The sequence below is a fragment of the Schistocerca nitens genome, chromosome 1 (genome assembly GCF_023898315.1).
Source record: "Schistocerca nitens isolate TAMUIC-IGC-003100 chromosome 1, iqSchNite1.1, whole genome shotgun sequence".
NCBI classification, from domain to species: domain Eukaryota; kingdom Metazoa; phylum Arthropoda; class Insecta; order Orthoptera; family Acrididae; genus Schistocerca; species Schistocerca nitens.
In genome coordinates, this window is record NC_064614.1 from 1,288,341,123 (window position 1) to 1,288,629,480 (window position 288,358).

Genomic DNA, 288,358 nt, shown 5'->3' on the forward strand with positions numbered 1-288,358 from the left:
GAACTCATCGGATCGGTTCCAAACACAGACCGCTTGAAGTATTACTCACTTGGACAGAAGTCGGCATCGTGCCTGTTGTATTCAATTCCGATACTATATCAGTGTTGCATCGTCACTGTGAACGTCCAAGGGTTACAGTGAACCTGCCGTGGTTAATCGTAAACTATTACTGAACTCATAGAATCGGTTTCAAACACAGACCGCTTGAAGTATTACTCACTTGGACAGAAGTCGGCATCGTGCCTGATGTATTCAATTCCGATACAATATCAGTGTTGCATCTTCACTGTGATCGTCCAGGGGTTACAGTGAACCTACAGCGGTTCATCGGAAACTATTACTGAACTCATAGGTTCTGTTCCAAACACAGACCGCTTGAAGTATTACTCACTTGGACAGAGGTCGGCATCGTGCCTGTTGTATTCAATTCCGATACAATATCAGTGTTGCATCGTCACTGTGAACGTCCAAGGGTGACAGCGAACCTGCAGTGGTTCATCGGAAACTAATACTGAACTCATTGGATCGGTTCCAAACACAGAACGCTTGAAGTATTACTCACTTGGACAGAAGTCGGCATCGTGCCTGTTGTATTCAAATCCGATACAATATCAGTATTGCATCGTCACTGTGAACCTCCAAGGGTTACAGTGAACCTGCAGTGGTTCATCGAATACTATTACTGAACTCATAGGATCGGTTCCAAACACAGACCGCTTGCAGTATTACTCACTTGGATAGAAGTCGGCATCGTGCCTGTTGTATTCAATTCCGATACAATATCAGTGTTGCATCGTCACTGTGAACGTCCAGGAGTTACAGCGAACCTGCAGTGGTTCATCGGAAACTATTACTGAACTCATAGGATCGGTTCCAAACACAGACCGCTTGAAGTATTGCTCACTTGGTCAGAAGACGGCATCGTGCCTGTTGTATTCAATTCCGATACAATATCAGTGCTGCATCGTCACTGTGAACGTCCAGGGGTTACAGTGAACCTGCAGTGGTTCATCGGAAACTATTATTGAACTCATAGGATCTGTTCCAAACACAGACCGCTTGAAGTATTACTCACTTGGACAGAAGTCGGCATCGTGCCTGTTGTATTCAATTCCGATACAATATCAGAGTTGCATCGTCACTGTGAACGTCCAAGGGTTACAGTGATCCTGCAGTGGTTCATCGGAAACTATTACTGAACTCATTGGATCGGTTCCAAACACAGACCGCTTGAAGTATTACTCACTTGGACAGAGGTCGGCATCGTGCCTGTTGTATTCAATTCCGATACAATATCAGTGTTGCATCGTCACTGTGAACGTCCAAGGGTGACAGTGAACCTGCAGTGGTTCATCGGAAATTATTACTGAACTCATTGGATCGGTTCCAAACACAGACCGCTTGAAGTATTACTCACTTGGACAGAAGTCGGCATCGTGCCTGTTGTATTCAAATCCGATACAATATCAGTATTGCATCGTCACTGTGAACCTCCAAGGGTTACAGTGAACCTGAAGTGGTTCATCGGAAACTATTACTGAACTCATAGGATCGGTTCCAATCACAGACCGCTTGAAGTATTACTCACTTGGACAGAAGTCGGCATCGTGCCTGTTGTATTCAATTCCGATACAATATCAGTGTTGCATCGTCGCTGTGAACGTCCAAGGGTTACAGTGAACCTGCAGTGTTTCATCGGAAACTATTACTGAACTCATAGGATCGGTTCCAAACACAGACCGCTTGAAGTATTACTCACTTTGACAGAAGTCGGCATCATTCCTGTTGTATTCAATTCCGATACAATATCAGTGTTACATCGTCACTGTGAACGTCCAAGGGTTACAGTGAACCTGTAGTGGTTCATCGGAAAATATTACTGAACTCATAGGATCGGTTCCAAACACAGACCGCTTGAAGAATTACTCACTTGGACAGAAGTCGGTATCGTCCCTGTTGTATTCAATTCCGATAAAATATCAGTGTAGCATCGTCACTGTGAACGTTCAAGGGTTACAGTGGACCTGCAGTGGTTCATCGGAAACTATTACTGAACTCATAGGATTGGTTCCGAACACAGACCGCTTCAAGTATTACTCACTTGGAAAGAAGTCGGCATCGTGCTTGTTGTATTCAATTCCGATACAATATCAGTGTTGCACCGTCACTGTGTACGTCCAAGGGTTATAGTGAACCTGCAGTGGTTCATCGGAAACTATTACTGAACTCATAGGATCGGTTCCAAACACAGACCGCTTGAAGTATTACTCACTTGGACTGAAGTCGGCATCGTGCCTGTTGTATCCAATTCCGATACTATATCAGTGTTGCATCGTCACTGTGAACGTCCTAGGGTTACAGTGAACCTGCAGTGGTTCATCAAAAACTATTACTGAACTCATAGGCTCGGTTCCAAACACAGACCGCTTGAAGTATTACTCACTTGGACAGAAGTCGGCATCGTGCCTGTTGTATTCGATTCCGATACAATATCAGTGTTGCATCGTCACTGTGAACCTCCAAGGGTTACAGTGAACCTGCAGTGGTTCATCGGAAACTATTACTGAACTCATAGGATCGGTTCCAAACACAGACCGCTTGAAGTATTACTCACTTGGACAGAAGTTGGCATCGTGCCTGTTGTATTCAATTCCGATACAATATCAGTGTTGCATCGTCACTGTGAACGTCCAAGGGTTACAGTGAACCTGCAGTGGTTAATCGGAAACTATTACTGAACTCATAGGATCGGTTCCAAACACACACCGCTTGAAGTATTACTCACTTGGACAGAAGTCGGCATCGTGCATGTTGTATTCAATTCCGATACTATATCAGTGTTGCATCGTCACTGTGAACGTCCAAGGGTTACAGTGAACCTGCCGTGGTTAATCGGAAACTATTACTGAACTCAAAGAATCGGTTTCAAACACAGACCGCTTGAAGTATTACTCACTTGGACAGAAGTCGGCATCGTGCCTGATGTATTCAATTCCGATACAATATCAGTGTTGCATCTTCACTGTGATCGTCCAGGGGTTACAGTGAACCTACAGTGGTTCATCGGAAACTATTACTGAACTCATAGGTTCTTTTCCAAACACAGACCGCTTGAAGTATTACTCACTTGGACAGAGGTCGGCATCGTGCCTGTTGTATTCAATTCCGATACAATATCAGTGTTGCATCGTCACTGTGAACGTCCAAGGGTGACAGCGAACCTGCAGTGGTTCATCGGAAACTAATACTGAACTCATTGGATCGGTTCCAAACACAGACCGCTTGAAGTATTACTCACTTGGACAGAAGTCGGCATCGTGCCTGTAGTATTCAAATCCGATACAATATCAGTATTGCATCGTCACTGTGAACCTCCAAGGGTTACAGTGAACCTGCAGTGGTTCATCGAATACTATTACTGAACTCATAGGATCGGTTCCAAACACAGACCGCTTGAAGTATTACTCACTTGGACAGAAGTCGGCATCGTGCCTGTTGTATTCAATTCCGATACAATATCAGTGTTGCATCGTCACTGTGAACGTCCAGGAGTTACAGCGAACCTGCAGTGGTTCATCGGAAACTATTACTGAACTCATAGGATCGGGTCCAAACACAAACCGCTTGAAGTATTACTCACTTGGTCAGAAGTCGGCATCGTGCCTGTTGTATTCAATTCCGATACAATATCAGTGTTGCATCGTCACTGTGAACTCCAAGGGTTACAGTGAACCTGCAGTGGTTCATCGGAAACTATTACTGAACTCATCGGATCGGTTCCAAACACAGACCGCTTGAAGTATTACTCACTTGGACAGAAGTCGGCATCGTGCCTGTTGTATTCAATTCCGATACTATATCAGTGTTGCATCGTCACTGTGAACGTCCAAGGGTTACAGTGAACCTGCCGTGGTTAATCGTAAACTATTACTGAACTCATAGAATCGGTTTCAAACACAGACCGCTTGAAGTATTACTCACTTGGACAGAAGTCGGCATCGTGCCTGATGTATTCAATTCCGATACAATATCAGTGTTGCATCTTCACTGTGATCGTCCAGGGGTTACAGTGAACCTACAGCGGTTCATCGGAAACTATTACTGAACTCATAGGTTCTGTTCCAAACACAGACCGCTTGAAGTATTACTCACTTGGACAGAGGTCGGCATCGTGCCTGTTGTATTCAATTCCGATACAATATCAGTGTTGCATCGTCACTGTGAACGTCCAAGGGTGACAGCGAACCTGCAGTGGTTGATCGGAAACTAATACTGAACTCATTGGATCGGTTCCAAACGCAGAACGCTTGAAGTATTACTCACTTGGACAGAAGTCGGCATCGTGCCTGTTGTATTCAAATCCGATACAATATCAGTATTGCATCGTCACTGTGAACCTCCAAGGGTTACAGTGAACCTGCAGTGGTTCATCGAATACTATTACTGAACTCATAGGATCGGTTCCAAACACAGACCGCTTGCAGTATTACTCACTTGGATAGAAGTCGGCATCGTGCCTGTTGTATTCAATTCCGATACAATATCAGTGTTGCATCGTCACTGTGAACGTCCAGGAGTTACAGCGAACCTGCAGTGGTTCATCGGAAACTATTACTGAACTCATAGGATCGGTTCCAAACACAGACCGCTTGAAGTATTGCTCACTTGGTCAGAAGACGGCATCGTGCCTGTTGTATTCAATTCCGATACAATATCAGTGCTGCATCGTCACTGTGAACGTCCAGGGGTTACAGTGAACCTGCAGTGGTTCATCGGAAACTATTATTGAACTCATAGGATCTGTTCCAAACACAGACCGCTTGAAGTATTACTCACTTGGACAGAAGTCGGCATCGTGCCTGTTGTATTCAATTCCGATACAATATCAGAGTTGCATCGTCACTGTGAACGTCCAAGGGTTACAGTGATCCTGCAGTGGTTCATCGGAAACTATTACTGAACTCATTGGATCGGTTCCAAACACAGACCGCTTGAAGTATTACTCACTTGGACAGAGGTCGGCATCGTGCCTGTTGTATTCAATTCCGATACAATATCAGTGTTGCATCGTCACTGTGAACGTCCAAGGGTGACAGTGAACCTGCAGTGGTTCATCGGAAATTATTACTGAACTCATTGGATCGGTTCCAAACACAGACCGCTTGAAGTATTACTCACTTGGACAGAAGTCGGCATCGTGCCTGTTGTATTCAAATCCGATACAATATCAGTATTGCATCGTCACTGTGAACCTCCAAGGGTTACAGTGAACCTGCAGTGGTTCATCGGAAACTATTACTGAACTCATAGGATCGGTTCCAATCACAGACCGCTTGAAGTATTACTCACTTGGACAGAAGTCGGCATCGTGCCTGTTGTATTCAATTCCGATACAATATCAGTGTTGCATCGTCGCTGTGAACGTCCAAGGGTTACAGTGAACCTGCAGTGTTTCATCGGAAACTATTACTGAACTCATAGGATCGGTTCCAAACACAGACCGCTTGAAGTATTACTCACTTTGACAGAAGTCGGCATCATTCCTGTTGTATTCAATTCCGATACAATATCAGTGTTACATCGTCACTGTGAACGTCCAAGGGTTACAGTGAACCTGTAGTGGTTCATCGGAAAATATTACTGAACTCATAGGATCGGTTCCAAACACAGACCGCTTGAAGAATTACTCACTTGGACAGAAGTCGGTATCGTCCCTGTTGTATTCAATTCCGATAAAATATCAGTGTAGCATCGTCACTGTGAACGTTCAAGGGTTACAGTGGACCTGCAGTGGTTCATCGGAAACTATTACTGAACTCATAGGATTGGTTCCGAACACAGACCGCTTCAAGTATTACTCACTTGGAAAGAAGTCGGCATCGTGCTTGTTGTATTCAATTCCGATACAATATCAGTGTTGCACCGTCACTGTGTACGTCCAAGGGTTACAGTGAACCTGCAGTGGTTCATCGGAAACTATTACTGAACTCATAGGATCGGTTCCAAACACAGACCGCTTGAAGTATTACTCACTTGGACTGAAGTCGGCATCGTGCCTGTTGTATCCAATTCCGATACTATATCAGTGTTGCATCGTCACTGTGAACGTCCTAGGGTTACAGTGAACCTGCAGTGGTTCATCAAAAACTATTACTGAACTCATAGGCTCGGTTCCAAACACAGACCGCTTGAAGTATTACTCACTTGGACAGAAGTCGGCATCGTGCCTGTTGTATTCGATTCCGATACAATATCAGTGTTGCATCGTCACTGTGAACCTCCAAGGGTTACAGTGAACCTGCAGTGGTTCATCGGAAACTATTACTGAACTCATAGGATCGGTTCCAAACACAGACCGCTTGAAGTATTACTCACTTGGACAGAAGTTGGCATCGTGCCTGTTGTATTCAATTCCGATACAATATCAGTGTTGCATCGTCACTGTGAACGTCCAAGGGTTACAGTGAACCTGCAGTGGTTAATCGGAAACTATTACTGAACTCATAGGATCGGTTCCAAACACAGACCGCTTGAAGTATTACTCACTTGGACAGAAGTCGGCATCGTGCCTGTTGTATTCAATTCCGATACTATATCAGTGTTGCATCGTAACTGTGAACGTCCAAGGGTTACAGTGAACCTGCCGTGGTTAATCGGAAACTATTACTGAACTCAAAGAATCGGTTTCAAACACAGACCGCTTGAAGTATTACTCACTTGGACAGAAGTCGGCATCGTGCCTGATGTATTCAATTCCGATACAATATCAGTGTTGCATCTTCACTGTGATCGTCCAGGGGTTACAGTGAACCTACAGTGGTTCATCGGAAACTATTACTGAACTCATAGGTTCTTTTTCAAACACAGACCGCTTGAAGTATTACTCACTTGGACAGAGGTCGGCATCGTGCCTGTTGTATTCAATTCCGATACAATATCAGTGTTGCATCGTCACTGTGAACGTCCAAGGGTGACAGCGAACCTGCAGTGGTTCATCGGAAACTAATACTGAACTCATTGGATCGGTTCCAAACACAGACCGCTTGAAGTATTACTCACTTGGACAGAAGTCGGCATCGTGCCTGTAGTATTCAAATCCGATACAATATCAGTATTGCATCGTCACTGTGAACCTCCAAGGGTTACAGTGAACCTGCAGTGGTTCATCGAATACTATTACTGAACTCATAGGATCGGTTCCAAACACAGACCGCTTGAAGTATTACTCACTTGGACAGAAGTCGGCATCGTGCCTGTTGTATTCAATTCCGATACAATATCAGTGTTGCATCGTCACTGTGAACGTCCAGGAGTTACAGCGAACCTGCAGTGGTTCATCGGAAACTATTATTGAACTCATAGGATCGGGTCCAAACACAGACCGCTTGAAGTATTACTCACTTGGTCAGAAGTCGGCATCGTGCCTGTTGTATTCAATTCCGATACAATATCAGTGCTGCATCGTCACTGTGAACGTCCAGGGGTTACAGTGAACCTGCAGTGGTTCATCGGAAACTATTATTGAACTCATAGGATCTGTTCCAAACACAGACCGCTTGAAGTATTACTCACTTGGACAGAAGTCGGCATCGTGCCTGTTGTATTCAATTCCGATACAATATCAGAGTTGCATCGTCACTGTGAACGTCCAAGGGTTACAGTGAACCTGCAGTGGTTCATCGGAAACTATTACTGAACTCATTTGATCGGTTCCAAACACAGACCGCTTGAAGTATTACTCACTTGGACAGAAGACGGCATCGTGCCTGTTGTATTCAATTCCGATACAATATCAGTGTTGCATGGTCACTCTGAACGTCCAAGGGTTACAGTGAACCTGCAGTGGTTCATCGGAAACTATTACTGAACTCATAGGATCGGTTCAAAACACAGACCGCTTGAAGTATTACTCACTTGGACAGAAGTCGGCATCGTGCCTGTTGTATTCAATTCCGATACAATATCAGTGTTGCATCGACATTGTGAACGTCCAAGGGTTACAGTAAACCTGCAGTGGTTCATCGGAAACTATTACTGAACTCATAGGATCGGTTCCAAACACAGACCGTTTGTAGTATTACTCACTTGGACAGAAGTCGGCTTCGTGCCTGCTGTATTCAATTCCGATACAATATCAGTGTTGCTTCGTCACTGCGAACGTCCAAGTGTTACAGTGAATCTGCAGTGGCTCATCGGAAACAATTACTGAACTCATATGATCTGTTCCATACACAGACCGCTTGAAGTATTACTCACTTGGACAGAAGTCGGCATCGTCTGTTGTATTCAATTCCGATACAATATCAGTGTTGCATCGTCACTGTGATCGTCCAAGGGTTACAGTGAACTTGAAGTGGTTCATCGGAAACTATTACTGAACTCATAGGTTCGGTTTCAAACACAGACCGCTTGATGTATTACTCACTTGGACAGAAGTCGGCATCATGCCTGTTGTATTCAATTCCGATACAATATCAGTGTTGCATCGTTACTGTGAACGTCCAAGGGTTCCAGTGAACCTACAGTGGTTCATCGGAAACTATTACTGAACTCATAGGTTCGGTTCCAAACACAGACCGCTTGAAGTATTAATCACTTGGATAGAAGTCGGCATCGTGCCTGTTGTATTCAATTCCGATACAATATCAGTGTTCCATCGTCACTGTGAACGTCCAAAGGTTACAGTGGACCTGCAGTGGTTCATCGGAAACTATTACTGAATCTCATAGGATCGGTTCCAAACACAGACCGCTTCAAGTATTACTCTCTTGGACAGAAGTCGCCATCGTGCCTGTTGTATTCAATTCCGATACAATATCAGTGTTGCATCGTCACTGTGAACGTCCAAGGGTTACAGTGAACCTGCAGTGGTTCATCGGACACTATTACTGAACTCATAGGATCGGTTCCAAACACAGACCGCTTGAAGTATTACTCACTTGGACAGAAGTCGGCATCGAGCCTGTTGTATTCAATTCCGATACAATATCAGTGTTGCATCGTCACTGTGAACGTCCAAGGGTTACAGTGAACATGCAGTGGTTCATTGGAAACTATTACTGAACTCATAGGATCGGTTTCAAACACAGACCGCTTGAAGGATTACTCATTTGGACAGAAGTCGGCACCGTGCATGTTGTATTCAATTCCGATACAATATCAGTGTTGCATCGTCACTGTGGACATCCAAGGGTTACAGTGAACCTGCAGTGGCTCATCGGAATCTATTACTGAACTCATAGGATCTGTTCCAAACACAGACCGCTTGAGTATTACTCACTTGGACAGAAGACGTCATCGTGCCTGTTGTATTCAATTCCGATACAACATCAGTGTTGCATCATCACTGTGAATGTCCAAGGGTTACAATGAACCCGTAGTGGTTCATCGGAAACTATTACTGAACTCGTAGGATCGGTTCCAAACACAGACCGTTTGAAGTATTACTCACTTGGACAGAAGTCGGCATCGTGCCAGTTGTATTCAATTCCGATACAATATCAGTGTTGCATCGTCACTGTGAAAGTCCAAGGATAACAGTGAACTTGCAGTGGTTCATCGGAAACTATTACTTAACTCATAGCATCGGTTCCAAACACAGACCGCTTGAAGTATTACTCACTTGGACAGAAATCGGCATCGTGCCTGTTGTATTCAATTCCGATACATTAGCAGTGTTGCATCGTCACTGTGAACGTCCAAGGGTTACAGTGGACCTGCAGTTGTTCATCGGAAACTATTACTGAACTCATAGGATCGGTTCCAAACACAGACCGCTTCAAGTATTACTCACTTGGACAGAAGTCGGCATCGTGCCTGTTGTATTCAATTCCGATACAATAGCAGTGTTGCATCGTCACTGTGAACGTCCAAGGGTTACAGTGGACCTGCAGTGGTTCATCGGAAACTATTACTGAACTCATAGGATCGGTTCCAAACACAGACCGCTTGAAGTATTACTCACTTGGACAGAAGTCGGCATCGTGCCTGTTGTATTCAATTCCGATACAATATCAGTGTTGCATCGTCACAGTGAACGACCAAGGGTTACAGTGAAACTGCAGTGGTTCATCGGAAACTATTACTGAACTCAAAGAATCGGATCCAAACACAGACCGCTTGAAGTATTACTCACTTGGACAGAAGTCGGCATCGTGCCTGATGTATTCAATTCCGATAAAATATCACTGTTGCATCGTCACTGTGAACGTCCAGTGGTTACAGTGAACCTGCAGTAGTTCATCGGAAATTATTACTGAACTCATTGGATCGGTTCCAAACACAGACCTCTTGATGTATTACTCACTTGGACAGAAGTCGGTATCGTGCCTGCTGTATTCAATTGCGATACAATATCAGTGTTGCATCGTCACTGTGAACGTCCAAGGGTTACAGTGAACCTGCCGTGGTTCATCGGAAACTATTACTGAACTCATAGGATCGGTTCCAAACACAGACCGTTTGAAGTATTACTCACTTGGACAGAAGTCGGCATCGTGCCTATTGTATTCAATTCCGATACAATAGCATTGTTGCATCGTCACTCTGAACGTCCAAGGGTTACAGTGAACCTGCAGTGGTTCATCGGAAACTATTACTGAACTCATTGGATCGGTTCCAAACACAGACCGCTTGATGTATTACTCACTTGGACAGAAGTCGGCATCGTGCCTGCTGTATTCAATTCCGATACAATATCAGTGTTGCATCGTCACTGTGAACGTTCAAGCGTTACAGTGAACCTGCCGTGGTTCATCGGAAACTATTACTGAACTCATAGGATTGGTTCCAAACACAGACCGTTTGAAGTATTACTCACTTGGACAGAAGTCGGCATCGTGCCTGTTGTATTCAATTCCGATACAATATCAGTGTTGCATCGTCACTGTGAACGTCCAAGGGTTACAGTGGACCTGCAGTTGTTCATCGGAAACTATTACTGAACTCATAGGATCGGTTCCAAACACAGACCGCTTGAAGTATTACTCACTTGGACAGAAGTCGGCATCGTGCCTGTTGTATTCAATTCCGATACAATAGCAGTGTTGCATCGTCACTGTGAACGTCCAAGGGTTACAGTGGACCTGTAGTGGTTCATCGGAAACTATTACTGAACTCATAGGCTCGGTTCCAAATACAGACCGCTTGAAGTATTACTCACTTGGACAGAAGTCGTCATCGTGCCTGTTGTATTCAATTCCGATACAATAATAGAGTTACATCGTCACTGCGAACGTCCAAGGGTTACAGTGAACCTGCAGTGGTTCATCAGAAACTATTACTGAACTCATAGGTTCGGGTCCAAACACAGACCGCTTGAAGAATTACTCAGTTGGACAGAAGTCGGCATCGTGCCTGTTGTATTCAATTCCGATACAATATCAGTGTTGCATCGTCACTGTGAACGTCCAAGGGTTACAGTGAACCTGCAGTGGTTCATCGGAAACTATTACTGAACTCATAGTTTCGGGTCCAAACACAGACCGCTTGATGTATTACTCACTTGGACAGAAGTCGGCATCGTGCCTGCTGTATTCAATTCCGATACAAAATCAGTGTTGCATCGTCACTGTGAACGTCCAAGGGTTACAGTGAACCTGCAGTGGTTCATCAAAGCAATTACTGGACTCATAGGATCGGTTCCAAACACAGACCGCTTGAAGTATTACTCACTTGGACATAAGTCGGCATCCTGCCTGTTGTTTTCAATTCCGATACAATATCAGTGTTGCATCGTCAATGTGAAGGTCCAAGAGTTACAATGAACCTACAGTGGTTCGTCGGAAACTATTACTGAACTCATAGGATCGGTTCCAAACACAGACCGCTTGAAGTATTACTCACTTGGGCAGAAGTCGGCATCGTGCCTGTTGTATTCAATTCCGGTACAATATCAGTGTTGCATCGTCACTGTAAACGTCCAAGGGTTACAGTGAACCTGCCGTGGTTCATCGGAAACTATTACTGAACTCATAGGATCGGTTCCAAACACAGACCGCTTGAAGTATTACTCACTTGGACAGAAGTCGGCATCGTGCCTGTTGTATTCAATTCCGATACAATAGCAGTGTTGCATCGTCACTGTGAACGTCCAAGGGTTACAGTGGACCTGCAGTGGTTCATCGGAAACTATTACTGAACTCATAGGATCGGTTCCAAACACAGACCGCTTGAAGTATTACTCACTTGGACAGAAGTCGGCATCGTGCCTGCTGTATTCAATTCCGATACAATATCAGTGTTGCATCGTCACTGTGAACTTCCAAGGGTTACAGTGAACCTGCCGTGGTTCTTCGGAAACTATTACTGAACTCATAGAATCGGTTCCAAACACAGACCGTTTGAAGTATTACTCACTTGGACAGAAGTCGGCATCGTGCCTGTTGTATTCAATTCCGATACAATAGCAGTATTGCATCGTCACTGTGAAGGTCCGAGGGTTGCAGTGGACCTGCAGTGGTTCATCGGAAACTATTACTGAACTCATAGGATCGGTTCCGAACACAGACCGCATCAAGTATTACTCACTTGGATAGAAGTCGGCATCGTGCCTGTAGTATTCAATTTCGATACAATATCAGTGTTGCATCGTCACTGTGAACGTCCAAGGGTTACAATGACCCCGGAGTGGTTCATCGGAAACTATTACTGAACACGTAGTTTCGGTTCCAAACACAGACCGCTTGAAGTATTACTCACTGGGACAGAACTCGGCATCGTGCCAGTTGTATTCAATTCCGATACAATATCAGTGTTGCATCGTCACTGTGAACGTCCAAGGATAACAGTGAACTTGCAGTGGTTCATCGGAAACTATTACTGAACACATAGCATCGGTTCCAAACACAGACCGCTTGAAGTATTACTCACTTGGACAGAAGTCGGCATCGTGCCTGTTGTATTCAATTCCGATACAATATCAGTGTTGCATCGTCACTGTGAACGTCCAAATGTTACAGTGAACCTGCAGTGGTTCATCGGAAACTATTACTGAACTCATAGGATCGGTTCGAAACACAGACCGCTTGAAGTATTACTCACTTGGACAGAAGTCGGCATTGTGCCTGTTGTATTCAATTCCGATACGATAATAGTGTTACATCGTCACTGCGAACGTCCAAGGGTTACAGTGAACCTGCAGTGGTTCATCAGAAACTATTACTGAACTCATAGGATCGGTGCCAAACACAGACCGCTTGAAGAATTACTCAGTTGGACAGAAGTCGGCATCGTGCCTGTTGTATTCAATTTCGATACAATATCAGTGTTGCATCGTCACTGTGAACGTCCAAGGGTTACAGTGAACCTGCAGTGGTTCATCAAAAACTATTACTGGACTCATAGGATCGGTTCCAAACACAGACCGCTTGAAGTATTACTCACTTGGACAGAAGTCGGCATCCTGCCTGTTGTTTTCAATTCCGATACAATATCAGTGTTGCGTCGTCAATGCGAATGTCCAAGGGTTACAGTGAACCTACAGTGGTTCATCGGAAACTATTACTGAACTCATAGGATCGGTTCCAAACACAGACCGCTTGAAGTATTACTCACTTGGACAGAAGCCGGCATCGTGCCTGTTGTATTCAATTCCGATACTATATCAGTGTTGCATCGTCACTGTGAACGTCCAAGGGTTACAGTGAACTTGCAGTGGTTCATCGGAAACTATTACTGAACTCATAGGATCGGTTCCAGACACAGACCACTTGAAGTATTACTCACTTGGACAGAAGACGCCATCGTGCCTGTTGTATTCAATTCCGATACAACATCAGTGTTGCATCGTCACTGTGAACGTCCGAAGGTTACAATGAACCCGGAGTGGTTCATCGGAAACTATTACTGAACTCATAGGATCTGTTCCAAACACATACCGCTTTAAGTATTAATCACTTGGACAGAAGTCGGCATCGTGGATGTTGTATTCAAATCCGATACAATATCAGTATTGCATCGTCACTGTGAACGTCCGGGGGTTACAGTGAACCTGCAGTGGTTCATCGAATACTATTACTGAACTCATAGGATCGGTTCCAAACACAGACCGCTTGAAGTATTACTCACTTGGACAGAAGTCGGCATCGTGCCTGTTGTATTCAATTCCGATACAATATCAGTGTTGCATCGTCACTGTGAACGTCCAAGGGTTACTGTGAACCTGCAGTGGTTCATCGGAAACTACTACTGAACTCATAGGATCGGTTCCAAACACAGACCGCTTGAAGTATTACTCACTTGGACAGAAGTCGGCATCGTGCTTGTTGTATTCAATTCCGATACAATATCAGTGTTGCATCGTCACTGTGAACGTCCAAGGGTTACAGTGAACCTGCAGTGGTTCATGGGAAACTATTATTGAACTCATAGGATCGGTTCCAAACACAGACCGCTTGAAGTATTACTCACTTGGACAGAAGTCGGCATCGTGCCTGTTGTGTTCAATTCCGATACAATATCAGTGTTGCATCGTCACTGTGAACGTCCAAGGGTTACAGTGAACCTGCAGTGGTTCATCGGAAACTATTACTGAACTCATTGGATCGGTTCCAAACACAGACCGCTTAAAGTATTACACACTTGGACAGAAGACGGCATCGTGCCTGTTGTATTCAATTCCGATACAATATCAGTGTTGCATCGTCACTCTGAACATCCAAGGGTTACAGTGAACCTGCAGTGGTTCATCGGAAACTATTACTGAACTCATAGGATCGGTTCCAAACACAGACCACTTGAAGTATTACTCACTTGGACAGAAGTCGGCATCGTGCCCGTTGTATTCAATTCCGATACAATATCACTGTTGCATCGTCAATGTGAACGTCCAAGGGTTACAGTAAACCTGCAGTGTTTCATCGGAAACTATTACTGAACTCATAGGATCGGTTCCAAACACAGACCGCTTGAAGTATTACTCACTTGGACCGAAGTCGGCATCGTGCCTGTTGTATTCAATTCCGATACAATATCAGTGTTGCATCGTCACTGTGAACGTCCAAGGGTTACAGTGAACCTGCAGTGGTTCATCGGAAACTATTACTGAACTCATAGGATCAGTTCCAAACACAGACCGCTTGAAGTGTTACTCACTTGGACAGAAGTCGGCATCGTGCCTGTTGTATTCAATTCCGATACAATATCAGTGTTGCATCGTCACTGTGAACGTCCAAGGGTTACAGTGAACATGCAGTGGTTAATCGGAAACTATTACTGAACTCATAGGAACGGTTCCAAACACAGACCGCTTGAAGTATTACTCACTTGGACAGAAGTCGGCTTCGTGCCTGTCGTATTCAATTCCGATACAATATCAGTGTTGCATCGTCACTGTGAACGTCCAAGTGTTACAGTGAACCTGCAGTGGTTCATCGGAAACTATTACTGAACTCATAGGATCAGTTCCAAACACAGACCGCTTGAAGTGTTACTCACTTGGACAGAAGTCGGCATCGTGCCTGTTGTATTCAATTCCGATACAATATCAGTGTTGCATCGTCACTGTGAACGTCCAAGGGTTACAGTGAACTTGCAGTGGTTCATCGGAAACTATTACTGAACTCATAGGTTCGGTTTCAAACACAGACCGCTTGATGTATTACTCACTTGGACAGAAGTCGGCATCATGCCTGTTGTATTCAATTCCGATACAATATCAGTGTTGATCGTTACTGTGAACGTTCAAGGGTTCCAGTGAACCTACAGTGGTTCATCGGAAACTATTACTGAACTCATAGGTTCGGTTCCAAACACAGACCGCTTGAAGTATTACTCACTTGGATAGAAGTCGGCATCGTGCCTGTTGTATTCAATTCCGATACAATATCAGTGTTGCATCGTCACTGTGAACGTCCAAAGATTACAGTGGACCTGCAATGGTTCATCGGAAACTATTACTGAACTCATAGGATCAGTTCCAAACACAGACCGCTCCAAGAATTACTCTCTTGGACAGAAGTCGGCATCGTGCCTGTTGTATTCAATTCCGATACAATATCAGTGTTGCATCGTCACTGTGAACGTCCAAGGGTTACAGTGAACCTGCAGTGGTTCATCGGAAACTATTACTGAACTCATAGGATCGGTTCCAAACACAGACCGCTTGAAGTATTACTCACTTGGACATAAGTCGGCATCGAGCCTGTTGTATTCAATTCCGATACAATATCAGTGTTGCATCGTCACTGTGAACGTCCAAGGGTTACAGTGAACATGCAGTGGTTCATTGGAATCTATTACTGAACTCATAGAATCGGTTCCAAACACAGACCGCTTGAAGTATTACTCATTTGGACAGAAGTCGGCATCGTGCATGTTGTATTCAATTCCGATACAATATCAGTGTTGCATCGTCACTGTGGACGTCCAAGGGTTACAGTGAACCTGCAGTGGCTCATCGGAATCTATTACTGAACTCATAGGATCTGCTCCAAACACAGACCGCTTGAAGTATTACTCACTTGGACAGAAGTCGGCATCGTGCCTGTTGTATTCAATTCCGATACAATATCGGTGTTGCATCGTCACTGTGAACGTCCAAGGGTTACATTGAACCTGCAGTGTTTCATCGGAAACTATTACTGAACTCATAGGTTCGGTTCCAAACACAGACCGCTTGATGTATTACTCACTAGCACAGAAGTTGGCATCGTGCCTGCTGTATTCAATTCCGATACAATATCAGTGTTGCATCGTCAATGTGAAGGTCCAATTGTTACAGTGAACCTACAGTGGTTCATCGGAAACTATTACTGAACTCATAGGATCGGTACCAAACACAGACCGCTTGAAGTATTACTCACTTGGGCAGAAGTCGGCATCGTGCCTGTTGTATTCAATTCCGATACAATATCAGTGTTGAATCGTCACTGTGAACGTCCAAGGGTTACAGTGTACCTGCAGTGGTTCATCGGAAACTATTACTGAACTCATAGGATCGGTTCCAAACACAGACCGCTTGAGTATTACTCACTTGGACAGAAGACGCCATTGTGCCTGTTGTATTCAATTCCGATACAACATCATTGTTGCATCATCACTGTGAATGTCCAATGGTTACAATGAACCCGTAGTGGTTCATCGGAAACTATTACTGAACTCGTAGGATCGGTTCCAAACACAGACCACTTGAAGTATTACTCACTTGGACAGAAGTCGGCATCGTGCCAGTTGTATTCAATTCCGATACAATATCAGTGTTGCATCATCACTGTGAAAGTCCAAGGTAACAGTGAACTTGCAGTGGTTCATCGGAAACTATTACTGCACTCATAGCATCGGTTCCAAACACAGACCGCTTGAAGTATTACTCACTTGGACAGAAATCGGCATCGTGTCTGTTGTATTCAATTCCGATACAATAGCAGTGTTGCATCGTCACTGTGAACGTCCAAGGGTTACAGTGGACCTGCAGTGGTTCATCGGAAACTATTACTGAACTCATAGGATCGGTTCCAAACACAGACCGCTTCAAGTATTACTCACTTGGATAGAAGTCGGCATCGTGCCTGCTGTATTCAATTCCGATACAATATCAGTGTTGCATCGTCACTGTAAACGTCCAAGGGTTACAATGAACCCGTAGTGGTTCATCGGAAACTATTACTGAACTCATAGGGTCGGTTCCAAACACAGACCACTTGAAGTATTACTCACTTGGACAGAAGTCGGCATCGTGCCTGTTGTATTCAATTCCGATACAATAGCAGTGTTGCATCGTCACTGTGAACGTCCAAGGGTTACAGTGGACCTGCAGTGGTTCATCGGAAACTATTCCTGAACTCATAGGATCGGTTCCAAACACAGACTTATTGAAGTATTATTCACTTGGACAGAAGTCGGCATCGTGCCTGTTGTATTCAATTCCGATACAATATCAGTGTTGCATCGTCACTGTGAACGTCCAAGGGTTACAGTGAAACTGCAGTGGTTCATCAGAAACTATTACTGAACTCAAAGGATCGGATCCAAACACAGACCGCTTGAAGTATTACTCACTTGGACAGAAGTCGGCATCGTGCCTGATGTATTCAATTCCGATACAATATCACTGTTGCATCGTCACTGTGAACGTCCAGGGGTTACAGTGAACCTGCAGTAGTTCATCAGAAATTATTACTGAACTCATTGGATCGGTTCCAAACACAGACCGCTTGATGTATTACTCACTTGGACAGAAGTCGGCATCGTGTCTGCTGTATTCAATTCCGATACAATATCAGTGTTGCATCGTCACTGTGAACGTCCAAGGGTTACAGTGAACCTGCCGTGGTTCATCGGAAACTATTACTGAACTCATAGGATCGGTTCCAATTACAGACCGTTTGAAGTATTACTCACCTGGACAGAAGTCGGCATCGTGCCTGTTGTATTCAATTCCGATACAATAGCAGTGTTGGATCGTCACTCTGAACGTCCAAGGGTGACAGTGGACCTGCAGTGGTTCATCAGAAACTATTACTGAACTCATAGGTTCGGTTACAAACACAGACCGCTTGAAGAATTACTCAGTTGGACAGAAGTCGGCATCGTGCCTGTTGTATTCAATTCCGATACAATATCAGTGTTGCATCGTCACTGTGAACGTCCAAAGGTTACAGTGAACCTGCAGTGGTTCATCGGAAACCATTACTGAACTCATAGGTTCGGGTCCAAACACAGACAGCTTGATGTATTACTCACTTGGACAGAAGTCGGCATCGTGCCTGCTGTATTCAATTCCGATACAAAATCAGTGTTGCATCGTCACTGTGAACGTCCAAGGGTTACAGTGAACCTGCAGTGGTTCATCAAAGCTATTACTGGACTCATAGGATCGGTTCCAAACACAGACCGCTTGAAGTATTACTCACTTGGACATAAGTCGGCATCCTGCCTGTTGTTTTCAATTCCGATACAATATCAGTGTTGCATCGTCAATGTGAAGGTCCAAGAGTTACAGTGAACCTACAGTGGTTCATCGGAAACTATTACTGAACACATAGGATCGGTTCCAAACACAGACCGCTTGAAGAATTACTCACTTGGACAGAAGCCGGGATCGTGCCCGTTTTATTCAATTCCGATACAATATCAGTGTTCCATCGTCACTGTGAACGTCCAAGGGTTACAGTGAACTTGCAGTGGTTAATCGGAAACTATTACTGAACTCATAGGATCTTTTCCAAACACAGACCACTTGAAGTATTACTCACTTGGACAGAAGACGACATCGTGCCTGTTGTATTCAATTCCGATACAACTTCAGTGTTGCATCGTCACTGTGAACGTCCGAAGGTTACAATGAACCCGGAGTGGTTCATCGGAAACTATTACTGAACTCATAGGATCTGTTCCAAACACAGACCGCTTGAAGTATTACTCACTTGGACAGAAGTCGGCATCGTGGATGTTGTATTCAAATCCGATACAATATCAGTATTGCATCGTCACTGTGAACGACCGGGGGTTACAGTGAACCTGCAGTGGTTCATCGAATACTATTACTGAACTCATAGGATCGGTTCCAAACACAGACCGCTTGAAGTATTACTCACTTGGACAGAAGTCGGCATCGTGCCTGTTGTATTCAATTCCGATACAATATCAGTGTTGCATCGTCACTGTGAACGTCCAAGGGTTACTGTGAACCTGCAGTGGTTCATCGGAAACTATTACTGAACTCATAGGATCGGTTCCAAACACAGACCGCTTGAAGTATTACTCACTTGGACAGAAGTCGGCATTGTGCTTGTTGTATTCAATTCCGATACAATATCAGTGTTGCATCGTCACTTTGAACGTCCAAGGGTTACAGTGAACCTGCAGTTGTTCATCGGAAGCTATTACTGAACTCATTGGATCGGTTCCAAACATAGACCGCTTGAAGTATTACTCACTTGGACAGAAGACGGCATCGTGTTTGTTGTATTCAATTCCGATACAATATCAGTGTTGCATCGTCACTCTGAACGTGCAAGGGTTACAGTGAACCCGCAGTGGTTCATCGGAAACTATTACTGAACTGATAGGATCGGTTCCAAACACAGACCGCTTGAAGTATTACTAACTTGGACAGAAGTCGGCATCGTGCCTGTTGTATTCAATTCCGATACAATATCAGTGTTGCATCGTCAATGTGAACATCCAAGGGTTACAGTAAACCTGCAGTGGTTTATCGGAAACTATTACTGAACTCATAGGATCGGTTCCAAACACAGACCGCGTGAAGTATTACTCACTTGGACAGAAGTCTGCATCGTGCCTGTTGTATTCAATTTCGATACAATATCAGAGTTGCATCGTCACTGTGAACGTCAAAGGGTTACAGTGAACCTGCAGTGGTTCATCGGAAACTATTACTGACCTCATAGGCTCGGTTCCAAATACAGACCGCTTGAAGTATTACTCACTTGGACAGAAGTCGTCATCGTGCCTGTTGTATTCAATTCCGATACAATAATAGAGTTACATCGTCACTGCGAACGTCCAAGGGTTACAGTGAACCTGCAGTGGTTCATCAGAAACTATTACTGAACTCATAGGTTCGGTTACAAACACAGACCGCTTGAAGAATTACTCAGTTGGACAGAAGTCGGCATCGTGCCTGTTGTATTCAATTCCGATACAATATCAGTGTTGCATCGTCACTGTGAACGTCCAAGGGTTACAGTGAACCTGCAGTGGTTCATCGGAAACTATTACTGAACTCATAGGTTCGGGTCCAAACACAGACAGCTTGATGTATTACTCACTTGGACAGAAGTCGGCATCGTGCCTGCTGTATTCAATTCCGATACAAAATCAGTGTTGCATCGTCACTGTGAACGTCCAAGGGTTACAGTGAACCTGCAGTGGTTCATCAAAGCTATTACTGGACTCATAGGATCGGTTCCAAACACAGACCGCTTGAAGTATTACTCACTTGGACATAAGTCGGCATCCTGCCTGTTGTTTTCAATTCCGATACAATATCAGTGTTGCATCGTCAATGTGAAGGTCCAAGAGTTACAGTGAACCTACAGTGGTTCATCGGAAACTATTACTGAACACATAGGATCGGTTCCAAACACAGACCGCTTGAAGTATTACTCACTTGGACAGAAGACGCCATCGTGCCTGTTATATTCAATTCCGATATAACATCAGTGTTGCATCGTCACTGTGAACGTCCGAAGGTTACAATGAACCCGGAGTGGTTCATCGGAAACTATTACTGAACTCATAGGATCTGTTCCAAACACAGACCGCTTGAAGTATTACTCACTTGGACAGAAGTCGGCATCGCGGATGTTGTATTCAAATCCGATACAATATCTGTATTGCATCGTCACTGTGAACGTCCGGGGGTTACAGTGAACCTGCAGTGGTTCATCGAATACTATTACTGAACTCATTGGATCGGTTCCAAACACAGACCGCTTGAAGTATTACTCACTTGGACAGAAGTCGGCATCGTGCCTGTTGTATTCAATTCCGATACAATATCAGTATTGCATCGTCACTGTGAACGTCCAAGGGTTACTGTGAACCTGCAGTGGTTCATCGGAAACTATTACTGAACTCATAGGATCGGTTCCAAACACAGACCGCTTGAAGTATTACTCACTTGGACAGAAGTCGGCATCGTGCTTGTTGTATTCAATTCCGATACAATATCAGTGTTGCATCGTCACTGTGAACGTCCAAGGGTTACAGTGAACCTGCAGTGGTTCATGGGAAACTATTACTGAACTCATAGGATCGGTTCCAAACACAGACCGCTTGAAGTATTACTCACTTCGACAGAAGTCGGCATCGTGCCTGTTGTATTCAATTCCGATACAATATCAGTGTTGCATCGTCACTGTGAACGTCCAAGGGTTACAGTGAACCTGCAGTGGTTCATCGGAAGCTATTACTGAACTCATTGGATCGGTTCCAAACATAGACCGCTTGAAGTATTACTCACTTGGACAGAAGACGGCATCGTGTTTGTTGTATTCAATTCCGATACAATATCAGTGTTGCATCGTCACTCTGAACGTGCAAGGGTTACAGTGAACCTGCAGTGGTTCATCGGAAACTATTACTGAACTCATAGGATCGGTTCCAAACACAGACCGCTTGAAGTATTACTAACTTGGACAGAAGTCGGCATCGTGCCTGTTGTATTCAATTCCGATACAATATCAGTGTTGCATCGTCAATGTGAACGTCCAGGGTTACAGTAAACCTGCAGTGGTTCATCGGAAACTATTACTGAACTCATAGGATCGGTTCCAAACACAGACCGCTTGAAGTATTACTCACTTGGACAGAAGTCGGCATCGTGCCTGTTGTATTCAATTTCGATACAATATCAGAGTTGCATCGTCACTGTGAACGTCAAAGGGTTACAGTGAACCTGCAGTGGTTCATCGGAAACTATTACTGAACTCATAGGCTCGGTTCCAAATACAGACCGCTTGAAGTATTACTCTCTTGGACAGAAGTCGTCATCGTGCCTGTTGTATTCAATTCCGATACAATAATAGAGTTACATCGTCACTGCGAACGTCCAAGGGTTACAGTGAACATGCAGTGGTTCATCAGAAACTATTACTGAACTCATAGGTTCGGTTACAAACACAGACCGCTTGAAGAATTACTCAGTTGGACAGAAGTCGGCATCGTGCCTGTTGTATTCAATTCCGATACAATATCAGTGTTGCATCGTCACTGTGAACGTCCAAGGGTTACAGTGAACCTGCAGTGGTTCATCGGAAACTATTACTGAACTCATAGGTTCGGGTCCAAACACAGACAGCTTGATGTATTACTCACTTGGACAGAAGTCGGCATCGTGCCTGCTGTATTCAATTCCGATACAAAATCAGTGTTGCATCGTCACTGTGAACGTCCAAGGGTTACAGTGAACCTGCAGTGGTTCATCAAAGCTATTACTGGACTCATAGGATCGGTTCCAAACACAGACCGCTTGAAGTATTACTCACTTGGACATAAGTCGGCATCCTGCCTGTTGTTTTCAATTCCGATACAATATCAGTGTTGCATCGTCAATGTGAAGGTCCAAGAGTTACAGTGAACCTACAGTGGTTCATCGGAAACTATTACTGAACACATAGGATCGGTTCCAAACACAGACCGCTTGAAGTATTACTCACTTGGACAGAAGCCGGCATCGTGCCTGTTGTATTCAATTCCGATACAATATCAGTGTTGCATCGTCACTGTGAACGTCCAAGGGTTACAGTGAACTTGCAGTGGTTCATCGGAAACTATTACTGAACTCATAGGATCTTTTCCAAACACAGACCACTTGAAGTATTACTCACTTGGACAGAAGACGCCATCGTGCCTGTTGTATTCAATTCCGATACAACATCAGTGTTGCATCGTCACTGTGAACGTCCGAAGGTTACAATGAACCCGGAGTGGTTCATCGGAAACTATTACTGAACTAATAGGATCTGTTCCAAACACAGACCGCTTGAAGTATTACTCACTTGGACAGAAGTCGGCATCGTGGATGTTGTATTCAAATCCGATACAATATCAGTATTGCATCGTCACTGTGAACGTCCGGGGGTTACAGTGAACCTGCAGTGGTTCATCGAATACTATTACTGAACTCATAGGATCGGTTCCAAACACAGACCGCTTGAAGTATTACTCACTTGGACAGAAGGCGGCATCGTGCCTGTTGTATTCAATTCCGATACAATATCAGTGTTGCATCGTCACTGTGAACGTCCAAGGGTTACTGTGAACCTGCAGTGGTTCATCGGAAACTATTACTGAACTCATAGGATCGGTTCCAAACACAGACCGCTTGAAGTATTACTCACTTGGACAGAAGTCGGCATCGTGCTTGTTGTATTCAATTCCGATACAATATCAGTGTTGCATCGTCACTGTGAACGTCCAAGGGTTACAGTGAACCTGCAGTGGTTCATGGGAAACTATTACTGAACTCATAGGATCGGTTCCAAACACAGACCGCTTGAAGTATTACTCACTTGGACAGAAGTCGGCATCGTGCCTGTTGTATTCAATTCCGATACAATATCAGTGTTGCATCGTCACTGTGAACCTCCAAGGGTTACAGTGAACCTGCAGTGGTTCATCGGAAGCTATTACTGAACTCATTGGATCGGTTCCAAACATAGACCGCTTGAAGTATTACTCACTTGGACAGAAGACGGCATCGTGTTTGTTGTATTCAATTCCGATACAATATCAGTGTTGCATCGTCACTCTGAACGTGCAAGGGTTACAGTGAACCTGCAGTGGTTCATCGGAAACTATTACTGAACTCATAGGATCGGTTCCAAACACAGACCGCTTGAAGTATTACTAACTTGGACAGAAGTCGGCATCGTGCCTGTTGTATTCAATTCCGATACAATATCAGTGTTGCATCGTCAATGTGAACGTCCAAGGGTTACAGTAAACCTGCAGTGGTTCATCGGAAACTATTACTGAACTCATAGGATCGGTTCCAAACACAGACCGCTTGAAGTATTACTCACTTGGACAGAAGTCGGCATCGTGCATGTTGTATTCAATTCCGATACAATATCAGTGTTGCATCGTCAATGTGAACGTCCAAGGGTTACAGTAAACCTGCAGTGTTTCATCGGAAACTATTACTGAACTCATAGGATCGGTTCCAAACACAGACCGCTTGAAGTATTACTCACTTGGACCGAAGTTGGCATCGTGCCTGTTGTATTCAATTCCGATACAATATCAGTGTTGCATCGTCACTGTGAACGTTCAAGGGTTACAGTGAACCTGCAGTGGTTCATCGGAAACTATTACTGAACTCATAGGATCGGTTCCAAACACAGACCGCTTGAAGTGTTACTCACTTGGACATAAGTCGGCATCGTGCCTGTTGTATTCAATTCCGATACAATATCAGTGTTGCATCGTCACTGTGAACGTCCAAGGGTTACAGTGAACATGCAGTGGTTAATCGGAAACTTTTACTGAACTCATAGGATCGGTTCCAAACACAGACCGCTTGAAGTATTACTCACTTGGACAGAAGTCGGCTTCGTGCCTGTCGTATTCAATTCCGATACAATATCAGTGTTGCATCGTCACTGTGAACGTCCAAGTGTTACAGTGAACCTGCAGTGGCTCATCGGAAACAATTACTGAACTCATATGATCTGTTCCATACACAGACCGCTTGAAGTATTACTCACTTGGACAGAAGTCGGCATCGTGCCTGTTGTATTCAATTCCGATACAATATCAGTGTTGCATCGTCACTGTGATCGTCCAAGGGTTACAGTGAACTTGCAGTGGTTCATCGGAAACTATTACTGAACTCATAGGTTCGGTTTCAAACACAGACCGCTTGATGTATTACTCACTTGGACAGAAGTTGGCATCATGCCTGTTGTATTCAATTCCGATACAATATCAGTGTTGCATCGTTACTGTGAACGTTCAAGGGTTCCAGTGAACCAACAGTGGTTCATCGGAAACTATTACTGAACTCATAGGTTCGGTTCCAAACACAGACCGCTTCAAGTATTACTCACTTGGATAGAAGTCGGCATCGTGCCTGTTGTATTCAATTCCGATACAATATCAGTGTTGCATCGTCACTGTGAACGTCCAAAGGTTACAGTGGACCTGCAGTGGTTCATCGGAAACTATTACTGAACTCATAGGATCTGTTCCAAACACAGACCGCTTGAATTATTACTCACTTGGACAGAAGTCGGCATCGTGCCTGTTGTATACAATTCCGATACAATATCAGTGTTGCATCGTCACTGTGAACGTCCAAAGGTTACAGTGGACCTGCAGTGGTTCATCGGAAACTATTACTGAACTCATAGGAACTGTTCCAAACACAGATCGCTTGAAGTATTACTCACTTGGACAGACGTCGGCATCGTGCCTGTTGTATTCAATTCCGATACAATATCAGTGTTGCATCGTCACTGTGAACGTCCAAGGGTTACATTGAACCTGCAGTGGTTCATCGGAAACTATTACTGAACTCATAGGTTCGGTTCCAAACACAGACCGCTTGATGTATTACTCACTTGGACAGAAGTCGGCATCGTGCCTGCTGTATTCAATTCCGATACAATATCAGTGTTGCATCGTCAATGTGAAGGTCCAAGAGTTATAGTGAACCTACAGTGGTTCATCGGAAACTATTACTGAACTCATAGGATCGGTTCCAAACACAGACCGCTTGAAGTATTACTCACTTGGGCAGAAGTCGGCATCGTGCCTGTTGTATTCAATTCCGATACAATATCAGTGTTGCATCGTCACTGTGAACGTCCAAGGGTTACAGTGAACCTGCAGTGGTTCATCGGAAACTATTACTGAACTCATAGGATTGGTTCCAAACACAGACCGCTTGAGTATTACTCACTTGGACAGAAGACGCCATCGTGCCTGTTGTATTCAATTCCGATACAACATCAGTGTTGCATCATCACTGTGAATGTCCAAGGGTTACAATGAACCCGTAGTGGTTCATCGGAAACTATTACTGAACACGTAGGATCGGTTCCAAACACAGACCGCTTGAAGTATTACTCACTTGGACAGAAGTCGTCATCGTGCCAGTTGTATTCAATTCCGATACAATATCAGTGTTGCATCGTCACTGTGAAAGTCCAAGGATAACAGTGAACTTGCAGTGGTTCATCGGAAACTATTACTGCACTCATAGCATCGGTTCAAAACACAGACCGCTTGAAGTATTACTCACTTGGACAGAAATCGGCATCGTGCCTGTTGTATTCAATTCCGATACAATAGCAGTGTTGCATCGTCACTGTGAACGTCCAAGGGTTACAGTGGACCTGCAGTGGTTCATCGGAAACTATTACTGAACTCATAGGAACGGTTCCAAACACAGACCGCTTGAAGTATTACTCACTTGGACAGAAGTCGGCATCGTGCCTGTTGTATTCAATTCCGATACAATAGCAGTGTTGCATCGTCACTGTGAACGTCCAAGGGTTACCGTGGACCTGCAGTGGTTCATCGGAAACTATTACTGAACTCATAGGATCGGTTCCAAACACAGACCGCTTGAAGTATTACTCACTTGGACAGAAGTCGGCATCGTGCCTGTTGTATTCAATTCCGATACAATATCAGTGTTGCATCGTCACTGTGAACGTCCAAGGGTTACAGTGAAACTGCAGTGGTTCATGGGAAACTATTACTTAACTCAAAGAATCGGATCCAAACACAGACCGCTTGAAGTATTACTCACTTGGACAGAAGTCGGCATCGTGCCTGATGTATTCAATTCCGATACAATATCAGTGTTGCATCGTCACTGTGAACGTCCAGGGGTTACAGTGAACCTGCAGTAGTTCATCGGAAATTATTACTGAACTCATTGGATCGGTTCCAAACACAGACCGCTTGATGTATTACTCACTTGGACAGAAGTCGGCATCGTGCCTGCTGTATTCAATTCCGATACAATATCAGTGTTGCATCGTCACTGTGAACGTCCAAGGGTTACAGTGAACCTGCCGTGGTTCATCGGAAACTATTACTGAACCCATAGGATCGGTTCCAAACACAGACCGTTTGAAGTATTACTCACTTGGACAGAAGTCGGCATCGTGCCTGTTGTATTCAATTCCGATACAATAGCAGTGTTGAATCGTCACTCTGAACGTCCAAGGGTTACAGTGAACCTGCAGTGGTTCATCGGAAACTATTACTGAACTCACTGGATCGGTTCCAAACACAGACCGCTTGATGTATTACTCACTTGGACAGAAGTCGGCATCGTGCCTGCTGTATTCAATTCCGATACAATATCAGTGTTGCATCGTCACTGTGAACGTCCAAGGGTTACAGTGAACCTGCCGTGGTTCATCGGAAACTATTACTGAACTAATAGGATTGGTTCCAAACACAGACCGTTTGTAGTATTACTCACTTGGACAGAAGTCGGCATCGTGCATGTTGTATTCAATTCCGATACAATATCAGTGTTGCATCGTCACTGTGAACGTCCAAAGGTTACAGTGGACCTGCAGTGGTTCATCGGAAACTATTACTGAACTCATAGGTTCGGTTCCAAACACAGACCGCTTGATGTATTACTCACTTGGACAGAAGTCGGCATCGTGCCTGCTGTATTCAATTCCGATACAATATCAGTGATGCATCGTCAATGTGAAGGTCCAAGAGTTATAGTGAACCTACAGTGGTTCATCGGAAACTATTACTGAACTCATAGGATCGGTTCCAAACACAGACCGCTTGAAGTATTACTCACTTGGGCAGAAGTCGGCATCGTTCCTGTTGTATTTAATTCCGATACAATATCAGTGTTGCATCGTCACTGTGAACGTCCAAGGGTTACAGTGAACCTGCAGTGGTTCATCGGAAACTATTACTGAACTCATAGGATCGGTTCCAAACACAGACCGCTTGAGTATTACTCACTTGGACAGAAGACGCCATCGTGCCTGTTGTATTCAATTCCGATACAACATCAGTGTTGCATCATCACTGTGAATGTCCAAGGGTTACAATGAACCCGTAGTGGTTCATCGGAAACTATTACTGAACTCGTAGGATCGGTTCCAAACACAGACCGTTTGAAGTATTACTCACTTGGACAGAAGTCGGCATCGTGCCTGTTGTATTCAATTCCGATACAATAGCAGTGTTGAATCGTCACAGTGAACGTCCAAGGGTTACAGTGAAACTGCAGTGGTTCATGGGAACTATTACTGAACTCAAAGGATCGGATCCAAACGCAGACCGCTTGAAGTATTACTCACTTGGACAGAAGTCGGCATCGTGCCTGCTGTATTCAATTCCGATACAATATCAGTGTTGCATCGTCACTGTGAACGTCCAAGGGTTACAGTGAACCTGCCGTGGTTCATCGGAAACTATTACTGAACCCATAGGATCGGTTCCAAACACAGACCGTTTGAAGTATTACTCACTTGGACAGAAGTCGGCATCGTGCCTGTTGTATTCAATTCCGATACAATAGCAGTGTTGAATCGTCACTCTGAACGTCCAAGGGTTACAGTGAACCTGCAGTGGTTCATCGGAAACTATTACTGAACTCATTGGATCGGTTCCAAACACAGACCGCTTGATGTATTACTCACTTGGACAGAAGTCGGCATCGTGCCTGCTGTATTCAATTCCGATACAATATCAGTGTTGCATCGTCACTGTGAACGTCCAAGGGTTACAGTGAACCTGCCGTGGTTCATCGGAAACTATTACTGAACTCATAGGATCTGGTCCAAACACAGACCGCTTGAAGTATTACTCACTTGCACAGAAGTCGGCATCGTGAATGTTGTATTCAATTCCGATACAATATCAGTGTTGCATCGTCACTGTGAACGTCCAAGGGTTACATTGAACCTGCAGTGGTTCATCGGAAACTATTACTGAACTCATAGGTTCGGTTCCAAACACAGACCGCTTGATGTATTACTCACTTGGACAGAAGTCGGCATCGTGCCTGCTGTATTCAATTCCGATACAATATCAGTGTTGCATCGTCAATGTGAAGGTCCAAGAGTTACAGTGAACCTACAGTGGTTCATCGGAAACTATTACTGAACTCATAGGATCGGTTCCAAACACAGATTGCTTGAAGTATTACTCACTTGGGCAGAAGTCGGCATCGTGCCTGTTGTATTCAATTCCGATACAATATCAGTGTTGCATCGTCACTGTGAACGTCCAAGGGTTACAGTGAACCTGCAGTGGTTCATCGGAAACTATTACTGAACTCATAGGATCGGTTCCAAACACAGACCGCTTGAGTATTACTCACTTGGACAGAAGACGCCATCGTGCCTGTTGTATTCAATTCCGATACAACATCAGTGTTGCATCATCACTGTGAATGTCCAAGGGTTACAATGAACCCGTAGTGGTTCATCGGAAACTATTACTGAACTCGTAGGATCGGTTCCAAACACAGTCCCCTGGAAGTATTACTCACTTGGACAGAAGTCGGCATCGTGCCTGTTGTATTCAATTCCGATACAATATCAGTGTTGCATCGTCACTGTGAACGTCCAAGGGTTACAGTGAAACTGCAGTGGTTCATGGGAAACTATTACTGAACTCAAAGGTTCGGATCCAAACACAGACCGCTTGAAGTATTACTCACTTGGACAGAAGTGGGCATCGTGCCTAATGTATTTAATTCCGATACAATATCAGTGTTGCATCGTCACTGTGAACGTCCAGGGGTTACAGTGAACCTGCAGTAGTTCATCGGAAATTATTACTGAACTCACTGGATCGGTTCCAAACACAGACCGCTTGATGTATTACTCACTTGGACAGAAGTCGGCATCGTGCCTGCTGTATTCAATTCCGATACAATATCAGTGTTGCATCGTCACTGTGAACGTCCAAGGGTTACAGTGAACCTGCCGTGGTTCATCGGAAACTATTACTGAACTCATAGGATCGGTTCCAAACACAGACCGTTTGAAGTATTACTCACTTGGACAGAAGTCGGCATCGTGCCTGTTGTATTCAATTCCGATACAATATCAGTGTTGCATCGTCACTCTGAACGTCCAAGGGTTACATTGAGCCTGCAGTGGTTCATCGGAAACTATTACTGAACTCATAGGTTCGGTTCCAAACACAGACCGCTTGATGTATTACTCACTTGGACAGAAGTCGGCATCGTGCCTGCTGTATTCAATTCCGATACAATATCAGTGTTGCATCGTCAATGTGAAGGTCCAAGAGTTATAGTGAACCTACAGTGGTTCATCGGAAACTATTACTGAACTCATAGGATCGGTTCCAAACACAGACCGCTTGAAGTATTACTCACTTGGGCAGAAGTCGGCATCGTGCCTGTTGTATTCAATTCCGATACAATATCAGTGTTGCATCGTCACTGTGAACGTCCAAGGGTTACAGTGAACCTGCAGTGGTTCATCGGAAACTATTACTGAACTCATAGGATTGGTTCCAAACACAGACCGCTTGAGTATTACTCACTTGGACAGAAGACGCCATCGTGCCTGTTGTATTCAATTCCGATACAACATCAGTGTTGCATCATCACTGTGAATGTCCAAGGGTTACAATGAACCCGTAGTGGTTCATCGGAAACTATTACTGAACACGTAGGATCGGTTCCAAACACAGACCGCTTGAAGTATTACTCACTTGGACAGAAGTCGGCATCGTGCCAGTTGTATTCAATTCCGATACAATATCAGTGTTGCATCGTCACTGTGAAAGTCCAAGGATAACAGTGAACTTGCAGTGGTTCATCGGAAACTATTACTGCACTCATAGCATCGGTTCAAAACACAGACCGCTTGAAGTATTACTCACTTGGACAGAAATCGGCATCGTGCCTGTTGTATTCAATTCCGATACAATAGCAGTGTTGCATCGTCACTGTGAACGTCCAAGGGTTACAGTGGACCTGCAGTGGTTCATCGGAAACTATTACTGAACTCATAGGATCGGTTCCAAACACAGACCGCTTGAAGTATTACTCACTTGGACAGAAGTCGGCATCGTGCCTGTTGTATTCAATTCCGATACAATAGCAGTGTTGCATCGTCACTGTGAACGTCCAAGGGTTACCGTGGACCTGCAGTGGTTCATCGGAAACTATTACTGAACTCATAGGATCGGTTCCAAACACAGACCGCTTGAAGTATTACTCACTTGGACAGAAGTCGGCATCGTGCCTGTTGTATTCAATTCCGATACAATATCAGTGTTGCATCGTCACTGTGAACGTCCAAGGGTTACAGTGAAACTGCAGTGGTTCATGGGAAACTATTACTTAACTCAAAGGATCGGATCCAAACACAGACCGCTTGAAGTATTACTCACTTGGACAGAAGTCGGCATCGTGCCTGATGTATTCAATTCCGATACAATATCAGTGTTGCATCGTCACTGTGAACGTCCAGGGGTTACAGTGAACCTGCAGTAGTTCATCGGAAATTATTACTGAACTCATTGGATCGGTTCCAAACACAGACCGCTTGATGTATTACTCACTTGGACAGAAGTCGGCATCGTGCCTGCTGTATTCAATTCCGATACAATATCAGTGTTGCATCGTCACTGTGAACGTCCAAGGGTTACAGTGAACCTGCCGTGGTTCATCGGAAACTATTACTGGACCCATAGGATCGGTTCCAAACACAGACCGTTTGAAGTATTACTCACTTGGACAGAAGTCGGCATCGTGCCTGTTGTATTCAATTCCGATACAATAGCAGTGTTGAATCGTCACTCTGAACGTCCAAGGGTTACAGTGAACCTGCAGTGGTTCATCGGAAACTATTACTGAACTCATTGGATCGGTTCCAAACACAGACCGCTTGATGTATTACTCACTTGGACAGAAGTCGGCATCGTGTCTGCTGTATTCAATTCCGATACAATATCAGTGTTGCATCGTCACTGTGAACGTCCAAGGGTTACAGTGAACCTGCCGTGGTTCATCGGAAACTATTACTGAACTAATAGGATTGGTTCCAAACACAGACCGTTTGTAGTATTACTCACTTGGACAGAAGTCGGCATCGTGCATGTTGTATTCAATTCCGATACAATATCAGTGTTGCATCGTCACTGTGAACGGCCAAAGGTTACAGTGGACCTGCAGTGGTTCATCGGAAACTATTACTGAACTCATAGGTTCGGTTCCAAACACAGACCGCTTGATGTATTACTCACTTGGACAGAAGTCGGCATCGTGCCTGCTGTATTCAATTCCGATACAATATCAGTGATGCATCGTCAATGTGAAGGTCCAAGAGTTATAGTGAACCTACAGTGGTTCATCGGAAACTATTACTGAACTCATAGGATCGGTTCCAAACACAGACCGCTTGAAGTATTACTCACTTGGGCAGAAGTCGGCATCGTGCCTGTTGTATTCAATTCCGATACAATATCAGTGTTGCATCGTCACTGTGAACGTCCAAGGGTTACAGTGAACCTGCAGTGGTTCATCGGAAACTATTACTGAACTCATAGGATCGGTTCCAAACACAGACCGCTTGAGTATTACTCACTTGGACAGAAGACGCCATCGTGCCTGTTGTATTCAATTCCGATACAACATCAGTGTTGCATCATCACTGTGAATGTCCAAGGGTTACAATAAACCCGTAGTGGTTCATCGGAAACTATTACTGAACTCGTAGGATCGGTTCCAAACACAGACCGCTTGAAGTATTACTCACTTGGACAGAAGTCGGCATCGTGCCAGTTGTATTCAATTCCGATACAATATCAGTGTTGCATCGTCACTGTGAAAGTCCAAGGATAACAGTGAACTTGCAGTGGTTCATCGGAAACTATTACTGCACTCATAGCATCGGTTCAAAACACAGACCGCTTGAAGTATTACTCACTTGGACTGAAATCGGCATCGTGCCTGCTGTATTCAATTCCGATACAATATCAGTGTTGCATCGTCACAGTGAACGTCCAAGGGTTACAGTGAAACTGCAGTGGTTCATGGGAACTATTACTGAACTCAAAGGATCGGATCCAAACACAGACCGCTTGAAGTATTACTCACTTGGACAGAAGTCGGCATCGTGCCTGCTGTATTCAATTCCGATACAATATCAGTGTTGCATCGTCACTGTGAACGTCCAAGGGTTACAGTGAACCTGCCGTGGTTCATCGGAAACTATTACTGAACCCATAGGATCGGTTCCAAACACAGACCGTTTGAAGTATTACTCACTTGGACAGAAGTCGGCATCGTGCCTGTTGTATTCAATTCCGATACAATAGCAGTGTTGAATCGTCACTCTGAACGTCCAAGGGTTACAGTGAACCTGCAGTGGTTCATCGGAAACTATTACTGAACTCATTGGATCGGTTCCAAACACAGACCGCTTGATGTATTACTCACTTGGACAGAAGTCGGCATCGTGCCTGCTGTATTCAATTCCGATACAATATCAGTGTTGCATCGTCACTGTGAACGTCCATGGGTTACAGTGAACCTGCCGTGGTTCATCGGAAACTATTACTGAACTCATAGGATCTGTTCCAAACACAGACCGCTTGAAGTATTACTCACTTGCACAGAAGTCGGCATCGTGAATGTTGTATTCAATTCCGATACAATATCAGTGTTGCATCGTCACTGTGAACGTCCAAGGGTTACATTGAACCTGCAGTGGTTCATCGGAAACTATTACTGAACTCATAGGTTCGGTTCCAAACACAGACCGCTTGATGTATTACTCACTTGGACAGAAGTCGGCATCGTGCCTGCTGTATTCAATTCCGATACAATATCAGTGTTGCATCGTCAATGTGAAGGTCCAAGAGTTACAGTGAACCTACAGTGGTTCATCGGAAACTATTACTGAACTCATAGGATCGGTTCCAAACACAGATTGCTTGAAGTATTACTCACTTGGGCAGAAGTCGGCATCGTGCCTGTTGTATTCAATTCCGATACAATATCAGTGTTGCATCGTCACTGTGAACGTCCAAGGGTTACAGTGAACCTGCAGTGGTTCATCGGAAACTATTACTGAACTCATAGGATCGGTTCCAAACACAGACCGCTTGAGTATTACTCACTTGGACAGAAGACGCCATCGTGCCTGTTGTATTCAATTCCGATACAACATCAGTGTTGCATCATCACTGTGAATGTCCAAGGGTTACAATGAACCCGTAGTGGTTCATCGGAAACTATTACTGAACTCGTAGGATCGGTTCCAAACACAGTCCCCTGGAAGTATTACTCACTTGGACAGAAGTCGGCATCGTGCCTGTTGTATTCAATTCCGATACAATATCAGTGTTGCATCGTCACTGTGAACGTCCAAGGGTTACAGTGAAACTGCAGTGGTTCATGGGAAACTATTACTGAACTCAAAGGATCGGATCCAAACGCAGACCGCTTGAAGTATTACTCACTTGGACAGAAGTGGGCATCGTGCCTGATGTATTCAATTCCGATACAATATCAGTGTTGCATCGTCACTGTGAACGTCCAGGGGTTACAGTGAACCTGCAGTAGTTCATCGGAAATTATTACTGAACTCACTGGATCGGTTCCAAACACAGACCGCTTGATGTATTACTCACTTGGACAGAAGTCGGCATCGTGCCTGCTGTATTCAATTCCGATACAATATCAGTGTTGCATCGTCACTGTGAACGTCCAAGGGTTACAGTGAACCTGCCGTGGTTCATCGGAAACTATTACTGAACTCATAGGATCGGTTCCAAACACAGACCGTTTGAAGTATTACTCACTTGGGCAGAAGTCGGCATCGTGCCTGTTGTATTCAATTCCGATACAATAGCAGTGTTGAATCGTCACTCTGAACGTCCAAGGGTTACAGTGAACCTGCAGTGGTTCATCGGAAACTATTACTGAACTCATTGGATCGGTTCCAAACACAGACCGCTTGATGTATTACTCACTTGGACAGAAGTCGGCATCGTGCCTGCTGTATTCAATTACGATACAATATCAGTGTTGCATCGTCACTGTGAACGTCCAAGGGTTACAGTGAACCTGCCGTGGTTCATCGGAAACTATTACTGAACTCATAGGATTGGTTCCAAACACAGACCGTTTGAAGTATTACTCACTTGGACAGAAGTCGGCATCGTGCATGTTGTATTCAATTCCGATACAATATCAGTGTTGCATCGTCACTGTGAACGTCCAAGGGTTACAGTGGACCTGCAGTGGTTCATCGGAAACTATTACTGAACTCATAGGATCGGTTCCAAACACAGACCGCTTCAAGTATTACTCACTTGGATAGAAGTCGGCATCGTGCCTGTTGTATTCAATTTCGATACAATATCAGAGTTGCATCGTCACTGTGAACGTCAAAGGGTTACAGTGAACCTGCAGTGGTTCATCGGAAACTATTACTGAACTCATAGGCTCGGTTCCAAATACAGACCGCTTGAAGTATTACTCACTTGGACAGAAGTCGTCATCGTGCCTGTTGTATTCAATTCCGATACAATAATGGAGTTACATCGTCACTGCGAACGTCCAAGGGTTACAGTGAACCTGCAGTGGTTCATCAGAAACTATTACTGAACTCATAGGTTCGGTTCCAAACACAGACCGCTTGAAGAATTACTCAGTTGGACAGAAGTCGGCATCGTGCCTGTTGTATTCAATTCCGATACAAAATCAGTGTTGCATCGTCACTGTGAACGTCCAAGGGTTACAGTGAACTTGCAGTGGTTCATCAAAGCTATTACTGGACTCATAGGATCGGTTCCAAACACAGACCGCTTGAAGTATTACTCACTTGGACATAAGTCGGCATCCTGCCTGTTGTTTTCAATTCCGATACAATATCAGTGTTGCATAGTCAATGTGAAGGTCCAAGAGTTACAGTGAACCTACAGTGGTTCATCGGAAACTATTACTGAACTCATAGGATCGGTTCCAAACACAGGCCGCTTGAAGTATTACTCACTTGGGCAGAAGTCGGCATCGTGCCTGTTGTATTCAATTCCGATACAATATCAGTGTTGCATCGTCACTGTGAACGTCCAAGGGTTACAGTGAAATTGCAGTGGTTCATCGGAAACTATTACTGAACTCATAGGATCGGTTCCAAACACAGACCGCTTGAGTATTACTCACTTGGACTGAAGACGCCATCGTGCTTGTTGTATTCAATTCCGATACAACATCAGTGTTGCATCATCACTGTGAATGTCCAAGGGTTACAATGAACCCGTAGTGGTTCATCGGAAACTATTACTGAACTCGTAGGATCGGTTCCAAACACAGACCGCTTGAAGTATTACTCACTTGGACAGAAGTCGGCATCGTGCCAGTTGTATTCAATTCCGATACAATATCAGTGTTGCATCGTCTCTGTGAAAGTCCAAGGATAACAGTGAACTTGCAGTGGTTCATCGGAAACTATGACTGAACTCATAGCATCGGTTCCAAACACAGACCGCTTGAAGTATTACTCACTTGGACAGAAATCGGCATCGTGCCTGTTGTATTCAATTCCGATACAATAGCAGTGTTGCATCGTCACTGTGAACGTCCAAGGGTTACAGTGGACCTGCAGTGGTTCATCGGAAACTATTACTGAACTCATAGGATCGGTTCCGAACACAGACCGTTCAAGTATTACTCACTTGGATAGAAGTCGGCATCGTGCCTGTAGTATTCAATTTCGATACAATATCAGTGTTGCATCGTCACTGTGAACGTCCAAGGGTTACAATGACCCCGGAGTGGTTCATCGGAAACTATTACTGAACTCGTAGGATCGGTTCCAAACACAGACCGCTTGAAGTATTACTCACTTGGACAGAATTCTTCATCGTGCCAGTTGTATTCAATTCCGATACAATATCAGTGTTGCATCGTCACTGTGAACGTCCAAGGATAACAATGAACTTGCAGTGGTTCATCGGAAACTATTACTGAACTCATAGCATCGGTTCCAAACACAGACCGCTTGAAGTATTACTCACTTGGAAAGAAGTCGGCATCGTGCCTGTTGTATTCAATTCCGATACAATATCAGTGTTGCATCGTCACTGTGAACGTCCAAGGGTTACAGTGAACCTGCTGTGGTTCATCAAAAACTATTACTGAACTCATAGGATCGGTTCCAAACACAGACTGCTTGAAGTATTACTCACTAGGAAAGAAGTCGGCATCGTGCCTGTTGTATTCAATTCCGATACAATATCAGTGTTGCATCGTCACTGTGAACGTCCAAGGGTTACAGTGTACCTGCTGTGGTTCATCAAAAACTATTACTGAACTCATAGGATCGGTTCCAAACACAGACCGCTTGAAGTATTACTCACTTGGACAGAAGTCGGCATTGTGCCTGTTGTATTCAATTCCGATACAATAATAGTGTTACATCGTCACTGCGAACGTCCAAGGGTTACAGTGAACCTGCAGTGGTTCAACAGAAACTATTACTGAACTCATAGGATCGGTTCCAAACACAGACCGCTTGAAGAATTACTCAGTTGGACAGAAGTCGGCATCGTGCCTGTTGTATTCAATTCCGATACAATATCAGTGTTGCATCGTCACTGTGAACGTCCAAGGGTTACAGTGAACCTGCAGTGGTTCATCAAAAACTATTACTGGACTCATAGGATCGGTTCCAAACACAGACCGCTTGAAGTATTTCTCACTTGGACAGAAGTCGGCATCCTGCCTGTTGTTTTCAATTCCGATACAATATCAGTGTGGCGTCGTCAATGCGAAGGTCCAAGGGTTACAGTGAACCTACAGTGGTTCATTGGAAACTATTACTGAACTCATAGGATCGGTTCCAAACACAGACCGCTTGAAGTATTACTCACTTGGACAGAAGCCGGCATCGTGCCTGTTGTATTCAATTCCGATACAATATCAGTGTTGCATCGTCACTGTGAACGTCCAAGGGTTACAGTGAACTTGCAGTGGTTCATCGGAAACTATTACTGACCTCATAGGATCGGTTCCAAACACAGACCACTTGAAGTATTACTCACTTGGACAGAAGACGCCATCGTGCCTGTTGTATTCAATTCCGATACAACATCAGTGTTGCATCGTCACTGTGAACGTCCGAAGGTTACAATGAACCCCGAGTGGTTCATCGGAAACTATTACTGAACTCATAGGATCTGTCCCAAACACAGACCGCTTGAAGTATTACTCACTTGGACAGAAGTCGGCATTGTGGATGTTGTATTCAAATCCGATACAATATCAGTATTGCATCGTCACTGTGAACGTCCGGGGGTTACAGTGAACCTGCAGTGGTTCATCGAATACTATTACTGAACTCATAGGATCGGTTCCAAACACAGACCGCTTGAAGTATTACTCACTTGGACAGAGGTCGGCATCGTGCCTGTTGTATTCAATTCCGATACAATATCAGTGTTGCATCGTCACTGTGAACGTCCAAGGGTTACTTTGAACCTGCAGTGGTTCATCGGAAACTATTACTGAACTCATAGGATCGGTTCCAAACACAGACCGCTTGAAGTATTACTCACTTGGACAGAAGTCGGCATCGTGCTTGTTGTATTCAATTCCCGATACAATATCAGTGTTTATAGTCACTGTGAACGTCCAAGGGTTACAGTGAACCTGCAGTGGTTCACCGGAAACTATTACTGAACTCATAGAATCGGTTCCAAACACAGACCGCTTGAAGTATTACTCACTTGGACTGAAGTCGGCATCGTGCCTGTTGTATCCAATTCCGATACAATATCAGTGTTGCATCGTCACTGTGAACGTCCAAGGGATACAGTGAACCTGCAGTGGTTCATCAAAAACTATTACTGAACTCATAGGATCGGTTCCAAACACAGACTGCTTGAAGTATTACTCACTTGGACAGAAATCGGCATCGTGCCTGTTGTATTCAATTCCCATACAATATCAGTGTTGCATCGTCACTGTGAACCTCCAAGGGTTACAGTGAACCTGCAGTGGTTCATCGGAAACTATTACTGAACTCATAGGATCGGTTCCAACACAGACCGCTTGAAGTATTACTCACTTGGACAGAAGTTGGCATCGTGCCTGTTGTATTCAATTCCGATACAATATCAGTGTTGCATCGTCACTGTGAACGTCCAAGGGTTACAGTGAACCTGCAGTGGTTCATCGGAAACTATTACTGACCTCATAGGATCGGTTCCAAACACAGACCGCTTGAAGTATTACTCACTTGGACAGAAGTCGGCATCGTGCCTGTTGTATTCAATTCCGATACAATATCAGTGTTGCATCGTCACTGTGAACGTCCAAGGGTTACAGTGAACATGCAGTGGTTAATCGGAAACTATTACTGAACTCATAGGATCGGTTCCAAACACAGACTGCTTGAAGTATTACTCACTTCGACAGAAGTCGGCTTCGTGCCTGATGTATTCAATTCCGATACAATATCAGTGTTGCATCGTCACTGTGAACGTACGAAGGTTACAATGAACCCAGAGTGGTTCATCGGAAACTATTACTGAACTCATAGGATCTGTTCCAAACACAGACCGCTTGAAGTATTACTCACTTGGACAGAAGTCGGCATCGTGGATGTTGTAGTCAAATCCGATACAATAGCAGTGTTGCATCGTCACTGTGAACTTCCAAGGGTTACAGTGGACCTGCAGTGGTTCATCGGAAACTATTACTGAACTCATAGGATCGGTTCCGAACACAGACCGCTTCAAGTATTACTCACTTGGATAGAAGTCGGCATCGTGCCTGTAGTATTCAATTTCGATACAATATCAGTGTTGCATCGTCACTGTGAACGTCCAAGGGTTACAATGACTCCGGAGTGGTTCATCGGAAACTATTACTGAACTCGTAGGATCGGTTCCAAACACAGACCGCTTGAAGTATTACTCACTTGGACAGAAGTCGGCATCGTGCCAGTTGTATTCAATTCCGATACAATATCAGTGTTGCATCGTCACTGTGAACGTCCAAGGGTTACAGTGAACCTGCTGTGGTTCATCAAAAAATATTACTGAACTCATAGGATCGGTTCCAAACACAGACTGCTTGAAGTATTACTCACTTGGAAAGAAGTCGGCATCGTGCCTGTTGTATTCAATTCCGATACAATATCAGTGTTGCAACGTCACTGTGAACGTCCAAGGGTTACAGTGAACCTGCTGTGGTTCATCAAAAACTATTACTGAACTCATAGGATCGGTTCCAAACACAGACCGCTTGAAGTATTACTCACTTGGACAGAAGTAGGCATCGTGCCTGTTGTATTCAATTCCGATACAATAATAGTGTTACATCGTCACTGCGAACGTCCAAGGGTTACAGTGAACCTGCAGTGGTTCATCAGAAACTATTACTGAACTCATAGGATCGGTTCCAAACACAGACCGCTTGAAGAATTACTCAGTCGGACAGAAGTCGGCATCGTGCCTGTTGTATTCAATTCCGATACAATATCAGTGTTGCATCGTCACTGTGAACGTCCAAGGGTTACATTGAACCTGCAGTGGTTCATCGGAAACTATTACTGAACTCATAGGATCTGTCTCAAACACAGACCGCTTGAAGTATTACTCACTTGGACAGAAGTCGGCATCGTGGATGTTGTATTCAAATCCGATACAATATCAGTATTGCATCGTCACTGTGAACGTCCGGGGGTTACAGTGAACCTGCAGTGGTTCATCGAATACTATTACTGAACTCATAGGATCGGTTCCAAACACAGACCGCTTGAAGTATTACTCACTTGGACAGAGGTCGGCATCGTGCCTGTTGTATTCAATTCCGATACAATATCAGTGTTGCATCGTCACTGTGAACGTCCAAGGGTTACAGTGAACTTGCAGTGGTTCATCGGAAACTATTACTGACCTCATAGGATCGGTTCCAAACACAGACCACTTGAAGTATTACTCACTTGGACAGAAGACGCCATCGTGCCTGTTGTATTCAATTCCGATACAACATCAGTGTTGCATCGTCACTGTGAACGTCCGAAGGTTACAATGAACCCCGAGTGGTTAATCGGAAACTATTACTGAACTCATAGGATCTGTCCCAAACACAGACCGCTTGAAGTATTACTCACTTGGACAGAAGTCGGCATCGTGGATGTTGTATTCAAATCCGATACAATATCAGTATTGCATCGTCACTGTGAACGTCCGGGGGTTACAGTGAACCTGCAGTGGTTCATCGAATACTGTTACTGAACTCATAGGATCGGTTCCAAACACAGACCGCTTGAAGTATTACTCACTTGGACAGAGGTCGGCATCGTGCCTGTTGTATTCAATTCCGATACAATATCAGTGTTGCATCGTCACTGTGAACGTCCAAGGGTTACTTTGAACCTGCAGTGGTTCATCGGAAACTATTACTGAACTCATAGGATCGGTTCCAAACACAGACCGCTTGAAGTATTACTCACTTGGACAGAAGTCGGCATCGTGCTTGTTGTATTCAATTCCCGATACAATATCAGTGTTTATAGTCACTGTGAACGTCCAACGGTTACAGTGAACCTGCAGTGGTTCACCGGAAACTATTACTGAACTCATAGAATCGGTTCCAAACACAGACCGCTTGAAGTATTACTCACTTGGACTGAAGTCGGCATCGTGCCTGTTGTATCCAATTCCGATACGATATCAGTGTTGCATCGTCACTGTGAACGTCCAAGGGTTACAGTGAACCTGCAGTGTTCATCAAAAACTATTACTGAACTCATAGGATCGGTTCCAAACACAGACCGCTTGAAGAATTACTCACTTGGACAGAAGTCGGCATCGTGCCTGTTGTATTCAATTCCGATACAATATCAGGGTTGCATCGTCACTGTGTACGTCCAAGGGTTACAGTGAACCTGCAGTGGTTCATCGGAAACTATTACTGAACTCATAGGATCGGTTCCAACACAGACCGCTTGAAGTATTACTCACTTGGACAGAAGTTGGCATCGTGCCTGTTGTATTCAATTCCGATACAATATCAGTGTTGCATCGTCACTGTGAACGTCCAGGGGTTACAGTGAACCTGCAGTGGTTCATGGAATACTATTACTGAACTCATAGGATCGGTTCCAAACACAGACCGCTTGAAGTATTACTCACTTGGACAGAAGTCGGCTTCGTGCCTGTCGTATTCAATTCCGATACAATATCAGTGTTGCATCGTCACTGTGAACGTCCAAGTGTTACAGTGAACCTGCAGTGGCTCATCGGAAACAATTACTCAACTCATAGGATCTGTTCCATACACAGACCGCTTGAAGTATTACTCACTTGGACAGAAGGCGGCATCGTGCCTGTTGTATTCAATTCCGATACTATATCAGTGTTGCATCGTCACTGTGAACGTCCAAGGATAACAATGAACTTGCAGTGGTTCATCGGAAACTATTACTGAACTCATAGCATCGGTTCCAAACACAGACCGCTTGAAGTATTACTCACTTGGAAAGAAGTCGGCATCGTGCCTGTTGTATTCAATTCCGATACAATATCAGTGTTGCATCGTCACTGTGAACGTCCAAGGGTTACAGTGAACCTGCTGTGGTTCATCAAAAACTATTACTGAACTCATAGGATCGGTTCCAAACACAGACTGCTTGAAGTATTACTCACTTGGAAAGAAGTCGGCATCGTGCCTGTTGTATTCAATTCCGATACAATATCAGTGTTGCATCGTCACTGTGAACGTCCAAGGGTTACAGTGTACCTGCTGTGGTTCATCAAAAACTATTACTGAACTCATAGGATCGGTTCCAAACACAGACCGCTTGAAGTATTACTCACTTGGACAGAAGTCGGCATCGTGCCTGTTGTATTCAATTCCGATACAATAATAGCGTTACATCGTCACTGCGAACGTCCAAGGGTTACAGTGAACCTGCAGTGGTTCAACAGAAACTATTACTGAACTCATAGGATCGGTTCCAAACACAGACCGCTTGAAGAATTACTCAGTTGGACAGAAGTCGGCATCGTGCCTGTTGTATTCAATTCCGATACAATATCAGTGTTGCATCGTCACTGTGAACGTCCAAGGGTTACAGTGAACTTGCAGTGGTTCATCAAAAACTATTACTGGACTCATAGGATCGGTTCCAAACACAGACCGCTTGAAGTATTTCTCACTTGGACAGAAGTCGGCATCCTGCCTGTTGTTTTCAATTCCGATACAATATCAGTGTTGCGTCGTCAATGCGAAGGTCCAAGGGTTACAGTGAACCTACAGTGGTTCATTGGAAACTATTACTGAACTCATAGGATCGGTTCCAAACACAGACCGCTTGAAGTATTACTCACTTGGACAGAAGCCGGCATCGTGCCTGTTGTATTCAATTCCGATACAATATCAGTGTTGCATCGTCACTGTGAACGTCCAAGGGTTACAGTGAACTTGCTGTGGTTCATCGGAAACTATTACTGACCTCATAGGATCGGTTCCAAACACAGACCACTTGAAGTATTACTCACTTGGACAGAAGACGCCATCGTGCCTGTTGTATTCAATTCCGATACAACATCAGTGTTGCATCGTCACTGTGAACGTCCGAAGGTTACAATGAACCCCGAGTGGTTCATCGGAAACTATTACTGAACTCATAGGATCTGTCCCAAACACAGACCGCTTGAAGTATTACTCACTTGGACAGAAGTCGGCATTGTGGATGTTGTATTCAAATCCGATACAATATCAGTATTGCATCGTCACTGTGAACGTCCGGGGGTTACAGTGAACCTGCAGTGGTTCATCGAATACTATTACTGAACTCATAGGATCGGTTCCAAACACAGACCGCTTGAAGTATTACTCACTTGGACAGAGGTCGGCATCGTGCCTGTTGTATTCAATTCCGATACAATATCAGTGTTGCATCGTCACTGTGAACGTCCAAGGGTTACTTTGAACCTGCAGTGGTTCATCGGAAATTATTACTGAACTCATAGGATCGGTTCCAAACACAGACCGCTTGAAGTATTACTCACTTGGACAGAAGTCGGCATCGTGCTTGTTGTATTCAATTCCCGATACAATATCAGTGTTTATAGTCACTGTGAACGTCCAAGGGTTACAGTGAACCTGCAGTGGTTCACCGGAAACTATTACTGAACTCATAGAATCGGTTCCAAACACAGACCGCTTGAAGTATTACTCACTTGGACTGAAGTCGGCATCGTGCCTGTTGTATCCAATTCCGATACAATATCAGTGTTGCATCGTCACTGTGAACGTCCAAGGGATACAGTGAACCTGCAGTGGTTCATCAAAAACTATTACTGAACTCATAGGATCGGTTCCAAACACAGACTGCTTGAAGTATTACTCACTTGGACAGAAATCGGCATCGTGCCTGTTGTATTCAATTCCCATACAATATCAGTGTTGCATCGTCACTGTGAACCTCCAAGGGTTACAGTGAACCTGCAGTGGTTCATCGGAAACTATTACTGAACTCATAGGATCGGTTCCAACACAGACCGCTTGAAGTATTACTCACTTGGACAGAAGTTGGCATCGTGCCTGTTGTATTCAATTCCGATACAATATCAGTGTTGCATCGTCACTGTGAACGTCCAAGGGTTACAGTGAACCTGCAGTGGTTCATCGGAAACTATTACTGACCTCATAGGATCGGTTCCAAACACAGACCGCTTGAAGTATTACTCACTTGGACAGAAGTCGGCATCGTGCCTGTTGTATTCAATTCCGATACAATATCAGTGTTGCATCGTCACTGTGAACGTCCAAGGGTTACAGTGAACATGCAGTGGTTAATCGGAAACTATTACTGAACTCATAGGATCGGTTCCAAACACAGACTGCTTGAAGTATTACTCACTTGGACAGAAGTCGGCTTCGTGCCTGATGTATTCAATTCCGATACAATATCAGTGTTGCATCATCACTGTGAACGTACGAAGGTTACAATGAACCCGGAGTGGTTCATCGGAAACTATTACTGAACTCATAGGATCTGTTCCAAACACAGACCGCTTGAAGTATTACTCACTTGGACAGAAGTCGGCATCGTGGATGTTGTAGTCAAATCCGATACAATAGCAGTGTTGCATCGTCACTGTGAACTTCCAAGGGTTACAGTGGACCTGCAGTGGTTCATCGGAAACTATTACTGAACTCATAGGATCGGTTCCGAACACAGACCGCTTCAAGTATTACTCACTTGGATAGAAGTCGGCATCGTGCCTGTAGTATTCAATTTCGATACAATATCAGTGTTGCATCGTCACTGTGAACGTCCAAGGGTTACAATGACCCCGGAGTGGTTCATTGGAAACTATTACTGAACTCGTAGGATCGGTTCCAAACCCAGACCGCTTGAAGTATTACTCACTTGGACAGAAGTCGGCATCGTGGATGTTGTAGTCAAATCCGATACAATAGCAGTGTTGCATCGTCACTGTGAACTTCCAAGGGTTACAGTGGACCTGCAGTGGTTCATCGGAAACTATTACTGAACTCATAGTATCGGTTCCGAACACAGACCGCTTCAAGTATTACTCACTTGGATAGAAGTCGGCATCGTGCCTGTAGTATTCAATTTCGATACAATATCAGTGTTGCATCGTCACTGTGAACGTCCAAGGGTTACAATGACCCCGGAGTGGTTCATCGGAAACTATTACTGAACTCGTAGGATCGGTTCCAAACACAGACCGCTTGAAGTATTACTCACTTGGACAGAAGTCGGCATCGTGCCAGTTGTATTCAATTCCGATACAATATCAGTGTTGCATCGTCACTGTGAACGTCCAAGGGTTACAGTGAACCTGCTGTGGTTCATCAAAAAATATTACTGAACTCATAGGATCGGTTCCAAACACAGACTGCTTGAAGTATTACTCACTTGGAAAGAAGTCGGCATCGTGCCTGTTGTATTCAATTCCGATACAATATCAGTGTTGCAACGTCACTGTGAACGTCCAAGGGTTACAGTGAACCTCCTGTGGTTCATCAAAAACTATTACTGAACTCATAGGATCGGTTCCAAACACAGACCGCTTGAAGTATTACTCACTTGGACAGAAGTAGGCATCGTGCCTGTTGTATTCAATTCCGATACAATAATAGTGTTACATCGTCACTGCGAACGTCCAAGGGTTACAGTGAACCTGCAGTGGTTCATCAGAAACTATTACTGAACTCATAGGATCGGTTCCAAACACAGACCGCTTGAAGAATTACTCAGTTGGACAGAAGTCGGCATCGTGCCTGTTGTATTCAATTCCGATACAATATCAGTGTTGCATCGTCACTGTGAACGTCCAAGGGTTACATTGAACCTGCAGTGGTTCATCGGAAACTATTACTGAACTCATAGGATCTGTCTCAAACACAGACCGCTTGAAGTATTACTCACTTGGACAGAAGTCGGCATCGTGGATGTTGTATTCAAATCCGATACAATATCAGTATTGCATCGTCACTGTGAACGTCCGGGGGTTACAGTGAACCTGCAGTGGTTCATCGAATACTATTACTGAACTCATAGGATCGGTTCCAAACACAGACCGCTTGAAGTATTACTCACTTGGACAGAGGTCGGCATCGTGCCTGTTGTATTCAATTCCGATACAATATCAGTGTTGCATCGTCACTGTGAACGTCCAAGGGTTACAGTGAACTTGCAGTGGTTCATCGGAAACTATTACTGACCTCATAGGATCGGTTCCAAACACAGACCACTTGAAGTATTACTCACTTGGACAGAAGACGCCATCGTGCCTGTTGTATTCAATTCCGATACAACATCAGTGTTGCATCGTCACTGTGAACGTCCGAAGGTTACAATGAACCCCGAGTGGTTAATCGGAAACTATTACTGAACTCATAGGATCTGTCCCAAACACAGACCGCTTGAAGTATTACTCACTTGGACAGAAGTCGGCATCGTGGATGTTGTATTCAAATCCGATACAATATCAGTATTGCATCGTCACTGTGAACGTCCGGGGGTTACAGTGAACCTGCAGTGGTTCATCGAATACTATTACTGAACTCATAGGATCGGTTCCTAACACAGACCGCTTGAAGTATTACTCACTTGGACAGAGGTCGGCATCGTGCCTGTTGTATTCAATTCCGATACAATATCAGTGTTGCATCGTCACTGTGAACGTCCAAGGGTTACTTTGAACCTGCAGTGGTTCATCGGAAACTATTACTGAACTCATAGGATCGGTTCCAAACACAGACCGCTTGAAGTATTACTCACTTGGACAGAAGTCGGCATCGTGCTTGTTGTATTCAATTCCCGATACAATATCAGTGTTTATAGTCACTGTGAACGTCCAACGGTTACAGTGAACCTGCAGTGGTTCACTGGAAACTATTACTGAACTCATAGAATCGGTTCCAAACACAGACCGCTTGAAGTATTACTCACTTGGACTGAAGTCGGCATCGTGCCTGTTGTATCCAATTCCGATACAATATCAGTGTTGCATCGTCACTGTGAACGTCCAAGGGTTAAAGTGAACCTGCAGTGTTCATCAAAAACTATTACTGAACTCATAGGATCGGTTCCAAACACAGACCGCTTGAAGAATTACTCACTTGGACAGAAGTCGGCATCGTGCCTGTTGTATTCAATTCCGATACAATATCAGGGTTGCATCGTCACTGTGTACGTCCAAGGGTTACAGTGAACCTGCAGTGGTTCATCGGAAACTATTACTGAACTCATAGGATCGGTTCCAACACAGACCGCTTGAAGTATTACTCACTTGGACAGAAGTTGGCATCGTGCCTGTTGTATTCAATTCCGATACAATATCAGTGTTGCATCGTCACTGTGAACGTCCAGGGGTTACAGTGAACCTGCAGTGGTTCATCGGAAACTATTACTGAACTCATAGGATCGGTTCCAAACACAGACCGCTTGAAGTATTACTCACTTGGACAGAAGTCGGCATCGTGCCTGTTGTATTCAATTCCGATACTATATCAGTGTTGCATCGTCACTGTGAACGTCCAAGGGTTACAGTGAACCTGCAGTGGTTCATCGGAAACTATTACTGAACTCATAGAATCGGTTTCAAACACAGACCGCTTGAAGTATTACTCACTTGGACAGAAGTCGGCATGGTGCCTGATGTATTCAATTCCGATACAATATCAGTGTTGCATCGTCACTGTGAACGTCCGAAGGTTACAATGAACCCGGAGTGGTTCATCGGAAACTATTACTGAACTCATAGGATCTGTTCCAAACACAGACCGCTTGAAGTATTACTCACTTGGACAGAAGTCGGCATCGTGGATGTTGTATTCAAATCCGATACAATATCAGTATTGCATCGTCACTGTGAACGTCCGGGGGTTACAGTGAACCTGCAGTGGTTCATGGAATACTATTACTGAACTCATAGGATCGGTTCCAAACACAGACCGCTTGAAGTATTACTCACTTGGACAGAAGTCGGCTTCGTGCCTGTCGTATTCAATTCCGATACAATATCAGTGTTGCATCGTCACTGTGAACGTCCAAGTGTTACAGTGAACCTGCAGTGGCTCATCGGAAACAATTACTCAACTCATAGGATCTGTTCCATACACAGACCGCTTGAAGTATTACTCACTTGGACAGAAGGCGGCATCGTGCCTGTTGTATTCAATTCCGATACTATATCAGTGTTGCATCGTCACTGTGAACGTCCAAGGATAACAATGAACTTGCAGTGGTTCATCGGAAACTATTACTGAACTCATAGCATCGGTTCCAAACACAGACCGCTTGAAGTATTACTCACTTGGAAAGAAGTCGGCATCGTGCCTGTTGTATTCAATTCCGATACAATATCAGTGTTGCATCGTCACTGTGAACGTCCAAGGGTTACAGTGTACCTGCTGTGGTTCATCAAAAACTATCACTGAACTCATAGGATCGGTTCCAAACACAGACCGCTTGAAGTATTACTCACTTGGACAGAAGTCGGCATCGTGCCTGTTGTATTCAATTCCGATACAATAATAGTGTTACATCGTCACTGCGAACGTCCAAGGGTTACAGTGAACCTGCAGTGGTTCAACAGAAACTATTACTGAACTCATAGGATCGGTTCCAAACACAGACCGCTTGAAGAATTACTCAGTTGGACAGAAGTCGGCATCGTGCCTGTTGTATTCAATTCCGATACAATATCAGTGTTGCATCGTCACTGTGAACGTCCAAGGGTTACAGTGAACTTGCAGTGGTTCATCAAAAACTATTACTGGACTCATAGGATCGGTTCCAAACACAGACCGCTTGAAGTATTTCTCACTTGGACAGAAGTCGGCATCCTGCCTGTTGTTTTCAATTCCGATACAATATCAGTGTTGCGTCGTCAATGCGAAGGTCCAAGGGTTACAGTGAACCTACAGTGGTTCATTGGAAACTATTACTGAACTCATAGGATCGGTTCCAAACACAGACCGCTTGAAGTATTACTCACTTGGACAGAAGCCGGCATCGTGCCTGTTGTATTCAATTCCGATACAATATCAGTGTTGCATCGTCACTGTGAACGTCCAAGGGTTACAGTGAACTTGCTGTGGTTCATCGGAAACTATTACTGACCTCATAGGATCGGTTCCAAACACAGACCACTTGAAGTATTACTCACTTGGACAGAAGACGCCATCGTGCCTGTTGTATTCAATTCCGATACAACATCAGTGTTGCATCGTCACTGTGAACGTCCGAAGGTTACAATGAACCCCGAGTGGTTCATCGGAAACTATTACTGAACTCATAGGATCTGTCCCAAACACAGACCGCTTGAAGTATTACTCACTTGGACAGAAGTCGGCATTGTGGATGTTGTATTCAAATCCGATACAATATCAGTATTGCATCGTCACTGTGAACGTCCGGGGGTTACAGTGAACCTGCAGTGGTTCATCGAATACTATTACTGAACTCATAGGATCGGTTCCAAACACAGACCGCTTGAAGTATTACTCACTTGGACAGAGGTCGGCATCGTGCCTGTTGTATTCAATTCCGATACAATATCAGTGTTGCATCGTCACTGTGAACGTCCAAGGGTTACTTTGAACCTGCAGTGGTTCATCGGAAACTATTACTGAACTCATAGGATCGGTTCCAAACACAGACCGCTTGAAGTATTACTCACTTGGACAGAAGTCGGCATCGTGCTTGTTGTATTCAATTCCCGATACAATATCAGTGTTTATAGTCACTGTGAACGTCCAAGGGTTACAGTGAACCTGCAGTGGTTCACCGGAAACTATTACTGAACTCATAGAATCGGTTCCAAACACAGACCGCTTGAAGTATTACTCACTTGGACTGAAGTCGGCATCGTGCCTGTTGTATCCAATTCCGATACAATATCAGTGTTGCATCGTCACTGTGAACGTCCAAGGGATACAGTGAACCTGCAGTGGTTCATCAAAAACTATTACTGAACTCATAGGATCGGTTCCAAACACAGACTGCTTGAAGTATTACTCACTTGGATAGAAATCGGCATCGTGCCTGTTGTATTCAATTCCCATACAATATCAGTGTTGCATCGTCACTGTGAACCTCCAAGGGTTACAGTGAACCTGCAGTGGTTCATCGGAAACTATTACTGAACTCATAGGATCGGTTCCAACACAGACCGCTTGAAGTATTACTCACTTGGACAGAAGTTGGCATCGTGCCTGTTGTATTCAATTCCGATACAATATCAGTGTTGCATCGTCACTGTGAACGTCCAAGGGTTACAGTGAACCTGCAGTGGTTCATTGGAAACTATTACTGACCTCACAGGATCGGTTCCAAACACAGACCGCTTGAAGTATTACTCACTTGGACAGAAGTCGGCATCGTGCCTGTTGTATTCAATTCCGATACAATATCAGTGTTGCATCGTCACTGTGAACGTCCAAGGGTTACAGTGAACATGCAGTGGTTAATCGGAAACTATTACTGAACTCATAGGATCGGTTCCAAACACAGACTGCTTGAAGTATTACTCACTTGGACAGAAGTCGGCTTCGTGCCTGATGTGTGCAATTCCGATACAATATCAGTGTTGCATCATCACTGTGAACGTACGAAGGTTACAATGAACCCGGAGTGGTTCATCGGAAACTATTACTGAACTCATAGGATCTGTTCCAAACACAGACCGCTTGAAGTATTACTCACTTGGACAGAAGTCGGCATCGTGGATGTTGTAGTCAAATCCGATACAATAGCAGTGTTGCATCGTCACTGTGAACTTCCAAGGGTTACAGTGGACCTGCAGTGGTTCATCGGAAACTATTACTGAACTCATAGGATCGGTTCCGAACACAGACCGCTTCAAGTATTACTCACTTGGATAGAAGTCGGCATCGTGCCTGTAGTATTCAATTTCGATACAATATCAGTGTTGCATCGTCACTGTGAACGTCCAAGGGTTACAATGACCCCGGAGTGGTTCATTGGAAACTATTACTGAACTCGTAGGATCGGTTCCAAACCCAGACCGCTTGAAGTATTACTCACTTGGACAGAAGTCGGCATCGTGCCAGTTGTATTCAATTCCGATACAATATCAGTGTTGCATCGTCACTGTGAACGTCCAAGGGTTACAGTGAACCTGCTGTGGTTCATCAAAAACTATTACTGAACTCATAGGATCGGTTCCAAACACAGACTGCTTGAAGTATTACTCACTTGGAAAGAAGTCGGCATCGTGCCTGTTGTATTCAATTCCGATACAATATCAGTGTTGCAACGTCACTGTGAACGTCCAAGGGTTACAGTGAACCTGCTGTGGTTCATCAAAAACTATTACTGAACTCATAGGATCGGTTCCAAACACAGACCGCTTGAAGTATTACTCACTTGGACAGAAGTAGGCATCGTGCCTGTTGTATTCAATTCCGATACAATAATAGTGTTACATCGTCACTGCGAACGTCCAAGGGTTACAGTGAACCTGCAGTGGTTCATCAGAAACTATTACTGAACTCATAGGATCGGTTCCAAACACAGACCGCTTGAAGAATTGCTCAGTTGGACAGAAGTCGGCATCGTGCCTGTTGTATTCAATTCCGATACAATATCAGTGTTGCATCGTCACTGTGAACGTCCAAGGGTTACATTGAACCTGCAGTGGTTCATCGGAAACTATTACTGAACTCATAGGATCTGTCTCAAACACAGACCGCTTGAAGTATTACTCACTTGGACAGAAGTCGGCATCGTGGATGTTGTATTCAAATCCGATACAATATCAGTATTGCATCGTCACTGTGAACGTCCGGGGGTTACAGTGAACCTGCAGTGGTTCATCGAATACTATTACTGAACTCATAGGTTCGGTTCCAAACACAGACCGCTTGAAGTATTACTCACTTGGACAGAGGTCGGCATCGTGCCTGTTGTATTCAATTCCGATACAATATCAGTGTTGCATCGTCACTGTGAACGTCCAAGGGTTACAGTGAACTTGCAGTGGTTCATCGGAAACTATTACTGACCTCATAGGATCGGTTCCAAACACAGACCACTTGAAGTATTACTCACTTGGACAGAAGACGCCATCGTGCCTGTTGTATTCAATTCCGATACAACATCAGTGTTGCATCGTCACTGTGAACGTCCGAAGGTTACAATGAACCCCGAGTGGTTTATCGGAAACTATTACTGAACTCATAGGATCTGTCCCAAACACAGACCGCTTGAAGTATTACTCACTTGGACAGAAGTCGGCATCGTGGATGTTGTATTCAAATCCGATACAATATCAGTATTGCATCGTCACTGTGAACGTCCGGGGGTTACAGTGAACCTGCAGTGGTTCATCGAATACTATTACTGAACTCATAGGATCGGTTCCAAACACAGACCGCTTGAAGTATTACTCACTTGGACAGAGGTCGGCATCGTGCCTGTTGTATTCAATTCCGATACAATATCAGTGTTGCATCGTCACTGTGAACGTCCAAGGGTTACTTTGAACCTGCAGTGGTTCATCGGAAACTATTACTGAACTCATAGGATCGGTTCCAAACACAGACCGCTTGAAGTATTACTCACTTGGACAGAAGTCGGCATCGTGCTTGTTGTATTCAATTCCCGATACAATATCAGTGTTTATAGTCACTGTGAACGTCCAACGTTTACAGTGAACCTGCAGTGGTTCACCGGAAACTATTACTGAACTCATAGAATCGGTTCCAAACACAGACCGCTTGAAGTATTACTCACTTGGACTGAAGTCGGCATCGTGCCTGTTGTATCCAATTCCGATACAATATCAGTGTTGCATCGTCACTGTGAACGTCCAAGGGTTACAGTGAACCTGCAGTGGTTCATCAAAAACTATTACTGAACTCATAGGATCGGTTCCAAACACAGACCGCTTGAAGAATTACTCACTTGGACAGAAGTCGGCATCGTGCCTGCTGTATTCAATTCCGATACAATATCAGGGTTGCATCGTCACTGTGAACGTCCAAGGGTTACAGTGAACCTGCAGTGGTTCATGGGAAACTATTACTGAACTCATAGGATCGGTTCCAACACAGACCGCTTCAAGTATTACTCACTTGGACAGAAGTTGGCATCGTGCCTGTTGTATTCAATTCCGATACAATATCAGTGTTGCATCGTCACTGTGAACGTCCAAGGGTTACAGTGAACCTGCAGTGGTTCATCGGAAACTATTACTGAACTCATAGGATCGGTTCCAAACACAGACCGCTTGAAGTATTACTCACTTGGACAGAAGTCGGCATCGTGCCTGTTGTATTCAATTCCGATACTATATCAGTGTTGCATCGTCACTGTGAACGTCCAAGGGTTACAGTGAACCTGCAGTGGTTCATCGGAAACTATTACTGAACTCATAGAATCGGTTTCAAACACAGACCGCTTGAAGTATTACTCACTTGGACCGAAGTCGGCATGGTGCCTGATGTATTCAATTCCGATACAATATCAGTGTTGCATCGTCACTGTGAACGTCCGAAGGTTACAATGAACCCGGAGTGGTTCATCGGAAACTATTACTGAACTCATAGGATCTGTTCCAAACACAGACCGCTTGAAGTATTACTCACTTGGACAGAAGTCGGCATCGTGGATGTTGTATTCAAATCCGATACAATATCAGTATTGCATCGTCACTGTGAACGTCCGGGGGTTACAGTGAACCTGCAGTGGTTCATGGAATACTATTACTGAACTCATAGGATCGGTTCCAAACAAAGACCGCTTGAAGTATTACTCACTTGGACAGAAGTCGGCTTCGTGCCTGTCGTATTCAATTCCGATACAATATCAGTGTTGCATCGTCACTGTGAACGTCCAAGTGTTACAGTGAACCTGCAGTGGCTCATCGGAAACAATTACTCAACTCATAGGATCTGTTCCATACACAGACCGCTTGAAGTATTACTCACTTGGACAGAAGTCGGCATCGTGCCTGTTGTATTCAATTCCGATACAATATCAGTGTTGCATCGTCACTGTGATCGTCCAAGGGTTACAGTGAACTTGCAGTGGTTCATCGGAAACTATTACTGAACTCATAGGTTCGGTTTCAAACACAGACCGCTTGATGTATTACTCACTTGGACAGAAGTTGGCATCATGCCTGTTGTATTCAATTCCGATACAATATCAGTGTTGCATCGTTACTGTGAACGTTCAAGGGTTCCAGTGAACCTACAGTGGTTCATCGGAAACTATTACTGAACTCATAGGTTCGGTTCCAAACACAGACCGCTTGAAGTATTACTCACTTGGATAGAAGTCGGCATCGTGCCTGTTGTATTCAATTCCGATACAATATCAGTGTTGCATCGTCACTGTGAACGTCCAAAGGTTACAGTGGACCTGCAGTGGTTCATCGGAAACTATTACTGAACTCATAGGATCTGTTCCAAACACAGACCGCTTGAAGTATTACTCACTTGGTCAGAAGTCGGCATCGTGCCTGTTGTATTCAATTCCGATACAATATCAGTGTTGCATCGTCACTGTGAACGTCCAAAGGTTACAGTGGACCTGCAGTGGTTCATCGGAAACTATTACTGAACTCATAGGATCTGTTCCAAACACAGACCGCTTGAAGTATTACTCACTTGGACTGAAGTCGGCATCGTGCCTGTTGTATCGATTCCGATACAATATCAGTGTTGCATCGTCACTGTGAACGTCCAAGGGATACAGTGAACCTGCAGTGGTTCATCAAAAACTATTACTGAACTCATAGGATCGGTTCCAAACACAGACTGCTTGAAGTATTACTCACTTGGATAGAAATCGGCATCGTGCCTGTTGTATTCAATTCCCATACAATATCAGTGTTGCATCGTCACTGTGAACCTCCAAGGGTTACAGTGAACCTGCAGTGGTTCATCGGAAACTATTACTGAACTCATAGGATCGGTTCCAACACAGACCGCTTGAAGTATTACTCACTTGGACAGAAGTTGGCATCGTGCCTGTTGTATTCAATTCCGATACAATATCAGTGTTGCATCGTCACTGTGAACGTCCAAGGGTTACAGTGAACCTGCAGTGGTTCATCGGAAACTATTACTGACCTCACAGGATCGGTTCCAAACACAGACCGCTTGAAGTATTACTCACTTGGACAGAAGTCGGCATCGTGCCTGTTGTATTCAATTCCGATACAATATCAGTGTTGCATCGTCACTGTGAACGTCCAAGGGTTACAGTGAACATGCAGTGGTTAATCGGAAACTATTACTGAACTCATAGGATCGGTTCCAAACACAGACTGCTTGAAGTATTACTCACTTGGACAGAAGTCGGCTTCGTGCCTGATGTGTGCAATTCCGATACAATATCAGTGTTGCATCATCACTGTGAACGTACGAAGGTTACAATGAACCCGGAGTGGTTCATCGGAAACTATTACTGAACTCATAGGATCTGTTCCAAACACAGACCGCTTGAAGTATTACTCACTTGGACAGAAGTCGGCATCGTGGATGTTGTAGTCAAATCCGATACAATAGCAGTGTTGCATCGTCACTGTGAACTTCCAAGGGTTACAGTGGACCTGCAGTGGTTCATCGGAAACTATTACTGAACTCATAGGATCGGTTCCGAACACAGACCGCTTCAAGTATTACTCACTTGGATAGAAGTCGGCATCGTGCCTGTAGTATTCAATTTCGATACAATATCAGTGTTGCATCGTCACTGTGAACGTCCAAGGGTTACAATGACCCCGGAGTGGTTCATTGGAAACTATTACTGAACTCGTAGGATCGGTTCCAAACCCAGACCGCTTGAAGTATTACTCACTTGGACAGAAGTCGGCATCGTGCCAGTTGTATTCAATTCCGATACAATATCAGTGTTGCATCGTCACTGTGAACGTCCAAGGGTTACAGTGAACCTGCTGTGGTTCATCAAAAACTATTACTGAACTCATAGGATCGGTTCCAAACACAGACTGCTTGAAGTATTACTCACTTGGAAAGAAGTCGGCATCGTGCCTGTTGTATTCAATTCCGATACAATATCAGTGTTGCAACGTCACTGTGAACGTCCAAGGGTTACAGTGAACCTGCTGTGGTTCATCAAAAACTATTACTGAACTCATAGGATCGGTTCCAAACACAGACCGCTTGAAGTATTACTCACTTGGACAGAAGTAGGCATCGTGCCTGTTGTATTCAATTCCGATACAATAATAGTGTTACATCGTCACTGCGAACGTCCAAGGGTTACAGTGAACCTGCAGTGGTTCATCAGAAACTATTACTGAACTCATAGGATCGGTTCCAAACACAGACCGCTTGAAGAATTGCTCAGTTGGACAGAAGTCGGCATCGTGCCTGTTGTATTCAATTCCGATACAATATCAGTGTTGCATCGTCACTGTGAACGTCCAAGGGTTACATTGAACCTGCAGTGGTTCATCGGAAACTATTACTGAACTCATAGGATCTGTCTCAAACACAGACCGCTTGAAGTATTACTCACTTGGACAGAAGTCGGCATCGTGGATGTTGTATTCAAATCCGATACAATATCAGTATTGCATCGTCACTGTGAACGTCCGGGGGTTACAGTGAACCTGCAGTGGTTCATCGAATACTATTACTGAACTCATAGGTTCGGTTCCAAACACAGACCGCTTGAAGTATTACTCACTTGGACAGAGGTCGGCATCGTGCCTGTTGTATTCAATTCCGATACAATATCAGTGTTGCATCGTCACTGTGAACGTCCAAGGGTTACAGTGAACTTGCAGTGGTTCATCGGAAACTATTACTGACCTCATAGGATCGGTTCCAAACACAGACCACTTGAAGTATTACTCACTTGGACAGAAGACGCCATCGTGCCTGTTGTATTCAATTCCGATACAACATCAGTGTTGCATCGTCACTGTGAACGTCCGAAGGTTACAATGAACCCCGAGTGGTTTATCGGAAACTATTACTGAACTCATAGGATCTGTCCCAAACACAGACCGCTTGAAGTATTACTCACTTGGACAGAAGTCGGCATCGTGGATGTTGTATTCAAATCCGATACAATATCAGTATTGCATCGTCACTGTGAACGTCCGGGGGTTACAGTGAACCTGCAGTGGTTCATCGAATACTATTACTGAACTCATAGGATCGGTTCCAAACACAGACCGCTTGAAGTATTACTCACTTGGACAGAGGTCGGCATCGTGCCTGTTGTATTCAATTCCGATACAATATCAGTGTTGCATCGTCACTGTGAACGTCCAAGGGTTACTTTGAACCTGCAGTGGTTCATCGGAAACTATTACTGAACTCATAGGATCGGTTCCAAACACAGACCGCTTGAAGTATTACTCACTTGGACAGAAGTCGGCATCGTGCTTGTTGTATTCAATTCCCGATACAATATCAGTGTTTATAGTCACTGTGAACGTCCAACGTTTACAGTGAACCTGCAGTGGTTCACCGGAAACTATTACTGAACTCATAGAATCGGTTCCAAACACAGACCGCTTGAAGTATTACTCACTTGGACTGAAGTCGGCATCGTGCCTGTTGTATCCAATTCCGATACAATATCAGTGTTGCATCGTCACTGTGAACGTCCAAGGGTTACAGTGAACCTGCAGTGGTTCATCAAAAACTATTACTGAACTCATAGGATCGGTTCCAAACACAGACCGCTTGAAGAATTACTCACTTGGACAGAAGTCGGCATCGTGCCTGCTGTATTCAATTCCGATACAATATCAGGGTTGCATCGTCACTGTGAACGTCCAAGGGTTACAGTGAACCTGCAGTGGTTCATGGGAAACTATTACTGAACTCATAGGATCGGTTCCAACACAGACCGCTTCAAGTATTACTCACTTGGACAGAAGTTGGCATCGTGCCTGTTGTATTCAATTCCGATACAATATCAGTGTTGCATCGTCACTGTGAACGTCCAAGGGTTACAGTGAACCTGCAGTGGTTCATCGGAAACTATTACTGAACTCATAGGATCGGTTCCAAACACAGACCGCTTGAAGTATTACTCACTTGGACAGAAGTCGGCATCGTGCCTGTTGTATTCAATTCCGATACTATATCAGTGTTGCATCGTCACTGTGAACGTCCAAGGGTTACAGTGAACCTGCAGTGGTTCATCGGAAACTATTACTGAACTCATAGAATCGGTTTCAAACACAGACCGCTTGAAGTATTACTCACTTGGACCGAAGTCGGCATGGTGCCTGATGTATTCAATTCCGATACAATATCAGTGTTGCATCGTCACTGTGAACGTCCGAAGGTTACAATGAACCCGGAGTGGTTCATCGGAAACTATTACTGAACTCATAGGATCTGTTCCAAACACAGACCGCTTGAAGTATTACTCACTTGGACAGAAGTCGGCATCGTGGATGTTGTATTCAAATCCGATACAATATCAGTATTGCATCGTCACTGTGAACGTCCGGGGGTTACAGTGAACCTGCAGTGGTTCATGGAATACTATTACTGAACTCATAGGATCGGTTCCAAACAAAGACCGCTTGAAGTATTACTCACTTGGACAGAAGTCGGCTTCGTGCCTGTCGTATTCAATTCCGATACAATATCAGTGTTGCATCGTCACTGTGAACGTCCAAGTGTTACAGTGAACCTGCAGTGGCTCATCGGAAACAATTACTCAACTCATAGGATCTGTTCCATACACAGACCGCTTGAAGTATTACTCACTTGGACAGAAGTCGGCATCGTGCCTGTTGTATTCAATTCCGATACAATATCAGTGTTGCATCGTCACTGTGATCGTCCAAGGGTTACAGTGAACTTGCAGTGGTTCATCGGAAACTATTACTGAACTCATAGGTTCGGTTTCAAACACAGACCGCTTGATGTATTACTCACTTGGACAGAAGTTGGCATCATGCCTGTTGTATTCAATTCCGATACAATATCAGTGTTGCATCGTTACTGTGAACGTTCAAGGGTTCCAGTGAACCTACAGTGGTTCATCGGAAACTATTACTGAACTCATAGGTTCGGTTCCAAACACAGACCGCTTGAAGTATTACTCACTTGGATAGAAGTCGGCATCGTGCCTGTTGTATTCAATTCCGATACAATATCAGTGTTGCATCGTCACTGTGAACGTCCAAAGGTTACAGTGGACCTGCAGTGGTTCATCGGAAACTATTACTGAACTCATAGGATCTGTTCCAAACACAGACCGCTTGAAGTATTACTCACTTGGTCAGAAGTCGGCATCGTGCCTGTTGTATTCAATTCCGATACAATATCAGTGTTGCATCGTCACTGTGAACGTCCAAAGGTTACAGTGGACCTGCAGTGGTTCATCGGAAACTATTACTGAACTCATAGGATCTGTTCCAAACACAGACCGCTTGAAGTATTACTCACTTGGACAGAAGTCGGCATCGTGCCTGTTGTATTCAATTCCGATACAATATCAGTGTTGCATCGTCAATGTGAACGTCCAAGGGTTACATTGAACCTGCAGTGGTTCATCGGAAACTATTACTGAACTCATAGGTTCGGTTCCAAACACAGACCGCTTGAAGTATTACTCACTTGGACAGAAGTCGGCATCGTGCCTGCTGTATTCAATTCCGATACAATATCAGTGTTGCATCGTCAATGTGAAGGTCCAAGAGTTACAGTGAACATACAGTGGTTCATCGGAAACTATTACTGAACTCATAGGATCGGTTCCAAACACAGACCGCTTGAAGTATTACTCACTTGGGCAGAAGTCGGCATCGTGCCTGTTGTATTCAATTCCGATACAATATCAGTGTTGCATCGTCACTGTGAACGTCCAAGGGTTACAGTGAACCTGCAGTGGTTCATCGGAAACTATTACTGAACTCATAGGATCGGTTCCAAACACAGACCGCTTGAGTATTACTCACTCGGACAGAAGACGCCATTGTGCCTGTTGTATTCAATTCCGATACAACATCAGTGTTGCATCATCACTGTGAATGTCCAAGGGTTACAATGAACCCGTAGTGGTTCATCGGAAACTATTACTGAACTCGTAGGATCGGTTCCAAACACAGACCGCTTGAAGTATTACTCACTTGGACAGAAGTCGGCATCGTGCCAGTTGTATTCAATTCCGATACAATATCAGTGTTGCATCGTCACTGTGAAAGTCCAAGGATAACAGTGAACTTGCAGTGGTTCATCGGAAACTATTACTGCACTCATAGCATCGGTTCAAAACACAGACCGCTTGAAGTTATACTCACTTGGACAGAAGTCGGCATCGTGCCTGATGTATTCAATTCCAATACAATATCAGTGTTGCATCGTCACTGTGAACGTCCAGGGGTTACAGTGAACCTGCAGTAGTTCATCGGAAATTATTACTGAACTCATTGGATCGGTTCCAAACACAGACCGCTTGATGTATTACTCACTTGGACAGAAGTCGGCATCGTGCCTGCTGTATTCAATTCCGATACAATATCAGTGTTGCATCGTCACTGTGAACGTCCAAGGGTTACAGTGAACCTGCCGTGGTTCATCGGAAACTATTACTGAACTCATAGGATCGGTTCCAAACACAGACCGTTTGAAGTATTACTCACTTGGACAGAAGTCGGCATCGTGCCTGTTGTATTCAATTCCGATACAATAGCAGTGTTGAATCGTCACTCTGAACGTCCAAGGGTTACAGTGAACCTGCAGTGGTTCATCGGAAACTATTACTGAACTCATTGGATCGGTTCCAAACACAGACCGCTTGATGTATTACTCACTTGGACAGAAGTCGGCATCGTGCCTGCTGTATTCAATTCCGATACAATATCAGTGTTGCATCGTCACTGTGAACGTCCAAGGGTTACAGTGAACCTGCCGTGGTTCATCGGAAACTATTACTGAACTCATAGGATTGGTTCCAAACACAGACCGTTTGAAGTATTACTCACTTGGACAGAAGTCGGCATCGTGCCTGTTGTGTTCAATTCCGATACAATATCAGTGTTGCATCGTCACTGTGAACGTCCAAGGGTTACAGTGGACCTACAGTGGTTCATCGGAAACTATTACTGAACTCATAGGATCGGTTCCAAACACAGACCGCTTCAAGTATTACTCACTTGGATAGAAGTCGGCATCGTGCCTGTTGTATTCAATTTCGATACAATATCAGAGTTGCATCGTCACTGTGAACGTCAAAGGGTTACAGTGATCCTGCAGTGGTTCATCGGAAACTATTACTGAACTCATAGGCTCGGTTCCAAATACAGACCGCTTGAAGTATTACTCACTTGGACAGAAGTCGTCATCGTGCCTGTTGTATTCAATTCCGATACTATAATAGAGTTACATCGTCACTGCGAACGTCCTAGGGTTACAGTGAACCTGCAGTGGTTCATCAGAAACTATTACTGAACTCATAGGTTCGGTTCCAAACACAGACCGCTTGAAGAATTACTCACTTGGACAGAAGACGCCATCGTGCCTGTTGTATTCAATTCCGATACAACATCAGTGTTGCATCATCACTGTGAATGTCCAAGGGTTACAATGAACCCGTAGTGGTTCATCGGAAACTATTACTGAACTCGTAGGATCGGTTCCAAACACAGACCGCTTGAAGTATTACTCACTTGGACAGAAGTCGGCATCGTGCCAGTTGTATTCAATTCCGATACAATATCAGTGTTGCATCGTCACTGTGAAAGTCCAAGGATAACAGTGAACTTGCAGTGGTTCATCGGAAACTATTACTGCACTCATAGCATCGGTTCAAAACACAGACTGCTTGAAGCATTACTCACTTGGACAGAAATCGGCATCGTGCCGGTTGTATTCAATTCCGATACAATAGCAGTGTTGCATCGTCACTGTGAACGTCCAAGGGTTACAGTGGACCTGCAGTGGTTCATCGGAAACTATTACTGAACTCATAGGATCGGTTCCAAACACAGACCGCTTGAAGTATTACTCACTTGGACAGAAGTCGGCATCGTGCCTGTTGTATTCAATTCCGATACAATAGCAGTGTTGCATCGTCACTGTGAACGTCCAAGGGTTACCGTGGACCTGCAGTGGTTCATCGGAAACTATTACTGAACTCATAGGATCGGTTCCAAACACAGACCGCTTGAAGAATTACTCACTTGGACAGAAGTCGGCATCGTGCCTGTTGTATTCAATTCCGATACAATATCAGTGTTCCATCGTCACTGTGAACGTCCAAGGGTTACAGTGAAACTGCAGTGGTTCATGGGAAACTATTACTGAACTCAAAGGATCGGATCCAAACACAGACCGCTTGAAGTTATACTCACTTGGACAGAAGTCGGCATCGTGCCTGATGTATTCAATTCCGATACAATATGAGTGTTGCATCGTCACTGTGAACGTCCAGGGGTTACAGTGAACCTGCAGTAGTTCATCGGAAATTATTACTGAACTCATTGGATCGGTTCCAAACACAGACCGCTTGATGTATTACTCACTTGGACAGAAGTCGGCATCGTGCCTGCTGTATTCAATTCCGATACAATATCAGTGTTGCATCGTCACTGTGAACGTCCAAGGGTTACAGTGAACCTGCAGTGGTTCATCGGAAACTATTACTGAACTCATAGGATCGGTTCCAAACACAGACCGTTTGAAGTATTACTCACTTGGACAGAAGTCGGCATCGTGCCTGTTGTATTCAATTCCGATACAATAGCAGTGTTGAATCGTCACTCTGAACGTCCAAGGGTTACAGTGAACCTGCAGTGGTTCATCGGAAACTATTACTGAACTCATTGGATCGGTTCCAAACACAGACCGCTTGATGTATTACTCACTTGGACAGAAGTCGGCATCGTGCCTGTTGTATTCAATTTCGATACAATATCAGAGTTGCATCGTCACTGTGAACGTCAAAGGGTTACAGTGAACCTGCAGTGGTTCATCGGAATCTATTATTGAACTCATAGGCTCGGTTCCAAATACAGACCGCTTGAAGTATTACTCACTTGGACAGAAGTCGTCATCGTGCCTGTTGTATTCAATTCCGATACAATAATAGAGTTACATCGTCACTGCGAACGTCCTAGGGTTACAGTGAACCTGCAGTGGTTCATCAGAAACTATTACTGAACTCATAGGTTCGGTTCCAAACACAGACCGCTTGAAGAATTACTCAGTTGGACAGAAGTCGGCATCGTGCCTGTTGTATTCAATTCCGATACAATATCAGTGTTGCATCGTCACTGTGAACGTCCAAGGGTTACAGTGAACCTGGTGTGGTTCATCGGAAACTATTACTGAACTCATAGGTTCGGGTCCAAACACAGACCGCTTGATGTATTACTCACTTGGACAGAAGTCGGCATCGTGCCTGCTGTATTCAATTCCGATACAAAATCAGTGTTGCATCGTCACTGTGAACGTCCAAGTGTTACAGTGAACCTGCAGTGGCTCATCGGAAACAATTACTGAACTCATATGATCTGTTCCATACACAGACCGCTTGAAGTATTACTCACTTGGACAGAAGTCGGCATCGTGCCTGTTGTATTCAATTCCGATACAATATCAGTGTTGCATCGTCACTGTGAACGTCCAAGGTTACAATGACCCCGGAGTGGTTCATCGGAAACTATTACTGAACTTGTAGGATCGGTTCCAAACACAGACCGCTTGAAGTATTACTCACTTGGACAGAAGTCGGCATCGTGCCAGTTGTATTCTATTCCGATACAATATCAGTGTTGCATCGTCACTGTGAACGTCCAAGGATAACAGTGAACTTGCAGTGGTTCATCGGAAACTATTACTGAACTCATAGCATCGGTTCCAAACACAGACCGCTTGAAGTATTCCTCACTTGGACAGAAGTCGGCATCGTGCCTGTTGTATTCAATTCCGATACAATATCAGTGTTGCATCGTCACTGTGAATGTCCAAGGGTTACAGTGGACCTGCAGTGGTTCATCGGAAACTATTACTGAACTCATAGGATCGGTTCCAAACACAGACCGCTTGAAGTATTACTCACTTGGACAGAAGTCGGCATCGTGCCTGTTGTATTCAATTCCGATACAATAATAGTGTTACATCGTCACTGCGAACGTCCAAGGGTTACAGTGAACCTGCAGTGGTTCATCAGAAACTATTACTGAACTCATAGGATCGGTTCCAAACACAGACGGCTTGAAGAATTACTCACTTGGACAGAAGTCGGCATCGTGCCTGTTGTATTCAATTCCGATACAATATCAGGGTTGCATCGTCACTGTGAACGTCTAAGGGTTACAGTGAACCTGCAGTGGTTCATCAAAAACTATTACTGGACTCATAGGATCGGTTCCAAACACAGACCGCTTGAAGTATTACTCACTTGGACAGAAGTCGGCATATTGCCTGTTGTTTTGAATTCCGATACAATTTCAGTGTTGCGTCGTCAATGCGAAGGTCCAAGGGTTACAGTGAACCTACAGTGGTTCATCGGAAACTATTACTGAACTCATAGGATCGGTTCCAAACACAGACCGCTTGAAGTATTACTCAATTGGACAGAAGCCGGCATCGTGCCTGTTGTATTCAATTCCGATACAATATCAGTGTTGCATCGTCACTGTGAACGTCCAAGGGTTACAGTGAACTTGCAGTGGTTCATCGGAAACTATTACTGAACTCATAGGATCGGTTCCAAACACAGACCACTTGAAGTATTACTCTCTTGGACAGAAGACGCCATCGTGCCTGTTGTATTTAATTCCGATACAACATCAGTGTTGCATCGTCACTGTGAACGTCCGAAGGTTACAATGAACCTGGAGTGGTTCATCGGAAACTATTACTGAACTCATAGGATCTGTTCCAAACACAGACCGCTTGAAGTATACTCACTTGGACAGAAGTCGGCATCGTGGATGTTGTATTCAAATCCGATACAATATCAGTATTGCATCGTCACTGTGAACGTCCGGGGGTTACAGTGAACCTGCAGTGGTTCATCGAATACTATTACTGAACTCATAGGATCGGTTCCAAACACAGACCGCTTGAAGTATTACTCACTTGGACAGAAGTCGGCATCGTGCCTGTTGTATACAATTCCGATACAATATCAGTGTTGCATCGTCACTGTGAACGTCCAAGGGTTACAGTGAACCTGCAGTGGTTCATGGGAAACTATTACTGAACTCATAGGATCGGTTCCAAACACAGACCGCTTGAAGTATTACTCACTTGGACTGAAGTCGGCATCGTGCCTGTTGTATCCAATTCCGATACAATATCAGTGTTGCATCGTCACTGTGAACGTCAAAGGGTTACAGTGAACCTGCAGTGGTTCATCGGAAACTATTACTGAACTCATAGGCTCGGTTCCAAATACAGACCGCTTGAAGTATTACTCACTTGGACAGAAGTCGTCATCGTGCCTGTTGTATTCAATTCCGATACAATAATAGAGTTACGTCGTCACTGCGAACGTCCTAGGGTTACAGTGAACCTGCAGTGGTTCATCAGAAACTATTACTAAACTCATAGGTTCGGTTCCAAACACAGACCGCTTGAAGAATTACTCAGTTGGACAGAAGTCGGCATCGTGCCTGTTGTATTCAATTCCGATACAATATCAGTGTTGCATCGTCACTGTGAACGTCAAAGGGTTACAGTGGACCTGGTGTGGTTCATCGGAAACTATTACTGAACTCATAGGTTCGGGTCCAAACACAGACCGCTTGATGTATTACTCACTTGGACAGAAGTCGGCATCGTGCCTGCTGTATTCAATTCCGATACAAAATCAGTGTTGCATCGACACTGTGAACGTCCAAGTGTTACAGTGAACCTGCAGTGGCTCATCGGAAACAGTTACTGAACTCATATGATCTGTTCCATACACAGACCGCTTGAAGTATTACTCACTTGGACAGAAGTCGGCATCGTGCCCGTTGTATTCAATTCCGATACCATATCAGTGTTGCATCGTCACTGTGAACGTCCAAGGTTACAATGACCCCGGAGTGGTTCATCCGAAACTATTACTGTACTCGTAGGATCGGTTCCAAACACAGACCGCTTGAAGTATTACTCACTTGGACAGAAGTCGGCATCGTGCCAGTTGTATTCTATTCCGATACAATATCAGTGTTGCATCGTCACTGTGAACGTCCAAGGATAACAGTGAACTTGCAGTGGTTCATCGGAAACTATTACTGAACTCATAGCATCGGTTCCAAACACAGACCGCTTGAAGTATTACTCACTTGGACAGAAGTCGGCATCGTGCCTGTTGTATTCAATTCCGATACAATAATAGTGTTACATCGTCAGTGCGAACGTCCAAAGGTTACAGTGAACCTGCAGTGGTTCATCAGAAACTATTACTGAACTCATAGGATCGGTTCCAAACACAGACCACTTGAAGAATTACTCACTTGGACAGAAGTCGGCATCGTGCCTGTTGTATTCAATTCCGATACAATATCAGGGTTGCATCGTCACTGTGAACGTCTAAGGGTTACAGTGAACCTGCAGTGGTTCATCAAAAACTATTACTGGACTCATAGGATCGGTTCCAAACACAGACCGCTTGAAGTATTACTCACTTGGACAGACGTCGGCATATTGCCTGTTGTTTTCAATTCCGATACAATATCAGTGTTGCGTCGTCAATGCGAAGGTCCAAGGGTTACAGTGAACCTACAGTGGTTCATCTGAAACTATTACTGAACTCATAGGATCGGTTCCAAACACAGACCGCTTGAAGTATTACTCAATTGGACAGAAGCCGGCATCGTGCCTGTTGTATTCAATTCCGATACAATATCAGTGTTGCATCGTCACTGTGAACGTCCAAGGCTTACAGTGAACTTGCAGTGGTTCATCAGAAACTATTACTGAACTCATAGGATCGGTTCCAAACACAGACCACTTGAAGTATTACTCTCATGGACAGAAGACGCCATCGTGCCTGTTGTATTCAATTCCGATACAACATCAGTGTTGCATCGTCACTGTGAACGTCCGAAGGTTACAATGAACCCGGAGTGGTTCATCGGAAACTATTACTGAACTCATAGGATCTGTTCCAAACACAGACCGCTTGAAGTATTACTCACTTGGACAGAAGTCGGCATCGTGGATGTTGTATTCAAATCCGATGCAATATCAGTATTGCATCGTCACTGTGAACGTCCGGGGGTTACAGTGAACCTGCAGTGGTTCATCGAATACTATTACTGAACTCATAGGATCGGTTCCAAACACAGACCGCTTGAAGTATTACTCACTTGGACAGAAGTCGGCATCGTGCCTGTTGTATACAATTCCGATACAATATCAGTGTTGCATCGTCACTGTGAACGTCCAAGGGTTACTGTGAACCTGCAGTGGTTCATCGGAAACTATTACTGAACTCATAGGATCGGTTCCAAACACAGACCGCTTGAAGAATTACTCACTTGGACAGAAGTCGGCATCGTGCCAGTTGTATTCAATTCCGATACAATATCAGTGTTGCATCGTCACTGTGAACGTCCAAGGGTTACAGTGAACCTGCAGTGGTTCATGGGAAACTATTACTGAACTCATAGGATCGGTTCCAAACACAGACCGCTTGAAGTATTACTCACTTGGACTGAAGTCGGCATCGTGCCTGTTGTATCCAATTCCGATACAATATCAGTGTTGCATCGTCACTGTGAACGTCCAAGGGTTACAGTGAACCTGCAGTGGTTCATCAAAAACTATTACTGAACTCATAGGATCGGTTCCAAACACACTCTGCTTGAAGTATTACTCACTTGGACAGAAGTCGGCATCGTGCCTGTTGTATTCAATTCCGATACAATATCAGTGTTGCATCGTCACTGTGAACCTCCAAGGGTTACAGTGAACCTGCAGGGGTTCATCGGAAACTATTACTGAACTCATAGGATCGGTTCCAACACAGACCGCTTGAAGTATTACTCACTTGGACAGAAGTTGGCATCGTGCCTGTTGTATTCAATTCCGATACAATATCAGTGTTGCATCGTCACTGTGAACGTCCAAGGGTTACAGTGAACCTGCAGTGGTTCATCGGAAACTATTACTGAACTCATAGGATCGGTTCCAAACACAGACCGCTTGAAGTATTACTCACTTGGACAGAAGTCGGCATTGTGCCTGTTGTATTCAATTCCGATACTATATCAGTGTTGCATCGTCACTGTGAACGTCCAAGGGTTACAGTGAACCTGCAGTGGTTCATCGGAAACTATTACTGAACTCATAAAATCGGTTTCAAACACTGACCGCTTGAAGTATTACTCACTTGGACAGAAGTCGGCATCGTGCCTGATGTATTCAATTCCGATACAATATCAGTGTTGCATCGTCACTGTGAACGTCCGAAGGTTACAATGAACCCGGAGTGGTTCATCGGAAACCATTACTGAACTCATAGGATCTGTTCCAAACACAGACCGCTTGAAGTATTACTCACTTGGACAGAAGTCGGCATTGTGGATGTTGTATTCAAATCCGATACAATATCAGTATTGCATCGTCACTGTGAACGTCCGGGGGTTACAGTGAACCTGCAGTGGTTCATCGAATACTATTACTGAACTCATAGGATCGGTTCCAACACAGACCGCTTCAAGTATTACTCACTTGGACAGAAGTTGGCATCGTGCCTGTTGTATTCAATTCCGATACAATATCAGTGTTGCATCGTCACTGTGAACGTCTAAGGGTTACAGTCAACCTGCAGTGGTTCATCGGAAACTATTACTGAACTCATAGGATCGGTTCCAAACACAGACCGCTTGAAGTATTACTCACTTGGACAGAAGTCGGCATCGTGCCTGTTGTATTCAATTCCGATACTATATCAGTGTTGCATCGTCACTCTGAACGTCCAAGGGTTACAGTGAACCTGCAGTGGTTCATCGGAAACTATTACTGAACTCATAGAATCGATTTCAAACACAGACCGCTTGAAGTATTACTCACTTGGACAGAAGTCGGCATCGTGCTTGATGTATTCAATTCCGATACAATATCAGTGTTGCATCTTCACTGTGAACGTCCAGGGGTTACAGTGAACCTACAGTGGTTCATCGGAAACTATTACTGAACTCATAGGTTCTGTTCCAAACACAGACCGCTTGAAGTATTACTCACTTGGACAGAGGTCGGCATCGTGCCCGTTGTATTCAATTCCGATACAATATCAGTGTTGCATCGTCACTGTGAACGTCCAAGGGTGACAGTGAACCTGCAGTGGTTCATCGGAAACTATTACTGACCTCATTGGATTGGTTCCAAACACAGACCGCTTGAAGTATTACTCACTTGGACAGAAGTCGGCATCGTGCCTGTTGTATTCAAATCCGATTCAATATCAGTATTGCATCGTCACTGTGAACGTCCAAGGGTTACAGTGAACCTGCAGTGGTTCATCGGAAACTATTACTGAACTCATAGGATCGGTTCCAAACACAGACCGCTTGAAGAATTACTCACTTGGACAGAAGTCAGCATCGTGCCTGTTGTATTCAATTCCGATACAATATCAGTGTTGCATCGTCGCTGCGAACGTCCAAGGGTTACAGTGAACCTGCAGTGGTTCATCGGAAACTATTACTGAACTCATAGGATTGGTTCCAAACACAGACCGCTTGAAGTATTACTCACTTTGACAGAAGTCGGCATCATGCCTGTTGTATTCCATTCCGATACAATATCAGTGTTACATCGTCACTGTGAACGTCCAAGGGTTACAGTGAACCTGTAGTGGTTCAGCGGAAAATATTACTGAACTCATAGGATCGGTTCCAAACACAGTCCGCTTGAAGAATTACTCACTTGGACAGAAGTTGGTATCGTCCCTGTTGTATTCAATTCCGATAAAATATCAGTGTAGCATCGTCACTGTGAACGTCCAAGGGTTACAGTGGACCTGCAGTGGTTCATCGGAAACTATTACTGAACTCATAGGATCTGTTCCAAACACAGACCGCTTGAAGTATTACTCACTTGGACAGAAGTCGGCATCGTGCCTGTTGTATTCAATTCCGATACAATATCAGTGTTGCATCGTCACTGTGAACGTCCAAGGGTTACATTGAACCTGCAGTGGTTCATCGGAAACTATTACTGAACTCATAGGTTCGGTTCCAAACACAGACCGCTTGATGTATTACTCACTTGGACAGAAGTCGGCATCGTGCCTGCTGTATTCAATTCCGATACAATATCAGTGTTGCATCGTCAATGTGAAGGTCCAAGAGTTACAGTGAATCTACAGTGGTTCATCGGAAACTATTACTGAACTCATAGGATCGGTTCCAAACACAGACCGCTTGAAGTATTACTCACTTGGGCAGAAGTCGGCATCGTGCCTGTTGTATTCAATTCCGATACAATATCAGTGTTGCATCGTCACTGTGAACGTCCAAGGGTTACAGTGAACCTGCAGTGGTTCATCGGAAACTATTACTGAACTCATAGGATCGGTTCCAAACACAGACCGCTTGAGTATTACTCACTTGGACAGAAGACGCCATCGTGCCTGTTGTATTCAATTCCGATACAACATCAGTGTTGCATCATCACTGTGAATGTCCAAGGGTTACAATGAACCCGTAGTGGTTCATCGGAAACTATTACTGAACTCGTAGGATCGGTTCCAAACACAGACCGCTTGAAGTATTACTCACTTGGACAGAAGTCGGCATCGTGCCAGTTGTATTCAATTCCGATACAATATCAGTGTTGCATCGTCACTGTGAAAGTCCAAGGATAACAGTGAACTTGCAGTGGTTCATCGGAAACTATTACTGCACTCATAGCATCGGTTCAAAACACAGACCGCTTGAAGTATTACTCACTTGGACAGAAATCGGCATCGTGCCTGTTGTATTCAATTCCGATACAATAGCAGTGTTGCATCGTCACTGTGAACGTCCATGGGTTACAGTGGACCTGCAGTGGTTCATCGGAAACTATTACTGAACTCATAGGATCGGTTCCAAACACAGACCGCTTGAAGTATTACTCACTTGGACAGAAGTCGGCATTGTGCCTGTTGTATTCAATTCCGATACAATAGCAGTGTTGCATCGTCACTGTGAACGTCCAAGGGTTACCGTGGACCTGCAGTGGTTCATCGGAAACTATTACTGAACTCATAGGATCGGTTCCAAACACAGACCGCTTGAAGTATTACTCACTTGGACAGAAGTCCGCATCGTGCCTGTTGTATTCAATTCCGATACAATATCAGTGTTGCATCGTCACTGTGAACGTCCACGGGTTACAGTGAAACTGCAGTGGTTCATGGGAAACTATTACTGAACTCAAAGGTTCGGATCCAAACACAGACCGCTTGAAGTTATACTCACTTGGACAGAAGTCGGCATCGTGCCTGATGTATTTAATTCCGATACAATATCAGTGTTGCATCGTCACTGTGAACGTCCAGGGGTTACAGTGAACCTGCAGTAGTTCATCGGAAATAATTACTGAACTCATTGGATCGCTTCCAAACACAGACCGCTTGATGTATTACTCACTTGGACAGAAGTCGGCATCGTGCCTGCTGTATTCAATTCCGATACAATATCAGTGTTGCATCGTCACTGTGAACGTCCAAGGGTTACAGTGAACCTGCCGTGGTTCATCGGAAACTATTACTGAACTCATAGGATCGGTTCCAAACACAGACCGTTTGAAGTATTACTCACTTGGACAGAAGTCGGCATCGTGCCTGTTGTATTCAATTCCGATACAATAGCAGTGTTGAATCGTCACTCTGAACGTCCAAGGGTTACAGTGAACCTGCAGTGGTTCATCGGAAACTATTACTGAACTCATTGGATCGGTTCCAAACACAGACCGCTTGATGTATTACTCACTTGGACAGAAGTCGGCATCGTGCCTGCTGTATTCAATTCCGATACAATTTCAGTGTTGCATCGTCACTGTGAACGTCCAAGGGTTACAGTGAACCTGCCGTGGTTCATCGGAAACTATTACTGAACTCATAGGATTGGTTCCAAACACAGACCGTTTGAAGTATTACTCACTTGGACAGAAGTCGGCATCGTGCCTGTTGTATTCAATTCCGATACAATATCAGTGTTGCATCGTCACTGTGAACGTCCAAGGGTTACAGTGGACCTGCAGTGGTTCATCGGAAACTATTACTGAACTCATAGGCTCGGTTCCAAATACAGACCGCTTGAAGTATTACTCACTTGGACAGAAGTCGTCATCGTGCCTGTTGTATTCAATTCCGATACAATAATAGAGTTACATCGTCACTGCGAACGTCCCAGGGTTACAGTGAACCTGCAGTGGTTCATCAGAAACTATTACTGAACTCATAGGTTCGGTTCCAAACACAGACCGCTTGAAGAATTACTCAGTTGGACAGAAGTCGGCATCGTGCCTGTTGTATTCAATTCCGATACAATATCAGTGTTGCATCGTCACTGTGAACGTCCAAGGGTTACAGTGAACCTGGAGTGGTTCATCGGAAACTATTACTGAACTCATAGGTTCGGGTCCAAACACAGGCCGCTTGATGTATTACTCACTTGGACAGAAGTCAGCATCGTGCCTGCTGTATTCAATTCCGATACAAAATCAGTGTTGCATCGTCACTGTGAACGTCCAAGTGTTACAGTGAACCTGCAGTGGCTCATCGGAAACAATTACTGAACTCATATGATCTGTTCCAGACACAGACCGCTTGAAGTATTACTCACTTGGACAGAAGTCGTCATCGTGCCTGTTGTATTCAATTCCGATACAATATCAGTGTTGCATCGTCACTGTGAACGTCCAAGGTTACAATGACCCCGGAGTGGTTCATCGGAAACTATTACTGAACTCGTAGGATCGGTTCCAAACACAGACCGCTTGAAGTATTGCTCACTTGGACAGAAGACGGCATCGTGCCAGTTGTATTCTATTCCGATACAATATCAGTGTTGCATCGTCACTGTGAACGTCCAAGGATAACAGTGATCTTGCAGTAGTTCATCGGAAACTATTACTGAACTCATAGCATCGGTTCCAAACACAGACCGCTTGAAGTATTACTCACTTGGACAGAAGTCGGCATCGTGCCTGTTGTATTCAATTCCGATACAATATCAGTGTTGCATCGTCACTGTGAACGTCCAAGGGTTACAGTGAACCTGCAGTGGTATATCGGAAACTATTACTGAACTCATAGGATCGGTTCCAAACACAGACCGCTTGAAGTATTACTCACTTGGACAGATGTCGGCATCGTGCCTGTTGTATTCAATTCCGATACAATAATAGTGTTACATCGTCACTGCGAACGTCCAAGGGTTACAGTGAACCTGCAGTGGTTCATCAGAAACTATTACTGAACTCATAGGATCGGTTCCAAACACAGACCGCTTGAAGAATTACTCACTTGGACAGAAGTCGGCATCGTGGCTGTTGTATTCAATTCCGATACAATATCAGGGTTGCATCGTCACTGTGAACGTCCAAGAGTTACAGTGAACCTGCAGTGGTTCATCAAAAACTATTACTGGACTCATAGGATCGGTTACAAACACAGACCGCTTGAAGTATTACTCACTTGGACAGAAGTCGGCATATTGCCTGTTGTTTTCAATTCCGATACAATATCAGTGTTGCGTCGTCAATGCGAAGGTCCAAGGGTTACAGTGAACCTACAGTGGTTCATCGGAAACTATTACTGAACTCATAGGATCGGTTCCAAACACAGACCGCTTGAGGTATTACTCAATTGGACAGAAGCCGGCATCGTGCCTGTTGTATTCAATTCCGATACAATATCAGTGTTGCATCGTCACTGTGAACGTCCAAGGGTTACAGTGAACTTGCAGTGGTTCATCGGAAACTATTACTGAACTCATAGGATCGGTTCCAAACACAGACCACTTGAAGTATTACTCTCTTGGACAGAAGACGCCATCGTGCCTGTTGTATTCAATTCCGATACAATATCAGTGTTGCATCGTCACTGTGAACGTCCGAAGGTTACAATGAACCCGGAGTGGTTCATCGGAAACTATTACTGAACTCATAGGATCTGTTCCAAACACAGACCGCTTGAAGTATTACTCACTTGGACAGAAGTTGGCATCGTGGATGTTGTATTCAAATCCGATACAATATCAGTATTGCATCGTCACTGTGAACGTCCGGGGGTTACAGTGAACCTGCAGTGGTTCATCGAATACTATTACTGAACTCATAGGATCGGTTCCAAACACAGACCGCTTGAAGTATTACTCACTTGGACAGAAGTCGGCATCGTGCCTGTTGTATTCAATTCCGATACAATATCAGTGTTGCATCGTCACTGTGAACGTCCGAGGGTTACTGTGAACCTGCAGTGGTTCATCGGAAACTATTACTGAACTCATAGGATCGGTTACAAACACAGACCGCTTGAAGAATTACTCACTTGGACAGAAGTCCGCATCGTGCTTGTTGTATTCAATTCCGATACAATATCAGTGTTGCATCGTCACTGTGAACGTCCAAGGGTTACAGTGAACCTGCAGTGGTTCATCGGAAACTATTACTGAACTCATAGGATCGGTTCCAATCACAGACCGCTTGAAGTATTACTCACTTGGACTGAAGTCGGCATCGTGCCTGTTGTATCCAATTCCGATACAATATCAGTGTTGCATCGTCACTGTGAACGTCCAAGGGTTACAGTGAACCTGCAGTGGTTCATCAAAAACTATTACTGAACTCATAGGATCGGTTCCAAACACAGACTGCTTGAAGTATTACTCACTTGGACAGAAGTCGGCATCGTGCCTGTTGTATTCAATTCCGATACAATATCAGTGTTGCATCGTCACTGTGAACCTCCAAGGGTTACAGTGAACCTGCAGTGGTTCATCGGAAACAATTACTGAACTCATAGGATCGGTTCCAACACAGACCGCTTGAAGTATTACTCACTTGGACAGAAGTTGGCATCGTGCCTGTTGTATTCAATTCCGATACAATATCAGTGTTGCATCGTCACTGTGAACGTCCTAGGGTTACAGTGAACCTGCAGTGGTTCATCAAAAACTATTACTGAACTCATAGGATCGGTTCCAAACACAGACCGCTTGAAGTATTACTCACTTGGACAGAAGTCGGCATCGTGCCTGTTGTATTCAATTCCGATACTATATCAGTGTTGCATCGTCACTGTGAACGTCCAAGGGTTACAGTGAACCTGCAGTGGTTCATCGGAAGCTATTACTGAACTCATACAATCGGTTTCAAACACTGACCGCTTGAAGTATTACTCACTTGGACAGAAGTCGGCATCGTGCCTGATGTATTCAATTCCGATACAATATCAGTGTTGCATCGTCACTGTGAACGTCCGAAGGTTACAATGAACCCGGAGTGGTTCATCGGAAACCATTACTGAACTCATAGGATCTGTTCCAAACACAGACCGCTTGAAGTATTACTCACTTGGACAGAAGTAGGCATTGTGGATGTTGTATTCAAATCCGATACAATATCAGTATTGCATCGTCACTGTGAACGTCCGGGGGTTACAGTGAACCTGCAGTGGTTCATTGAATACTATTACTGAACTCATAGGATCGGTTCCAACACAGACCGCTTCAAGTAATACTCACTTGGACAGAAGTTGGCATCGTGCCTGTTGTATTCAATTCCGATACAATATCAGTGTTGCATCGTCACTGTGAACGTCTAAGGGTTACAGTCAACCTGCAGTGGTTCATCGGAAACTATTACTGAACTCATAGGATCGGTTCCAAACACAGACCGCTTGAAGTATTACTCACTTGGACAGAAGTCGGCATCGTGCCTGTTGTATTCAATTTCGATACTATATCAGTGTTGCATCGTCACTGTGAACGTCCAAGGGTTACAGTGAACCTGCAGTGGTTCATCGGAAACTATTACTGAACTCATAGAATCGGTTTCAAACACAGACCGCTTGAAGTATTACTCACTTGGACAGAAGTCGGCATCGTGCTAGATGTATTCAATTCCGATACAATATCAGTGTTGCATCTTCACTGTGAACGTCCAGGGGTTACAGTGAACCTACAGTGGTTCATCGGAAACTATTACTGAACTCATAGGTTCTGTTCCAAACACAGACCGCTTGAAGTATTACTCACTTGGACAGAGGTCGGCATCGTGCCCGTTGTATTCAATTCCGATACAATATCAGTGTTGCATCGTCACTGTGAACGTCCAAGGGTGACAGTGAACCTGCAGTGGTTCATCGGAAACTATTACTGACCTCATTGGATTGGTTCCAAACACAGACCGCTTGAAGTATTACTCACTTGGACAGAAGTCGGCATCGTGCCTGTTGTATTCAAATCCGATTCAATATCAGTATTGCATCGTCACTGTGAACGTCCAAGGGTTACAGTGAACCTGCAGTGGTTCATCGGAAACTATTACTGAACTCATAGGATCGGTTCCAAACACAGACCGCTTGAAGAATTACTCACTTGGACAGAAGTCAGCATCGTGCCTGTTGTATTCAATTCCGATACAATATCAGTGTTGCATCGTCGCTGTGAACGTCCAAGGGTTACAGTGAACCTGCAGTGGTTAATCGGAAACTATTACTGAACTCATAGGATTGGTTCCAAACACAGACCGCTTGAAGTATTACTCACTTTGACAGAAGTCGGCATCATGCCTGTTGTATTCAATTCCGATACAATATCAGTGTTACATCGTCACTGTGAACGTCCAAGGGTTACAGTGAACCTGTAGTGGTTCATCGGAAAATATTACTGAACTCATACGATCGGTTCCAAACACAGTCCGCTTGAAGAATTACTCACTTGGACAGAAGTCGGTATCGTCCCTGTTGTATTCAATTCCGATAAAATATCAGTGTAGCATCGTCACTGTGAACGTCCAAGGGTTACAGTGGACCTGCAGTGGTTCATCGGAAACTATTACTGAACTCATAGGATCGGTTCCAAACACAGACCGCTTGAAGTATTACTCACTTGGACAGAAGTCGGCATCGTGCTTGTTGTATTCAATTCCGATACAATATCAGTGCTGCATCGTCACTGTGAACGTCCAAGGGTTACAGTGAACCTGCAGTGGTTCATCAAAAACTATTACTGAACTCATAGGATCGGTTCCAAACACAGACCGCTTGAAGTATAACTCACTTGGACAGAAGTCGGCATCGTGCATGTTGTATTCAATTCCGATACAATATCAGTGTTGCATCGTCACTGTGAATCTCCAAGGGTTACAGTGAACCTGCAGTGGTTCATCGGAAACTATTACTGAACTCATAGGATCGGTTCCAAACACAGACCGCTTGAAGTATTACTCACTTGGACAGAAGTTGGCATCGTGCCTGTTGTATTCAATTCCGATACAATATCAGTGTTGCATCGTCACTGTGAACGTCCAAGGGTTACAGTGAACCTGCAGTGGTTCATCGGAAACTATTACTGAACTCATAGGATCGGTTCCAAACACAGACCGCTTGAAGTATTACTCACTTGGACAGAAGTCGGCATCGTGCCTGTTGTATTCAATTCCGATACTATATCAGTGTTGCATCGTCACTGTGAACGTCCAAGGGTTACAGTGAACCTGCAGTGGTTCATCGGAAACTATTACTGAACTCATAGGATCGGTTTCAAACACAGACCGCTTGAAGTATTACTCACTTGGACAGAAGTCGGCATCGTGCCTGATGTATTCAATTCCGATACAATATCAGTGTTGCATCTTCACTGTGAACGTCCAGGGGTTACAGTGAACCTACAGTGGTTCATCGGAAACTATTACTGAACTCATAGGTTCTGTTCCAAACACAGACCGCTTGAAGTATTACTCACTTGGACAGAGGTCGGCATCGTGCCGGTTGTATTCAATTCCGATACAATATCAGTGTTGCATCGTCACTGTGAACGTCCAAGGGTGACAGTGAACCTGCAGTGGTTCATCGGAAACTATTACTGAACTCATTGGATCGGTTCCAAACACAGACCGCTTGAAGTATTACTCACTTGGACAGAAGTCGGCATCGTGCCTGTTGTATTCAAATCCGATACAATATCAGTATTGCATCGTCACTGTGAACGTCCAAGGGTTACAGTGAACCTGCAGTGGTTCTTCGGAAACTATTACTGAACTCATAGGATCGGTTCCAAACACAGACCGCTTGAAGTATTACTCACTTGGACAGAAGTCGGCATCGTGCCTGTTGTATTCAATTCCGATACAATATCAGTGTTGCATCGTCGCTGTGAACGTCCAAGGGTTACAGTGAACCTGCAGTGGTTCATCGGAAACTATTACTGAACTCATAGGATCGGTTCCAAACACAGACCGCTTGAAGTATTACTCACTTTGACAGAGGTCGGCATCATGCCTGTTGTATTCAATTCCGATACAATATCAGTGTTACATCGACACTGTGAACGTCCAAGGGTTACAGTGAACCTGTAGTGGTTCATCGGAAAATATTACTGAACTCATAGGATCGGTTCCAAACACAGATCGCTTGAAGAATTACTCACTTGGACAGAAGTTGGTATCGTCCCTGTTGTAATCAATTCCGATAAAATATCAGTGTAGCATCGTCACTGTGAACGTCCAAGGGTTACAGTGGACCTGCAGTGGTTCATCGGAAACTATTACTGAACTCATAGGATCGGTTCCAAACACAGACCGCTTGAAGTATTACTCACTTGGACAGAAGTCGGCATCGTGCTTGTTGTATTCAATTCCGATACAATATCAGTGTTGCATCTACACTGTGAACGTCCAAGGGTTACAGTGAACCTGCAGTGGTTCATCGGAAACTATTACTGAACTCATAGGATCGGTTCCAAACACAGACCGCTTGAAGTATTACTCACTTGGACTGAAGTCGGCATCGTGCCTGTTGTATCCAATTCCGATACAATATCAGTGTTGCATCGTCACTGTGAACGTCCAAGGGTTACAGTGAACCTGCAGTGGTTCATCAAAAACTATTACTGAACTCTTAGGCTCGGTTCCAAACACAGACCGCTTGAAGTATTACTCACTTGGACAGAAGTCGGCATCGTGCCTGTTGTATTCAATTCCGATACAATATCAGTGTTGCATCGTCACTGTGAACCTCCAAGGATTACAATGAACCTGCAGTGGTTCATCGGAAATTATTACTGAACTCATAGGATCGGTTCCAAACACAGACCGCTTGAAGTATTACTCACTTGGACAGAAGTTGGCAACGTGCCTGTTGTATTCAATTCCGATACAATATCAGTGTTGCATCGTCACTGTGAACGTCCAAGGGTTACAGTGAACCTGCAGTGGTTCATCGGAAACTATTACTGAACTCATAGGATCGGTTCCAAACACAGACCGCTTGAAGTATTACTCACTTGGACAGAAGTCGGCATCGTGCCTGTTGTATTCAATTCCGATACAATATCAGTGTTGCATCGTCACTGTGAACGTCCAAGGGTTACAGTGAACCTGCAGTGGTTCATCAGAAACTATTACTGAACTCATAGAATCGGTTTCAAACACAGACCGCTTGAAGATTTACTCACTTGGACAGAAGTCGGCATCGTGCATGATGTATTCAATTCCGATACAATATCAGTGTTGCATCTTCACTGTGAACGTCCAGGGGTTACAGTTAACCTACAGTGGTTCATCGGAACATATTACTGAACTCATAGGTTCTGTTCCAAACACAGACCGCTTGAAGTATTACTCACTTGTACAGAGGTCGGCATCGTGCCTGTTGTATTCAATTCCGATACAATATCAGTGTTGCACCGTCACTGTGAACGTCCAAGGGTGACAGTGAACCTGCAGTGGTTCATCGGAAACTGTTACTGAACTCATTGGATCGGTTCCAAACACAGACCGCTTGAAGTATTACTCACTTGGACAGAAGTCGTCATCGTGCCTGTTGTATTCAAATCCGATACAATATCAGTATTGCATCGTCACTGTGAACCTCCAAGGGTTACAGTGAACCTGCAGTGGTTCATCGAATACTATTACTGAACTCATAGGATCGGTCCCAAACACAGACCGCTTGAAGTATTACTCACTTGGACAGAAGTCGGCATCGTGCCTGTTGTATTCAATTCCGATACAATATCAGTGTTGCATCGTCACTGTGAACGTCCAAGAGTTACAGCGAACCTGCAGTGGTTCATCGGAAACTATAACTGAACTCATAGGATCGGTTCCAAACACAGACCGCTTGAAGTATTACTCACTTGGACAGAAGTCGGCATCGTGCCTGATGTATTCAATTCCGATACAATATCAGTCTTGCATCGTCACTGTGAACGTCCAAGGGTTACAGTGAACATGCAGTGGTTCATCGGAAACTATTACTGAACTCATTGGATCGGTTCCAAACACAGACCGCTTGAAGTATTACTCACTTGGACAGAAGACGGCATCGTGCCTGTTGTATTCAATTCCGATACAATATCAGTGTTGCATCGTCACTCTGAACGTCCAAGGGTTACAGTGAACCTGCAGTGGTTCATCGGAAACTATTACTGAACTCATAGGATCGGTTCCAAACACAGACCGCTTGAAGTATTACTCACTTGGACAGAAGTCGGCATCGTGCCTGTTGTATTCAATTCCGATACATTATCAGTGTTGCATCGTCAATGTGAACGTCCAAGGGTTACAGTAAACCTGCAGTGGTTCATCGGAAACTATTACTGAACTCATAGGATCGGTTCCAAACACAGACCGCTTGAAGTATTACTCACTTGGACAGAAGTTGGCATCGTGCCTGTTGTATTCAATTCCGATACAATATCAGTGTTGCATCGTCAATGTGAACGTCCAAGGGTTACAGTAAACCTGCAGTGGTTCATCGGAAACTATTACTGAACTCATAGGATCGATTCCATACACAGACCGCTTGAAGTATTACTCACTTGGACAGAAGTCGGCATCGTGCCTGTTGTATTCAATTCCGATACAATATCAGTGTTGCATCGTCACTGTGAACGTCCAAGTGTTACAGTGAACCTGCAGTGGCTCATCGGAAACAATTACTGAACTCATATGATCTGTTCCATACACAGACCGCTTGAAGTATTACTCACATGGACAGAAGTCGGCATCGTGCCTGTTGTATTCAATTCCGATACAATATCAGTGTTGCATCGTCACTGTGATCGTCCAAGGGTTACAGTGAACTTGCAGTGGTTCATCGGAAACTATTACTGAACTCATAGGTTCAGTTTCAAACACAGACCGCTTGATGTATTACTCACTTGGACAGAAGTCGGCATCATGCCTGTTGTATTCAATTCCGATACAATATCAGTGTTGCATCGTTACTGTGAACGTCCAAGGGTTTCAGTGAACCTACAGTGGTTCATCGGAAACTATTACTGAACTTATAGGTTCGGTTCCAAACACAGACCGCTTGAAGAATTACTCACTTGGATAGAAGTTGGCATCGTGCCTGTTGTATTCAATTCCGATACAATATCAGTGTTGCATCGTCACTGTGAACGTCCAAAGGTTACAGTGGACCTGCAGTGGTTCATCGGAAACTATTACTGAACTCATAGGATCGGTTCCGAACACAGACCGCTTCAAGTATTACTCTCTTGGACAGAAGTCGGCATCGTGCCTGTTGTATTCAATTCCGATACAATATCAGTGTTGCATCGTCACTGTAGACGTCCAAGGGTTACAGTGAACCTGCAGTGGCTCATCGGAATCTATTACTGAACTCATAGGATCTGTTCCAAACACAGACCGCTTGAAGTATTACTCACTTGGACAGAAGTCGGCATCGTGCCCGTTGTATTCAATTTCGAAACAATATCAGTGTTGCATCGTCACTGTGAACGTCCAAGGGTTACATTGAACCTGCAGTGGTTCATCGGAAACTATTACTGAACTCATAGGTTCGGTTCCAAACACAGACCGCTTGATGTATTACTCACTTGGACAGAAGTCGGCATCGTGCCTGCTGTATTCAATTCCGATACAATATCAGTGTTGCATCGTCACTGTGAACGTCCAAGGGTCACAGTGAACCTGCCGTGGATCATCGGAAACTATTACTGAACTCATAGGTTCGGTTCCAAACACAGACCGCTTGATGTATTACTCACTTGGACAGAAGTCGGCATCATGCCTGCTGTATTCAATTCCGATACAATATCAGTGTTGCATCGTTACCGTGAACGTCCAAGGGTTACAGTGAACCTACAGTGGTTCGTCGGAAACTATTACTGAACTCATAGGTTCGGTTCCAAACACAGACCGCTTGAAGTATTACTCACTTGGATAGAAGTCGGCATCGTGCCTGTTGTATTCAATTCCGATACAATATCAGTGTTGCATCGTCACTGTGAACGTCCAAAGGTTACAGTGGACCTGCAGTGGTTCATCGGAAACTATTACTGAACTCATAGGATCGGTCCCAAACACAGACCGCTTCAAGTATTACTCACTTGGATGGAAGTCGGCATCGTGCCTGTTGTATTCAATTTCGATACAATATCAGAGTTGCATCGTCACTGTGAACGTCAAAGGATTACAGTGAACCTGCAGTGGTTCATCGGAAACTATTACTGAACTCATAGGCTCGGTTCCAAATACAGACCGCTTGAAGTATTACTCACTTGGACAGAAGTCGTCATCGTGCTTGTTGTATTCAATTCCGATACAATAATAGAGTTATATCGTCACTGCGAACGTCCAAGGGTTACAGTGAACATGCAGTGGTTCATCAGAAACTATTACTGAACTCATAGGTTCGGTTACAAACACAGACCGCTTGAAGAATTACTCAGTTGGACAGAAGTCGGCATCGTGCCTGTTGTATTCAATTCCAATACAATATCAGTGTTGCATCGTCACTGTGAACGTCCAAGGGTTACAGTGAACCTGCAGTGGTTCATCGGAAACTATTACTGAACTCATAGGTTCGGGTCCAAACACAGACCGCTTGATGTATTACTCACTTGGACAGAAGTCGGCTTCGTGCCTGCTGTATTCAATTCCGATACAAAATCAGTGTTGCATCGTCACTCTGAACGTCCAAGGGTTACAGTGAACCTGCAGTGGTTCATCAAAGCCATTACTGGACTCATAGGATCGGTTCCAAACACAGACCGCTTGAAGTATTACTCACTTGGACATAAGTCGGCATCCTGCCTGTTGTTTTCAATTCCGATACAATATCAGTGTTGCATCGTCAATGTGAAGGTCCAAGAGTTACAGTGAACCTACAGTGGTTCATCGGAAACTATTACTGAACTCATAGGATCGGTTCCAAACACAGACCGCTTGAAGTATTACTCACTTGGACAGAAGCCGGCATCGTGCCTGTTGTATTCAATTCCGATACAATATCTGTGTTGCATCGTCACTGTGAACGTCCAAGGGTTACAGTGAACTTGCAGTGGTTCATCGGAAACTATTACTGAATTCATAGGATCGGTTCCAAACACAGACCACTTGAAGTATTACTCACTTGGACAGAAGACGCCATCGTGCCTGTTGTATTCAATTCCGATACAACATCAGTGTTGCATCGTCACTGTGAACGTCCGAAGGTTACAATGAACCCGGAGTGGTTCATCGGAAACTATTATTGAACTCATAGGATCTGTTCCAAACACAGACCGCTTGAAGTATTACTCACTTGGACAGAAGTCGGCATCGTGGATGTTGTATTCCAATCCGATACAATATCAGTATTGCATCGTCACTGTGAACGTCCGGGGGTTACAGTGAACCTGCAGTGGTTCATCGAATACTATTACTGAACTCATAGGATCGGTTCCAAACACAGACCGCTTGAAGTATTACTCACTTGGACAGAAGTCGGCATCGTGCCTGCTGTATTCAATTCCGATACAATATCAGTGTTGCATCGTCACTGTGAACGTCCAAGGGTTACAGTGAACCTGCAGTGGTTCATCGGAAACTATTACTGAACTCATTGGATCTGTTCCAAACACAGATCGCTTGAAGTATTACTCACTTGGACAGATGACGGCATCGTGCCTGTTGTATTCAATTCCGATACAATATCAGTGTTGCATCGTCACTGTGAACGTCCAAGTGTTACAGTGAACCTGCAGTGGCTCATCGGAAACAATTACTGAACTCATATGATCTGTACCATACACAGACCGCTTGAAGTATTACTCACATGGACAGAAGTCGACATCGTGCCTGTTGTATTCAATTCCGATACAATATCAGTGTTGCATCGTCACTGTGATCGTCTAAGGGTTACACTGAACCTGCAGTGGTTCATCGGAAACTATTACTGAACTCATAGGATCGGTTCCAAACACAGACCGCTTGAAGTATTACTCACTTGGACAGAAGCCGGCATCGTGCCTGTTGTATTCAATTCCGATACAATATCTGTGTTGCATCGTCACTGTGAACGTCCAAGGGTTACAGTGAACTTGCAGTGGTTCATCGGAAACTATTACTGAATTCATAGGATCGGTTCCAAACACAGACCACTTGAAGTATTACTCACTTGGACAGAAGACGCCATCGTGCCTGTTGTATTCAATTCCGATACAACATCAGTGTTGCATCGTCACTGTGAACGTCCGAAGGTTACAATGAACCCGGAGTGGTTCATCGGAAACTATTATTGAACTCATAGGATCTGTTCCAAACACAGACCGCTTGAAGTATTACTCACTTGGACAGAAGTCGGCATCGTGGATGTTGTATTCCAATCCGATACAATATCAGTATTGCATCGTCACTGTGAACGTCCGGGGGTTACAGTGAACCTGCAGTGGTTCATCGAATACTATTACTGAACTCATAGGATCGGTTCCAAACACAGACCGCTTGAAGTATTACTCACTTGGACAGAAGTCGGCATCGTGCCTGCTGTATTCAATTCCGATACAATATCAGTGTTGCATCGTCACTGTGAACGTCCAAGGCTTACAGTGAACCTGCAGTGGTTCATCGGAAACTATTACTGAACTCATAGGATCGGTTCCAAACACAGACCGCTTGAAGTATTACTCACTTGGACAGAAGTCGTCATCGTGCCTGTTGTATTCAAATCCGATACAATATCAGTATTGCATCGTCACTGTGAACCTCCAAGGGTTACAGTGAACCTGCAGTGGTTCATCAAATACTATTACTGAACTCATAGGATCGGTCCCAAACACAGACCGCTTGAAGTATTACTCACTTGGACAGAAGTCGGCATCGTGCCTGTTGTATTCAATTCCGATACAATATCAGTGTTGCATCGTCACTGTGAACGTCCAAGAGTTACAGCGAAACTGCAGTGGTTCATCGGAAACTATAACTGAACTCATAGGATCGGTTCCAAACACAGACCGCTTGAAGTATTACTCACTTGGACAGAAGTCGGCATCGTGCCTGATGTATTCAATTCCGATACAATATCAGTCTTGCATCGTCACTGTGAACGTCCAAGGGTTACAGTGAACATGCAGTGGTTCATCGGAAACTATTACTGAACTCATTGGATCGGTTCCAAACACAGACCGCTTGAAGTATTACTCACTTGGACAGAAGACGGCATCGTGCCTGTTGTATTCAATTCCGATACAATATCAGTGTTGCATCGTCACTCTGAACGTCCAAGGGTTACAGTGAACCTGCAGTGGTTCATCGGAAACTATTACTGAACTCATAGGATCGGTTCCAAACACAGACCGCTTGAAGTATTACTCACTTGGACAGAAGTCGGCATCGTGCCTGTTGTATTCAATTCCGATACATTATCAGTGTTGCATCGTCAATGTGAACGTCCAAGGGTTACAGTAAACCTGCAGTGGTTCATCGGAAACTATTACTGAACTCATAGGATCGGTTCCAAACACAGACCGCTTGAAGTATTACTCACTTGGACAGAAGTTGGCATCGTGCCTGTTGTATTCAATTCCGATACAATATCAGTGTTGCATCGTCAATGTGAACGTCCAAGGGTTACAGTAAACCTGCAGTGGTTCATCGGAAACTATTACTGAACTCATAGGATCGATTCCATACACAGACCGCTTGAAGTATTACTCACTTGGACAGAAGTCGGCATCGTGCCTGTTGTATTCAATTCCGATACAATATCAGTGTTGCATCGTCACTGTGAACGTCCAAGTGTTACAGTGAACCTGCAGTGGCTCATCGGAAACAATTACTGAACTCATATGATCTGTTCCATACACAGACCGCTTGAAGTATTACTCACATGGACAGAAGTCGGCATCGTGCCTGTTGTATTCAATTCCGATACAATATCAGTGTTGCATCGTCACTGTGATCGTCCAAGGGTTACAGTGAACTTGCAGTGGTTCATCGGAAACTATTACTGAACTCATAGGTTCAGTTTCAAACACAGACCGCTTGATGTATTACTCACTTGGACAGAAGTCGGCATCATGCCTGTTGTATTCAATTCCGATACAATATCAGTGTTGCATCGTTACTGTGAACGTCCAAGGGTTTCAGTGAACCTACAGTGGTTCATCGGAAACTATTACTGAACTTATAGGTTCGGTTCCAAACACAGACCGCTTGAAGAATTACTCACTTGGATAGAAGTTGGCATCGTGCCTGTTGTATTCAATTCCGATACAATATCAGTGTTGCATCGTCACTGTGAACGTCCAAAGGTTACAGTGGACCTGCAGTGGTTCATCGGAAACTATTACTGAACTCATAGGATCGGTTCCAAACACAGACCGCTTCAAGTATTACTCTCTTGGACAGAAGTCGGCATCGTGCCTGTTGTATTCAATTCCGATACAATATCAGTGTTGCATCGTCACTGTAGACGTCCAAGGGTTACAGTGAACCTGCAGTGGCTCATCGGAATCTATTACTGAACTCATAGGATCTGTTCCAAACACAGACCGCTTGAAGTATTACTCACTTGGACAGAAGTCGGCATCGTGCCTGTTGTATTCAATTTCGAAACAATATCAGTGTTGCATCGTCACTGTGAACGTCCAAGGGTTACATTGAACCTGCAGTGGTTCATCGGAAACTATTACTGAACTCATAGGTTCGGTTCCAAACACAGACCGCTTGATGTATTACTCACTTGGACAGAAGTCGGCATCGTGCCTGCTGTATTCAATTCCGATACAATATCAGTGTTGCATCGTCACTGTGAACGCCCAAGGGTCACAGTGAACCTGCCGTGGATCATCGGAAACTATTACTGAACTCATAGGTTCGGTTCCAAACACAGACCGCTTGATGTATTACTCACTTGGACAGAAGTCGGCATCATGCCTGCTGTATTCAATTCCGATACAATATCAGTGTTGCATCGTTACTGTGAACGTCCAAGGGTTACAGTGAACCTACAGTGGTTCGTCGGAAACTATTACTGAACTCATAGGTTCGGTTCCAAACACAGACCGCTTGAAGTATTACTCACTTGGATAGAAGTCGGCATCGTGCCTGTTGTATTCAATTCCGATACAATATCAGTGTTGCATCGTCACTGTGAACGTCCAAAGGTTACAGTGGACCTGCAGTGGTTCATCGGAAACTATTACTGAACTCATAGGATCGGTCCCAAACACAGACCGCTTCAAGTATTACTCACTTGGATGGAAGTCGGCATCGTGCCTGTTGTATTCAATTTCGATACAATATCAGAGTTGCATCGTCACTGTGAACGTCAAAGGATTACAGTGAACCTGCAGTGGTTCATCGGAAACTATTACTGAACTCATAGGCTCGGTTCCAAATACAGACCGCTTGAAGTATTACTCACTTGGACAGAAGTCGTCATCGTGCTTGTTGTATTCAATTCCGATACAATAATAGAGTTATATCGTCACTGCGAACGTCCAAGGGTTACAGTGAACATGCAGTGGTTCATCAGAAACTATTACTGAACTCATAGGTTCGGTTACAAACACAGACCGCTTGAAGAATTACTCAGTTGGACAGAAGTCGGCATCGTGCCTGTTGTATTCAATTCCAATACAATATCAGTGTTGCATCGTCACTGTGAACGTCCAAGGGTTACAGTGAACCTGCAGTGGTTCATCGGAAACTATTACTGAACTCATAGGTTCGGGTCCAAACACAGACCGCTTGATGTATTACTCACTTGGACAGAAGTCGGCTTCGTGCCTGCTGTATTCAATTCCGATACAAAATCAGTGTTGCATCGTCACTCTGAACGTCCAAGGGTTACAGTGAACCTGCAGTGGTTCATCAAAGCTATTACTGGACTCATAGGATCGGTTCCAAACACAGACCGCTTGAAGTATTACTCACTTGGACATAAGTCGGCATCCTGCCTGTTGTTTTCAATTCCGATACAATATCAGTGTTGCATCGTCAATGTGAAGGTCCAAGAGTTACAGTGAACCTACAGTGGTTCATCGGAAACTATTACTGAACTCATAGGATCGGTTCCAAACACAGACCGCTTGAAGTATTACTCACTTGGACAGAAGCCGGCATCGTGCCTGTTGTATTCAATTCCGATACAATATCTGTGTTGCATCGTCACTGTGAACGTCCAAGGGTTACAGTGAACTTGCAGTGGTTCATCGGAAACTATTACTGAATTCATAGGATCGGTTCCAAACACAGACCACTTGAAGTATTACTCACTTGGACAGAAGACGCCATCGTGCCTGTTGTATTCAATTCCGATACAACATCAGTGTTGCATCGTCACTGTGAACGTCCGAAGGTTACAATGAACCCGGAGTGGTTCATCGGAAACTATTATTGAACTCATAGGATCTGTTCCAAACACAGACCGCTTGAAGTATTACTCACTTGGACAGAAGTCGGCATCGTGGATGTTGTATTCCAATCCGATACAATATCAGTATTGCATCGTCACTGTGAACGTCCGGGGGTTACAGTGAACCTGCAGTGGTTCATCGAATACTATTACTGAACTCATAGGATCGGTTCCAAACACAGACCGCTTGAAGTATTACTCACTTGGACAGAAGTCGGCATCGTGCCTGCTGTATTCAATTCCGATACAATATCAGTGTTGCATCGTCACTGTGAACGTCCAAGGCTTACAGTGAACCTGCAGTGGTTCATCGGAAACTATTACTGAACTCATTGGATCTGTTCCAAACACAGATCGCTTGAAGTATTACTCACTTGGACAGATGACGGCATCGTGCCTGTTGTATTCAATTCCGATACAATATCAGTGTTGCATCGTCACTGTGAACGTCCAAGTGTTACAGTGAACCTGCAGTGGCTCATCGGAAACAATTACTGAACTCATATGATCTGTACCATACACAGACCGCTTGAAGTATTACTCACATGGACAGAAGTCGGCATCGTGCCTGTTGTATTCAATTCCGATACAATATCAGTGTTGCATCGTCACTGTGATCGTCTAAGGGTTACACTGAACCTGCAGTGGTTCATCGGAAACTATTACTGAACTCATAGGATCGGTTCCAAACACAGACCGCTTGAAGTATTACTCACTTGGACAGAAGTCGGCTTCGTGCCTGTCGTATTCAATTCCGATACAATATCAGTGTTGCATCGTCACTGTGAACGTCCAAAGGTTACAGTGGACCTGCAGTGGTTCATCGGAAACTATTACTGAACACATAGGATCGGTTCCAAACACAGACCGCTTCAAGTATTATTCTCTTGGACAGAAGTCGGAATCGTGCCTGTTGTATTCAATTCCGATACAATATCAGTGTTGCATCGTCACTGTGAACGTCCAAGGGTTACAGTGAACCTGCAGTGGTTCATCGGAAACTATTACTGAACTCATAGGAGCGGTTCCAAACACAGGCCGCTTGAAGTATTACTCACTTGGACATAAGTCGGCATCGAGCCTGGATTATTCAATTCCGATACAATATCAGTGTTGCATCGTCACTGTGAACGTCCAAGGGTTACAGTGAACATGCAGTGGTTCATTGGAAACTATTACTAAACTCATAGGATCGGTTCCAAACACAGACCGCTTGAAGTATTACTCATTTGGACAGAAGTCGGCATCGTGCATGTTGTATCCAATTCCGATACAATATCAGTGTTGCATCGTCACTGTGGACGTCCATGGGTTACAGTGAACCTACAGTGGCTCATCGGAATCTATTACTGAACTCATAGGATCTGTTCCAAACACAGACCGCTTGAAGTATTACTCACTTGGACAGAAGTCGGCATCGTGCCTGTTGTATTCAATTCCGATACAATATCAGTGTTGCATCTTCACTGTGAACGTCCAAGGGTTACAGTGAACCTACAGTGGTTCATCGGAAACTATTACTGAACTCATAGGTTCTGTTCCAAACACAGACCGCTTGAAGTATTACTCACTTGGACAGAGGTCGGCATCGTGCCTGTTGTATTCAATTCCGGTACAATATCAGTGTTGCATCGTCACTGTGAACGTCCAAGGGTGACAGTGAACCTGCAGTGGTTCATCGGAAACTATTACTGAACTCATTGGATCGGTTCCAAACACAGACCGCTTGAAGTATTACTCACTTGCACAGAAGTCGGCATCGTGCCTGTTGTATTCAAATCCGATACAATATCAGTATTGCATCGTCACTGTGAACGTCCAAGGGTTACAGTGAGCCTGCAGTGGTTCATCGGAATCTATTACTGAACTCATAGGATCGGTTCCAAACACAGGCCGCTTGAAGTATTACTCACTTTGACAGAAGTCATCATCATGCCTGTTGTATTCAATTCCGATACAATATCAGTGTTACATCGTCACTGTGGACGTCCAAGGGTTACAGTGAACCTGTAGTGGTTCATCGGAAAATATTACTGAACTCATAGGATCGGTTCCAAACACAGACCGCTTGAAGTATTACTCACTTGGACTGAAGTCGGCATCGTGCCTGTTGTATCCAATTCCGATACAATATCAGTGTTGCATCGTCACTGTGAACGTCCAAGGGTTACAGTGAACCTGCAGTGGTTCATCAAAAACTATTACTGAACTCTTAGGCTCGGTTCCAAACACAGACCGCTTGAAGTATTACTCACTTGGACAGAAGTCGGCATCGTGCCTGTTGTATTCAATTCCGATACAATATCAGTGTTGCATCGTCACTGTGAACCTCCAAGGGTTACAGTGAACCTGCAGTGGTTCATCGGAAATTATTACTGAACTCATAGGATCGGTTCCAAACACAGACCGCTTGAAGTATTACTCACTTGGACAGAAGTTGGCAACGTGCCTGTTATATTCAATTCCGATACAATATCAGTGTTGCATCGTCACTGTGAACGTCCAAGGGTTACAGTGAACCTGCAGTGGTTCATCGGAAACTATTACTGAACTCATAGGATCTGTTCCAAACACAGACCGCTTGAAGTATTACTCACTTGGACAAAAGTCGGCATCGTGCCTGTTGTATTCAATTCCGATAGAATATCAGTGTTGCATCGTCACTGTGAACGTCCAAGGGTTACAGTGAACCTGCAGTGGTTCATCGGAAACTATTACTGAACTCATAGAATCGGTTTCAAACACAGACCGCTTGAAGTATTACTCACTTGGACAGAAGTCGGCATCGTGCCTGATGTATTCAATTCCGATACAATATCAGTGTTGCATCTTCACTGTGAACGTCCAGGGGTTACAGTGAACCTACAGTGGTTCATCGGAACATATTACTGAACTCATAGGTTCTGTTCCAAACACAGACCGCTTGAAGTATTACTCACTTGTACAGAGGTCGGCATCGTGCCTGTTGTATTCAATTCCGATACAATATCAGTGTTGCATCGTCACTGTGAACGTCCAAGGGTGACAGTGAACCTGCAGTGGTTCATCGGAAGCTATTACTGAACTCATTGGATCGGTTCCAAACACAGACCGCTTGAAGTATTACTCACTTGGACAGAAGTCGGCATCGTGCCTGTTGTATTCAAATCCGATACAATATCAGTATTGCATCGTCACTGTGAACCTCCAAGGGTTACACTGAACCTGCAGTGGTTCATAGAATACTATTACTGAACTCATAGGATCGGTCCCAAACACAGACCGCTTGAAGTATTACTCACTTGGACAGAAGTCGGCATCGTGCCTGTTGTATTCAATTCCGATACAATGTCAGTGTTGCATCGTCACTGTGAACGTCCAAGAGTTACAGCGAACCTGCAGTGGTTCATCGGAAACTATTACTGAACTCATAGGATCGGTTCCAAACACAGACCGCTTGAAGTATTACTCACTTGGACAGAAGTCGGCATCGTGCCTGATGTATTCAATTCCGATACAATATCAGTTCTGCATCGTCACTGTGAACGTCCAGGGGTTACAGTGAACCTGCAGTGGTTCAACGGAAACTATTATTGAACTCATAGGATCTGTTCCAAACACAGACCGCTTGAAGTATTACTCACTTGGACAGAAGTCGGCATCGTGCCTGTTGTATTCAATTCCGATACAATATCAGTGTTGCATCGTCACTGTGAACGTCCAAGGGTTACAGTGAACATGCAGTGGTTCATCGGAAACTATTACTGAACTCATTGGATCGGTTCCAAACACAGACCGCTTGAAGTATTACTCACTTGGACAGAAGACGGCATCGTGCCTGTTGTATTTAATTCCGATACAATATCAGTGTTGCATCGTCACTGTGAACGTCCAAGGGTTACAGTGAACCTGCAGTGGTTCATCGGAAACTATTACTGAACTCATAGGATCGGTTCCAAACACAGACCGCTTGAAGTATTACTCACTTGGACAGATGTCGGCATCGTGCCTGTTGTATTCAATTCCGATACAATATCAGTGTTGCATCGTCAATGTGAACGTCCAAGGGTTACAGTAAACCTGCAGTGGTTCATCGGAAACTATTACTGAACTCATAGGATCGGTTCCAAACACAGACCGCTTGAAGTATTACTCACTTGGACAGAAGTCGGCATCGTGCCTGTTGTATTCAATTCCGATACAATATCAGTGTTGCATCGTCACTGTGAACGTCCAAGGTTACAATGACCCCGGAGTGGTTCATCGGAAACTATTACTGAACTCGTAGGATCGGTTCCAAACACAGACCGCTTGAAGTATTACTCACTTGGACAGAAGTCGGCATCGTGCCTGTTGTATTCAATTCCGATACAATATCAGTGTTGCATCGTCACTGTGAACGTCCAAGGGTTACAGTGAACCTGCAGTGGTTCATCGGAAACTATTACTGAACTCATAGGATCAGTTCCAAACACAGACCGCTTGAAGTGTTACTCACTTGGACATAAGTCGGCATCGTGCCTGTTGTATTCAATTCCGATACAATATCAGTGTTGCATCGTCACTGTGAACGTCCAAGGGTTACAGTGAACATGCAGTGGTTAATCGGAAACTATTACTGAACTCATAGGATCGGTTCCAATCACAGACCGCTTGAAGTATTACTCACTTGGACAGAAGTCGGCTTCGTGCCTGTCGTATTCAATTCCGATACAATATCAGTGTTGCATCGTCACTGTGAACGTCCAAAGGTTACAGTGGACCTGCAGTGGTTCATCGGAAACTATTACTGAACTCATAGGATCGGTTCCAAACACAGACCGCTTCAAGTATTACTCTCTTGGACAGAAGTCGGCATCGTGCCTGTTGTATTCAATTCCGATACAATATCAGTGTTGCATAGTCACTGTGAACCTCCAAGGGTTACAGTGAACCTGCAGTGGTTCATCGGAAACTATTACTGAACTCATAGGATCGGTTCCAAACACAGACCGCTTGAAGTATTACTCACTTGGACATAAGTCGGCATCGAGCCTGTTGTATTCAATTCCGATACAATATCAGTGTTGCATCGTCACTGTGAACGTCCAAGGGTTACAGTGAACATGCAGTGGTTCATTGGAAACTATTACTGAACTCATAGGATCGGTTCCAAACACAGACCGCTTGAAGTATTACTCATTTGGACAGAAGTCGTCATCGTGCATGTTGTATTCAATTCCGATACAATATCAGTGTTGCATCGTCACTGTGGACGTCCAAGGGTTACAGTGAACCTGCAGTGGCTCATCGGAATCTATTACTGAACTCATAGGATCTGTTCCAAACACAAACCACTTGAAGTATTACTCACTTGGACAGAAGTCGGCATTGTGCCTGTTGTATTCAATTCCGATACAATATCAGTGTTGCATCGTCACTGTGAACGTCCAAGGGTTACATTGAACCTGCAGTGGTTCATCGGAAACTATTACTGAACTCATAGGTTCGGTTCCAAACACAGACCGCTTGAAGAATTACTCACTTGGACAGAAGTCGGCATCGTGCCTGCTGTATTCAATTCCGATACAATATCAGTGTTGCATCGTCACTGTGAACGTCCAAGGGTTACAGTGAACCTGCCGTGGATCATCGGAAACTATTACTGAACTCATAGGATTGGTTCCAAACACAGACCGTTTGAAGTATTACTCACTTGGACAGAAGTCGGCATCGTGCCTGTTGTATTCAATTCCGATACAATATCAGTGTTGCATCGTCACTGTGAACGTCCAGGGGTTACAGTGGACCTGCAGTGGTTCATTGGAAACTATTACTGAACTCATAGGATCGGTTCCAAACACAGACCGCTTGAAGTATTACTCACTTGGACAGAAGTCGGCATCGTGCCTGATGTATTCAATTCCGATACAATATCAGTGTTGCATCGTCACTGTGAACGTCCAAGGTTTACAGTGAACCTTCACTGGTTCATCGGAAACTATTACTGAACTCATAGGATCGTTTCCAAACACAGACCGCTTGAAGTATTACTCACTTGGACAGAAGTCGGCTTCGTGCCTGTCGTATTCAATTCCGATACAATATCAGTGTTGCATCGTCACTGTGAACGTCCAGGTGTTACAGTGAACCTGCAGTGGCTCATCGGAAACAATTACTGAACTCATATGATCTGTTCCAAACACAGACCGCTTGAAGTATTACTCACTTGGACAGAAGTCGGCATCGTGCCTGTTGTATTCAATTCCGATACAATATCAGTGTTGCATCGTCATTCTGATCGTCCAAGGGTTACAGTGAACTTGCAGTGGTTCATCGGAAACTATTACTGAACTCATAGGTTCGGTTCCAAACACAGACCGCTTGATGTATTACTCACTTGGACAGAAGTCGGCATCATGCCTGCTGTATTCAATTCCGATACAATATCAGTGTTGCATCGTTACTGTGAACGTCCAAGGGTTACAGTGAACCTACAGTGGTTCATCGGAAACTATTACTGAACTCATAGGTTCGGTTCCAAACACAGACCGCTTCAAGTATTACTCACTTGGACAGAAGTCGTCATCGTGCTTGTTGTATTCAATTCCGATACAATAATAGAGTTACATCATCACTGCGAACGTCCAAGGGTTACAGTGAACCTGCAGTGGTTCATCAGAAACTATTACTGAACTCATAGGTTCGGTTACAAACACAGACCGCTTGAAGAATTACTCAGTTGGACAGAAGTCGGCATCGTGCCTGTTGTATTCAATTCCGATACAATATCAGTGTTGCATCGTCACTGTGAACGTCCAAGGGTTACAGTGAACCTGCAGTGGTTCATCGGAAACTATTACTGAACTCATAGGTTCGGGTCGAAACACAGAAAGCTTGATGTATTACTCACTTGGACAGAAGTCGGCATCGTGCCTGCTGTATTCAATTCCGATACAATATCAGTGTTGCATCGTCACTGTGAACGTCCAAGTGTTACAGTGAACTTGCAGTGGTTCATCGGAAACTATTACTGAACTCATAGGATCGGTTCCAAACACAGACCGCTTGAAGTATTACTCATTTGGACAGAAGTCGGCATCGTGCCTGTTGTATTCAATTCCGATACAACATCAGTGTTGCATCGTCACTGTGATCGTCCGAAGGTTACAATGAACCCGGAGTGGTTCATCGGAAACTATTACTGAACTCATAGGATCTGTTCCAAACACAGACCGCTTGAAGTATTACTCACTTGGACAGAAGTCGGCATCGTGGATGTTGTATTCAAATCCGATACAATATCAGTGTTGCATCGTCACCGTGAACGTCCAAGGGTTACTGTGAACCTGCAGTGGTTCATCGGAAACTATTACTGAACTCATAGGATCGGTTCGAAACACAGACCGCTTGAAGTATTACTCACTTGGACAGAAGTCGGCATCGTGCTTGATGTATTCAATTCCGATACAATATCAGTGTTGCATCGTCACTGTGAACGTCCAAGGGTTACAGTGAACCTGCAGTGGTTCATGGGAAACTATTACTGAACTCATAGGATCGGTTCCAAACACAGACCGCTTGAAGTATTACTCACTTGGACAAAAGTCGGCATCGTGCCTGTTGTATTCAATTCCGATACAATATCAGTGTTGCATCGTCACTGTGAACGTCCAAGGGTTACAGCGAACCTGCAGTGGTTCATCGGAAACTATTACTGAACTCATTGGATCGGTTCCAAACACAGACCGCTTGAAGTATTACTCACTTGGACAGAAGACGGCATCGTGCCTGTTGTATTCAATTCCGATATAATATCAGTGTTGCATCGTCTCTCTGAACGTCCAAGGGTTACAGTGAACCTGCAGTGGTTCATCGGAAACTATTACTGAACTCATAGGATCGGTTCCAAACAGAGACCGCTTGAAGTATTACTCACTTGGACAGAAGTCGGCATCGTGCCTGTTGTATTCAATTCCGATACAATATCAGTGTTGCATCGTCAATGTGAACGTCCAAGGGTTACAGTAAACCTGCAGTGGTTCATCGGAAACTATTACTGAACTCATAGGATCGGTTCCAAACACAGACCGCTTGAAGAACTACTCACTTGGACAGAAGTCGGCATCGTGCCTGTTGTATTCAATTCCGATACAATATCAGTGTTGCATCGTCAATGTGAACGTCCAAGGGTTACAGTAAACCTGCAGTGTTTCATCGGAAACTATTACTGAACTCATAGGATCGGTTCCAAACACAGACCGCTTGAAGTGTTACTCACTTGCACCGAAGTCGGCATCGTGCCTGTTGTATTCAATTCCGATACAATATCAGTGTTGCATCGTCACTGTGAACGTCCAAGGGTTACAGTGAACCTGCAGTGGTTCATCGGAAACTATTACTGAACTCATAGGATCGGTTCCAAACACAGACCGCTCGAAGTGTTACTCACTTGGACATAAGTCGGCATCGTGCCTGTTGTATTCATTTCCGATACAATATCAGTGTTGCATCGTCACTGTGAACGTCCAAGGGTTACAGTGAACATGCAGTGGTTAATCGGAAACTATTACTGAACTCATAGGGTCGGTTCCAAACACAGACCGCTTGAAGTATTACTCACTTGGACTGAAGTCGGCATCGTGCCTGTTGTATCCAATTCCGATACAATATCAGTGTTGCATCGTCACTGTGAACGTCCAAGGGTTACAGTGAACCTGCAGTGGTTCATCAAAAACTATTACTGAACTCTTAGGCTCGGTTCCAAACACAGACCGCTTGAAGTATTACTCACTTGGACAGAAGTCGGCATCGTGCCTGTTGTATTCAATTCCGATACAATATCAGTGTTGCATCGTCACTGTGAACCTCCAAGGGTTACAGTGAACCTGCAGTGGTTCATCGGAAATTATTACTGAACTCATAGGATCGGTTCCAAACACAGACCGCTTGAAGTATTACTCACTTGGACAGAAGTCGGCTTCGTGCCTGTCGTATTCAATTCCGATACAATATCAGTGTTGCATCGTCACTGTGAACGTCCAAAGGTTACAGTGGACCTGCAGTGGTTCATCGGAAACTATTACTGAACTCATAGGATCGGTTCCAAACACAGACCGCTTCAAGTATTATTCTCTTGGACAGAAGTCGGCATCGTGCCTGTTGTATTCAATTCCGATACAATATCAGTTTTGCATCGTCACTGTGAACGTCCAAGGGTTACAGTGAACCTGCAGTGGTTCATCGGAAACTATTACTGAACTCATAGGATCGGTTCCAAACACAGACCGCTTGAAGTATTACTCACTTGGACATAAGTCGGCATCGAGCCTGTTGTATTCAATTCCGATACAATATCAGTGTTGCATCGTCACTGTGAACGTCCAAGGGTTACAGTGAACATGCAGTGGTTCATTGGAAACTATTACTGAACTCATAGGATCGGTTCCAAACACAGACCGCTTGAAGTATTACTCATTTGGACAGAAGTCGGCATCGTGCATGTTGTATTCAATTCCGATACAATATCAGTGTTGCATCGTCACTGTGGACGTCCAAGGGTTACAGTGAACCTGCAGTGTCTCATCGGAATCTATTACTGAACTCATAGGATCTGTTCCAAACACAGACCGCTTGAAGTATTACTCACTTGGACAGAAGTCGGCATCGTGCCTGTTGTATTCAATTCCGATACAATATCAGTGTTGCATCGTCACTGTGAACGTCCAAGGGTTACATTGAACCTGCAGTGGTTCATCGGAAACTATTACTGAACTCATAGGTTCGGTTCCAAACACAGACCGCTTGATGTATTACACACTTGGACAGAAGTCGGCATCGTGCCTGCTGTATTCAATTCCGATACAATATCAGTGTCGCATCGTCAATGTGAAGGTCCAAGAGTTACAGTGAACCTACAGTGGTTCATCGGAAACTATTACTGAACTCATAGGATCGGTTCCAAACACAGACCGCTTGAAGTATTACTCACTTGGGCAGAAGTCAGCATCGTGCCTGTTGTATTCAATTCCGATACAATATCAGTGTTGCATCGTCACTGTGAACGTCCAAGGGTTACAGTGAACCTGCAGTGGTTCATCGGAAACTATTACTGAACTCATAGGATCGGTTCCAAACACAGACCGCTTGAGTATTAATCACTTGGACAGAAGACGCCATCGTGCCTGTTGTATTCAATTCCGATACAACATCAGTGTTGCATCATCACTGTGAATGTCCAAGGGTTACAATGAACCCGTAGTGGTTCATCGGAAACTATTACTGAACTCGTAGGATCGGTTCCAAACACAGACCGCTTGAAGTATTACTCACTTGGACAGAAGTCGGCATCGTGCCAGTTGTATTCAATTCCGATACAATATCAGTGTTGCATCGTCACTGTGAAAGTCGAAGGATAACAGTGAACTTGCAGTGGTTCATCGGAAACTATTACTGCACTCATAGCATCGGTTCCAAACACAGACCGCTTGAAGTATTACTCACTTGGACAGAAATCGGCATCGTGCCTGTTGTATTCAATTCCGATACAATAGCAGTGTTGCATCGTCACTGTGAACGTCTAAGGGTTACTGCGGACCTGCAGTGGTTCATCGGAAACTATTACTGAACTCATAGGATCGGTTCCAAACACAGACCGCTTCAAGTATTACTCACTTGGATAGAAGTCGGCATCGTGCCTGCTGTATTCAATTCCGATACAATATCAGTGTTGCATCGTCACTGTAAACGTACAAGGGTTACAGTGAACCTGCCGTCGTTCATCGGAAACTATTACTGAACTCATAGGATCGGTTCCAAACACAGACCGCTTGAAGTATTACTCACTTGGACAGAAGTCGGCATCGTGCCTGTTGTATTCAATTCCGATACAATAGCAGTGTTGCATCGTCACTGTGAACGTCCAAGGGATACAGTGGACCTGCAGTGGTTCATCGGAAACTATTACTGAACTCATAGGATCGGTTCCAAACACAGACCGCTTGAAGTATTACTCACTTGGACAGAAGTCGACATCGTGCCTGTTGTATTGAATTCCGATACAATTTCAGTGTTGCATCGTCACTGTGAACGTCCAAGGATTACAGTGAAACTGCAGTGGTTCATCGGAAACTATTACTGAACTTAAAGGATCGGATCCAAACACAGACCGCTTGAAGTATTACTCACTTGGACAGAAGTCGGAATCGTGCCTGATGTATTCAATTCCGATAAAATATCACTGTTGCATCGTCACTGTGAACGTCCAGGGGTTACAGTGAACCTGCCGTCGTTCATCGGAAACTATTACTGAACTCATAGGATCGGTTCCAAACACAGACCGATTGAAGTATTACTCACTTGGACAGAAGTCGGCTTCGTGCCTGTCGTATTCAATTCCGATACAATATCAGTGTTGCATCGTCACTGTGAACGTCCAAAGGTTACAGTGGACCTGCAGTGGTTCATCGGAAACTATTACTGAACTCATAGGATCGGTTCCAAACACAGACCGCTTCAAGTATTACTCTCTTGGACAGAAGTCGGCATCGTGCCTGTTGTATTCAATTCCGATACAATATCAGTGTTGCATAGTCACTGTGAACGTCCAAGGGTTACAGTGAACCTGCAGTGGTTCATCGGAAACTATTACTGAACTCATAGGATCGGTTCCAAACACAGACCGCTTGAAGTATTACTCACTTGGACATAAGTCGGCATCGAGCCTGTTGTATTCAATTCCGATACAATATCAGTGTTGCATCGTCACTGTGAACGTCCAAGGGTTACAGTGAACATGCAGTGGTTCATTGGAAACTATTACTGATCTCATAGGATCGGTTCCAAACACAGACCGCTTGAAGTATTACTCATTTGGACAGAAGTCGGCATCGTGCATGTTGTATTCAATTCCGATACAATATCAGTGTTGCATCGTCACTGTGGACGTCCAAGGGTTACAGTGAACCTGCAGTGGCTCATCGGAATCTATTACTGAACTCATAGGATCTGTTCCAAACACAGACCGCTTGAAGTATTACTCACTTGGACAGAAGTCGGCATTGTGCCTGTTGTATTCAATTCCGATACAATATCAGTGTTGCATCGTCACTGTGAACGTCCAAGGGTTACATTGAACCTGCAGTGGTTCATCGGAAACTATTACTGAACTCATAGGTTCGGTTCCAAACACAGACAGCTTGATGTATTACTCACTTGGACAGAAGTCGGCATCGTGCCTGCTGTATTCAATTCCGATACAATATCAGTGTTGCATCGTCACTGTGAACGTCCAAGGGATACAGTGAACCTGCCGTGGATCATCGGAAACTATTACTGAACTCATAGGATTGGTTCCAAACACAGACCGTTTGAAGTATTACTCACTTGGACAGAAGTCGGCATCGTGCCTGTTGTATTCAATTCCGATACAATATCAGTGTTGCATCGTCACTGTGAACCTCCAAGGGTTACAGTGGACCTGCAGTGGTTCATTGGAAACTATTACTGAACTCATAGGATCGGTTCCAAACACAGACCGCTTGAAGTATTACTCACTTGGACAGAAGTCGGCATCGTGCCTGATGTATTCAATTCCGATACAATATCAGTGTTGCATCGTCACTGTGAACGTCCAAGGTTTACAGTGAACCTTCACTGGTTCATCGGAAACTATTACTGAACTCATAGGATCGTTTCCAAACACAGACCGCTTGAAGTATTACTCACTTGGACAGAAGTCGGCTTCGTGCCTGTCGTATTCAATTCCGATACAATATCAGTGTTGCATCGTCACTGTGAACGTCCAAGTGTTACAGTGAACCTGCAGTGGCTCATCGGAAACAATTACTGAACTCATATGATCTGTTCCAAACACAGACCGCTTGAAGTATTACTCACTTGGACAGAAGTCGGCATCGTGCCTGTTGTATTCAATTCCGATACAATATCAGTGTTGCATCGTCATTCTGATCGTCCAAGGGTTACAGTGAACTTGCAGTGGTTCATCGGAAACTATTACTGAACTCATAGGTTCGGTTCCAAACACAGACCGCTTGATGTATTACTCACTTGGACAGAAGTCGGTATCATGCCTGCTGTATTCAATTCCGATACAATATCAGTGTTGCATCGTTACTGTGAACGTCCAAGGGTTACAGTGAACCTACAGTGGTTCATCGGAAACTATTACTGAACTCATAGGTTCGGTTCCAAAAACAGACCGCTTCAAGTATTACTCACTTGGACAGAAGTCGTCATCGTGCTTGTTGTATTCAATTCCGATACAATAATAGAGTTACATCATCACTGCGAACGTCCAAGGGTTACAGTGAACCTGCAGTGGTTCATCAGAAACTATTACTGAACTCATAGGTTCGGTTACAAACACAGACCGCTTGAAGAATTACTCAGTTGGACAGAAGTCGGCATCGTGCCTGTTGTATTCAATTCCGATACAATATCAGTGTTGCATCGTCACTGTGAACGTCCAAGGGTTACAGTGAACCTGCAGTGGTTCATCGGAAACTATTACTGAACTCATAGGTTCGGGTCGAAACACAGACCGCTTGATGTATTACTCACTTGGACAGAAGTCGGCATCGTGCCTGCTGTATTCAATTCCGATACAATATCAGTGTTGCATCGTCACTGTGAACGTCCAAGTGTTACAGTGAACTTGCAGTGGTTCATCGGAAACTATTACTGAACTCATAGGATCGGTTCCAAACACAGACCGCTTGAAGTATTACTCATTTGGACAGAAGTCGGCATCGTGCCTGTTGTATTCAATTCCGATACAACATCAGTGTTGCATCGTCACTGTGATCGTCCGAAGGTTACAATGAACCCGGAGTGGTTCATCGGAAACTATTACTGAACTCATAGGATCTGTTCCAAACACAGACCGCTTGAAGTATTACTCACTTGGACAGAAGTTGGCATCGTGGATGTTGTATTCAAATCCGATACAATATCAGTATTGCATCGTCACTGTGAACGTCCGGGGGTTACAGTGAACCTGCAGTGGTTCATCGAATACTATTACTGAACTCATAGGATCGGTTCCAAACACAGACCGCTTGAAGTATTACTCACTTGGACAGAAGTCGGCATCGTGCCTGTTGTATTCAATTCCGATACAATATCAGTGTTGCATCGTCACTGTGAACGTCCAAGGGTTACTGTGAACCTGCAGTGATTCATCGGAAACTATTACTGAACTCATAGGATCGGTTCCAAACACAGACCGCTTGAAGTATTACTCACTTGGACAGAAGTCGGCATCGTGCTTGATGTATTCAATTCCGATACAATATCAGTGTTGCATCGTCACTGTGAACGTCCAAGGGTTACAGTGAACCTGCAGTGGTTCATGGGAAACTATTACTGAACTCATAGGATCGGTTCCAAACACAGACCGCTTGAAGTATTACTCACTTGGACAAAAGTCGGCATCGTGCCTGTTGTATTCAATTCCGATACAATATCAGTGTTGCATCGTCACTGTGAACGTCCAAGGGTTACAGCGAACCTGCAGTGGTTCATCGGAAACTATTACTGAACTCATTGGATCGGTTCCAAACACAGACCGCTTGAAGTATTACTCACTTGGACAGAAGACGGCATCGTGCCTGTTGTATTCAATTCCGATATAATATCAGTGTTGCATCGTCTCTCTGAACGTCCAAGGGTTACAGTGAACCTGCAGTGGTTCATCGGAAACTATTACTGAACTCATAGGATCGGTTCCAAACAGAGACCGCTTGAAGTATTACTCACTTGGACAGAAGTCGGCATCGTGCCTGTTGTATTCAATTCCGATACAATATCAGTGTTGCATCGTCAATGTGAACGTCCAAGGGTTACAGTAAACCTGCAGTGGTTCATCGGAAACTATTACTGAACTCATAGGATCGGTTCCAAACACAGACCGCTTGAAGAACTACTCACTTGGACAGAAGTCGGCATCGTGCCTGTTGTATTCAATTCCGATACAATATCAGTGTTGCATCGTCAATGTGAACGTCCAAGGGTTACAGTAAACCTGCAGTGTTTCATCGGAAACTATTACTGAACTCATAGGATCGGTTCCAAACACAGACCGCTTGAAGTGTTACTCACTTGCACCGAAGTCGGCATCGTGCCTGTTGTATTCAATTCCGATACAATATCAGTGTTGCATCGTCACTGTGAACGTCCAAGGGTTACAGTGAACCTGCAGTGGTTCATCGGAAACTATTACTGAACTCATAGGATCGGTTCCAAACACAGACCGCTCGAAGTGTTACTCACTTGGACATAAGTCGGCATCGTGCCTGTTGTATTCATTTCCGATACAATATCAGTGTTGCATCGTCACTGTGAACGTCCAAGGGTTACAGTGAACATGCAGTGGTTAATCGGAAACTATTACTGAACTCATAGGATCGGTTCCAAACACAGACCGCTTGAAGTATTACTCACTTGGACAGAAGTCGGCTTCGTGCCTGTCGTATTCAATTCCGATACAATATCAGTGTTGCATCGTCACTGTGAACGTCCAAGTGTTACAGTGAACCTGCAGTGGCTCATCGGAAACAATTACTGAACTCATATGATCTGTACCATTCACAGACCGCTTGAAGTATTACTCACATGGACAGAAGTCGGCATCGTGCCTGTTGTATTCAATTCCGATACAATATCAGTGTTGCATCGTCACTGTGATCGTCCAAGGGTTACAGTGAACCTGCAGTGGTTCATCGGAAACTATTACTGAACTCATAGGATCGGTTCCAAACACAGACCGCTTGAAGTATTACTCACTTGGACAGAAGTCGGCTTCGTGCCTGTCGTATTCAATTCCGATACAATATCAGTGTTGCATCGTCACTGTGAACGTCCAATGGTTACAGTGGACCTGCAGTGGTTCATCGGAAACTATTACTGAACTCATACGATCGGTTCCAAACACAGACCGCTTCAAGTATTATTCTCTTGGACAGAAGTCGGCATCGTGCCTGTTGTATTCAATTCCGATACAATATCAGTTTTGCATCGTCACTGTGAACGTCCAAGGGTTACAGTGAACCTGCAGTGGTTCATCGGAAACTATTACTGAACTCATAGGATCGGTTCCAAACACAGACCGCTTGAAGTATTACTCACTTGGACATAAGTCGGCATCGAGCCTGTTGTATTCAATTCCGATACAATATCAGTGTTGCATCGTCACTGTGAACGTCCAAGGGTTACAGTGAACATGCAGTGGTTCATTGGAAACTATTACTGAACTCATAGGATCGGTTCCAAACACAGACCGCTTGAAGTATTACTCATTTGGACAGAAGTCGGCATCGTGCATGTTGTATTCAATTCCGATACAATATCAGTGTTGCATCGTCACTGTGGACGTCCAAGGGTTACAGTGAACCTGCAGTGGCTCATCGGAATCTATTACTGAACTCATAGGATCTGTTCCAAACACAGACCACTTGAAGTATTACTCACTTGGACAGAAGTCGGCATCGTGCCTGTTGTATTCAATTCCGATACAATATCAGTGTTGCATCGTCACTGTGAACGTCCAAGGGTTACATTGAACCTGCAGTGGTTCATCGGAAACTATTACTGAACTCATAGGTTCGGTTCCAAACACAGACCGCTTGATGTATTACACACTTGGACAGAAGTCGGCATCGTGCCTGCTGTATTCAATTCCGATACAATATCAGTGTCGCATCGTCAATGTGAAGGTCCAAGAGTTACAGTGAACCTACAGTGGTTCATCGGAAACTATTACTGAACTCATAGGATCGGTTCCAAACACAGACCGCTTGAAGTATTACTCACTTGGGCAGAAGTCGGCATCGTGCCTGTTGTATTCAATTCCGATACAATATCAGTGTTGCATCGTCACTGTGAACGTCCAAGGGTTACAGTGAACCTGCAGTGGTTCATCGGAAACTATTACTGAACTCATAGGATCGGTTCCAAACACAGACCGCTTGAGTATTAATCACTTGGACAGAAGACGCCATCGTGCCTGTTGTATTCAATTCCGATACAACATCAGTGTTGCATCATCACTGTGAATGTCCAAGGGTTACAATGAACCCGTAGTGGTTCATCGGAAACTATTACTGAACTCGTAGGATCGGTTCCAAACACAGACCGCTTGAAGTATTACTCACTTGGACAGAAGTCGGCATCGTGCCAGTTGTATTCAATTCCGATACAATATCAGTGTTGCATCGTCACTGTGAAAGTCCAAGGATAACAGTGAACTTGCAGTGGTTCATCGGAAACTATTACTGCACTCATAGCATCGGTTCCAAACACAGACCGCTTGAAGTATTACTCACTTGGACAGAAATCGGCATCGTGCCTGTTGTATTCAATTCCGATACAATAGCAGTGTTGCATCGTCACTGTGAACGTCCAAGGGTTACTGCGGACCTGCAGTGGTTCATCGGAAACTATTACTGAACTCATAGGATCGGTTCCAAACACAGACCGCTTCAAGTATTACTCACTTGGATAGAAGTCGGCATCGTGCCTGCTGTATTCAATTCCGATACAATATCAGTGTTGCATCGTCACTGTAAACGTACAAGGGTTACAGTGAACCTGCCGTCGTTCATCGGAAACTATTACTGAACTCATAGGATCGGTTCCAAACACAGACCGCTTGAAGTATTACTCACTTGGACAGAAGTCGGCATCGTGCCTGTTGTATTCAATTCCGATACAATTTCAGTGTTGCATCGTCACTGTGAACGTCCAAGGATTACAGTGAAACTGCAGTGGTTCATCGGAAACTATTACTGAACTTAAAGGATCGGATCCAAACACAGACCGCTTGAAGTATTACTCACTTGGACAGAAGTCGGCATCGTGCCTGATGTATTCAATTCCGATAAATTATCACTGTTGCATCGTCACTGTGAACGTCCAGGGGTTACAGTGAACCTGCAGTAGTTCATCGGAAATTATTACTGAACTCATTGGATCGGTTCCAAACACAGACCACTTGATGTATTACTCACTTGGACAGAAGTCGGCATCGTGCCTGCTGTATTCAATTCCGATACAATATCAGTGTTGCATCGTCACTGTGAACGTCCAAGGGTTACAGTGTACCTGCCGTGGTTCCTCGGAAACTATTACTGAACTCATAGGATCGGTTCCAAACACAGACCGTTTGAAGTATTACTCACTTGGACTGAAGTTGGCATCGTGCCTGTTGTATTCAATTCCGATACAATAGCAGTGTTGAATCGTCACTCTGAACGTCCAAGGGTTACAGTGAACCTGCAGTGGTTCATCGGAAACTATTACTGAACTCATTGGATCGGTTCCAAACACAGACCGCTTGATGTATTACTCACTTGGACAGAAGTCGGCATCGTGCCTGCTGTATTCAATTCCGATACAATATCAGTGTTGCATCGTCACTGTGAACGTCCAAGGGTTACAGTGAACCTGCTGTGGTTCATCGGAAACTATTACTGAACTCATAGGATTGGTTCCAAACACAGACCGTTTGAAGTATTACTCACTTGGACAGAAGTCGGCATCGTGCCTGTTGTATTCAATTCCGATACAATATCAGTGTTGCATCGTCACTGTGAACGTCCAAGGGTTACAGTGGACCTGCTGTGGTTCATCGGAAACTATTACTGAACTCATAGGATCGGTTCCAAACACAGACCGCTTCAAGTATTACTCACTTGGATAGAAGTCGGCATCGTGCCTGTTGTTTTCAATTTCGATACAATATCAGAGTTGCATCGTCACTGTGAACGTCAAAGGGTTACAGTGAACCTGCAGTGGTTCATCGGAAACTATTACTGAACTCATAGGCTCGGTTCCAAACACAGACCGCTTGAAGTATTACTCACTTGGACAGAAGTCGGCTTCGTGCCTGTCGTATTCAATTCCGATACAATATCAGTGTTGCATCGTCACTGTGAACGTCCAAAGGTTACAGTGGACCTGCAGTGGTTCATCGGAAACTATTACTGAACTCATAGGATCGGTTCCAAACACAGACCGCTTCAAGTATTATTCTCTTGGACAGAAGTCGGCATCGTGCCTGTTGTATTCAATTCCGATACAATATCAGTTTTGCATCGTCACTGTGAACATCCAAGGGTTACAGTGAACCTGCAGTGGTTCATCGGAAACTATTACTGAACTCATAGGATCGGTTCCAAACACAGACCGCTTGAAGTATTACTCACTTGGACATAAGTCGGCATCGAGCCTGTTGTATTCAATTCCGATACAATATCAGTGTTGCATCGTCACTGTGAACGTCCAAGGGTTACAGTGAACATGCAGTGGTTCATTGGAAACTATTACTGAACTCATAGGATCGGTTCCAAACACAGACCGCTTGAAGTATTACTCATTTGGACAGAAGTCGGCATCGTGCATGTTGTATTCAATTCCGATACAATATCAGTGTTGCATCGTCACTGTGGACGTCCAAGGGTTACAGTGAACCTGCAGTGGCTCATCGGAATCTATTACTGAACTCATAGGATCTGTTCCAAACACAGACCGCTTGAAGTATTACTCACTTGGACAGAAGTCGGCATCGTGCCTGTTGTATTCAATTCCGATACAATATCAGTGTTGCATCGTCACTGTGAACGTCCAAGGGTTACATTGAACCTGCAGTGGTTCATCGGAAACTATTACTGAACTCATAGGTTCGGTTCCAAACACAGACCGCTTGATGTATTACACACTTGGACAGAAGTCGGCATCGTGCCTGCTGTATTCAATTCCGATACAATATCAGTGTCGCATCGTCAATGTGAAGGTCCAAGAGTTACAGTGAACCTACAGTGGTTCATCGGAAACTATTACTGAACTCATAGGATCGGTTCCAAACACAGACCGCTTGAAGTATTACTCACTTGGGCAGAAGTCGGCATCGTGCCTGTTGTATTCAATTCCGATACAATATCAGTGTTGCATCGTCACTGTGAACGTCCAAGGGTTACAGTGAACCTGCAGTGGTTCATCGGAAACTATTACTGAACTCATAGGATCGGTTCCAAACACAGACCGCTTGAGTATTAATCACTTGGACAGAAGACGCCATCGTGCCTGTTGTATTCAATTCCGATACAACATCAGTGTTGCATCATCACTGTGAATGTCCAAGGGTTACAATGAACCCGTAGTGGTTCATCGGAAACTATTACTGAACTCGTAGGATCGGTTCCAAACACAGACCGCTTGAAGTATTACTCACTTGGACAGAAGTCGGCATCGTGCCAGTTGTATTCAATTCCGATACAATATCAGTGTTGCATCGTCACTGTGAAAGTCCAAGGATAACAGTGAACTTGCAGTGGTTCATCGGAAACTATTACTGCACTCATAGCATCGGTTCCAAACACAGACCGCTTGAAGTATTACTCACTTGGACAGAAATCGGCATCGTGCCTGTTGTATTCAATTCCGATACAATAGCAGTGTTGCATCGTCACTGTGAACGTCCAAGGGTTACTGCGGACCTGCAGTGGTTCATCGGAAACTATTACTGAACTCATAGGATCGGTTCCAAACACAGACCGCTTCAAGTATTACTCACTTGGATAGAAGTCGGCATCGTGCCTGCTGTATTCAATTCCGATACAATATCAGTGTTGCATCGTCACTGTAAACGTACAAGGGTTACAGTGAACCTGCCGTCGTTCATCGGAAACTATTACTGAACTCATAGGATCGGTTCCAAACACAGACCGCTTGAAGTATTACTCACTTGGACAGAAGTCGGCATCGTGCCTGTTGTATTCAATTCCGATACAATTTCAGTGTTGCATCGTCACTGTGAACGTCCAAGGATTACAGTGAAACTGCAGTGGTTCATCGGAAACTATTACTGAACTTAAAGGATCGGATCCAAACACAGACCGCTTGAAGTATTACTCACTTGGACAGAAGTCGGCATCGTGCCTGATGTATTCAATTCCGATAAATTATCACTGTTGCATCGTCACTGTGAACGTCCAGGGGTTACAGTGAACCTGCAGTAGTTCATCGGAAATTATTACTGAACTCATTGGATCGGTTCCAAACACAGACCACTTGATGTATTACTCACTTGGACAGAAGTCGGCATCGTGCCTGCTGTATTCAATTCCGATACAATATCAGTGTTGCATCGTCACTGTGAACGTCCAAGGGTTACAGTGTACCTGCCGTGGTTCATCGGAAACTATTACTGAACTCATAGGATCGGTTCCAAACACAGACCGTTTGAAGTATTACTCACTTGGACAGAAGTTGGCATCGTGCCTGTTGTATTCAATTCCGATACAATAGCAGTGTTGAATCGTCACTCTGAACGTCCAAGGGTTACAGTGAACCTGCAGTGGTTCATCGGAAACTATTACTGAACTCATTGGATCGGTTCCAAACACAGACCGCTTGATGTATTACTCACTTGGACAGAAGTCGGCATCGTGCCTGCTGTATTCAATTCCGATACAATATCAGTGTTGCATCGTCACTGTGAACGTCCAAGGGTTACAGTGAACCTGCTGTGGTTCATCGGAAACTATTACTGAACTCATAGGATTGGTTCCAAACACAGACCGTTTGAAGTATTACTCACTTGGACAGAAGTCGGCATCGTGCCTGTTGTATTCAATTCCGATACAATATCAGTGTTGCATCGTCACTGTGAACGTCCAAGGGTTACAGTGGACCTGCTGTGGTTCATCGGAAACTATTACTGAACTCATAGGATCGGTTCCAAACACAGACCGCTTCAAGTATTACTCACTTGGATAGAAGTCGGCATCGTGCCTGTTGTTTTCAATTTCGATACAATATCAGAGTTGCATCGTCACTGTGAACGTCAAAGGGTTACAGTGAACCTGCAGTGGTTCATCGGAAACTATTACTGAACTCATAGGCTCGGTTCCAAACACAGACCGCTTGAAGTATTACTCACTTGGACAGAAGTCGGCTTCGTGCCTGTCGTATTCAATTCCGATACAATATCAGTGTTGCATCGTCACTGTGAACGTCCAAAGGTTACAGTGGACCTGCAGTGGTTCATCGGAAACTATTACTGAACTCATAGGATCGGTTCCAAACACAGACCGCTTCAAGTATTATTCTCTTGGACAGAAGTCGGCATCGTGCCTGTTGTATTCAATTCCGATACAATATCAGTTTTGCATCGTCACTGTGAACGTCCAAGGGTTACAGTGAACCTGCAGTGGTTCATCGGAAACTATTACTGAACTCATAGGATCGGTTCCAAACACAGACCGCTTGAAGTATTACTCACTTGGACATAAGTCGGCATCGAGCCTGTTGTATTCAATTCCGATACAATATCAGTGTTGCATCGTCACTGTGAACGTCCAAGGGTTACAGTGAACATGCAGTGGTTCATTGGAAACTATTACTGAACTCATAGGATCGGTTCCAAACACAGACCGCTTGAAGTATTACTCATTTGGACAGAAGTCGGCATCGTGCATGTTGTATTCAATTCCGATACAATATCAGTGTTGCATCGTCACTGTGGACGTCCAAGGGTTACAGTGAACCTGCAGTGGCTCATCGGAATCTATTACTGAACTCATAGGATCTGTTCCAAACACAGACCGCTTGAAGTATTACTCACTTGGACAGAAGTCGGCATCGTGCCTGTTGTATTCAATTCCGATACAATATCAGTGTTGCATCGTCACTGTGAACGTCCAAGGGTTACATTGAACCTGCAGTGGTTCATCGGAAACTATTACTGAACTCATAGGTTCGGTTCCAAACACAGACCGCTTGATGTATTACACACTTGGACAGAAGTCGGCATCGTGCCTGCTGTATTCAATTCCGATACAATATCAGTGTCGCATCGTCAATGTGAAGGTCCAAGAGTTACAGTGAACCTACAGTGGTTCATCGGAAACTATTACTGAACTCATAGGATCGGTTCCAAACACAGACCGCTTGAAGTATTACTCACTTGGGCAGAAGTCGGCATCGTGCCTGTTGTATTCAATTCCGATACAATATCAGTGTTGCATCGTCACTGTGAACGTCCAAGGGTTACAGTGAACCTGCAGTGGTTCATCGGAAACTATTACTGAACTCATAGGATCGGTTCCAAACACAGACCGCTTGAGTATTAATCACTTGGACAGAAGACGCCATCGTGCCTGTTGTATTCAATTCCGATACAACATCAGTGTTGCATCATCACTGTGAATGTCCAAGGGTTACAATGAACCCGTAGTGGTTCATCGGAAACTATTACTGAACTCGTAGGATCGGTTCCAAACACAGACCGCTTGAAGTATTACTCACTTGGACAGAAGTCGGCATCGTGCCAGTTGTATTCAATTCCGATACAATATCAGTGTTGCATCGTCACTGTGAAAGTCCAAGGATAACAGTGAACTTGCAGTGGTTCATCGGAAACTATTACTGCACTCATAGCATCGGTTCCAAACACAGACCGCTTGAAGTATTACTCACTTGGACAGAAATCGGCATCGTGCCTGTTGTATTCAATTCCGATACAATAGCAGTGTTGCATCGTCACTGTGAACGTCTAAGGGTTACTGCGGACCTGCAGTGGTTCATCGGAAACTATTACTGAACTTATAGGATCGGTTCCAAACACAGACCGCTTCAAGTATTACTCACTTGGATAGAAGTCGGCATCGTGCCTGCTGTATTCAATTCCGATACAATATCAGTGTTGCATCGTCACTGTAAACGTACAAGGGTTACAGTGAACCTGCCGTCGTTCATCGGAAACTATTACTGAACTCATAGGATCGGTTCCAAACACAGACCGCTTGAAGTATTACTCACTTGGACAGAAGTCGGCATCGTGCCTGTTGTATTCAATTCCGATACAATAGCAGTGTTGCATCGTCACTGTGAACGTCCAAGGGATACAGTGGACCTGCAGTGGTTCATCGGAAACTATTACTGAACTCATAGGATCGGTTCCAAACACAGACCGCTTGAAGTATTACTCACTTGGACAGAAGTCGACATCGTGCCTGTTGTATTGAATTCCGATACAATTTCAGTGTTGCATCGTCACTGTGAACGTCCAAGGATTACAGTGAAACTGCAGTGGTTCATCGGAAACTATTACTGAACTTAAAGGATCGGATCCAAACACAGACCGCTTGAAGTATTACTCACTTGGACAGAAGTCGGAATCGTGCCTGATGTATTCAATTCCGATAAAATATCACTGTTGCATCGTCACTGTGAACGTCCAGGGGTTACAGTGAACCTGCAGTCGTTCATCGGAAACTATTACTGAACTCATAGGATCGGTTCCAAACACAGACCGATTGAAGTATTACTCACTTGGACAGAAGTCGGCTTCGTGCCTGTCGTATTCAATTCCGATACAATATCAGTGTTGCATCGTCACTGTGAACGTCCAAAGGTTACAGTGGACCTGCAGTGGTTCATCGGAAACTATTACTGAACTCATAGGATCGGTTCCAAACACAGACCGCTTCAAGTATTACTCTCTTGGACAGAAGTCGGCATCGTGCCTGTTGTATTCAATTCCGATACAATATCAGTGTTGCATAGTCACTGTGAACGTCCAAGGGTTACAGTGAACCTGCAGTGGTTCATCGGAAACTATTACTGAACTCATAGGATCGGTTCCAAACACAGACCGCTTGAAGTATTACTCACTTGGACAGAAGTCGGCATCGAGCCTGTTGTATTCAATTCCGATACAATATCAGTGTTGCATCGTCACTGTGAACGTCCAAGGGTTACAGTGAACATGCAGTGGTTCATTGGAAACTATTACTGATCTCATAGGATCGGTTCCAAACACAGACCGCTTGAAGTATTACTCATTTGGACAGAAGTCGGCATCGTGCATGTTGTATTCAATTCCGATACAATATCAGTGTTGCATCGTCACTGTGGACGTCCAAGGGTTACAGTGAACCTGCAGTGGCTCATCGGAATCTATTACTGAACTCATAGGATCTGTTCCAAACACAGACCGCTTGAAGTATTACTCACTTGGACAGAAGTCGGCATTGTGCCTGTTGTATTCAATTCCGATACAATATCAGTGTTGCATCGTCACTGTGAACGTCCAAGGGTTACATTGAACCTGCAGTGGTTCATCTGAAACTATTACTGAACTCATAGGTTCGGTTCCAAACACAGACAGCTTGATGTATTACTCACTTGGACAGAAGTCGGCATCGTGCCTGCTGTATTCAATTCCGATACAATATCAGTGTTGCATCGTCACTGTGAACGTCCAAGGGTTACAGTGAACCTGCCGTGGATCATCGGAAACTATTACTGAACTCATAGGATTGGTTCCAAACACAGACCGTTTGAAGTATTACTCACTTGGACAGAAGTCGGCATCATGCCTGTTGTATTCAATTCCGATACAATATCAGTGTTGCATCGTCACTGTGAACCTCCAAGGGTTACAGTGGACCTGCAGTGGTTCATTGGAAACTATTACTGAACTCATAGGATCGGTTCCAAACACAGACCGCTTGAAGTATTACTCACTTGGACAGAAGTCGGCATCGTGCCTGATGTATTCAATTCCGATACAATATCAGTGTTGCATCGTCACTGTGAACGTCCAAGGTTTACAGTGAACCTTCACTGGTTCATTGGAAACTATTACTGAACTCATAGGATCGTTTCCAAACACAGACCGCTTGAAGTATTACTCACTTGGACAGAAGTCGGCTTCGTGCCTGTCGTATTCAATTCCGATACAATATCAGTGTTGCATCGTCACTGTGAACGTCCAAGTGTTACAGTGAACCTGCAGTGGCTCATCGGAAACAATTACTGAACTCATATGATCTGTTCCAAACACAGACCGCTTGAAGTATTACTCACTTGGACAGAAGTCGGCATCGTGCCTGTTGTATTCAATTCCGATACAATATCAGTGTTGCATCGTCATTCTGATCGTCCAAGGGTTACAGTGAACTTGCAGTGGTTCATCGGAAACTATTACTGAACTCATAGGTTCGGTTCCAAACACAGACCGCTTGATGTATTACTCACTTGGACAGAAGTCGGTATCATGCCTGCTGTATTCAATTCCGATACAATATCAGTGTTGCATCGTTACTGTGAACGTCCAAGGGTTACAGTGAACCTACAGTGGTTCATCGGAAACTATTACTGAACTCATAGGTTCGGTTCCAAAAACAGACCGCTTCAAGTATTACTCACTTGGACAGAAGTCGTCATCGTGCTTGTTGTATTCAATTCCGATACAATAATAGAGTTACATCATCACTGCGAACGTCCAAGGGTTACAGTGAACCTGCAGTGGTTCATCAGAAACTATTACTGAACTCATAGGTTCGGTTACAAACACAGACCGCTTGAAGAATTACTCAGTTGGACAGAAGTCGGCATCGTGCCTGTTGTATTCAATTCCGATACAATATCAGTGTTGCATCGTCACTGTGAACGTCCAAGGGTTACAGTGAACCTGCAGTGGTTCATCGGAAACTATTACTGAACTCATAGGTTCGGGTCGAAACACAGACCGCTTGATGTATTACTCACTTGGACAGAAGTCGGCATCGTGCCTGCTGTATTCAATTCCGATACAATATCAGTGTTGCATCGTCACTGTGAACGTCCAAGTGTTACAGTGAACTTGCAGTGGTTCATCGGAAACTATTACTGAACTCATAGGATCGGTTCCAAACACAGACCGCTTGAAGTATTACTCATTTGGACAGAAGTCGGCATCGTGCCTGTTGTATTCAATTCCGATACAACATCAGTGTTGCATCGTCACTGTGATCGTCCGAAGGTTACAATGAACCCGGAGTGGTTCATCGGAAACTATTACTGAACTCATAGGATCTGTTCCAAACACAGACCGCTTGAAGTATTACTCACTTGGACAGAAGTTGGCATCGTGGATGTTGTATTCAAATCCGATACAATATCAGTATTGCATCGTCACTGTGAACGTCCGGGGGTTACAGTGAACCTGCAGTGGTTCATCGAATACTATTACTGAACTCATAGGATCGGTTCCAAACACAGACCGCTTGAAGTATTACTCACTTGGACAGAAGTCGGCATCGTGCCTGTTGTATTCAATTCCGATACAATATCAGTGTTGCATCGTCACTGTGAACGTCCAAGGGTTACTGTGAACCTGCAGTGATTCATCGGAAACTATTACTGAACTCATAGGATCGGTTCCAAACACAGACCGCTTGAAGTATTACTCACTTGGACAGAAGTCGGCATCGTGCTTGATGTATTCAATTCCGATACAATATCAGTGTTGCATCGTCACTGTGAACGTCCAAGGGTTACAGTGAACCTGCAGTGGTTCATGGGAAACTATTACTGAACTCATAGGATCGGTTCCAAACACAGACCGCTTGAAGTATTACTCACTTGGACAAAAGTCGGCATCGTGCCTGTTGTATTCAATTCCGATACAATATCAGTGTTGCATCGTCACTGTGAACGTCCAAGGGTTACAGCGAACCTGCAGTGGTTCATCGGAAACTATTACTGAACTCATTGGATCGGTTCCAAACACAGACCGCTTGAAGTATTACTCACTTGGACAGAAGACGGCATCGTGCCTGTTGTATTCAATTCCGATATAATATCAGTGTTGCATCGTCTCTCTGAACGTCCAAGGGTTACAGTGAACCTGCAGTGGTTCATCGGAAACTATTACTGAACTCATAGGATCGGTTCCAAACAGAGACCGCTTGAAGTATTACTCACTTGGACAGAAGTCGGCATCGTGCCTGTTGTATTCAATTCCGATACAATATCAGTGTTGCATCGTCAATGTGAACGTCCAAGGGTTACAGTAAACCTGCAGTGGTTCATCGGAAACTATTACTGAACTCATAGGATCGGTTCCAAACACAGACCGCTTGAAGAACTACTCACTTGGACAGAAGTCGGCATCGTGCCTGTTGTATTCAATTCCGATACAATATCAGTGTTGCATCGTCAATGTGAACGTCCAAGGGTTACAGTAAACCTGCAGTGTTTCATCGGAAACTATTACTGAACTCATAGGATCGGTTCCAAACACAGACCGCTTGAAGTGTTACTCACTTGCACCGAAGTCGGCATCGTGCCTGTTGTATTCAATTCCGATACAATATCAGTGTTGCATCGTCACTGTGAACGTCCAAGGGTTACAGTGAACCTGCAGTGGTTCATCGGAAACTATTACTGAACTCATAGGATCGGTTCCAAACACAGACCGCTCGAAGTGTTACTCACTTGGACATAAGTCGGCATCGTGCCTGTTGTATTCATTTCCGATACAATATCAGTGTTGCATCGTCACTGTGAACGTCCAAGGGTTACAGTGAACATGCAGTGGTTAATCGGAAACTATTACTGAACTCATAGGATCGGTTCCAAACACAGACCGCTTGAAGTATTACTCACTTGGACAGAAGTCGGCTTCGTGCCTGTCGTATTCAATTCCGATACAATATCAGTGTTGCATCGTCACTGTGAACGTCCAAGTGTTACAGTGAACCTGCAGTGGCTCATCGGAAACAATTACTGAACTCATATGATCTGTACCATTCACAGACCGCTTGAAGTATTACTCACATGGACAGAAGTCGGCATCGTGCCTGTTGTATTCAATTCCGATACAATATCAGTGTTGCATCGTCACTGTGATCGTCCAAGGGTTACAGTGAACCTGCAGTGGTTCATCGGAAACTATTACTGAACTCATAGGATCGGTTCCAAACACAGACCGCTTGAAGTATTACTCACTTGGACAGAAGTCGGCTTCGTGCCTGTCGTATTCAATTCCGATACAATATCAGTGTTGCATCGTCACTGTGAACGTCCAAAGGTTACAGTGGACCTGCAGTGGTTCATTGGAAACTATTACTGAACTCATACGATCGGTTCCAAACACAGACCGCTTCAAGTATTATTCTCTTGGACAGAAGTCGGCATCGTGCCTGTTGTATTCAATTCCGATACAATATCAGTTTTGCATCGTCACTGTGAACGTCCAAGGGTTACAGTGAACCTGCAGTGGTTCATCGGAAACTATTACTGAACTCATAGGATCGGTTCCAAACACAGACCGCTTGAAGTATTACTCACTTGGATAGAAGTCGGCATCGAGCCTGTTGTATTCAATTCCGATACAATATCAGTGTTGCATCGTCACTGTGAACGTCCAAGGGTTACAGTGAACATGCAGTGGTTCATTGGAAACTATTACTGAACTCATAGGATCGGTTCCAAACACAGACCGCTTGAAGTATTACTCATTTGGACAGAAGTCGGCATCGTGCATGTTGTATTCAATTCCGATACAATATCAGTGTTGCATCGTCACTGTGGACGTCCAAGGGTTACAGTGAACCTGCAGTGGCTCATCGGAATCTATTACTGAACTCATAGGATCTGTTCCAAACACAGACCACTTGAAGTATTACTCACTTGGACAGAAGTCGGCATCGTGCCTGTTGTATTCAATTCCGATACAATATCAGTGTTGCATCGTCACTGTGAACGTCCAAGGGTTACATTGAACCTGCAGTGGTTCATCGGAAACTATTACTGAACTCATAGGTTCGGTTCCAAACACAGACCGCTTGATGTATTACACACTTGGACAGAAGTCGGCATCGTGCCTGCTGTATTCAATTCCGATACAATATCAGTGTTGCATCGTCACTGTGAACGTCCAAGGGTTACAGTGAACCTGCAGTGGTTCATCGGAAACTATTACTGAACTCATAGGATCGGTTCCAAACACAGACCGCTTGAGTATTAATCACTTGGACAGAAGACGCCATCGTGCCTGTTGTATTCAATTCCGATACAACATCAGTGTTGCATCATCACTGTGAATGTCCAAGGGTTACAATGAACCCGTAGTGGTTCATCGGAAACTATTACTGAACTCGTAGGATCGGTTCCAAACACAGACCGCTTGAAGTATTACTCACTTGGACAGAAGTCGGCATCGTGCCAGTTGTATTCAATTCCGATACAATATCAGTGTTGCATCGTCACTGTGAAAGTCCAAGGATAACAGTGAACTTGCAGTGGTTCATCGGAAACTATTACTGCACTCATAGCATCGGTTCCAAACACAGACCGCTTGAAGTATTACTCACTTGGACAGAAATCGGCATCGTGCCTGTTGTATTCAATTCCGATACAATAGCAGTGTTGCATCGTCACTGTGAACGTCCAAGGGTTACTGCGGACCTGCAGTGGTTCATCGGAAACTATTACTGAACTCATAGGATCGGTTCCAAACACAGACCGCTTCAAGTATTACTCACTTGGATAGAAGTCGGCATCGTGCCTGCTGTATTCAATTCCGATACAATATCAGTGTTGCATCGTCACTGTAAACGTACAAGGGTTACAGTGAACCTGCCGTCGTTCATCGGAAACTATTACTGAACTCATAGGATCGGTTCCAAACACAGACCGCTTGAAGTATTACTCACTTGGACAGAAGTCGGCATCGTGCCTGTTGTATTCAATTCCGATACAATTTCAGTGTTGCATCGTCACTGTGAACGTCCAAGGATTACAGTGAAACTGCAGTGGTTCATCGGAAACTATTACTGAACTTAAAGGATCGGATCCAAACACAGACCGCTTGAAGTATTACTCACTTGGACAGAAGTCGGCATCGTGCCTGATGTATTCAATTCCGATAAAATATCACTGTTGCATCGTCACTGTGAACGTCCAGGGGTTACAGTGAACCTGCAGTAGTTCATCGGAAATTATTACTGAACTCATTGGATCGGTTCCAAACACAGACCACTTGATGTATTACTCACTTGGACAGAAGTCGGCATCGTGCCTGCTGTATTCAATTCCGATACAATATCAGTGTTGCATCGTCACTGTGAACGTCCAAGGGTTACAGTGTACCTGCCGTGGTTCATCGGAAACTATTACTGAACTCATAGGATCGGTTCCAAACACAGACCGTTTGAAGTATTACTCACTTGGACAGAAGTTGGCATCGTGCCTGTTGTATTCAATTCCGATACAATAGCAGTGTTGAATCGTCACTCTGAACGTCCAAGGGTTACAGTGAACCTGCAGTGGTTCATCGGAAACTATTACTGAACTCATTGGATCGGTTCCAAACACAGACCGCTTGATGTATTACTCACTTGGACAGAAGTCGGCATCGTGCCTGCTGTATTCAATTCCGATACAATATCAGTGTTGCATCGTCACTGTGAACGTCCAAGGGTTACAGTGAACCTGCTGTGGTTCATCGGAAACTATTACTGAACTCATAGGATTGGTTCCAAACACAGACCGTTTGAAGTATTACTCACTTGGACAGAAGTCGGCATCGTGCCTGTTGTATTCAATTCCGATACAATATCAGTGTTGCATCGTCACTGTGAACCTCCAAGGGTTACAGTGGACCTGCTGTGGTTCATCGGAAACTATTACTGAACTCATAGGATCGGTTCCAAACACAGACCGCTTCAAGTATTACTCACTTGGATAGAAGTCGGCATCGTGCCTGTTGTTTTCAATTTCGATACAATATCAGAGTTGCATCGTCACTGTGAACGTCAAAGGGTTACAGTGAACCTGCAGTGGTTCATCGGAAACTATTACTGAACTCATAGGCTCGGTTCCAAATACAGACCGCTTGAAGTATTACTCACTTGGACAGAAGTCGTCATCGTGCCTGTTGTATTCAATTCAGATACAATAATAGAGTTACATCGTCACTGCGAACGTCCAAGGGTTACAGTGAACCTGCAGTGGTTCATCAGAAACTATTACTGAACTCATAGGTTCGGTTCCAAACACAGACCGCTTGAAGAATTACTCAGTTGGACAGAAGTCGGCATCGTGCCTGTTGTATTCAATTCCGGTACAATATCAGTGTTGCATCGTCACTATGGACGTCCAAGGGTTACAGAGAACCTGCAGTGGTTCATCGGAAACTATTACTGAACTCATATTATCGGTTCCAAACACAGTCCGCTTGATGTATTACTCACTTGGACAGAAGTCGGCATCGTGCCTGCTGTATTCAATTCCGATACAAAATCAGAGTTGCATCGTCACTGTGAACGTCCAAGGGTTACAGTGAACCTGGAGTGGTTCATCAAAGCTATTACTGGACTCATAGGATCGATTCCAAACACAGACCCCTTGAAGTATTACTCACTTGGACATAAGTCGGCATCCTGCCTGTTGTTTTCAATTCCGATACAATATCAGTGTTGCATCGTCAATGTGAAGGTCCATGAGTTACAGTGAACCTACAGTGGTTCATCGGAAACTATTACTGAACTCATAGGATCGGTTCCAAACACAGACCGCTTGAAGTATTACTCACTTGGGCAGAAGTCGGCATCGTGCTTGTTGTATTCAATTCCGATACAATATCAGTGTTGCATCGTCACTGTGAACATCCAAGGGTTACAGTGAACCTGCAGTGGTTCATCGGAAACTATTACTGAACTCATAGGATCGGTTCCAAACACAGACCGCTTGAGTATTACTCACTTGGACAGAAGACGCCATCGTGCCTGTTGTATTCAATTCAGATACAACATCAGTGTTGCATCATCACTGTGAATGTCCAAGGGTTACAATGAACCCATAGTGGTTCATCGGAAACTATTACTGAACTCGTAGGGTCGGTTCCAAACACAGACCGCTTGAAGTATTACTCACTTGGACAGAAGTCGGCATCGTGCCAGTTGTATTCAATTCCGATACAATATCAGTGTTGCATCGTCACTGTGAAAGTCCAAGGATAACAGTGAATTGCAGTGGTTCATCGGAAACTATGACTGAACTCATAGCATCGGTTCCAAACACAGACCGCTTGAAGTATTACTCACTTGGACAGAAATCGGCATCGTGCCTGTTGTATTCAATTCCGATACAATAGCAGTGTTGCATCGTCACTGTGAACGTCCAAGGGTTACAGTGGACCTGCAGTGGTTCATCGGAAACTATTACTGAACTCATAGGATCGGTTCCGAACACAGACCGCTTCAAGTATTACTCACTTGGATAGAAGTCGGCATCGTGCCTGTAGTATTCAATTTCGATACAATATCAGTGTTGCATCGTCACTGTGAACGTCCAAGGGTTACAATGACCCCGGAGTGGTTCATCGGAAACTATTACTGAACTCGTAGGGTCGGTTCCAAACACAGACCGCTTGAAGTATTACTCACTTGGACAGAAGTCGGCATCGTGCCTGTTGTATTCAATTCCGATACAATATCAGTGTTGCATCGTCACTGTGAACGTCCAAGGGTTACATTGAACCTGCAGTGGTTCATCGGAAACTATTACTGAACTCATAGGTTCGGTTCCAAACACAGACCGCTTGATGTATTACACACTTGGACAGAAGTCGGCATCGTGCCTGCTGTATTCAATTCCGATACAATATCAGTGTCGCATCGTCAATGTGAAGGTCCAAGAGTTACAGTGAACCTACAGTGGTTCATCGGAAACTATTACTGAACTCATAGGATCGGTTCCAAACACAGACCGCTTGAAGTATTACTCACTTGGGCAGAAGTCGGCATCGTGCCTGTTGTATTCAATTCCGATACAATATCAGTGTTGCATCGTCACTGTGAACGTCCAAGGGTTACAGTGAACCTGCAGTGGTTCATCGGAAACTATTACTGAACTCATAGGATCGGTTCCAAACACAGACCGCTTGAGTATTAATCACTTGGACAGAAGACGCCATCGTGCCTGTTGTATTCAATTCCGATACAACATCAGTGTTGCATCATCACTGTGAATGTCCAAGGGTTACAATGAACCCGTAGTGGTTCATCGGAAACTATTACTGAACTCGTAGGATCGGTTCCAAACACAGACCGCTTGAAGTATTACTCACTTGGACAGAAGTCGGCATCGTGCCAGTTGTATTCAATTCCGATACAATATCAGTGTTGCATCGTCACTGTGAAAGTCCAAGGATAACAGTGAACTTGCAGTGGTTCATCGGAAACTATTACTGCACTCATAGCATCGGTTCCAAACACAGACCGCTTGAAGTATTACTCACTTGGACAGAAATCGGCATCGTGCCTGTTGTATTCAATTCCGATACAATAGCAGTGTTGCATCGTCACTGTGAACGTCCAAGGGTTACTGCGGACCTGCAGTGGTTCATCGGAAACTATTACTGAACTCATAGGATCGGTTCCAAACACAGACCGCTTCAAGTATTACTCCCTTGGATAGAAGTCGGCATCGTGCCTGCTGTATTCAATTCCGATACAATATCAGTGTTGCATCGTCACTGTAAACGTACAAGGGTTACAGTGAACCTGCCGTCGTTCATCGGAAACTATTACTGAACTCATAGGATCGGTTCCAAACACAGACCGCTTGAAGTATTACTCACTTGGACAGAAGTCGGCATCGTGCCTGTTGTATTCAATTCCGATACAATAGCAGTGTTGCATCGTCACTGTGAACGTCCAAGGGATACAGTGGACCTGCAGTGGTTCATCGGAAACTATTACTGAACTCATAGGATCGGTTCCAAACACAGACCGCTTGAAGTATTACTCACTTGGACAGAAGTCGACATCGTGCCTGTTGTATTCAATTCCGATACAATTTCAGTGTTGCATCGTCACTGTGAACGTCCAAGGATTACAGTGAAACTGCAGTGGTTCATCGGAAACTATTACTGAACTTAAAGGATCGGATCCAAACACAGACCGCTTGAAGTATTACTCACTTGGACAGAAGTCGGCATCGTGCCTGATGTATTCAATTCCGATAAAATATCACTGTTGCATCGTCACTGTGAACGTCCAGGGGTTACAGTGAACCTGCAGTAGTTCATCGGAAATTATTACTGAACTCATTGGATCGGTTCCAAACACAGACCGCTTGATGTATTACTCACTTGGACAGAAGTCGGCATCGTGCCTGCTGTATTCAATTCCGATACAATATCAGTGTTGCATCGTCACTGTGAACGTCCAAGGGTTACAGTGTACCTGCCGTGGTTCATCGGAAACTATTACTGAACTCATAGGATCGGTTCCAAACACAGACCGTTTGAAGTATTACTCACTTGGACAGAAGTTGGCATCGTGCCTGTTGTATTCAATTCCGATACAATAGCAGTGTTGAATCGTCACTCTGAACGTCCAAGGGTTACAGTGAACCTGCAGTGGTTCATCGGAAACTATTACTGAACTCATTGGATCGGTTCCAAACACAGACCGCTTGATGTATTACTCACTTGGACAGAAGTCGGCATCGTGCCTGCTGTATTCAATTCCGATACAATATCAGTGTTGCATCGTCACTGTGAACGTCCAAGGGTTACAGTGAACCTGCTGTGGTTCATCGGAAACTATTACTGAACTCATAGGATTGGTTCCAAACACAGACCGTTTGAAGTATTACTCACTTGGACAGAAGTCGGCATCGTGCCTGTTGTATTCAATTCCGATACAATATCAGTGTTGCATCGTCACTGTGAACGTCCAAGGGTTACAGTGGACCTGCTGTGGTTCATCGGAAACTATTACTGAACTCATAGGATCGGTTCCAAACACAGACCGCTTCAAGTATTACTCACTTGGATAGAAGTCGGCATCGTGCCTGTTGTTTTCAATTTCGATACAATATCAGAGTTGCATCGTCACTGTGAACGTCAAAGGGTTACAGTGAACCTGCAGTGGTTCATCGGAAACTATTACTGAACTCATAGGCTCGGTTCCAAATACAGACCGCTTGAAGTATTACTCACTTGGACAGAAGTCGTCATCGTGCCTGTTGTATTCAATTCAGATACAATAATAGAGTTACATCGTCACTGCGAACGTCCAAGGGTTACAGTGAACCTGCAGTGGTTCATCAGAAACTATTACTGAACTCATAGGTTCGGTTCCAAACACAGACCGCTTGAAGAATTACTCAGTTGGACAGAAGTCGGCATCGTGCCTGTTGTATTCAATTCCGGTACAATATCAGTGTTGCATCGTCACTATGGACGTCCAAGGGTTACAGAGAACCTGCAGTGGTTCATCGGAAACTATTACTGAACTCATATTATCGGTTCCAAACACAGTCCGCTTGATGTATTACTCACTTGGACAGAAGTCGGCATCGTGCCTGCTGTATTCAATTCCGATACAAAATCAGTGTTGCATCGTCACTGTGAACGTCCAAGGGTTACAGTGAACCTGGAGTGGTTCATCAAAGCTATTACTGGACTCATAGGATCGATTCCAAACACAGACCCCTTGAAGTATTACTCACTTGGACATAAGTCGGCATCCTGCCTGTTGTTTTCAATTCCGATACAATATCAGTGTTGCATCGTCAATATGAAGGTCCATGAGTTACAGTGAACCTACAGTGGTTCATCGGAAACTATTACTGAACTCATAGGATCGGTTCCAAACACAGACCGCTTGAAGTATTACTCACTTGGGCAGAAGTCGGCATCGTGCTTGTTGTATTCAATTCCGATACAATATCAGTGTTGCATCGTCACTGTGAACATCCAAGGGTTACAGTGAACCTGCAGTGGTTCATCGGAAACTATTACTGAACTCATAGGATCGGTTCCAAACACAGACCGCTTGAGTATTACTCACTTGGACAGAAGACGCCATCGTGCCTGTTGTATTCAATTCAGATACAACATCAGTGTTGCATCATCACTGTGAATGTCCAAGGGTTACAATGAACCCATAGTGGTTCATCGGAAACTATTACTGAACTCGTAGGATCGGTTCCAAACACAGACCGCTTGAAGTATTACTCACTTGGACAGAAGTCGGCATCGTGCCAGTTGTATTCAATTCCGATACAATATCAGTGTTGCATCGTCACTGTGAAAGTCCAAGGATAACAGTGAATTGCAGTGGTTCATCGGAAACTATGACTGATCTCATAGCATCGGTTCCAAACACAGACCGCTTGAAGTATTACTCACTTGGACAGAAATCGGCATCGTGCCTGTTGTATTCAATTCCGATACAATAGCAGTGTTGCATCGTCACTGTGAACGTCCAAGGGTTACAGTGGACCTGCAGTGGTTCATCGGAAACTATTACTGAACTCATAGGATCGGTTCCGAACACAGACCGCTTCAAGTATTACTCACTTGGATAGAAGTCGGCATCGTGCCTGTAGTATTCAATTTCGATACAATATCAGTGTTGCATCGTCACTGTGAACGTCCAAGGGTTACAATGACCCCAGAGTGGTTCATCGGAAACTATTACTGAACTCGTAGGGTCGGTTCCAAACACAGACCGCTTGAAGTATTACTCACTTGGACAGAAGTCGGCATCGTGCCTGTTGTATTCAATTCCGATACAATATCAGTGTTGCATCGTCACTGTGAACGTCCAAGGGTTACTGTTAACCTGCAGTGGTTCATCGGAAACTATTACTGAACTCATAGGATCGGTTCCAAACACAGACCGCATGAAGTATTACTCACTTGGATAGAAGTCGGCATCGTGCCTGTAGTATTCAATTTCGATACAATATCAGTGTTGCATCGTCACTGTGAACGTCCAAGGGTTACAATGACCCCAGAGTGGTTCATCGGAAACTATTACTGAACTCGTAGGATCGGTTCCAAACACAGACCGCTTGAAGTATTACTCACTTGGACAAAAGTCGGCATCGTGCCAGTTGTATTCAATTCCGATACAATATCAGTGTTGCATCGTCACTGAGAACGTCCAAGGATAACAGTGAACTTGCAGTGGTTCATCGGAAACTATTACTGAACTCATAGCATCGGTTCCAAACACAGACCGCTTGAAGTTTTACTCACTTGGACAGAAGTCGGCATCGTGCCTGTTGTATTCAATTCCGATACAATATCAGTGTTGCATCGTCACTGTGAACGTCCAAGGGTTACAGTGAACCTGCAGTGGTTCATCGGAAACTATTACAGAACTCATAGGATCGGTTCCAAACACAGACCGCCTGAAGTATTACTCACTTGGACAGAAGGCGGCATCGTGCCTGTTGTATTCAATTCCGATACAATAATAGTGTTACATCGTCACTGCGAACGTCCAAGGGTTACAGTGAACCTGCAGTGGTTCATCAGAAACTATTACTGAACTCATAGGATCGGTTCCAAACACAGACCGCTTGAAGAATTACTCAGTTCGACAGAATTCGGCATCGTGCCTGTTGTATTCAATTCCGATACAATATCAATGTTGCATCGTCACTGTGAACGTCCAAGGGTTACAGTGAACCTGCAGTGGTTCATCAAAAACTATTACTGGACTCATAGGATCGGTTCCAAACACAGACCGCTTGAAGTATTACTCACTTGGACAGAAGTCGGCATCCTGCCTGTTGTTTTCAATTCCGATACAATATCAGTGTTGCGTCGTCAATGCGAAGGTCCAAGGGTTACAGTGAACCTACAGTGGTTCATCGGAACTATTACTGAACTGATTGGATCGGTTCCAAACACAGACCGCTTGAAGTATTACTCACTTGGACAGAAGCCGGCATCGTGTCTGTTGTATTCAATTCCGATACAATATCAGTGTTGCATCGTCACTGTGAACGTCCAAGGGTTACAGTGAACTTGCAGTGGTTCATCGGAAACTATTACTGAACTCATAGGATCGGTTCCAAACACAGACCACTTGAAGTATTACTCACTTGGACAGAAGACGCCATCGTGCCTGTTGTATTCAATTCCGATACAACATCAGTGTTGCATCGTCACTGTGAACGTCCGAAGGTTACAATGAACCCAGAGTGGTTCATCGGAAACTATTACTGAACTCATAGGATCTGTTCCAAACACAGACCGCTTGAAGTATTACTCACTTGGACAGAAGTCGGCATCGTGGATGTTGTATTCAAATCCGATACAATATCAGTATTGCATCGTCACTGTGAACGTCCGGGGGTTACAGTGAACCTGCAGTGGTTCATCGAATACTATTACTGAACTCATAGGATCGGTTCCAAGCACAGACCGCTTGAAGTATTACTCACTTGGACAGAAGTCGGCATCGTGCCTGTTGTATTCAATTCCGAAACAATATCAGTGTTGCATCGTCACTGTGAACGTCCAAGGGTTACTGTGAACCTGCAGTGGTTCATCGGAAACTATTACTGAACTCATAGGATCGGTTCCAAACACAGACCGCTTGAAGTTTTACTCACTTGGACAGAAGTCGGCATCGTGCTTGTTGTATTCAATTCCGATACAATATCAGTGTTGCATCGTCACTGTGAACGTCCAAGGGTTACAGTGAACCTGCAGTGGTTCATGGGAAACTACTACTGAACTCATAGGATCGGTTCCAAACACAGACCGCTTGAAGTATTACTCACTTGGACTGAAGTCGGCATCGTGCCTGTTGTATCCAATTCCGATACAATATCAGTGTTGCATCGTCACTGTGAACGTCCAAGGGTTACGGTGAACCTGCAGTGGTTCATCAAAAACTATTACTGAACTCATAGGATCGGTTCCAAACACAGACTGCTTGAAGTATTACTCACTTGGACAGAAGTCGGCATCGTGCCTGTTGTATTCAATTCCGAAACAATATCAGTGTTGCATCGTCACTGTGAACCTCCAAGGGTTACAGTGAACCTGCAGTGGTTCATCGGAAACTATTACTGAACTCATAGGATCGGTTCCAAAACAGACCGCTTGAAGTATTACTCACTTGGACAGAAGTCGGCATCGTGCCTGTTGTATTCAATTCCGATACAATATCAGTGTTGCATCGTCACTGTGAACGTCCAAGGGTTACAGTGAACCTGCAGTGGTTCATCGGAAACTATTACTGAACTCATAGGATCGGTTCCAAACACAGACCGCTTGAAGTATTACTCACTTGGACAGAAGTCGGCATCGTGCCTGTTGTATTCAATTCCGATACTATATCAGTGTTGCATCGTCACTGTGAACGTCCAAGGGTTACAGTGAACCTGCAGTGTTTCATCGGAAACTATTACTGAACTCATAGAGTCGGTTTCAAACACAGACCGCTTGAAGTATTACTCACTTGGACAGAAGTCGGCATGGTGCCTGATGTATTCAATTCCGATACAATATCAGTGTTGCATCGTCACTGTGAACGTCCGAAGGTTACAATGAACCTGGAGTGGTTCATCGGAAACTATTACTGAACTCATAGGATCTGTTCCAAACACAGACCGCTTGAAGTATTTCTAACTTGGACAGAAGTCGGCATCGTGGATGTTGTATTCAAATCAGATACAATATCAGTATTGCATCGTCACTGTGAACGTCCGGGGGTTACAGTGAACCTGCAGTGGTTCATCGAATACTATTACTGAACTCATAGGATCGGTTCCAAACACAGACCGCTTGAAGTATTACTCACTTGGACAGCAGTCGGCATCGTGCCTGTTGTATTCAATTCCGATACAATATCAGTGTTGCATCGTCACTGTGAACGTCCAAGGGTTACTGTGAACCTGCAGTGGTTCATTGGAAACTATTACTGAACTCATAGGATCGGTTCCAAACACAGACCGCTTGAAGTATTACTCACTTGGAAAGAAGTCGGCATCGTGCCTGTTGTATTCAATTCCGATACAATAGCGTGTTGCATCGTCACTGTGAAGGTCCAAGGGTTACAGTGAACCTGCCGTCGTTCATCGGAAACTATTACTGAACTCATAGGATCGGTTCCAAACACAGACCTCTTGAAGTATTACTCACTTGGACAGAAGTCGGCATCGTGCCTGTTGTATTCAATTCCGATACAATAGCAGTGTTGCATCGTCACTGTGAACGTCCAAGGGTTACAGTGGACCTGCAGTGGTTCATCGGAAACTATTACTGAACTCATAGGATCGGTTCCAAACACAGACCGCTTGAAGTATTACTCACTTGGACAGAAGTCGGCATCGTGCCTGTTGTATTCAATTCCGATACAATATCAGTGTTGCATCGTCACTGTGAACGTCCAAGGGTTACAGTGAAACTGCAGTGGTTCATCGGAAACTATTACTGAACTCAAAGGATCGGATCCAAACACAGACCGCTTGAAGTATTACTCACTTGGACAGAAGTCGGCATCGTGCCTGATGTATTCAATTCCGATACAATATCACTGTTGCATCGTCACTGTGAACGTCCAGGGGTTACAGTGAACCTCCAGTAGTTCATCGGAAATTATTACTGAACTCATTGGATCGGTTCCAAACACAGACCGCTTGATGTATTACTCACTTGGACAGAAGTCGGTATCGTGCCTGCTGTATTCAATTCCGATACAATATCAGTGTTGCATCGTCACTGTGAACGTCCAAGGGTTACAGTGAACCTGCCGTGGTTCATCGGAAACTATTACTGAACTCATGGGATCGGTTCCAAACACAGACCGTTTGAAGTATTACTCACTTGGACAGAAGTCGGCATCGTGCCTGTTGTATTCAATTCCGATACAATAGCAGTGTTGAATCGTCACTCTGAACGTCCAAGGGTTACAGTGAACCTGCAGTGGTTCATCGGAAACTATTACTGAACTCATTGGATCGGTTCCAAACACAGACCGCTTGATGTATCACTCACTTGGACAGAAGTCGGCATCGTGCCTGCTGTATTCAATTCCGATACAATATCAGTGTTGCATCGTCACTGTGAACGTCCAAGGGTTACAGTGAACCTGCCGTGGTTCATCGGTAACTATTACTGAACTCATAGGATTGGTTCCAAACACAGGCCGTTTGAAGTTCAAAATGGTTCAAATGGCTCTGAGCACTATGGAACTGAACTGCTGAGGGAATTAGTCCCCTAGAACTTAGAACTAGTTAAACCTAACTAACCTACGGACATCACAAACATCCATGCCCGAGGCAGGATTCGAACCTGCGACCGTAGCGGTCTTGCGGTTCCAGACTGCAGTGCCTTTAACCGCATGGCCACGACCGTTTGAAGTATTACTCACTTGGACAGAAGTCGGCATCGTGCCTGTTGTATTCAATTCCGATACAATATCAGTGTTGCATCGTCACTGTGAACGTCCAAGGGTTACAGTGGACCTGCAGTGGTTCATCGGAAACTATTACTGAACTCATAGGATCGGTTCCAAACACAGACCCCTTCAAGTAATACTCACTTGGATAGAAGTCGGCATCGTGCCTGTTGTATTCAATTTCGATACAATATCAGAGTTGCATCGTCACTGTGAACGTAAAAGGGTTACAGTGAACCTGCAGTGGTTCATCGGAAACTATTACTGAACTCATAGGCTCGGTTCCAAGTACAGACCGCTTGAAGTATTACTCACTTGGACAGAAGTCGTCATCGTGCCTGTTGTATTCAATTCCGATACATTAATAGAGTTACATCGTCACTGCGAACGTCCAAGGGTTACAGTGAACCTGCAGTGGTTCATCAGAAACTATTACTGAACTTATAGGTTCGGTTCCAAACACAGACCGCTTGAAGAATTACTCAGTTGGACAGAAGTCGGCATCGTGCCTGTTGTATTCAATTCCGATACAATATCAGTGTTGCATCGTCACTGTGAACGTCCAAGGGTTACAGTGTACCTGCAGTGGTTCATCGGAAACTATTACTGAACTCATAGGTTCGGGTCCAAACACAGACCGCTTGATGTATTACTCACTTGGACAGAAGTTGGCATTGTGCCTGCTGTATTCAATTCCGATACAAAATCAGTGTTGCATCGTCACTGTGAACGTCCAAGGGTTACAGTGAACCTGCAGTGGTTCATCAAAGCTATTACTGGACTCATAGGATCGGTTCCAAACACAGACCGCTTGAAGTATTACTCACTTGGCCAGAAGTCGGCATCGTGCCTGTTGTATTCAATTCCGATACAATATCAGTGTTGCATCGTCACTGTGAACGTCCAAGGGTTACAGTGAACCTGCAGTGGTTCATCGGAAACTATTACTGAACTCATAGGATCGGTTCCAAACACAGACCGCTTGAGTATTACTCACTTGGACAGAAGACGCCATCGTGCCTGTTGTATTCAATTCCGATACACCATCAGAGTTGCTTCATCACTTTGAATGTCCAAGGGTTACAATGAACCCGTAGTGGTTCATCGGAAACTATTACTGAACTCGTAGGATCGGTTCCAAACACAGACCGCTTGAAGTATTACTCACTTGGACAGAAGTCGGCATCGTGCCAGTTGTATTCAATTCCGATACAATATCAGTGTTGCATCGTCACTGTGAAAGTCCAAGGATAACAGTGAACTTGCAGTGGTTCATCGGAAACTATGACTGAACTCATAGCATCGGTTCCAAACACAGACCGCTGGAAGCATTACTCACTTGGACAGAAATCGGCATCGTGCCTGTTGTATTCAATTCCGATACAATATCAGTGTTGCATCGTCACTGTGAACGTCCAAGGGTTACAGTAACCTGCCGTGGTTCTTCGGAAACTATTACTGAACTCATAGGATCGGTTCCAAACACAGACCGTTTGAAGTATTACTCACTTGGACAGAAGTCGGCATCGTGCCTGTTGTATTCAATTCCGATACAATAGCAGTGTTGCATCGTCACTGTGAAGGTCCAAGGGTTACAGTGGACCTGCAGTGGTTCATCGGAAACTATTACTGAACTCATAGGATCGGTTCCGAACACAGACCGCTTACAGTATTACTCACTTGGATAGAAGTCGGCATCGTGCCTGTAGTATTCAATTTCGATACAATATCAGTGTTGCATCGTCACTGTGAACGTCCAAGGGTTACAATGACCCCGGAGTGGTTCATTGGAAACTATTACTGAACTCGTAGGATCGGTTCCAAACACAGACCGCCTGAAGTATACTCACTTGGACAGAAGTCGGCATCGTGCCAGTTGTATTCAATTCCGATACAATATCAGTGTTGCATCCTTACTGTGAACGTCCAAGGATAACAGTGAACTTGCAGTGGTACATCGGAAACTATTACTGAACTCATAGCTTCGGTTCCTAACACAGACCGCTTGAAGTATTACTCACATGGACAGAAGTCGGCATCGTGCCTGTTGTATTCAATTCCGATACAATATCAGTGATGCATCGTCACTGTGAACGTCCAAGGGTTACAGTGAACCTGCAGTGGTTCATCAAAAACTATTACTGAACTCATAGGATCGGTTCCAAACACAGACTGCTTGAAGTATTACTCACTTGGACAGAAGTCGGCATCGTGCCTGTTGTATTCAATTCCGATACAATATCAGTGTTGCATCGTCACTGTGAACCTCCAAGGGTTACAGTGAACCTGCAGTGGTTCATCGGAAACTATTACTGAACTCATAGGATCGGTTCCAACACAGACCGCTTGAAGTATTACTCACTTGGACAGAAGTTGGCATCGTGCCTGTTGTATTCAATTCCGATACAATATCAATGTTGAATCGTCACTGTGAACGTCCAAGGGTTACAGTGAACCTGCAGTGGTTCATCGGAAACTATTACTGAACTCATAGGATCGGTTCCAAACACAGACCGCTTGAAGTATTACTCACTTGGACAGAAGTCGGCATCGTGCCTGTTGTATTCAATTCCGATACAATATCAGTGTTGCATCGTCACTGTGAACGTCCAAGGGTTACAGCGAACCTGCAGTGGTTCATCGGAAACTATTACTGAACTCATAGAATCGGTTCCAAACACAGACCGCTTGAAGTATTACTCACTTGGACAGAAGTCGGCATCGTGCCTGTTGTATTCAATTCCGATACAATAATAGTGTTACATCGTCACTGCAAATGTCCAAGGGTTACAGTGAACCTGCAGTGGTTCGTCAGAAACTATTACTGAAAGCATAGGATCGGTTCCAAACACAGACCGCTTGAAGAATTACTCAGTTGGACAGAAGTCGGCATCGTGCCTGTTGTATTCAATTCCGATACAATATCAGTGTTGCATCGTCACTGTGAACGTCAAAGGGTTACAGTGAACCTGCAGTGGTTCATCAAAAACTATTACTGGACTCATAGGATCGGTTCCAAACACAGACCGCTTGAAGTATTACTCACTTGGACAGAAGTCGTCATCCTGCCTGTTGTTTTCAATTCCGATACAATAGCAGTGTTTCGTCGTCAATGCGAAGGTCCAAGGGTTACAGTGAACCTACAGTGGTCCATCGGAAACTATTACTGAACTCATAGGATCGGTTCCAAACACAGACCGCTTGAAGTATTACTCACTTGGACAGAAGCCGGCATCGTGCCTGTTGTATTCAATTCCGATACAATATCAGTGTTGCATCGTCACTGTGACCGCCCAAGGGTTACAGTGAACTTGCAGTGGTTCATCGGAAACTATTACTGAACTCATAGGATCGGTTCCAAACACAGACCACTTGAAGTATTACTCACTTGGACAGAAGACGCCATCGTGCCTGTTGTATTCAATTCCGATACAACATCAGTGTTGCATCGTCACTGTGAACGTCCGAAGGTTACCATGAACCCCGAGTGGTTCATCGGAAACTATTACTGAACTCATAGGATCTGTTCCAAACACAGACAGTTTGAAGTATTACTCACTTGGACAGAAGTCGGCATCATGCATGATGTATTCAAATCCGATACAATATCAGTATTGCATCGTCACTGTGAACGTCCGGGGGTTACAGTGAACCTGCAGTGGTTCATAGGAAATCATAGGATCGGTTCCAATCACAGACCGCTTGAAGTATTACTCACTTGGACAGAAGTCGGCATCGTGCCTGTTCTATTCAATTCCGATACAATATCAGTGTTGCATCGTCACTGTGAACGTCCAAGGGTTACTGTGAACCTGCAGTGGTTCATCGGAAACTATTACTGAACTCATAGGATCGGTTCCAAACACAGACCGCTTGAAGTATTACTCACTTGGACAGAAGTCGGCATCGTGCTTGTTGTATTCAATTCCGATACAATATCAGTGTTGCATCGTCACTGTGAACGTCCAAGGGTTACAGTGAACCTGCAGTGGTTCATGGGAAACTATTACTGAACTAATAGGATCGGTTCCAAACACAGACCGCTTGAAGTATTACTCACTTGGACTGAAGTCGGCATCGAGCCTGTTGTACCCAATTCCGATACAATATCAGTGTTGCATCGTCACTGTGAACGTCCAACGGTTACAGTGAACCTGCAGTGGTTCATCAAAAACTATTACTGAACTCATAGGATCGGTTCCAAACACAGACTGCTTGAAGTATTACTCACTTGGACAGAAGTCGGCATCGTGCCTGTTGTATTCAATTCCGATACAATATCAGTGTTGCATCGTCACTGTGAACCTCCAAGGGTTACAGTGAACCTGCAGTGGTTCATCGGAAACTATTACTGATCTCATAGGATCGGTTCCAACACAGACCGCTTGAAGTATTACTCACTTGGACAGAAGTTGGCATCGTGCCTGTTGTATTCAATTCCGATACAATATCCGTGTTGCATCGTCACTGTGAACGTCCAAGGGTTACAGTGAACCTGCAGTGGTTCATCGGAAACTATTACTGAACTCATAGGATCGGTTCCAAACACAGACCGCTTGAAGTATTACTCACTTGGACAGAAGTCGGCATCGTGCCTGTTGTATTCAATTCCGATACTATATCAGTGTTGCATCGTCACTGTGAACGTCCAAGGGTTACAGTGAACCTGCAGTGGTTCATCGGAAACTATTACTGAACTCATAGAATCGGTTTCAAACACAGACCGCTTGAAGTATTACTCACTTGGACAGAAGTCGACATGGTGCCTGTTGTATTCAATTCCGATACAATATCAGTGTTGCATCGTCACTGTGAACGTCCGAAGGTTACAATGAACCCGGAGTGGTTCATCGGAAACTATTACTGAACTCATAGGATCTGTTCCAAACACAGACCGCTTGAAGTATTACTCACTTGGACAGAAGTCGGCATCGTGGATGTTGTATTCAAATCCTATACAATATCAGTATTGCATCGTCACTGTGAACGTCCGGGGGTTACAGTGAACCTGCAGTGGTTCATCGAATACTATTACTGAACTCATAGGATCGGTTCCAAACACAGACCGCTTGAAGTATTACTCACTTGGACAGAAGTCGGCATCGTGCCTGTTGTATTCAATTCCGATACAATATCAGTGTTGCATCGTCACTGTGAACGTCCAAGGGTTACTGTGAACCTGCAGTGGTTCATCGGAAACTATTACTGAACTCATAGGATCAGTTCCGAACACAGACCGCTTGAAGTATTACTCACTTGGACAGAAGTCGGCATCGTGCCTGTTGTATTCAATTCCGATACAATAGCAGTGTTGCATCGTCACTGTGAATGTCCAAGGGTTAGAGTGGACCTGCAGTGGTTCATCGGAAACTATTACTGAACTCATAGGATCGGTTCCGAACACAGACCGCTTCAAGTATTACTCACTTGGATAGAAGTCGGCATCGTGCCTGTAGTATTCAATTTCGATACAATATCAGTGTTGCATCGTCACTGTGAACGTCCAAGGGTTACAATGACCCCAGAGTGGTTCATCGGAAACTATTACTGAACTCATAGGATCGGTTCCAAGCACAGACCGCTTGAAGTATTACTCACTTGGACAGAAGTTGGCATCGTGCCAGTTGTATTCTATTCCGATACAATATCAGTGTTGCATCGTCACTGTGAACGTCCAAGGATAACAGTGAACTTGCAGTGGTTCATTGGAAACTATTACTGAACTCATAGCATCGGTTCCAAACACAGACCGCTTGAAGTTTTACTCACTTGGACAGAAGTCGGCATCGTGCCTGTTGTATTCAATTCCGATACAATATCAGTGTTGCATCGTCACTGTGAACGTCCAAGGGTTACAGTGAACCTGCAGTGGTTCATCGGAATATATTACTGAACTCATAGGATCGGTTCCAAACACAGACTGCTTGAAGTATTACTCACTTCGACAGAAGTCGGCATCGTGCCTGTTGTATTCAATTCCGATACAATAATAGTGTTACATCGTCACTGCGAACGTCCAAGGGTTACAGTGAACCGGCAGTGGTTGATCAGAAACTATTACTGAACTCATAGGATCGGTTCCAAACACAGACCGCTTGAAGAATTACTCACTTGGACAGAGGTCGGCATCGTGCCTGTTGTATTTAATTCCGATACAATATCAGGGTTGCATCGTCACTGTGAACGTCCAAGGGTTACAGTTAACCTGCAGTGGTTCATCAAAAACTATTACTGGACCCATAGGATCGGTTCCAAACACAGACCGCTTGAAGTATTACTCACTTGGACAGAAGTCGTCATATTGCCTGTTGTTTTCAATTCCGAGACAATATCAATGTTGCGTCGTCAAAGCGAAGGTCCAAGGGTTACAGTGAACCTACAGTGGTTCATCGGAAACTATTACTGAACTCATAGGATCGGTTCCAAACACAGACCGCTTGAAGTATTACTCACTTGGACAGAAGCCGGCATCGTGCCTGTTGTATTCAATTCCGATACAATATCAGTGTTGCATCGTCACTGTGAACGTCCAAGGGTTACAGTGAACTTGCAGTGGTTCAACGGAAACTATTACTGAACTCATAGGATCGGTTCCAAACACAGACCACTTGAAGTATTACTCACTTGGACGGAAGACGCCATCGTGCCTGTTGTATTCAATTCCGATACAACATCAGTGTTGCATCGTCACTGTGAACGTCCGAAGGTTACAATGAACCCGGAGTGGTTCATCGGAAACTATTACTGAACTCATAGGATCTGTTCCAAACACAGACCGCTTGAAGTATTACTCACTTTGACAGAAGTCTGCATCGTGGATGTTGTATTCAAATCCGATACAATATCAGTATTGCATCGTCACTGTGAACGTCCAAGGGTTACAGTGAACCTGCAGTGGTTCATCAAAAACTATTACTGAACTCATAGGATCGGTTCCAAACACAGTTCGCTTGAAGTATTACTCACTTGGACTGAAGTCGGCATCGTGCCTGTTGTATCCATTTCCGATACAATATCAGTGTTGCATCGTCACTGTGAACGTCCACGGGTTACAGTGAACCTGCAGTGGTTCATCGGAAACTATTACTGAACTCATAGGATCGGTTCCAAACACAGACTGCTTGAAGTATTACTCACTTGGACAGAAGTCGGCATCGTGCCTGTTGTATTCAATTCCGATACAATAATAGTGTTACATCGTCACTGCGAACGTCCAAGGGTTACAGTGAACCGGCAGTGGTTGATCTGAAACTATTACTGAACTCATAGGATCGGTTCCAAACACAGACCGCTTGAAGAATTACTCACTTGGACAGAGGTCGGCATCGTGCCTGTTGTATTTAATTCCGATACAATATCAGGGTTGCATCGTCACTGTGAACGTCCAAGGGTTACAGTGAACCTGCTGTGGTTCATCAAAAACTATTACTGGACCCATAGGATCGGTTCCAAACACAGACCGCTTGAAGTATTACTCACTTGGACAGAAGTCGGCATATTGCCTGTTGTTTTCAATTCCGATACAATATCAGTGTTGCGTCGTCAAAGCGAAGGTCCAAGGGTTACAGTGAACCTACAGTGGTTCATCGGAAACTATTACTGATCTCATAGGATCGGTTCCAAACACAGACCGCTTGAAGTATTACTCACTTGGACAGAAGCCGGCATCGTGCCTGTTGTATTCAATTCCGATACAATATCAGTGTAGCATCGTCACTGTGAACGTCCAAGGGTTACAGTGAACTTGCAGTGGTTCATCGGAAACTATTACTGAACTCATAGGATCGGTTCCAAACACAGACCACTTGAAGTATTACTCACTTGGACGGAAGACGCCATCGTGCCTGTTGTATTCAATTCCGATACAACATCAGTGTTGCATCGTCACTGTGAACGTCCGAAGGTTACAATGAACCCGGAGTGGTTCATCGGAAACTATTACTGAACTCATAGGATCTGTTCCAAACACAGACCGCTTGAAGTATTACTCACTTGGACAGAAGTCTGCATCGTGGATGTTGTATTCAAATCCGATACAATATCAGTATTGCATCGTCACTGTGAACGTCCAAGGGTTACAGTGAACCTGCAGTGGTTCATCAAAAACTATTACTGAACTCATAGGATCGGTTCCAAACACAGTTCGCTTGAAGTATTACTCACTTGGACTGAAGTCGGCATCGTGCCTGTTGTATCCAATTCCGATACAATATCAGTGTTGCATCGTCACTGTGAACGTCCAAGGGTTACAGTGAACCTGCAGTGGTTCTTCAAAAACTATAACTGAACTCATAGGATCGGTTCCAAACACAGACTGCTTGAAGTATTACTCACTTGGACAGAAGTTGGCATCGTGCCTGTTGTATTCAATTCCGATACAATATCAGTGTTGCATCGTCACTGTGAACGTCCAAGGGTTACAGTGAACCTGCAGTGGTTCATCGGAAACTATTACTGAACTCATAGGATCGGTTCCAAACACAGACCGCTTGAAGTATTACTCACTTGGACAGAAGTCGGCATCGTGCCTGTTGTATTCAATTCCGATACTATATCAGTGTTGCATCGTCACTGTGAACGTCCAAGGGTTACAGTGAACCTGCAGTGGTTCATTGGAAACTATTACTGAACTCATAGAATCGGTTTCAAACACAGACCGCTTGAAGTATTACTCAATTGGACTGAAGTCGGCATCGTGCCTGATGCATTCAATTCCGATACAATATCAGTGTTGCATCGTCACTGTGAACGTCCGAAGGTTACAATGAACCCGGAGTGGTTCATCGGAAACTATTACTGAACTCAAAGGATCTGTTCCAAACACAGACCGCTTGAAGTATTACTCACTTGGACAGAAGTCGGCATTGTGGATGTTGTATTCAAATCCGATACAATATCAGTATTGCATCGCCACTGTGAACGTCCGGGGGTTACAGTGAACCTGCAGTGGTTCATTGAATACTATTACTGAACTCATAGGATCGGTTCCAAACACAGACCGCTTGAAGAATTACTCACTTGGACAGAAGTCGGCATCGTGCCTGTTGTATTCAATTCCGATACAATATCAGTGTTGCATCGTCACTGTGAACGTCCAAGGGTTACTGTGAACCTGCAGTGGTTCATCGGAAACTATTACTGAACTCATAGGATCGGTTCCAAACACAGACCGCTTGAAGTATTACTCACTTGGACAGAAGTCGGCATCGTGCTTGTTGTATTCAATTCCGATACAATATCAGTGTTGCATCGTCACTGTAAACGTCCAAGGGTTACAGTGAACCTGCAGTGGTTCATGGGAAACTATTACTGAACTCATAGGATCGGTTCCAAACACAGACCGCTTGAAGTATTACTCACTTGGACTGAAGTCGGCATCGTGCCTGTTGTATCCAATTCCGATACAATATCTGTGTTGCATCGTCACTGTGTACGTCCAAGGGTTACAGTGAACCTGCAGTGGTTCATCAAAAACTATTACTGAACTCATTGGATCGGTTCCAAACACAGACTGCTTGAAGTATTACTCACTTGGACAGAAGTCGGCATCGTGCCTGTTGTATTCAATTCCGATACAATATCAGTGTTGCATCGTCACTGTGAACCTCCAAGGGTTACAGTGAACCTGCAGTGGTTCATCGGAAACTATTACTGAACTCATAGGATCGGTTCCAACACAGACCGCTTGAAGTATTACTCACTTGGACAGAAGTTGGCATCGTGCCTGTTGTATTCAATTCCGATACAATATCAGTGTTGCATCGTCACTGTTTACGGCCAAGGGTTACAGTCAACCTGCAGTGGTTCATCGGGAACTATTACTGAACTCATAGGATCGGTTCCAAACACAGACAGCTTGAAGTATTACTCACTTGGACAAAAGTCGGCATCGTGCCTGTTGTATTCAATTCCGATACTATATCAGTGTTGCATCGTCACTCTGAACGTCCAAGGGTTACAGCGAACCTGCAGTGGTTCATCGGAAACTATTACTGAACTCATAGAATCGGTTTCAAACACAGAACGCTTGAAGTATTACTCACTTGGACAGAAGTCGGCATCGTGCCTGATGTATTCAATTCCGATACAATATCAGTGTTGCATCTTCACTGTGAACGTCCAGGGGTTACAGTGAACCTACAGTGGTTCATCGGAAACTATTACTGAACTCATAGGTTCTGTTCCAAACACAGACCGCTTGAAGTATTACTCACTTGGACAGAGGTCGGCATCGTGCCCGTTGTATTCAATTCCGATACAATATCAGTGTTGCATCGTCACTGTGAACGTCCAAGGGTGACAGTGAACCTGCAGTGGTTCATCGGAAACTATTACTGACCTCATTGGATCGGTTCCAAACACAGACCGCTTGAAGTATTACTCACTTGGACAGAAGTCGGCATCGTGGCTGTTGTATTCAAATCCGATACAATATCAGTGTAGCATCGTCACTGTGAACGTCCAAGGGTTACAGTGGACCTGCAGTGGTTCATCGGAAACTACTACCGAACTCATAGGATCGGTTCCAAACACAGACCGCTTGAAGTATTACTCACTTGGACAGAAGTCGGCATCGTGCTTGTTGTATTCAATTCCGATACAATATAAGTGTTGCATCGTCACTGTGAACGTCCAAGGGGTACAGTGAACCTGCAGTGGTTCATCGGAAACTATTACTGAACTAATAGGATCGGTTCCAAACACAGACCGCCTGAAGTATTACTCACTTGGACTGAAGTCGGCATCGTGCCTGTTGTATCCAATTCCGATACAATATCAGTGTTGCATCGTCACTGTGAACGTCCAAGGGTTACAGTGAACCTGCAGTGGTTCATCAAAAACTATTACTGAACTCATAGGATCGGTTCCAAACACAGACCGCTTGAAGTATTACTCACTTGGACAGAAGTTGGCATCGTGCCTGTTGTATTCAATTCCGATACAATATCAGTGTTGCATCGTCACTGTGAACCTCCAAGGGTTACAGTGAACCTGCAGTGGTTCATCGGAAACTATTACTGAACCCATAGGATCGGGTCCAAACACAGACCGCTTGAAGAATTACTCACTTGGACAGAAGTTGGCATCGTGCCTGTTGTATTCAATTCCGATACAATATCAGTGTTGCATCGTCACTGTGAACGTCCAAGGGTTACAGTGAACCTGCAGTGGTTCATCGGAAACTATTACTGAACTCATAGGATCGGTTCCAAACACAGACCGCTTGAAGTATTACTCACTTGGACAGAAGTCGGCATCGTGCCTGTTGTATTCAATTCCGATACTATATCAGTGTTGCATCGTCACTGTGAACGTCCAAGGGTTACAGTGATCCTGCAGTGGTTCATCGGAAACTATTACTGAACTCATAGAATCGGTTTCAAACACAGACCGCTTGAAGTATTACTCACTTGGACAGAAGTCGGCATCGTGCCTGATGTATTGAATTCCGATACAATATCAGTGTTGCATCTTCACTGTGAACGTCCAGGGGTTACAGTGAACCTACAGTGGTTCATCGGAAACTATTACTGAACTCATAGGTTCTGTTCCAAACACAGACCGCTTGAAGTATTACTCACTTGGACAGAGGTCGGCATCGTGCCTGTTGTATTCAATTCCGATACAATATCAGTGTTGCATCGTCGCTGTGAACGTCCAAGGGTGACAGTGAACCTGCAGTGGTTCATCGGAAACTATTACTGAACTCATTGGATCGGTTCCAAACACAGACCGCTTGAAGTATTACTCACTTGGACAGAAGTCGGCATCGTGCCTGTTGTATTCAAATCCGATACAATATCAGTATTGCATCGTCACTGTGAACGTCCAAGGGTTACAGCGAACCTGCAGTGGTTCTTCAGAAACTATTACTGAACTCATAGGATCGGTTCCAAACACAGACCGCTTGCAGTATTACTCACTTGGACAGAAGTCGGCATCGTGCCTGTTGTATTCAATTCCGATAAAATATCAGTGTAGCATCGTCACTGTGAACGTCCAAGGGTTACAGTGGACCTGCAGTGGTTCATCGGAAACTATTACTGAACTCATAGGATCGGTTCCAAACACAGACCGCTTGAAGTATTACTCACTTGGACAGAAGTCGGCATCGTGCTTGTTGTATTCAATTCCGATACAATATCAGTGTTGCATCGACACTGTGAACGTCCAAGGGTTACAGTGAACCTGCAGTGGTTCATCGGAAACTATTACTGAACTCATAGGATCGGTTCCAAACACAGACCGCTTGAAGTATTACTCACTTGGACTGAAGTCGGCATCGTGCCTGTTGTATCCAATTCCGATACAATATCAGTGTTGCATCGTCACTGTGAACGTCCAAGGGTTACAGTGAACCAGCAGTGGTTCATCAAAAACTATTACTGAACTCTTAGGCTCGGTTCCAAACACAGACCGCTTGAAGTATTACTCACTTGGACAGAAGTCGGCATCGTGTCTGTTGGATTCAATTCCGATACAATATCAGTGTTGCATCGTCACTGTTTACGTCCAAGGGTTACAGTCAACCTGCAGTGGTTCGTCGGAAACTATTACTGAACTCATAGGATCGGTTCCAAACACAGACCGCTTGAAGTATTACTCACTTGGACAGAAGTCGGCATCGTGCCTGTTGTATTCAATTCCGAAACTATATCAGAGTTGCATCGTCACTCTGAACGTCCAAGGGTTACAGTGAACCTGCAGTGGTTCATCGGAAACTATTACTGAACTCATAGAATCGGTTTCAAACACAGACCGCTTGAAGTATTACTCACTTGGACAGAAGTCGGCATCGTGCCTGATGTATTCAATTCCGATACAATATCAGTGTTGCATCTTCACTGTGAACGTCCAGGGGTTACAGTGAACCTACAGTGGTTCATCGGAAACTATTACTGAACTCATAGGTTCTGTTCCAAACACAGACCGCTTGAAGTATTACTCACTTGGACAGAGGTCGGCATCGTGCCCGTTGTATTCAATTCCGATACAATATCAGTGTTGCATCGTCACTGTGAACGTCCAAGGGTGACAGTGAACCTGCAGTGGTTCATCGAAAACTATTACTGACCTCATTGGATCGGTTCCAAACACAGACCGCTTGAAGTATTACTCACTTGGACAGAAGTCGGCATCGTGCCTGTTGTATTCAATTCCGATACTATATCAGTGTTGCATCGTCACTCTGAACGTCCAAGGGTTACAGTGAACCTGCAGTGGTTCATCGGAAACTATTACTGAACTCATAGAATCGGTTTCAAACACAGACCGCTTGAAGTATTACTCACTTGGACAGAAGTCGGCATCGTGCCTGATGTATTCAATTCCGATACAATATCAGTGTTGCATCTTCACTGTGAACGTCCAGGGGTTACAGTGAACCTACAGTAGTTCATCGGATACTATTACTGAACTCATAGGTTCTGTTCCAAACACAGACCGCTTGAAGTATTACTCACTTGGACAGAGGTCGGCATCGTTCCCGTTGTATTCAATTCCGATACAATATCAGTGTTGCATCGTCACTGTGAACGTCCAAGGGTGACAGTGAACCTGCAGTGGTTCATCGGAAACTATTACTGACCTCATTGGATCAGTTCCAAACACAGACCGCTTGAAGTATTACTCACTTGGACAGAAGTCGGCATCGTGCCTGTTGTATTCAAATCCGATACAATATCAGTATTGCATCGTCACTGTGAACGTCCAAGGGTTACAGTGAACCTGCAGTGGTTCATCGGAAACTATTACTGAACTCATAGGATCGGTTCCAAACACAGACCGCTTGAAGAATTACTCACTTGGACAGAAGTCAGCATCGTGCCTGTTGTATTCAATTCCGATACAATATCAGTGTTGCATCGTCGCTGTGAAATGTCCAAGGGTTACAGTGAACCTGCAGTGGTTCATCGGAAACTATTACTGAACTCATAGGATTGGTTCCCAATACAGACCGCTTGAAGTATTACTCACTTTGACAGAAGTCGGCATCATGCCTGTTGTATTCAATTCCGATACAATATCAGTGTTACATCGTCACTGTGAACGTCCAAGGGTTACAGTGAACCTGTAGTGGTTCATCGGAAAATATTACTGAACTCATAGGATCGGTTCCAAGCACAGACCGCTTGAAGAATTACTCACTTGGACAGAAGTCGGTATCGTCCCTGTTGTATTCAATTCCGATAAAATATCAGTGTAGCATCGTCACTGTGAACGGCCAAGGGTTACAGTGGACCTGCAGTGGTTCATCGGAAACTATTACTGAACTCATAGAATCGGTTTCAAACACAGACCGCTTGAAGTATTACTCACTTGGACAGAGGTCGGCATCGTGCCCGTTGTATTCAATTCCGATACAATATCAGTGTTGCATCGTCACTGTGAACGTCCAAGGGTGACAGTGAACCTGCAGTGGTTCATCGGAAACTATTACTGACCTCATTGGATCGGTTCCAAACACAGACCGCTTGAAGTATTACTCACTTGGACAGAAGTCGGCATCGTGCTTGTTGTATTCAATTCCGATACAATATAAGTGTTGCATCGTCACTGTGAACGTCCAAGGGTTACAGTGAACCTGCAGTGGTTCATCGGAAACTATTACTGAACTCATAGGATCGGTTCCAAACACAGACCGCCTGAAGTATTACTCACTTGGACTGAAGTCGGCATCGTGCCTGTTGTATCCAATTCCGATACAATATCAGTGTTGCATCGTCACTGTGAACGTCCAAGGGTTACAGTGAACCTGCAGTGGTTCATCAAAAACTATTACTGAACTCATAGGATCGGTTCCAAACACAGATGGCTTGTAGTATTACTCACTTGGACAGAAGTCGGCATCGTGCCTGTTGTATCCAATTCCGATACAATATCAGTGTTGCATCGTCACTGTGAACGTCCAAGGGTTACAGTGAACCTGCAGTGGTTCATCGGAAACTATTACTGAACTCATAGGATCGGTTCCAAACACAGACCGCTTGAAGTATTACTCACTTGGACAGAAGTCGGCAACGTGCCTGTTGTATTCAATTCCGATACTATATCAGTGTTGCATCGTCACTGTGAACGTCCAAGGGTTACAGTGAACCTGCAGTGGTTCATCGGAAACTATTACTGAACTCATAGAATCGGTTTCAAACACAGACCGCTTGAAGTATTACTCACTTGGACAGAAGTCGGCATCGTGCCTGATGTATTGAATTCCGATACAATATCAGTGTTGCATCTTCACTGTGAACGTCCAGGGGTTACAGTGAACCTACAGTGGTTCATCGGAAACTATTACTGAACTCATAGGTTCTGTTCCAAACACAGACCGCTTTAAGTATTACTCACTTGGACAGAGGTCTGCATCGTGCCTGTTGTATTCAATTCCGATACAAAATCAGTGTTGCATCGTCACTGTGAACGTCCAAGGGTGACAGTGAACCTGCAGTGGTTCATCGGAAACTATTACTGAACTCATAGGATCGGTTCCAAACACAGACGGCTTGAAGTATTACTCTCTTGGACAGAAGTCGGCATCGTGCCTGTTGTATTCAATTCGGATAAAATATCAGTGTAGCATCGTCACTGTGAACGTCCAAGGGTTACAGTGGACCTGCAGTGGTTCATCGGAAACTATTACTGAACTCATAGGATCGGTTCCAAACACAGACCGCTTGAAGTATTACTCACTTGGACAGAAGTCGGCATCGTGCTTGTTGTATTCAATTCCGATACAATATCAGTGTTGCATCGACACTGTGAAAGTCCAAGGGTTACAGTGAACCTGCAGTGGTTCATCGGAAACTATTACTGAACTCATAGGATCGGTTCCAAACACAGACCGCTTGAAGTATTACTCACTTGGACTGAAGTCGGCATCGTGCCTGTTGTATCCAATTCCGATACAATATCAGTGTTGCATCGTCACTGTGAACGTCCAAGGGTTACAGTGAACCTGCAGTGGTTCATCAAAAACTATTACTGAACTCTTAGGCTCGGTTCCAAACACAGACCGCCTGAAGTATTACTCACTTGGACAGAAGTCGGCATCGTGCCTGTTGTATTCAATTGCGATGCAATATCAGTGTTGCATCGTCACTGTGAACCTCCAAGGGTTACAGTGAACCTGCAGTGGTTAATCGGAAATTATTACTGAAATCATAGGATCGGTTCCAAACACAGACCGCTTGAAGTATTACTCACTTGGACAGAAGTTTTCAACGTGCTTGTTGTATTCAATTCCGATACAATATCAGTGTTGCATCGTCACTGTGAACGTCCAAGGGTTACAGTGAACCTGCAGTGGTTCATCGGAAACTATTACTGAACTCATAGGATCGGTTCCAAACACAGACCGCATGAAGTATTACTCACTTGGGCAGAAGTTGGCATCGTCCCTGTTGTATTCAATTCCGATACAATATCAGTGTTGCATCGTCACTGTTTACGTCCAAGGATTACAGTCAACCTGCAGTGGTTCGTCGGAAACTATTACTGAAGTCATAGGATCGGTTCCAAACACAGACCGCTTGCAGTATTACTCACTTGGACAGAAGTCGGCATCGTGCCTGTTGTATTCAATTCCGATACTATATCAGTGTTGCATCGTCACTCTGAACGTCCAAGGGTGACAGAGAACCTGCAGTGGTTCATCGGAAACTATTACTGAACTCATAGGATCGGTTCCAAACACAGACCGCTTGAAGAATTACTCACTTGGACAGAAGTCAGCATCGTGCCTGTTGTATCCAATTCCGATACAATATCAGTGTTGCATCGTCACTGTGAACGTCCAAGGGTTACAGTGAACCTGCAGTGGTTCATCGGAAACTATTACTGAACTCATAGGATCGGTTCCAAACACAGACCGCTTGAAGTATTACTCACTTGGACAGAAGTCGGCATCGTGCTTGTTGTATTCAATTCCGATACAATATCAGTGTTGCATCGACACTGTGAACGTCCAAGGGTTACAGTGAACCTGCAGTGGTTCATCGGAAACTATTACTGAACTCATAGGATCGGTTCCAAACACAGACCGCTTGAAGTATTACTCACTTGGACTGAAGTCGGCATCGTGCCTGTTGTATCCAATTCCGATACAATATCAGTGTTGCATCGTCACTGTGAACGTCCAAGGGTTACAGTGAACCAGCAGTGGTTCATCAAAAACTATTACTGAACTCTTAGGCTCGGTTCCAAACACAGACCGCTTGAAGTATTACTCACTTGGACAGAAGTCGGCATCGTGTCTGTTGGATTCAATTCCGATACAATATCAGTGTTGCATCGTCACTGTTTACGTCCAAGGGTTACAGTCAACCTGCAGTGGTTCGTCGGAAACTATTACTGAACTCATAGGATCGGTTCCAAACACAGACCGCTTGAAGTATTACTCACTTGGACAGAAGTCGGCATCGTGCCTGTTGTATTCAATTCCGAAACTATATCAGAGTTGCATCGTCACTCTGAACGTCCAAGGGTTACAGTGAACCTGCAGTGGTTCATCGGAAACTATTACTGAACTCATAGAATCGGTTTCAAACACAGACCGCTTGAAGTATTACTCACTTGGACAGAAGTCGGCATCGTGCCTGATGTATTCAATTCCGATACAATATCAGTGTTGCATCTTCACTGTGAACGTCCAGGGGTTACAGTGAACCTACAGTGGTTCATCGGAAACTATTACTGAACTCATAGGTTCTGTTCCAAACACAGACCGCTTGAAGTATTACTCACTTGGACAGAGGTCGGCATCGTGCCCGTTGTATTCAATTCCGATACAATATCAGTGTTGCATCGTCACTGTGAACGTCCAAGGGTGACAGTGAACCTGCAGTGGTTCATCGGAAACTATTACTGACCTCATTGGATCGGTTCCAAACACAGACCGCTTGAAGTATTACTCACTTGGACAGAAGTCGGCATCGTGCCTGTTGTATTCAATTCCGATACTATATCAGTGTTGCATCGTCACTCTGAACGTCCAAGGGTTACAGTGAACCTGCAGTGGTTCATCGGGAACTATTACTGAACTCATAGAATCGGTTTCAAACACAGACCGCTTGAAGTATTACTCACTTGGACAGAAGTCGGCATCGTGCCTGATGTATTCAATTCCGATACAATATCAGTGTTGCATCTTCACTGTGAACGTCCAGGGGTTACAGTGAACCTACAGTAGTTCATCGGATACTATTACTGAACTCATAGGTTCTGTTCCAAACACAGACCGCTTGAAGTATTACTCACTTGGACAGAGGTCGGCATCGTTCCCGTTGTATTCAATTCCGATACAATATCAGTGTTGCATCGTCACTGTGAACGTCCAAGGGTGACAGTGAACCTGCAGTGGTTCATCGGAAACTATTACTGACCTCATTGGATCGGTTCCAAACACAGACCGCTTGAAGTATTACTCACTTGGACAGAAGTCGGCATCGTGCCTGTTGTATTCAAATCCGATACAATATCAGTATTGCATCGTCACTGTGAACGTCCAAGGGTTACAGTGAACCTGCAGTGGTTCATCGGAAACTATTACTGAACTCATAGGATCGGTTCCAAACACAGACCGCTTGAAGAATTACTCACTTGGACAGAAGTCAGCATCGTGCCTGTTGTATTCAATTCCGATACAATATCAGTGTTGCATCGTCGCTGTGAAATGTCCAAGGGTTACAGTGAACCTGGAGTGGTTCATCAGAAACTATTACTGAACTCATAGGATTGGTTCCCAATACAGACCGCTTGAAGTATTACTCACTTTGACAGAAGTCGGCATCATGCCTGTTGTATTCAATTCCGATACAATATCAGTGTTACATCGTCACTGTGAACGTCCAAGGGTTACAGTGAACCTGTAGTGGTTCATCGGAAAATATTACTGAACTCATAGGATCGGTTCCAAGCACAGACCGCTTGAAGAATTACTCACTTGGACAGAAGTCGGTATCGTCCCTGTTGTATTCAATTCCGATAAAATATCAGTGTAGCATCGTCACTGTGAACGGCCAAGGGTTACAGTGGACCTGCAGTGGTTCATCGGAAACTATTACTGAACTCATAGGATCGGTTCCAAACACAGACCGCTTCAAGTATTACTCACTTGGACAGAAGTCGGCATCGTGCTTGTTGTATTCAATTCCGATACAATATAAGTGTTGCATCGTCACTGTGAACGTCCAAGGGTTACAGTGAACCTGCAGTGGTTCATCGGAAACTATTACTGAACTCATAGGATCGGTTCCAAACACAGACCGCCTGAAGTATTACTCACTTGGACTGAAGTCGGCATCGTGCCTGTTGTATCCAATTCCGATACAATATCAGTGTTGCATCGTCACTGTGAACGTCCAAGGGTTACAGTGAACCTGCAGTGGTTCATCGGAAACTATTACTGAACTCATAGAATCGGTTTCAAACACAGACCGCTTGAAGTATTACTCACTTGGACAGAGGTCGGCATCGTGCCCGTTGTATTCAATTCCGATACAATATCAGTGTTGCATCGTCACTGTGAACGTCCAAGGGTGACAGTGAACCTGCAGTGGTTCATCGGAAACTATTACTGACCTCATTGGATCGGTTCCAAACACAGACCGCTTGAAGTATTACTCACTTGGACAGAAGTCGGCATCGTGCTTGTTGTATTCAATTCCGATACAATATAAGTGTTGCATCGTCACTGTGAACGTCCAAGGGTTACAGTGAACCTGCAGTGGTTCATCGGAAACTATTACTGAACTCATAGGATCGGTTCCAAACACAGACCGCCTGAAGTATTACTCACTTGGACTGAAGTCGGCATCGTGCCTGTTGTATCCAATTCCGATACAATATCAGTGTTGCATCGTCACTGTGAAAGTCCAAGGGTTACAGTGAACCTGCAGTGGTTCATCAAAAACTATTACTGAACTCATAGGATCGGTTCCAAACACAGACGGCTTGAAGTATTACTCACTTGGACAGAAGTCGGCATCGTGCCTGTTGTATCCAATTCCGATACAATATCAGTGTTGCATCGTCACTGTGAACGTCCAAGGGTTACAGTGAACCTGCAGTGGTTCATCGGAAACTATTACTGAACTCATAGGATCGGTTCCAAACACAGACCGCTTGAAGTATTACTCACTTGGACAGAAGTCGGCAACGTGCCTGTTGTATTCAATTCCGATACTATATCAGTGTTGCATCGTCACTGTGAACGTCCAAGGGTTACAGTGAACCTGCAGTGGTTCATCGGAAACTATTACTGAACTCATAGAATCGGTTTCAAACACAGACCGCTTGAAGTATTACTCACTTGGACAGAAGTCGGCATCGTGCCTGATGTATTGAATTCCGATACAATATCAGTGTTGCATCTTCACTGTGAACGTCCAGGGGTTACAGTGAACCTACAGTGGTTCATCGGAAACTATTACTGAACTCATAGGTTCTGTTCCAAACACAGACCGCTTTAAGTATTACTCACTTGGACAGAGGTCTGCATCGTGCCTGTTGTATTCAATTCCGATACAAAATCAGTGTTGCATCGTCACTGTGAACGTCCAAGGGTGACAGTGAACCTGCAGTGGTTCATCGGAAACTATTACTGAACTCATAGGATCGGTTCCAAACACAGACCGCTTGAAGTATTACTCTCTTGGACAGAAGTCGGCATCGTGCCTGTTGTATTCAATTCGGATAAAATATCAGTGTAGCATCGTCACTGTGAACGTCCAAGGGTTACAGTGGACCTGCAGTGGTTCATCGGAAACTATTACTGAACTCATAGGATCGGTTCCAAACACAGACCGCTTGAAGTATTACTCACTTGGACAGAAGTCGGCATCGTGCTTGTTGTATTCAATTCCGATACAATATCAGTGTTGCATCGACACTGTGAACGTCCAAGGGTTACAGTGAACCTGCAGTGGTTCATCGGAAACTATTACTGAACTCATAGGATCGGTTCCAAACACAGACCGCTTGAAGTATTACTCACTTGGACTGAAGTTGGCATCGTGCCTGTTGTATCCAATTCCGATACAATATCAGTGTTGCATCGTCACTGTGAACGTCCAAGGGTTACAGTGAACCTGCAGTGGTTCATCAAAAACTATTACTGAACTCTTAGGCTCGGTTCCAAACACAGACCGCCTGAAGTATTACTCACTTGGACAGAAGTCGGCATCGTGCCTGTTGTATTCAATTGCGATGCAATATCAGTGTTGCATCGTCACTGTGAACCTCCAAGGGTTACAGTGAACCTGCAGTGGTTCATCGGAAATTATTACTGAAATCATAGGATCGGTTCCAAACACAGACCGCTTGAAGTATTACTCACTTGGACAGAAGTTTGCAACGTGCTTGTTGTATTCAATTCCGATACAATATCAGTGTTGCATCGTCACTGTGAACGTCCAAGGGTTACAGTGAACCTGCAGTGGTTCATCGGAAACTATTACTGAACTCATAGGATCGGTTCCAAACACAGACCGCATGAAGTATTACTCACTTGGGCAGAAGTTGGCATCGTGCCTGTTGTATTCAATTCCGATACAATATCAGTGTTGCATCGTCACTGTTTACGTCCAAGGATTACAGTCAACCTGCAGTGGTTCGTCGGAAACTATTACTGAAGTCATAGGATCGGTTCCAAACACAGACCGCTTGCAGTATTACTCACTTGGACAGAAGTCGGCATCGTGCCTGTTGTATTCAATTCCGATACTATATCAGTGTTGCATCGTCACTCTGAACGTCCAAGGGTGACAGAGAACCTGCAGTGGTTCATCGGAAACTATTACTGAACTCATAGGATCGGTTCCAAACACAGACCGCTTGAAGAATTACTCACTTGGACAGAAGTCAGCATCGTGCCTGTTGTATCCAATTCCGATACAATATCAGTGTTGCATCGTCACTGTGAACGTCCAAGGGTTACAGTGAACCTGCAGTGGTTCATCGGAAACTATTACTGAACTCATAGAATCGGTTTCAAACACAGACTGCTTGAAGTATTACTCACTTGGACAGAAGTCGGCATCGTGCCTGATGTATTCAATTCCGATACAATATCAGTGTTCCATCTTCACTGTGAACGTCCAGGGGTTACAGTGAACCTACAGTGGTTCATCGGAAACTATTACTGAACTCATAGGTTCTGTTCCAAACACAGACCGCTTGAAGTATTACTCACTTTGACAGAGGTCGGCATCGTGCCCGTTGTATTCAATTCCGATACAATATCAGTGTTGCATCGTCACTGTGAACGTCCAAGGGTGACAGAGAACCTGCAGTGGTTCATCGGAAACTATTACTGAACTCATAGGATCGGTTCCAAACACAGACCGCTTGAAGAATTACTCACTTGGACAGAAGTCAGCATCGTGCCTGTTGTATTAAATTCTGACACAATATCAGTGTTGCATCGTCGCTGTGAAATGTCCAAGGGTTACAGTGAACCTGCAGTGGTTCATCAAAAACTATTACTGAACTCATAGGATTGGTTCCAAACACAGACCGCTTCAAGTATTACTCACTTTGACAGAAGTCGGCATCATGCCTGTTGTATTCAATTCCGATACAATATTAGTGTTACATCGTCACTGTGAACGTCCAAGGGTTACAGTGAACCTGTAGTGGTTCATCGGAAAATATTACTGAACTCATAGGATCGGTTCCAAACACAGACCGCTTGAAGAATTACTCACTTGGACAGAAGTCGGTATCGTCCCTGTTGTATTCAATTCCGGTAAAATATCAGTGTAGCATCGTCACTGTGAACGTCCAAGGGTTACAGTGGACCTGCAGTGGTTCATCGGAAACTATTACTAAACTCAATGGATCGGTTCCAAACACAGACCTCTTGAAGTATTACTCACTTGGACAGAAGTCGGCATCGTGCTTGTTGTATTCAATTCCGATACAATATAAGTGTTGCATCGTCACTGTGAACGTCCAAGGGTTACAGTGAACCTGCAGTGGTTCATCGGAAACTATTACTGAACTCATAGGATCGGTTCCAAACACAGACCGCCTGAAGTATTACTCACTTGGACTGAAGTCGGCATCGTGCCTGTTGTATCCAATTCCGATACAATATCAGTGTTGCATCGTCACTGTGAACGTCCAAGGGTTACAGTGAACCTGCAGTGGTTCATCAAAAACTATTACTGAACTCATAGGATCGGTTCCAAACACAGACCGCTTGAAGTATTACTCACTTGGACAGAAGTCGACATCGTGCCTGTTGTATTCAATTCCGATACAATATCAGTGTTGCATCGTCACTGTGAACCTCCAAGGGTTACAGTGAACCTTCAGTGGTTCATCGGAAACTATTACTGAACTCATAGGATCGGTTCCAAACACAGACCGCTTGAAGTATTACTCACTTGGACAGAAGTTGGCATCGTGCCTGTTGTATTCAATTCCGATACAATATCAGTGTTGCATCGTCACTGTGAACGTCCAAGGGTTACAGTGAACCTGCAGTGGTTCATCGGAAACTATTACTGAACTCATAGGATCGGTTCCAAACACAGACCGCTTGAAGTATTACTCACTTGGACAGAAGTCGGCATCGTGCCTGTTGTATTCAATTCCGATACTATATCAGTGTTGCATCGTCACTGTGAACGTCCAAGGGTTACAGTGAACCTGCAGTGGTTCATCGGAAACTATTACTGAACTCATAGGATCGGTTCCAAACACAGACCGCTTGAAGTATTACTCACTTTGACAGAAGTCGGCATCATGCTTGTTGTATTCAATTCCGATACAATATCAGTGTTACATCGTCACTGTGAACGTCCAAGGGTTACAGTGGACCTGCAGTGGTTCATCGGAAACTATTACTGAACTCATAGGATCGGTTCCAAACACAGACCGCTTGAAGTATTACTCACTTGGACAGAAGTCGGCATCGTGCTTGTTGTATTCAATTCCGATACAATATCAGTGTTGCATCGACACTGTGAACGTCCAAGGGTTACAGTGAACCTGCAGTGGTTCATCGGAAACTATTACTGAACTCATAGGATCGGTTCCAAACACAGACCGCTTGAAGTATTACTCACTTGGACTGAAGATGGCATCGTGCCTGTTGTATCCAATTCCGATACAATATCAGTGTTGCATCGTCACTGTGAACGTCCAAGGGTTACAGTGAACCTGCAGTGGTTCATCAAAAACTATTACTGAACTCTTAGGCTCGGTTCCAAACACAGACCGCTTGAAGTATTACTCATTTGGAGAGAAGTCGGCATCGTGCCTGTTGTATTCAATTGCGATACAATATCAGTGTTGCATCGTCACTGTGAACCTCCAAGGGTTACAGTGAACCTGCAGTGGTTCATCGGATATTATTACTGAACTCATAGGATCGGTTCCAAACACAGACCGCTTGAAGTATTACTCACTTGGACAGAAGTTGGCAACGTGCCTGTTGTATTCAATTCCGATACAATATCAGTGTTGCATCGTCACTGTGAACGTCCAAGGGTTACAGTGAACCTGCAGTGGTTCATCGGAAACTATTACTGAACTCATAGGATCGGTTCCAAACACAGACCGCTTGAAGTATTACTCACTTGGACAGAAGTCGGCATCGTGCCTGTTGTATTCAATTCCGATACTATATCAGTGTTGCATCGTCACTGTAAAAGTCCAAGGGTTACAGTGAACCTGCAGTGGTTCATCGGAAACTATTACTGAACTCATAGAATCGGTTTCAAACACAGACCGCTTGAAGTATAACTCACTTGGACAGAAGTCAGCATCGTGCCTGATGTATTCAATTCCGATACAATATTAGTGTTGCATCTTCACTGTGAACGTCCAGGGGTTACAGTGAGCCTACAGTGGTTCATCGGAAACTATTACTGAACCCATAGGTTCTGTTCCAAACACAGACCGCTTGAAGTATTACTCACTTGGACAGAGGTCGGCATCGTGCCTGTTGTATTCAATTCCGATACAATATCAGTGTTGCATCGTCACTGTGAACGTCCAAGGGTGACAGTGAACCTGCAGTGGTTCATCGGAAACTATTACTGAACTCATTGGATCGGTTCCAAACACAGATCGCTTGAAGTATTACTCACTTGGACAGAAGTTGGCATCGTGCCTGTTGTATTCAAATCCGATACAATATCAGTATTGCATCGTCACTGTGAACCTCCAAGGGTTACAGTGAACCTGCAGTGGTTCATCGAATACTATTACTGAACTCATAGGATCGGTTCCAATCACAGACCGCTTGAAGTTTTACTCTCTTGGACAGAAGTCGGCATCGTGCCTGTTTTATTCAATTCCGATACATTATCAGTGTTGCATCGTCACTGTGAACGTCCAAGAGTTACAGCGAACCTGCAGTGGTTCATCGGAAACTATTACTGAACTCATAGGATCGGTTACAAACACAGACCGCTAGAAGTATTACTCACTTGGACAGAAGTCGGCATCGTGCCTGATGTATTCAATTCCGATACAATATCAGTGCTGCATCGTCACTCTGAACGTCCAGGGGTTACAGTGAACCTGCAGTGGTTCATCGGAAACTATTATTGAACTCATAGGATCTGTTCCAAACACAGACCGCTTGAAGTATTACTCACTTGGACAGAAGTCGGCATCGTGCCGGTTGTATTCAATTCCGATACAATATCAGTGTTGCATCGTCACTGTGAACGTCCAAGGGTTACAGTGAACATGCAGTGGTTCATCGGAAACTATTACTGAACTCATTGGATCGGTTCCAAACACAGACCGCTTGAAGTATTACTCACTTGGACAGAAGACGGCATCGTGCCTGTTGTATTCAATTCCGATACAATATCAGTGTTGCATCGTCACTCTGAACGTCCAAGGGTTACAGTGAACCTGCAGTGGTTCATCGGAAACTATTACTGAACTCATAGGATCGGTTCCAAACACAGACCGCTTGAAGTATTACTCACTTGGACAGAAGTCGGCATCGTGCCTGTTGTATTCAATTCCGATACAATATCAGTGTTGCATCGTCAATGTGAACGTCCAAGGGTTACAGTAAACCTGCAGTGGTTCATCGGAAACTATTACTGAACTCATAGGATCGGTTCCAAACACAGACCGCTTGAAGTATTACTCACTTGGAAAGAAGTCGGCATCGTGCCTGTTGTATTCAATTCCGATACAATATCAGTGTTGCATCGTCAATGTGAACGTCCAAGGGTTACAGTAAACCTGCAGTGGTTCATCGGAAACTATTACTGAACTCATAGGATCGGTTCCAAACACAGACCGCTTGAAGTATTACTCACTTGGACAGAAGTCGGCATCGTGCCTGTTGTATTCAATTCCGATACAATATCAGTGTTGCATCGTCACTGTGAACGTCCAAGGGTTACAGTGAACCTGCAGTGGTTCATCGGAAACTATTACTGAACTCATATGATCAGTTCCAAACACAGACCGCTTGAAGTGTTACTCACTTGGACATAAGTGGGCATCGTGCCTGTTGTATTCAATTCCGATACAATATCAGTGTTGCATCGTCACTGTGAACGTCCAAGGGTTACAGTGAACATGCAGTGGTTAATCGGAAACTATTACTGAACTCATAGGATCGGTTCCAAACACAGACCGCTTGAAGTATTACTCACTTGGACAGAAGTCGGCTTCGTGCCTGTCGTATTCAATTCCGATACAATATCAGTGTTGCATCGTCACTGTGAACGTCCAAGTGTTACAGTGAACCTGCAGTGGCTCATCGGAAACAATTACTGAACTCATATGATCTGTTCCATACACAGACCGCTTGAAGTATTACTCACTTGGACAGAAGTCGGCATCGTGCCTGTTGTATTCAATTCCGATACAATATCAGTGTTGCATCGTCACTGTGATCGTCCAAGGGTTACAGTGAACTTGCAGTGGTTCATCAGAAACTATTACTGAACTCATAGGTTCGGTTTCAAACACAGACCGCTTGAAGTATTACTCATTAGGACAGAAGTCGGCATCATGCCTGTTGTATTCAATTCCGATACAATATCAGTGTTGCATCGTTACTGTGAACGTCCAAGGGTTCCAGTGAACCTACAGTGGTTCATCGGGAACTATTACTGAACTCATAGGTTCGGTTCCAAACACAGACCGCTTGAAGTATTACTCACTTGGATAGAAGTCGGCATCGTGCCTGTTGTATTCAATTCCGATACAATATCAGTGTTGCATCGTCACTGTGAACGTCCAAAGGTTACAGTGGACCGGCAGTGGTTCATCGGAAACTATTACTGAACTCATAGGATCGGTTCCAAACACAGACCGCTTCAAGTATTACTCTCTGGGACATCGGCATCGTGCCTGTTGTATTCAATTCCGATACAATATCAGTGTTGCATCGTCACTGTGAACGTCCAAGGGTTACAGTGAACCTGCAGTGGTTCATCGGAAACTAATACTGAACTCATAGGATCGGGTCCAAACACAGACCGCTTGAAGTATTACTCACTTGGACATAAGTCGGCATCGAGCCTGTTGTATTCAATTCCGATACAATATCAGTGTTCCATTGTCACTGTGAACGACCAAGGGTTACAGTGAACTTGCAGTGGTTCATTGGAAACTATTACTGAACTCATAGGATCGGTTCCAAACACAGACCGCTTGAAGTATTACTCATTTGGACAGAAGTCGGCATCGTGCATGTTGTATTCAATTCCGATACAATATCAGTGTTGCATCGTCACTGTGGACGTCCAAGGGTTACAGTGAACCTGCAGTGGCTCATCGGAATCTATTACTGAACTCATAGGATCTGTTCCAAACACAGACCGCTTGAAGTATTACTCACTTGGACACAAGTCGGCATCGTGCCTGTTGTATTCAATTCCGATACAATATCAGTGTTGCATCGTCACTGTGAACGTCCAAGGGTTACATTGAACCTGCAGTGGTTCATCGGAAACTATTACTGAACTCATAGGTTCGGTTCCAAACACAGACCGCTCGATATATTACTCACTTGGACAGAAGTCGGCATCGTGCCTGCTGTATTCAATTCCGATACAATATCAGTGTTGCATCGTCACTGTGAACGTCCAAGGGTTACAGTGAACCTGCCGTGGTTCATCGGAAACTATTACTGAATTCATAGGATTGGTTCCAAACACAGACCGTTTGAAGTATTACTCACTTGGACAGAAGTCGGCATCGTGCCTGTTGTATTCAATTCCGATACAATATCAGTGTTGCATCGTCACTGTGAACGTCCAAGGGTTACAGTGGACCTGCAGTGGTTCATCGGAAACTATTACTGAACTCATAGGATCGGTTCCAAGCACAGACCGCTTGAAGTATTACTCACTTGGACAGAAGTCGGCATCGTGCCTGTTGTATTCAATTCCGATACAATATCAGTGTTGCATCGTCACTGTGAACGTCCAAGGGTTACAGTGAACTTGCAGTGGTTCATCGGAAACTATTACTGAACTCATAGGTTCGGTTCCAAACACAGACCGCTTGATGTATTACTCACTTGGACAGAAGTCGGCATCATGCCTGCTGTATTCAATTCCGATACAATATCAGTGTTGCATCGTTACTGTGAACGTCCAAGGGTTACAGTGAACCTACAGTGGTTCATTGGAAACTATTACTGAACTCATAGGTTCGGTTCCAAACACAGACCGCTTGAAGTATTACTCACTCGGATAGAAGTCGGCATCGTGCCTGTTGTATTCAATTCCGATACAATATCAGTGTTGCATCGTCACTGTGAACGTCCAAAGGATACAGTGGACCTGCAGTGGTTCATCGGAAACTATTACTGAACTCATAGGATCGGTTCCAAACACAGACCGCTTCAAGTATTACTCACTTGGACAGAAGTCGGCATCGTGCCTGTTGTATTCAATTCCGATACAATATCAGTGTTGCATCGTCAATGTGAAGGTCCAAGGGTTACAGTGAACCTGCAGTGGTTCATCGGAAACCATTACTGAACTCATAGGATCGGTTCCAAACACAGACCGCTTGAAGAATTACTCACTTGGACATAAGTCGGCATCGTGCCTGTTGTATTCAATTCCGATACAATATCAGTGTTGCATCGTCACTGTGAACGTCCAAGGTTTACAGTGAACCTGCAGTGGTTCATTGGAAACTATTACTGAACTCATAGGATCGGTTCCAAACACAGACCCCTTGAAGTATTACTCATTTGGACAGAAGTCGGCATCGTGCATGTTGTATTCAATTCCGATACAATATCAGTGTTGCATCGTCACTGTGGACGTCCAAGGGTTACAGTGAACCTGCAGTGGCTCATCGAAATCTATTACTGAACTCATAGGATCTGTTCCAAACACAGACCGCTTGAAGTATTACTCACTTGGACAGAATTCGGCATCGTGCCTGTTGTATTCAATTCCGATACAATAGCAGTGTTGCATCGTCACTGTGAACGTCCAAGGGTTACAGTGAACCTGCAGTGGTTCATCGGAAACTATTACTGAACTCATAGGTTCGGTTCAAAACACAGACCGCTTGATGTATTACTCACTTGGACAGAAGTCGGCATCGTGTCCGCTGTATTCGATTCCGATACAATATCAGTGTTGCATCGTCACTGTGAACGTCCAAGGGTTACAGTGAACATGCAGTGGTTAATCGGGAACTATTACTGAACTCATAGGATCGGTTCCAAACACAGACCGCTTGAAGTATTACTCACTTGGACAGAAGTCGGCTTCGTGCCTGTCGTATTCAATTCCGATACAATATCAGTGTTGCATCGTCACTGTGAACGTCCAAGTGTTACAGTGAACCTGCAGTGGCTCATCGGAAACAATTACTGAACTCATATGATCTGTTCCATACACAGACCGCTTGAAGTATTACTCACTTGGACAGAAGTCGGCATCGTGCCTGTTGTATTCAATTCCGATACAATATCAGTGTTGCATCGTCACTGTGATCGTCCAAGGGTTACAGTGAACTTGCAGTGGTTCATCAGAAACTATTACTGAACTCATAGGTTCGGTTTCAAACACAGACCGCTTGAAGTATTACTCATTAGGACAGAAGTCGGCATCATGCCTGTTGTATTCAATTCCGATACAATATCAGTGTTGCATCGTTACTGTGAACGTCCAAGGGTTCCAGTGAACCTACAGTGGTTCATCGGAAACTATTACTGAACTCATAGGTTCGGTTCCAAACACAGACCGCTTGAAGTATTACTCACTTGGATAGAAGTCGGCATCGTGCCTGTTGTATTCAATTCCGATACAATATCAGTGTTGCATCGTCACTGTGAACGTCCAAAGGTTACAGTGGACCGGCAGTGGTTCATCGGAAACTATTACTGAACTCATAGGATCGGTTCCAAACACAGACCGCTTCAAGTATTACTCTCTTGGACATCGGCATCGTGCCTGTTGTATTCAATTCCGATACAATATCAGTGTTGCATCGTCACTGTGAACGTCCAAGGGTTACAGTGAACCTGCAGTGGTTCATCGGAAACTATTACTGAACTCATAGGATCGGATCCAAACACAGACCGCTTGAAGTATTACTCACTTGGACATAAGTCGGCATCGAGCCTGTTGTATTCAATTCCGATACAATATCAGTGTTGCATCGTCACTGTGAACGACCAAGGGTTACAGTGAACATGCAGTGGTTCATTGGAAACTATTACTGAACTCATAGGATCGGTTCCAAACACAGACCGCTTGAAGTATTACTCATTTGGACAGAAGTCGGCATCGTGCATGTTGTATTCAATTCCGATACAATATCAGTGTTGCATCGTCACTGTGGACGTCCAAGGGTTACAGTGAACCTGCAGTGGCTCATCGGAATCTATTACTGAACTCATAGGATCTGTTCCAAACACAGACCGCTTGAAGTATTACTCACTTGGACACAAGTCGGCATCGTGCCTGTTGTATTCAATTCCGATACAATAGCAGTGTTGCATCGTCACTGTGAACGTCCAAGGGTTACAGTGAACCTGCCGTGGTTAATCGGAAACTATTACTGAATTCATAGGATGGTTCCAAACACAGACCGTTTGAAGTATTACTCACTTGGACAGAAGTCGGCATCGTGCCTGTTGTATTCAATTCCGATACAATATCAGTGTTGCATCGTCACTGTGAACGTCCAAGGGTTACAGTGGACCTGCAGTGGTTCATCGGAAACTATTACTGCACTCATAGGATCGGTTCCAAACACAGACCGCTTGAAGTATTACTCACTTGGACAGAAGTTGGCATCGTGCCTGTTGTATTCAATTCCGATACAATATCAGTGTTGCATCGTCACTGTGAACGTCCAAGGTTTACAGTGAACCTGCAGTGGTTCATCGGAAACTATTACTGAACTCGTAGGATCGGTTCCAAACACAGACCGCTTGAAGTATTACTCACTTGGACATAAGTCGGCATTGTGACTGTTGTATTCAATTCCGATACAATATCAGTGTTGCATCGTCACTGTGAACGTCCAAGGGTTACAGTGAACATGCAGTGGTTTATCGGAAACTATTACTGAACTCATAGGATCGGTTCCAAACACAGACCGCTTGAAGTATTACTCACTTGGACAGAAGTCGGCTTCGTGCCTGTCGTATTCAATTCCGATACAATATCAGTGTTGCATCGTCACTGTGAACGTCCAAGTGTTACAGTGAACCTGCAGTGGCTCATCAGAAACAATTACTGAACTCATATGATCTGTTCCAAACACAGACCGCTTGAAGTATTACTCACTTGGATAGAAGTCGGCATCGTGCCTGTTGTATTCAATTCCGATACAATATCAGTGTTGCATCGTCACTGTGAACGTCCAAAGGATACAGTGGACCTGCAGTGGTTCATCGGAAACTATTACTGAACTCATAGGATCGGTTCCAAACACAGACCGCTTCAAGTATTACTCACTTGGACAGAAGTCGTCATCGTGCCTGTTGTATTCAATTCCGATACAATATCCGTGTTGCATCGTCAATGTGAAGGTCCAAGGGTTACAGTGAACCTGCAGTGGTTCATCGGAAACCATTACTGAACTCATAGGATCGGTTCCAAACACAGACCGCTTGAAGAATTACTCAGTTGGACATAAGTCGGCATCGTGCCTGTTGTATTCAATTCCGATACAATATCAGTGTTGCATCGTTACTGTGAACGTCCAAGGGTTCCAGTGAACCTACAGTGGTTCATCGGAAACTATTACTGAACTCATAGGTTCGGTTCCAAACACAGACCGCTTGAAGTATTACTCACTTGGATAGAAGTCGGCATCGTGCCTGTTGTATTCAATTCCGATACAATATCAGTGTTGCATCGTCACTGTGAACGTCCAAAGGTTACAGTGGACCTGCAGTGGTTCATCGGAAACTATTACTGAACTCATAGGATCGGTTCCATACACAGACCGCTTCAAGTATTACTCTCTTTGACAGAAGTCGGCATCGTGCCTGTTGTATTCAATTCCGATACAATATCAGTGTTGCATCGTCACTGTGAACGTCCAAGGGTTACAGTGAACCTGCAGTGGTTCATCGGAAACTATTACTGAACTCATAGGATCGGTTCCAAACACAGACCGCTTCAAGTATTACTCACTTGGACAGAAGTCGGCATCGAGCCTGTTGTATTCAATTCCGATACAATATCAGTGTTGCATCGTCACTGTGAACGTCCAGCGGTTACAGTGAACATGCAGTGGTTCATTGGAAACTATTACTGAACTCATAGGATCGGTTCCAAACACAGACCGCTTGAAGTATTACTCATTTGGACAGAAGTCGGCATCGTGCATGTTGTATTCAATTCCGATACAATATCAGTGTTGCATCGTCACTGTGGACGTCCAAGGGTTACAGTGAACCTGCAGTGGCTCATCGGAATCTATTACTGAACTCATAGGATCTGTTCCAAACACAGACCGCTTGAAGTATTACTCACTTGGACAGAAGTCGGCATCGTGCCTGTTGTATTCAATTCCGATACAATATCAGTGTTGCATCGTCACTGTGAACGTCCAAGGGTTACAGTGGACCTGCAGTGGTTCATCGGAAACTATTACTGAACTCATAGGATCGGTTCCAAACACAGACCGCTTGAAGTATTACTCACTTGGACAGAAGTCGGCATCGTGCCTGTTGTATTCAATTCCGATACAATATCAGTGTTGCATCGTCACTGTGAACGTGCAAGGTTTACAGTGAACCTGCAGTGGTTCATCGGAAACTATTACTGAACTCATAGGATCGGTTCCAAACACAGACCGCTTGAAGTATTACTCACTTGGACATAAGTCGGCATCGTGACTGTTGTATTCAATTCCGATACAATATCAGTGTTGCATCGTCATTGTGATCGTCCAAGAGTTACAGTGAACTTGCAGTGGTTCATCGGAAACTATAACTGAACTCATAGGTTCGGTTCCAAACACAGACCGCTTGATGTATTACTCACTTGGACAGAAGTCGGCATCATGCCTGCTGTATTCAATTCCGATACAATATCAGTGTTGCATCGTTACTGTGAAGGTCCAAGGGTTACAGTGAACCTGCAGTGGTTCATCGGAAACCATTACTGAACTCATAGGATCGGTTCCAAACACAGACCGCTTGAAGTATTACTCTCTTGGACATAAGTCGGCATCGTGCCTGTTGTATTCAATTCCGATACAATATCAGTGTTGCATCGTCACTGTGAACGTCCAAGGGTTACAGTGAACCTGCAGTGGTTCATTGGAAACTATTACTGAACTCATAGGATCGGTTCCAAACACAGACTGCTTGAAGTATTACTCATTTGGACAGAAGTCGGCATCGTGCATGTTGTATTCAATTCCGATACAATATCAGTGTTGCATCGTCACTGTGGACGTCCAAGGGTTACAGTGAACCTGCAGTGGCTCATCGGAATCTATTACTGGACTCATAGGATCTGTTCCAAACACAGACCGCTTGAAGTATTACTCACTTGGACAGAAGTCGGCATCGTGCCTGTTGTATTCAATTCCGATACAATAGCAGTGTTGCATCGTCACTGTGAACGTCCAAGGGTTACAGTGAACCTGCAGTGGTTCATCGGAAACTATTACTGAACTCATAGGTTCGGTTCCAAACACACACTGCTTGATGTATTACTCACTTGGACAGAAGTCGGCATCGTGCCTGCTGTATTCAATTCCGATACAATATCAGTGTTGCATCGTCACTGTGAACGTCCAAGGGTTACAGTGAACCTGCCGTGGTTCATCGGAAACTAATACTGAACTCATAGGATTGGTTCCAAACACAGACCGTTTGAAGTATTACTCACTTGGACAGAAGTCGGCATCGTGCCTGTTGTATTCAATTCCGATACAATATCAGTGTTACATCGTCACTGTGAACGTCCAAGGGTTACAGTGGACCTGCAGTGGTTCATCGGAAACTATTACTGAACTCATAGGATCGGTTCCAAACACAGACCGCTTCAAGTATTACTCACTTGGATAGAAGTCGGCATCGTGCCTGTTGTATTCAATTTCGATACAATATCAGAGTTGCATCGTCACTGTGAACGTCAAAGGGTTACAGTGAACCTGCAGTGGTTCATCGGAAACTATTACTGAACTCATAGGCTCGGTTCCAAATACAGACCGCTTGAAGTATTACTCACTTGGACATAAGTCGGCATTGTGACTGTTGTATTCAATTCCGATACAATATCAGTGTTGCATCGTCACTGTGAACGTCCAAGGGTTACAGTGAACATGCAGTGGTTAATCGGAAACTATTACTGAACTCATAGGATCGGTTCCAAACACAGACCGCTTGAGTATTACTCACTTGGACAGAAGACGCCATCGTGCCTGTTGTATTCAATTCCGATACAACATCAGTGTTGCATCATCACTGTGAATGTCCAAGGGTTACAATGAACCCGTAGTGGTTCATCGGAAACTATTACTGAACTCGTAGGATCGGTTCCAAACACAGACCGCTTGAAGTATTACTCACTTGGACAGAAGTCGGCATCGTGCCAGTTGTATTCAATTCCGATACAATATCAGTGTTACATCGTCACTGTGAAAGTCCAAGGATAACAGTGAACTTGCAGTGGTTCATCGGAAACTATTACTGAACTCATAGCATCGGTTCCAAAAACAGACCGCTTGAAGTATTACTCACTTGGACAGAAATCGGCATCGTGCCTGTTGTATTCAATTCCGATACAATAGCAGTGTTGCATCGTCACTGTAAACGTCCAAGGGTTACAGTGGACCTGCAGTGGTTCATCGGAAACTATTACTGAACTCATAGGATCTGTTCCAAACACAGACCGCTTGAGTATTACTCACTTGGACAGAAGTCGGCATCGTGCCTGTTGTATTCAATTCCGATACAATATCAGTGTTGCATCGTCACTGTGAACGTCCAAAGGTTACAGTGAACCTGCAGTGGTTCATCGGAAACTATTACTGAACTCATAGGTTCGGGTCCAAACACAGACCGCTTGATGTATTACTCACTTGGACAGAAGTCGGCATCGTGCTTGCTGTATTCAATTCCGATACAAAATCAGTGTTGCATCGTAACTGTGAACGTCCTAGGGTTACAGTGAACCTGCAGTGGTCCATCAAAGCTATTACGGGACTCATAGGATCGGTTCCAAACACAGACCGCTTGAAGTATTACTCACTTGGACATAAGTCGGCATCCTGCCTGTTGTTTTCAATTCCGATACAATATCAGTGTTGCATCGTCAATGTGAAGGTCCAAGAGTTACAGTGAACCTACAGTGGTTCATCGGAAACTATTACTGAACTCATAGGATCGGTTCCAAACACAGACCGCTTGAAGTATTACTCACTTGGGCAGAAGTCGGCATCGTGCCTGTTGTATTCAATTCCGATACAATATCAGTGTTGCATCGTCACTGTGAACGTCCAAGGGTTACAGTGAACCTGCAGTGGTTCATCGGAATCTATTACTGAACTCATAGCATCTGTTCCAAACACAGACCGCTTGAGTATTACTCACTTGGACAGAAGACGCCATCGTGCCTGTTGTATTCAATTCCGATACAACATCAGTGTTGCATCATCACTGTGATTGTCCAAGGGTTACAATGAACCCGTAGTGGTTCATCAGAAACTATTACTGAACTCGTAGGATCGGTTCCAAACACAGACCGCTTGAAGTATTACTCACTTGGACAGAAGTCGGCATCGTGCCAGTTGTATTCAATTCCGATACAATATCAGTGTTGCATCGTCACTGTGAAAGTCCAAGGATAACAGTGAACTTGCAGTGGTTCATCGGAAACTATTACTGAACTCATAGGATCGGTTCCAAACACAGACCGCTTGAAGTATTACTCACTTGGACAGAAATCGGCATCGTGCCTGTTGTATTCAATTCCGATACAATAGCAGTGTTGCATCGTCACTGTAAACGTCCAAGGGTTACAGTGGACCTGCAGTGGTTCATCGGAAACTATTACTGAACTCATAGGATCGGTTCCAAACACAGACCGCTTCAAGTATTACTCACTTGGATAGAAGTCAGCATCGTGCCTGCTGTATTCAATTCCGATACAATATCAGTGTTGCATCGTCACTGTAAACGTCCAAGGGTTACAGTGAAACTGCCGTGGTTCATCGGAAACTATTACTGAACTCATAGGATCGGTTCCAAACACAGACCGCTTGAAGTATTACTCACTTGGACAGAAGTCGGCATCGTGCCTGTTGTATTCAATTCCGATACAATAGCAGTGTTGCATCGTCACTGTGAACGTCCAAGGGTTACAGTGGACCTGCAGTGGTTCATCAGAAACTATTACTGAACTCATAGGATCGGTTCCAAACACAGACCGCTTGAAGTATTACTCACTTGGACAGAAGTCGGCATCGTGCCTGTTGTATTCAATTCCGATACAATATCAGTGTTGCATCGTCACTGTGAACGTCCAAGGGTTACAGTGAAACTGCAGTGGTTCATCGGAAACTATTACTGAACTCATAGGATCGGATCCAAACACAGTTCGCTTGAAGTATTCCTCACTTGGACAGAAGTCGGCATCGTGCCTGATGTATTCAATTCCGATACATTATCACTGTTGCATCGTCACTGTGAACGTCCAGGGGTTACAGTGAACCTGCAGTAGTTCATCGGAAATTATTACTGAACTCATTGGATCGGTTCCAAACACAGACCGCTTGATGTATTACTCACTTGGACAGAAGTCGGCATCGTGCCTGCTGTATTCAATTCCGATACAATATCAGTGTTGCATCGTCACTGTGAACGTCCAAGGGTTACAGTGAACCTGCCGTGGTTCATCGGAAACTATTACTGAACTCATAGGATCGGTTCCAAACACAGACCGTTTGAAGTATTACTCACTTGGACAGAAGTAGGCATCGTGCCTGTTGTATTCAATTCCGATACAATAGCAGTGTTGCATCGTCACTCTGAACGTCCAAGGGTTACAGTGAACCTGCAGTGGTTCATCGGAAACTATTACTGAACTCATTGGATCGGTTCCAAACACAGACCGCTTGATGTATTACTCACTTGGATAGAAGTCGGCATCGTGCCTGTTGTATTCAATTCCGATACAATAATAGAGTTACATCGTCACTGAGAACGTCCAAGGGTTACAGTGAACCTGCAGTGGTTCATCGGAAACTATTACTGAACTCATAGGACCGGTTCCAAACACAGACCGCTGGAAGAATTACTCAGTTGGACAGAAGTCGGCATCGTGCCTGTTGTATTCAATTCCGATACAATATCAGTGTTGCATAGTCACTGTGAACGTCCAAGGGTTACAGTGAACCTGCAGTGGTTCATCGGAAACTATTACTGAACTCATAGGTTCGGTTCCAAACACAGACCGCTTGATGTATTACTCACTTGGACAGAAGTCGGCATCGTGCCTGTAGTATTCTATTTCGATACAATATCAGTGTTGCATCGTCACTGTGAACGTCCAAGGGTTACAATGACCCCGGAGTGGTTCATCGGAAACTATTACTGAACTCGTAGGATCGGTTCCAAACACAGACCGCTTGAAGTATTACTCACTTGGACAGAAGTCGGCATCGTGCCAGTTGTATTCAATTCCGATACAATATCAGTGTTGCATCGTCACTGTGAACGTCCAAGGGTTACAGTGAACCTGCAGTGGTTCATCGGAAACTATTACTGAACTCATAGGTTCGATTCCAAACACAGACCGCTTGATGTATTACTCACTTGGACAGAAGTCGGCATCGTGCCTGCTGTATTCAATTCCGATAAAATATCAGTGTTGCATCGACACTGTGAACGTCCAAGGGTTACAGTGAACCTGCCATGGTTCATCGGAAACTAATACTGAACTCATAGGATTGGTTCCAAACACAGACCGTTTGAAGTATTACTCACTTGGACAGAAGTCGGCATTGTGCCTGTTGTATTCAATTCCGATACAATATCAGTGTTGCATCGTCACTGTGAACGTCCAAGGGTTACAGTGGACCTGCAGTGGTTCATCGGAAACTATTACTGAACTCATAGGATCGGTTCCAAACACAGACCGCTTCAAGTATTACTCACTTGGATAGAAGTCGGCATCGTGCCTGTTGTATTCAATTTCGATACAATATCAGAGTTGCATCGTCACTGTGAACGTCAAAGGGTTACAGTGAACCTGCAGTGGTTCATCGGAAACTATTACTGAACTCATAGGCTCGGTTCCAAATACAGACTGCTTGAAGTATTACTCACTTGGTCAGAAGTCGTCATCGTGCCTGTTGTATTCAATTCCGATACTATAATAGAGTTACATCGTCACTGCGAACGTCCAAGGGTTACAGTGAACCTGCAGTGGTTCATCAGAAACTATTACTGAACTCATAGGTTCGGTTCCAAACACAGACCGCTTGAAGAATTACTCAGTTGGACACAAGTCGGCATCGTGCCTGTTGTATTCAATTCCGATACAATATCAGTGTTGCATCGTCACTGTGAACGTCCTAGGGTTACAGTGAACCTGCAGTGGTTCATCGGAAACTATTACTGAACTCATAGGTTCGGGTCCAAACACAGACCGCTTGATGTATTACTCACTTGGACAGAAGTCGGCATCGTGCCTGCTGTATTCAATTCCGATACAAAATCAGTGTTGCATCGTCACTGTGACCGTCCAAGGGTTACAGTGAACCTGCAGTGGTTCATCAAAGCTATTACTGGACTCATAGGATCGGTTTCAAACACAGACCGCTTGAAGTATTACTCACTTGGACATAAGTCGGCATCCTGCCTGTTGTTTTTAATTCCGATACAATATCAGTGTTGCATCGTCAATGTGAAGGTCCAAGAGTTACAGTGAACCTACAGTGGTTCATCGGAAACTATTACTGAACTCATAGGATCGGTTCCAAACACAGACCGCTTGAAGTATTACTCACTTGGGCTGAAGTCGGCATCGTGCGTGTTGTATTCAATTCCGATACAATATCAGTGTTGCATCGTCACTGTGAAAGTCCAAGGATAACAGTGAACTTGCAGTGGTTCATCGGAAACTATTACTGAACTCATAGCATCGGTTCCAAAAACAGACCGCTTGAAGTATTACTCACTTGGACAGAAATCGGCATCGTGCCTGTTGTATTCAATTCCGATACAATAGCAGTGTTGCATCGTCACTGTAAACGTCCAAGGGTTACAGTGGACCTGCAGTGGTTCATCGGAAACTATTACTGAACTCATAGGATCGGTTCCAAACACAGACCGCTTGAAGTATTACTCACTTGGGCTGAAGTCGGCATCGTGCGTGTTGTATTCAATTCCGATACAATATCAGTGTTGCATCGTCACTGTGAACGTCCAAGGGTTACAGTGAACCTGCCGTGGTTCATCGGAAACTATTACTGAACTCATAGGATCGGTTCCAAACACAGACCGCTTGAAGTATTACTCACTTGGACAGAAGTCGGCATCGTGCCTGTTGTATTCAATTCCGATACAATAGCAGTGTTGCATCGTCACTGTGAACGTCCAAGGGTTACAGTGGACCTGAAGTGGTTCATCGGAAACTATTACTGAACTCATAGGATCGGTTCCAAACACAGACCGCTTGAAGTATTACTCACTTGGACAGAAGTCGGCATCGTGCCTGTTGTATTCAATTCCGATACAATATCAGTGTTGCATCGTCACTGTGAACGTCCAAGGGTTACAGTGAAACTGCAGTGGTTCATCGGAAACTATTACTGAACTCAAAGGATCGGATCCAAACACAGACCGCTTGAAGTATTACTCACTTGGACAGAAGTCGGCATCGTGCCTGATGTATTCAATTCCGATACAATATCACTGTTGCATCGTCACTGTGAACGTCCAGGGGTTACAGTGAACCTGCAGTAGTTCATCGGAAATTATTACTGAACTCATTGGATCGGTTCCAAACACAGACCGCTTGATGTATTACTCACTTGGACAGAAGTCGGCATCGTGCCTGCTGTATTCAATTCCGATACAATATCAGTGTTGCATCGTCACTGTGAACGTCCAAGGGTTACAGTGAACCTGCCGTGGTTCATCGGAAACTATTACTGAACTCATAGGTTTGGTTCCAAACACAGACCGTTTGAAGTATTACTCACTTGGACAGAAGTCGGCATCGTGCCTGTTGTATTCAATTCCGATACAATAGCAGTGTTGCATCGTCACTCTGAACGTCCAAGGGTTACAGTGAACCTGCAGCGGTTCATCGGAAACTATTACTGAACTCATTGGATCGGTTCCAAACACAGACCGCTTGATGTATTACTCACTTGGATAGAAGTCGGCATCGTGCCTGTTGTATTCAATTCCGATACAATAATAGAGTTACATCGTCACTGAGAACGTCCAAGGGTTACAGTGAACCTGCAGTGGTTCATCAGAAACTATTACTGAACTCATAGGACCGTTTCCAAACACAGACCGCTGGAAGAATTACCCAGTTGGACAGAAGTCGGCATCGTGCCTGTTGTATTCAATTCCGATACAATATCAGTGTTGCATCGTCACTGTGAACGTCCAAGGGTTACAGTGAACCTGCAGTGGTTCATCGGAAACTATTACTGAACTCATAGGTTTGGTTCCAAACACAGACCGCTTGATGTATTACTCACTTAGACAGAAGTCGGCATCGTGCCTGCTGTATTCTATTCCGATACAATATCAGTGTTGCATCGTCACTGTGAACGTCCAAGGATAACAGTGAACTTGCAGTGGTTCATCGGAAACTATTACTGAACTCATTGCATCGGTTCCAAACACAGACCGCTTGAAGTATTACTCACTTGGACAGAAGTCGGCATCGTGCCTGTTGTATTCAATTCCGATACAATATCAGTGTAGCATCGTCACTGTGAACGTCCAAGGGTTACAGTGAACCTGCAGTGGTTCATCGGAAACTATTACTGAACTCATAGGATCGGTTCCAATCACAGACCGCTTGAAGTATTACTCACTTGGACAGAAGTCGGCATCGTGCCTGTTGTATTCAATTCCGTTACAATAATAGTGTTACATCGTCACTGCGAACGTCCAAGGGTTACAGTGAACCTGCAGTGGTTCATCAGAAACTATTACTGAACTCATAGCATCGGTTCCAAACACAGACCGCTTGAAGAATTACTCAGTTTGACAGAAGTCGGCATCGTGCCTGTTGTATTCAATTCCGATACAATATCAGTGTTGCATCGTAACTGTGAACGTCCAAGGGTTACAGTGAACCTTGCAGTGGTTCATCAAAAACTATTACTGGACTCATAGGATCGGTTCCAAACGCAGACCGCTTGAAGTATTACTCACTTGGACAGAAGTCAGCATCCTGCCTGTTGTTTTCAATTCCGATACAATATCAGTGTTGCGTCGTCAATGCGAAGGTCCAAGGGTTACAGTGAACCTACAGTGGTTCATCGGAAACTATTACTGAACTCATAGGATCGGTTCCAAACACAGACCGCTTGAAGTATTACTCACTTGGACAGAAGCCGGCATCGTGCCTGTTGTATTCAATTCCGATACAATATCAGTGTTGCATCGTCACTGTGAACGTCCAAGGGTTACAGTGAACTTGCAGTGGTTAATCGGAAACTATTACTGAACTCATAGGATCGGTTCCAAACACAGACCACTTGAAGTATTACTCACTTGGACAGAAGACGCCATCGTGCCTGTTGTATTCAATTCCGATACAACATCAGTGTTGCATCGTCACTGTGAACGTCCGAAGGTTACAATGAACCCGGAGTGGTTCATCGGAAACTATTACTGAACTCATAGGATCTGTTCCAAACACAGACCGCTTGAACTACTACTCACTTGGACAGAAGTCGGCATCGTGCCAGTTGTATTCAATTATAATACAATAGCAGTGTTGCATCGTCACTGTGAACGTCCAAGGATAATAGTGAACCTGCAGTGGTTCATCGGAAACTATTACTGAACTCATAGCATCGGTTACAAACACAGACCGCTTGAAGTATTACTCAATTGGACAGAAGTCGGCATCGTGCCTGTTGTATTCAATTCCGATACAATATCAGTGTTGCATCGTGACTGTGAACGTCCAAGGGTTACAGTGAACCTGCAGTGGTTCATCGGAAACTATTACTGAACTCATAGGATCTGTTCCAAACACAGACCGCTTGAAGTATTACCACTTGGACAGAAGTCGGCATCGTGCCTGTTGTATTCAATTCCGATACAATATCAGTGTTGCATCGTCACTGTGAACGTCCAAGGGATACAGTGAACCGGCAGTGGTTCATCGGAAACTATTACTGAACTCATTGGATCGGTTCGTAACACAGACCGCTTGAAGTATTACTCACTTGGACAGAAGTCGGCATCGTGCCTGTTGTATTCAATTCCGATACAATATCAGTGTTGCATCGTCACTGTGAACGTTCAAGGGTTACAGTGAAACTGCAGTAGTTCATCAAAAACTATTACTGAACTAATAGGTTCGGTTCCAAACACAGCCCACTTGAAGTATTACTCACTTGGACAGAAGTCGGCATCGTGCCTGTTGTATTCAATTCCGATACAATATCAGTGTTGCATCGTCAATGTGAAAGTCCAAGGGTTACAGTAAACCTACAGTGGTTCATCAGAAACTATTACTGAACTCACAGGATCGGTTCCAAGCACAGACCGCTTGAAGTATTACTCACTAAGACAGAAGTCGGCATCGTGCCAGTTGTATTCAATTCCGATACAATATCAGTGTTGCATCGTCACTGTGAACGTCCAAGGGTTACAGTGAACCTGCAGTGGTTCATCGGAAACTATTACTGAACTCATAGGATCGTTTCCAAACACAGACCGCTTGAAGTATTACTCACTTGGACAGAAGTCGGCATCGTGCCTGTTGTATTCATTTCCGATACAATATCAGTGTTGCATCGTCACTGTGAACGTCGAAGGGTTACAGTGAACCTGCAGTGGTTCATCAAAAACTATTACTGAACTCATAGTGTCGGTTTCAAACACAGACCGCTTGAAGTATTACTCATTTGGACAGAAGTCGGCATCGTGCCTGTTGTATTCAATTCCGGTACAATATCAGTGTCTCATCGACACTGTTAATGTCCAAGGGTTACAGTGAACCTGCAGTGGTTCATCGGAAACTATTACTGAACTCATAGGATCGGTTCCAAACACAGACCGCTTGAAGTATTACTCACTTGGACAGAAGTCGGCATCGTGCCTGTTGTATTCAATTCCGATACAATATCAGTGTTGCATCGTCATTGTGAACGTCCAAGGGTTACAGTGAACCTGCAGTGGTTCATCGGAATCTATTACTGAACTCATAGGATCGGATTCAAACACAGACCGCTTGAAGTATTACTCACTTGGACAGAAGTCGGCATCGTGCCTGTTGTATTAAATTCCGATACAATATCAGTGTTGCATTGTCACTGTGAACGTCCATGGGTTACAGTGAACCTGGAGTGGTTCATCAGAAACTATTACCGAACTCATTGGATCGGTTCAAAACACAGACCGCTTGAAGTATTACTCACTTTGACAGAAGTCGGCATCGTGACTGTTGTATTCAATTCCGATACAATATCAGTGTTGCATCGTCACTGTGAACGTCCAACGGTACAGTGAACCTGCAGTGGTTCATCGGAAACTATTACTGAACTCATAGCATCGGTTCCAAACACAGACCGCTTCAAGTATTACTCACTTGGACAGAAGTCGGCATCGTGCCTGTTGTATTCAATTCCGATACAATATCAGTGTTGCATCGTCACTGTGAACGTCCAAGGGTTACGGTGAACCTGCAGTGGTTCATCAAATACTATTACTGAACTCATAGGTTCGGTTCCAAACACAGACCGCTTGAAGTATTACTCACTTGGGCAGAAGTCGGCATCGTCCCTGTTGTATTCAATTCAGATACAATATCAGTGTTGCATCGTCAATGTGAACGTCCAAGGGTTACAGTAAACCTGCAGTGGTTCATCAGAAACTATTACTGAACTCATAGGATCGGTTCCAAACAGAGACCGCTTCAAGTATTACTCACTTGGGCAGAAGTCGGCATCGTGCCTGTTGTATTCAAATCCTATACAATATCAGTGTTGCATCGTCTCTGTGAACGTCCCAGGGTAACAGTGAACCTGCAGTGGTTCATCAGAAACTATTATTGAACTCATAGGATCGGTTCCAAACACAGACCGCTTGAAGTATTACCCACTTGGACAAAAGTCGGCATCGTGCCTGTTGTATTCAATTCTGATACATTATCAGTGTTGCATCGTCACTGTGAACGTCCAAGGGTAACAGTGAACCTGCAGTGGTTCATCGGAAACTATTACTGAACTCATAGGATCGGTTCCAAACACAGACCGCTTGAAGTATTACTCACTTGGACAGAAGTAGGCATCGTGCCAGTTGTATTCAATTCCGATACAATATCAGTGTTGCATCGTCACTGTGAAGGTCCAAGGATAACAGTGAACTTGCAGTGGTTCATCGGAAACTATTACTGAACTCATAGCATCGGTTCCAAACACAGACCGCTTGAAGTATTACTCACTTGGACAGAAGTCGGCATCGTGCCTGTTGTATTCAATTCCGATACAATATCAGTGTTGCATCGTCACTGTGAACGTCCAAGGGTTACAGTGAAACTGCAGTGGTTAATCGGAAACTATGACTGAACTCATAGGATCGGATCCAAACACAGACCGCTTGAAGTATTACTCACTTGGACATAAGTCGGCATCGTGCCTGATGTATTTAATTCCGATACAATATCAGTGTTGCATCGTCACTGTGAATGTCCAGGGGTTACAGTGAACCTGCAGTGGTTCATCGGAAACTATTACTGAACTCATAGGATCTGTTCCAAACACAGACCGCTTGAAGTATTACCTCTTCGACAAAAGTCGGCATCGTGCCTGTTGTATTCAATTCCGATACAATATCAGTGTTGCATCGTCACTGTGAACGTCCAAGGGATACAGTGAACCGGCAGTGGTTCATCAGAAACTATTACTGAACTCATAGGATCGGTTCCAAACAGAGACCGCTTGAAGTATTACTCACTTGGACAGAAGTCGTCATCGTGCCTGTTGTATTCAAATCCTATACAATATCAGTGTTGCATCGTCACTGTGAACGTCCCAGGGTAACAGTGAACCTGCAGTGGTTCATCAGAAACTATTATTGAACTCATAGGATCGGTTCCAAACACAGACCGCTTGAAGTATTACCCACTTGGACAAAAGTCGGCATCGTGCCTGTTGTATTTAATTCTGATACATTATCAGTGTTGCATCGTCACTGTGAACGTCCAAGGGTAACAGTGAACCTGCAGTGGTTCATCGGAAACTATTACTGAACTCATAGGATCGGTTCCAAACACAGACCGCTTGAAGTATTACTCACTTGGACTGAAGTAGGCATCGTGCCAGTTGTATTCAATTCCGATACAAGATCAGTGTTGCATCGTCACTGTGAAGGTCCAAGGATAACAGTGAACTTGCAGTGGTTCATCGGAAACTATTACTGAACTCATAGCATCGGTTCCAAACACAGACCGCTTGAAGTATTACTCACTTGGACAGAAGTCGGCATCGTGCCTGTTGTATTCAATTCCGATACAATATCAGTGTTGCATCGTCACTGTGAACGTCCAAGGGTTACAGTGAACTGCAGTGGTTAATCGGAAACTATGACTGAACTCATAGGATCGGATCCAAACACAGACCGCTTGAAGTATTACTCACTTGGACATAAGTCGTCATCGTGCCTGATGTATTTAATTCCGATACAATATCAGTGTTGCATCGTCACTGTGAATGTCCAGGGATTACAGTGAACCTGCAGTGGTTCATCGGAAACTATTACTGAACTCATAGGATCTGTTCCAAACACAGACCGCTTGAAGTATTACCACTTGGACAAAAGTCGGCATCGTGCCTGTTGTATTCAATTCCGATACAATATCAGTGTTGCATCGTCACTGTGAACGTCCAAGGCATACAGTAAACCGGCAGTGGTTTATCGGAAACTATTAATGAACTCATAGGATCGGTTCCAAACACAGACCGCTTGAAGTATTACTCACTTGGACAGAAGTCGGCATCGTGCCTGTTGTATCCAATTTCGATACAATATCAGTGTTGCATCGTCACTGTGAACGTCCAAGGGTTACAGTGTAACTGCAGTGGTTCATCAAAAACTATTACTGAACTCATAGGTTCGGTTCCAAACTCAGACCGCTTGAAGTATTACTCACTTGGACAGAAGTCGGCATCGTGCCTGTTGTATTCTATTCCGATACAATATCAGTGTTGCATCGTCAATGTGAACGTCCAAGGGTACAAGTAAACCTTCAGTGGTTCATCAGAAACTATTACTGAACTCATAGGATCGGTTCCAAACACAGACCGCTTGAAGTATTACTCACTTGGACAGAAGTCGTCATCGTGCCTGTTGTATTCAATTCCGATACAATATCAGTGTTGCATCGTCACTGTGAACTACCAAGGGTTACAGTGAACCTGCAGTGGTTCATCGGAAACTATTACTGAACTGATTGGATCGGTTCCAAACACAGACCGCGTGAAGTATTACTCACTTGGACAGAAGTCGGCATCGTGACTGTTGTATTCAATTCCGATACAATATCAGTGTTGCATCGGCACTGTTAACGTCCAAGGGTTACAGTGAACCTGCAGTGGTTCATCGGAAACTATTACTGAACTCATAGGATCGGTTCCAAACACAGACCGCTTGAAGTATTACTCACTTGGACAGTAGTCGGCATCGTGCCTGCTGTATTCAATTCCGATAAAATATCAGTGCTGCATCGTCACTGTGTACGTCCAAGGGTTACAGTGAACCTGCAGTGGTTCATCGGAATCTATTACTGAACTCATAGGATCGGATCCAAACACAGTCCGCTTGAAGTATTACTCACTTGGACAGAAGTCGGCGTTCTGCCTGTTGTATTCAATTCCGATACAACATCAGTGTTGCATCGTCACTGTGAACGTCCAGGGGTTACAGTAAACCTGGAGTGGTTCATCAGAAACTATTACTGAACTCATAGGATCGGTTCCAAACACAGACCGCTTGAAGTATTACTCACTTGAACAGAAGTCGGCATCGTGCCTGTTGTTTTCAATTCCGATACAATATCAGCGTTGCATCGTCACTGTGACGTCCAGGAGTTACAGTGAACCTGCAGTGGTTCATCGGAAACTATTACTGAACTCATAGGATCGCTTCCAAACACAGACCGCTTGAAGTATTACTCACTTGGACAGAAGACGGCATCGTGCCTGTTGTATTCAATTCCGATACAATCTCAGTGTTGCATCGTCACTGTGAACGTCCAATGGTTACAGTGAACCTGCAGTGGTTCATCAGAAACTAATACTGAACTCATTGGATCGGTTCCAAACACAGACCGCTTGAAGTATTACTCACTTGGACAGAAGTCGGCATCGTGACTGTTGTATTCAATTCCGATACAATATCAGTGTTGCATCGTCACTGTGAACGTCCAACGGTTACAGTGAATCTGCAGTGGCTCATCGGAAACTATTACTGAACTCATAGCATCGGTTCCAAACACAGACCGCTTGAAGTAGTACTCACTTGGACAGAAGTCGGCATCGTGACTGTTGTATTCAATTCCGATACAATATCAGTGTTGCATCGTCACTGTGAACGTCCAACGGTTACAGTGAATCTGCAGTGGTTCATCGGAAACTATTACTGAACTCATAGCATCGGTTCCAAACACAGACCGCTTGAAGTATTACTCACTTGGACAGAAGTCGGCACGTGCCTGTTGAATTCAATTCCGATACAATATCAGTGTTGCATCGTCACTGTGAACGTCCAAGGGTTACAGTGAACATGGCAGTGGTTCATCAGAAACTATTACTGAACTCATAGGATCGGTTCCAAACAGAGACCGCATGAAGTATTACTCACTTGGACGGAAGTCGGCATCGTGCCTGTTGTATTCAAAACCGATACAATATCATTGTTGCATCGTCAATGTGAAGGTCCAAGGGTTACATTGAACCTGCAGTGGTTCATCATAATCTATTATTGAACTCATAGGATCGGTTCCAAACACAGACCGCTTGAAGTATTACTCACTTGGACAGAAGTCGGCATCGTGCCTGTTGTATTTAATTCCGATACAATATCAGTGTTGCATCGTCACTGTGAACGTCCAAGGGTTACGGTGAACCTGCAGTGGTTCATCGGAAACTATTACTGAACTCATAGGATCGATTCCAAACACAGACCGCTTGAAGTATAACTCACTTGGACAGAAGTCGTCATCGTGCCTGTTGTATTCAATTCCGATACAATATCAGTGTTGCATCGTCACTGTGAACGTCCGGGAGTTACAGTGAACCTGCAGTGGTTCATCGGAAACTATTACTGAACTCATAGGATCGGTTCCAAACACAGACCGCTTGAAGTATTACTCACTTGGACAGAAGTCGGCATCGTGCCTGTTGTATTCAATTCCGATACAATATCAGTGTTGCATTGTCACTGTGAACGTCCAGGGGTTACGGTGAACCTGCAGTGGTTCATCGGAAACTATTACTGAACTCATAGGATCTGTTCCAAACACAGACCGCTTGAAGTATTACTCACTTGGACAGAAGTCGGCATCGTGCCTGTTGTATTCAATTCCGATACAATATCAGTGTTTCATCGTCAGTGTGAACGTCCAATGGTTACAGTGAACCTGCAGTGGTTCATCAGAAACTATTACTGAACTCATTGGATCGGTTCCAAACACAGACCGCTTGAAGTATTACTCACTTGGACAGAAGTCGGCATCGTGAAAGTTGTATTCAATTCCGATACCATATCAGTGTTGCATCGTCACTGTGAACGTCCAACGGTTACAGGGAACCTGCAGTGGTTCATCGGAAACTATTACTGAACTTATTGGATCTGTTCCAAACACAGACCGCTTGAAGTATTACTCACTTGGACAGAAGTCGGCATCGTGCCTGTTGTATTCAATTCCGATACAATATCAGTGTTGCATCGTCACTGTGAACGTCCAAGGGTTAAAGTGAACCTGCAGTGGTTCATCGGAAACTATTACTGAACTCATAGGATCGGTTCCAAACACAGACCGCTTGAAGTATTACTCACTTGGACAGAAGTCGGCATCGTGCCTGTTGTATTCAATTCCGATACAATATCAGTGTCGCATCGTCACTGTGAACGTCCAAGGGTTACAGTGAACCTGCAGTGGTTCATCGGAAACTATTACTGAACTCATAGGATCTGTTCCAAACACAGACCGCTTGAAGTATTACTCAATTGGACAGAAGTCGGCATCGTGCCTGTCGTATTCAATTCCGATACAATATCAGTGTTGCATCGTCACTGGGAACGTCAAAGGGTTAAAGTGAACCTGCAGTGGTTCATCGGAAACTATTACTGAACTCATAGGATCGGTTCCAAACACAGACCGCTTGAAGTATTACTCACTTGGACAGAAGTCGGCATCGTGCCTGTTGTATTCAATTCCGATACAATATCAGTGTTGCATCGTCACTGTGAACGTCCAGGGGTTACAGTGAACCTGCAGTGGTTCATCAGAAACTATTACTGAACTCATAGGATCTGTTCCAAACACAGACCGCTTGAAGTATTACTCACTTGGACAGAAATCGTCATCGTGCCTGTTGTATTTAATTCCGATACAATATCAGTGTTGCATCGACACTGTGAACGTCCAATGGTTACAGTGATCCTGCAGTGGTTCATCAGAAACTATTACTGAACTCATTGGATCGGTTCCAAACACAGACCGCTTGAAGTATTACTCACTTGGACAGAAGTCGGCATCGTGACTGTTGTATTCAATTCCGATACAATATCAGTGTTGCATCGTCACTGTGAACGTCCAGGGGTTACAGTGAACCTGCCGTGGTTCATCGGAAACTATTACTGAACTCATAGGATCTGTTCCAAACACAGACCGCTTGAAGTATTACCCACTTGGACAGAAGTGGGCATCCTGCCTGTTGTATTCAATTCCGATACAATATCAGTGTTGCATCGTCACTGTGAACGTCCGGGGGTTAAAGTGAACCTGCAGTGGTTCATCGGAAACTATTACTGAACTCATAGGATCGGTTCCAAACACAGACCACTTGAAGTATTACTCACTTGGACCGAAGTCGGCATCGTGCCTGCTGTATTCAATTGCCATACAATATCAGTGTTGCATCGTCACTGTGAACGTCCAAGGGTTACAGTGAACCTGCAGTGGTTCATCGGAATCTATTACTGATCTCATAGGATCGGATCCAAACACAGTCCGCTTGAAGTATTACTCACTTGGACAGAAGTCGGCATCCTGCCCGTTGTATTCAATTCCGATACAATATCAGTGTTGCATCGTCACTGTGAACGTCCAGGGGTTACAGTGAACCTGCAGTGGTTAATCGGAAACTATTACTGAACTCATAGGATCTGTTCCAAACACAGACCGCTTGAAGTATTACTCACTTGGACAGAAGTTGGCATCGTGCCTGTTGTATAAAATTCCGATACAATATCAGTGTTTCATCGTCAGTGTGAACGTCCAATGGTTACAGTGAACCTGCAGTGGTTCATCAGAAACTATTACTGAACTCATTGGATCGGTTCCAAACACAGACCGCTTGAAGTATTACTCACTTGGACAGAAGTCGGCATCGTGAAAGTTGTATTCAATTCCGATACAATATCAGTGTTGCATCGTCACTGTGAACGTCCAACGGTTACAGTGAACCTGCAGTGGTTCATCGGAAACTATTACTGAACTCATAGCATCGGTTCCTAACACAGACCGCTTGATGTATTACTCACTTGGACAGAAGTCGGCATCGTGCTTGTTGTATTCAATTCCGATACAATATCAGTGTCGCATCGTCACTGTGAACGTCCAAGGGTTACAGTGAACCTGCAGTGTTTCATCGGAAACTATTACTGAACTCATAGGATCTGTTCCAAACACAGACCGCTTGAAGTATTACTCACTTGGACAGAAGTCGGCATCGTGCCTGTTGTATTCAATTCCGATACAATATCAGTGTTGCATCGTCACTGTGAACGTCCAAGGGTTAAAGTGAACCTGCAGTGGTTCATCGGAAACTATTACTGAACTCATAGGATCGGTTCCAAACACAGACCGCTTGAAGTATTACTCACTTGGACAGAAGTCGGCATCGTGCCTGTTGTATTCAATTCCGATACAATATCAGTGTTGCATCGTCACTGTGAACGTCCGGGGGTTACAGTGAACCTGCAGTGGTTCATCGGAAGCTATTACTGAACTCATAGGATCTGTTCCAAACACAGACCGCTTGAAGTATTACTCACTTGGACAGAAGTCGGCATCGTGCCTGTTGTATTCAATTCCGATAAAATATCAGTGTTGCATCATCACTGCGAACGTCCAAGGGTTACAGTGAACCTGCAGTGGTTCATCGGAAACCATTACTGAACTCATAGGATCAGCTCCAAACACAGACCGCTTGAAGTATTACTCACTTGGACAGAAGTCGGCATCGTGCCTGTTGTATTCAATTCCGATACAATATCAGTGTTGCATCGTCACTGTGAACCTCCAAGGGTTACAGTGAACCTGCAGTGGTTCATCGGAAACTATTACTGAACTCATAGGATCGGTTCCAAACACAGACCGCTTGAAGTATTACTCACTTGGACAGAAGTCGGCATCGTGCCTGTTGTATTCAATTCCGATACAATATCAGAGTTGCATCGTCACTGTGAACGTCCGGGGGTTACAGTGAACCTGCAGTGGTTCATCGGAAACTATTACTGAACTCATAGGATCGGTTCCAAACACAGACCACTTGATGAATTACTCACTTGGACTGAAGTCAGCATCGTGCCTGTTGTATTCAATTCCGATACAATGTCAGTGTTGCATCGTCACTGTGAACATAGAAGGGTTACAGTGAACCTGCAGTGGTTCATCGTAAACTATTACTGAACTCATAGGATCGGTTCCAAACACAGACCGCTTCAAGTGTTACTCACTTGGACAGAAGTCGGCATCGTGCCTGTTGTATTCAATTCCGATACAATATCAGTGTTGCATCGTCACTGTGAACGTCCGGGGGTTACAGTGAACCTGCAGTGGTTCATCGGAAACTATTACTGAACTCATAGGATCGGTTCCAAACACAGACCTCTCGAAGTATTACTCACTTAGACAGAAGTCGGCATCGTGCCTGTTGTATTCAATTCCGATACAATATCAGTGTCGCATCGTCACTGTGAACGTCCAAGGGTTACAGTGAACCTGCAGTGGTTCATCGGAAACTATTACTGAACTCATAGGATCTGTTCCAAACACAGACCGCTTGAAGTATTACTCACTTGGACAGAAGTCGGCATCGTGCCTGTCGTATTCAATTCCGATACAATATCAGTGTTGCATCGTCACTGGGAACGTCAAAGGGTTAAAGTGAACCTGCAGTGGTTCATCGGAAACTATTACTGAACTCATAGGATCGGTTCCAAACACAGACCGCTTGAAGTATTACTCACTTGGACAGAAGTCGGCATCGTGCCTGTTGTATTCGATTCCGATACAATATCAGTGTTGCATCGTCACTGTGAACGTCCAACGGTTACAGTGAACCTGCAGTGGTTCATCGGAAACTATTACTGAACTCATCGCATCGGTTCCTAACACAGACCGCTTGAAGTATTACTCACTTGGACAGAAGTCTGCATCGTGCCTGTTGTATTCAATTCCGATACAATATCAGTGTCGCATCGTCACTGTGAACGTCCAAGGGTTACAGTGAACCTGCAGTGGTTCATCGGTAAACTATTACTGAAGTCATAGGATCTGTTCCAAACTCAGACCGTTTGAAGTATTACTCACTTGGACAGAAGTCGGCATCGTGCCTGTTGTATTCAATTCCGATACAATTTCAGTGTTGCATCGTCACTGTGAACGTCCAAGGGTTAAAGTGAACCTGCAGTGGTTCATCGGAAACTATTACTGAACTCATAGGATCGGTTCCAAACACAGACCGCTTGAAGTATTACCCACTTGGACAGAAGTCGGCATCGTGCCTGTTGTATTCAATTCCGATACAATATCAGTGTTGCATCATTACTGTGAACGTCCGGGGGTTAAAGTGAACCTGCAGTGGTTCATCGGAATCTATTACTGAACTCATAGGATCGGATCCAAACACAGACCGCTTGAAGTATTACTCACTTGGACAGAAGTCGGCATCGTGCCTGTTGTATTCAATTCTGATACAATATCAGTGTTGCATCGTCACTGTGAACGTCCAGGGGTTACGGTGAACCTGCAGTGGTTCATCGGAAACTATTACTGAACTCATAGGATCTGTTCAAACACAGACCGCTTGAAGTATTACTCACTTGGACAGAAGTCGGCATCGTGCCTGTTGTATAAAATTCCGATACAATATCAGTGTTGCATCGTCACTGTGAACGTCCAATGGTTACAGTGAACCTGCAGTGGTTCATCAGAAACTATTACTGAACTCATTGGATCGGTTCCAAACACAGACCGCTTGAAGTATTACTCACTTGGACAGAAGTCGTCATCGTGACTGTTGTATTCAATTCAGATACAATATCAGTGTTGCATCGTCACTGTGAACGTCCAACGGATACAGTGAACCTGAAGTGGTTCATCGGAAACCATTACTGAACTCATCGCATCGGTTCCTAACACAGACCGCTTGAAGTATTACTCACTTGGACAGAAGTCGGCATCGTGCCTGTTGTATTCAATTCCGATACAATATCAGTGTTGCATCGTCAGTGTGAACGTCCAAGGGTTACAGTGAACCTGCAGTGGTTCATCGGAAACTATTACTGAAGTCATAGGATCTGTTCCAAACACAGACCGCTTGAAGTATTACTCACTTGGACAGAAGTCGGCATCGTGCCTGTTGTATTCAATTCCGATACAATATCAGTGTTGCATCGTCACTGTGAACGTCCAAGGGTTAAAGTGAACCTGCAGTGGTTCATCGGAAACTATTACTGAACTCATAGGATCGGTTCCAAACACAGACCGCTTGAAGTATTACCCACTTGGACAGAAGTCGGCATTGTGCCTGTTGTATTCAATTCCGATACAATATCAGTGTTGCATCGTCACTGTGAACGTCCGGGGGTTACAGTGAACCTGCAGTGGTTCATCGGAAACTATTACTGAACTCATAGGATCTGTTCCAAACACAGACCGCTTGAAGTATTACTCACTTGGACTGAAGTCGGCATCGTGTCTGTTGTATTCAATTCCGATACAATGTCAGTGTTGCATCGTCACTGTGAACGTCCAAGGGTTACAGTGAACCTGCAGTGGTTCATCGTAAACTATTACTGAACTCATAGGTTCGGTTCCAAACACAGACCGCTTGAAGTATTACTCACTTGGACAGAAGTCGGCATCGTGCCTGTTGTATTCAATTCCGAAACAATATCAGTGTTGCATCGTCACTGTGAACGTCCAAGGGTTACAGTGAACCTGCAGTGGTTCATCGGAAACTATTACTGAACTCATAGAATCGGTTCCAAACACAGACCGCTTGAAGTATTACTCACTTGGACAGAAGTCGGCATCGTGCCTGTTGTATTCAATTCCGATACAATATCAGTGTTGCATCGTCACTGTGAACGTCCAAGGGTTACATTAAACCTGCAGTGGTTCATCGGAAACTATTACTGAACTCATAGGATCGGTTCCAAACACAGACCGCTTGAAGTATTACTCACTTGGACAGAAGTCGGCATCGTGCCTGTTGTATTCAATTCCGATACAATATCAGTGTTGCATCGTCACTGTTAACGTCCAAGGGTTACAGTGGACCTGCCGTGGTTCATCGGAAACTATTACTGAACTCATAGGATCGGTTCCAAACACTGACCGCTTCAAGTATTACTCACTTGGACAGAAGTCGGCATCGTGCCTGTTGCATTCAATTCCGATACAATATAAGTGTTGCATCATCGCTGTGAACGACCAAGGGTTACAGTGAACCTGCAGTGGTTCATCGGAAACTATTACTGAACTTGTGGTGTCACCGCTAGACACCACACTTGCTAAGTGGTAACTTAAATCGGCCGCGGTCCTTAGTACATGTCGGACCCGCGTGTCGCCACTGTGTGATCGCAAACCTAGCGCCACCACAAGGCAGGTCTCCAGAGACTGAATGGACCTCGCCTCAGTTGTACGGACATCATTGCTAGCGACTAGACGTACGAAGCATTCCTCTCATTTGCCGAGAGACAGATAGAATAGCCTTTAGCTTAGTCCATAGCTACGCCCTAGCAAGGCGCAGTTAAATCACATCTGGAGAGACTCATTGTATTACCAAGTGATGTACAGGAACAAGCCATTAAATCTAAGTATTATTCCAGCTCCGTTCTTTTCTTCATAGCATTAATTACGTATCCTGTTCCAGTACTTCACGCCCGTCTGCGTTAGTTTACCGTGCATTTGCCACTTCTATCTACAAGGTGTTGGCCCAGCTGCCGACACATTAGAACTCGTAGGATCGGTTCCAAACACAGACCGCATGAAGAATTACTCGCTTGGACAGAAGTCGGCATCGTGCCTGTTGTATTCAATCTGATACAATATCAGTGTTGCATCGTAACTGTGAACATCCAAGGGTTACAGTGAACCTGCAGTGGTTCATCAAAAACTATTACTGAACTCATAGGATCGGTTCCAAACACAGACCGCTTCAAGTATTACTCACTTGGACAGAAGTCGGCATCGTGCCTGTTGTATTCAATTCCGATACAATATCAGTAATGCATCGTCAATGTGAAGGTCCAAGGGTTACAGTGAACCTGCAGTGGTTCATCGGAAACTATTACTGAACTCATAGGATCGGCTCCAAACACAGACCGCTTGAAGTATTACTCACTGGGACAGAAGTCGGCATCGTGCCTGTTGTATTCAATTCCGATACAATATCAGTGTTGCATCGTCACTGTGAACGTCCAAGGGTTACAGTGAACCTGCCGTGGTTCATCGGAAACTATTACTGAACTCATAGGATCGGTCCCAAACACAGACCGCTTGAAGTATTACTCACTTGGACAGAAGTCGGCATCGTGCCTGTTGTATTCAATTCCGATGCAATATCAGTGTTGCATCGTCACTGTGAACGTCCAAGGGTTACAATGAACCCGCAGTGCTTCATCGGAAACTATTACTGAACTCGTAGGATCGGTTCCAAACACAGACCGCTTGAAGTATTACTCACTTTGACAGAAGTCGGCATCGTGCCTGTTGTATTCAATTCCGATACAATATCAGTGTTGCATTGTCACTGTGAAAGTCCAAGGGTTACAGTGAAACTGCAGTGGTTAATCGGAAACTATTACTGAACTCATTGGATCGGTTCCAAACACAGACCGCTTCAAGTATTACTCACTTGGACAGAAGTCAGCATCCTGCCTGTTGTATTCAATTCCGATACAATATCCGTGTTGCATCGTCACTGTGAACGGTAAGGGTTACAGTGAACCTGCAGTGGTTCATCAAAAAGTATTACTGAACTCATAGGATCGGTTCCAAACACAGACCGCTTGAAGTATTACTCACTTGGACAGAGGTCGGCGTCGTGCCTGTTGTATTCAATTCCGATACAATATCCGTGTTGCATCGTCACTGTGAACGTTCAAGGGTTACAGTGAACCTGCAGTGGTTCATCAGAAACTATTACTGAACTCATAGGAACGGTTCCAAACACAGACCGCTTGAAGTATTACTCACTCGGACAGAAGTCGGCATCGTGCCTGATGTATTCGATTCCGATACAATATCAGTGTTGCATCGTCACTGCGAACTTCCAGGGGTTACAGTGAACGTGCAGTGGTTCATCGGAAACTATTACTGAACTCATAGGTGCTGTTCCAAACACAGACCGCTTGAAGTATTACTCACTTGGACCGAAGTCGGCATCGTGCCTGTTGTATTCAATTCCGATACAATATCAGTGTTGCATCGTCACTGTGAACGTCCAAGCGTTTCAGTGAACCTGCAGTGGTTCATCGTAAACTATTTCTGAACTCATAGGATCGGTTCCAAACACAGACCGCTTGAAGTATTACTCACTTGGACAGAAGTCGGCATCGTGCCTGTTGTATTCAATTCCGATACAATATCAGTGTTGCATCGTCACTGTGAACGTCCAAGGGTTACAGTGAACCTGCAAGTGTTCATCGGAAACTATTACTGAACTCATAGGATCGGTTGCAAACACAGACCGCTTGAAGTATTACTCACTTGGACAGAAGTCGGCATGGTGCATGTTGTATTCAATTCCGATACAATATCAGTGTTGCATCGTCAGTGTGAACGTCCAAGGGTTACATTAAACCTGCAGTGGTTCATCGGAAACTATTACTGAACTCATAGGATCGGTTCCAAACACAGACCCCTTGAAGTATTACTCACTTGGACAGAAGTCGGCATCGTGCCTGTTGTATTCAATTCCGATACAATATCAGTGTTGCATCGTCACAGTGAACGTCCAAGGGTTACAGCGAACCTGCAGTGATTCATCGGAAGCTATTACTGAACTCATAGGATCGGTTCCAAACACAGTCCGCTTGAAGTATTACTCACTTGGACAGAAGTCGGCATCGTGCATGTTGTATTCAATTCCGATACAATATCAGTGTTGCATCGTCACTGTGAAGGTCCAAGGGTTACAATGAACCTGCAGTGGTTCATCGGAAACTATTACTGAACTCATAGGATCGGTTCCAAACACAGACCGCTTGAAGTATTACTCACTTGTACAGAAGTCGGCATCGTGCCTGTTGTATTCAATTCCGATACTATATCAGTGTTGCATCGTCACTGTGAACGTCCAAGGATTACAGTGAACCTGCAGTGGCACATCGGAAACTATTACTGAACTGATAGGATCTGTTCCAAACACAGACCGCTTGAAGTATTACTCACTTGGACAGAAGTCGGCATCGTGCCTGTTGTATTCAATTCCGATACAATATCAGTGTTGCATCGTCACTGTGAACGTCCAAGGGTTACAGTGAACCTGCAGTGGTTCATCGGAAACTATTACTGAACTCATAGGATCGGTTCCAAACACAGACCGCTTGAAGTATTACTCACTTGGACAGAAGTCGGCATCGTGCTTGTTGTATTCAATTCCGATACAATATCAGTGTTGCATCGTCACTGTGAACGTCCAGGGGTTACAGTGAACCTGCAGTGGTTCATCGGAAACTATTACTGAACTCATAGGATCTGTTCCAAACACAGACCGCTTGAAGTATTACTCACTTGGACAGAAGTCGGCATCGTGCCTGTTGTATTCAATTCCGATACAATATCAGTGTTGCATCGTCACTGTGAACGTCCAGGGGTTACAGTAAACCTGCAGTGGTTCATCGGAAACTATTACTGAACTCATAGGATCGGTTCCAAACACAGACCGCTTGAAATATTACTCACTTGGACAGAAGTCGGCATCGTGCCTGTTGTATTCAATTCCGATACAATATCAGTGTTGCATCGTCACTGTGAACGTCCAAGGGTTACAGTGGACCTGCAGTGGTTCATCGGAAACTATTACTGAACTCATAGGATCGGTTACAAACACAGACTGCTTCAAGTATTACTCACTTGGACAGAAGTCGGCATCGTGCCTGTTGTATTCAATTCCGATACAATATCAGTATTGCATCGTCACTGTGAACGTCCAAGGTTACAGTGGACCTGCCGTGGTTCATCGGAAACTATTACTGAACTCATAGGATCGATTCCAAACACAGACCGCTTCAAGTATTACTCACTTGGACAGAAGTCGGCATCGTGCCTGTTGTATTCAATTCCGATACAATATCAGTGTTGCATCGTCGTTGTGAACGTCCAAGGGTTACAGTGAACCTGCAGTGGTTCATCGGAAACTATTACTGAACTCATAGGATCGGTTCCAAACACAGACCGCTTCAAGTATTACTCACTTGGACAGAAGTCGGCATCGTGCCTGTTGTATTCAGTTCCGATACAATATCAGTGTTGCATCGTCACTGTGAACGTCCAAGGGTTACAGTGAACCTGCAGTGGTTCATCGGAAACTATTACTGAACTCATAGGATCGGTTCCAAACACAGACCGCTTGAAGTATTACTCACTTGGACAGAAGTCGGCATCGTGCCTGTTGTATTCAATTCCGATACAATATCAGTGTTGCATCGTCACTGTGAACGTCCAAGGGTTACAGTGGACCTGCAGTGGTTCATCGGAAACTATTACTGAACTCATAGGATCGGTTACAAACACAGACTGTTTCAAGTATTACTCACTTGGACAGAAGTCGGCATCGTGCCTGTTGTATTCAATTCCGATACAATATCAGTGTTGCATCGTCACTGTGAACGTCCAAGGTTACAGTGGACCTGCCGTGGTTCATCGGAAACTATTACTGAACTCATAGGATCGGTTCCAAACACAGACCGCTTCAAGTATTACTCACTTGGACAGAAGTCGGCATCGTGCCTGTTGTATTCAATTCCGATACAATATCAGTGTTGCATCGTCGTTGTGAACGTCCAAGGGTTACAGTAAACCTGCAGTGGTTCATCGGAAACTATTACTGAACTCATAGGATCGGTTCCAAACACAGACCGCTTCAAGTATTACTCACTTGGACAGAAGTCGGCATCGTGCCTGTTGTATTCAATTCCGATACAATATCAGTGTTGCATCGTCACTGCGAACGTCCAGGGGTTACAGTTAACGTGCAGTGGTTCATCGGAAACTATTACTGAACTCATAGGTGCTGTTCCAAACACAGACCGATGAAGTATTACTCACTTGGACAGAAGTCGGCATCGTGCCTGTTGTATTCAATTCCGATACAATATCAGTGTTTCATCGTCACTGTGAACGTCCAAGGGTTACAATGAACCCGCAGTGCTTCATTGGAAACTATTACTGAACTCGTAGGATGGGTTCCAAACACAGACCGCTTGAAGTATTACTCACTTGGACAGAAGTCGGCATCGTGCCTGTTGTATTCAATTTCGATACAATATCAGTGTTGCATTGTCACTGTGAACGTCCAAGGGTTACAGTGAACCTGCAGTGGTTCATCGGAAACTATTACTGAACTTGTGGTGTCACCGCTAGACACCACACTTGCTAAGTGGTAACTTAAATCGGCCGCGGTCCTTAGTACATGTCGGACCCGCGTGTCGCCACTGTGTGATCGCAAACCTAGCCCCACCACAAGGCAGGTCTCCAGAGACTGAATAGCCCTCGCCCCAGTTGTATGGACATCATTGCTAGCGACTAGACGTACGAAGCATTCCTCTCATTTGCCGAGAGACAGATAGAATAGCCTTCAGCTTAGTCCATAGCTACGCCCTAGCAAGGCGCAGTTAATTCACATCTGGAGAGACTCGTTGTATTACCAAGAGACGTACAAGAACAAGCCATTAAATTTAAGTATTATTCCAGCTCCGTTCTTTTCTTCATAGCATTAATTACGTGTCCTGTTCCAGTACTTCACGCCCGTCTGCGTTAGTTTACCGTGCATTTGCCACTTCTATCTACAAGGTGTTGGCCCAGCTGCCGACACATCAGAACTCATAGGATCGGTTCCAAACACAGACCACTTGAAGAATTACTCACTTGGACAGAAGTCGGCATCGTGCCTGTTGTATTCAATTCCGATACAATATCAGTGTTGCATCGTAACTGTGAACGTCCAAGGGTTACAGTGAACCTGCAGTGGTTCATCAAAAACTATTACTGAACTCATAGGATCGGTTCCAAACAAAGACCGCTTGAAGTATTACTCACTTGGACAGAAGTCGGCATCGTGCCTGTTGTATTCAATTCCGATACAATATCAGTGTTGCATCGTCAATGTGAAGGTCCAAGGGTTACAGTGAACCTGCAGTGGTTCATCGGAAACTATTACTGAACTCATAGGATCGGTTCGAAACACAGACCGCTTGAAGTATTACACTCTTGGACAGAAGTCGGCATCGTGCCTGTTGTATTCAATTCCGATACAATATCAGTGTTGCATCGTCACTGTGAACGTCCAAGGGTTACAGTGAACCTGCAGTGGTTCATCGGAAACTATTACTGAACTCATAGGATCGGTTCCAAACACAGACCGCTTGAAGTATTACTCACTTGGTCAGAAGTCGGCATCGAGCCTGTTGTATTCAATTCCGATACAATATCAGTGTTGCATCGTCACTGTGAACGTCCAAGGGTTACAATGAACCCGCAGTGCTTCATCGGAAACTATTACTGAACTCGTAGGATCGGTTCCAGACACAGACCGCTTGAAGTATTACTCACTTGGACAGAAGTCGGCATCGTGCATGTTGTATTCAATTCCGATACAATATCAGTGTTGCATTGTCACTGTGAACGTCCAAGGGTTACAGTGAACCTGCAGTGGTTCATCGGAAACTATTACTGAACTCATTGAATCGGTTCCAAACACAGACCGCTTGAAGTGTTACTCACTTGGACAGAAGTCGGCATCCTGCCTGTTGTATTCAATTCCGATACAATATCAGTGTTGCATCGTCACTGTGAACGTCCAAGGGTTACAGTGAACCTGCAGTGGTTCATCGGAAACTATTGCTGAACTCATACGATCGGTTCCAAACACAGACAGCTTGAAGTATTACTCACTTGGACAGAAGTCGGCATCGTGCCTGTTGTATTCAATTCCGATACAATATCAGTGTTGCATCGTCACTGTGAACGTCCAAGGGTTACAGTGAACCTGCAGTGGTTCATCAAAAAGTATTACAGAACTCATAGTATCGGTTCCAAACACAGACCGCTTGAAGTATTACTCACTTGGACAGAAGTCGGCATCGTGCCTGTTGTATTCAATTCCGATACAATATGCGTGTTGCATCGTCACTGTGAACGTCCAAGGGTTACAGTGAACCTGCAGTGGTTCATTGGAAACTATTACTGAACTCATAGGATCGGTTCCAAACACAGACCGCTTGATGTATTACTCACTTGTACAGAAGTCGGCATCGTGCCTGTTGTATTCAATTCCGATACAATATCAGTCTTCCATCGTCACTGTGAACATCCAAGGGTTACATTAAACCTGCAGTGGTTCATCGGAAACTATTACTGAACTCATAGGATCGGTTCCAAACACAGACCGCTTGAAGTATTACTCACGTGGACAGAAGTCGGCATCGTGCATGTTGTATTCAATTCCGATACAATATCAGTGTTGCATCGTCACTGTGTAGGTCCAAGGGTTACAGTGAACCTGCAGTGGTCATCAGAAACTATTACTGAACTCATAGGGTCGGTTCAAAACACAGACCGCTTGAAGTATTACTCACTTGGACTGAAGTCGGCATCGTGCCTGATGTATTCGATTCCGATACAATATCAGTGTTGCATCGTCACTGCGAACGTCCAGGGGTTACAGTGAACGTGCAGTGGTTCATCGGAAACTATTACTGAACTCATAGGTGCTGTTCCAAACACAGACCGCTTGAAGTATTACTCACTTGGACCGAAGTCGGCATCGTGCCTGTTGTATTCAATTCCGATACAATATCAGTGTTGCATCGTCACTGTGAACGTCCAAGCGTTTCAGTGAACCTGCAGTGGTTCATCGTAAACTATTTCTGAACTCATAGGATCGGTTCCAAACACAGACCGGTTGAACTATTACTCACTTGGACAGAAGTCGGCATCGTGCCTGTTGTATTCAATTCCGATACAATATCAGTGTTGCATCGTCACTGTGAACGTCCAAGGTTTACAGTGAAACTGCAGTGGTTCATCGGGTACTTTTACTGAACTCATAGGATCGGTTGCAAACACAGACCGCTTGAGGTATTACTCACTTGGACAGAAGTCGGCATCGTGCCTGTTGTATTGTATTCCAATACAATATCAGTGTTGCATCGTCAGTGTGAACGTCCAAGGGCTACATTAAACCTGCAGTGGTTCATCGGAAACTATTACTGAACTAATAGGATCTGTTCCAAACACAGACCGCTTGAAGTATTACTCACTTGGACAGAAGTCGGCATCGTGCCTTTTGTATTGAATTCCGATACAATATCAGTGTTGCATCGTCACTGTGAACGTCCAAGGGTTACAGTGAACCTGCAGTGGTTCATCAAAAACTATTACTGAACTCATTGGTTCGGTTCCAATCACAAACCGCTTGAAGTATTACTCACTTGGACAGAAGTCGGCATCGTGCCTGTTGTATTCAATTCCGATACAATATCAGTATTGCATCGTCACTGTGAACATCCAAGGGTTACAGTGAACCTGCAGTGGTTCATCGGAAACTATTACTGAACTCATAGGATCGGTTCCAAACGATGACCGCTTGAAGTATTACTCACTTGGACAGAAGTCGGCATCGTGCCTGTTGTACTCAATTCCGATACAATATCAGTGTTGCATCGTCACTGTGAACGTCCAGGGGTTACAGTGAACCTGCAGTGGTTCATCGGAAACTATTACTGAACTGATAGGATCTGTTACAAACACAGACCGCTTGAAGTATTACTCACTTGGACAGAAGTCGGCATCGTGCATGTTGTATTCAATTGCGATACAATATCAGTGTTGCATCGTCACTGTGAACGTCCAAGGGTTACATTAAACCTGCAGTGGTTCATCGGAAACTATTACCGAACTCATAGGATCGGTTCCAAACACAGACCGCTTCAAGTATTACTCACCTGGACAGAAGTCGGCATCGTGCCTGTTGTATTCAATTCCGATACAATATCAGTGTTGCATCGTCACTGTGAACATCCAAGAGTTACAGTGGACCAGCCGTGGTTCATCGGAAACTATTACTGAACTCATAGGATCGGTTCCAAACACAGACCGCTTCAAGTATTACTCACTTGGACAGAAGTCGCCATCGTGCCTGTTGTATTCAATTCCGATACAATATCAGTCTTGCATCGTAACTGTGAACGTCCAAGGGTTACAGTGAACCTGCAGTGGTTCATCAAAAACTATTACTGAACTCATAGGATCGGTTCCAAACACAGACCGCTTGAAGTATTACTCACATGGACAGAAGTCGGCATCGTGCCTGTTGTATTCAATTCCGATAGAATATCAGTGTTGAATCGTCAATGTGAAGGTCCAAGGGTTCCAGTGAACCTGCAGTGGTTCATCAGAAACTATTACTGAACTCATAGGATCGGTTCCAAACACAGACCGCTTGAAGTATTACTCACTTGGACAGAAGTCGGCATCGTGCCTGTTGTATTCAATTCCGATACAATATGCGTGTTGCATCGTCACTGTGAACGTCCAAGGGTTACAGTGAACCTGCAGTGGTTCATTGGAAACTATTACTGAACTCATAGGATCGGTTCCAAACACAGACCGCTTGATGTATTACTCACTTGTACAGAAGTCGGCATCGTGCCTGTTGTATTCAATTCCGATACAATATCAGTCTTCCATCGTCACTGTGAACGTCCAAGGGTTACATTAAACCTGCAGTGGTTCATCGGAAACTATTACTGAACTCATAGGATCGGTTCCAAACACAGACCGCTTGAAGTATTACTCACGTGGACAGAAGTCGGCATCGTGCATGTTGTATTCAATTCCGATACAATATCAGTGTTGCATCGTCACTGTGTAGGTCCAAGGGTTACAGTGAACCTGCAGTGGTTCATCAGAAACTATTACTGAACTCATAGGGTCGGTTCAAAACACAGACCGCTTGAAGTATTACTCACTTGGACTGAAGTCGGCATCGTGCCTGATGTATTCGATTCCGATACAATATCAGTGTTGCATCGTCACTGCGAACGTCCAGGGGTTACAGTGAACGTGCAGTGGTTCATCGGAAACTATTACTGAACTCATAGGTGCTGTTCCAAACACAGACCGCTTGAAGTATTACTCACTTGGACCGAAGTCGGCATCGTGCCTGTTGTATTCAATTCCGATACAATATCAGTGTTGCATCGTCACTGTGAACGTCCAAGCGTTTCAGTGAACCTGCAGTGGTTCATCGTAAACTATTTCTGAACTCATAGGATCGGTTCCAAACACAGACCGGTTGAACTATTACTCACTAGGACAGAAGTCGGCATCGTGCCTGTTGTATTCAATTCCGATACAATATCAGTGTTGCATCGTCACTGTGAACGTCCAAGGTTTACAGTGAAACTGCAGTGGTTCATCGGGTACTTTTACTGAACTCATAGGATCGGTTGCAAACACAGACCGCTTGAAGTATTACTCACTTGGACAGAAGTCGGCATCGTGCCTGTTGTATTGTATTCCGATACAATATCAGTGTTGCATCGTCAGTGTGAACGTCCAAGGGCTACATTAAACCTGCAGTGGTTCATCGGAAACTATTACTGAACTAATAGGATCTGTTCCAAACACAGACCGCTTGAAGTATTACTCACTTGGACAGAAGTCGGCATCGTGCCTGTTGTATTGAATTCCGATACAATATCAGTGTTGCATCGTCACTGTGAACGTCCAAGGGTTACAGTGAACCTGCAGTGGTTCATCAAAAACTATTACTGAACTCATTGGTTCGGTTCCAATCACAAACCGCTTGAAGTATTACTCACTTGGACAGAAGTCGGCATCGTGCCTGTTGTATTCAATTCCGATACAATATCAGTATTGCATCGTCACTGTGAACATCCAAGGGTTACAGTGAACCTGCAGTGGTTCATCGGAAACTATTACTGAACTCATAGGATCGGTTCCAAACGATGACCGCTTGAAGTATTACTCACTTGGACAGAAGTCGGCATCGTGCCTGTTGTACTCAATTCCGATACAATATCAGTGTTGCATCGTCACTGTGAACGTCCAGGGGTTACAGTGAACCTGCAGTGGTTCATCGGAAACTATTACTGAACTGATAGGATCTGTTACAAACACAGACCGCTTGAAGTATTACTCACTTGGACAGAAGTCGGCATCGTGCATGTTGTATTCAATTGCGATACAATATCAGTGTTGCATCGTCACTGTGAACGTCCAAGGGTTACATTAAACCTGCAGTGGTTCATCGGAAACTATTACCGAACTCATAGGATCGGTTCCAAACACAGACCGCTTCAAGTATTACTCACTTGGACAGAAGTCGGCATCGTGCCTGTTGTATTCAATTCCGATACAATATCAGTGTTGCATCGTCACTGTGAACATCCAAGAGTTACAGTGGACATGCCGTGGTTCATCGGAAACTATTACTGAACTCATAGGATCGGTTCCAAACACAGACCGCTTCAAGTATTACTCACTTGGACAGAAGTCGCCATCGTGCCTGTTGTATTCAATTCCGATACAATATCAGTCTTGCATCGTAACTGTGAACGTCCAAGGGTTACAGTGAACCTGCAGTGGTTCATCAAAAACTATTACTGAACTCATAGGATCGGTTCCAAACACAGACCGCTTGAAGTATTACTCACATGGACAGAAGTCGGCATCGTGCCTGTTGTATTCAATTCCGATACAATAGCAGTGTTGCATCGTCACTGTGAACGTCCAAGGGTTCCAGTGAACCTGCAGTGGTTCATCAGAAACTATTACTGAACTCATAGGATCGGTTCCAAACACAGACCGCTTGAAGTATTACTCACTTGGACAGAAGTCGGCATCGTGCCTGTTGTATTCAATTCCGATACAATATGCGTGTTGCATCGTCACTGTGAACGTCCAAGGGTTACAGTGAACCTGCAGTGGTTCATTGGAAACTATTACTGAACTCATAGGATCGGTTCCAAACACAGACCGCTTGATGTATTACTCACTTGTACAGAAGTCGGCATCGTGCCTGTTGTATTCAATTCCGATACAATATCAGTCTTCCATCGTCACTGTGAACGTCCAAGGGTTACATTAAACCTGCAGTGGTTCATCGGAAACTATTACTGAACTCATAGGATCGGTTCCAAACACAGACCGCTTGAAGTATTACTCACGTGGACAGAAGTCGGCATCGTGCATGTTGTATTCAATTCCGATACAATATCAGTGTTGCATCGTCACTGTGTAGGTCCAAGGGTTACAGTGAACCTGCAGTGGTTCATCAGAAACTATTACTGAACTCATAGGGTCGGTTCAAAACACAGACCGCTTGAAGTATTACTCACTTGGACTGAAGTCGGCATCGTGCCTGATGTATTCGATTCCGATACAATATCAGTGTTGCATCGTCACTGCGAACGTCCAGGGGTTACAGTGAACGTGCAGTGGTTCATCGGAAACTATTACTGAACTCATTGGTGCTGTTCCAAACACAGACCGCTTGAAGTATTACTCACTTGGACCGAAGTCGGCATCGTGCCTGTTGTATTCAATTCCGATACAATATCAGTGTTGCATCGTCACTGTGAACGTCCAAGCGTTTCAGTGAACCTGCAGTGGTTCATCGTAAACTATTTCTAAACTCATAGGATCGGTTCCAAACACAGACCGGTTGAACTATTACTCACTTGGACAGAAGTCGGCATCGTGCCTGTTGTATTCAATTCCGATACAATATCAGTGTTGCATCGTCACTGTGAACGTCCAAGGTTTACAGTGAAACTGCAGTGGTTCATCGGGTACTTTTACTGAACTCATAGGATCGGTTGCAAACACAGACCGCTTGAAGTATTACTCACTTGGACAGAAGTCGGCATCGTGCCTGTTGTATTGTATTCCGATACAATATCAGTGTTGCATCGTCAGTGTGAACGTCCAAGGGCTACATTAAACCTGCAGTGGTTCATCGGAAACTATTACTGAACTAATAGGATCTGTTCCAAACACAGACCGCTTGAAGTATTACTCACTTGGACAGAAGTCGGCATCGTGCCTGTTGTATTGAATTCCGATACAATATCAGTGTTGCATCGTCACTGTGAACGTCCAAGGGTTACAGTGAACCTGCAGTGGTTCATCAAAAACTATTACTGAACTCATTGGTTCGGTTCCAATCACAAACCGCTTGAAGTATTACTCACTTGGACAGAAGTCGGCATCGTGCCTGTTGTATTCAATTCCGATACAATATCAGTATTGCATCGTCACTGTGAACATCCAAGGGTTACAGTGAACCTGCAGTGGTTCATCGGAAACTATTACTGAACTCATGGGATCGGTTCCAAACGATGACCGCTTGAAGTATTACTCACTTGGACAGAAGTCGGCATTGTGCCTGTTGTACTCAATTCCGATACAATATCAGTGTTGCATCGTCACTGTGAACGTCCACGGGTTACAGTGAACCTGCAGTGGTTCATCGGAAACTATTACTGAACTGATAGGATCTGTTACAAACACAGACCACTTGAAGTATTACTCACTTGGACAGAAGTCGGCATCGTGCATGTTGTATTCAATTGCGATACAATATCAGTGTTGCATCGTCACTGTGAACGTCCAAGGGTTACATTAAACCTGCAGTGGTTCATCGGAAACTATTACCGAACTCATAGGATCGGTTCCAAACACAGACCGCTTCAAGTATTACTCACTTGGACAGAAGTCGGCATCGTGCCTGTTGTATTCAATTCCGATACAATATCAGTGTTGCATCGTCACTGTGAACATCCAAGAGTTACAGTGGACCTGCCGTGGTTCATCGGAAACTATTACTGAACTCATAGGATCGGTTCCAAACACAGACCGCTTCAAGTATTACTCACTTTGACAGAAGTCGCCATCGTGCCTGTTGTATTCAATTCCGATACAATATCAGTCTTGCATCGTAACTGTGAACGTCCAAGGGTTACAGTGAACCTGCAGTGGTTCATCAAAAACTATTACTGAACTCATAGGATCGGTTCCAAACACAGACCGCTTGAAGTATTACTCACATGGACAGAAGTCGGCATCGTGCCTGTTGTATTCAATTCCGATAGAATATCAGTGTTGAATCGTCAATGTGAAGGTCCAAGGGTTCCAGTGAACCTGCAGTGGTTCATCAGAAACTATTACTGAACTCATAGGATCGGTTCCAAACACAGACCGCTTGAAGTATTACTCACTTGGACAGAAGTCGGCATCGTGCCTGTTGTATTCAATTCCGATACAATATGCGTGTTGCATCGTCACTGTGAACGTCCAAGGGTTACAGTGAACCTGCAGTGGTTCATCGGAAACTATTACTGAACTCATAGGATGGGTTCCAAACACAGACCGCTTGAAGTATTACTCACTTGGACAGAAGTCGGCATCGTGCCTGTTGTATTCAATTCCGATACAATATCAGTGTTGCATCGTCACTGTGAACGTCCAAGGGTTACATGAACCCGCAGTGCTTCATCGGAAACTATTACTGAACTCGTAGGATCGGTTCCAAACACAGACCGCTTGAAGTATTACTCACTTGAACAGAAGTCGGCATCGTGCCTGTTGTATTCAATTCCGATACAATATCAGTGTTGCATTGTCACTGTGAACGTCCAAGGGTTACAGTGAACCTGCAGTGGTTCATCGGAAACTATTACTGAACTCATTGGATCGGTTCCAAACACAGACCGCTTGAAGTGTTACTCACTTAGACAGAAGTCGCCATCGTGCCTGTTGTATTCAATTCCGATACAATATCAGTCTTGCATCGTAACTGTGAACGTTCAAGGGTTACAGTGAACCTGCAGTGGTTCATCAAAAACTATTACTGAACTCATAGGATCGGTTCCAAACACAGACCGCTTGAAGTATTACTCACATGGACAGAAGTCGGCATCGTGCCAGTTGTATTCAATTCCGATAGAATATCAGTGTTGCATCGTCAATGTGAAGGTCCAAGGGTTACAGTGAACCTGCAGTGGTTCATCGGAAACTATTACTGAACTCATAGGATCGGTTCCAAACACAGACCGCTTGAAGTATTCCTCACTTGGACAGAAGTCGGCATCGTGCCTGTTGTATTCAATTCCGATACAATATCAGTGTTGCATCGTCACTGTGAACGTCCAAGGGTTACAGTGAACCTGCAGTGGTTCATCGGAAACTATTACTGAACTCATAGGATCGGTTCCAAACACAGACCGCTTGAAGTATTACTCACTTGGACAGAAGTCGGCATCGTGCCTGTTGTATTCAATTCCGATACAATATCAGTGTTGCATCGTCACTGTGAACGTCCAAGGGTTACATGAACCCGCAGTGCTTCATCGGAAACTATTACTGAACTCGTAGGATCGGTTCCAAACACAGACCGCTTGAAGTATTACTCACTTGGACAGAAGTCGGCATCGTGCCTGTTGTATTCAATTCCGATACAATATCAGTGTTGCATTGTCACTGTGAACGTCCAAGGGTTACAGTGAACCTGCAGTGGTTCATCGGAAACTATTACTGAACTCATAGGATCGGTTCCAAACACAGACCGCTTGAAGTGTTACTCACTTGGACAGAAGTCGGCATCCTGCCCGTTGTATTCAATTCCGATACAATATCAGTGTTGCATCGTCACTGTGAACGTCCAAGGGTTACAGTGAACCTGCAGAGGTTCATCGGAAACTATTACTGAACTCATAGGATCGGTTCCAAACACAGACCGCTTGAAGTATTACTCACTTGGACAGAAGTCGGCATCGTGCCTGTTGTATTCAATTCCGATACAATATCAGTGTTGCATCGTCACTGTGAACGTCCAAGGGTTACAGTGAACCTGCAGTGGTTCATCAAAAAGTATTACTGAACTCATAGGATCGGTTCCAAACACAGACCGCTTGAAGTATTACTCACTTGGACAGAAGTCGGCATCGTGCCTGTTGTATTCAATTCCGATACAATATCCGTGTTGCATCGTCACTGTGAACGTCCAAGGGTTACAGTGAACCTGCAGTGGTTCATCGGAAACTATTACTGAACTCATAGGATCGGTTCCAAACACAGACCGCTTGATGTATTACTCACTTGGACAGAAGTCGGCATTGTGCCTGTTGTATTCAATTCCGATACAATATCAGTGTTCCATCGTCACTGTGAACGTCCAAGGGTTACAATGAACCCGCAGTGCTTCATCGGAAACTATTACTGAACTCGTAGGATCGGTTCCAGACACAGACCGCTTGAAGTATTACTCACTTGGACAGAAGTCGGCATCGTGCCTGTTGTATTCAATTCCGATACAATATCAGTGTTGCATTGTCACTGTGAACGTCCAAGGGTTACAGTGAACCTGCAGTGGTTCATCGGAAACTATTACTGAACTCATTGAATCGGTTCCAAACACAGACCGCTTGAAGTGTTACTCACTTGGACAGAAGTCGGCATCCTGCCTGTTGTATTCAATTCCGATACAATATCAGTGTTGCATCGTCACTGTGAACGTCCAAGGGTTACAGTGAACCTGCAGTGGTTCATCGGAAACTATTGCTGAACTCATACGATCGGTTCCAAACACAGACAGCTTGAAGTATTACTCACTTGGACAGAAGTCGGCATCGTGCCTGTTGTATTCAATTCCGATACAATATCAGTGTGGCATCGTCACTGTGAACGTCCAAGGGTTACAGTGAACCTGCAGTGGTTCATCAAAAAGTATTACAGAACTCATAGTATCGGTTCCAAACACAGACCGCTTGAAGTATTACTCACTTGGACAGAAGTCGGCATCGTGCCTGTTGTATTCAATTCCGACACAATATGCGTGTTGCATCGTCACTGTGAACGTCCAAGGGTTACAGTGAACCTGCAGTGGTTCATTGGAAACTATTACTGAACTCATAGGATCGGTTCCAAACACAGACCGCTTGATGTATTACTCACTTGTACAGAAGTCGGCATCGTGCCTGTTGTATTCAATTCCGATACAATATCAGTCTTCCATCGTCACTGTGAACGTCCAAGGGTTACATTAAACCTGCAGTGGTTCATCGGAAACTATTACTGAACTCATAGGATCGGTTCCAAACACAGACCGCTTGAAGTATTACTCACGTGGACAGAAGTCGGCATCGTGCATGTTGTATTCAATTCCGATACAATATCAGTGTTGCATCGTCACTGTGTAGGTCCAAGGGTTACAGTGAACCTGCAGTGGTCATCAGAAACTATTACTGAACTCATAGGGTCGGTTCAAAACACAGACCGCTTGAAGTATTACTCACTTGGACTGAAGTCGGCATCGTGCCTGATGTATTCGATTCCGATACAATATCAGTGTTGCATCGTCACTGCGAACGTCCAGGGGTTACAGTGAACGTGCAGTGGTTCATCGGAAACTATTACTGAACTCATAGGTGCTGTTCCAAACACAGACCGCTTGAAGTATTACTCACTTGGACCGAAGTCGGCATCGTGCCTGTTGTATTCAATTCCGATACAATATCAGTGTTGCATCGTCACTGTGAACGTCCAAGCGTTTCAGTGAACCTGCAGTGGTTCATCGTAAACTATTTCTGAACTCATAGGATCGGTTCCAAACACAGACCGGTTTAACTATTACTCACTTGGACAGAAGTCGGCATCGTGCCTGTTGTATTCAATTCCGATACAATATCAGTGTTGCATCGTCACTGTGAACGTCCAAGGTTTACAGTGAAACTGCAGTGGTTCATCGGGTACTTTTACTGAACTCATAGGATCGGTTGCAAACACAGACCGCTTGAAGTATTACTCACTTGGACAGAAGTCGGCATCGTGCCTGTTGTATTGTATTCCGATACAATATCAGTGTTGCATCGTCAGTGTGAACGTCCAAGGGCTACATTAAACCTGCAGTGGTTCATCGGAAACTATTACTGAACTAATAGGATCTGTTCCAAACACAGACCGCTTGAAGTATTACTCACTTGGACAGAAGTCGGCATCGTGCCTGTTGTATTGAATTCCGATACAATATCAGTGTTGCATCGTCACTGTGAACGTCCAAGGGTTACAGTGAACCTGCAGTGGTTCATCAAAAACTATTACTGAACTCATTGGTTCGGTTCCAATCACAAACCGCTTGAAGTATTACTCCCTTGGACAGAAGTCGGCATCGTGCCTGTTGTATTCAATTCCGATACAATATCAGTATTGCATCGTCACTGTGAACATCCAAGGGTTACAGTGAACCTGCAGTGGTTCATCGGAAACTATTACTGAACTCATAGGATCGGTTCCAAACGATGACCGCTTGAAGTATTACTCACTTGGACAGAAGTCGGCATCGTGCCTGTTGTACTCAATTCCGATACAATATCAGTGTTGCATCGTCACTGTAAACGTCCAGGGGTTACAGTGAACCTGCAGTGGTTCATCGGAAACTATTACTGAACTGATAGGATCTGTTACAAACACAGACCGCTTGAAGTATTACTCACTTGGACAGAAGTCGGCATCGTGCATGTTGTATTCAATTGCGATACAATATCAGTGTTGCATCGTCACTGTGAACGTCCAAGGGTTACATTAAACCTGCAGTGGTTCATCGGAAACTATTACCGAACTCATAGGATCGGTTCCAAACACAGACCGCTTCAAGTATTACTCACTTGGACAGAAGTCGGCATCGTGCCTGTTGTATTCAATTCCGATACAATATCAGTGTTGCATCGTCACTGTGAACGTCCAAGGGTTACAGTGAACCTGCAGTGGTTCATCGGAAACTATTACTGAACTCATAGGATCGGTTCCAAACACAGACCGCTTGAAGTATTACTCACTTGGACAGAAGTCGGCATCGTGCCTGTTGTATTCAATTCCGATACAATATCAGTGTTGCATCGTCACTGTGAACGTCCAAGGGTTACATGAACCCGCAGTGCTTCATCGGAAACTATTACTGAACTCGTAGGATCGGTTCCAAACACAGACCGCTTGAAGTATTACTCACTTGAACAGAAGTCGGCATCGTGCCTGTTGTATTCAATTCCGATACAATATCAGTGTTGCATTGTCACTGTGAACGTCCAAGTGTTACAGTGAACCTGCAGTGGTTCATCGGAAACTATTACTGAACTCATTGGATCGGTTCCAAACACAGACCGCTTGAAGTGTTACTCACTTAGACAGAAGTCGCCATCGTGCCTGTTGTATTCAATTCCGATACAATATCAGTCTTGCATCGTAACTGTGAACGTTCAAGGGTTACAGTGAACCTGCAGTGGTTCATCAAAAACTATTACTGAACTCATAGGATCGGTTCCAAACACAGACCGCTTGAAGTATTACTCACATGGACAGAAGTCGGCATCGTGCCAGTTGTATTCAATTCCGATAGAATATCAGTGTTGCATCGTCAATGTGAAGGTCCAAGGGTTACAGTGAATCTGCAGTGGTTCATCGGAAACTATTACTGAACTCATAGGATCGGTTCCAAACACAGACCGCTTGAAGTATTCCTCACTTGGACAGAAGTCGGCATCGTGCCTGTTGTATTCAATTCCGATACAATATCAGTGTTGCATCGTCACTGTGAACGTCCAAGGGTCACAGTGAACCTGCAGTGGTTCATCGGAAACTATTACTGAACTCATAGGATCGGTTCCAAACACAGACCGCTTGAAGTATTACTCACTTGGACAGAAGTCGGCATCGTGCCTGTTGTATTCAATTCCGATACAATATCAGTGTTGCATCGTCACTGTGAACGTCCAAGGGTTACATGAACCCGCAGTGCTTCATCGGAAACTATTACTGAACTCGTAGGATCGGTTCCAAACACAGACCGCTTGAAGTATTACTCACTTGGACAGAAGTCGGCATCGTGCCTGTTGTATTCAATTCCGATACAATATCAGTGTTGCATTGTCACTGTGAACGTCCAAGGGTTACAGTGAACCTGCAGTGGTTCATCGGAAACTATTACTGAACTCATAGGATCGGTTCCAAACACAGACCGCTTGAAGTGTTACTCACTTGGACAGAAGTCGGCATCCTGCCCGTTGTATTCAATTCCGATACAATATCAGTGTTGCATCGTCACTGTGAACGTCCAAGGGTTACAGTGAACCTGCAGAGGTTCATCGGAAACTATTACTGAACTCATAGGATCGGTTCCAAACACAGACCGCTTGAAGTATTACTCACTTGGACAGAAGTCGGCATCGTGCCTGTTGTATTCAATTCCGATACAATATCAGTGTTGCATCGTCACTGTGAACGTCCAAGGGTTACAGTGAACCTGCAGTGGTTCATCAAAAAGTATTACTGAACTCATAGGATCGGTTCCAAACACAGACCGCTTGAAGTATTACTCACTTGGACAGAAGTCGGCATCGTGCCTGTTGTATTCAATTCCGATACAATATCCGTGTTGCATCGTCACTGTGAACGTCCAAGGGTTACAGTAAACCTGCAGTGGTTCATCGGAAACTATTACTGAACTCATAGGATCGGTTCCAAACACAGACCGCTTGATGTATTACTCACTTGGACAGAAGTCGGCATTGTGCCTGTTGTATTCAATTCCGATACAATATCAGTGTTCCATCGTCACTGTGAACGTCCAAGGGTTACAATGAACCCGCAGTGCTTCATCGGAAACTATTACTGAACTCGTAGGATCGGTTCCAGACACAGACCGCTTGAAGTATTACTCACTTGGACAGAAGTCGGCATCGTGCCTGTTGTATTCAATTCCGATACAATATCAGTGTTGCATTGTCACTGTGAACGTCCAAGGGTTACAGTGAAGCTGCAGTGGTTCATCGGAAACTATTACTGAACTCATTGAATCGGTTCCAAACACAGACCGCTTGAAGTGTTACTCACTTGGACAGAAGTCGGCATCCTGCCTGTTGTATTCAATTCCGATACAATATCAGTGTTGCATTGTCACTGTGAACGTCCAAGGGTTACAGTGAACCTGCAGTGGTTCATCGGAAACTATTGCTGAACTCATACGATCGGTTCCAAACACAGACAGCTTGAAGTATTACTCACTTGGACAGAAGTCGGCATCGTGCCTGTTGTATTCAATTCCGATACAATATCAGTGTTGCATCGTCACTGTGAACGTCCAAGGGTTACAGTGAACCTGCAGTGGTTCATCAAAAAGTATTACAGAACTCATAGTATCGATTCCAAACACAGACCGCTTGAAGTATTACTCACTTGGACAGAAGTCGGCATCGTGCCTGTTGTATTCAATTCCGATACAATATCAGTGTTGCATTGTCACTGTGAACGTCCAAGGGTTACAGTGAAGCTGCAGTGGTTCATCGGAAACTATTACTGAACTCATTGAATCGGTTCCAAACACAGACCGCTTGAAGTGTTACTCACTTGGACAGAAGTCGGCATCCTGCCTGTTGTATTCGATTCCGATACAATATCAGTGTTGCATCGTCACTGCGAACGTCCAGGGGTTACAGTGAACGTGCAGTGGTTCATCGGAAACTATTACTGAACTCATAGGTGCTGTTCCAAACACAGACCGCTTGAAGTATTACTCACTTGGACCGAAGTCGGCATCGTGCCTGTTGTATTCAATTCCGATACAATATCAGTGTTGCATCGTCACTGTGAACGTCCAAGCGTTTCAGTGAACCTGCAGTGGTTCATCGTAAACTATTTCTGAACTCATAGGATCGGTTCCAAACACAGACCGGTTGAACTATTACTCACTTGGACAGAAGTCGGCATCGTGCCTGTTGTATTCAATTCCGATACAATATCAGTGTTGCATCGTCACTGTGAACGTCCAAGGTTTACAGTGAAACTGCAGTGGTTCATCGGGTACTTTTACTGAACTCATAGGATCGGTTGCAAACACAGACCGCTTGAAGTATTACTCACTTGGACAGAAGTCGGCATCGTGCCTGTTGTATTGTATTCCGATACAATATCAGTGTTGCATCGTCAGTGTGAACGTCCAAGGGCTACATTAAACCTGCAGTGGTTCATCGGAAACTATTACTGAACTAATAGGATCTGTTCCAAACACAGACCGCTTGAAGTATTACTCACTTGGACAGAAGTCGGCATCGTGTCTGTTGTATTGAATTCCGATACAATATCAGTGTTGCATCGTCACTGTGAACGTCCAAGGGTTACAGTGAACCTGCAGTGGTTCATCAAAAACTATTACTGAACTCATTGGTTCGGTTCCAATCACAAACCGCTTGAAGTATTACTCACTTGGACAGAAGTCGGCATCGTGCCTGTTGTATTCAATTCCGATACAATATCAGTATTGCATCGTCACTGTGAACATCCAAGGGTTACAGTGAACCTGCAGTGGTTCATCGGAAACTATTACTGAACTCATAGGATCGGTTCCAAACGATGACCGCTTGAAGTATTACTCACTTGGACAGAAGTCGGCATCGTGCCTGTTGTACTCAATTCCGATACAATATCAGTGTTGCATCGTCACTGTGAACGTCCAGGGGTTACAGTGAACCTGCAGTGGTTCATCGGTAACTATTACTGAACTGATAGGATCTGTTACAAACACAGACCGCTTGAAGTATTACTCACTTGGACAGAAGTCGGCATCGTGCATGTTGTATTCAATTGCGATACAATATCAGTGTTGCATCGTCACTGTGAACGTCCAAGGGTTACATTAAACCTGCAGTGGTTCATCGGAAACTATTACCGAACTCATAGGATCGGTTCCAAACACAGACCGCTTCAAGTATTACTCACTTGGACAGAAGTCGGCATCGTGCCTGTTGTATTCAATTCCGATACAATATCAGTGTTGCATCGTCACTGTGAACATCCAAGAGTTACAGTGGACCTGCCGTGGTTCATCGGAAACTATTACTGAACTCATAGGATCGGTTCCAAACACAGACCGCTTCAAGTACTACTCACTTGGACAGAAGTCGCCATCGTGCCTGTTGTATTCAATTCCGATACAATATCAGTCTTGCATCGTAACTGTGAACGTCCAAGGGTTACAGTGAACCTGCAGTGGTTCATCAAAAACTATTACTGAACTCATAGGATCGGTTCCAAACACAGACCGCTTGAAGTATTACTCACATGGACAGAAGTCGGCATCGTGCCTGTTGTATTCAATTCCGATAGAATATCAGTGTTGAATCGTCAATGTGAAGGTCCAAGGGTTCCAGTGAACCTGCAGTGGTTCATCAGAAACTATTACTGAACTCATAGGATCGGTTCCAAACACAGACCGCTTGAAGTATTACTCACTTGGACAGAAGTCGGCATCGTGCCTGTTGTATTCAATTCCGATACAATATGCGTGTTGCATCGTCACTGTGAACGTCCAAGGGTTACAGTGAACCTGCAGTGGTTCATTGGAAACTATTACTGAACTCATAGGATCGGTTCCAAACACAGACCGCTTGATGTATTACTCACTTGTACAGAAGTCGGCATCGTGCCTGTTGTATTCAATTCCGATACAATATCAGTCTTCCATCGTCACTGTGAACGTCCAAGGGTTACATTAAACCTGCAGTGGTTCATCGGAAACTATTACTGAACTCATAGGATCGGTTCCAAACACAGACCGCTTGAAGTATTACTCACGTGGACAGAAGTCGGCATCGTGCATGTTGTATTCAATTCCGATACAATATCAGTGTTGCATCGTCACTGTGTAGGTCCAAGGGTTACAGTGAACCTGCAGTGGTTCATCAGAAACTATTACTGAACTCATAGGGTCGGTTCAAAACACAGACCGCTTGAAGTATTACTCACTTGGACTGAAGTCGGCATCGTGCCTGATGTATTCGATTCCGATACAATATCAGTGTTGCATCGTCACTGCGAACGTCCAGGGGTTACAGTGAACGTGCAGTGGTTCATCGGAAACTATTACTGAACTCATAGGTGCTGTTCCAAACACAGACCGCTTGAAGTATTACTCACTTGGACCGAAGTCGGCATCGTGCCTGTTGTATTCAATTCCGATACAATATCAGTGTTGCATCGTCACTGTGAACGTCCAAGCGTTTCAGAGAACCTGCAGTGGTTCATCGTAAACTATTTCTGAACTCATAGGATCGGTTCCAAACACAGACCGGTTGAACTATTACTCACTTGGACAGAAGTCGGCATCGTGCCTGTTGTATTCAATTCCGATACAATATCAGTGTTGCATCGTCACTGTGAACGTCCAAGGTTTACAGTGAAACTGCAGTGGTTCATCGGGTACTTTTACTGAACTCATAGGATCGGTTGCAAACACAGACCGCTTGAAGTATTACTCACTTGGACAGAAGTCGGCATCGTGCCTGTTGTATTGTATTCCGATACAATATCAGTGTTGCATCGTCAGTGTGAACGTCCAAGGGCTACATTAAACCAGCAGTGGTTCATCGGAAACTATTACTGAACTAATAGGATCTGTTCCAAACACAGACCGCTTGAAGTATTACTCACTTGGACAGAAGTCGGCATCGTGCCTGTTGTATTGAATTCCGATACAATATCAGTGTTGCATCGTCACTGTGAACGTCCAAGGGTTACAGTGAACCTGCAGTGGTTCATCAAAAACTATTACTGAACTCATTGGTTCGGTTCCAATCACAAACCGCTTGAAGTATTACTCACTTGGACAGAAGTCGGCATCGTGCCTGTTGTATTCAATTCCGATACAATATCAGTATTGCATCGTCACTGTGAACATCCAAGGGTTACAGTGAACCTGCAGTGGTTCATCGGAAACTATTACTGAACTCATAGGATCGGTTCCAAACGATGACCGCTTGAAGTATTACTCACTTGGACAGAAGTCGGCATCGTGCCTGTTGTACTCAATTCCGATACAATATCAGTGTTGCATCGTCACTGTGAACGTCCAGGGGTTACAGTGAACCTGCAGTGGTTCATCGGAAACTATTACTGAACTGATAGGATCTGTTACAAACACAGACCACTTGAAGTATTACTCACTTGGACAGAAGTCGGCATCGTGCATGTTGTATTCAATTGCGATACAATATCAGTGTTGCATCGTCACTGTGAACGTCCAAGGGTTACATTAAACCTGCAGTGGTTCATCGGAAACTATTACCGAACTCATAGGATCGGTTCCAAACACAGACCGCTTCAAGTATTACTCACTTGGACAGAAGTCGGCATCGTGCCTGTTGTATTCAATTCCGATACAATATCAGTGTTGCATCGTCACTGTGAACATCCAAGAGTTACAGTGGACCTGCCGTGGTTCATCGGAAACTATTACTGAACTCATAGGATCGGTTCCAAACACAGACCGCTTCAAGTATTACTCACTTGGACAGAAGTCGCCATCGTGCCTGTTGTATTCAATTCCGATACAATATCAGTCTTGCATCGTAACTGTGAACGTCCAAGGGTTACAGTGAACCTGCAGTGGTTCATCAAAAACTATTACTGAACTCATAGGATCGGTTCCAAACACAGACCGCTTGAAGTATTACTCACATGGACAGAAGTCGGCATCGTGCCTGTTGTATTCAATTCCGATAGAATATCAGTGTTGAATCGTCAATGTGAAGGTCCAAGGGTTCCAGTGAACCTGCAGTGGTTCATCAGAAACTATTACTGAACTCATAGGATCGGTTCCAAACACAGACCGCTTGAAGTATTACTCACTTGGACAGAAGTCGGCATCGTGCCTGTTGTATTCAATTCCGATACAATATCAGTGTTGCATCGTCACTGTGAACATCCAAGAGTTACAGTGGACCTGCCGTGGTTCATCGGAAACTATTACTGAACTCATAGGATCGGTTCCAAACACAGACCGCTTCAAGTATTACTCACTTGGACAGAAGTCGCCATCGTGCCTGTTGTATTCAATTCCGATACAATATCAGTCTTGCATCGTAACTGTGAACGTCCAAGGGTTACAGTGAACCTGCAGTGGTTCATCAAAAACTATTACTGAACTCATAGGATCGGTTCCAAACACAGACCGCTTGAAGTATTACTCACATGGACAGAAGTCGGCATCGTGCCTGTTGTATTCAATTCCGATAGAATATCAGTGTTGAATCGTCAATGTGAAGGTCCAAGGGTTCCAGTGAACCTGCAGTGGTTCATCAGAAACTATTACTGAACTCATAGGATCGGTTCCAAACACAGACCGCTTGAAGTATTACTCACTTGGACAGAAGTCGGCATCGTGCCTGTTGTATTCAATTCCGATACAATATCAGTGTTGCATCGTCACTGTGAACGTCCAAGGTTTACAGTGAAACTGCAGTGGTTCATCGGGTACTTTTACTGAACTCATAGGATCGGTTGCAAACACAGACCGCTTGAAGTATTACTCACTTGGACAGAAGTCGGCATCGTGCCTGTTGTATTGTATTCCGATACAATATCAGTGTTGCATCGTCAGTGTGAACGTCCAAGGGCTACATTAAACCTGCAGTGGTTCATCGGAAACTATTACTGAACTAATAGGATCTGTTCCAAACACAGACCGCTTGAAGTATTACTCACTTGGACAGAAGTCGGCATCGTGTCTGTTGTATTGAATTCCGATACAATATCAGTGTTGCATCGTCACTGTGAACGTCCAAGGGTTACAGTGAACCTGCAGTGGTTCATCAAAAACTATTACTGAACTCATTGGTTCGGTTCCAATCACAAACCGCTTGAAGTATTACTCACTTGGACAGAAGTCGGCATCGTGCCTGTTGTATTCAATTCCGATACAATATCAGTATTGCATCGTCACTGTGAACATCCAAGGGTTACAGTGAACCTGCAGTGGTTCATCGGAAACTATTACTGAACTCATAGGATCGGTTCCAAACGATGACCGCTTGAAGTATTACTCACTTGGACAGAAGTCGGCATCGTGCCTGTTGTACTCAATTCCGATACAATATCAGTGTTGCATCGTCACTGTGAACGTCCAGGGGTTACAGTGAACCTGCAGTGGTTCATCGGTAACTATTACTGAACTGATAGGATCTGTTACAAACACAGACCGCTTGAAGTATTACTCACTTGGACAGAAGTCGGCATCGTGCATGTTGTATTCAATTGCGATACAATATCAGTGTTGCATCGTCACTGTGAACGTCCAAGGGTTACATTAAACCTGCAGTGGTTCATCGGAAACTATTACCGAACTCATAGGATCGGTTCCAAACACAGACCGCTTCAAGTATTACTCACTTGGACAGAAGTCGGCATCGTGCCTGTTGTATTCAATTCCGATACAATATCAGTGTTGCATCGTCACTGTGAACATCCAAGAGTTACAGTGGACCTGCCGTGGTTCATCGGAAACTATTACTGAACTCATAGGATCGGTTCCAAACACAGACCGCTTCAAGTACTACTCACTTGGACAGAAGTCGCCATCGTGCCTGTTGTATTCAATTCCGATACAATATCAGTCTTGCATCGTAACTGTGAACGTCCAAGGGTTACAGTGAACCTGCAGTGGTTCATCAAAAACTATTACTGAACTCATAGGATCGGTTCCAAACACAGACCGCTTGAAGTATTACTCACATGGACAGAAGTCGGCATCGTGCCTGTTGTATTCAATTCCGATAGAATATCAGTGTTGAATCGTCAATGTGAAGGTCCAAGGGTTCCAGTGAACCTGCAGTGGTTCATCAGAAACTATTACTGAACTCATAGGATCGGTTCCAAACACAGACCGCTTGAAGTATTACTCACTTGGACAGAAGTCGGCATCGTGCCTGTTGTATTCAATTCCGATACAATATGCGTGTTGCATCGTCACTGTGAACGTCCAAGGGTTACAGTGAACCTGCAGTGGTTCATTGGAAACTATTACTGAACTCATAGGATCGGTTCCAAACACAGACCGCTTGATGTATTACTCACTTGTACAGAAGTCGGCATCGTGCCTGTTGTATTCAATTCCGATACAATATCAGTCTTCCATCGTCACTGTGAACGTCCAAGGGTTACATTAAACCTGCAGTGGTTCATCGGAAACTATTACTGAACTCATAGGATCGGTTCCAAACACAGACCGCTTGAAGTATTACTCACGTGGACAGAAGTCGGCATCGTGCATGTTGTATTCAATTCCGATACAATATCAGTGTTGCATCGTCACTGTGTAGGTCCAAGGGTTACAGTGAACCTGCAGTGGTTCATCAGAAACTATTACTGAACTCATAGGGTCGGTTCAAAACACAGACCGCTTGAAGTATTACTCACTTGGACTGAAGTCGGCATCGTGCCTGATGTATTCGATTCCGATACAATATCAGTGTTGCATCGTCACTGCGAACGTCCAGGGGTTACAGTGAACGTGCAGTGGTTCATCGGAAACTATTACTGAACTCATAGGTGCTGTTCCAAACACAGACCGCTTGAAGTATTACTCACTTGGACCGAAGTCGGCATCGTGCCTGTTGTATTCAATTCCGATACAATATCAGTGTTGCATCGTCACTGTGAACGTCCAAGCGTTTCAGTGAACCTGCAGTGGTTCATCGTAAACTATTTCTGAACTCATAGGATCGGTTACAAACACAGACCGGTTGAACTATTACTCACTTGGACAGAAGTCGGCATCGTGCCTGTTGTATTCAATTCCGATACAATATCAGTGTTGCATCGTCACTGTGAACGTCCAAGGTTTACAGTGAAACTGCAGTGGTTCATCGGGTACTTTTACTGAACTCATAGGATCGGTTGCAAACACAGACCGCTTGAAGTATTACTCACTTGGACAGAAGTCGGCATCGTGCCTGTTGTATTGTATTCCGATACAATATCAGTGTTGCATCGTCAGTGTGAACGTCCAAGGGCTACATTAAACCAGCAGTGGTTCATCGGAAACTATTACTGAACTAATAGGATCTGTTCCAAACACAGACCGCTTGAAGTATTACTCACTTGGACAGAAGTCGGCATCGTGCCTGTTGTATTGAATTCCGATACAATATCAGTGTTGCATCGTCACTGTGAACGTCCAAGGGTTACAGTGAACCTGCAGTGGTTCATCAAAAACTATTACTGAACTCATTGGTTCGGTTCCAATCACAAACCGCTTGAAGTATTACTCACTTGGACAGAAGTCGGCATCGTGCCTGTTGTATTCAATTCCGATACAATATCAGTATTGCATCGTCACTGTGAACATCCAAGGGTTACAGTGAACCTGCAGTGGTTCATCGGAAACTATTACTGAACTCATAGGATCGGTTCCAAACGATGACCGCTTGAAGTATTACTCACTTGGACAGAAGTCGGCATCGTGCCTGTTGTACTCAATTCCGATACAATATCAGTGTTGCATCGTCACTGTGAACGTCCAGGGGTTACAGTGAACCTGCAGTGGTTCATCGGAAACTATTACTGAACTGATAGGATCTGTTACAAACACAGACCACTTGAAGTATTACTCACTTGGACAGAAGTCGGCATCGTGCATGTTGTATTCAATTGCGATACAATATCAGTGTTGCATCGTCACTGTGAACGTCCAAGGGTTACATTAAACCTGCAGTGGTTCATCGGAAACTATTACCGAACTCATAGGATCGGTTCCAAACACAGACCGCTTCAAGTATTACTCACTTGGACAGAAGTCGGCATCGTGCCTGTTGTATTCAATTCCGATACAATATCAGTGTTGCATCGTCACTGTGAACATCCAAGAGTTACAGTGGACCTGCCGTGGTTCATCGGAAACTATTACTGAACTCATAGGATCGGTTCCAAACACAGACCGCTTCAAGTATTACTCACTTGGACAGAAGTCGCCATCGTGCCTGTTGTATTCAATTCCGATACAATATCAGTCTTGCATCGTAACTGTGAACGTCCAAGGGTTACAGTGAACCTGCAGTGGTTCATCAAAAACTATTACTGAACTCATAGGATCGGTTCCAAACACAGACCGCTTGAAGTATTACTCACATGGACAGAAGTCGGCATCGTGCCTGTTGTATTCAATTCCGATAGAATATCAGTGTTGAATCGTCAATGTGAAGGTCCAAGGGTTCCAGTGAACCTGCAGTGGTTCATCAGAAACTATTACTGAACTCATAGGATCGGTTCCAAACACAGACCGCTTGAAGTATTACTCACTTGGACAGAAGTCGGCATCGTGCCTGTTGTATTCAATTCCGATACAATATCAGTGTTGCATCGTCACTGTGAACGTCCAAGGGTTACAGTGAACCTGCAGTGGTTCATCGGAAACTATTACTGAACTCATAGGATCGGTTCCAAACACAGACCGCTTGAAGTATTACTCACTTGGACAGAAGTCGGCATCGTGCCTGTTGTATTCAATTCCGATACAATATCAGTGTTGCATCGTCACTGTGAACGTCCAAGGGTTACATGAACCCGCAGTGCTTCATCGGAAACTATTACTGAACTCGTAGGATCGGTTCCAAACACAGACCGCTTGAAGTATTACTCACTTGAACAGAAGTCGGCATCGTGCCTGTTGTATTCAATTCCGATACAATATCAGTGTTGCATTGTCACTGTGAACGTCCAAGGGTTACAGTGAACCTGCAGTGGTTCATCGGAAACTATTACTGAACTCATTGGATCGGTTCCAAACACAGACCGCTTGAAGTGTTACTCACTTAGACAGAAGTCGCCATCGTGCCAGTTGTATTCAATTCCGATACAATATCAGTCTTGCATCGTAACTGTGAACGTTCAAGGGTTACAGTGAACCTGCAGTGGTTCATCAAAAACTATTACAGAACTCATAGGATCGGTTCCAAACACAGACCGCTTGAAGTATTACTCACATGGACAGAAGTCGGCATCGTGCCAGTTGTATTCAATTCCGATAGAATATCAGTGTTGCATCGTCAATGTGAAGGTCCAAGGGTTACAGTGAACCTGCAGTGGTTCATCGGAAACTATTACTGAACTCATAGGATCGGTTCCAAACACAGACCGCTTGAAGTATTCCTCACTTGGACAGAAGTCGGCATCGTGCCTGTTGTATTCAATTCCGATACAATATCAGTGTTGCATCGTCACTGTGAACGTCCAAGGGTTACAGTGAACCTGCAGTGGTTCATCGGAAACTATTACTGAACTCATAGGATCGGTTCCAAACACAGACCGCTTGAAGTATTACTCACTTGGACAGAAGTCGGCATCGTGCCTGTTGTATTCAATTCCGATACAATATCAGTGTTGCATCGTCACTGTGAACGTCCAAGGGTTACATGAACCCGCAGTGCTTCATCGGAAACTATTACTGAACTCGTAGGATCGGTTCCAAACACAGACCGCTTGAAGTATTACTCACTTGGACAGAAGTCGGCATCGTGCCTGTTGTATTCAATTCCGATACAATATCAGTGTTGCATTGTCACTGTGAACGTCCAAGGGTTACAGTGAACCTGCAGTGGTTCATCGGAAACTATTACTGAACTCATAGGATCGGTTCCAAACACAGACCGCTTGAAGTGTTACTCACTTGGACAGAAGTCGGCATCCTGCCCGTTGTATTCAATTCCGATACAATATCAGTGTTGCATCGTCACTGTGAACGTCCAAGGGTTACAGTGAACCTGCAGAGGTTCATCGGAAACTATTACTGAACTCATAGGATCGGTTCCAAACACAGACCGCTTGAAGTATTACTCACTTGGACAGAAGTCGGCATCGTGCCTGTTGTATTCAATTCCGATACAATATCAGTGTTGCATCGTCACTGTGAACGTCCAAGGGTTACAGTGAACCTGCAGTGGTTCATCGGAAACTATTACTGAACTCATAGGATCGGTTCCAAACACAGACCGCTTGAAGTATTACTCACTTGGACAGAAGTCGGCATCGTGCCTGTTGTATTCAATTCCGATACAATATCCGTGTTGCATCGTCACTGTGAACGTCCAAGGGTTACAGTGAACCTGCGGTGGTTCATCGGAAACTATTACTGAACTCATAGGATCGGTTCCAAACACAGACCGCTTGATGTATTACTCACTTGGACAGAAGTCGGCATTGTGCCTGTTGTATTCAATTCCGATACAATATCAGTGTTCCATCGTCACTGTGAACGTCCAAGGGTTATATTAAACCTGCAGTGGTTCATCGGAAACTATTACTGAACTCATAGGATCGGTTCCAAACACAGACCGCTTGAAGTATTACTCACGTGGACAGAAGTCGGCATCATGCATGTTGTATTCAATTCCGATACAATATCAGTGTTGCATCGTCACTGTGAAGGTCCAAGGGTTACAGTGAACCTGCAGTGGTTCATCAGGAACTATTACTGAACTCATCGGATCGGTTCCAAACACAGACCGCTTGAAGTAATACTCACGTGGAAAGAAGTCGGCATCGTGCCTGATGTATTCGATTCCGATACAATATCAGTGTTGCATCGTCACTGCGAACGTCCAGTGGTTACAGTGAACGTGCAGTGGTTCATCGGAAACTATTACTGAACTCATAGGTGCTGTTCCAAACACAGACCGCTTGAAGTATTACACACTTGGACCGAAGTCGGCATCGTGCCTGTTGTATTCAATTCCGATACAATATCAGTGTTGCATCGTCACTGTGAACGTCCAAGCGTTTCAGTGAACCTGCAGTGGTTCATCGTAAACTATTTCTGAACTCATAGGATCGGTTCCAAACACAGATCGCTTGAAGTATTACTCACTTGGACAGATGTCGGCATCGTGCCTGTTGTATTCAATTCCGATACAATATCAGTGTTGCATCGTCACTGTGAACATCCAAGGTTTACAGTGACCTGCTGTGGTTCATCGGAAACTATTACTGAACTCATAGGATCGGTTGCAAACACAGACCGCTTGAAGTATTACTCACTTGGATTGAAGACGGCATCGTGCCTGTTGTATTCAATTCCGATACAATATCAGTGTTGCATCGTCAGTGTGAACGTCCAAGGGTTACATTAAACCTGCAGTGGTCCATCGGAAACTATTACTGAACTCATAGGATCGGTTCCAAACACAGACCCCTTGAAGTATTACTCACTTGGACAGAAGTCGGCATCGTGCCTGTTGTATTCCATTCCGATACAATATCAGTGTTGCATCGTCACAGTGAACGTCCAAGGGTTACCGTGAACCTGCAGTGGTTCATCGGAAACTATTACTGAACTCATAGGATCGGTTCCAAACGCAGACCGCTTGAAGTATTACTCACTTGGACAGAAGTCGGCATCGTGCCTGTTGTATACAATTCCGATACAATATCAGTGTTGCATCGTCACTGTGAACGTCCAAGGGTTACAGTTAACCTGCAGTGGTTCATCGGAAACTATTACTGAACTCAATGGTTCGGTTCCAATCAAAGACCGCTTGAAGTATTACTCACTTGGACAGAAGTCGGCATCGTGCCTGTTGTATTCAATTCCGATACAATATCAGTGTTGCATCGTCACTGTGAACGTCCAAGGGTTACAGTGAACCTGCAGTGGTTCATCGGAAACTATTACTGAACTCATAGGATCGGTTCCAAACACAGACCGCTTGAAGTATTACTCACTTGGACAGAAGTCGGCATCGTGCCTGATGTATTCGATTCCGATACAATATTAGTGTTGCATCGTCACTGCGAACGTCCAGGGGTTACAGTGAACGTGCAGTGGTTCATCGGAAACTATTACTGAACTCATAGAATCGGTTCCAAACACAGACCGCTTGAAGTATTACTCACTTGGACAGAAGTCGGCATCGTGCCTGTTGTATTCAATTCCGATACAATATCAGTGTTGCATCGTCACTGTGAACGTCCAAGGGTTACAGTGAACCTGCAGTGGTTCATCGCAAACTATTACTGAACTCATAGGATCGGTTCCAAACACAGACCGCTTGAAGTATTACTCACTTGGACAGAAGTCGGCATCGTGCCTGTTGTATTCAATTCCGATACTATATCAGTGTTGCATCGTCACTGTGAACGTCCAAGGGTTACAGTGAACCTGCAGTGGCTCATCGGAAACTATTACTGAACTCATAGGATCTGTTCCAAACACAGACCGCTTGAAGTATTACTCACTTGGACAGAAGTCGGCATCGAGCCTGTTGTATTCAATTCCGATACAATATCAGTGTTGCATCGTCACTGTGAACGTCCAAGGGTTACAGTGAACCTGCAGTGGTTCATCAAAAACTATTACTGAACTCATTGGTTCGGTTCCAATCACAGACCGCTTGAAGTATTACTCACTTGGACAGAAGTCGGCATCGTGCCTGTTGTATTCAATTCCGATACAATATCAGTGTTGCATCGTCACTGTGATCGTCCAAGGGTTACAGTGAACCTGCAGTGGTTCATCGGAAACTATTACTGAACTCATAGGATCGGTTCCAAACACAGACCGCTTGAAGTATTACTCACTTGGACAGAAGTCGGCATCGTGCCTGTTGTATTCAATTCCGTTACAATATCAGTGTTGCATCGTCACTGTGAACGTCCAAGGGTTACAGTGAACCTGCAGTGGTTCATCGGAAACTATGACTGAACTCATAGGATCGGTTCCAAACACAGACCGCTTGAAGTATTACTCACTTGGACAGAAGTCGGCATCGTGCCTGTTGTATTCAATTCCGATACAATATCAGTGTTGCATCGTCACTGTGAACGTCCAAGGGTTACATTAAACCTGCAGTGGTTCATCGGAAACTATTACTGAACTCATAGGATCGGTTCCAAACACAGACCGCTTGAAGTATTACTCACTTGGACAGAAGTCGGCATCGTGCCTGTTGTATTCAATTCCGATACAATATCAGTGTTGCATCGTCACTGTGAACATCCAAGGGTTACAGTGGACCTGCAGTCGTTCATCGGAAACTATTACTGAACTCATAGGATCGGTTGCAAACACAGACCGCTTCAAGTATTATTCTCTTGGACAGAAGTCGGCATCGTGCCTGTTGTATTCAATTCCGATACAATATCAGTGTTGCATCGTCGCTGTGAACGTCCAAGGGTTACAGTGAACCTGCAGTGGTTCATCGGAAACTATTACTGAACTCATAGGATCGGTTCCAAACACAGACCGCTTGAAGTATTACTCACTTGGACAGAAGTCGGCATCGTGCCCGTTGTATTCAATTCCGATACAATATCAGAGTTACATCGTCGCTGTGAACGTCCAAGGGTTACAGTGAACCAGCAGTGGTTCATCGGAAACTATTACTGAACTTGTGGTGTCACCGCTAGACACCACACTTGCTAAGTGGTAACTTAAATCGGCCGCGGTCCTTAGTACATGTCGGACCCGCGTGTCGCCACCGTGTGATCGCAAACCTAGTGCCACCACAAGGCAGGTCTCGAGAGACTGAAGAGACCTCGCCCCAGTTGTACGGACGACATTGCTAGCGACAAGACGTACGAAGCCTTCCTCTCATTTCCCGAGAGACAGATAGAATAGCCTTCAGCTTAGTCAATAGCTACGACCTAGCAAGGCGCAGTTAATTCACATCTGGAGAGACTCATTGTATTACCAAGAGATGTACATGAACAAGCCGTTAAAGTTAAGTATTATTCCAGCTCCGTTCTTTTCTTCATAACATTAATTACGTATCCTGTTCCAGTACTTCACGCCCGTCTGCGTTGGTTTAGCGTGCATTTGCCACTTCTATCTACAAGGTGTTGGCCCAGCTGCCGACACATCAGAACTCATAGGATCGGTTCCAAACACAGACCGCTTGAAGAATTACTCACTTGGACGAAAGTCGGCATCGTGCCTGTTTTATTCAATTCCGATACAATATCAGTGTTGCATCGTAACTGTGAACGTCCAAGGGTTACAGTGAACCTGCAGTGGTTCATCGGAAACTATTACTGAACTCATAGGATCGGTTCCAAACACAGACCGCTTGAAGTATTACTCACTTGGACAGAAGTCGGCATCGTGCCTGTTGTATACAATTCCGATACAATATCAGTGTTGCATCGTCACTGTGAACGTCCAAGGGTTACAGTTAACCTGCAGTGGTTCATCGGAAACTATTACTGAACTCAATGGTTCGGTTCCAATCAAAGACCGCTTGAAGTATTACTCACTTGGACAGAAGTCGGCATCGTGCCTGTTGTATTCAATTCCGATACAATATCAGTGTTGCATCGTCACTGTGAACGTCCAAGGGTTACAGTGAACCTGCAGTGGTTCATCGGAAACTATTACTGAACTCATAGGATCGGTTCCAAACACAGACCGCTTGAAGTATTACTCACTTGGACAGAAGTCGGCATCGTGCCTTATGTATTCGATTCCGATACAATATCAGTGTTGCATCGTCACTGCGAACGTCCAGGGGTTACAGTGAACGTGCAGTGGTTCATCGGAAACTATTACTGAACTCATAGAATCGGTTCCAAACACAGACCGCTTGAAGTATTACTCACTTGGACAGAAGTCGGCATCGTGCCTGTTGTATTCAATTCCGATACAATATCAGTGTTGCATCGTCACTGTGAACGTCCAAGGGTTACAGTGAACCTGCAGTGGTTCATCGCAAACTATTACTGAACTCATAGGATCGGTTCCAAACACAGACCGCTTGAAGTATTACTCACTTGGACAGAAGTCGGCATCGTGCCTGTTGTATTCAATTCCGATACTATATCAGTGTTGCATCGTCACTGTGAACGTCCAAGGGTTACAGTGAACCTGCAGTGGCTCATCGGAAACTATTACTGAACTCATAGGATCTGTTCCAAACACAGACCGCTTGAAGTATTACTCACTTGGACAGAAGTCGGCATCGAGCCTGTTGTATTCAATTCCGATACAATATCAGTGTTGCATCGTCACTGTGAACGTCCAAGGGTTACAGTGAACCTGCAGTGGTTCATCAAAAACTATTACTGAACTCATTGGTTCGGTTCCAATCACAGACCGCTTGAAGTATTACTCACTTGGACAGAAGTCGGCATCGTGCCTGTTGTATTCAATTCCGATACAATATCAGTGTTGCATCGTCACTGTGATCGTCCAAGGGTTACAGTGAACCTGCAGTGGTTCATCGGAAACTATTACTGAACTCATAGGATCGGTTCCAAACACAGACCGCTTGAAGTATTACTCACTTGGACAGAAGTCGGCATCGTGCCTGTTGTATTCAATTCCGATACAATATCAGTGTTGCATCGTCACTGTGAACGTCCAAGGGTTACAGTGAACCTGCAGTGGTTCATCGGAAACTATGACTGAACTCATAGGATCGGTTCCAAACACAGACCGCTTGAAGTATTACTCACTTGGACAGAAGTCGGCATCGTGCCTGTTGTATTCAATTCCGATACAATATCAGTGTTGCATCGTCACTGTGAACGTCCAAGGGTTACATTAAACCTGCAGTGGTTCATCGGAAACTATTACTGAACTCATAGGATCGGTTCCAAACACAGACCGCTTGAAGTATTACTCACTTGGACAGAAGTCGGCATCGTGCCTGTTGTATTCAATTCCGATACAATATCAGTGTTGCATCGTCACTGTGAACATCCAAGGGTTACAGTGGACCTGCAGTCGTTCATCGGAAACTATTACTGAACTCATAGGATCGGTTGCAAACACAGACCGCTTCAAGTATTATTCTCTTGGACAGAAGTCGGCATCGTGCCTGTTGTATTCAATTCCGATACAATATCAGTGTTGCATCGTCGCTGTGAACGTCCAAGGGTTACAGTGAACCTGCAGTGGTTCATCGGAAACTATTACTGAACTCATAGGATCGGTTCCAAACACAGACCGCTTGAAGTATTACTCACTTGGACAGAAGTCGGCATCGTGCCCGTTGTATTCAATTCCGATACAATATCAGAGTTACATCGTCACTGTGAACGTCCAAGGGTTACAGTGAACCAGCAGTGGTTCATCGGAAACTATTACTGAACTTGTGGTGTCACCGCTAGACACCACACTTGCTAAGTGGTAACTTAAATCGGCCGCGGTCCTTAGTACATGTCGGACCCGGGTGTCGCCACCGTGTGATCGCAAACCTAGTGCCACCACAAGGCAGGTCTCGAGAGACTGAAGAGACCTCACCCCAGTTGTACGGACGACATTGCTAGCGACAAGACGTACGAAGCCTTCCTCTCATTTCCCGAGAGACAGATAGAATAGCCTTCAGCTTAGTCAATAGCTACGACCTAGCAAGGCGCAGTTAATTCACATCTGGAGAGACTCATTGTATTACCAAGAGATGTACATGAACAAGCCGTTAAAGTTAAGTATTATTCCAGCTCCGTTCTTTTCTTCATAACATTAATTACGTATCCTGTTCCAGTACTTCACGCCCGTCTGCGTTGGTTTAGCGTGCATTTGCCACTTCTATCTACAAGGTGTTGGCCCAGCTGCCGACACATCAGAACTCATAGGATCGGTTCCAAACACAGACCGCTTGAAGAATTACTCACTTGGACGAAAGTCGGCATCGTGCCTGTTTTATTCAATTCCGATACAATATCAGTGTTGCATCGTAACTGTGAACGTCCAAGGGTTACAGTGAACCTGCAGTGGTTCATCGGAAACTATTACTGAACTCATAGGATCGGTTCCAAACACAGACCGCTTGAAGTATTACTCACTTGGACAGAAGTCGGCATCGTGCCTGTTGTATTCAATTCCGATACAATATCAGTGTTGCATCGTCAATGTGAAGGTCCAAGGGTTACAGTGAACCTGCAGTGGTTCATCGGAAACTATTACTGAACTCATAGGATCGGTTATAAACACAGACCGCTTGAAGTATTACTCACTTGGACAGAAGTCGGCATCGTGCCTGTTGTATTCAATTCCGATACAATATCAGTGTTGCATCGTCACTGTGAACGTCCAAGGGTTACAGTGAACCTGCAGTGGTTCATCGGAAACTACTACTGAACTCATAGGATCGGTTCCAAACACAGACCTCTTGAAGTATTACTCACTTGGACAGAATACGGCATCGTGCCTGTTGTATTCAATTACGATACAATATCAGTGTTGCATCGTCACTGTGAACGTCCAAGGGTTACAGTTAACCTGCAGTGGTTCATCGGAAACTATTACTGAACTCAATGGTTCGGTTCCAATCAAAGACCGCTTGAAGTATTACTCACTTGGACAGAAGTCGGCATCGTGCCTGTTGTATTCAATTCCGATACAATATCAGTGTTGCATCGTCACTGTGAACGTCCAAGGGTTACAGTGAACCTGCAGTGGTTCATCGGAAACTATTACTGAACTCATAGGATCGGTTCCAAACACAGACCGCTTGAAGTATTACTCACTTGGACAGAAGTCGGCATCGTGCCTGTTGTATTCAATTCCGATACAATATCAGTGTTGCATCGTCACTGTGAACGTCCAAGGTTTACAGTGAACCTTCAGTGGTTCATCGGAAACTACTACTGAACTCATAGGATCGGTTCCAAACACAGACCTCTTGAAGTATTACTCACTTGGACAGAATACGGCATCGTGCCTGTTGTATTCAATTCCGATACAATATCAGGGTTGCATCGTCACTGTGAACGTCCAAGGGTTACAGTGAACCCGCAGTGGTTCATCGGAAACTATTACTGAACTCGTAGGATCGGTTCCAATCACAGACCGCTTGAAGTATTACTCACTTGGACAGAAGTCGTCATCGTGCGAGTTGTATTCAATTCCGATACAATATCAGTGTTGCATCGTCACTGTGAACGTCCAAGGGTTACAGTGAACCTGCAGTGGTTCATCGGAAACTATTACTGAACTCATAGGATCGGTTCCAAACACAGACCGCTTCAAGTATTACTCACTTGGACAGAAGTCGGCATCGTGCCTGTTGTATTCAATTCCGATACAATATCAGTGTTGCATCGTCACTGTGAACGTCCAAGGGTTACAGCGAACCTGCAGTGGTTCATCGGAAACTATTACTGAACTCATAGGACCGGTTCCAAACACAGACCGCTTGAAGTATTACTCACTTGCACAGAAGTCGGCATCGTGCTCTGTTATATTCAATTCCGATAAAATATCAGTGTTGCATCGTCACTGTGAACGTCCAAGGATTACATTAAACCTGCAGTGGTTCATCGGAAACTATTATTGAACTCATAGGATCAGTTCCAAACACAGACCCCTTGAAGTGTTACTCACTTGGACAGAAGTCGGCATCGTTCCTGTTGTATTCAATTCCGATACTATATCAGTGTTGCATCGTCACTGTGAACGTCCAAGGGTTACAGTGAACCTGCAGTGGTTCATCAAAAACTATTACTGAACTCATTGGTCCGGTTCCAATCACAGACCGCTTGAAGTATTACTCACTTGGACAGAAGTCGGCATCGTGCCTGTTGTATTCAATTCCGATACAATATCAGTGTTGCATCGTCACTGTGAACGTCCAAGGGTTACAGTGAACATGCAGTGGTTCATCGGAAACTATTACTGAACTCATAGGATCGGTTCCAAACGCAGACCGCTTGAAGTATTACTCACTTGGACAGAAGTCGGCATCGTGCCTGTTGTATTCAATTCCGATACAATATCAGTGTTGCATCGTCACTGTGAACGTCCAAGGGTTACAGTTAACCTGCAGTGGTTCATCGGAAACTATTACTGAACTCAATGGTTCGGTTCCAACCAAAGACCGCTTGAAGTATTACTCACTTGGACAGAAGTCGGCATCGTGCCTGTTGTATTCAATTCCGATACAATATCAGTGTTGCATCGTCACTGTGAACGTCCAAGGGTTACAGTGAACCTGCAGTGGTTCATCGGAAACTATTACTGAACTCATAGGATCGGTTCCAAACACAGACCGCTTGAAGTATTACTCACTTGGACAGAAGTCGGCATCGTGCCTGATGTATTCGATTCCGATACAATATCGGTGTTGCATCGTCACTGCGAACGTCCAGGGGTTACAGTGAACGTGCAGTGGTTCATCGGAAACTATTACTGAACTCATAGAATCGGTTCCAAACACAGACCGCTTGAAGTGTTACTCACTTGGACAGAAGTCGGCATCGTGCCTGTTGTATTCAATTCCGATACAATATCAGTGTTGCATCGTCACTGTGAACGTCCAAGGGTTACAGTGAACCTGCAGTGGTTCATCGCAAACTATTACTGAACTCATAGGATCGGTTCCAAAAACAGACCGCTTGAAGTATTACTCACTTGGACAGAAGTCGGCATCGTGCCTGTTGTATTCAATTCCGATACTATATCAGTGTTGCATCGTCAATGTGAACGTCCAAGGGTTACAGTGAACCTGCAGTGGCTCATCGGAAACTATTACTGAACTCATAGGATCTGTTACAAACACAGACCGCTTGAAGTATTACTCACTTGGACAGAAGTCGGCATCGAGCCTGTTGTATTCAATTCCGATACAATATCAGTGTTGCATCGTCACTGTGAACGTCCAAGGGTTACAGTGAACCTGCAGTGGTTCATCAAAAACTATTACTGAACTCATTGGTTCGGTTCCAATCACAGACGGCTTGAAGTATAACTCACTTGGACAGAAGTTGGCATCGTGCCTGTTGTATTCAATTCCGATACAATATCAGTGTTGCATCGTCACTGTGAACGTCAAGGGTTACAGTGAACGTGCAGTGGTTCATCGGAAACTATTACTGAACTCATAGGATCGGTTCCAAACACAGACCGCTTGAAGTATTACTCACTTGGACAGAAGTCGGCATCGTGCCTGTTGTATTCAATTCCGATACAATATCAGTGTTGCATCGTCACTGTGAACGTCCAAGGGTTACAGTGAACCTGCAGTGGTTCATCGGAAACTATGACCGAACTCATAGGATCGGTTCCAAACACAGACCGCTTGAAGTATTACTCACTAGGACAGAAGTCGGCATCGTGCCTGTTGTATTCAATTCCGATACAATATCAGTGTTGCATCGTCACTGTGAACGTCCAAGGGTTACATTAAACCTGCAGTGGTTCATCGGAAACTATTACTGAACTCATAGGATCGGTTCCAAACACAGACCGCTTGAAGTATTACTCACTTGGACAGAAGTCGGCATCGTGCCTGTTGTATTCAATTCCGATACAATATCAGTGTTGCATCGTCACTGTGAACATCCAAGGGTTACAGTGGACCTGCAGTCGTTCATCGGAAACTATTACTGAACTCATAGGATCGGTTGCAAACACAGACCGCTTCAAGTATTATTCTCTTGGACAGAAGTCGGCATCGTGCCTGTTGTATTCAATTCCGATACAATATCAGTGTTGCATCGTCGCTGTGAACGTCCAAGGGTTACAGTGAACCTGCAGTGGTTCATCGGAAACTATTACTGAACTCATAGGATCGGTTCCAAACACAGACCGCTTGAAGTATTACTCACTTGGACAGAAGTCGGCATCGTGCCCGTTGTATTCAATTCCGATACAATATCAGAGTTACATCGTCACTGTGAACGTCCAAGGGTTACAGTGAACCAGCAGTGGTGCATCGGAAACTATTACTGAACTTGTGGTGTCACCGGTAGACACCACACTTGCTAAGTGGTAACTTAAATCGGCCGCGGTCCTTAGTACATGTCGGACCCGCGTGTCGCCACCGTGTGATCGCAAACCTAGTGCCACCACAAGGCAGGTCTCGAGAGACTGAAGAGACCTCGCCCCAGTTGTACGGACGACATTGCTAGCGACAAGACGTACGAAGCCTTCCTCTCATTTCCCGAGAGACAGATAGAATAGCCTTCAGCTTAGTCAATAGCTACGACCTAGCAAGGCGCAGTTAATTCACATCTGGAGAGACTCATTGTATTACCAAGAGATGTACATGAACAAGCCGTTAAAGTTAAGTATTATTCCAGCTCCGTTCTTTTCTTCATAACATTAATTACGTATCCTGTTCCAGTACTTCACGCCCGTCTGCGTTGGTTTAGCGTGCATTTGCCACTTCTATCTACAAGGTGTTGGCCCAGCTGCCGACACATCAGAACTCATAGGATCGGTTCCAAACACAGACCGCTTGAAGAATTACTCACTTGGACGAAAGTCGGCATCGTGCCTGTTTTATTCAATTCCGATACAATATCAGTGTTGCATCGTAACTGTGAACGTCCAAGGGTTACAGTGAACCTGCAGTGGTTCATCGGAAACTATTACTGAACTCATAGGATCGGTTCCAAACACAGACCGCTTGAAGTATTACTCACTTGGACAGAAGTCGGCATCGTGCCTGTTGTATTCAATTCCGATACAATATCAGTGTTGCATCGTCAATGTGAAGGTCCAAGGGTTACAGTGAACCTGCAGTGGTTCATCGGAAACTATTACTGAACTCATAGGATCGGTTATAAACACAGACCGCTTGAAGTATTACTCACTTGGACAGAAGTCGGCATCGTGCCTGTTGTATTCAATTCCGATACAATATCAGTGTTGCATCGTCACTGTGAACGTCCAAGGGTTACAGTGACCCTGCAGTGGTTCATCGGAAACTACTACTGAACTCATAGGATCGGTTCCAAACACAGACCTCTTGAAGTATTACTCACTTGGACAGAATACGGCATCGTGCCTGTTGTATTCAATTACGATACAATATCAGTGTTGCATCGTCACTGTGAACGTCCAAGGGTTACAGTTAACCTGCAGTGGTTCATCGGAAACTATTACTGAACTCAATGGTTCGGTTCCAATCAAAGACCGCTTGAAGTATTACTCACTTGGACAGAAGTCGGCATCGTGCCTGTTGTATTCAATTCCGATACAATATCAGTGTTGCATCGTCACTGTGAACGTCCAAGGGTTACAGTGAACCTGCAGTGGTTCATCAAAAACTATTACTGAACTCATAGGATCGGTTCCAAACACAGACCGCTTGAAGTATTACTCACTTGGACAGAAGTCGGCATCGTGCCTGTTGTATTCAATTCCGATACAATATCAGTGTTGCATCGTCACTGTGAACGTCCAAGGTTTACAGTGAACCTTCAGTGGTTCATCGGAAACTACTACTGAACTCATAGGATCGGTTCCAAACACAGACCTCTTGAAGTATTACTCACTTGGACAGAATACGGCATCGTGCCTGTTGTATTCAATTCCGATACAATATCAGTGTTGCATCGTCACTGTGAACGTCCAAGGGTTACAGTGAACCCGCAGTGGTTCATCGGAAACTATTACTGAACTCGTAGGATCGGTTCCAATCACAGACCGCTTGAAGTATTACTCACTTGGACAGAAGTCGTCATCGTGCGAGTTGTATTCAATTCCGATACAATATCAGTGTTGCATCGTCACTGTGAACGTCCAAGGGTTACAGTGAACCTGCAGTGGTTCATCGGAAACTATTACTGAACTCATAGGATCGGTTCCAAACACAGACCGCTTCAAGTATTACTCACTTGGACAGAAGTCGGCATCGTGCCTGTTGTATTCAATTCCGATACAATATCAGTGTTGCATCGTCACTGTGAACGTCCAAGGGTTACAGCGAACCTGCAGTGGTTCATCGGAAACTATTACTGAACTCATAGGACCGGTTCCAAACACAGACCGCTTGAAGTATTACTCACTTGCACAGAAGTCGGCATCGTGCTCTGTTATATTCAATTCCGATAAAATATCAGTGTTGCATCGTCACTGTGAACGTCCAAGGATTACATTAAACCTGCAGTGGTTCATCGGAAACTATTACTGAACTCATGGGATCAGTTCCAAACACAGACCCCTTGAAGTGTTACTCACTTGGACAGAAGTCGGCATCGTTCCTGTTGTATTCAATTCCGATACAATATCAGTGTTGCATCGTCACTGTGAACGTCCAAGGGTTACAGTGAACCTGCAGTGGTTCATCAAAAACTATTACTGAACTCATTGGTCCGGTTCCAATCACAGACCGCTTGAAGTATTACTCACTTGGACAGAAGTCGGCATCGTGCCTGTTGTATTCAATTCCGATACAATATCAGTGTTGCATCGTCACTGTGAACGTCCAAGGGTTACAGTGAACATGCAGTGGTTCATCGGAAACTATTACTGAACTCATAGGATCGGTTCCAAACGCAGACCGCTTGAAGTATTACTCACTTGGACAGAAGTCGGCATCGTGCATGTTGTATTCAATTCCGATACAATATCAGTGTTGCATCGTCACTGTGAACGTCCAAGGGTTACAGTTAACCTGCAGTGGTTCATCGGAAACTATTACTGAACTCAATGGTTCGGTTCCAATCAAAGACCGCTTGAAGTATTACTCACTTGGACAGAAGTCGGCATCGTGCCTGTTGTATTCAATTCCGATACAATATCAGTGTTGCATCGTCACTGTGAACGTCCAAGGGTTACAGTGAACCTGCAGTGGTTCATCGGAAACTATTACTGAACTCATAGGATCGGTTCCAAACACAGACCGCTTGAAGTATTACTCACTTGGACAGAAGTCGGCATCGTGCCTGATGTATTCGATTCCGATACAATATCAGTGTTGCATCGTCACTGCGAACGTCCAGCGGTTACAGTGAACGTGCAGTGGTTCATCGGAAACTATTACTGAACTCATAGAATCGGTTCCAAAAACAGACCGCTTAAGTATTACTCACTTGGACAGAAGTCGGCATCGTGCCTGTTGTATTCAATTCCGATACAATATCAGTGTTGCATCGTCACTGTGAACGTCCAAGGGTTACAGTGAACCTGCAGTGGTTCATCGCAAACTATTACTGAACTCATAGGATCGGTTCCAAAAACAGACCGCTTGAAGTATTACTCACTTGGACAGAAGCCGGCATCGTGCCTGTTGTATTCAATTCCGATACTATATCAGTGTTGCATCGTCAATGTGAACGTCCAAGGGTTACAGTGAACCTGCAGTGGCTCATCGGAAACTATTACTGAACTCATAGGATCTGTTACAAACACAGACCGCTTGAAGTATTACTCACTTGGACAGAAGTCGGCATCGAGCCTGTTGTATTCAATTCCGATACAATATCAGTGTTGCATCGTCACTGTGAACGTCCAAGGGTTACAGTGAACCTGCAGTGGTTCATCAAAAACTATTACTGAACTCATTGGTTCGGTTCCAATCACAGACGGCTTGAAGTATTACTCACTTGGAAAGAAGTTGGCATCGTGCCTGTTGTATTCAATTCCGATACAATATCAGTGTTGCATCGTCACTGTGAACGTCAAGGGTTACAGTGAACGTGCAGTGGTTCATCGGAAACTATTACTGAACTCATAGGATCGGTTCCAAACACAGACCGCTTGAAGTATTACTCACTTGGACAGAAGTCGGCATCGTGCCTGTTGTATTCAATTCCGATACAATATCAGTGTTGCATCGTCACTGTGAACGTCCAAGGGTTACAGTGAATCTGCAGTGGTTCATCGGAAACTATGACTGAACTCATAGGATCGGTTCCAAACACAGACCGCTTGAAGTATTACTCACTAGGACAGAAGTCGGCATCGTGCCTGTTGTATTCAATTCCGATACAATATCAGTGTTGCATCGTCACTGTGAACGTCCAAGGGTTACATTAAACCTGCAGTGGTTCATCGGAAACTATTACTGAACTCATAGGATCGGTTCCAAACACAGACCGCTTGAAGTATTACTCACTTGGACAGAAGTCGGCATCGTGCCTGTTGTATTCAATTCCGATACAATATCAGTGTTGCATCGTCACTGTGAACATCCAAGGGTTACAGTGGACCTGCAGTCGTTCATCGGAAACTATTACTGAACTCATAGGATCGGTTGCAAACACAGACCGCTTCAAGTATTATTCTCTTGGACAGAAGTCGGCATCGTGCCTGTTGTATTCAATTCCGATACAATATCAGTGTTGCATCGTCGCTGTGAACGTCCAAGGGTTACAGTGAACCTGCAGTGGTTCATCGGAAACTATTACTGAACTCATAGGATCGGTTCCAAACACAGACCGCTTGAAGTATTACTCACTTGGACAGAAGTCGGCATCGTGCCTGTTGTATTCAATTCCGATACAATATCAGAGTTACATCGTCACTGTGAACGTCCAAGGGTTACAGTGAACCAGCAGTGGTTCATCGGAAACTATTACTGAACTTGTGGTGTCACCGCTAGACACCACACTTGCTAAGTGGTAACTTAAATCGGCCGCGGTCCTTAGTACATGTCGGACCCGCGTGTCGCCACCGTGTGATCGCAAACCTAGTGCCACCACAAGGCAGGTCTCGAGAGACTGAAGAGACCTCGCCCCAGTTGTACGGACGACATTGCTAGCGAAAAAGACGTACGAAGCCTTCCTCTCATTTGCCGAGAGACAGATAGAATAGCCTTCAGCTTAGTCCATAGCTACGACCTAGCAAGGCGCAGTTAATTCACATCTGGAGAGACTCATTGTATTACCAAGAGATGTACATGAACAAGCCATTAAAGTTAAGTATTATTCCAGCTCCGTTCTTTTCTTCATAACATTAATTACGTATCCTGTTCCAGTACTTCACGCCCGTCTGCGTTGGTTTGGCGTGCATTTGCCACTTCTATCTACAAGGTGTTGGCCCAGCTGCCGATACATCAGAACTCATAGGATCGGTTCCAAACACAGACCGCTTGAAGAATTACTCACTTGGACGAAAGTCGGCATCGTGCCTGTTTTATTCAATTCCGATACAATATCAGTGTTGCATCGTAACTGTGAACGTCCAAGGGTTACAGTGAACCTGCAGTGGTTCATCGGAAACTATTACTGAACTCATAGGATCGGTTCCAAACACAGACCGCTTGAAGTATTACTCACTTGGACAGAAGTCGGCATCGTGCCTGTTGTATTCAATTCCGATACAATATCAGTGTTGCATCGTCACTGTGAACGTCCAAGGGTTACAGTGAACCCGCAGTGGTTCATCGGAAACTATTACTGAACTTGTAGGATCGGTTCCAATCACAGACCGCTTGAAGTATTACTCACTTGGACAGAAGTCGGCATCGTGCCTGTTGTATTCAATTCCGATACAATATCAGTGTTGCATCGTCACTGTGAACGTCCAAGGGTTACAGCGAACCTGCAGTGGTTCATCGGAAGCTATTACTGAACTCATAGGACCGGTTCCAAACACAGACCGCTTGAAGTATTACTCACTTGCACAGAAGTCGGCATCCTGCTCTGTTATATTCAATTCCGATACAATATCAGTGTTGCATCGTCACTGTGAACGTCCAAGGGTTACATTAAACCTGCAGTGGTTCATCGGAAACTATTACTGAACTCATAGGATCAGTTCCAAACACAGACCCCTTGAAGTGTTACTCACTTGGACAGAAGTCGGCATCGTTCCTGTTGTATTCAATTCCGATACAATATCAGTGTTGCATCGTCACTGTGAACGTCCAAGGGTTACAGTGAACCTGCAGTGGTTCATCAAAAACTATTACTGAACTCATTGGTTCGGTTCCAATCACAGACCGCTTGAAGTATTACTCACTTGGACAGAAGTCGGCATCGTGCCTGTTGTATTCAATTCCGATACAATATCAGTGTTGCATCGTCACTGTGAACGTCCAAGGGTTACAGTGAACCTGCAGTGGTTCATCGGAAACTATTACTGAACTCATAGGATCGGTTCCAAACACAGACCGCTTGAAGTATTACTCACTTGGACAGAAGTCGGCATCGTGCCTGTTGTATTCAATTCCGATACAATATCAGTGTTGCATCGTCACTGTGAACGTCCAAGGGTTACAGTTAACCTGCAGTGGTTCATCGGAAACTATTACTGAACTCATAGGATCGGTTCCAAACACAGATCGCTTGAAGTATTACTCACTTGGACAGAAGTCGGCATCGTGCCAGTTGTATTCAATTCCGATACAATATCAGCGTTGCATCGTCACTGTGAACGTCCAAGGGTTACAGTGAACCTGCAGTGGTTCATCGGAAACTATTACTGAACTCATAGGATCAGTTCCAAACACAGACCGTTTGAAGTATTACTCACTTGGACAGAAGTCGGCATCGTGCCTGATATATTCGATTCCGATACAATATCAGTGTTGCATCGTCACTGCGAACGACCAGGGGTTACAGTGAACGTGCAGTGGTTCATCGGAAACTATTACTGAACTCATAGGTGCTGTTCCAAACACAGACCACTTGAAGTATTACTCACTTGGACAGAAGTCGGCATCGTGCCTGTTGTATTCAATTCCGATACAATATCAGTGTTGCATCGTAACTGTGAACGTCCAAGGGTTACAGTGAACCTGCAGTGGTGCATCGCAAACTATTACTGAACTCATAGGATCGGTTCCAAACACAGACCGCTTGAAGTATTACTCACTTGGACAGAAGTCGGCATCGTGCCTGTTGTATTCAATTCCGATACTATATCAGTGTTGCATCGTCACTGTGAACGTCCAAGGGTTACAGTGAACCTGCAGTGGCTCATCGGAAACTATTACTGAACTCATAGGATCTGTTCCAAACACAGACCGCTTCAAGTATTACTCACTTGGACAAAAGTCGGCATCGTGCCTGTTGTATTCAATTCCGATACAATATCAGTGTTGCATCGTCACTGTGAACGTCCAAGGGTTACAGTGAACCTGTAGTGGTTCATCAAAAACTATTTCTGAACTCATTGGTTCGATTCCAATCACAGACCGCTTGAAGTATTACTCACTTGGACAGAAGTCGGCATCGTGCCTGTTGTATTCAATTCCGATACAATATCAGTGTTGCATCGTCACTGTGAACGTCCAAGGGTTACAGTGAACCTGCAGTGGTTCTTCAAAAACTATTACTGAACTCATTGGTTCGATTCCAATCACAGACCGCTTGAAGTATTACTCACTTGGACAGAAGTCGGCATCGTGCCTGTTGTATTCAATTCCGATACAATATCAGTGTTGCATCGTCACTGTGAACGTCCAAGGGTTACAGTGAACCTGCAGTGGTTCATCGGAAACTATTACTGAACTCATAGGATCGGTTCCAAACACAGACCTCTTGAAGTATTACTCACTTGGACAGAAGTCGGCATCGTGCCTGTTGTATTCAATTCCGATACAATATCAGTGTTGCATCGTCACTGTGAACGTCCAAGGGTTACAGTGAACCTGCAGAGGTTGACCGGAAACTATGACTGAACTCATAGGATCGGTTCCAAACACAGACCGCTTGAAGTATTACTCACTTGGACAGAAGTCGGCATCGTGCCTGTTGTATTCAATTCCGATACAATATCAGTGTTGCATCGTCACTGTGAACGTCCAAGGGTTACATTAAACCTGCAGTGGTTCATCGGAAACTATTACTGAACTCATAGGATCGGTTCCAAACACAGACCGCTTGAAGTATTACTCACTTGGACAGAAGTCGGCATCGTGCCTGTTGTATTCAATTCCGATACAATATCAGTGTTGCATCGTCACTGTGAACGTCCAAGGGTTACAGTGAACCTGCTGTGGTTCATCGGAAACTATTACTGAACTCATAGGATCGGTTCCAAACACAGACCGCTTGAAGTATTACTCACTTGGACAGAAGTCGGCATCGTGCCTGTTGTATTCAATTCCGATACAATATCAGTGTTGCATCGTCACTGTGAACGTCCAAGGGTTACAGTTAACCTGCAGTGGTTCATCGGAAACTATTACTGAACTCAATGGTTCGGTTCCAATCAAAGACCGCTTGAAGTATTACTCACTTGGACAGAAGTCGGCATCGTGCCTGTTGTATTCAATTCCGATACAATATCAGTGTTGCATCGTCACTGTGAACGTCCAAGGGTTACAGTTAACCTGCAGTGGTTCATCGCAAACTATTACTGAACTCAATGGTTCGGTTCCAATCAAAGACCGCTTGAAGTATTACTCACTTGGACAGAAGTCGGCATCGTGCCTGTTGTATTCAATTCCGATACAATATCAGTGTTGCATCGTCACTGTGAACGTCCAAGGGTTACAGTGAACCTGCAGTGGTTCATCGGAAACTATTACTGAACTCATAGGATCGGTTCCAAACACAGACCGCTTGAAGTATTACTCACATGGACAGAAGTCGGCATCGTGCCTGATGTATTCGATTCCGATACAATATCAGTGTTGCATCGTCACTGCGAACGTCCAGCGGTTACAGTGAACGTGCAGTGGTTCATCGGAAACTATTACTGAACTCATAGGTGCTGTTCCAAACACAGACCGCTTGAAGTATTACTCACTTGGACAGAAGTCGGCATAGTGCCTGTTGTATTCAATTCCGATACAATATCAGTGTTGCATCGTCACTGTGAACGTCCAAGGGTTACAGTGAACCTGCAGTGGTTCATCGCAAACTATTACTGAACTCATAGGATCGGTTCCAAACACAGACCGCTTGAAGTATTACTCACTTGGACAGAAGTCGGCATCGTGCCTGTTGTATTCAATTCCGATACTATATCAGTGTTGCATCGTCACTGTGAACGTCCAAGGGTTACAGTGAACCTGCAGTGGCTCATCGGAAACTATTACTGAACTCATAGGATCTGTTCCAAACACAGACCGCTTGAAGTATTACTCACTTGGACAGAGGTCGGCATCGTGCCTGTTGTATTCAATTCCGATACAATATCAGTGTTGCATCGTCACTGTGAACGTCCAAGGGTTACAGTGAACCTGCAGTGGTTCATCAAAAACTATTACTGAACTCATTGGTTCGATTCCAATCACAGACCGCTTGAAGTATTACTCACTTGGACAGAAGTCGGCATCGTGCCTGTTGTATTCAATTCCGATACAATATCAGTGTTGCATCGTGACTGTGAACGTCCGATGGTTACAGTGAACCTGCAGTGGTTCATCGGAAACTATTACTGAACTCATAGGATCGGTTCCAAACACAGACCTCTTGAAGTATTACTCACTTGGACAGAAGTCGGCATCGTGCCTGTTGTATTCAATTCCGATACAATATCAGTGTTGCATCGTCACTGTGAACGTCCAAGGGTTACAGTGAACCTGCAGTGGTTCATCGGAAACTATGACTGAACTCATAGGATCGGTTCCAAACACAGACCGCTTGAAGTATTACTCACTTGGACAGAAGTCGGCATCGTGCCTGTTGTATTCAATTCCGATACAATATCAGTGTTGCATCGTCACTGTGAACGTCCAAGGGTTACATTAAACCTGCAGTGGTTCATCGGAAACTATTACTGAACTCATAGGATCGGTTCCAAACACAGACCGCTTGAAGCATTACTCACTTGGACAGAAGTCGGCATCGTGCCTGTTGTATTCAATTCCGATACAATATCAGTGTTGCATCGTCAATGTGAACATCCAAGGGTTACAGTGGACCTGCAGTCGTTCATCGGAAACTATTACTGAACTCATAGGATCGGTTGCAAACACAGACCGCTTCAAGTATTATTCTCTTGGACAGAAGTCGGCATCGTGCCTGTTGTATTCAATTCCGATACAATATCAGTGTTGCATCGTCGCTGTGAACGTCCAAGGGTTACAGTGAACCTGCAGTGGTTCATCGGAAACTATTACTGAACTCATAGGATCGGTTCCAAACACAGACCGCTTGAAGTATTACTCACTTGGACAGAAGTCGGCATCGTGCCTGTTGTATTCAATTCCGATACAATATCAGAGTTACATCGTCACTGTGAACGTCCAAGGGTTACAGTGAACCAGCAGTGGTTCATCGGAAACTATTACTGAACTTGTGGTGTCACCGCTAGACACCACACTTGCTAAGTGGTAACTTAAATCGGCCGCGGTCCTTAGTACATGTCGGACCCGCGTGTCGCCACCGTGTGATCGCAAACCTAGTGCCACCACAAGGCAGGTCTCGAGAGACTGAAGAGACCTCGCCCCAGTTGTACGGACGACATTGCTAGCGAAAAAGACGTACGAAGCCTTCCTCTCATTTGCCGAGAGACAGATAGAATAGCCTTCAGCTTAGTCCATAGCTACGACCTAGCAAGGCGCAGTTAATTCACATCTGGAGAGACTCATTGTATTACCAAGAGATGTACATGAACAAGCCATTAAAGTTAAGTATTATTCCAGCTCCGTTCTTTTCTTCATAACATTAATTACGTATCCTGTTCCAGTACTTCACGCCCGTCTGCGTCAGTTTAGCGTGCATTTGCCACTTCTATCTACAAGGTGTTGGCCCAGCTGCCGACACATCAGAACTCATAGGATCGGTTCCAAACACAGACTGCTTGAAGAATTACTCACTTGGACAAAAGTCGGCATCGTGCCTGTTGTATTCAATTCCGATACAATATCAGTGTTGCATCGTAACTGTGAACGTCCAAGGGTTACAGTGAACCTGCAGTGGTTCATCTGAAACTATTACTGAACTCATAGGATCGGTTCCAAACACAGACCGCTTGAAGTATTACTTACTTGGACAGAAGTCGGCATCGTGCCTGTTGTATTCAATTCCGATACAATATCAGTGTTGCATCGTCAATGTGAAGGTCCAAGGGTTACAGTGAACCTGCAGTGGTTCATCGGAAACTATTACTGAACTCATAGGATCGGTTATAAACACAGACCGCTTGAAGTATTACTCACTTGGACAGAAGTCGGCATCGTGCCTGTTGTATTCAATTCCGATACAATATCAGTGTTGCATCGTCACTGTGAACGTCCAAGGGTTACAGTGAACCTGCCGTGGTTCATCGGAAACTACTACTGAACTCATAGGATCGGTTCCAAACACAGACCTCTTGAAGTATTACTCACTTGGACAGAATACGGCATCGTGCCTGTTTTATTCAATTCCGATACAATATCAGTGTTGCATCGTCACTGTGAACGTCCAAGGGTTACAGTGAACCCGCAGTGGTTCATCGGAAACTATTACTGAACTTGTAGGATCGGTTCCAATCACAGACCGCTTGAAGTATTACTCACTTGGACAGAAGTCGGCATCGTGCCTGTTGTATTCAATTCCGATACAATATCAATGTTGCATCGTCACTGTGAACGTCCGAGGGTTACAGTGAACCTGCAGTGGTTCATCGCAAACTATTACTGAACTCATAGGATCGGTTCCAAACACAGACCGCTTGAAGTATTACTCACTTGGACAGAAGTCGGCATCGTGCCTGTTGTATTCAATTCCGATACAATATCAGTGTTGCATCATCACTGTGAACGTCCAAGGGTTACAGCGAACCTGCTGTGGTTCATCGGAAACTATTACTGAACTCATAGGACCGGTTCCAAACACAGACCGCTTGAAGTATTACTCACTTGCACAGAAGTCGGCATCGTGCTCTGTTATATTCAATCCCGATACAATATCAGTGTTGCATCGTCACTGTGAACGTACAAGGGTTACATTCAACCTGCAGTGGTTCATCGGAAACTATTACTGAACTCATAGGATCAGTTCCAAACACAGACCCCTTGAAGTGTTACTCACTTGGACAGAAGTCGGCATCGTTCCTGTTGTATTCAATTCCGATACAATATCAGTGTTGCATCGTCACTGTGAACGTCCAAGGGTTACAGTGAACCTGCAGTGGTTCATCGGAAACTATTACTGAACTCATAGGATCGGTTCCAAACACAGACCGCTTGAAGTATTACTCACTTGGACAGAAGTCGGCATCGTGCCTGTTGTATTCAATTCCGATACAATATCAGTGTTGCATCGTCACTGTGAACGTCCAAGGGTTACAGTGAACCTGCAGTGGTTCATCGGAAACTATGACTGAACTCATAGGATCGGTACCAAACACAGACCGCTTGAAGTATTACTCACTTGGACAGAAGTCGGCATCGTGCCTGTTGTATTCAATTCCGATACAATATCAGTGTTGCATCGTCACTGTGAACGTCCAAGGGTTACATTAAACCTGCAGTGGTTCATCGGAAACTATTACTGAACTCATAGGATCGGTTCCAAACACAGACCGCTTGAAGTATTACTCACTTGGACAGAAGTCGGCATCGTGCCTGTTGTATTCAATTCCGATACAATATCAGTGTTGCATCGTCACTGTGAATATCCAAGGGTTACAGTGGACCTGCAGTCGTTCATCGGAAACTATTACTGAACTCATAGGATCGGTTGCAAACACAGACCGCTTCAAGTATTATTCTCTTGGACAGAAGTCGGCATCGTGCCTGTTGTATTCAATTCCGATACAATATCAGTGTTGCATCGTCACTGTGAACATCCAAGGTTTACAGTGACCTGCTGTGGTTCATCGGAAACTATTACTGAACTCATAGGATCGGTTGCAAACACAGACCGCTTGAAGTATTACTCACTTGGACAGAAGTCGGCATCGTGCCTGTTGTATTCAATTCCGATACAATATCAGTGTTGCATCGTCAGTGTGAACGTCCAAGGGTTACATTAAACCTGCAGTGGTCCATCGTAAACTATTACTGAACTCATAGGATCGGTTCCAAACACAGACCCCTTGAAGTATTACTCACTTGGACAGAAGTCGGCATCGTGCCAGTTGTATTCCATTCCGATACAATATCAGTGTTGCATCGTCACAGTGAACGTCCAAGGGTTACAGTGAACCTGCAGTGGTTCATCGGAAACTATTACTGAACTCATAGGATCGGTTCCAAACGCAGACCGCTTGAAGTATTACTCACTTGGACAGAAGTCGGCATCGTGAATGTTGTATTCAATTCCGATACAATATCAGTGTTGCATCGTCACTGTGAACGTCCAAGGGTTACAGTTAACCTGCAGTGGTTCATCGGAAACTATTACTGAACTCAATGGTTCGGTTCCAATCAAAGACCGCTTGAAGTATTACTCACTTGGACAGAAGTCGGCATCGTGCCTGTTGTATTCAATTCCGTTACAATATCAGTGTTGCATCGCCACTGTGAACGTCCAAGGGTTACAGTGAACCTGCAGTGGTTCATCGGAAACTATTACTGAACTCATAGGATCGGTTCCAAACACAGACCACTTGAAGTATAACTCACTTGGACAGAAGTCGACATCGTGCCTGATGTATTCGATTCCGATACAATATCAGTGTTGCATCGTCACTGCGAACGTCCAGGGGTTACAGTGAACGTGCAGTGGTTCATCGGAAACTATTACTGAACTCATAGGTGCTCTTCCAAACACAGACCGCTTGAAGTATTACTCACTTGGACAGAAGTCGGCATCGTGTCTGTTGTATTCAATTCCGATACAATATCAGTGTTGCATCGTCACTGTGAACGTCCAAGGGTTACAGTGAACCTGCAGTGGTTCATCGCAAACTATTACTGAACTCATAGGATCGGTTCCAAACACAGACCGCTTGAAGTATTACTCACTTGGACAGAAGTCGGCATCGTGCCTGTTGTATTCAATTCCGATACTATATCAGTGTTGCATCGTCACTGTGAACGTCCAAGGGTTACAGTGAACCTGCAGTGGTTCATCGCAAACTATTACTGAACTCATAGGATCGGTTCCAAACACAGACCGCTTGAAGTATTACTCACTTGGACAGAAGTCGGCATCGTGCCTGTTGTATTCCATTCCGATACAATATCAGAGTTACATCGTCACTGTGAACGTCCAAGGGTTACAGTGAACCAGCAGTGGTTCATCGGAAACTATTACTGAACTTGTGGTGTCACCGCTAGACACCACACTTGCTAAGTGGTAACTTAAATCGGCCGCGGTCCTTAGTACATGTCGGACCCGCGTGTCGCCACCGTGTGATCGCAAACCTAGTGCCACCACAAGGCAGGTCTCGAGAGACTGAAGAGACCTCGCCCCAGTTGTACGGACGACATTGCTAGCGACAAGACGTACGAAGCCTTCCTCTCATTTGCCGAGAGACAGATAGAATAGCCTTCAGCTTAGTCCATAGCTACGACCTAGCAAGGCGCAGTTAATTCACATCTGGAGAGACTCATTGTATTACCAAGAGATGTACAAGAACAAGCCATTAAAGTTAAGTATTATTCCAGCACCGTTCTTTTCTTCATAACATTAATTACGTATCCTGTTCCAGTACTTCACGCCCGTCTGCGTCAGTTTAGCGTGCATTTGCCACTTCTATCTACAAGGTGTTGGCCCAGCTGCCGACACATCAGAACTCATAGGATCGGTTCCAAACACAGACCGCTTGAAGAATTACTCACTTGGACAAAAGTCGGCATCGTGCCTGTTGTATTCAATTCCGATAAAATATCAGTGTTGCATCGTAACTGTGAACGTCCAAGGGTTACAGTGAACCTGCAGTGGTTCATCGGAAACTATTACTGAACTCATAGGATCGGTTCCAAACACAGACCGCTTGAAGTATTACTTACTTGGACAGAAGTCGGCATCGTGCCTGTTGTATTCAATTCCGATACAATATCAGTGTTGCATCGTCAATGTGAAGGTCCAAGGGTTACAGTGAACCTGCAGTGGTTCATCGGAAACTATTACTGAACTCATAGGATCGGTTATAAACACAGACCGCTTGAAGTATTACTCACTTGGACAGAAGTCGGCATCGTGCCTGTTGTATTCAATTCCGATACAATATCAGTGTTGCATCGTCACTGTGAACGTCCAAGGGTTACATCAAACCTGCAGTGGTTCATTGGAAACTATTACTGAACTCGTAGGATCGGTTCCAAACACAGACCGCTTGAAGTATTACTCACTTGGACAGAAGTCGGCATCGTGCCTGTTGTATTCAATTCCGATACAATATCAGTGTTGCATCGTCACTGTGAACATCCACGGGTTACAGTGGACCTGCAGTGGTTCATCGGAAACTATTACTGAACTCATAGGATCGGTTATAAACACAGACCGCTTGAAGTATTACTCACTTGGACAGAAGTCGGCATCGTGCCTGTTGTATTCAATTCCGATACAATATCAGTGTTGCATCGTCACTGTGAACGTCAAGGGTTACAGTGAACCCGCAGTGGTTCATCGGAAACTATTACTGAACTCGTAGGATCGGTTCCAATCACAGACCGCTTGAAGTATTACTCACTTGGACAGAAGTCGGCATCGTGCCTGTTGTATTCAATTCCGATACAATATCAATGATGCATCGTCACTGTGAACGTCCAAGGGTTACAGTGAACCTGCAGTGGTTCATCGCAAACTATTACTGAACTCATAGGATCGGTTCCAAACACAGACCGCTTGAAGTATTACTCACTTGGACAGAAGTCGGCATCGTGCCTGTTGTATTCAATTCCGATACAATATCAGTGTTGCATCGTCACTGTGAACGTCCAAGGGTTACAGCGAACCTGCTGTGGTTCATCGGAAACTATTACTGAACTCATAGGACCGGTTCCAAACACAGTCCGCTTGAAGTATTACTCACTTGCACAGAAGTCGGCATCGTGCTCTGTTATATTTAATTCCGATACAATATCAGTGTTGCATCGTCACTGTGAACGTACAAGGGTTACATTAAACCTGCAGTGGTTCATCGGAAACTATTACTGAACTCATAGGATCAGTTCCAAACACAGACCCCTTGAAGTGTTACTCACTTGGACAGAAGTCGGCATCGTTCCTGTTGTATTCAATTCCGATACAATATCAGTGTTGCATCGTCACTGTGAGCGTCCAAGGGTTACAGTGAACCTGCAGTGGTTCATCGGAAACTATTACTGAACTCATAGGATGGGTTCCAAACACAGACTGCTTGAAGTATTACTCACTTGGACAGAAGTCGGCATCGTGCCTGTTGTATTCAATTCCGATACAATATCAGTGTTGCATCGTCACTGTGAACGTCCAAGGGTTACAGTGAACCTGCAGTGGTTCATCGGAAACTATGACTGAACTCATAGGATCGGTTCCAAACACATACCGCTTGAAGTATTACTCACTTGGACAGAAGTCGGCATCGTGCCTGTTGTATTCAATTCCGATACAATATCAGTGTTGCATCGTCACTGTGAACGTCCAAGGGTTACATTAAACCTGCAGTGGTTCATCGGAAACTATTACTGAACTCATAGGATCGGTTCCAAACACAGACCGCTTGAAGTATTACTCACTTGGACAGAAGTCGGCATCGTGCCTGTTGTATTCAATTCCGATACAATATCAGTGTTGCATCGTCACTGTGAACATCCAAGGGTTACAGTGGACCTGCAGTCGTTCATCGGAAACTATTACTGAACTCATAGGATCGGTTGCAAACACAGACCGCTTCAAGTATTATTCTCTTGGACAGAAGTCGGCATCGTGCCTGTTGTATTCAATTCCGATACAATATCAGTGTTGCATCGTCACTGTGAACATCCAAGGTTTACAGTGACCTGCTGTGGTTCATCGGAAACTATTACTGAACTCATAGGATCGGTTGCAAACACAGATCGCTTGAAGTATTACTCACTTGGACAGAAGTCGGCATCGTGCCTGTTTTATTCAATTCCGATACAATATCAGTGTTGCATCGTCACTGTGAACGTCCAAGGGTTACAGTGAACCCGCAGTGGTTCATCGGAAACTATTACTGAACTTGTAGGATCGGTTCCAATCACAGACCGCTTGAAGTATTACTCACTTGGACAGAAGTCGGCATCGTGCCTGTTGTATTCAATTCCGATACAATATCAATGTTGCATCGTCACTGTGAACGTCCAAGGGTTACAGTGAACCTGCAGTGGTTCATCGCAAACTATTACTGAACTCATAGGATCGGTTCCAAACACAGACCGCTTGAAGTATTACTCACTTGGACAGAAGTCGGCATCGTGCCTGTTGTATTCAATTCCGATACAATATCAGTGTTGCATCGTCACTGTGAACGTCCAAGGGTTACAGTGAACCTGCTGTGGTTCATCGGAAACTATTACTGAACTCATAGGACCGGTTCCAAACACAGACCGCTTGAAGTATTACTCACTTGCACAGAAGTCGGCATCGTGCTCTGTTATATTCAATTCCGATACAATATCAGTGTTGCATCGTCACTGTGAACGTACAAGGGTTACATTCAACCTGCAGTGGTTCATCGGAAACTATTACTGAACTCATAGGATCAGTTCCAAACACAGACCCCTTGAAGTGTTACTCACTTGGACAGAAGTCGGCATCGTTCCTGTTGTATTCAATTCCGATACAATATCAGTGTTGCATCGTCACTGTGAACGTCCAAGGGTTACAGTGAACCTGCAGTGGTTCATCGGAAACTATTACTGAACTCATAGGATCGGTTCCAAACACAGACCGCTTGAAGTATTACTCACTTGGACAGAAGTCGGCATCGTGCCTGTTGTATTCAATTCCGATACAATATCAGTGTTGCATCGTCACTGTGAACGTCCAAGGGTTACAGTGAACCTGCAGTGGTTCATCGGAAACTATGACTGAACTCATAGGATCGGTTCCAAACACAGACCGCTTGAAGTATTACTCACTTGGACAGAAGTCGGCATCCTGCCTGTTGTATTCAATTCCGATACAATATCAGTGTTGCATCGTCACTGTGAACGTCCAAGGGTTACATTAAACCTGCAGTGGCTCATCGGAAACTATTACTGAACTCATAGGATCGGTTCCAAACACAGATCGCTTGAAGTATTACTCACTTGGACAGAAGTCGGCATTGTGCCTGTTGTATTCAATTCCGATACAATATCCGTGTTGCATCGTCACTGTGATTATCCAAGGGTTACAGTGGACCTGCAGTCGTTCATCGGAAACTATTACTGAACTCATAGGATCGGTTGCAAACACAGACCGCTTGAAGTATTACTCACTTGGACAGAAGTCGGCATCGTGCCTGTTGTATTCAATTCCGATACAATATCAGTGTTGCATCGTCAGTGTGAACGTCCAAGGGTTACATTAAACCTGCAGTGGTCCATCGTAAACTATTACTGAACTCATAGGATCGGTTCCAAACACAGACCCCTTGAAGTATTACTCACTTGGACAGAAGTCGGCATCGTGCCAGTTCTATTCCATTCCGATAAAATATCAGTGTTGCATCGTAACTGTGAACGTCCAAGGGTTACAGTGAACCTGCAGTGGTTCATCGGAAACTATTACTGAACTCATAGGATCGGTTCCAAACACAGACCGCTTGAAGTATTACTTACTTGGACAGAAGTCGGCATCGTGACTGTTGTATTCAATTCCGATACAATATCAGTGTTGCATCGTCAATGTGAAGGTCCAAGGGTTACAGTGAACCTGCAGTGGTTCATCGGAAACTATTACTGAACTCATAGGATCGGTTATAAACACAGACCGCTTGAAGTATTACTCACTTGGACAGAAGTCGGCATCGTGCCTGTTGTATTCAATTCCGATACAATATCAGTGTTGCATCGTCACTGTGAACGTCCAAGGGTTACATCAAATCTGCAGTGGTTCATTGGAAACTATTACTGAACTCGTAGGATCGGTTCCAAACACAGACCGCTTGAAGTATTACTCACTTGGACAGAAGTCGGCATCGTGCCTGTTGTATTCAATTCCGATACAATATCAGTGTTGCATCGTCACTGTGAACATCCAAGGGTTACAGTGGACCTGCAGTGGTTCATCGGAAACTATTACTGAACTCATAGGATTGGTTATAAACACAGACCGCTTGAAGTATTACTCACTTGGACAGAAGTCGGAATCGTGCCTGTTGTATTCAATTCCGATACAATATCAGTGTTGCATCGTCACTGTGAACGTCCAAGGGTTACAGTGAACCTGCCGTGGTTCATCGGAAACTACTACTGAACTCATAGGATCGGTTCCAAACACAGACCTCTTGAAGTATTACTCACTTGGACAGAATACGGCATCGTGCCTGTTGTATTCAATTCCGATACAATATCAGTGTTGCATCGTCACTGTGAACGTCCAAGGGTTATAGTGAACCCGCAGTGGTTCATCGGAAACTATTACTGAACTCGTAGGATCGGTTCCAATCACAGACCGCTTGAAGTATTACTCACTTGGACAGAAGTCGGCATCGTGCCTGTTGTATTCAATTCCGATACAATATCAATGTTGCATCGTCACTGTGAACGTCCAAGGGTTACAGTGAACCTGCAGTGGTTCATCGCAAACTATTACTGAACTCATAGGATCGGTTCCAAACACAGACCGCTTGAAGTATTACTCACTTGGACAGAAGTCGGCATCGTGCCTGTTGTATTCAATTCCGATACAATATCAGTGTTGCATCGTCACTGTGAACGTCCAAGGGTTACAGCGAACCTGCTGTGGTTCATCGGAAACTATTACTGAACTCATAGGACCGGTTCCAAACACAGACCGCTTGAAGTATTACTCACTTGCACAGAAGTCGGCATCGTGCTCTGTTATATTCAATTCCGATACAATATCAGTGTTGCATCGTCACTGTGAACGTACAAGGGTTACATTAAACCTGCAGTGGTTCATCGGAAACTATTACTGAACTCATAGGATCAGTTCCAAACACAGACCCCTTGAAGTGTTACTCACTTGGACAGATGTCGGCATCGTTCCTGTTGTATTCAATTCCGATACAATATCAGTGTTGCATCGTCACTGTGAACGTCCAAGGGTTACAGTGAACCTGCAGTGGTTCATCGGAAACTATTACTGAACTCATAGGATGGGTTCCAAACACAGACCGCTTGAAGTATTACTCACTTGGACAGAAGTCGGCATCGTGCCTGTTGTATTCAATTCCGATACAATATCAGTGTTGCATCGTCACTGTGAACGTCCAAGGGTTACAGTGAACCTGCAGTGATTCATCGGAAACTATGACTGAACTCATAGGATCGGTTCCAAACACAGACCGCTTGAAGTATTACTCACTTGGACAGAAGTCGGCATCGTGCCTGTTGTATTCAATTCCGATACAATATCAGTGTTGCATCGTCACTGTGAACGTCCAAGGGTTACATTAAACCTGCAGTGGTTCATCGGAAACTATTACTGAACTCATAGGATCGGTTCCAAACACAGACCGCTTGAAGTATTACTCACTTGGACAGAAGTCGGCATCGTGCCTGTTGTATTCAATTCCGATACAATATCAGTGTTGCATCGTCACTGTGAACATCCAAGGGTTACAGTGGACCTGCAGTCGTTCATCGGAAACTATTACTGAACTCATAGGATCGGTTGCAATCACAGACCGCTTCAAGTATTATTCTCTTGGACAGAAGTCGGCATCGTGCCTGTTGTATTCAATTCCGATACAATATCAGTGTTGCATCGTCACTGTGAACATCCAAGGTTTACAGTGACCTGCTGTGGTTCATCGGAAACTATTACTGAACTCATAGGATCGGTTGCAAACACAGACCGCTTGAAGTATTACTCACTTGGAAAGAAGTCGGCATCGTGCCTGTTGTATTCAATTCCGATACAATATCAGTGTTGCATCGTCACTGTGAACATCCAAGGTTTACAGTGACCTGCTGTGGTTCATCGGAAACTATTACTGAACTCATAGGATCGGTTGCAAACACAGACCGCTTGAAGTATTACTCACTTGGACAGAAGTCGGCATCGTGCCTGTTTTATTCAATTCCGATACAATATCAGTGTTGCATCGTCACTGTGAACGTCCAAGGGTTACAGTGAACCCGCAGTGGTTCATCGGAAACTATTACTGAACTTGTAGGATCGGTTCCAATCACAGACCGCTTGAAGTATTACTCACTTGGACAGAAGTCGGCATCGTGCCTGTTGTATTCAATTCCGATACAATATCAATGTTGCATCGTCACTGTGAACGTCCAAGGGTTACAGTGAACCTGCAGTGGTTCGTCGCAAACTATTACTGAACTCATAGGATCGGTTCCAAACACAGACCGCTTGAAGTATTACTCACTTGGACAGAAGTCGGCATCGTGCCTGTTGTATTCAATTCCGATACAATATCAGTGTTGCATCGTCACTGTGAACGTCCAAGGGTTACAGTGAACCTGCTGTGGTTCATCGGAAACTATTACTGAACTCATAGGACCGGTTCCAAACACAGACCGCTTGAAGTATTACTCACTTGCACAGAAGTCGGCATCGTGCTCTGTTATATTCAATTCCGATACAATATCAGTGTTGCATCGTCACTGTGAACGTACAAGGGTTACATTCAACCTGCAGTGGTTCATCGGAAACTATTACTGAACTCATAGGATCAGTTCCAAACACAGACCCCTTGAAGTGTTACTCACTTGGACAGAAGTCGGCATCGTTCCTGTTGTATTCAATTCCGATACAATATCAGTGTTGCATCGTCACTGTGAACGTCCAAGGGTTACAGTGAACCTGCAGTGGTTCATCGGAAACTATTACTGAACTCATAGGATCGGTTCCAAACACAGACCGCTTGAAGTATTACTCACTTGGACAGAAGTCGGCATCGTGCCTGTTGTATTCAATTCCGATACAATATCAGTGTTGCATCGTCACTGTGAACGTCCAAGGGTTACAGTGAACCTGCAGTGGTTCATCGGAAACTATGACTGAACTCATAGGATCGGTTCCAAACACAGACCGCTTGAAGTATTACTCACTTGGACAGAAGTCGGCATCGTGCCTGTTGTATTCAATTCCGATACAATATCAGTGTTGCATCGTCACTGTGAACGTCCAAGGGTTACATTAAACCTGCAGTGGCTCATCGGAAACTATTACTGAACTCATAGGATCGGTTCCAACACAGATCGCTTGAAGTATTACTCACTTGGACAGAAGTCGGCATTGTGCCTGTTGTATTCAATTCCGATACAATATCCGTGTTGCATCGTCACTGTGAATATCCAAGGGTTACAGTGGACCTGCAGTCGTTCATCGGAAACTATTACTGAACTCATAGGATCGGTTGCAAACACAGACCGCTTGAAGTATTACTCACTTGGACAGAAGTCGGCATCGTGCCTGTTGTATTCAATTCCGATACAATATCAGTGTTGCATCGTCAGTGTGAACGTCCAAGGGTTACATTAAACCTGCAGTGGTCCATCGTAAACTATTACTGAACTCATAGGATCGGTTCCAAACACAGACCCCTTGAAGTATTACTCACTTGGACAGAAGTCGGCATCGTGCCAGTTCTATTCCATTCCGATAAAATATCAGTGTTGCATCGTAACTGTGAACGTCCAAGGGTTACAGTGAACCTGCAGTGGTTCATCGGAAACTATTACTGAACTCATAGGATCGGTTCCAAACACAGACCGCTTGAAGTATTACTTACTTGGACAGAAGTCGGCATCGTGCCTGTTGTATTCAATTCCGATACAATATCAGTGTTGCATCGTCAATGTGAAGGTCCAAGGGTTACAGTGAACCTGCAGTGGTTCATCGGAAACTATTACTGAACTCATAGGATCGGTTATAAACACAGACCGCTTGAAGTATTACTCACTTGGACAGAAGTCGGCATCGTGCCTGTTGTATTCAATTCCGATACAATATCAGTGTTGCATCGTCACTGTGAACGTCCAAGGGTTACATCAAATCTGCAGTGGTTCATTGGAAACTATTACTGAACTCGTAGGATCGGTTCCAAACACAGACCGCTTGAAGTATTACTCACTTGGACAGAAGTCGGCATCGTGCCTGTTGTATTCAATTCCGATACAATATCAGTGTTGCATCGTCACTGTGAACATCCAAGGGTTACAGTGGACCTGCAGTGGTTCATCGGAAACTATTACTGAACTCATAGGATTGGTTATAAACACAGACCGCTTGAAGTATTACTCACTTGGACAGAAGTCGGAATCGTGCCTGTTGTATTCAATTCCGATACAATATCAGTGTTGCATCGTCACTGTGAACGTCCAAGGGTTACAGTGAACCTGCCGTGGTTCATCGGAAACTACTACTGAACTCATAGGATCGGTTCCAAACACAGACCTCTTGAAGTATTACTCACTTGGACAGAATACGGCATCGTGCCTGTTGTATTCAATTCCGATACAATATCAGTGTTGCATCGTCACTGTGAACGTCCAAGGGTTACAGTGAACCCGCAGTGGTTCATCGGAAACTATTACTGAACTCGTAGGATCGGTTCCAATCACAGACCGCTTGAAGTATTACTCACTTGGACAGAAGTCGGCATCGTGCCTGTTGTATTCAATTCCGATACAATATCAATGTTGCATCGTCACTGTGAACGTCCAAGGGTTACAGTGAACCTGCAGTGCTTCATCGCAAACTATTACTGAACTCATAGGATCGGTTCCAAACACAGACCGCTTGAAGTATTACTCACTTGGACAGAAGTCGGCATCGTGCCTGTTGTATTCAATTCCGATACAATATCAGTGTTGCATCGTCACTGTGAACGTCCAAGGGTTACAGCGAACCTGCTGTGGTTCATCGGAAACTATTACTGAACTCATAGGACCGGTTCCAAACACAGACCGCTTGAAGTATTACTCACTTGGACAGAAGTCGGCATCGTGCCTGTTGTATTCAATTCCGATACAATATCAGTGTTGCATCGTCACTGTGAACGTCCAAGGGTTACAGTGAACCTGCAGTGGTTCATCGGAAACTATTACTGAACTCATAGGATCAGTTCCAAACACAGACCCCTTGAAGTGTTACTCACTTGGACAGAAGTCGGCATCGTTCCTGTTGTATTCAATTCCGATACAATATCAGTGTTGCATCGTCACTGTGAACGTCCAAGGGTTACAGTGAACCTGCAGTGGTTCATCGGAAACTATTACTGAACTCATAGGATGGGTTCCAAACACAGACCGCTTGAAGTATTACTCACTTGGACAGAAGTCGGCATCGTGCCTGTTGTATTCAATTCCGATACAATATCAGTGTTGCATCGTCACTGTGAACGTCCAAGGGTTACAGTGAACCTGCAGTGATTCATCGGAAACTATGACTGAACTCATAGGATCGGTTCCAAACACAGACCGCTTGAAGTATTACTCACTTGGACAGAAGTCGGCATCGTGCCTGTTGTATTCAATTCCGATACAATATCAGTGTTGCATCGTCATTGTGAACGTCCAAGGGTTACATTAAACCTGCAGTGGTTCATCGGAAACTATTACTGAACTCATAGGATCGGTTCCAAACACAGACCGCTTGAAGTATTACTCACTTGGACAGAAGTCGGCATCGTGCCTGTTGTATTCAATTCCGATACAATATCAGTGTTGCATCGTCACTGTGAACATCCAAGGGTTACAGTGGACCTGCAGTCGTTCATCGGAAACTATTACTGAACTCATAGGATCGGTTGCAAACACAGACCGCTTCAAGTATTATTCTCTTGGACAGAAGTCGGCATCGTGCCTGTTGTATTCAATTCCGATACAATATCAGTGTTGCATCGTCACTGTGAACATCCAAGGTTTACAGTGACCTGCTGTGGTTCATCGGAAACTATTACTGAACTCATAGGATCGGTTGCAAACACAGACCGCTTGAAGTATTACTCACTTGGACAGAAGTCGGCATCGTGCCTGTTGTATTCAATTCCGATACAATATCAGTGTTGCATCGTCACTGTGAACATCCAAGGGTTACAGTGGACCTGCAGTCGTTCATCGGAAACTATTACTGAACTCATAGGATCGGTTCCAAACACAGACCTCTTGAAGTATTACTCACTTGGACAGAATACGGCATCGTGCCTGTTTTATTCAATTCCGATACAATATCAGTGTTGCATCGTCACTGTGAACGTCCAAGGGTTACAGTGAACCCGCAGTGGTTCATCGGAAACTATTACTGAACTTGTAGGATCGGTTCCAATCACAGACCGCTTGAAGTATTACTCACTTGGACAGAAGTCGGCATCGTGCCTGTTGTATTCAATTCCGATACAATATCAGTGTTGCATCGTCACTGTGAACGTCCTAGGGTTACAGTGAACCTGCAGTGGTTCATCGGAAACTATGACTGAACTCATAGGATCAGTTCCAAACACAGACCCCTTGAAGTGTTACTCACTTGGACAGAAGTCGGCATTGTGCCTGTTGTATTCAATTCCGATACAATATCAGTGTTGCATCGTCACTGTGAACGTCCAAGGGTTACAGTGAACCTGCAGTGGTTCATCGGAAACTATTACTGAACTCATAGGATCGGTTCCAAACACAGACCACTTGAAGTATAACTCACTTGGACAGAAGTCGGCATCGTGCCTGTTGTATTCAATTCCGATACAATATCAGTGTTGCATCGTCACTGTGAACGTCCAAGGGTTACAGTGAACCTGCCGTGGTTCATCGGAAACTACTACTGAACTCATAGGATCGGTTCCAAACACAGACCTCTTGAAGTATTACTCACTTGGACAGAATACGGCATCGTGCCTGTTGTATTCAATTCCGATACAATATCAGTGTTGCATCGTCACTGTGAACGTCCAAGGGTTACAGTGAACCCGCAGTGGTTCATCGGAAACTATTACTGAACTCGTAGGATCGGTTCCAATCACAGACCGCTTGAAGTATTACTCACTTGGACAGAAGTCGGCATCGTGCCTGTTGTATTCAATTCCGATACAATATCAATGTTGCATCGTCACTGTGAACGTCCAAGGGTTACAGTGAACCTGCAGTGGTTCATCGCAAACTATTACTGAACTCATAGGATCGGTTCCAAACACAGACCGCTTGAAGTATTACTCACTTGGACAGAAGTCGGCATCGTGCCTGTTGTATTCAATTCCGATACAATATCAGTGTTGCATCGTCACTGTGAACGTCCAAGGGTTACAGCGAACCTGCTGTGGTTCATCGGAAACTATTACTGAACTCATAGGACCGGTTCCAAACACAGACCGCTTGAAGTATTACTCACTTGCACAGAAGTCGGCATCGTGCTCTGTTATATTCAATTCCGATACAATATCAGTGTTGCATCGTCACTGTGAACGTACAAGGGTTACATTAAACCTGCAGTGGTTCATCGGAAACTATTACTGAACTCATAGGATCAGTTCCAAACACAGACCCCTTGAAGTGTTACTCACTTGGACAGAAGTCGGCATCGTTCCTGTTGTATTCAATTCCGATACAATATCAGTGTTGCATCGTCACTGTGAACGTCCAAGGGTTACAGTGAACCTGCAGTGGTTCATCGGAAACTATTACTGAACTCATAGGATGGGTTCCACACACAGACCGCTTGAAGTATTACTCACTTGGACAGAAGTCGGCATCGTGCCTGTTGTATTCAATTCCGATACAATGTCAGTGTTGCATCGTCACTGTGAACGTCCAAGGGTTACAGTGAACCTGCAGTGATTCATCGGAAACTATGACTGAACTCATAGGATCGGTTCCAAACACAGACCGCTTGAAGTATTACTCACTTGGACAGAAGTCGGCATCGTGCCTGTTGTATTCAATTCCGATACAATATCAGTGTTGCATCGTCACTGTGAACGTCCAAGGGTTACATTAAACCTGCAGTGGTTCATCGGAAACTATTACTGAACTCATAGGATCGGTTCCAAACACAGACCGCTTGAAGTATTACTCACTTGGACAGAAGTCGGCATCGTGCCTGTTGTATTCAATTCCGATACAATATCAGTGTTGCATCGTCACTGTGAACATCCAAGGGTTACAGTGGACCTGCAGTCGTTCATCGGAAACTATTACTGAACTCATAGGATCGGTTGCAAACACAGACCGCTTCAAGTATTATTCTCTTGGACAGAAGTCGGCATCGTGCCTGTTGTATTCAATTCCGATACAATATCAGTGTTGCATCGTCACTGTGAACATCCAAGGTTTACAGTGACCTGCTGTGGTTCATCGGAAACTATTACTGAACTCATAGGATCGGTTGCAAACACAGACCGCTTGAAGTATTACTCACTTGGACAGAAGTCGGCATCGTGCCTGTTGTATTCAATTCCGATACAATATCAGTGTTGCATCGTCACTGTGAACATCCAAGGTTTACAGTGACCTGCTGTGGTTCATCGGAAACTATTACTGAACTCATAGGATCGGTTGCAAACACAGACCGCTTGAAGTATTACTCACTTGGACAGAAGTCGGCATCGTGCCTGTTTTATTCAATTCCGATACAATATCAGTGTTGCATCGTCACTGTGAACGTCCAAGGGTTACAGTGAACCTGCTGTGGTTCATCGGAAACTATTACTGAACTCATAGGACCGGTTCCAAACACAGACCGCTTGAAGTATTACTCACTTGGACAGAAGTCGGCATCGTGCCTGTTGTATTCAATTCCGATACAATATCAGTGTTGCATCGTCACTGTGAACGTCCAAGGGTTACAGTGAACCCGCAGTGGTTCATCGGAAACTATTACTGAACTTGTAGGATCGGTTCCAATCACAGACCGCTTGAAGTATTACTCACTTGGACAGAAGTCGGCATCGTGCCTGTTGTATTCAATTCCGATACAATATCAATGTTGCATCGTCACTGTGAACGTCCAAGGGTTACAGTGAACCTGCAGTGGTTCGTCGCAAACTATTACTGAACTCATAGGATCGGTTCCAAACACAGACCGCTTGAAGTATTACTCACTTGGACAGAAGTCGGCATCGTGCCTGTTGTATTCAATTCCGATACAATATCAGTGTTGCATCGTCACTGTGAACGTCCAAGGGTTACAGTGAACCTGCTGTGGTTCATCGGAAACTATTACTGAACTCATAGGACCGGTTCCAAACACAGACCGCTTGAAGTATTACTCACTTGCACAGAAGTCGGCATCGTGCTCTGTTATATTCAATTCCGATACAATATCAGTGTTGCATCGTCACTGTGAACGTACAAGGGTTACATTCAACCTGCAGTGGTTCATCGGAAACTATTACTGAACTCATAGGATCAGTTCCAAACACAGACCCCTTGAAGTGTTACTCACTTGGACAGAAGTCGGCATCGTTCCTGTTGTATTCAATTCCGATACAATATCAGTGTTGCATCGTCACTGTGAACGTCCAAGGGTTACAGTGAACCTGCAGTGGTTCATCGGAAACTATTACTGAACTCATAGGATCGGTTCCAAACACAGACCGCTTGAAGTATTACTCACTTGGACAGAAGTCGGCATCGTGCCTGTTGTATTCAATTCCGATACAATATCAGTGTTGCATCGTCACTGTGAACGTCCAAGGGTTACAGTGAACCTGCAGTGGTTCATCGGAAACTATGACTGAACTCATAGGATCGGTTCCAAACACAGACCGCTTGAAGTATTACTCACTTGGACAGAAGTCGGCATCGTGCCTGTTGTATTCAATTCCGATACAATATCAGTGTTGCATCGTCACTGTGAACGTCCAAGGGTTACATTAAACCTGCAGTGGCTCATCGGAAACTATTACTGAACTCATAGGATCGGTTCCAAACACAGATCGCTTGAAGTATTACTCACTTGGACAGAAGTCGGCATTGTGCCTGTTGTATTCAATTCCGATACAATATCCGTGTTGCATCGTCACTGTGAATATCCAAGGGTTACAGTGGACCTGCAGTCGTTCATCGGAAACTATTACTGAACTCATAGGATCGGTTGCAAACACAGACCGCTTGAAGTATTACTCACTTGGACAGAAGTCGGCATCGTGCCTGTTGTATTCAATTCCGATACAATATCAGTGTTGCATCGTCAGTGTGAACGTCCAAGGGTTACATTAAACCTGCAGTGGTCCATCGTAAACTATTACTGAACTCATAGGATCGGTTCCAAACACAGACCCCTTGAAGTATTACTCACTTGGACAGAAGTCGGCATCGTGCCAGTTCTATTCCATTCCGATAAAATATCAGTGTTGCATCGTAACTGTGAACGTCCAAGGGTTACAGTGAACCTGCAGTGGTTCATCGGAAACTATTACTGAACTCATAGGATCGGTTCCAAACACAGACCGCTTGAAGTATTACTTACTTGGACAGAAGTCGGCATCGTGCCTGTTGTATTCAATTCCGATACAATATCAGTGTTGCATCGTCAATGTGAAGGTCCAAGGGTTACAGTGAACCTGCAGTGGTTCATCGGAAACTATTACTGAACTCATAGGATCGGTTATAAACACAGACCGCTTGAAGTATTACTCACTTGGACAGAAGTCGGCATCGTGCCTGTTGTATTCAATTCCGATACAATATCAGTGTTGCATCGTCACTGTGAACGTCCAAGGGTTACATCAAATCTGCAGTGGTTCATTGGAAACTATTACTGAACTCGTAGGATCGGTTCCAAACACAGACCGCTTGAAGTATTACTCACTTGGACAGAAGTCGGCATCGTGCCTGTTGTATTCAATTCCGATACAATATCAGTGTTGCATCGTCACTGTGAACATCCAAGGGTTACAGTGGACCTGCAGTGGTTCATCGGAAACTATTACTGAACTCATAGGATTGGTTATAAACACAGACCGCTTGAAGTATTACTCACTTGGACAGAAGTCGGAATCGTGCCTGTTGTATTCAATTCCGATACAATATCAGTGTTGCATCGTCACTGTGAACGTCCAAGGGTTACAGTGAACCTGCCGTGGTTCATCGGAAACTACTACTGAACTCATAGGATCGGTTCCAAACACAGACCTCTTGAAGTATTACTCACTTGGACAGAATACGGCATCGTGCCTGTTGTATTCAATTCCGATACAATATCAGTGTTGCATCGTCACTGTGAACGTCCAAGGGTTACAGTGAACCCGCAGTGGTTCATCGGAAACTATTACTGAACTCGTAGGATCGGTTCCAATCACAGACCGCTTGAAGTATTACTCACTTGGACAGAAGTCGGCATCGTGCCTGTTGTATTCAATTCCGATACAATATCAATGTTGCATCGTCACTGTGAACGTCCAAGGGTTACAGTGAACCTGCAGTGGTTCATCGCAAACTATTACTGAACTCATAGGATCGGTTCCAAACACAGACCGCTTGAAGTATTACTCACTTGGACAGAAGTCGGCATCGTGCCTGTTGTATTCAATTCCGATACAATATCAGTGTTGCATCGTCACTGTGAACGTCCAAGGGTTACAGCGAACCTGCTGTGGTTCATCGGAAACTATTACTGAACTCATAGGACCGGTTCCAAACACAGACCGCTTGAAGTATTACTCACTTGCACAGAAGTCGGCATCGTGCTCTGTTATATTCAATTCCGATACAATATCAGTGTTGCATCGTCACTGTGAACGTACAAGGGTTACATTAAACCTGCAGTGGTTCATCGGAAACTATTACTGAACTCATAGGATCAGTTCCAAACACAGACCCCTTGAAGTGTTACTCACTTGGACAGAAGTCGGCATCGTTCCTGTTGTATTCAATTCCGATACAATATCAGTGTTGCATCGTCACTGTGAACGTCCAAGGGTTACAGTGAACCTGCAGTGGTTCATCGGAAACTATTACTGAACTCATAGGATGGGTTCCAAACACAGACCGCTTGAAGTATTACTCACTTGGACAGAAGTCGGCATCGTGCCTGTTGTATTCAATTCCGATACAATATCAGTGTTGCATCGTCACTGTGAACGTCCAAGGGTTACAGTGAACCTGCAGTGATTCATCGGAAACTATGACTGAACTCATAGGATCGGTTCCAAACACAGACCGCTTGAAGTATTACTCACTTGGACAGAAGTCGGCATCGTGCCTGTTGTATTCAATTCCGATACAATATCAGTGTTGCATCGTCATTGTGAACGTCCAAGGGTTACATTAAACCTGCAGTGGTTCATCGGAAACTATTACTGAACTCATAGGATCGGTTCCAAACACAGACCGCTTGAAGTATTACTCACTTGGACAGAAGTCGGCATCGTGCCTGTTGTATTCAATTCCGATACAATATCAGTGTTGCATCGTCACTGTGAACATCCAAGGGTTACAGTGGACCTGCAGTCGTTCATCGGAAACTATTACTGAACTCATAGGATCGGTTGCAAACACAGACCGCTTCAAGTATTATTCTCTTGGACAGAAGTCGGCATCGTGCCTGTTGTATTCAATTCCGATACAATATCAGTGTTGCATCGTCACTGTGAACATCCAAGGTTTACAGTGACCTGCTGTGGTTCATCGGAAACTATTACTGAACTCATAGGATCGGTTGCAAACACAGACCGCTTGAAGTATTACTCACTTGGACAGAAGTCGGCATCGTGCCTGTTGTATTCAATTCCGATACAATATCAGTGTTGCATCGTCACTGTGAACATCCAAGGGTTACAGTGGACCTGCAGTCGTTCATCGGAAACTATTACTGAACTCATAGGATCGGTTCCAAACACAGACCTCTTGAAGTATTACTCACTTGGACAGAATACGGCATCGTGCCTGTTTTATTCAATTCCGATACAATATCAGTGTTGCATCGTCACTGTGAACGTCCAAGGGTTACAGTGAACCCGCAGTGGTTCATCGGAAACTATTACTGAACTTGTAGGATCGGTTCCAATCACAGACCGCTTGAAGTATTACTCACTTGGACAGAAGTCGGCATCGTGCCTGTTGTATTCAATTCCGATACAATATCAGTGTTGCATCGTCACTGTGAACGTCCAAGGGTTACAGTGAACCTGCAGTGGTTCATCGGAAACTATGACTGAACTCATAGGATCAGTTCCAAACACAGACCCCTTGAAGTGTTACTCACTTGGACAGAAGTCGGCATTGTGCCTGTTGTATTCAATTCCGATACAATATCAGTGTTGCATCGTCACTGTGAACGTCCAAGGGTTACAGTGAACCTGCAGTGGTTCATCGGAAACTATTACTGAACTCATAGGATCGGTTCCAAACACAGACCACTTGAAGTATAACTCACTTGGACAGAAGTCGGCATCGTGCCTGTTGTATTCAATTCCGATACAATATCAGTGTTGCATCGTCACTGTGAACGTCCAAGGGTTACAGTGAACCTGCCGTGGTTCATCGGAAACTACTACTGAACTCATAGGATCGGTTCCAAACACAGACCTCTTGAAGTATTACTCACTTGGACAGAATACGGCATCGTGCCTGTTGTATTCAATTCCGATACAATATCAGTGTTGCATCGTCACTGTGAACGTCCAAGGGTTACAGTGAACCCGCAGTGGTTCATCGGAAACTATTACTGAACTCGTAGGATCGGTTCCAATCACAGACCGCTTGAAGTATTACTCACTTGGACAGAAGTCGGCATCGTGCCTGTTGTATTCAATTCCGATACAATATCAATGTTGCATCGTCACTGTGAACGTCCAAGGGTTACAGTGAACCTGCAGTGGTTCATCGCAAACTATTACTGAACTCATAGGATCGGTTCCAAACACAGACCGCTTGAAGTATTACTCACTTGGACAGAAGTCGGCATCGTGCCTGTTGTATTCAATTCCGATACAATATCAGTGTTGCATCGTCACTGTGAACGTCCAAGGGTTACAGCGAACCTGCTGTGGTTCATCGGAAACTATTACTGAACTCATAGGACCGGTTCCAAACACAGACCGCTTGAAGTATTACTCACTTGCACAGAAGTCGGCATCGTGCTCTGTTATATTCAATTCCGATACAATATCAGTGTTGCATCGTCACTGTGAACGTACAAGGGTTACATTAAACCTGCAGTGGTTCATCGGAAACTATTACTGAACTCATAGGATCAGTTCCAAACACAGACCCCTTGAAGTGTTACTCACTTGGACAGAAGTCGGCATCGTTCCTGTTGTATTCAATTCCGATACAATATCAGTGTTGCATCGTCACTGTGAACGTCCAAGGGTTACAGTGAACCTGCAGTGGTTCATCGGAAACTATTACTGAACTCATAGGATGGGTTCCAAACACAGACCGCTTGAAGTATTACTCACTTGGACAGAAGTCGGCATCGTGCCTGTTGTATTCAATTCCGATACAATATCAGTGTTGCATCGTCACTGTGAACGTCCAAGGGTTACAGTGAACCTGCAGTGATTCATCGGAAACTATGACTGAACTCATAGGATCGGTTCCAAACACAGACCGCTTGAAGTATTACTCACTTGGACAGAAGTCGGCATCGTGCCTGTTGTATTCAATTCCGATACAATATCAGTGTTGCATCGTCACTGTGAACGTCCAAGGGTTACATTAAACCTGCAGTGGTTCATCGGAAACTATTACTGAACTCATAGGATCGGTTCCAAACACAGACCGCTTGAAGTATTACTCACTTGGACAGAAGTCGGCATCGTGCCTGTTGTATTCAATTCCGATACAATATCAGTGTTGCATCGTCACTGTGAACATCCAAGGGTTACAGTGGACCTGCAGTCGTTCATCGGAAACTATTACTGAACTCATAGGATCGGTTGCAAACACAGACCGCTTCAAGTATTATTCTCTTGGACAGAAGTCGGCATCGTGCCTGTTGTATTCAATTCCGATACAATATCAGTGTTGCATCGTCACTGTGAACATCCAAGGTTTACAGTGACCTGCTGTAGTTCATCGGAAACTATTACTGAACTCATAGGATCGGTTGCAAACACAGACCGCTTGAAGTATTACTCACTTGGACAGAAGTCGGCATCGTGCCTGTTGTATTCAATTCCGATACAATATCAGTGTTGCATCGTCACTGTGAACATCCAAGGGTTACAGTGGACCTGCAGTCGTTCATCGGAAACTATTACTGAACTCATAGGATCGGTTCCAAACACAGACCTCTTGAAGTATTACTCACTTGGACAGAATACGGCATCGTGCCTGTTTTATTCAATTCCGATACAATATCAGTGTTGCATCGTCACTGTGAACGTCCAAGGGTTACAGTGAACCCGCAGTGGTTCATCGGAAACTATTACTGAACTTGTAGGATCGGTTCCAATCACAGACCGCTTGAAGTATTACTCACTTGGACAGAAGTCGGCATCGTGCCTGTTGTATTCAATTCCGATACAATATCAGTGTTGCATCGTCACTGTGAACGTCCAAGGGTTACAGTGAACCTGCAGTGGTTCATCGGAAACTATGACTGAACTCATAGGATCAGTTCCAAACACAGACCCCTTGAAGTGTTACTCACTTGGACAGAAGTCGGCATTGTGCCTGTTGTATTCAATTCCGATACAATATCAGTGTTGCATCGTCACTGTGAACGTCCAAGGGTTACAGTGAACCTGCAGTGGTTCATCGGAAACTATTACTGAACTCATAGGATCGGTTCCAAACACAGACCACTTGAAGTATAACTCACTTGGACAGAAGTCGACATCGTGCCTGATGTATTCGATTCCGATACAATATCAGTGTTGCATCGTCACTGCGAACGTCCAGGGGTTACAGTGAACGTGCAGTGGTTCATCGGAAACTATTACTGAACTCATAGGTGCTCTTCCAAACACAGACCGCTTGAAGTATTACTCACTTGGACAGAAGTCGGCATCGTGCCTGTTGTATTCAATTCCGATACAATATCAGTGTTGCATCGTCACTGTGAACGTCCAAGGGTTACAGTGAACCTGCAGTGGTTCATCGCAAACTATTACTGAACTCATAGGATCGGTTCCAAACACAGACCGCTTGAAGTATTACTCACTTGGACAGAAGTCGGCATCGTGCCTGTTGTATTCAATTCCGATACTATATCAGTGTTGCATCGTCACTGTGAACGTCCAAGGGTTACAGTGAACCTGCAGTGGTTCATCGCAAACTATTACTGAACTCATAGGATCGGTTCCAAACACAGACCGCTTGAAGTATTACTCACTTGGACAGAAGTCGGCATCGTGCCGGTTGTATTCCATTCCGATACAATATCAGAGTTACATCGTCACTGTGAACGTCCAAGGGATACAGTGAACCAGCAGTGGTTCATCGGAAACTATTACTGAACTTGTGGTGTCACCGCTAGACACCACACTTGCTAAGTGGTAACTTAAATCGGCCGCGGTCCTTAGTACATGTCGGACCCGCGTGTCGCCACCGTGTGATCGCAAACCTAGTGCCACCACAAGGCAGGTCTCGAGAGACTGAAGAGACCTCGCCCCAGTTGTACGGACGACATTGCTAGCGACAAGACGTACGAAGCCTTCCTCTCATTTGCCGAGAGACAGATAGAATAGCCTTCAGCTTAGTCCATAGCTACGACCTAGCAAGGCGCAGTTAATTCACATCTGGAGAGACTCATTGTATTACCAAGAGATGTACAAGAACAAGCCATTAAAGTTAAGTATTATTCCAGCTCCGTTCTTTTCTTCATAACATTAATTACGTATCCTGTTCCAGTACTTCACGCCCGTCTGCGTCAGTTTAGCGTGCATTTGCCACTTCTATCTACAAGGTGTTGGCCCAGCTGCCGACACATCAGAACTCATAGGATCGGTTCCAAACACAGACCGCTTGAAGAATTACTCACTTGGACAAAAGTCGGCATCGTGCCTGTTGTATTCAATTCCGATAAAATATCAGTGTTGCATCGTAACTGTGAACGTCCAAGGGTTACAGTGAACCTGCAGTGGTTCATCGGAAACTATTACTGAACTCATAGGATCGGTTCCAAACACAGACCGCTTGAAGTATTACTTACTTGGACAGAAGTCGGCATCGTGCCTGTTGTATTCAATTCCGATACAATATCAGTGTTGCATCGTCAATGTGAAGGTCCAAGGGTTACAGTGAACCTGCAGTGGTTCATCGGAAACTATTACTGAACTCATAGGATCGGTTATAAACACAGACCGCTTGAAGTATTACTCACTTGGACAGAAGTCGGCATCGTGCCTGTTGTATTCAATTCCGATACAATATCAGTGTTGCATCGTCACTGTGAACGTCCAAGGGTTACATCAAACCTGCAGTGGTTCATTGGAAACTATTACTGAACTCGTAGGATCGGTTCCAAACACAGACCGCTTGAAGTATTACTCACTTGGACAGAAGTCGGCATCGTGCCTGTTGTATTCAATTCCGATACAATATCAGTGTTGCATCGTCACTGTGAACATCCAAGGGTTACAGTGGACCTGCAGTGGTTCATCGGAAACTATTACTGAACTCATAGGATCGGTTATAAACACAGACCGCTTGAAGTATTACTCACTTGGACAGAAGTCGGCATCGTGCCTGTTGTATTCAATTCCGATACAATATCAGTGTTGCATCGTCACTGTGAACGTCCAAGGGTTACAGTGAACCTGCCGTGGTTCATCGGAAACTACTACTGAACTCATAGGATCGGTTCCAAACACAGACCTCTTGAAGTATTACTCACTTGGACAGAATACGGCATCGTGCCTGTTGTATTCAATTCCGATACAATATCAGTGTTGCATCGTCACTGTGAACGTCCAAGGGTTACAGTGAACCCGCAGTGGTTCATCGGAAACTATTACTGAACTCGTAGGATCGGTTCCAATCACAGACCGCTTGAAGTATTACTCACTTGGACAGAAGTCGGCATCGTGCCTGTTGTATTCAATTCCGATACAATATCAATGTTGCATCGTCACTGTGAACGTCCAAGGGTTACAGTGAACCTGCAGTGGTTCATCGCAAACTATTACTGAACTCATAGGATCGGTTCCAAACACAGACCGCTTGAAGTATTACTCACTTGGACAGAAGTCGGCATCGTGCCTGTTGTATTCAATTCCGATACAATATCAGTGTTGCATCGTCACTGTGAACGTCCAAGGGTTACAGCGAACCTGCTGTGGTTCATCGGAAACTATTACTGAACTCATAGGACCGGTTCCAAACACAGACCGCTTGAAGTATTACACACTTGCACAGAAGTCGGCATCGTGCTCTGTTATATTCAATTCCGATACAATATCAGTGTTGCATCGTCACTGTGAACGTACAAGGGTTACATTAAAAATGCAGTGGTTCATCGGAAACTATTACTGAACTCATAGGATCAGTTCCAAACACAGACCCCTTGAAGTGTTACTCACTTGGACAGAAGTCGGCATCGTGCCTGTTGTATTCAATTCCGATACAATATCAGTGTTGCATCGTCACTGTGAACGTCCAAGGGTTACAGTGAACCTGCAGTGGTTCATCGGAAACTATGACTGAACTCATAGGATCGGTTCCAAACACAGACCGCTTGAAGTATTACTCACTTGGACAGAAGTCGGCATCGTGCCTGTTGTATTCAATTCCGATACAATATCAGTGTTGCATCGTCACTGTGAACGTCCAAGGGTTACATTAAACCTGCAGTGGTTCATCGGAAACTATTACTGAACTCATAGGATCGGTTCCAAACACAGACCGCTTGAAGTATTACTCACTTGGACAGAAGTCGGCATCGTGCCTGTTGTATTCAATTCCGATACAATATCAGTGTTGCATCGTCAGTGTGAACGTCCAAGGGTTACATTAAACCTGCAGTGGTCCATCGTAAACAATTACTGAACTCATAGTATCGGTTCCAAACACAGACCCCTTGAAGTATTACTCACTTGGACAGAAGTCGGCATCGTGCCTGTTGTATTCAATTCCGATACAATATCAGTGTTGCATCGTCACTGTGAACATCCAAGGTTTACAGTGACCTGCTGTGGTTCATCGGAAACTATTACTGAACTCATAGGATCGGTTGCAAACACAGACCGCTTGAAGTATTACTCACTTGGACAGAAGTCGGCATCGTGCCTGTTGTATTCAATTCCGATACAATATCAGTGTTGCATCGTCAGTGTGAACGTCCAAGGGTTACATTAAACCTGCAGTGGTCCATCGTAAACAATTACTGAACTCATAGTATCGGTTCCAAACACAGACCCCTTGAAGTATTACTCACTTGGACAGAAGTCGGCATCGTGCCAGTTGTATTCAATTCCGATACAATATCAGTGTTGCATCGTCACAGTGAACGTCCACGGGTTACAGTGAACCTGCAGTGGTTCATCGGAAACTATTACTGAACTCATAGGATCGGTTCCAAACGCAGACCGCTTCAAGTATTACTCACTTGGACAGAAGTCGGCATCGTGAATGTTGTATTCAATTCCGATACAATATCAGTGTTGCATCGCCACTGTGAACGTCCAAGGGTTACAGTTAACCTGCAGTGGTTCATCGGAAACTATTACTGAACTCAATGGTTCGGTTCCAATCAAAGACCGCTTGAAGTATTACTCACTTGGACAGAAGTCGGCATCGTGCCTGTTGTATTCAATTCCGATACAATATCAGTGTTGCATCGTCACTGTGAACGTCCAAGGGTTACAGTGAACCTGCAGTGGTTCATCGGAAACTATTACTGAACTCATAGGATCGGTTATAAACACAGACCGCTTGAAGTATTACTCACTTGGACAGAAGTCGGCATCGTGCCTGTTGTATTCAATTCCGATACAATATCAGTGTTGCATCGTCACTGTGAACGTCCAAGGGTTACATCAAATCTGCAGTGGTTCATTGGAAACTATTACTGAACTCGTAGGATCGGTTCCAAACACAGACCGCTTGAAGTATTACTCACTTGGACAGAAGTCGGCATCGTGCCTGTTGTATTCAATTCCGATACAATATCAGTGTTGCATCGTCACTGTGAACATCCAAGGGTTACAGTGGACCTGCAGTGGTTCATCGGAAACTATTACTGAACTCATAGGATTGGTTATAAACACAGACCGCTTGAAGTATTACTCACTTGGACAGAAGTCGGCATCGTGCCTGTTGTATTCAATTCCGATACAATATCAGTGTTGCATCGTCACTGTGAACGTCCAAGGGTTACAGTGAACCTGCCGTGGTTCATCGGAAACTACTACTGAACTCATAGGATCGGTTCCAAACACAGACCTCTTGAAGTATTACTCACTTGGACAGAATACGGCATCGTGCCTGTTGTATTCAATTCCGATACAATATCAGTGTTGCATCGTCACTGTGAACGTCCAAGGGTTACAGTGAACCCGCAGTGGTTCATCGGAAACTATTACTGAACTCGTAGGATCGGTTCCAATCACAGACCGCTTGAAGTATTACTCACTTGGACAGAAGTCGGCATCGTGCCTGTTGTATTCAATTCCGATACAATATCAATGTTGCATCGTCACTGTGAACGTCCAAGGGTTACAGTGAACCTGCAGTGGTTCATCGCAAACTATTACTGAACTCATAGGATCGGTTCCAAACACAGACCGCTTGAAGTATTACTCACTTGGACAGAAGTCGGCATCGTGCCTGTTGTATTCAATTCCGATACAATATCAGTGTTGCATCGTCACTGTGAACGTCCAAGGGTTACAGCGAACCTGCTGTGGTTCATCGGAAACTATTACTCAACTCATAGGACCGGTTCCAAACACAGACCGCTTGAAGTATTACTCACTTGCACAGAAGTCGGCATCGTGCTCTGTTATATTCAATTCCGATACAATATCAGTGTTGCATCGTCACTGTGAACGTACAAGGGTTACATTAAACCTGCAGTGGTTCATCGGAAACTATTACTGAACTCATAGGATCAGTTCCAAACACAGACCCCTTGAAGTGTTACTCACTTGGACAGAAGTCGGCATCGTTCCTGTTGTATTCAAGTCCGATACAATATCAGTGTTGCATCGTCACTGTGAACGTCCAAGGGTTACAGTGAACCTGCAGTGGTTCATCGGAAACTATTACTGAACTCATAGGATTGGTTATAAACACAGACCGCTTGAAGTATTACTCACTTGGACAGAAGTCGGCATCGTGCCTGTTGTATTCAATTCCGATACAATATCAGTGTTGCATCGTCACTGTGAACGTCCAAGGGTTACAGTGAACCTGCCGTGGTTCATCGGAAACTACTACTGAACTCATAGGATCGGTTCCAAACACAGACCTCTTGAAGTATTACTCACTTGGACAGAATACGGCATCGTGCCTGTTGTATTCAATTCCGATACAATATCAGTGTTGCATCGTCACTGTGAACATCCAAGGGTTACAGTGAACCCGCAGTGGTTCATCGGAAACTATTACTGAACTCGTAGGATCGGTTCCAATCACAGACCGCTTGAAGTATTACTCACTTGGACAGAAGTCGGCATCGTGCCTGTTGTATTCAATTCCGATACAATATCAATGTTGCATCGTCACTGTGAACGTCCAAGGGTTACAGTGAACCTGCAGTGGTTCATCGCAAACTATTACTGAACTCATAGGATCGGTTCCAAACACAGACCGCTTGAAGTATTACTCACTTGGACAGAAGTCGGCATCGTGCCTGTTGTATTCAATTCCGATACAATATCAGTGTTGCATCGTCACTGTGAACGTCCAAGGGTTACAGCGAACCTGCTGTGGTTCATCGGAAACTATTACTGAACTCATAGGACCGGTTCCAAACACAGACCGCTTGAAGTATTACTCACTTGCACAGAAGTCGGCATCGTGCTCTGTTATATTCAATTCCGATACAATATCAGTGTTGCATCGTCACTGTGAACGTACAAGGGTTACATTAAACCTGCAGTGGTTCATCGGAAACTATTACTGAACTCATAGGATCAGTTCCAAACACAGACCCCTTGAAGTGTTACTCACTTGGACAGAAGTCGGCATCGTTCCTGTTGTATTCAATTCCGATACAATATCAGTGTTGCATCGTCACTGTGAACGTCCAAGGGTTACAGTGAACCTGCAGTGGTTCATCGGAAACTATTACTGAACTCATAGGATTGGTTATAAACACAGACCGCTTGAAGTATTACTCACTTGGACAGAAGTCGGCATCGTGCCTGTTGTATTCAATTCCGATACAATATCAGTGTTGCATCGTCACTGTGAACGTCCAAGGGTTACAGTGAACCTGCCGTGGTTCATCGGAAACTACTACTGAACTCATAGGATCGGTTCCAAACACAGACCTCTTGAAGTATTACTCACTTGGACAGAATACGGCATCGTGCCTGTTGTATTCAATTCCGATACAATATCAGTGTTGCATCGTCACTGTGAACGTCCAAGGGTTACAGTGAACCCGCAGTGGTTCATCGGAAACTATTACTGAACTCGTAGGATCGGTTCCAATCACAGACCGCTTGAAGTATTACTCACTTGGACAGAAGTCGGCATCGTGCCTGTTGTATTCAATTCCGATACAATATCAATGTTGCATCGTCACTGTGAACGTCCAAGGGTTACAGTGAACCTGCAGTGGTTCATCGCAAACTATTACTGAACTCATAGGATCGGTTCCAAACACAGACCGCTTGAAGTATTACTCACTTGGACAGAAGTCGGCATCGTGCCTGTTGTATTCAATTCCGATACAATATCAGTGTTGCATCGTCACTGTGAACGTCCAAGGGTTACAGCGAACCTGCTGTGGTTCATCGGAAACTATTACTGAACTCATAGGACCGGTTCCAAACACAGACCGCTTGAAGTATTACTCACTTGCACAGAAGTCGGCATCGTGCTCTGTTATATTCAATTCCGATACAATATCAGTGTTGCATCGTCACTGTGAACGTACAAGGGTTACATTAAACCTGCAGTGGTTCATCGGAAACTATTACTGAACTCATAGGATCAGTTCTAAACACAGACCCCTTGAAGTGTTACTCACTTGGACAGAAGTCGGCATCGTTCCTGTTGTATTCAATTCCGATACAATATCAGTGTTGCATCGTCACTGTGAACGTCCAAGGGTTACAGTGAACCTGCAGTGGTTCATCGGAAACTATTACTGAACTCATAGGATGGGTTCCAAACACAGACCGCTTGAAGTATTACTCACTTGGACAGAAATCGGCATCGTGCCTGTTGTATTCAATTCCGATACAATATCAGTGTTGCATCGTCACTGTGAACGTCCAAGGGTTACAGTGAACCTGCAGTGATTCATCGGAAACTATGACTGAACTCATAGGATCGGTTCCAAACACAGACCGCTTGAAGTATTACTCACTTGGACAGAAGTCGGCATCGTGCCTGTTGTATTCAATTCCGATACAATATCAGTGTTGCATCGTCACTGTGAACGTCCAAGGGTTACATTAAACCTGCAGTGGTTCATCGGAAACTATTACTGAACTCATAGGATCGGTTCCAAACACAGACCGCTTGAAGTATTACTCACTTGGACAGAAGTCGGCATCGTGCCTGTTGTATTCAATTCCGATACAATATCAGTGTTGCATCGTCACTGCGAACATCCAAGGGTTACAGTGGACCTGCAGTCGTTCATCGGAAACTATTACTGAACTCATAGGATCGGTTGCAAACACAGACCGCTTCAAGTATTATTCTCTTGGACAGAAGTCGGCATCGTGCCTGTTGTATTCAATTCCGATACAATATCAGTGTTGCATCGTCACTGTGAACATCCAAGGTTTACAGTGACCTGCTGTGGTTCATCGGAAACTATTACTGAACTCATAGGATCGGTTGCAAACACAGACCGCTTGAAGTATTACTCACTTGGACAGAAGTCGGCATCGTGCCTGTTGTATTCAATTCCGATACAATATCAGTGTTGCATCGTCACTGTGAACATCCAAGGGTTACAGTGGACCTGCAGTCGTTCATCGGAAACTATTACTGAACTCATAGGATCGGTTCCAAACACAGACCTCTTGAAGTATTACTCACTTGGACAGAATACGGCATCGTGCCTGTTTTATTCAATTCCGATACAATATCAGTGTTGCATCGTCACTGTGAACGTCCAAGGGTTACAGTGAACCCGCAGTGGTTCATCGGAAACTATTACTGAACTTGTAGGATCGGTTCCAATCACAGACCGCTTGAAGTATTACTCACTTGGACAGAAGTCGGCATCGTGCCTGTTGTATTCAATTCCGATACAATATCAGTGTTGCATCGTCACTGTGAACGTCCAAGGGTTACAGTGAACCTGCAGTGGTTCATCGGAAACTATGACTGAACTCATAGGATCAGTTCCAAACACAGACCCCTTGAAGTGTTACTCACTTGGACAGAAGTCGGCATTGTGCCTGTTGTATTCAATTCCGATACAATATCAGTGTTGCATCGTCACTGTGAACGTCCAAGGGTTACAGTGAACCTGCAGTGGTTCATCGGAAACTATTACTGAACTCATAGGATCGGTTCCAAACACAGACCACTTGAAGTATAACTCACTTGGACAGAAGTCGACATCGTGCCTGATGTATTCGATTCCGATACAATATCAGTGTTGCATCGTCACTGCGAACGTCCAGGGGTTACAGTGAACGTGCAGTGGTTCATCGGAAACTATTACTGAACTCATAGGTGCTCTTCCAAACACAGACCGCTTGAAGTATTACTCACTTGGACAGAAGTCGGCATCGTGCCTGTTGTATTCAATTCCGATACAATATCAGTGTTGCATCGTCACTGTGAACGTCCAAGGGTTACAGTGAACCTGCAGTGGTTCATCGCAAACTATTACTGAACTCATAGGATCGGTTCCAAACACAGACCGCTTGAAGTATTACTCACTTGGACAGAAGTCGGCATCGTGCCTGTTGTATTCAATTCCGATACTATATCAGTGTTGCATCGTCACTGTGAACGTCCAAGGGTTACAGTGAACCTGCAGTGGTTCATCGCAAACTATTACTGAACTCATAGGATCGGTTCCAAACACAGACCGCTTGAAGTATTACTCACTTGGACAGAAGTCGGCATCGTGCCGGTTGTATTCCATTCCGATACAATATCAGAGTTACATCGTCACTGTGAACGTCCAAGGGTTACAGTGAACCAGCAGTGGTTCATCGGAAACTATTACTGAACTTGTGGTGTCACCGCTAGACACCACACTTGCTAAGTGGTAACTTAAATCGGCCGCGGTCCTTAGTACATGTCGGACCCGCGTGTCGCCACCGTGTGATCGCAAACCTAGTGCCACCACAAGGCAGGTCTCGAGAGACTGAAGAGACCTCGCCCCAGTTGTACGGACGACATTGCTAGCGACAAGACGTACGAAGCCTTCCTCTCATTTGCCGAGAGACAGATAGAATAGCCTTCAGCTTAGTCCATAGCTACGACCTAGCAAGGCGCAGTTAATTCACATCTGGAGAGACTCATTGTATTACCAAGAGATGTACAAGAACAAGCCATTAAAGTTAAGTATTATTCCAGCTCCGTTCTTTTCTTCATAACATTAATTACGTATCCTGTTCCAGTACTTCACGCCCGTCTGCGTCAGTTTAGCGTGCATTTGCCACTTCTATCTACAAGGTGTTGGCCCAGCTGCCGACACATCAGAACTCATAGGATCGGTTCCAAACACAGACCGCTTGAAGAATTACTCACTTGGACAAAAGTCGGCATCGTGCCTGTTGTATTCAATTCCGATAAAATATCAGTGTTGCATCGTAACTGTGAACGTCCAAGGGTTACAGTGAACCTGCAGTGGTTCATCGGAAACTATTACTGAACTCATAGGATCGGTTCCAAACACAGACCGCTTGAAGTATTACTTACTTGGACAGAAGTCGGCATCGTGCCTGTTGTATTCAATTCCGATACAATATCAGTGTTGCATCGTCAATGTGAAGGTCCAAGGGTTACAGTGAACCTGCAGTGGTTCATCGGAAACTATTACTGAACTCATAGGATCGGTTATAAACACAGACCGCTTGAAGTATTACTCACTTGGACAGAAGTCGGCATCGTGCCTGTTGTATTCAATTCCGATACAATATCAGTGTTGCATCGTCACTGTGAACGTCCAAGGGTTACATCAAACCTGCAGTGGTTCATTGGAAACTATTACTGAACTCGTAGGATCGGTTCCAAACACAGACCGCTTGAAGTATTACTCACTTGGACAGAAGTCGGCATCGTGCCTGTTGTATTCAATTCCGATACAATATCAGTGTTGCATCGTCACTGTGAACATCCAAGGGTTACAGTGGACCTGCAGTGGTTCATCGGAAACTATTACTGAACTCATAGGATCGGTTATAAACACAGACCGCTTGAAGTATTACTCACTTGGACAGAAGTCGGCATCGTGCCTGTTGTATTCAATTCCGATACAATATCAGTGTTGCATCGTCACTGTGAACGTCCAAGGGTTACAGTGAACCTGCCGTGGTTCATCGGAAACTACTACTGAACTCATAGGATCGGTTCCAAACACAGACCTCTTGAAGTATTACTCACTTGGACAGAATACGGCATCGTGCCTGTTGTATTCAATTCCGATACAATATCAGTGTTGCATCGTCACTGTGAACGTCCAAGGGTTACAGTGAACCCGCAGTGGTTCATCGGAAACTATTACTGAACTCGTAGGATCGGTTCCAATCACAGACCGCTTGAAGTATTACTCACTTGGACAGAAGTCGGCATCGTGCCTGTTGTATTCAATTCCGATACAATATCAATGTTGCATCGTCACTGTGAACGTCCAAGGGTTACAGTGAACCTGCAGTGGTTCATCGCAAACTATTACTGAACTCATAGGATCAGTTCCAAACACAGACCCCTTGAAGTGTTACTCACTTGGACAGAAGTCGGCATCGTGCCTGTTGTATTCAATTCCGATACAATATCAGTGTTGCATCGTCACTGTGAACGTCCAAGGGTTACAGTGAACCTGCAGTGGTTCATCGGAAACTATGACTGAACTCATAGGATCGGTTCCAAACACAGACCGCTTGAAGTATTACTCACTTGGACAGAAGTCGGCATCGTGCCTGTTGTATTCAATTCCGATACAATATCAGTGTTGCATCGTCACTGTGAACGTCCAAGGGTTACATTAAACCTGCAGTGGTTCATCGGAAACTATTACTGAACTCATAGGATCGGTTCCAAACACAGACCGCTTGAAGTATTACTCACTTGGACAGAAGTCGGCATCGTGCCTGTTGTATTCAATTCCGATACAATATCAGTGTTGCATCGTCACTGTGAACATCCAAGGGTTACAGTGGACCTGCAGTCGTTCATCGGAAACTATTACTGAACTCATAGGATCGGTTGCAAACACAGACCGCTTCAAGTATTATTCTCTTGGACAGAAGTCGGCATCGTGCCTGTTGTATTCAATTCCGATACAATATCAGTGTTGCATCGTCACTGTGAACATCCAAGGTTTACAGTGACCTGCTGTGGTTCATCGGAAACTATTACTGAACTCATAGGATCGGTTGCAAACACAGACCGCTTGAAGTATTACTCACTTGGACAGAAGTCGGCATCGTGCCTGTTGTATTCAATTCCGATACAATATCAGTGTTGCATCGTCAGTGTGAACGTCCAAGGGTTACATTAAACCTGCAGTGGTCCATCGTAAACTATTACTGAACTCATAGTATCGGTTCCAAACACAGACCCCTTGAAGTATTACTCACTTGGACAGAAGTCGGCATCGTGCCAGTTGTATTCAATTCCGATACAATATCAGTGTTGCATCGTCACAGTGAACGTCCACGGGTTACAGTGAACCTGCAGTGGTTCATCGGAAACTATTACTGAACTCATAGGATCGGTTCCAAACGCAGACCGCTTGAAGTATTACTCACTTGGACAGAAGTCGGCATCGTGAATGTTGTATTCAATTCCGATACAATATCAGTGTTGCATCGCCACTGTGAACGTCCAAGGGTTACAGTTAACCTGCAGTGGTTCATCGGAAACTATTACTGAACTCAATGGTTCGGTTCCAATCAAAGACCGCTTGAAGTATTACTCACTTGGACAGAAGTCGGCATCGTGCCTGTTGTATTCAATTCCGATACAATATCAGTGTTGCATCGTCACTGTGAACGTCCAAGGGTTACAGTGAACCTGCAGTGGTTCATCGGAAACTATTACTGAACTCATAGGATCGGTTCCAAACACAGACCGCTTGAAGTATTACTCACTTGGACAGAAGTCGGCATCGTGCCTGATGTATTCGATTCCGATACAATATCAGTGTTGCATCGTCACTGCGAACGTCCAGGGGTTACAGTGAACGTGCAGTGGTTCATCGGAAACTATTACTGAACTCATAGGTGCTCTTCCAAACACAGACCGCTTGAAGTATTACTCACTTGGACAGAAGTCGGCATCGTGCCTGTTGTATTCAATTCCGATACAATATCAGTGTTGCATCGTCACTGTGAACGTCCAAGGGTTACAGTGAACCTGCAGTGGTTCATCGCAAACTATTACTGAACTCATAGGATCGGTTCCAAACACAGACCGCTTGAAGTATTACTCACTTGGACAGAAGTCGGCATCGTGCCTGTTGTATTCAATTCCGATACTATATCAGTGTTGCATCGTCACTGTGAACGTCCAAGGGTTACAGTGAACCTGCAGTGGTTCATCGCAAACTATTACTGAACTCATAGGATCGGTTCCAAACACAGACCGCTTGAAGTATTACTCACTTGGACAGAAGTCGGCATCGTGCCGGTTGTATTCCATTCCGATACAATATCAGAGTTACATCGTCACTGTGAACGTCCAAGGGTTACAGTGAACCAGCAGTGGTTCATCGGAAACTATTACTGAACTTGTGGTGTCACCGCTAGACACCACACTTGCTAAGTGGTAACTTAAATCGGCCGCGGTCCTTAGTACATGTCGGACCCGCGTGTCGCCACCGTGTGATCGCAAACCTAGTGCCACCACAAGGCAGGTCTCGAGAGACTGAAGAGACCTCGCCCCAGTTGTACGGACGACATTGCTAGCGACAAGACGTACGAAGCCTTCCTCTCATTTGCCGAGAGACAGATAGAATAGCCTTCAGCTTAGTCCATAGCTACGACCTAGCAAGGCGCAGTTAATTCACATCTGGAGAGACTCATTGTATTACCAAGAGATGTACAAGAACAAGCCTTTAAAGTTAAGTATTATTCCAGCTCCGTTCTTTTCTTCATAACATTAATTACGTATCCTGTTCCAGTACTTCACGCCCGTCTGCGTCAGTTTAGCGTGCATTTGCCACTTCTATCTACAAGGTGTTGGCCCAGCTGCCGACACATCAGAACTCATAGGATCGGTTCCAAACACAGACCGCTTGAAGAATTACTCACTTGGAGAAAAGTCGGCATCGTGCCTGTTGTATTCAATTCCGATAAAATATCAGTGTTGCATCGTAACTGTGAACGTCCAAGGGTTACAGTGAACCTGCAGTGGTTCATCGGAAACTATTACTGAACTCATAGGATCGGTTCCAAACACAGACCGCTTGAAGTATTACTTACTTGGACAGAAGTCGGCATCGTGCCTGTTGTATTCAATTCCGATACAATATCAGTGTTGCATCGTCAATGTGAAGGTCCAAGGGTTACAGTGAACCTGCAGTGGTTCATCGGAAACTATTACTGAACTCATAGGATCGGTTATAAACACAGACCGCTTGAAGTATTACTCACTTGGACAGAAGTCGGCATCGTGCCTGTTGTATTCAATTCCGATACAATATCAGTGTTGCATCGTCACTGTGAACGTCCAAGGGTTACATCAAACCTGCAGTGGTTCATTGGAAACTATTACTGAACTCGTAGGATCGGTTCCAAACACAGACCGCTTGAAGTATTACTCACTTGGACAGAAGTCGGCATCGTGCCTGTTGTATTCAATTCCGATACAATATCAGTGTTGCATCGTCACTGTGAACATCCAAGGGTTACAGTGGACCTGCAGTGGTTCATCGGAAACTATTACTGAACTCATAGGATCGGTTATAAACACAGACCGCTTGAAGTATTACTCACTTGGACAGAAGTCGGCATCGTGCCTGTTGTATTCAATTCCGATACAATATCAGTGTTGCTTCGTCACTGTGAACGTCCAAGGGTTACAGTGAACCTGCCGTGGTTCATCGGAAACTACTACTGAACTCATAGGATCGGTTCCAAACACAGACCTCTTGAAGTATTACTCACTTGGACAGAATACGGCATCGTGCCTGTTGTATTCAATTCCGATACAATATCAGTGTTGCATCGTCACTGTGAACGTCCAAGGGTTACAGTGAACCCGCAGTGGTTCATCGGAAACTATTACTGAACTCGTAGGATCGGTTCCAATCACAGACCGCTTGAAGTATTACTCACTTGGACAGAAGTCGGCATCGTGCCTGTTGTATTCAATTCCGATACAATATCAATGTTGCATCGTCACTGTGAACGTCCAAGGGTTACAGTGAACCTGCAGTGGTTCATCGCAAACTATTACTGAACTCATAGGATCGGTTCCAAACACAGACCGCTTGAAGTATTACTCACTTGGACAGAAGTCGGCATCGTGCCTGTTGTATTCAATTCCGATACAATATCAGTGTTGCATCGTCACTGTGAACGTCCAAGGGTTACAGCGAACCTGCTGTGGTTCATCGGAAACTATTACTGAACTCATAGGACCGGTTCCAAACACAGACCGCTTGAAGTATTACTCACTTGCACAGAAGTCGGCATCGTGCTCTGTTATATTCAATTCCGATACAATATCAGTGTTGCATCGTCACTGTGAACGTACAAGGGTTACATTAAACCTGCAGTGGTTCATCGGAAACTATTACTGAACTCATAGGATCAGTTCCAAACACAGACCCCTTGAAGTGTTACTCACTTGGACAGAAGTCGGCATCGTGCCTGTTGTATTCAATTCCGATACAATATCAGTGTTGCATCGTCACTGTGAACGTCCAAGGGTTACAGTGAACCTGCAGTGGTTCATCGGAAACTATGACTGAACTCATAGGATCGGTTCCAAACACAGACCGCTTGAAGTATTACTCACTTGGACAGAAGTCGGCATCGTGCCTGTTGTATTCAATTCCGATACAATATCAGTGTTGCATCGTCACTGTGAACGTCCAAGGGTTACATTAAACCTGCAGTGGTTCATCGGAAACTATTACTGAACTCATAGGATCGGTTCCAAACACAGACCGCTTGAAGTATTACTCACTTGGACAGAAGTCGGCATCGTGCCTGTTGTATTCAATTCCGATACAATATCAGTGTTGCATCGTCACTGTGAACATCCAAGGGTTACAGTGGACCTGCAGTCGTTCATCGGAAACTATTACTGAACTCATAGGATCGGTTGCAAACACAGACCGCTTCAAGTATTATTCTCTTGGACAGAAGTCGGCATCGTGCCTGTTGTATTCAATTCCGATACAATATCAGTGTTGCATCGTCACTGTGAACATCCAAGGTTTACAGTGACCTGCTGTGGTTCATCGGAAACTATTACTGAACTCATAGGATCGGTTGCAAACACAGACCGCTTGAAGTATTACTCACTTGGACAGAAGTCGGCATCGTGCCTGTTGTATTCAATTCCGATACAATATCAGTGTTGCATCGTCAGTGTGAACGTCCAAGGGTTACATTAAACCTGCAGTGATCCATCGTAAACTATTACTGAACTCATAGTATCGGTTCCAAACACAGACCCCTTGAAGTATTACTCACTTGGACAGAAGTCGGCATCGTGCCAGTTGTATTCAATTCCGATACAATATCAGTGTTGCATCGTCACAGTGAACGTCCACGGGTTACAGTGAACCTGCAGTGGTTCATCGGAAACTATTACTGAACTCATAGGATCGGTTCCAAACGCAGACCGCTTGAAGTATTACTCACTTGGACAGAAGTCGGCATCGTGAATGTTGTATTCAATTCCGATACAATATCAGTGTTGCATCGCCACTGTGAACGTCCAAGGGTTACAGTTAACCTGCAGTGGTTCATCGGAAACTATTACTGAACTCAATGGTTCGGTTCCAATCAAAGACCGCTTGAAGTATTACTCACTTGGACAGAAGTCGGCATCGTGCCTGTTGTATTCAATTCCGATACAATATCAGTGTTGCATCGTCACTGTGAACGTCCAAGGGTTACAGTGAACCTGCAGTGGTTCATCGGAAACTATTACTGAACTCATAGGATCGGTTCCAAACACAGACCGCTTGAAGTATTACTCACTTGGACAGAAGTCGGCATCGTGCCTGATGTATTCGATTCCGATACAATATCAGTGTTGCATCGTCACTGCGAACGTCCAGGGGTTACAGTGAACATGCAGTGGTTCATCGGAAACTATTACTGAACTCATAGGTGCTCTTCCAAACACAGACCGCTTGAAGTAATACTCACTTGGACAGAAGTCGGCATCGTGCCTGTTGTATTCAATTCCGATACAATATCAGTGTTGCATCGTCACTGTGAACGTCCAAGGGTTACAGTGAACCTGCAGTGGTTCATCGCAAACTATTACTGAACTCATAGGAACGGTTCCAAACACAGACCGCTTGAAGTATTACTCACTTGGACAGAAGTCGGCATCGTGCCTGTTGTATTCAATTCCGATACTATATCAGTGTTGCATCGTCACTGTGAACGTCCAAGGGTTACAGTGAACCTGCAGTGGTTCATCGCAAACTATTACTGAACTCATAGGATCGGTTCCAAACACAGACCGCTTGAAGTATTACTCACTTGGACAGAAGTCGGCATCGTGCCTGTTGTATTCCATTCCGATACAATATCAGAGTTACATCGTCACTGTGAACGTCCAAGGGTTACAGTGAACCAGCAGTGGTTCATCGGAAACTATTACTGAACTTGTGGTGTCACCGCTAGACACCACACTTGCTAAGTGGTAACTTAAATCGGCCGCGGTCCTTAGTACATGTCGGACCCGCGTGTCGCCACCGTGTGATCGCAAACCTAGTGCCACCACAAGGCAGGTCTCGAGAGACTGAAGAGACCTCGCCCCAGTTGTACGGACGACATTGCTAGCGACAAGACGTACGAAGCCTTCCTCTCATTTGCCGAGAGACAGATAGAATAGCCTTCAGCTTAGTCCATAGCTACGACCTAGCAAGGCGCAGTTAATTCACATCTGGAGAGACTCATTGTATTACCAAGAGATGTACATGAACAAGCCATTAAAGTTAAGTATTATTCCAGCTCAGTTCTTTTCTTCATAACATTAATTACGTATCCTGTTCCAGTACTTCACGCCCGTCTGCGTCAGTTTAGCGTGCATTTGCCACTTCTATCTACAAGGTGTTGGCCCAGCTGCCGACACATCAGAACTCATAGGATCGGTTATAAACACAGACCGCTTGAAGAATTACTCACTTGGACAAAAGTCGGCATCGTGCCTGTTGTATTCAATTCCGATACAATATCAGTGTTGCATCGTAACTGTGAACGTCCAAGGGTTACAGTGAACCTGCAGTGGTTCATCGGAAACTATTACTGAACTCATAGGATCGGTTCCAAACACAGACCGCTTTAAGTATTACTCACTTGGACAGAAGTCGGCATCGTGCCTGTTGTATTCAATTCCGATACAATATCAGTGTTGCATCGTCAATGTGAAGGTCCAAGGGTTACAGTGAACCTGCAGTGGTTCATCGGAAACTATTACTGAACTCATAGGATCGGTTATAAACACAGACCGCTTGAAGTATTACTCACTTGGACAAAAGTCGGCATCGTGCCTGTTGTATTCAATTCCGATACAATATCAGTGTTGCATCGTCACTGTGAACGTCCAAGGGTTACATCAAACCTGCAGTGGTTCATTGGAAACTATTACTGAACTCGTAGGATCGGTTCCAAACACAGACCGCTTGAAGTATTACTCACTTGGACAGAAGTCGGCATCGTGCCTGTTGTATTCAATTCCGATACAATATCAGTGTTGCATCGTCACTGTGAACATCCAAGGGTTACAGTGGACCTGCAGTGGTTCATCGGAAACTATTACTGAACTCATAGGATCGGTTATAAACACAGACCGCTTGAAGTATTACTCACTTGGACAGAAGTCGGCATCGTGCCTGTTGTATTCAATTCCGATACAATATCAGTGTTGCATCGTCACTGTGAACGTCCAAGGGTTACAGTGAACCTGCCGTGGTTCATCGGAAACTACTACTGAACTCATAGGATCGGTTCCAAACACAGACCTCTTGAAGTATTACTCACTTGGACAGAATACGGCATCGTGCCTGTTGTATTCAATTCCGATACAATATCAGTGTTGCATCGTCACTGTGAACGTCCAAGGGTTACAGTGAACCCGCAGTGGTTCATCGGAAACTATTACTGAACTCGTAGGATCGGTTCCAATCACAGACCGCTTGAAGTATTACTCACTTGGACAGAAGTCGGCATCGTGCCTGTTGTATTCAATTCCGATACAATATCAATGTTGCATCGTCACTGTGAACGTCCAAGGGTTACAGTGAACCTGCAGTGGTTCATCGCAAACTATTACTGAACTCATAGGATCGGTTCCAAACACAGACCGCATGAAGTATTACACACTTGGACAGAAGTCGGCATCGTATCTGTTGTTTTCAGTTCCGATACAATATCAGTGTTGCATCGTCACTGTGAACGTCCACGGGTTACAGCGAACCTGCTGTGGTTCATCGGAAACTATTACTGAACTCATAGGACCGGTTCCAAACACAGACCGCTTGATGTATTACTCACTTGCACAGAAGTCGGCATCGTGCTCTGTTATATTCAATTCCGATACAATATCAGTGTTGCATCGTCACTGTGAACGTACAAGGGTTACATTAAACCTGCAGTGGTTCATCGGAAACTATTACTGAACTCATAGGATCAGTTCCAAACACAGACCCCTTGAAGTGTTACTCACTTGGACAGAAGTCGGCATCGTTCCTGTTGTATTCAATTCCGATACAATATCAGTGTTGCATCGTCACTGTGAACGTCCAAGGGTTACAGTGAACCTGCAGTGGTTCATCGGAAACTATTACTGAACTCATAGGATCGGTTCCAAACACAGTCCGTTTGAAGTATTACTCACTTGGACAGAAGTCGGCATCGTGCCTGTTGTATTCAATTCCGATACAATATCAGTGTTGCATCGTCACTGTGAACGTCCAAGGGTTACAGTGAACCTGCAGTGGTTCATCGGAAACTATGACTGAACTCATAGGATCGGTTCCAAACACAGACCGCTTGAAGTATTACTCACTTGGACAGAAGTCGGCATCGTGCCTGTTGTATTCAATTCCGATACAATATCAGTGTTGCATCGTCACTGTGAACGTCCAAGGGTTACATTAAACCTGCAGTGGTTCATCGGAAACTATTACTGAACTCATAGGATCGGTTCCAAACACAGACCGCTTGAAGTATTACTCACTTGGACAGAAGTCGGCATCGTGCCTGTTGTATTCAATTCCGATACAATATCAGTGTTGCATCGTCACTGTGAACATCCAAGGGTTACAGTGGACCTGCAGTGGTTCATCGGAAACTATTACTGAACTCATAGGATCAGTTCCAAACACAGACCCCTTGAAGTGTTACTCACTTGGACAGAAGTCGGCATCGTTCCTGTTGTATTCAATTCCGATACAATATCAGTGTTGCATCGTCACTGTGAACGTCCAAGGGTTACAGTGAACCTGCAGTGGTTCATCGGAAACTATTACTGAACTCATAGGATCGGTTCCAAACACAGACCGCTTGAAGTATTACTCACTTGGACAGAAGTCGGCATCGTGCCTGTTGTATTCAATTCCGATACAATATCAGTGTTGCATCGTCACTGTGAACGTCCAAGGGTTACAGTGAACCTGCAGTGGTTCATCGGAAACTATGACTGAACTCATAGGATCGGTTCCAAACACAGACCGCTTGAAGTATTACTCACTTGGACAGAAGTCGGCATCGTGCCTGTTGTATTCAATTCCGATACAATATCAGTGTTGCATCGTCACTGTGAACGTCCAAGGGTTACATTAAACCTGCAGTGGTTCATCGGAAACTATTAATGAACTCATAGGATCAGTTCCAAACACAGACCCCTTGAAGTGTTACTCACTTGGACAGAAGTCGGCATCGTTCCTGTTGTATTCAATTCCGATACAATATCAGTGTTGCATCGTCACTGTGAACGTCCAAGGGCTACAGTGAACCTGCAGTGGTTCATCGGAAACTATTACTGAACTCATAGGATCGGTTCCAAACGCAGACCGCTTGAAGTATTACTCACTTGGACAGAAGTCGGCATCGTGAATGTTGTATTCAATTCCGATACAATATCAGTGTTGCATCGTCACTGTGAACGTCCAAGGGTTACAGTTAACCTGCAGTGGTTCATCGGAAACTATTACTGAACTCAATGGTTCGGTTCCAATCAAAGACCGCTTGAAGTATTACTCACTTGGACAGAAGTCGGCATCGTGCCTGTTGTATTCAATTCCGATACAATATCAGTGTTGCATCGTCACTGTGAACGTCCAAGGGTTACAGTGAACCTGCAGTGGTTCATCGGAAACTATTACTGAACTCATAGGATCGGTTCCAAACACAGACCGCTTGAAGTATTACTCACTTGGACAGAAGTCGGCATCGTGCCTGATGTATTCGATTCCGATACAATATCAGTGTTGCATCGTCACTGCGAACGTCCAGGGGTTACAGTGAACGTGCAGTGGTTCATCGGAAACTATTACTGAACTCATAGTTGCTCTTCCAAACACAGACCGCTTGAAGTATTACTCACTTGGACAGAAGTCGGCATCGTGCCTGTTGTATTCAATTCCGATACAATATCAGTGTTGCATCGTCACTGTGAACGTCCAAGGGTTACAGTGAACCTGCAGTGGTTCATCGCAAACTATTACTGAACTCATAGGATCGGTTCCAAACACAGACCGCTTGAAGTATTACTCACTTGGACAGAAGTCGGCATCGTGCCTGTTGTATTCAATTCCGATACTATATCAGTGTTGCATCGTCACTGTGAACGTCCAAGGGTTACAGTGAACCTGCAGTGGTTCATCGCAAACTATTACTGAACTCATAGGATCGGTTCCAAACACAGACCGCTTGAAGTATTACTCACTTGGACAGAAGTCGGCATCGTGCCTGTTGTATTCCATTCCGATACAATATCAGAGTTACATCGTCACTGTGAACGTCCAAGGGTTACAGTGAACCAGCAGTGGTTCATCGGAAACTATTACTGAACTTGTGGTGTCACCGCTAGACACCACACTTGCTAAGTGGTAACTTAAATCGGCCGCGGTCCTTAGTACATGTCGGACCCGCGTGTCGCCACCGTGTGATCGCAAACCTAGTGCCACCACAAGGCAGGTCTCGAGAGACTGAAGAGACCTCGCCCCAGTTGTACGGACGACATTGCTAGCGACAAGACGTACGGAGCCTTCTGCTCATTTGCCGAGAGACAGATAGAATAGCCTTCAGCTTAGTCCATAGCTACGACCTAGCAAGGCGCAGTTAATTCACATCGAGAGAGACTCATTGTATTACCAAGAGATGTACATGAACAAGCCATTAAAGTTAAGTATTATTCCAGCTCCGTTCTTTTCTTCATAACATTAATTACGTATCCTGTTCCAGTACTTCACGCCCGTCTGCGTCAGTTTAGCGTGCATTTGCCACTTCTATCTACAAGGTGTTGGCCCAGCTGCCGACACATCAGAACTCATAGGATCGGTTCCAAACACAGACCGCTTGAAGAATTACTCACTTGGACAAAAGTCGGCATCGTGCCTGTTGTATTCAATTCCGATACAATATCAGTGTTGCATCGTCACTGTGAACGTCCAAGGGTTACAGTGAACCTGCAGTGGTTCATCGGAAACTATGACTGAACTCATAGGATCGGTTCCAAACACAGACCGCTTGAAGTATTACTCACTTGGACAGAAGTCGGCATCGTGCCTGTTGTATTCAATTCCGATACAATATCAGTGTTGCATCGTCACTGTGAACGTCCAAGGGTTACATTAAACCTGCAGTGGTTCATCGGAAACTATTACTGAACTCATAGGATCAGTTCCAAACACAGACCCCTTGAAGTGTTACTCACTTGGACAGAAGTCGGCATCGTTCCTGTTGTATTCAATTCCGATACAATATCAGTGTTGCATCGTCACTGTGAACGTCCAAGGGCTACAGTGAACCTGCAGTGGTTCATCGGAAACTATTACTGAACTCATAGGATCGGTTCCAAACGCAGACCGCTTGAAGTATTACTCACTTGGACAGAAGTCGGCATCGTGAATGTTGTATTCAATTCCGATACAATATCAGTGTTGCATCGTCACTGTGAACGTCCAAGGGTTACAGTTAACCTGCAGTGGTTCATCGGAAACTATTACTGAACTCAATGGTTCGGTTCCAATCAAAGACCGCTTGAAGTATTACTCACTTGGACAGAAGTCGGCATCGTGCCTGTTGTATTCAATTCCGATACAATATCAGTGTTGCATCGTCACTGTGAACGTCCAAGGGTTACAGTGAACCTGCAGTGGTTCATCGGAAACTATTACTGAACTCATAGGATCGGTTCCAAACACAGACCGCTTGAAGTATTACTCACTTGGACAGAAGTCGGCATCGTGCCTGATGTATTCGATTCCGATACAATATCAGTGTTGCATCGTCACTGTGAACGTCCAGGGGTTACAGTGAACGTGCAGTGGTTCATCGGAAACTATTACTGAACTCATAGTTGCTCTTCCAAACACAGACCGCTTGAAGTATTACTCACTTGGACAGAAGTCGGCATCGTGCCTGTTGTATTCAATTCCGATACAATATCAGTGTTGCATCGTCACTGTGAACGTCCAAGGGTTACAGTGAACCTGCAGTGGTTCATCGCAAACTATTACTGAACTCATAGGATCGGTTCCAAACACAGACCGCTTGAAGTATTACTCACTTGGACAGAAGTCGGCATCGTGCCTGTTGTATTCAATTCCGATACTATATCAGTGTTGCATCGTCACTGTGAACGTCCAAGGGTTACAGTGAACCTGCAGTGGTTCATCGCAAACTATTACTGAACTCATAGGATCGGTTCCAAACACAGACCGCTTGAAGTATTACTCACTTGGACAGAAGTCGGCATCGTGCCTGTTGTATTCCATTCCGATACAATATCAGAGTTACATCGTCACTGTGAACGTCCAAGGGTTACAGTGAACCAGCAGTGGTTCATCGGAAACTATTACTGAACTTGTGGTGTCACCGCTAGACACCACACTTGCTAAGTGGTAACTTAAATCGGCCGCGGTCCTTAGTACATGTCGGACCCGCGTGTCGCCACCGTGTGATCGCAAACCTAGTGCCACCACAAGGCAGGTCTCGAGAGACTGAAGAGACCTCGCCCCAGTTGTACGGACGACATTGCTAGCGACAAGACGTACGGAGCCTTCTGCTCATTTGCCGAGAGACAGATAGAATAGCCTTCAGCTTAGTCCATAGCTACGACCTAGCAAGGCGCAGTTAATTCACATCGAGAGAGACTCATTGTATTACCAAGAGATGTACATGAACAAGCCATTAAAGTTAAGTATTATTCCAGCTCCGTTCTTTTCTTCATAACATTAATTACGTATCCTGTTCCAGTACTTCACGCCCGTCTGCGTCAGTTTA